A 288,358-nucleotide genomic window follows, 5' to 3' on the forward strand; every position below is an offset into this window, starting at 1 on the left:
TAGTTTAGTCTCAAAGTTTGTAGTAAAACAATCCTAACTGTAATTTTAATTATGCTACCTCATCTGTCAGCATGATGCCGGTGAATCACGTTCAGTCTTTGTACCTTACGTCATTGTTTTGTCCCTATGGAGTGCGTGCACGAGCAGGAGCAACAGGTAGCTGGCTGCAGTTAACTTAATGGCCACAGGTGTCATTAATAACAAGGGTTTCTGAATCTTACATACTGCACCTTTAACATTAACCTCCCACAATATCATAATCTGTGTGAATTGATTGATGTTTACAGTCTTACAGCACCGTTGCTGTCCATGGTGCTGAATTCATCATTAACTCCAGGTTGCTCAGGGGGATTGTCCCTGTTATAAGTGCACTGTAAGTTGCTTTGGATAAAAGCATCTGCCAAATGCATAAATGTAATGTAATTTGATGTGGAAATTTGATGTGGTTTAATTAATGTAGTTTACTAATTTAATTTACTACTTAAGTAAATAATTTAAATGCAATGTACTTTTTAACTTCTCACCCCATAATCAGGCAGCAGAGAGTTACTTCCGGGCCATTCTTAATTCCTGTGATGTGAAATGGAAATATCTACCAACTGAGTCATTTCACTACAGGAGTCATTTTGCATGGGAAAAGAGAACAGATGGCTCAGCAAGGTTTGAGAAAAGTAAGTGAAGTGCTACAGCTGGTTTTTCATTCATCTACACAAAACAAGTTGCTTGCATTTCTGAATGTATGAAATGTAATTGTTTGTTGATTTATTTTCTAAATCTTGTCAAACAGGTGAACTTTCAGGAATACAGTGGTGTAATTACTTATGTAAATAGCAACAATGTGCACTGGAATTTTGTGAAAAGTGAAAATACTGAGACATACGAAAACTGTATCTACAGTAATGTGTAACCAACTCTGCAAAGCACCTTGATAAATCCAAATGTTGTTTACATGTTGTCTATATAGTTTATATGTTTAAGCTGTTTTTCAGGTGCAAGCTATTGTATCATGAGGTATTCCTTTTTTCTAGTATCTACATGCCACTTCCAACACTGTTTTCACGATTGACCATCAATGTGGCACAGACGAAATGGAGGAAGCCAGACAGGTGTGTTATAGACTTTGGTAAATTAGCTTGCTAATTTAATGCCTATTAAATTATTCAGGATTAGCATAACATTCTGACAATGTATTAGTAAAGCTCAAAATAACAAAATCATAAAGCACATGTTCGATGTATTTCTCAAAAACTAGTGAATCCCTCAAAATGCGAAGAAATCCACATGGAAAGGAGGACTGGGTGGACATCAAATGGATACCTGGCACAATAAATCACACCTTTCAGGCAGATGGGGTGAGCTGTGGTGTTTTTGTGATGCAGGTAATGGAAAAGAGGTTTACATTAAAATATTGGACATACGTTTTACCTATAGTAAAGTGTATCTTAACATTTCACTGCTGTCACTTCATGTGGCCAAGCTGGTGGTTAAGGAATTTCCACAAATTCCTCATACTATCAGTATAACTCCTACCAAACAGTGGATGTGGCATTGTGGAAGACAAATGGCTGAAGAAATTCTGCAGGCATCAAGTATTGTAAAAAATCTTTAAATGAGCTAAATGACTATCTTGAAAGTACATTTTCATATACTTGTAATTGAATGCATTAAAAGTACACCCATATTTAAATTATTAAACAATTGCAATGTCAAGGAAGGAGTATTGTTCTTTGTGTGGAAATAAAGACTATTCCCAAATGGAAAAGCACTGTGTTTGGGTAATTAATATGTATTTGACTTTTAATATTGTCTATGTATTGAAAGTTAAAATAATGGAAACAAACATTTTAAAAAACACAATCTGATGGCATGTTTCCTGTTTTTTTAAGTTCAGTGTGAATAGTGCAATAGATGGTATCATGCGAAGTGCCTAAATGCTACAATTCCAAAGGAAGACCAACCATGGTTTTGTGGTTTGTGTGTTTAACTGTTTCTTTAAGTTGTAAGTGCTTCTAATATATTTTTTATGTATTTATGTACAGTATATGTATGTGTTATGTATATATGTAAACCTAATTCAATTTCTTGTTTGTTATTGAGATGTCAAAAGGATGTGGACTTTAATATGTTTTCTTTCTATATTTGAGAAAAATACCAAATGGTTAATGACAAAGAATATTGAACAGAAACGACCATGATATGTCAGGAATAAAGCCTAAAAAAAGCCTTTTTTTATTTTAAACCTATTGAGCATTGCATCATGGCTTATTTAAGAGTTGTAAAAAATTATTGAACTCTTCAACATAACCAGTTTTGAGTTTTTCAGTTTAGGTTAGATTTGGAAACTTTGAGCTGTAGTGTTTGGTAAGGTACAAATAAGGTTTTATTCCACCATTTTCAAGTTCTATTAAACTCTGTATTTTGCCTCATTAAAAAGTCAACAGAAAATAGTAACAAGTTATTGGAGTCTTCATCTAGTTGACCCACTATTTGGTAAAAAACATAGCTTTATTCAAAGCTAACTCCCAACTTCGTTCGTATTGGTCTCTTGTAGCATGTCACTTAGAACATCTCCTATAGGGAGTACATATGGTTTTACATTTAGTTATTATTTTCTATCATTTAATGTACTGAACCATTAACAGAAACTAATCAACAAAACTTAACAGGCATTACTGCTGAGAAACTAAGACTAAAACTAGTTAAAAGTTATTGAAGTGTTTGTCTAAATTAACACTGTATGATATCATGCCCTCTGATTATTTTTCTATAATATAATGAATTCAGCACCATGGACAGCGACGGTGCTGCAAGACTATAAACATCAATCAATTCACACAAATTATGATATTGTGGGAGGTTAATGTTAACTGAACATGGCATGCAACAGGAAAACACAAAGGATAGTATGTCCAATCCCTTCATTCAATTCCTGTAGAACACTGTAGCATGCCTCATTATAATGACCAATCCTTTATCACACTTAAAACAACAAAATTCAACTGAGGTGAAATATTAGGAAAACATGGGCTGTAGTACAGTATGCTCTGTAGGGTACTGAAAAGATTTTCTGACTTGTTTTGGAGCAGTCTGTCCTTCCTTTCAAAATCTATTGAACTTGATCTTGTGTCATTGAAGTCAATACAAGATGATGCTTGTAGAAATTTAAAATCCTACGCAAAAATTGTAAAATGAAGAGATGTAGTATGTTCTGTAGGTTACACAAAATTATTTCCAACTTGTTTTTGAGCTGTCTGTCCTTTGTTTCAAAATCTATTGAACTGGATCTTGTCATTGAGGAAGTCAATACAAGATGATGCTTGTACACATTGAAAAACGGGCAAAATAGTTTACAAAATGTTTTGATGAAATTGTCTCAACTAGTTAAACATTATTGAAGTCAAGGGTGTAGATTCCACGGGGGATGGGGGTGAGGTAATGTATTGAAAATTTAACAAAACAAAACTGTAAGAATCATTTGAGGTGACAGATACTAAATTAATAATTGTAGCATGTTCTGTACAGAATGATTGTTTTCCAAGCTTGGGCTCATCTATAAAAAATCCACAGGCTTTTTCCATATTAATAAAAAAAAAAAAAAATTAATAATCTTTTTCAGTCATTTCTTGTATTGAAAACTTTATCATGCATAATTTATCATTTAAAAATATATATATATATTTTCCAGCAAGTAATTAAAAAAAAAAAAAAGCAAAATTATATTAATGATTCCAATATGTTCCATAAAGGTATAATGTTGCCTTGAGGCATCAAACTATATACGATAATGTTTTCAACTAAAAACGGAAAACTTTTATGCGTTTTGGCTGTTCGTTTACACGACAATGGCATTTTGGGGCCTGAAAACGCAAACTTTTGAAAACGTTTTTCAAAGTGCAAGTTTTTGAAAACGATGCCGTTATCGTCTCCGTGTAAACATACAAAAACGCGAATTTGTGAAAACGATGACTTCATGTGTACGCGTATTACGTGTTATATAAAGAATGATGGATTGATAGGCATCAATTTGAGATGTATAATTATCAATATGAATACTGGTGTCTGTGCAAATAACAATAATCAACAATTTATTCATTTGGAGTGTTTTGTATGGAGTGTGAACATTGTACAGTAGGCAGAACCTGCAATTTGAAAATCTTGAAATTAATGTATGGATTCAGATGGGGAAAATGTATTTGTATTTTAAATGTTATTTATTTATTTACTTAATTTTATTTTATGTACCTTTACCCTGCAATTCATTCACCCACCGCTTATGTATATAGCCTATAGACAGAGATGTGATGCCATGTACAGTATTCAATGATATGCTTAGAATATGAAAACATGAGAGGCAGTGAAAATGCATGTTAGATCCAGTGTACACAAGACCTCTCTCTCCATAAGAAGATATCTATATATCAGAGATCTAATATCCAGAACCAGTCAACATCAACAGCTTGTTATGTTAACTTACTCTCCTACCAGCCCAAGAGTCAGCAGGGTGAATACAGAAGAAGGCAGGAGACAAAGTGATGGTAAAAATGAGCAGAGCTTATTGAATAATCTTGAGAGTTCAGTCTATAGGCATGCACGCGAATACTTTAAAACAACGCATGAGATATTCAAAACTACAATGGCGGACTATAGGACTGTGTTTTTGCTGCTCAAGATTTTGAGTTTATTGACGCTTCTCCAGCAAAGTAATTGTAGTAATAAAGCAATCTCATCGTCCATCCAGACAAAATTGCTCGATACTTTCGCCATTTTCATTGTTTGTATTCACCGCTCTGTGGAAGAATGCTTATGTGCGCAGGCGTGCAGTGTTTCTTTACAAAGTAACATCGCCAACTACTGGCCTGGCATGCACAATACAGCGTTTTTAGTCGTTTTCATGGAACCGTGTGAACGGGGATCGTTTTGACAACGTTGTCGTCTGTACACGAAACTTTTCAAAAACGCAAAGGAAAAACGTTTCCGTTTTTAGTACATCGTTGTCGTGTAAACGAACCATCAGTAACCACCCTATTATTGGACACTTACTCTCATAGATTAAAGTAATCATATCTGACTGTAAATAGCACATTTCTACAAAGGCATTAGTAACCGGAAACTATTCTGTTTGAATAAAACAGCATCCACACCACTAGGAGTCAGTGAAAGTCCATGACGACATGAGCAAAAAAAACTTGCACTGAGTGCAACTTGCACATTGATTGTTTAAATATTCCATTTTAAGTAGAAAAAACAACAACAGTGTCAGTCATTTAGATTCATTGATTGTACATCCAACTTTTGTTTTATTTGTATTGTTTTGATTAATAAGATTATATATATTGATACCCAGATGTTTTACAACTTGTTCTGGAACGAAGACAAGCAGAGAAGTTCAGTTCACAAGCGTCATGAGCAGGTTGTAAAAGTATCATGTAATTTGTAGACGGTCCCTCAGAGATCGTTGACGTCACAGCATTCCATAGTGATCAAAGCTTTTATCCGCTCTTGAAAAACGTCGATTCTGGAGAAAAAGGTGTTGTAGCTGTAGTTGTCATAATGGCCAGTAATTATACTTTACCAAAATTATCAATTTTTTTAATGCATAACTAGAAAGTTATTGAACGAGGTAGTCCGAATGTGCGAATGTGAAACCAACTTTACAGCAATTCAGTTTAAGGCTCTCCCCATTCATTTGTATGGTATCTGCAAACGGTGACTTACATTCGTAACATCTAGTTGACCTTCACATTCTCTCCTATGATAAAAGCTTGATATCTAAGTGTAAAAGAATCAATTCAAAGTTATTTACTGACAGGACGAAAACATTTTGTATTGCCAAAGCAATTACATAGAAAAACAGAACAGGAATTGAACGAGGACTAGAAGAACTAGAAAACAATAATAACTACAAAGAAATAAATACACAATAATAAACAATTCAGCATTAATGCAACATTACAGTATATAGGGTCGTTAACAGATTTTAATATAAGTGCTTCGTCTACAGTGGGCTAGAAAGTATGGTAGCCCAGGAGTGCACAACACAACCAAATTAGCAAAGCAAAAAAGTTGAAAACACAATGGAAATAAGCAACAACACGACGAAATTGAACAACAACAATAAAATTAATAGAAAATAATTATTTATAAAAATGCTGTACTTATTTGGGCCACCATTGAGTATGTCATAGCCAGGGGCATAGATTTCCCCCAACGCCCTTGGTCATAGCCCTCTTTTGGGAATGTGAGGCCTGGAAAACCTCATATTTTTCTGACTTTTATTTCTTCTATGACCGATCTCTGTCCACAAGAGGCCACCAGAAGACTGATTGATCACAGGAACCCTCTTTTCATAGGCAAAAATCTAGCTAAAAGAAGAAAAGTTATAAATCAGTTTCAAAATTTTTATTTTTATTGTGTGTTCTTAACTTTTCGATGTTTATTATAAACTGGCTTTATGATAAAGATGATAATAAATGGAGAGATCTGCTAGAACAAGTGGCCAAAATTGAAAATGTGCAGAAATATATAAGTATAAAATGTATCAAATATAAAATAAGTCAAATGCTCCGTAGCTAAGTTTAGCTTTTCTGCTGGATTGGGAGAGAGAGCTGGCAGCGCATGCTGTGACTGAAAGGAATCTTTGAGCTGTAAACTTTCCCCCACTTATCCAAACAACTCAGCCCAGAAAACCAGTTGAAAAACCCACAGTCTGAGACTGCTACATATGTTAATCTCTATACTGCTGCACGTACACACATGCACACAAACACACACACACAGGCAAGCAAATACAACCCCCCCCCCCCCCCCACCACCACCACACACACACACACACACACACACACACACACACACATGCTCTGTTTCTGTTTACTTCTATATCCTACACCAGCCTACTGACCCCTCTCTCACTCACTCACTCACTCACTCACTCTCTCTCTCTCTCTCTCTCTCTCTCTCTCTTTCTCTTTGCCCTCTACATATATGAGTTGATTGCAGGATAGTTAAAAAAAATACCCTCATAAAATGGGTTTACAGTGGGTTAGCAGAGATTCCTCAGGATTTTTTTTTTCTAATCTAAAATCACATGCAGAGGCTTAAACATTCCTGCCCCATTATTCCTAAGATTTCAGAAATCTCTCTCTCTCTCTCTCTCTCTCTCTCTCTCTCTCTCTATTTTTTTTTCAATTGAAACATACTTTAATAGTACTTTATTAAAAGTACTCTCTCTCTCTGCACTATATTAGGCCTGCATTATAAATGTGTTTATATCAACTACACTGTAAAATAAAAAGCACTTTTGGATTACTTTAAATGTTATTTCCAATGAAGAAAATCAAGAAAATGCACAAGGAAACATGTCAATGACAAATTATGAACAAAGATGTTATAATGAAGTAAAGCATTTTTACAGTGCTATACTAGTGGTTCATGTTGGAGTAATGATCTTCCAATGGTTATATTCAGCAGTCACAAAACTCTCCACTCCATCAGGTGCAATCTCTCTCTCGTCTCTCTCTCTCTCTCTCTCTCTCTCTCTCTCTTTTTCTATGTATTTTTCAAGGAAGCCAGATTTCTATAATTTTTTTCAGTCTGAAATCTGTCTATCCGTGCTTGTTTTGAAAAGCCTTATCTGGTATCAGTCATATTATTCCTAATCCCTGTGACGTTTAATGAATCCAAATGAAAAGTTACGTAAAATATTTATCCGACTAGAATTTGCTGGAAGGCTCCCATCTCTGCAGCCTGAACAGCTGTTATTGAGGACAGACAATGATCAATAGATTTGTAAGTGAGTGTATTGTCTTTGTTATCACAAGAACTGACCTTTCTATGTTAAACTAAGCAGTAAACTTCAATGTGAGCTCAGTGAAGTGAATACACACTTGAAATGTTTTGCAAATGTTGAAACTAACAGGCAAACAGAAATACTAAATATGTTCAGTTATGCATTTTGAGTGATAAAAGTGGTGTTCAAAACATCAAAATGACTTTCTAAGGTACTCTAGCTTACATAAAAACATGAATGAAAATGGATGTTTAATTTGATTTGTGAGTTTGATTTAATTAGTATTTAACTGGATTAAGTTTGATTTAATCAAACTATTTTTTAGGTGGTATGCATGGTCAAATGCATGGTTTGACAGCTGAAATTCTGGTTTGACAGGCTCTCCCATTCTAAAGATGAAATTGAAGATGAAGATGCAAGTCACCTATAGCAGATCTTTCATCTGATAATAAAGACAGAGTCAGTCTGTCTGGGTGAAGACTGGAAATGTTAGTTTATGGCAAATATACAATGGCCCTATAAACTAAGACAATTAAACCATAATGCCATGGCATTAGATAGTAAAAAATAAAACAAAGTGATCTTTATTTTAAAGAAAGTTAGCACAAGCACTATTTTCACAAAAAAAAAAAAAAAAAAAAAAAAGAAAGAAATTGTACAAGAAAATGACAATAAATTTTGATTAAATGCAACAATTGCATCATTTTGTTTGAAGATGCTACTTGGTTGTATATTTATTCTTAATTACAGTTATCTAATATGTAATGCAAAGCAGCTTATACATTTTTAAGTGTGGCATAAGTGGCAACTACAGTATTATATACAGGTTGTGCTCACATGCATATAAAGTTTACATTCATAACTTTGTGGAACAGCACTTTAAGATAATGGGAGGTGAGCTTCGCTGCATGTGTCTTTGGCAGCATAAGAGCCATTGCAAAAATACAGGCATACATGTGCACAAATACAAATGCACAGAGGTGGCTTCCTAAACAGCCTTTCATAGAATAGGAGGAAATGGGTGGCAGTCTCATTCCAGGATTATATCCCGTTTTAAAGCCCCCCACACACATAGGATAAAGTAGACTATTTTACTGCCCTACAGACGCAATGGATTTCTTATACAAGCCTATATTTTTTCAGGTGACATTGACAGCTATCACAACATTTTACTAAAATTTGTCATTACATCATAATAATCATGCTATGATCAAATCTAGTCCATGTGCATTAGTCACCATTGAGCAAACACTCCATGATAATGATGCAGAAGTTACTGTCTTAAGAAAACTAGACAAAAATGGTCTTTTTTTATTTATTACAATTTAAAGGAGTATTCCAGGTTTAATACAAGTTAAGCAAAATCAACAGCATTTGTGGCATAATGTTGATTACCACAAATATAATATATATATATTTTTTATTATAATATATTATAATTTTGACTTGTCCTCGAAGCAAAAATCGAGGTTACACTGAGGCACTTACAATGGAAGGGAATGGAGCCAAATTTTGGAGGGTTTTTTGGAGGGTAGACCAGATTTTAGCTTTTTTTAAAAGAAAAGGAGGGACAAGTCCAAATTGTTTTTTTGTTTTTTTGTGGTAATCAATATTATGCACTATTTAGTCATTGCTAAGATACAGCATTGTGACCTCACTGCTGATCAACCAGCCCTCCGATTGGCTGATTTCTCATTCTGCTTAAGACATCATGTTGTTGCTGAGTGAAACTGAACTCTGGTGGCAGCAGGGAAGAAAAAATAAAACTTGTCAGTATGTGTTTTTTTCTTTTGAACCAAGATCCATGTGGATATTCTCGGCTTAATGGTTTAGGGTGTAAGGATCACCACTGAATTTGCTGACTATGAGAGTAGACTTTGAGGTATAGTATGTTACCCTCTCATACTTCAAAAATGTTTTCCACACAAAGGGAAATTCCCTATCATGAAATGACCTTAAAGGGATAGTTCACCCCAAAAAAAACTAAAAAAATTTATTTGGATGTTTACCCACCTTCATGTAGTTTAAAGGCAGAAATGTGAATCTTATAATTTTATAAAAGCACACAATACATTTTTCTGTTAAAACATATGTATTATCTGAGCTGTAAAGTTGTTTAAATCTTAATTTTTTACAGTCTTTTTAGGATTTGTTTAGATTACATCATCATGGCAACAAAGTTGTAAAAATTTGCTATAACTTTACACAGGAAAGGTAATTTTATCACACTAAAATCATGTTAACATGCATATTGTTAACATCTTGTGGCAATACTTTTGAAACAGTGGCTATTTTAATGTTTATGGACTGGCCCTATTCATTTTCATTGTAAGTGCCTCACTGTAGACCAGATTTTAGATTTTTGTTAAAGAAAAGGAGGGACAAGTCCAAATTGTTTTTTATTTTATTTTATTTTTTTGTGGTAATCAATATTATGCCACAAATGCTGTCGAAAGAGCTTCACTTGTATTGAACCGGGAATATTCCTTTAAGCTAAATCAAAAGCATTTGTTGCATATTGTTGCAACTTGTCCCTCCTTTTCTTATGGTTTCAAAAGTATAGACACAAATGTAAAACAATGTGCATTTTAAAATGATTTTAGTGTGTTAAATCACTTACTAACCTTGTCTGTGTAAAGTTATAACCAATTTTACAACATCGTAATCATGGCTGCATAACGTGTAAACCCTAAATCGACTGTAAAAACAGCGATTTAAACAACTTTACAGCTCAAATAATACACAAGTTTTAACAGAAGAATTAATATAAGTGCTTTTATAAAAGTATAAGCTTCACATTTTTGCCTTTAAATCCTCCAAAATCTGGCCTCATTCACTTCCATTGTAAGTGCCTCACTGTAACCTGCTTTGTTTTTAAAGAAAAAAGTTTAAATTAATTTTTGTGGTAATCCCCATTATTCCACAAATGTCGATTCAGTTTAGCTTGTATTGAACCCGGAATTATTCTTAAAATTGTAATGAATGTCTTGTTTAATGTTTATTTTATCATTTTTATTAGCGTTACTGGAACATTGTTCTATTATTAATATTTTTTGTGTGTCTGTTTTTATTGTGGTAATTTATGCTTTGGCAATATTGTATGTCAAACAACCATACCAATAAAGTACTTTGAAATTGAAAGTTGAATAAATACATCCTATTTCTTGACAAAAAGAGCCTCTTAATTGTCTACTTACAGAGACTAAGAGATCTGTGGATTCAAAATGAGAGATGCATCCTTAGTTCTAGGCAACAGTTCTGGAATCATTACGCAAGTTTGATTTTTATTGGAAATCGAAGCAGAAGGGAGACAGAACACTACTGTGGATTTGTCTGGGAACAGTTCAGACAAGTGAGTGTGTGTTTTGGGGTTGTAAAATGTGTATAAAATCCACTGACATGATTCCTAAGTGTGTTACATAAAACTAAAGATTGTCTCAGGAAGTTCACACCAGCACTATTTAGTCATTGCTAAGATACAGCATTGTGACCTCACTGCTGATCAACCAGCCCTCCGATTGGCTGATTTCTCATTCTGCTTAAGACATCATGTTGTTGCTGAGTGAAACTGAACTCTGGTGGCAGCAGGGAAGAAAAAATAAAACTTGTCAGTATGTGTTTTTTTCTTTTGAACCAAGATCCATGTGGATATTCTCGGCTTAATGGTTTAGGGTGTAAGGATCACCACTGAATTTGCTGACTATGAGAGTAGACTTTGAGGTATAGTATGTTACCCTCTCATACTTCAAAAATGTTTTCCACACAAAGGGAAATTCCCTATCATGAAATGACCTTAAAGGGATAGTTCACCCCCCAAAAAAACTAAAAAAATTTATTTGGATGTTTACCCACTTTCATGTAGTTTCAGACCCATATGACTTACTTTCTTATTAGTGGAACACAAAAAGAGATGTTAGGCAGAATAACAGCCTCAATCACCATTCACTTTTATTGTGCGCTATAAGATGCAATGTAAGTGAATGGTGGGCTAACATTCTGCCCAACATCCCCCTATGTTACTTGTGAGTATAGAAAAGGGTGAGTAAATGAAGACAGAGATTTCATTTTTGAGTGAACTATCCCTTTAAGCAGAAACCTAAAGTGTAAAGGGATTTTGCAATCTATTTCAACAACAGAATGTCACCACGTGAACAAGTTTATGTAAGATGGCATTCATTTAATCTGAGCTCTTGAACATCAGTTTGAGATCAGAGGACTGCTTTTAGTAGCACCCTATGGGCCACCTTCATCAACCCATGGACGAATAACCTGCAGGTTCTGGCTCCTTTCCACACTGTCTGATGGTCATTCCACACTGTCAGCAATTCCAAGCTCTATTCAAAGCTCCAGTTTGCATGCTCTGTAAAAGCCAATTGTTGAGTTCTGTTCTCTCATCTGCTCTCTGGACAATGACTGCCTTGACTTGTCTGAGCGCCCACACAACATGCTTATTTTTCCAAGAAGATTCGTAAATGCATATGGAATGAGAGCAATTGTGTTTCATAAACAATTTGGGAAAAAACACAAACAGTGAAATCTAATCAGATGTCTCAATGCAATATATGTGGTTTTATTAGAGGCTGTGAACTGCATTATGAGAAATTAACCCTAGCAAAGAGATTACTTTGGGAGCTGTTAACTCATAAAAAGTTCACCACCAAGCTGCATGCATGACACTTGAACTGGGTTTAACAAATACGGTTCGATGTATGAAAAAGGATAGCACAAAAAGTATTAAATCTTGATATACATTACTTAAAGGGGAATGAACATGTCTGGACAAGCGAGCAAGAGAGAGATTTGGAGGGGGGGTGTAGCTCTCACTAAAGCAATGGGAACAGCGATTCATTTGAGAGAATCGGTTCATTTGGACAGTTCGATTCAATGAGCAGATTCATTGATTATTTTGAATTACCACTCAAAAGTGTTTCTAGAAGCCACTGCGAAGCATTTTACGCAAACATTTTTTTAGTGTAAATTCACAGTTTATCACTATGTTTATAATTGGATTCCGTCATGTTTCTATTCACTAAAGTCATTGCTTATTTGTTCCAAAGTAATTATAAACAACAATTTTGTACCCAACTTTGGCGTTCATATTAATTAATAAAGTAGCGGTATGTTAATATACTTATTCCTGATATCGCTAGCAAATATTTTTCTCATCAGTTTTACTGTGAAACAAACAGTCGAGTGAATCACAAACACTTCCGAATAGATTCAGTCAAATTGTTCCAACATAGCATTCATATTCATTTATAATGTTAATATTAGGCCACTCATTTCCAATATCGCTAATAATGTTGCTTCAGTCTCAGTTTTACTGCTAAATAAAGTAATCGCACTTTACGAGTGATAGCACTTTACGAATAGAGTTGTTCAGCTTGTAGTCCAAAAACTCGGAAAAGAATTCGCCATGGGTTCCCTCTGGATTTTCCTATGGGTTTTTATAATGGGGTTTTTGAACTAATCAGTAAAATAAGGTCTGTGTTAAACATTATTTGACAATACATAAACATTTTGTTCTACAACACAAATTACACACCTCAAACGTGAATTTTGAAGCTGCCGTGCGTTTTTATTATTTTTTTAAAGTATGTAATTCAATGCTGCTTCAAAATTCACGTTTTGAGGTATGAAAGTGTGTAATTTATGTTGTACAACAAAACATCTAGGTATCATCAAGTAATGTTTAACACAGGCCTTATATTACACATAAATTCAAAAACCCAATTATAAAAACCCATAGGAAAATCCCGATGGAACCCATGGCGAATTAGACTTCCGGGTTCGCCTACAAAATGACGTCACGGCTGAACAGCTGGACTGAATTGTTCCAACATTATTGTTAACAACAGTACTGTCCCAAACATTAGCGTTCATGTTAATAAATAATGATAATATTGGTCAACTTATTCCCGATATCGCATGCTGTTCCCATCTCACGGTTTTACTTCTAAACAATGTCATCCCTCACTGTCGAGTGATTCACAAACGCTTGGCGAGTCGCTTCCACTGAATCGTAAAAATGAAAACGCGAAACGGGCGTCGCTTGGAGAGAAAGAGGCCAGCTAAGGGGGCGTGTAGCGCAAGTTCTTGCTGAAGTTGGGCTGTTGGAGTATGGCAAGCCGAATTGACTTTTATTCATTCGCAAGATATGAATTGCTGATATCAACAATTCAGTTTTCACTAGTTAAAATTCTAGTTCTTGATATCAAGAATGTAATTTTCACTGGTGGAAATGTTAATTGTTGATATCAATAATTACATTTCCACTAGTAAAAATGTGAATACTTGATATAAAAAAATGATGTAATCACTCGTAGAAATCACATTCTTGATATAAAAAAATTTGATTTCAAATAGTAAAAACCATAATTTTTTATATCTATAATTGAATTTTCACTAGTAAAGTTTCATACCGATATGTCATTCACTCCTATTCAAAACGCAATTATTGATATCAAAAATTAGTTTCTTACTAGTTGAAAGTCTAATTTCACATATCAACAATTCTTTTCTTACTAGTAAAAAATATAATTTTTGAAATCAAATATTTAGTTTTCACTAGTGACAATTTTAATTTCTGATATCTGTAATGTAATTGTTACTAGTAAGAAAGTCTTTTTAGCTATCATTACACTCCAAATTATTGATATCTGAAATCCATTTCCAGATATCAGAAATACCAATTGTAACATGTTGAAATACATTTACAGATATCAAGAATGACCATTTTCACTAGTGAAAATTAATTTCTTGATATCAGGAATTGATATTGTTTACTAGTAAGAAGTACATTCTTGATATCAAGAATTATAATTTTAACTAGTGAAAACTGAATTGTTGATATCTGTAATTACCTTTGCATAGGTTTGGTGCCCTTTTAACTTTTAATCACATGTAGAATATGAATGGTTGATATCAACAATTAAATTTTCACTAATTAAAATGCTAATTCTTTATATTAGGAATGTAATTTCTACTAGTGGAAATGCCCATTTTTGATATCAGTAATTACATTTCCACTAGTAAAAACATGAATTATTTTATTTATTATTATTATTATTATTATTATTATTTATCCCATTTTCTCCCAGTTTGGAATGCCCAATTCCCACTACTTAGTAGGTCCTCGTGGTAGCGCGGTTACTCACCTCAATCCGGTTGGCTGAGGACAAGTCTCAGTTTCCTCCGCTTCTGAGACTGTCAATCCATGCATCTTATCACACACCGCAGAAACTCACAGCATGTGGAGGCTCATGCTATTTTCTGTGATCCACACACAACTTACCACACGCCCCATTGAGAGCGAGAACCACTAATCATGACCATGAGGAGGTTACCCCATGTGACTCTACCCTCCCTAACAACCGGGCCAATTTAGTTGCTTAGGAGACCTGGCTGGAGTCACTCAGCACACCCTGGATTCAAACTCGCAACTCCAGGGGTGATAGTCAGCATCAACACTCGCTGAGCTACCCGGCCCCCCAAAAACGTGAATTCTTGATATCAACAATGATGTCATCACTTGCGGAAATACATTCTTGATATAAAAAATGGAATTTCAACTAGTAAAAAACTAGTTCATTCTTGATATCTGTAACTAAAGTAAAAAAGGAATTGTTACATGTTGAAATGTAATTTTTACTAGTTAAATTGGTCATTTCAGATATCATAAATTCCTTTTTGGATATGTGCAAAGTAATGAGGAGTGCTTACGAGTTCCTTACATACCTTATGAATTTTCAAAAAAGAAAGGTATGGAACCTTTCAGGGGATACGCAAGGGGAAAAGAGAACTGCTAATTCATCCCCACGATCCGTTTTCACTGTCTTTTATAAACCACACTTTTATTTTTCATATCAACACCACAAGGTGAATATTATTTTTATATTTAATAACTGTGGCAGCGGGTGCGTGTTCAAGCGTCCGTCCGAAGAGAGAGAAAGCGGTAAGGGCGCTTGCACCTGAGCTAGATTATGTCTAACACCTGTCTCTAATTACAGTGAGCACGGGGAGAGCGGCATAAAAGAGCCACACCGCCAGCAGACAAGAGAGAGAGAGAGCCTGGGTCCCCAGAGTTATGATTGTGAAGCTGAGAGTTTATTATAGTGAAGTTGCAGAGATTATTATTGTGACAAGGAAGAATTTATTATTGTAAAGCTGAGAGCAGTGTGGTCATTAAAAGCCTAACCTGTGAGTAGAGCAACCTGCCTATAATAACATTGTATGATTTTGTAAAATGTATCAAGATATGTCCATCTGCAGAGCCGCAGAGCCACAACAGTTTCAGGACCGCAGCACCAGGCCCACAGTCTCAGGGCCGATGCGGTTTTAGTAGATTAGTGCTATTTTACGTTTGTTTGCTTTTTTAGATTTTAAATTAGCTGTTTTTACATTGATTTTGATTTGATTACTATCTAAAACATTTAATGGTAGCCTTTTCGACACTTCAATAAGGTTCCATGTGTTAACATTAGTTAATGAAGTAGGTTTCATGAATTAACAAAGAACATTTTTAACAGCATTCTTTAATCTCTGTTAATGTTAATGGATAAAACATTGTTCTTTGTTCATTTATATTTTATAAACTAATGTTAACATTACAGCTTCTAAATTAAAAAATATATACTAGTAAATGTTGAAATTAACATTAACCAAGATTAACAAATTCTGTGAAAGTATTGTTCATAGTTTTTCAAGTTAACAAATGTTAACAAATGAAATTTATTATAAGGTGTTACCCATTTGACTAAATTATATGTAATCATTTGATTTCCTTCCTGTTCATAAATTTACTTAAAAAGACACAAATGGGGCATATATTGATAAAAGTTGATTCTGCGTTTTCATGTGTTGTTTGTGTTAATTTTGATTTTGGAATCAATAAAATTGTTAATGAAAAAAAAAGAAAAGACAAAGAATGGGCATTTAATGTCATATGTATTTAATCTTATCAAATTCAGAATAAACATTCAATTACAAAGCCTAACAAAACATGTACATTGCAAAATGTAAAATAAATAAATCAATAATACATAATTTATAAGAAATTTAAATAACAATAAATTAAACTAAAATAATTATTTAAACAACAAAAGCTTGAGTGACTCAAAACAAAAGCATTTTTAAAAACTACAACCTGAACGCTAATCGAACTGTTGCCAGAATAATATTTGTTATGACAACCAATTTACGCTTCTATAAGAATAATGAGAAATACATGTATACAGATCCAGTAGTTAGCAGAAAAACACTTTAATTTTTTTTTTTTTCCCTTTTTCTCCCAATTTGGAATGCCCAATTCCCAATGCGCTCTAAGTCCTCGTGGTGGAGTAGTGATTCGCCTCAGTCTGGGTGGCGGAGGATGAATCCCAGTTGCCTCCATGTCTGAGACAGTCAACCCACGCATCTTATTACGTGGCTTGTTGAGCGCATTGCCACGGAGACATAGTGTGTGTGGAGGCTTCACGCCATCCACCGCGGCAACCACGCTCAATTCACCACACGCCCCACCAAGAACAAACCACATTATAGCGACCACGAGGAGGTTACCCCATGTGACTCTACCCTCCCTAGCAACCGGGCCAATTTGGTTGCTTAGGAGACCTGGCTGGAGTCACTCAGCACGCCTTGGGATTTGAACTAGCGAACTAGCGAACTCCAGGGGTGGTAGCCAGCGTATTTTACCACTGAGCTACCCAGGCCCAAGTAATTGTTTTCCAAAAATGCTAGATTTAATAAAACTTTACAAAGACAACAATTTACTGTGCTCTCTGACATGATTGTTCTGTCATTAGCTCTGCCCGTAACATCAGTCTGGAGACTGTAGGCCTGAAACTGCTTAAGTCCGATTTATACTTCTACTTTAAGCCTATGGCTCTGTGGCTCAGCAGATGGATTGTAATGTTGTGTGTAATGTATCTGTGTGCTGTTGTAAAAATTTATGGAAACGTGTTCCATCACTTTGAATAAAATCGTAGGCTAAATTAATGTTTGGGTATTAGGAACAAGGAGGAGTAGATGTAAAAATCTAACAAACATGTTACTATGGACGTGAACTTGATTGAGCTCACCTGTGTGTGTAAAGAAGTAATGAAAATAATATTTTTCACGTTTTACTTTTTACTTAACATTTGAGAAAATAAATTGACTTAATCTTTAGATTTTTAAAAAAATACATTATTTTATGCACTTGGAATGGAATGCACTAATTTAATAGCCAGGAATGTTCTTTTCAATAATAACACGGTGCTGTCGAGTTTATCTGTCTATTTGCACCATCTTGTGGAATTATGAAACAACGTCAATTTAAATGTCTGGTGACTTGAAAATTCGAATTGACTTCAAATTTTGATCATATTTAAGGTACAAATTAGAATTTAATCTCTTAGCCCTGTTGGCAGCACTAACAATTACCTTGACTATCTAACTAAAAATGATTTTGGTTGAAAGGGTGCGCCCATTATTATAATTTTTTGCACTGTCTCCTTGCACTTTATTACCATACAGTAACACACAGTCGTACAATATTAGCATTCTAGAACATTCATTTATGTTATTATGCGCTATTGTAACACCCATTTCTCCTTGATTTTGGCTTCTAGCAGGTAAGAAGACTTTTTCCTTGGGCAGACAGCAGCAGATGGGAGGCATTTAGCACAGGGAGCAATTCTTTTGTTACTGGTTTCATGTCAGAAAAGACATGAAAGAGCAATGTCAATTTTAAATGCTCATTTAAAACAATCAAACTATAGCTAATACTAATTATTCAGACAAAAGCCATCCCAACTGTAACTCTGTCGGCATGTGGACTGCACAATGACCCTTATTTATGAATAATGAGCAGTATATTGCAGCATAAATGAAGGTTTAGTTTATAAAATGTTAGATAGAATTAATAAAATTTACACCTGCTCCTTCTGTACTCCCTTAATCCCATTCACCATTACACTTATTAATACGTCATAAAAACAAATGTATTACAAAGTTATACAATTTATTCAATATAAAAATTATATATTATACACAATATATGAGATACTCAATTCCCAAAGTGGATTGCGATCTCTTATACATCATCCATTAGAGACAACACCTCGCAACAGCACCAGTTTTGTGCCCAGAAGCAAGATTTTTTTCTGCATATGGCATGTGTAGTTTACAGTGAGTGGTAGTTTGGGACAATATTTAATTAAAATTGAGCCAAATATGCAGAGTGGTACCAACTGTTATTCTGTCTAAAAGGAATAAGGCAGTACAGAAGACAGTGTGGGTTGGCCAATCAGATGAAAGGGGCATTGCAGTACCGCCCAAATATGTGAATCTATTATTGTTTTTATTTTTTTTAATTTTTTTTTTAACAATGAACAAAAAATAAAAATTTTAATGAATTGTCATTTTCCATTTCTTAAACATAAAAAAGAGCTGTTTTTACCCACATGTAATGTCTCCCTGCATTTTTAAACCTGCTACAAAAGTGGATTCATGGGAAAACCAGGTCTCATTAATATTCATAAACTCAAAGGCAATGGCTGTTGGCTAGTAGAGCTCGTTTTCCTGATATCAATAATTACATTGTTACTAGTAAAATGTTCATTCTTGATATCAACAACTGAATTAAAACTAGTGAAAATGGTAATTTGTGATATCAGTAAATGAATTTCAACATGTTACATTTGGTATTTCTGGAAATGGATTTCAGATATCAATAATTTGGAGTGTAATTAATGATATCTAAAAAGACTTTCATGCTAGTAACAATTACATTACAGATATTAGAAATTAAAATAGTCACTAGTGAAAACCGAATTACTGATATCAAAAATGAGCATTGTTATTAGTTGGAATTCAATTGTTGATATCAAAAATGGGCATTTCCACTAGTAGGAATTACATTCTTGATATCATAAATTCTATTTTTACTAGTAAGAAAAGAATTGTTGATATGTGAAATTGGAATTTCAACTAGTAAGAACTAATTTTGTGTGAAACTTTACTATTGAAAATTCAATTATAGATATAAAAAATTATGCTTTTTACTAGTTGACCCTTTTTGATATCAAGTATGTGATTTCTGCTAGTGATGATGTAATTTTTTTTATTATCAAGAATTCATGTTTTTACTAGTGGAAATGTAATTACTGATATCAACAACTGCCATTTCCACTAGTAAAATTTACATTCTTGATATCAAGAATTAGCATTCTAACTAGTGAAAATTGAATTGTTGATATCAACAATTCATATCCTGCGAATGAATAAAAGTCAAATGGGCTTGCAACAGTATCAGAGATCATTGTGAAATTCAACTAGTGAAAATTAAATTACAAATATCAAGAATTATGGTTTTTACTAGTTGAAATTCCATTTTTGATATCAAGAATGTGATTTCTGTGAGTGATGAAGTCATTTTTTTATGTCAAGAATTCAGGTTTTTATGAGTGGAAATGTAATTATTGATATCAACAATTGGCATTGCAACTAGTGAAAATTACATTCTTGATATCAAGAATTAGAATTTTAACAAGTGAAAATGTAATTGTTGATATCAACAATTCATATCCTGTGAATGAATAAAAGCTAAAACGGCTTGCCATAATAGGAGAACCTCACGCACTGCGCAGGGAGAAACGGAGGGACACGGAGGACTTTTCAGCAGTCCTCCTTCAGGTGCTGATCGTCAAGAGAGGAGCTGTGGACATGTCCAGACCAGTTCATCATCACTGACACCGGGATTGAACTCTTCTCCAGGTTTAAGTTTGCAAAAATGAACGGAACCGCAGACAACTGCAACCATTGTCGGAACATCATCAGAGAGAAGGTAGCGTTTTTATATTATTATCTATCTATTTTTGCATTTAATATGCTATACTGCACTAGAAGGAGCTCATTGCATTCACTGTGTTTGTTCCTGAAGCATGCATATACTATACTATTCTATATATAGAAAATGAAACTACATTGTTTTTTTTGCATATGGTGCGCAATACAGGGAGAAAATTAGAAAATTTCTCATAGGATCTCTGATAACACAAAAAAAGCAGTTTTAGTAAAGATATGTCCTGATCAATAGTTGGGTTTCTGTTTAAATGGCGTTATATGCAAATAAATTGTGTTATAATGAGCTTTTAATTTATTATTATTATTATTATTATTATTATTATTATTATTATTGCAAATGCATTGTGAATTAATGAGCTTTTAAAGATTTTTGCAAATGTGATAAGTTATTACAGGGCAGGTTTCAATAGCTTACACAGAAAGCTTTTCATCACTTTTGATTATATCAGTTAAGAGTCAGTATCTAACATTCACACCTACTGATCTCATCTGAAAGGCTGCAAGTCTTTCTCTATATTTTCTTTGGCACCAAGCTGTTATTTTTAGCTATCATTAATCATGTTGAACACATGTGACCTACTTCTGCACTGCACATCTTTTGCTCTGTCTCTCTGCACCCTGCCAAAGGTTCTTGTAAATCAAATTGGACTTTAATACAGAAACATGACCTGCCATTTATCAGACTGAACTATTGGCTGGAGAGCTGTTTGTTTGATCTTCTTGTCTGTAACTGCAGGAGTAAATATTGTGAACTGTACTGTGGCTGTATGCAAACCTATTTTGAGTGCACAATATTGTGTGCACCACTGTTTGGGGTGGACTTTATGGATAAAGCACTTATGGTCTATCAGTCATGTTAACATGGTCCTTCATCACCTGTTGCACTAGTTGTGTTGACCCTCATCAGACATCGGCTAGTCTCCTTCTCACCTATTGGTCACCCTGGCTGGGATAATTTCCTAACCCACCTCTTCATTCTTGCTTTGACCTGCAGGGAGACATAAAATAAAAGTTCTGTACTAGAATTGATTATTAGGACAAATTAGAAAAATGGTTACTCTTAAAAATGTATAAATGTCTTTGCTTTGGATAACAAAACATAAAACCATAGACATGCTAGACCTTTTTTAGGAAGAGAAATGTCTAAGCCATTTTTTTTTATTTAACCTTAAAGGGATTATTCAACCAAAAATGAAAAGTCTCTCATCATTTACTCACCCTCATGCCATCCCAGGTGTGTATGACTTTCTTTATTCTGCTCAACACAAATAAAGATTTTTAGAAGAATATTTCAGCTCTGTAAGACCATATAATGCAAGTGAACGGTGGCCAGAACTTTGAAGGTCCAAAAAGCGAATAAAGGCAGCATAAAAGTAGTCCATATGAATCCAGTGGTTAAATCCAGATCCTCAGAAGTGATATGATATTTATCATTTGAAACTTAACACAATTTTTTTAATAAAAGGTTTGCATGGGGGCCTGGGTAGCTCAGCAAGTAAAGAAGCTGACTACCACACCTGAAGTAGCAAGTTCGAATCCAGGGTGTGCTGAGTGACTCCAGTCAGGTTTCCTAAGCAACCAATTGGCCTGGTTGTAGGGTGGGTAGAGTCATGTTGGGTTAACCTCCTCATGGTCGCTATAATGTGGTTCTCGCTCTCGGTGGGGCGCATGGTGAGTTGTGCGTGGATGCTGCGGAGAATAGCATGAGCCTCCACACGTGTTATGTCTCCACGGTAATGCGCTCAACAAGCCACATGACAAGATGCGCGGATTGATGGTCTCAGGCGCGGAGGCAATTGAGATTCGTCCTCCGTCACCCAGATTGAGGCGAGTCACTACACCACCACAAGGACTTAGAGCGCATTGGGAATCGAACATGCCAAATTGGGGAGAAAAGGGGAGAAAATCCCCCTAAGACTTTCATACAAAGACTTACATTCAAAGACATTTAAGTGTCCAAATACTTATTGGGACCATTGTATTCCAATTGCTAACTCAAGAACCCTATAGAGTGAAAAATGGTTCTTGATAAGAACCTTAGTGGTGCCAAAAATCACTGAATAACTGTTATTTTTAAGACAGTGTGTGCTCACTTGGTGGTAATTTTCTTTCTGTTTCTCACGTGATCCTGTCCCACTTGTGTTGGTTTGTTTTTTTACCTGTCTTTATTTCCTTCTTTTATTCTGTTTACTGTTCACGCTTCAGAGAAAAAGCAACAATGACTCTACTGTGAAATTTGAACAGTAAAAAAAAAATTTTTTGACTTGGCAGCTGGTTTTGTATTTCAATGTTGCTTTTGTTGCACAGAGACACACAAAAAGAAAGACACGCAGAAAGAAAGACACACAAAAGCCCCAAATAAAATGTTGCCTGTAGACTGTTTTGCTGATTCAGCAGCTGACACACTTCCTGTCCCTCAAGCTGCCGTGTGCACTGGCGTGACATAATTGACCAATGAATCGCACTGCCCTATTACCACATACTGACCTGTTGGGAAGATCATCTGTGTACATGTAGACATTTCTGTAGACATGTTTAGGCAGACATTTGTGGTTAGAAGGACAAATTGTAAAACCACTAATTAAGTGAGGGTGCAAGTCCTGGCCAGACACTTTTGTCATGGTGCCACTAGGCATCTGTTCATGCAAAATAAAAACCCATTCATTGTGCCAATATTACATAATCTTCAGTGAGTTTAATGACATAATTTATAGACTTCTGACGCAATCAAACTGATCACCAGGGGAAGGATTATCATTAGAGAAAGAAAGAGAGGTGACATCTAAAAAAATTAGTAATAAATTATAAAAAATGTAGCATGATATGGCCAGTTAGTTTTGAGTTGGTTTTAACGAACATACTGTAGTTTGTACAGAGTAAAGATGCAGTATGTTTGCTTTTAGTTTGTTTCATGCTCTGTCAATTGACGTGCAATAGCAGGCAATCATTTCATAATAATGAAATTAACGAGAAAAGAAGGTTGAACAGACATGCAGACTAGCTTGTTTTAGTGCTTGCTTTGGGAAAATGTCAGAGCTAGAGGAATGTTGGAGTTACAATATATTTTTTAACATATATTCATTTAGCAGACATTTTATCAAACATATTCAAAGTTTTTGTGTCTACACAAAAAGATATGGTAACATATTATGAAAAGGTTGTATTTGTTAACATTCATAAATGCATTAGGTTTCATGAACTAACAGTGAACAATATTATTTTATAGCATTTATGAATCTTGATTGATCTCAATTTATGAAAATGCAGTTTTTCATTGTTAGTTCATGTTAGTTCATATTGCATTAACTAATGTTTACATATACTAGCTATATATATTTTTTAAATGTATATGTTGAAATTAAAATTAACCAAGATTACAAAGTGTTGTAAAAGTATTGTTTATTGTTAGTTCATGTTAACCATTGCGTTAACTAATGTTAAGAAATACAACCTTATTGTACGACGTTAAGTATTTCCCAATATATAGATGGTCTGGCTCCCGGTTTTAATTCTATGAATTTCTTAAACTAAGTAGAGAGTTTTACAGGAAAAAGTTTTTATTTGAGTCAAAGTTAAATTTAACTTTGGAAAAACAGGATTATTTAATTCTTTAATTTGTGGATCAGGCTTACTTTAAAACACAATTTAAAGGGATAGTTCACCCAAAAATGAAAATTCTCTCATCATTTACACACCCTCATGCCATCCCAGATGTGTATGATTTACTTTCTTCTGCCATACAATACAAGTGAATGTTGACCAGACTTTTGAAGCTCCAAAAAACAAAACAAAAAACCAAACAAAAACAAACAAACAAACAAACAAACAAACATAAAAACTGCATAAAATAATCCATGTCTTCTGAAGTGATCTAATCATTTTTGGGTGAAAACAGACCACAATGTAACAAATTTTTCACTGTACATCTTGCCATTGCAGTCTCTAGGAACAATCATCATTTCAAGCTCGATTACACTTCCTAGTGCTTGACGCATGCACATAGCGCTAGATGACGCCAGGAAGTATAATTAAGCTTGAAATCATGATCTCCAAGGTGACTGCTGTACTTTTGAAAATACAGTGAAAATACACTGAAGATGTACAGTGAAAAAGAGTTATATTTTGGTCTGTTCTCACCCAAAATTGATTGGAATGCTTCAGAAGACATGGATTAAACCACTGGAGTCTTATGGATTACATTTGTGCTGCCTTTATGTGCTTTTTGGAGCTTCAAAGTTTTGGTCACCATTCACTTGCATTGTATGGACCTACAGAGCTTAAATATTCTTCTAAAAATCTTTGTTTGTGTTCTGCAGAAGAAAGAAAGTCATACACATCTGAGATGGCATGAGGGTGAGTAATTAATGTGAGAATTTTCATTTGTGAGTGAACTATAACTTTAAGACACACATTATGCACAAGCTCTGCAAATTGGCAATGAAAGCTTGAATGTGAAATTTAGGCAGATCTTTCTCTAGATTTCTCTCCTTCGAGACCATCATTCCGTTATTCTCTTCCATTTCTTTATGTAGTAATTTTACATGTCACTTCTATTCTTCCCATGTTTTAGTCTCTTTCTTTCTCTCTCTCTCTCTCTCTTCAAACTCAGTGGGGGTAGGCAAGAGGAAACAGGCTTGTTTGTTTAAACTGAGCACAGTGAACTTTCTTATGTAAGTACTGTATTAGTGTGTGTGTTCATGTGTATGCATTTGTTCTACATCCACCTCTTCTGTCATGGAGACAGAAAATTCTGCACTTTCACCCAGAACATGTTAAAAACGATCAGCCCCTGTCAAACCCTCTCTTTCTCTCTCTCTTTCTCTTTAGTTAGGAATAGTTAATCGCAAATGAAAATGATGTCATTATTTACTCACCCACGTTGTTTTACATGGAATGAAAGTGAAAAAGGATTGGGTCTGTAAAGCCAGCATGATCACACATGAAATAGAGTAGATATGTTGCTTCCGAATATTCATGTACCCTGAAATATGTTCACCTTTCTCCATGGCGCTACATGGCACACAGGTTCTGGTCCCATGCAAACCAGGAAGTAATCATGTTCACATAATCAATGGTAAGCGTGAATCGGAGGTTGAATTTTCGCTCTAAAATAAAAATTTTACTCTACTGATGGTTAGGTTTAGGGTTGGGATTTGGGTTAGGGAATATGGTTAATAAAATATGTATTCCTGTTCACTTTTACATCATTTACAACTAAAAATGCAACTTGCTTGTGGTGCCACCCTGTGGACATTTTACCTTAACAACACTTCCAGCTTTGGCCACTGGGGGCAGTGGTTTCGAAATTCAAGTAAGCACAGACCAATTTCTGCAGCAGAACTTTCACTTCCTGTCACTGAATTTGCTGTGTGATTAGTCTGGTCAAACTCCAGAATGACAAAAAAAAAAAAAGCACCATAAAAGTAGTCCATATGACTTGTGAACAGAACAGATTTTGAGTAACTCGTGATTTACTGAAAATCTTGACATCAGCTCTAGCATTCATTCATGAGCGAAGAAGCGAATTGAATAGGATCTTTTTCATATGAATCAATTGATCTAGTTCACAAAACCTAAAAGATTCATTCATGAATTGGACTGATCTGATTCTCAATGATCCGGTTGCAGTGGCTAACTTTATAAGATCAGTGAATAACTACTTACATTTCTGTCGTTTGGGTAAAAAAATTCCTTTAAAACATACACATATTTGTAGCTGAAGGCAGTGGGCCAGGTCCTGAAGAAAAAGGAAGCAGATACTGTAGGATCAATGGACAGCTATTTTGGATCAAAAGCATGGCTAAGAAAAAGTGCAGAAACAATGGCATCCTTTTAAACATCAAACCGGACATGTCTAAGGGCAAGTTTGCTGTTCAGACTCCTCCATTCTAATCCAGGCTCCATTTTATATTTTTTTTAAAAGACTACTGTAGATCAAGACGTGACTTTATGAAGCTTAGGGCCTCAACCTAGATACAGATATTTACATTTAGTCATTAAGCAGATGCTTTTATCCAAAGCGACTAACAAAATGAGGAACATAAGCAATTCGTCATTCAAAAGCCAACAATATATGCAGTATCGGACTGCTAAGATCTGGAGTAGATGTTAGAGCAGAAGAAAGACACAGAAGAAAGAAACAGACACAGAATTTTTTTTCATTTTGTTTTGTAAAGAACGCAAATGCCTTATGTTTGTGGACTGATTAAGTGCTCATGGAAGAGATGTGTCTTCAGCTGTTTTTTTGTTTTGTTTTTTTAACATTGAGAAGGTCTCAACAGATCAGTTGGCATAGACCTGGAAGAGTGAGTTGAAGAGGGTGCTGTTCCACTATTATAGTATTGATATGGCTTCTATACTATACTAATATGGATTAACAGTACCCAAAAAAAATAGCTCTTTGGCTGAACTTGAATTGAAGAAAGAAAGTCATACACATCTGGGATGGCATGAGGGTAAATTATGAGAATTTTTATTTTTGGGTGAACTGTCCCTTAAAGTTTATTTTTCTTACCCCTCTGTCAAATTGTTTCTTCTTGTTTTATGCATAAATCTGACAAACTTATCTTAGGTTTATGCTTAAAAAAATAAATTAAAAAAAACATGCTAATGGAGTAAGCCTTGGAGTACATTTTTTTTTTGGTTTTGTTTTTTTTTTGCAGTGAAGAAAGTTATTTGATATGACGTTTTATTAGAGAGAAAAGGTACATGTTGCACTTCTGAAAAAAAAACTTTGTATGAATCGATGGGTACTTTTTTAAAAAAAAAAATCATGTTTTCGGGACTTTTTACATTAGATTCAGTGTTAAAATGTGTGTTTGGGTGCACAAACCCTTATTATTTCTTGGTTAGTGTTTCATAAACACTTTTGAATGCAAATACAACACCATGTGTGTACTTTTGGTGGTGGGGTCTGGGGGGGTGGGGGGATATCCTGAACAAACCGGGACCCTGGAGAGAAGGAAGGAAGAAAAAATGAAGAGAAAGGGAGGGTGAGAATGGCAGGGAGAAAGATTAGGTGGGTCTGGGCTACGGGCCACTGAACTAAAGTGATCCTTACACCCTTGCAAGGCCGTAACCATGTCTTGAACATTGGTGGGGACTAAATCATTTTGGGGGTGGGGGGGGTTGGGGGTCACAGGTGTTGAGGTCACAAATATAATGGTCCTCTTTGGTCATTTAATATAGTAAAGGCGCTGAATGCAATAATTTTCTGAATAAAGGCTTGAAATGCGATAAAGGCCCAAAATTGTATAATTTTTGGTTTTAAAAGATACAGCATTTAGGTTTTGAACAACATAAGGGAGAGTAAATGAGTGAGTAAAAGAAAATGTTCCATTTTTAGGTGAACTACTCTAACTGGTGGCTCATTTTTTGAGCACAAACCTGACACGACATACTCAAAATAAAATGGTCTCTTTTAAAAGCAGACTCTTAGGAGATGCTGTACAGTATTCAGAATGAATTAAAGACAAAGAAAAATAATTATTTTGAAAATTGATTTTAAATTATTACCTAATAATATTTGCATTAAGAATATATGACACTGTCCTTGCCAAAAACCTAAAAGCACAATAGAAGTCACAAGTCAGGTCATACCATGTTCTAGTTCTGATCTGAGGGTGATAACGTTCTACTTTGTGTTTTTTATACATATATATATATATATATATATATATATATATATATATATATATATATATAATTTTCTTAGACAATGTCAAGATAATTTTTTTAAAAGCTACTTCAAAAGCCTGCCAGGTTACCACATTTATGTTATTCCTTTACAATATACACATATTATATGAATGAAATACAAATCGCATACTGTACATGACATTTAAATTCAAAATGGCGAATTTCGCCAAATGGTGAATAGTTGTACACTTGGAAATTACTGTTGGTCTATAGCTACAACATTTCAATCATAACAGTGGTCAAATATTGTATGTTTAGTTAGATACTTACATCTCACATGACACAAACACTCTTAACTTGAACTGTTTGCTGATGCACGGCGCTGATATAATCCACGAGGTTCCTGCTTAGTGTCTTAAACTTGAGACCCGCCTTCATCGATTTGATTGGCTATCTCATATGACATTGACGAGCATTGTTAGACTACTGAGTGTGGTAAAAATTAAACTTTTTTAAACCATTATTTTATTCCTGCGAAAACTTAATGTCAATTAGACAGCGGTGCATAATGGACTGCAGCAGAACAGCAACAAGGATATCAATTATTGGGAGGGACAATCTGGCCATATCTGATTATTGGGGGGACTTGTCCCCCCCCCCAAGTATATTGTGTTTACGGCCCAGCACCCTTGTCATTACAGCCAGTGAAGCAAACACAGACATGCACAGATAAAATTCACACACAGCTTTCGTGGAACTCTCACCATTCACTGTAAAAGGAACAAAAGACTGGGAGAGACTTTTAAAATAAACCCCAGCAGGAAGACACTAAATCAACCCGAAAATCCATTAAAATACATACAGTAAACGCAGTGTATACATTTATTGCAGTATATGTTTATATTATCAGTATATTTTCATCATATTCATTATCAAATATTCTTGTTTTTTCTCTTTCAGGAGAAAGGAATGAAGATGTCAAGACACATATCAACGGGACCAAGCTCATTTTTCCCCGAAAATGAGGTAACACTAACAAATAAATACCATGGGTTTTTAAACGTGGTACAATGATATTGCCATGCTATTAATCAAAGTTTCTTAAAGTACCAGTAACCATTCAATATCATTTTTAAGGAAAAGTTCACCCAAAAAGGAAAATTATGAAATTATTTACTCACCCTCAAATGTTCAAAATGTTGTTTTGAACCTGTATGCTGTTATTTTTTCTGTGGGAAACCAAAACAGAAATTCTTGAAACGTTCTGATGTGTTACGCAGCTCTTCCCATACAAAAACAGAAACCAGGGGCTGTCAGGCTCCAAAAATCACCATAAAAGTAGTCCATATGCTTGTATGCTATATTACGCAATGTACACTATATTCTTTTGAAATATATAGTTGTATGGACACTTTTACTTATGTTTTTTCACTATGAATTGTTGCTGTATGGACAGAGCTGCATGTTCCACAGACAAAATAATAGCATAAAGGTTTGGAACGACATGAGGGTGAGTAAATAATCAGAATTTTAAATTTGGGGTGAACTATCCCTTTAACTTATTTTTTGCACATGGGACAATGTTTTACCATAGTAGACTTTTAAGTATTTAGCAGCTCCATGTAAATACCATGGTATATGAATACTATTATATATATCAGAGTACCATGGTATGGGATCTAATACCATCTCCGTACCATGGTACCACCTCAGTACATTTTTGTAATGGAAATCTCCCATCTTTTCCTTTCTCACACACTCACTCAATTCGAGTTCATCTGACATGAGTTCACAAATACTGTCATAAATGTTTCTTAGTGAGCTGGTGTTCATTTCATTTTGTTTTGAGTTCATTCGGTTCAGGAGATGAATTTCATTGAATCTGAGTGAAGCATGCAGGGCGATCTACGAAAGTGTATTTGGATTGTAAACTGAATTATAGCATCTGTCCTCACTTTGTTGTATAAAGATGAACCTGAAGCAGAGTTTAAATCTTTCTTGGCACTGATGTGTAGAATAACACATACACTCATTCTCATATTCCAAAATGTTTATTCTTTGTATAGACTTTAGTCAAAGTAGATCACGTTTCATGGTTCAAAGTACCTAAAAGTACCATGTTATTATTTTTTTTTTTTCTGGACATGGTACCATGGTAATAACATGGTGTTCTTTAAAGTACCTTGGAGTACCATGTAAATACCATGGTAGATGAAGATGGTAATACCATGGTACTTTGACATATACCCAAGTGCTGAATGATTACTATATTTTAAATACTGTGATATTTACATGGTACTCCAAGGTAATTCAAAGAACACTACAGCATTACCATGGCAAAATACTTTGGAGTACCATGTAAATACCCTGGTTTATGAATATGGTTATTGTTCAGTACCATGATATATATCAAAGTACCATGGTTTATCGTCTGATACAATCACAGTACCATAGTACCACCACAGTACTTTTTTTGTAAGGGAAGTGCAGTTCCTCAAATACTGTTGCGGACCTGGCCATTAATTAATCTTCAGCTGACAAAACGTTGAAAATTAGCTTTCCAACTATTTCCAATTCACTTTTGGAACACAAATATAGCTGCAAGCAACGATGATGGGCCCAAGCACCATGGGTCCATTTCCACCCGGTGGCTTTTGGAAAACAATGCAAGGTGGACACATGCATTTGACATTTGACATTATTCTAAACAATTTTGAAGTAATTTGGGTAAATATAAGAGGACTATTTTAAAGTCTGTTGTAAGAGCCACACTTCCTGCTGCCAGGTGGTAGCACTATGACCATGACCCAAAATACTCACATTCATGTGATTAGCCCCCAAGACTAAACATACCAAAATAAACATATCAAAATTTTGATCTAAATCACACATTGCACACAGAAGATATGACACACTTCTTGTTTCCCATTTTTCGGCATTAATTCAATGCCTTGCCATGGCAACACCATTCGATATATATTAAAAATCTGTTCACAATTTAGCATCTTCAATGTCTTAGCATAATATTGTCTAAATGTGGTGACAGTCCCATGAATCCCCTAGGAGGAGTATTTAAAAGTTCAGAGACTGCATTATTAAAAAAATCCAAAATGTCCGACTTCCTGTTGGGTGGAGCTAATAACCATAATTATGAAAGTTGTCTGGCTTGATGAGAACTATATATGTACAACCTCCCCCCCCACCCCCCACGCAACTTTGCCCAGTCCTAATGGTCAACAACTCTGATGTGTGTACAAAATTTCAAGAGATTTCACGCATGTTATGTACCCCAAAAGTACCAAAAACCTTGAAAGGATATAATAATAATAATCCTTAGAAGAACAATAGGGTCTCCACACTTTCAGTGCTTGGGCCCTAATAATCCTTAGAAAAACAACAGGGTCTCCACACTGTCAGTGCTAGGGCCCTAATAATAATAATCCTTAGAAGAACAACAGGGTCTCCGCACTTTCAGTGCTTGGGCCCTAATAATAATAATAATAATAATAATCCTTAGAAGAACAATAGGGTCTCCACATTTTCAGTGCTTGGGTCCTAATAATAAAAAGAATCCGCAGAAGAACAATAGGGTCTCCGTACTTTCAGTGCTTAGGCCCTAATAATCCTTAGAAGAACAATAGGGTCTCCGCACTTTCAGGGCTTGGGCCCTAATAATAATCCTTAAAAGAAGAATAGGTGCTCCACACTTTCAGTGCTTGGGCCCTAATAATAATCCTTAGAAGAAGAATAGGTGCTGCACACTTTCAGTGCTTGGGCCCTAATAATAATACTTAGAAGAACAATAGGGCCTCTGCACTTTCAGTGCTTGGGCCCTAATAATAATAATAATAATAATAATAATCCTTAGAAGAACAACAGGGTCTCCGCACTTTAAGTGCTTGAGCCCTAATAAGGTTCCATTCTTTAACATTAGTTAATGCATTAGGCATCGTGAACTATCAATGAACAATATATTTTTTACAGAATTTATTCATCTTTGTTAATGTTAATTAATAAAAGCACAATTGTTCATGTTAGTTCATAGTGCATTAGAGGAATATTCCAGGTTCAATACAAGTTAAGCTCAATCGACAGGATTTGTGGCATAATGTTGGTTACCACAAAAATTAATTTAGATTCATCCCTCCTTTTCTTAAAAAAGAGCAAAAATCGAGGTCACAGTGAGGCACTTACAACAGAAGTGAATGGGGCCATTTTTTGGAGGGTTTAAAGACAGAAGTGTGAAACATATAATTTTATAAACGCACTTACATTAATTCTTCTGTTAAAAGTTGTGTATTATTTGAGCTGTAAAGTTGTTTAAATTGACATCTTTACAGTTATTTTAAGGTTTTAGTGTTTGTTGACAACATCGTCTTGGCAACAAAGTTGTAAAATTGGCTATAACTTTACACAGAAAAGGTTAATAAGCGATTTTATCACACTAAAATCATGTTAACATGCATATTTTTTATGTCTTGTGGCTATACTTTTGAAACAGTGAGTATTTTAACATTTACGGATTGGCTCCCATTCACTTCCATTGTAAGTGCCTCAATCGATCCCTGATTGTCACAACCTCATGTTTGTTTGTGTCAAATTAAATAAGTGCAGTGGACCTTTTCTCATTTCCCCCCTCTCTCACCCTCTACCTCAGATCATAGGAGCCATGCCACTTAGTGATTCCACAGTGCTGTTGTTAGATGAAGAGTTCAGTGGGCGTGTGGATAACCTGACAAAGGTGATGGGGCTCCACCCACATTACCTGCAAGCCTTCTTGCGCTGCCACTATTACCTCCTGAGGATGGATGGCCCTCTACCACTCCACTACAGACATTACATCGCTATAATGGTACATACACACAGACAACTTTTAAGGAAGACTTAAGTTCATGTGGAATAATTTTATTAATAGCGAATAGTGATTTGTCTTTTCCAGGCTGCAGGGCGACATCAGTGTTCCACATTGGTGTGTCAACACATACAAGAGTTTGAGCAGATAGGCATGTGTTCTGATTGGCTAAGAGGTTTGGAGTTTTGCCCGCAACGACTTCGCAACCTCAATGAGATCAACAAGATCCTCGCACACAGACCCTGGCTCATCACCAAGCAACACATACAGGTAATGTACATACAGACTATGTTTAGAATAGAATACTCCCTAAAACCTCTTATAGAATGTAATACTAGCATACTGCACAGTATACACTGAATACTGCCTAGTTTTTGGCAAATGTAGTTGGTAATTCTGGGTGTTCATTGCATGCATGCATAATATCAAAGTATAGATACTATATATAGTATTGATATACATGATATACTATCATGATGGCGCCGCAGATGGCTGCCTCGGTGTGGAGCACTCCTATTGTTTTGTTGTTTTTGTTTGTTTGTCCTGTGTTTACTAATTTTTTCCAGTCAGTTTTACTAGAGACAAACTGCTGAACATTCGACAGCATATACCAGACAATCTTTTCCCGGTTTTTGAATATTCAGACGTTTTGCTGGACATTTTAGTTGGAGGCGCAGCTCTGCTGTTCAGGAGACGCAGGCGAGGGAGACGAGCCGGTGCGCTGGTCAAACTCCGTCAGCGCGGATTTCGAACAGCGCTGCCGAGTATTCATCTAGCGAATCTCCACTCTCTTCCTAACAAAACGGACGAACTACATCTCCTCACCCGCACAAACAAGGACTTTTCAACCTCTGCTGCCTTGTGCTTCACAGAAACCTGGCTGAGTGAAGCCATTCCGGACAGCGTGTTACATCTGCCGGGCTTTCAGCTGTTCAGAGTGGATCGTATCGTGGAGTTAACGGGGAAAACGAGAGGCGGTGGAACATGCTTTTACATCAATGAAAGTTGGTGTACAGATGTAACAATGTTAAAGAGGATGTGCTGTCCTAATTTGGAAGTGCTCTTTATTAACTGTAAGCCTTTCTACTCGCCGCGGGAGTTTTCCTAGTTTATTCTGGTGAGTGTGTATATCGCGCCAAACGCGTGTTTGAATGCCGCGCTGCAACAGCTGGCTGATCAAATCACAGACACGGAACAACAATACCCGGACTCAGTTATTATTATTCTTGGGGATTTTAACAAAGCAAATCTCACACGTGAACTGCCCAAATACAAACAGCACATTACATGCCCCACCAGAGACAGGAACATACTGGATCACTGCTACACAACAATAAAGGATGCATATCGCTCTGTCCCTAGAGCAGCTTTGGGACTCTCTGATCACTGTCTGGTTCATCTTCTTCCAAACTACAGGCAGAAATTAAAATCAACCAAGCCAGTAGTAAGTACTGTAAAGAGATGGACCAATGAAGCAGAGCGAGAACTACAAGCCTGCTTCAATTGCACGGATTGGATTGTTTTTGAGGCTGCAGCCACAGACCTGGATGATCTTACAGATACTGTTACATCATATATCAGTTTCTGTGAGGATATGTGCATTCCTACTAAGACTTATTTAAAGTTCAACAACGACAAACCATGGTTTACAGCAGAGCTCAGGCAGCTTCGTCAGGCCAAAGAGGATGCTTACAGGGGTGGGGATAAAGTCTTGTACAATCAGACCAGGAACACACTGAACAAGGAAATCAGAGTGGCTAAAAGAAGATACTCTGAGAAGCTGAAAAACAAATTTTCAGCTAACGACCACTGCATCAGTGTGGAGTGGCATGAAACAACTCACAAATTACAGGACTCCTGGACCCTTTCTAGATCCCCTTCAATTTGCTTATCGAGCAAACAGGTCTGTGGATTATGCAGTCAATATGGGATTGCATCATATCCTGCAACATCTGGACAGACCAGGGACATATGCAAGGATCCTTTTTTTGGACTTCAGTTCGGTTTTCAACACCATCATCCCAGCTATACTCCAGAATAAATTACACCAACTCTCTGTTCCCATGTCTATCTGTCAGTGGATTACCAGCTTTCTGATGGACAGGCAGCAGCTTGTGAGACAGGGGAAACTCACTTCCAGCACCTGTACAATCAGCACTGGTGCCCCCCCAGGGATGTGTGCTCTCCCCACTACTCTTCTCCCTCTACACCAATGACTGCATCGCCAAGGACACCTCTGTCAAGCTCCTGAAGTTTGCAAATGACACCACTGTCATCAGCCTCATCCGAGATGACAATGAGTCTGCATACAGAAGGGAGGTTGAACAGCTGGCTGTCTGGTGCAGTCAAACAACCTTGAGCTGAACACACTCAAAACGGTGGAGATTATTGTGGACTACACTGACCAACACTGACCCCCCTCACCATTCTAAACAGCACTGTGGCAGCAGTGGAGTCATTCAGGTTCCTAGGCACTACCATCTCACAGGACCTGAAGTGGGAGACCCACATTGACTCCACTGTGAAAAAGGCCCAGCAGAGGTTGTACTTCCTTCGCCAGCTGAGGAAGTTCAACCTGCCACAGGAGCTGCTGATACAGTTCTACTCAGCGGTCACTGAGTCTGTCCTCTGCACTTCAATAACTGTCTGGTTTGGTTCAGCTATGAAATCAGACATCAGAAGACTACAAAGGACAGTTCGGACTGCTGAGAGGATTATTGGTTGCCCCCTGCCCCCCCTTCAAGAACTATACACTTCCAGAGTGAGGAAAAAGGCTGGAAAAATCACTCTGGACCCCACTCACCCTGCCCATTACCTTTTTGAACTGTTGACTTCTGGCCGACGCTTCAGAGCTCTGAGCACCAGAACCGTCAGGCACAGGAACAGTTTTTTCCCTCAGGCTATCCATCTCATGAACAGTTAAATTGCCCCATTGAGCAATAACTATTTGCAGTACACAGTTTAGTGTTTTTTATATTTATCCAACACATCCAACCTCTTCTGCCATTTCATTCCTCTGAAAAAAAAACTAAAAAACATTTGCAATGTACATAACAGATTTGTATTTGAACTGTACATAACATATAACAGATTTGTATTAGATTGCACTACGTATGTGTATGTGTGTATGTATGTATGTATGTGTGTGTCTGTACGTATGTGTATAACTATTCTTTATTTTTTATTATTATCTATGTCTTGCTGCTATTTTTGTATTGTTTTTGTATTGTTGTACACTGGAAGCTCCTGTCACCAAGACAAATTCCTTGTATGTGTAAGCATACTTGGCAATAAAGCTGATTCTGATTCTGATTCTAAACAGTATACATGGGTCCTTTTTGACCGGATCTATGAAGTTATTAAAAAATAAATGTAAAATGCAATTCAAACAAAACAATTACTTGAAAACACCTACTATTTGTACTATATTTGAGTACTCTACTATGATGAAAATGTTTTCAGTTTCTGAGTTCAAGTTCATTTAGGGGGGTGGGGGGGATTAAAATAAAAATTGTCAATGAAGTGTAACTGTCTGAAGACAGTAAAAAAAAAAAAAAAAAAGTCACGTTAATAGCCGAAATTCTTGAAAAAGAAATGTTAGCATAAGTAGTTTGCATAAAAATGTCCACCATATCAAAGTCAGGTGGGGTAACCAACTTGCAGGTTGCCATTCTGTTTTTTGTTTTTTTAAATATCAGATATTTTGACATTTTTATGAAAAAGCACATTTTGTTTGGATCAAATGGAGTAACCCTTAAAAAAATCTTGATATTCATGACTAAACAATTCATGATATTTGTAATGCTTAAGTTGTGTATAGGTATTTTAATACCTTTCACTTTATGATTACACCATGAATGTCATGAAATATTTTTTTATAAAATAAATATATGTTTTTTATTTTTATATATGAAGCCATCATGGACACAAGATTCTTCATAAATGTTTCTACGAACTTGACAAAAGTGTTTTCAGCTATATTTGTAAAAGATGTCTTATTTTATCACCTCCTTTTATCACAGGACAACCTTATTTGTCAATGACCCATTTACAATGGGCTGAAAACACATTTGTCAAGTTTGTAGAAACATTTATGAAGAATCTTATGTCCATGTTGGCTTCATATAAACAATAAATAAAAATAAAAAAGTGGTGTAACCATGAAGTAAATGGTATTACACTTTTTTTATTTTTTATTTTTATTTTTTATTTTTATAAAATACAATAAATTAAAATATATGAAGCCAACACAGACATAAGATTCTTAAAAAAAATTCTACGAACATGGCAAATGTGTTTTCAACTAGATTTTTAAAAGATTTCTTATTTTTATCATCTCGGATGGGTTAAATCATATTAACGTCAAAGATTAATGACCTTACATTCTCTCTCTCTCTCTCTCTCTCTCTCTCTCTCTCTCTGTTTCTCAGGCTCTGGTGAAGACAGGAGAACACAGCTGGTCTTTGGCAGAGCTGGTTCATGCTGTTGTCCTGTTGGCTCATTTTCATGCCTTGTCTAGTTTTGTATTTGGTAGCGGTGTCAACCCTGTCCCAGAGGTTACAGAGGTCAACGGGGTTACGGATGACCTTTGCCACCCAGCCATGGCGAGTTTGTGCACCTGTCACCTAACAAACAGCAACCAAGCCAACAGGAACTCTCTGCGTAACCCGAACACAGGGGTAGGACCATATAATAAAGTATCCATGTGTTGTTTTTGTGTTTGTGAGATGCACTAGTATGCATCTGTGCTTGGTCCAAAATGAACACTTGCAAACCATCAAATGCGAGTAAAGTTGTCTTTAGCGAGTAAGTAGAAAGTTGGCCGTTAACTTTGTTAGGAACTTTAACATTGCATGATTTAAGCCAAATTGTAAGAATGATAGTTTGACCCTTACTGATGTCAAGAGATTTTAAAAATCTTCAACTAAATATACATATCTGAGACAGCTAACATTGTTTACTTCAAATATACCATGTTTATCTAGGATGCTTAAAAGTAATTTTTAGGTCTGTATGGCTTCATGTGGTGACGTATATGTGGATTATTTCTTGTATCAAGCCACCAAAACAAAATATGAGGAACAAAATCACAGTGTGTCTTGACATTTTTGTGTCAAGTGCAGTTTCGCATCTTGTTTATGATGCTGTGAGTGACACAATGACCTACATAAGAGGAAAAAACGCTAAATAATTATATAGACAAATAAAATAAAGACAAAAGAATATTTTTGAATGAAAATAATTCATATACAAATAATACAGTTTCATGGCCAGTAAGAAATATTTAATATCTGTCATTTTTCTCCTAGTGTCAAAAAAGTTAATTTTGTGATAAGTTAATTATGTGATCCTACGCTCTCTGAAAAATTAAAATTGCACTGAAAATGTTTTATAAATTTGTACTTTTGTATTTCAGAGTGAACTGGAAGCTTTGATGGAGAGAATGAAGCGATTGCAGGAAGAGAGAGAAGACGACGATGCATCAGAAGAGGAGATGTTCACTCGCTTTGAAAAAGAAAAGAAAGAGAGTCTTTTGGTCGTGTCTGCAGGTACTATAACATTCTCTTCATATGCACTAAATGAAAGCAAATTAATTAATCACATTATTTCAGAATATAGTACTTTTCATATAACATTAAAAGCCATTAAAATGCTGAATAAAATAAAATATGCACAGGAAACATCTTCATACATTAACCAGTGTAGATGAACCGGATATTGATAACAATGTCTGCACAAACAGATCCGATTTCATTACATGCAGAATGACATATTTGAAAAACAAATTGGAATTGGGTGCAGTGTAAACAAAGCCTGAGACATTTCTCTTTAGGTTATGAGCTGTTCTGTTTTCTATTAGTTTTTTACCCTCCAATTTCCCCAATTGTTCTATTTTTTTCCTTTTTAACTTCTCTTTTTGTTTTGTTGAATGTTTATATGGTATAGGAGCAGTAATTCAAACAATGGAAAGGTTACCAAAAGCCTTTTGCTTTGTATCTGTGTATTACAATGTTATGATTTGCGTGTACAGGATTCGATGAGGAAGTAGTCCCTCCCTCTCCCGTGGCTCGGTTTGTAGATGACCCATCGTTTGGATACCAGGACTTTGCACGACATGGAGAAGACAACCCACCCACTTTTAAAGCACAAGTACAATTCACTCGCACTCCCTCAAATATACACACCTAAAGTATTTGGTGTACCTAATACCAATCACCAAACCCTTAATAACTCAAATTGGAAACAAATGATTGATTGACTTCATAGGTCTCCACTCTCTGTCTGATCTTTTTTCTCTCTTGTTCATGGACTTCCTGAAGGACTACTCATGGGAAGATCATGGTTTCTCCCTGGTGAACAGGTTGTACTCTGACATTGGTCACCTATTGGACGATAAGTTCAGAACGGCATGTGATCTGACCTATTACAACATGGCCAGTCATGAGGGGGTGGATACCAGCATGCTGCGCAGGGCACTCTTTAACTACGTCCATTGTATGTATGGTATAAGGTACGTTCATGAGTATGCCATATACATGACACTCACAAAACGTGTTTGTTTTTTTTTATCCTCTTTTCTTCCCAATTTGGAATGCCCAATTCCCACTACTTAGTAGGTCCTCATGGTGGTGCGGTTATTCACCTCATTCCGGGTGGCAGAGGGCAAGTCTCAGTTGCCTCCGCTTCTGAGACAGTCAATCCGCGCATCTTATCACGTGGCTCGTTGTGCATGACACCGCAGAGACTCCCAGCATGTGGAGGCTCATGCTACTCTCCGCGAGCCACTTAAAATTTACCACGCGCCCCATTGAGAGCGAGAACCACTAATCGCGACCACGAGGAGGTTACCCCATGTGACTCTACCCTCCCTAGCAACCGGGCCAATTTGGTTGCTTAGGAAACCTGGCTGGAGTCACTCAGCACACCCTGGATTCGAACTCGTGACTCCAGGGGTGGTAGTCGACACTCACAAAACTTAAACTTTGTCTTTCAAAACAAATAATGAAAAGTTAGTTGGTATATTTGACATCCTTCACATCATGGTTAATGTAAACTGTATATTGAGAGCAAAAGAAGAAGACTTAAGGCATAGGTATACTTTTGGTAGGTATAATTTTGCACACAGTCGAGCTCTCAGCCTTTCAAAGTATACTTTGAAAGGCTGACAGCTGTGTTCGGATGTGTTCGACGCATGCGCATGTACAGACAATGTGCAAAGATGCAGACTGTCTGCATTTCTAGAAAAACTAGGCTGCATGTGGACAAGTCGCGAGTACTGTGGTGAGGATGAAATTTAGCGGAACACAGAAAACCAAAATATACTTCGAATTTTTGGCTGTGTCCAATCACTAGCTTACTGCATACTCTGCAGTATACACTGAAAACAGTCTACTATTTAGTTATTTTTTTGACATCCTTCACATTATGGATCACACCAACAATATTTTATATATGTGAAACAGTATGTATTAAATAAGGGATAATGTACAGTCAGCCAGTTGTTATCGCTTAATAAACCTGACTGGGTGATCAGGACCCCAACGTGAAGCAGAGGGGTCTTTTATCACCCTGAAGGTGTTTATTGTGCAGTAACAACTGGCTGACTATACATTATCCCACTTATTACATGGCTACTAACCAAATTAACAAATTAACAAATTAACATAAAATGTTGATTTGTGTTGAAATTGTGTAATTATGTGAGAAGAAATCGCTTAACAAATTCTACCTACAATTTGCGTCTGTTTGAGTTCTCTTGGTGTTTATTTTAAAAAAGAATTACCGTCTGACTGCTCAATATCCAGCTTATTACAAGACTAGCCAAATAAATAAATAAATGGACATGAATCATTTATCTGAGTTAAATGATCTTATTAGCTTATTTGTAGAGATCACACAATGATCCAAGAAGTAGGAAAGATGACTACCAATACCCGGATGACAGATCTGATGTCTTAATCCCTGGATGTGCAGTTGTTATTCAGAAATATCAGACCGCTAGATGGCGCCATTGACCAATCAGAATCTAGTTCTCCAGAGAACCGTGTTATAAACAGCGATAAATATTTCAAACAGTAGTATGCAACATTGTTGTCATATGACCTTGTTACAGTATGTGCATTCTGAAATTAATTCAACAAGTGGCGTCCAGTTATCATTTCATAGATTATTATTTTATTATTATTACGTTGGCTTGATGAAGCCAACATACTTTTATTCTACAAAGTTTGTTTAGGGTATTTTCAAAATCCCAAAATCCCTAAACCGCGAACAAAATTTCTAACTAACTTCTCCTAGAGCTTTCAAGCTACATCCACTTAACTCTCCACAGACCTTCAGACTGTTCTGGAATAGTGTGCCATGTCTTTTGTAACTGACCGGACTTACGGTTTTTGCAAAATCAATACAAGCAAATCTAAAAAATCCCATAGACTTACATTGACGGAATGTTCAAATTGGCCAATGGAATGCTTGTTAATTCAAATTCGACCTGTCAAAAATACAAATGTAAAAAAAAAAAAAAAAGGCCTTTAATCTGTTCTTTCTAGCAAGTTGCTTGTCTTACTTTAATGTCTGTAAATCCATCAAACTTCAAACTTTTAAAACTAAAGTAAATAGAATAAATTTAGCTTAAAAACATGTTGTATACTTAAACTGTACAGTTGTTTTGATGAAGTTTAGTTGAAAAAGAATACATTGGTTTCATAACTTTTGACCACCAAGTTGTATTGAGCAGTTATGAGTAATAGGAAATTCATTCAAATTACTAGTAATTCTCACATTAGATGTTAATAAAAATGGTATATTATGTTATATTTAGATACAATTTCACAGAAATGTTGATTAAAAAATGTCTTCACATGTATAACACTGGTTTTGCTGTATTGTATGTTCTGAAATGTCAAAACATTTATACATTATTAAAAAAAAATGGCATATTAATTAATAACATTTATATTTGTCAGTTAACATGCCAAAAAATATCAATCTTTATACATGTACAGTATGAAGAGTTAAGAACCTATTATTGACTTACAATATAGTTTTAGATGAAACCCACTGGGTTATGAATGATTTATAAGCTTGAATTCCACCGGGTCAAAATTGACCCACAAATGCAAAATGTGTATGCAGATTCTGAACGCAAAGTTTGTCTTGACAAACTTGACCTGTCTAGTTATTATTATTTTTTATGAAAAATGAATTCAATTTTATGTACAATCGGCTTAACTTTTGCCATTCTGATCAAATAATGTCCAGTCAAGGATTCTGTATCCTAAGATAAAGTATTCCATGAAGTGGGCTTTGGTTTTATACTGCACATTTTGGCAAATATATTAGACCATACAAGTACTGTATTCTGTGCATACAGAACATCACACACTACACATAGTATGTACTGCAGCCCCCCTAGTGTACCAGTACAGGCTTAGCCATCCTGGAGTCATTTTCTCTCGAGTACTTAAATCCAACCCTTTACAATCCAGTAAAAAAGGATGAACACGTGTTTTCATCCTGATCTACAGATACGACGACTACGATTACGGAGAAGTAAATCAGTTGTTGGAGCGTAGTCTGAAGGTTTACATCAAGACAGTGACGTGTTACCCAGAAAGAACCACCCGCCGCATGTACGAGAGCTACTGGCACCAGTTCAGACACTCAGAGAAGGTAAAGTCATGTTATTACATGAAATATATTTTCTTAATTTATTGATTCTAACAGATTCTAATAAAACCTAACTTATTCACAAACTAAAGGGGTCATCAGAACCCCAAACTGCAAATGAGAAAAAGCCAATATCCATTTTGTTCTAAATATGCTGATATTCTGAACTCTTTTTCTTTCATTCAGGTTCATGTGAATTTGCTTCTAATGGAGGCTCGCATGCAGGCGGAATTGCTCTATGCTTTGAGAGCTATCACCCATTATATGACCTGACCAATCAGACTTCATCAACTTTGTTAACCTGACCAATCAGATCTCACCCATTTTATGACTGGACCAGTTGGACTGCTGCCATTGTGATGCCTATATTTAACCAATTCGATTTTTTTCTCTAATCAATCAGCCCATATCTGCCATTTGACGTGACCAATCAGACAATCAGACCTGTCAATATATTATATACAGTAATTATATAATTATATAACAACCAGGTTACGGCAAGTATGAGAACATGTCAACAGCAGTTGGTTTTGTTATATAGTTTCATTCAAGTTGTTGCCTAGCTTTTACACTTTTGTCACTTCAAAGATTATCTGTAGTATTTCTTGGATCTTCTTGAGAAGATCAATTGACAAACCATTCTGGTAAAATCCCAAATGTCAAAGTAAGGATCCAGGGATATATATAAATATTGAATTGGAACACATCTTAAGATATAAGGCAAGGATACATTTAAATAAAAAATTGTGGGTGGGAAGCCAATCCATAATTTATGTTGGATTGAAATATATTGTGGGACGGTCCTTTATGGTCAGACAAATTCTTCCTTGACTGATTAAAACAACCCAAATCCTCTGACTTGACCTATAATCTGACCTGATCAACTGGACGATCATTTATGACATCAGCTCACCATCATACACCATCATGACTGGACAAATTACATTTTAACGTGCAATATTTTCTAATTGAAATCTCACATATATTGTAAGATATAATAATGGAGGACAGAGTACATAACCTTTAACAGAAAGTAGTATTTTTTTCTTTTTTGCACATTTAAGAAGAACTATTTTGGAACACAATACTATTTTCCTTTTGTAAAAGCACTATAAATGACAACAACAGAATGTGAGACTCCTGTACGGAGAGAGTTTTTTTCTTTTGCCTTTTTAAAATCTTTAAAGTACCTTTGTTCGTATTTGAATGTATTATTTAGAGTTCTTATCAATACCATACATTTTTTTGTATTTTTCAGATCAGTTTGTTTTGGTTTAGTTGTTTACCTGAAAACTAACGCTTTTGTAGCATTGATACTGTACTATCAGTCCTTTACTATTATCTTTCATTCTCGGTGTTATAATTTAGATAGCAACATTTGTTTTTAGTTTATATGTTGCTGTCACTAAACCCTGACATTTTCAGTCTCTGAATATATCTATACTAATTACATTTTGTGACTTTATTTCTGTGTGCGAATGTATGTGTGTGAGATTCAACATGTAGCGTGTCTTATCCCGAACGTTTGTATGTGCAGGACAAAGTGTTTGCACATCTGTTGAGCATCTCTTTGAGTTTGACAAAACTGTGCACACTAGCACAAGAGAGATTTTACGTGTGTGTTATATGTCTGACTGTAGGGAGAGTGGGAAAACTAACTTTTTTGATACTATTGATGTAATTAGTACTGTCCATCAAAACATTTATCAAAGATTTATTTATATTGCTTTATGAATCATTATTACATATTTGCACATCTCTACTCAAGGTGCAACATCAGCATCCTTTAAAACAATATATTAAGATTGTGTCTGAAAATACAGTATATAGTGAAAAGATAAGCTTTATAGAAGAAGACAAAGTGTTGCCTGGTCCAATCTTTTGGGCAGTGCCTTATTAAGGTTTAGAAACCCAGATTGGTTATGTGAACCAATCGGAATGCCTGTATCACTGGAGTAGGTAAAATTGTCATTGAAGTGCCTTTCAAATTTAGCTGCAAGCGTTTCAAATTATATGTAGCAAATTGATTATCTCTCCCCATGGAAAAAATTGGTAAATGTTTATATCTGTTGTATTTTCTTCTTGTGATAGTAATTCTGATCACAGTGGTTCTATGAAGCTTTCATATTCTCCACTCATAAATTTTCATATTTTTAATATGTCTACACTAGCACACATTTATTCTGTCAGCACTGGAATCCAGCGGCCCTAAAACAGAACTGTGCGTTTCAATAAAATTTCTAAACATAGATCTCTGATTGTCATTTTTTTTTTTTTTTTTTTAATTGTGAAATTGTCAATTCAACCAGAGGTCCCTATCTCACAATTTCAAGTATAGGTCTCTGCAGAACAATAATGGGCGTTTTCCAATCTGTGGGCGTTTTCAAACCGGGATGGGCGTTTCTAAACTATCCAATGAAAGTAGGGAATGTCAGTGGTTTGAAAACACCCATTGATTGGAAAAAGCCCATTTTTGTTCTGCAGAGACATACAGTAAGTCTCAAAAATGTTGTTGTTGATAATTTTTTGCTGGTGACAGATAAACATAAATGATGATGAAAGGCAAAATATTACAGGGTTCCCAAACGTCCTGGAAAACCTGGAGATTTGCAATGCAGTTTTCCACTCATGGAAAAGTCGTGATGCGATCTTTACACCTTGGGATGTGAATTTATTTAAAATTATTAAACAATCAGAGTCCGCTTATAACACCACATGTAGGGCCCTATGATTTCTGCAATGCGGAAAACACGGATGGAGTTCCTAATCCAGTAATAAAAATAGCATTAGCTATAAAACAAGGAATGTCAAAGAATTTGAGATATTTGGGATGAAAATGAATGTTTGAATGCACAAATAATCAAATTAAAATCACGATACGTCCTAGTGTGATTATTAAACCTCAAAATGCTGTGATTTAATTGAATAAATATATAATCTGCACGCACTGTGCACTTCAAAATGAATGTATGAAATACATCATGACCTCTCTTGTGTTTTTGTGAAAATGTTTTGGAAATGTCCTGGAAAATTGTCCCTTGAAATGAGTGGGAACCCTGTATTAAATGCCATGGATTCATATTTACTGAGTAATCCATTATTTTGTAGAAGGGAGTCAAAATGACAATTTTCACCTATGAGTTTGGAGCAAAACTACATTTATATAAATATATATATATATATATATATATATATATATATATATATATATATATATATAACAATCTTAGAAAGGTGGCAACATCATTAGTTCACAGATAAACATTTAAGAGGTAGGTAAATATATTACTAAAATCAGTTGACTTCAACACCCCTTGTTGTTTTATATGCAAACTGTGTGTCCAAAAATTTTTTTTTTTTCTTTTCTGTGTGTGTTGTTTTTCAATGTTGGAGTGCCTGTAACTCCAGAAAAATGAAAGATATAATTTTCAATTTCTGGTTCAGATCAAACATTCCTTTTTTCCAGTTATTTTTATTTATTCATGGTTATTTTTTAAAGGTAGGCAATAATTTACCCCCTCTACAAAATAATGGATTACTCAGTAAATATTGATCCATGGGTTTTAATAGCTTGCCTTTCATACTTGTGTTTATCCTTCTTTAGAAAAAGTATTTACAACATCAAACATTTCAGCTGGGGAAGTTTTTGGTATGTGGTTGATTTGACTAAATATTGATAATATTGTAAATCAGCCCTACATCAGATTTTCTGTTCAACTTTTACAGTTCCTGTATATAATTTATTTTTGCAGTCTTATTATTAGTGTGCATTGAGCAAATATAATTAAAGCAAAATTACAAACTTAATAATTTCAAAATAAATCTTAAATTAAGAGCCATTCCGAAGCCCCCTTTCCAGTGTTGACACAATCAACACTTAATTTAGTAAAACTTACTGTATATAGGACCTTAAATAGGCCAACCACAGACCCAATGGCATTAATAATACTAAAAAAAAGATAACATTTTATGTAGAGTGCATGCATAGCTCTCTCAGCTTGCTTTTAGACATCTGATAATGTGCATGCATTATGTCTGTCCAGACACAGGGTTTGGCATGGTGATGTCGGGCAATAAATGACAGCTCGTAATGATGTCGATTTTCTCTGACACTGACTTGAGATCGTCCAGTATGAGTCTAATGCTATGGGACGCATTGATGATGCCGGTTTGAGAGTTGTTCAGATGAGTGGTGGCCTGTCTTATATCTCTGGCAGCATTCTGATACACCTGTCTCAGGCTTTGATTGACATCTGCACACAGTCGTGCATTGCTCTCCTGCAGTTTCTGCTGGAGTAATGTGTTAAACCGGCCTGAATCGGGACAGGGTCTGGACAGAGGTGATCGGTCCTCTAGTCCGGATACAGATGCAGGTGTGTTTCTGATCACGATGAGAGGCGGTAAATCTTTACGGAGCATCTGTTGTTGGTTTTCAGAGGCCAGTCTGAGAGCTCTCTGCTCCTCATCCTCACTGTCTGTCTCTGATGCCTCTCCTGCCACCTTCATCCCTGATAATAATGAGGATGACTGCACAGGTGGGACAGAGGTGATGTATACTTCATCATCCGAGTCTGTTTCAGATGCTTCGCCCTGTACTACGGTCGGGAACGTGTTGCTTGCCATGACTGCACACCTGAAAGATCATATTAAATTAGCTTATTTATAAACCATTACAAAAAGTACTCTGGTGGTACCATGGTACAGTGATGATAACACCATGGTACTTTTAATACATATCAAGGTACTGAATGACTACTATGTTCATGTACCATAGTATTTACATGGTACTACCATTGCACGTGTTCAAAAAATATGGTATTACGGTACTGTGGAATGTGTCACGACCTTACCATAGTACTATTTTGTTACTGAAAACAAGAAACAAATACGTTTTGCTGTAAAAACGTGCTACTTTTTGGCCCTTTTTGTAAAATTATGAGGATACCGTTGTGATGAATAAGTTTCAACACTTATTTTCCACCATTTTTATATTAATAGAGAGAAAATGTCTAACCTGCAAGTGTTTGTATCCACAATCCGACTGTCATAGGACTTGTCACGAGAAACCAGTTCGAAACAGGAAGAATGACGAAAAACTGAAGACTTCATAATAAAAGTCCCAAAGAACTACGACAATGCGAGAGTTCAAAATAAAAGTCCGTCTGTGTCCAGATGTGAGTGACGTATCCGGGTGAAAGTTGGTCAAACTCCCCAATGAAAATTGTAAACATACTTATACACAAATTAATTAATGCTGTAATTTATGCAATTAAATTAAATGAATTCTCTTTTGACCTGTTAAAATAGGGAGTGCTTGCCATGTTTCATTATCTGATGAATAACATTAGGGGGTAATCTGAAAGAATTTGCACATTGACAGCATATACAGACTCACAGATAGAAACTCTCACTCTCAGAGTGATTGGTTAACTCAAGGAAATGAACAGTACTTCCATGAAAATAAATCACTTACACATGAACAAAGGAAACAACTGCGCATGCAAAGATAGTGAAAATAACTGTTTTTTGTTTGTTTGTTTTACACTTGTAAGTTCAGACTGAGGAGGGTATTTGGTTAAGTAATTGTTTCATACAATACAAGGATGACAAGGACACACATTTAATCATGGAGACCTTTAAGCACTGGATGAGGGACTGGAAGTACCCCACTTCTTTGTTATGCATCTATGGGTTCTTCAGCACAATAAAGCCTTTAGAATCATTCCTGATCCCATTTCTTACCGGACCAGACAAGAATCTGACCATGGAGCAGGTACAGTGACATTACATACAAAAAATATGACTTTGCTTTATTTAAATTCAAATGCAACCATGATTATCAATAAATAGGTTGGTGTCAAAGTTAGGTTAGGGTGTATTATATATTTTTTCAATAGTTATTAAACTATTTTAAATTAATTATAAGTTAATGCAAAACCATTGTAGATTCAGGTTGTTCGTAGAAAACAAGTGTTTGTTTAGAAATAAAATAAATGTTAGAGTGATCTATTCTGTGCTGATATTACTTCCTAGATTCAAATCCTAGAATAAACTTTTATGGCTGTCATTGAATGAATTCTGATTACTAATTTGAATTTGTGCAAATAAATTGTGTTTATAGGTGTAGATAAGTGATATAAAATGTCCCGTGTATATGCATTATAAAAGGTAAAGGATGGGTTCTGGTCTGAAAATAACCAAATGAACAATTTTACCTGTAATAATCAATAGGGAATATTTCTTTTTATCATTTTGCAAGATTATTGGGCATCCCAGGGCTTGATTTTTATTAAGACTTAGGGAGTCCAGCAGGGGGTGCTCACCCTGCGGTCTGTGTAGGTCCTAATGCCCCAGTATAGTAATGGGAACACTATACTGTAAAAAGGCAACCGAGGTCCTGATTCTCTGTGGTCATTAAAAATCCCAGGACACTTCTCGAAAAGAGTAGGGGTGTAACCCCGGTGCCTTGGCCAAATTCCTCCCATTGGCCCTTATCAATCATGGCCTCCTATTAATTCCCATCCATTAATCGGCTGTATCACTCTACTCTCTACTCTCCACCAATAGCTGGTGTGTGGTGAGCGTACTGGTGCACTATGGCTGCCGTCGCATCATCCAGGTGGATGCTGCACACTGGTGGTGGTTGAGGAGAGTCCCATGTTCACTGTGTAAAGCGCTTTGAGTGTAGTATCAGAAAAGCGCTATATAAATGTAACGTTCATTCATTCATTCATTCATAAAGTGATTTTAATTCTCTCATAATTTACTCACCCTCATGCCATCCCAAATGTGTATGACTTTCTTTCTTCTGAAGAACACAAATGAAGATTTTTAGAAGAAAATCTCAGCTCTGCTGGACCTCACAATGCAAGTGAATAGTGTCCAAAACTTTGAAGCTCTAAAAAGCACATAAAGGCTGTATGAATGTAATTAATTCTTCACATTCTTTGTCCATATTGCCACCTACTGGGCAGGGAGGATAATTTATGGTAAAAAGTCCTTTTTACTATAAATTCTCCTCCCTGCCCAGTAGGTGGCAATATGGACAAAGAATATGAATTGGCAAAAACAAAAGAAGAAGAATGTGGAAGTGAAAGTGGAGATTTAGAGTAAAAAATTACTTAAATGTGGATATGTTTCTCACTCACACTTATCATATCTCTTCAGAAGACTTGGAGTTAAGCGGCAGTTGGCGACTGAGATCGCCGTGGGGAGCGACAAGACAAGTTGAGAAAATGTCAACTTTATGCAAATGACGAGCGACATTTGCCAGCGACTACCAATGAGAGCGAAGACAGTGGAGCTCACGTCACCCGTCTGCTGGGAGTGAAGATACTGGAGACAAATGCAGGCAAGACAGAGAAGTTCAAAGTTTCTGTGAGTGATTTAACTGTTCTATATCATTTGTCTGTAACAACAAACATGAATATGGGCTAATAAAATGATGCGTGGAGAACCGTGTCTGCAATACAAGTTAGTTTGATATATACACTGCCTGGCCAAAAAAAAAGTTGCCGTTTGGATTTAAATAAGCAGATACTTAAGAGCCTTTGATTGAATCATTATTGCAGTGATTAATATTGTTCAGCTGGCAACAATTCTTTTAACCCTAACTGATGCAGTGGGTAGCTTCACATTTCTTAAACAACCATGTCAAAAGACGCATCCTGTGGTCGTGAAAAAGATGTTACTGTGTTTTAGAAGGAGCAAATTATTGGCTTGCATCAAGCAAAGAAAACAACTAAGGAGATTGCTGAAATCACTGGAATTGGGTTAAAAACTGTCCAATGCATTATTAAAACCTGGAAGGATAGTGGTGAACCATCAGCTTCGTGGAACAAATGTGGTCTGAAAATTATTTGAATGATCGTGATTGGAGATCACTAAAACGCTTGGTGAAGTCACATCATAAAAAATCGACAGTAGAACTCATGGCTGTTTAATAGTGAAAGTAAGAGCATTTCAACAAGCACAATATGATAATAACTTACAGGATTGAGACTAAACAGCTGTGTGGCCATAAGAAAGCCACTTGTTAGTGAGGCTAATCAGAAAAAAACGACTTAAATTTGCTAGGGAGCATAAAGATTGGACTGTGGAGCAATGGCAAAAGGTCATGTGGTCTAATGAGCCCAGATTTACCCTATTCCAAAGCGATGGGCGCATCAGGGTAAGAAGGGAAGCGCATGAAGCGATGCACCATCATGCATAGTGCTCACTGTACAAGCCACTGGAGGCAGTGTTATGATCTGGGGTTGATTCAGTTGGTCAGGTCTAGGCTTAGCAACGTTATGTGGCAATAAAATGAAGTCATCTGACTACCTGAATGTACTGAATGACCAGGTTATCCCATCAATAGATTATTTTCTTCCCTGACGGCACAGGAATATTCCAGGACGACAATGCCAAGTACACCAAGGCGCACTACCACAGGCGGGACTGGCCACAGCGGACCGAGTTCTCTGTGGGGAGGAACAATGTCAAGTGGGAGCCACTGGTGGACCCCCGGAAGGTGCTGATGCCACCACTGCACATCAAATTGGGCCTTATGAAACAATTTGTCAGAGCTCTAGATAAGGAGTCGGCAGCCTTCAAGTACCTTCACGACTTCTTCCCTAAGCTGTCTCAGGCAAAGTTCAAAGCCGGTGTCTTTGTCAGACCACAGATAAAGAAGATCCTGGAGTGCAATGAATTCTCCAAGAAGCTCACTAGTAAGGAGAAAGTGGCTTGGAACAGCTTTGTCACAGTGGTTTGGGGCTTCCCGGGCAATCACAAGGCCGAAAACTATGTGGAGCTGGTTGAGATTCTGGTGAAGAACTACGGCACAATGGGCTGTAGGTTGTCCCTCAGAGTCCAAATCCTTGATGCTCATCTTGATAAATTCAAGGAGAACATGAGAGCATACTCGGAGGAGCAAGGCGAGCGCTTCCATCAGGATATACTGGACTTTGAACGCCTCTACCAAGGACAGTATAACGAGAACATGATTGGAGACTACATATGGGGGCTGATTCGTGAAAGTGATTTACAGTATAATCGTAAATCTCGAAAAACTACTCACTTCTAAATCTTTTGTAGTCATTTTTGTATTACTTTAGTATAAATACATGTTAATTTGGATTCATATGTTGTTTTTTTCGGACTTTATGTGAACGAAAAGATATAAATATGCCCGTTTTCTCATTGGAAATAGTAGGTACATTTCAAAATATCACTGTCCTGGTCACAAAAGCAAAGTTTGTGGGGAATAATAGCCATTTACTATACTTTTGAGGCATAAGCAATTAGGAAATAACACTTACTACCTAGGAACAAAAAGTGTTATCCCTTTAAACCTAACATATTCCTTTAAAAATAAATAAATAAATAAATAAATAAATTGGTAAAATTTTTACGATGCCTTTTTCATTTATTTAAAATTCCCTTTATTTATAGGTTTTGTTTTATTGTTTTACCCTTGTCCCAGACCCAGACATTAAATTATAAAAATAATAATTAGCCTATTAAATGTTAAAATCGATGATAATCTAAACAAAAGTAAAAACAAAAACAAACAAAAAAACAAAAAAACTATTTCAATATTTATTGTGTTAAAATGTTTAAAATGTATTTTTCATTGTAATTTCCATCTCAAAATGATTTAAAAATTAAATAAATTGATATGAGTTGGAAATGACATTTTTTGATTCAGAAAAAAATGACAGAATTCTCCTGTGATGCTTGTATATCCTTTATTGGACACTGTTAGTGGATAAATTAATTAAACTAGAGAGAGTGTGAAGTGTATTTTAAGGGAGTTTAATTTCTGATAATCCAAAGGGTCATGAATTGATTTTCTGATTATTTTTATAACACTATAACACAAATTTTTCTGTTCACTATTTTTACTAGAGAGGTTAGTTAATCCATGTTTCTTTTCCAAGGTGACCAATCAGATATTCCTGTGAACGTACTCTTACCTGACTGTGCTGGTTCCTAGTGGCGCTGAAGCACTACCTGAACACCAGGACACTGGGACAGGTCCTGGTGTCTTTTGAAACTGCTGTCCTACTACTACATTCAAGTGTTCACACTGGTTCTCACAGCCATTGCATGGATCACCACAATCCTTCTCCCAATGCCCAAGACAAGTATGTTCTTCCACCAAAGGAAGCAAGCTAGTGGAGAGAATGATGGTGTAGATGAGGAGCATGTTGGGTCAGATAAAACCTCCAGATCCAGAAGCTCCAGATACAGCCAAAGAGAAAGGGACTATAACTAAGGAAGATGTCCAGAGCAGTGACCAATCCAAATTTGAAAAGCATCTAGATGCTGTACAGTTGGATGGATCTGGGAAAAAGCAGAAAGAACTGGAAGGATCTATTACTAGTTCCAGTGGAAAAAGCTCCAAGACAGGTAGGACTGCTGGGTGTAGATGTTCTACAAATGTTAAGGTTGTCGTAAATTTTTCCTAAGCGTTAATACAGCATAAACCAGCATAAACAATGGTTGAAAGTAGGGGTGCACCGATCGATCATCCACCGATCTAAATCGGCCGATCTTCGTCTTAAGTCTGTGATTGGCCAATCGTGCCTAGAATCAGGGCCGATCTTTTTTGCAGCACTGCAGGGAATCACACATACAGTATACTGCTACTCTAATGAATGGGAACTTTCTCAGCCCTTGATGCATGACAGTGTGGCCTCTGTAGGGTGAATTGTTGGCAATTCTAAGTGTTCAAAAATTTTACCTTTAAGACATGCTGTTATTCGAATGAATATGCAGGTTTGTTTTTAAAAATGTGTAAGAATTATGTGTATGAATATTAAGTTGCCCATTTTCTAGATTGTAATTCTGACTCACTGCTCTGTGAGCACGGAGAGGATAAAGAGGCTGCAAACAGGTTTAAAAACGAATTAAACAACAAATAAACTTGCATATACAAATCTGAGTATACGTGATGTAACGTGAGTTGTGACAATCAGACATTGTGTGGAGCTATAGAGACTGTTTGAGCCTTCATGAGCACTTTCAGTTTCACTCCCTTCAATATGTTCACTCCCGGTGTCAATCAAACATGTGGCTCTCCAGGTGCTCTCAATATCTCATCAGTCACTCAGCATTATTCTGTGAGGATCCCAATTTAAATCAGATTAATGTTGGTCACATTACCACTAATCAAAGCAATTACATTTTAACCATAACGGCACCTCGTCTTCACGCATTTGCTTAATAATTCGTGATTTGTCACTACTGCCAAAGACAGTAAACAAATGACTGATATTAATGATTTCTTACTGGAGCAGTTTTAGAGCTTGTAATGGATATATTTTTCTTATTTTTGAACATATCTCTACTGTGTGTGATGCTCTCATGGTTTTTACTGCTTACCAGTATATCACAATGACCTTTTGATATTGACAACAGAACTATTCATAACCGTTTCAAAACAAATAAATGTTAGCAATTCACAATTAATGTAAATTTGGTAACTTTATAAAAAGGTTCCATTTGTTAACATTAGTTAATGCTTTAGGTATCATAAAGAAACAATGAACAATATATTTTTACAGCCTTTATTATAATGTTAGTTAATTGTTAGTTCATGTTAGTTCATAGTGCATTAGCTAATGTTAACTAATACAACTTTTGATTTTAAAAATGTAATAGTATATGTTGTAACTAACATTAAGTTCATTAGATCATGTTAACTACAATAATGTTGTTAAGTAATGTTATCAAATGGAAGCTTTTTGTAAAGTGTTATCGTAATTTTACTGGGTGGGGCATAAACGTATAACTGCACAATATAACTTGCTAAAGTGAAGCAAAGGGCACTTTTTAAAAAATCGGTATCGGCCGATCTTAGTGTTAAAAAAATCGGAGATCGGTATTGGCCTCAAACTTCCTGATCAGTGCACCACTAGTTGGAAGGGCGGAACCTTTGTTTTGTGTCTACTCGGAGTCATTACACTGACACACACACCACAAACACACATAGCAGTGATTCAGTGTCAGTGATAAAGTGATGGGAATGGTGCTCTTAACTTTACTTGTACAAAACAAGCCTAGATGGAACTTATGACAGAAATCAAGTATTTTTCTGCATAAGTAAGGCACTTTTTAATTACCACAGAAGCACATCAAGTCTTTACTATCACTAAAACTAATTTGTAAGTCACTTTGGATAAAAGCATCTGCTAAATGACTAAATGTAAAATGTAAAACACAGAATGAGATGTTTTTGTCTTCAAGTGCTTTTCATTTGGAGTTCAAAGTGGCGCTTGACACCCTGATGTGAAACATTTTGATTGTACAAAGCGGATCACCACAGTCTACCGGCAGATTAATATTGTGGAGGATGAGAGTTTAAGAGATTAAAGGAAAAAATGTAAATGCATTAACTGTGATTAACTACGGAAAATTATGTGATTAATCATGATTTTTAATCGACTGACAGCACTGGCAATTAGGTTTTCACTCGTACAATTTCACAATGATCTGTCATTCACCTTTGTTCAAAATGCAGTTACAGATATTTAGAATTAATTTCTTACTAGTTAAAATTCCAAATACACATACCAGCAATGTACTTCTTATTTATATCAATAAGTACATTGTTACTAGTGCAAAGTTGTATTCCTGGTATCAACAAATCAATTACAACTAGAAAAATGGCTCATTTTTGTAATTTGGTTTTTACTAGTGACAATGTTAATTTCAGATACCAATAATGTTATTGTAACTAGTAAGAAAGCCTTAAATAGATGATAACACAACACGTCGAAACCTTTTGGTGGATGGGCTACCAAGGTACAGCAGAAGACCACGCCGGGCACTTTATTAGGACCATAGTGTATAAACAGCTGAATCTAGAAAATGTAAGTAGAATGCAATTGCTTGTTGTCTTAGGGGGTTGTGGTGAAGTTCTGCTCCGGTTGTGGACGGATTTCCCGCAGTGTTTCTCCTCTCGTACGCTACTCTACTGGTCAGTGTGGTGGGCACTGGCTACCTGTGGGTACAACCAGACGGTGAACTATGTCCAGTCGCTCTGGGAACATGTGGAGCCGTCTAGCAACTTCACAGTTTACAATGGAGGAATGGAGGCCATCTCAAACCTGTTTGGTGAGCTTTTGGTTTGTAGAGTGAAAAGTTCTACAAGATACATTTAAGATTCTGTTTTTAGTTGAGGCTAAATGGGATGTTTATTGAGGTTACAACACAAATTTGCACTTAAATATGCCTACCCCTGTCTGACAAAAATATTTGGTAGATTCAATACTCATAGAGGATGATATTTTATTAGCAATATGAATTTATTTAAAGTTAAAGCACTTAAAAGAAATGACTTTCATTTGAAACTTTTAAGGAAATGTTGATTGGAATTTTTGTTCCAATGTTATGCACACCACAGGGGCTGCTGCGGTGTATGGTATTGGCTTTTCATCAGCAGATTGGTCCTGCTGGGGGGAGATGGCTCTTGGTGCTGTGTCTTCCCTGGAGGGAGGCGTTCTCTTCGCTATGGTCTTCAGTGGCAACATCTGGGTCTGCTACTGCGGTTACGTCATCTTTAAACAGAATTCTGCTTAATATACTATATCCCTGCCCCAAACCGTAATCGCTTAATTGCATAATAAGCTCTCACAAAAGTGTTCATTATCTAACTACTTGCTGTTTCACCCTAATTGGTTGAATGGATAAGATTTTGGTCTTGTCACCTATGTCATGCTGACAGTTCAATTCTAGGTCCATTTAGTTTTAAGATGAAAGCTGACAATGCATGGCCACATTTCATAGAGGCCCCAAAAGTATTTGGCATATCAGGCATTTTTAAGGCACACTTAAAAACGCCTGATTTTATTGCATTATAACAAAATATTAAAACAAGTGAAATCTGCAGTGATTATTCTAGAGCATTTCTCAAAACTATCTTCACTTTTCTTTAGCAGTTTTGTAATTACTTAGAACTTGTCCCAATGCATTTGTTAGTGGATGTATTAACCCTTTAACACATACCTTGGGTCTTTAGTGACCTGGGACCTCATCCATTGTTTCGGAGTTGTGCCCACACCTCTTTAGTATTCCTTAACCTTTCTCATCTGACTAGTGTAACAAAATATTAATGGTGAAATTGCAAAAAATATATATTTTTTTATAACTGCTTAATTACCAAAAGTTTATAGGGTCATTAGAGACCCGAGATATGTAATAGTGTCACTTTCTTAATGACTATTTCATATCTATTTGAGTTTACTATCAAAGGATATATATTTCTTTGTTTATTACAAGACAAATGAGTACTATATTCATACAAATAAATACTATATCACATTGATTTTCTGTGTTTCAATGGTGAATTATCAGTATTCCTTATGTGTGTGCACATACATATTATACATGCTATTTCTTACTCAAGGTGGTGCTGATGTTTCAGTGATTGACTTAGTTTACATTTGACATTGCTATTTGATGAAGAATCAATATGGAAGTAAACTACAGCAAGTACAACAACAGTATGGTATGACTATTGTCATTTGTGTGTCCTACTGAAATAATGTAAGTTGTCCATCTATTTAGACTCAAAAAGTCTCTGAGAAAATACATATGTGTAGATTATGTGTTATGTGTAGCTCAATATGTGTTTGACAGCCAGTTGCTCCTCATGAATTTTCAGTCTGGAAGTAATGAGTCTTGTTCTAGATTTGTTGCATCATCTCTTTGATATATGAAAATAAAACATTAAAAAAATACCATAGGATATTCTCTTCTATTATTTTCTAATTGTCTTGAAAATGTTCTGAAAATGTGACACTTTTGGGGCATTTTGTAAATCCATTTGTGATGGATTTAAGTGCCAGGTCTCTAAAGACCTGAGTATACTGTATAATAAATAATGTTTGGAGAAACCCCCACTCATTTAAGGGTGAAGGAATATTCCAAGTTCAGTACAAGTAAAACTCAATCAGCAGCATTTGTGGCATAATGTTGATTACACAAAAATTATTTTTGACTTGTCACCCCTTTTCTTTAAAAAAAAAAATAAAGAAAAAAAAAATCTGGGTTACTGTGTGGCACTTAGAATGGAAGTGAATGGGGCCAGTCCAAACATAAAATCCTCACAGTTTCAAAAGTATATCCACAAATGGTTAAATATATGTGTGTTAATATGATTTTAGTGTTATAAAATCACTTTCTAAACTTTTCTGTGTAAAGTTATAGCCAATTTTGCAACTTTGTTGCCATGACGATGCCATCCTGGTAAACGGCGATTTAAACAACTTTACAGCTCAAATAATACATGAGTTTTCAAAGAATGAACGTAAGTGCTTTTAGAAAATTATAAGCATCACATTTTTTTGCCTTTAAACCCTCCAAAAATTGGCCCCATTCACTTCCATTGTGCCTCACTGTAACCTGAAAAAGAGGGACAAGTCTAAATTACTTTTAGTAGTAATCCACTTTATCCTACACATAATGCTGTTGATTGTGCTTAACTTGTATTGAACCCGGAATATTCCTTTAGATCAGTTCCCCTCAAGTTCACACATGTAACACTGTTCAACTAACATTTGACAACCAGACAGTTTGCAAATACTTATTTTTGAATTTGTACATACATTTTGTGCCTTTAAAACAAATGTAAATTGGTTTGAAATTTTGTTATCTAATGCAATGACTTTGAACACTGTTTTATAGGTTCCAGATAGCAGCAGGGTTGAACATTGAGTGTTTTTCTTGTGTTTGGAGCAAACACCTTCTGTGCTCTGGTCTTCCAGACAATCATCACCTTAGTGGTGGTGGACAGCAGGGGGCTTAATCTGGACATTGTCACACAGGTGAGGTTACCTGATGCTCACATACAAGCCAGAGGCTTTTCTAAGACCCTTAAAAGGAAAATTCTGTCATTTTCATTTACTCACCCTCATGCCATTCCAGATATGTTTGACTTTCTTTCTTCTGTAGAACACAAAGACTTTTAGAAGAATATTTCAGCTCTGTATGTCTATACAATGCAAGTGAATGGTTATCAGGCCTTTAAAGCTCCAAAATGGAGATAAATTCAGCATAAAAGTAATCCATAAGACTCCCGTGGTTAAATCGATGTCTCCAGTTGGTTTTGGGTGAGAAATACCAAAATATAACTCCCTTTTCACTCTAAATTTTGTCTGCAGTCTCCTTGGGGATCATGATTTCAAGCTTGATTACACATCCTATAGCGCCATCTAGTGCTCTGCACATGCATCAAGCACTAGGAAGTGTAATCGAGCTTAAAATCATGATTGTGCCTAGAGACTGCAATGGCAAGATGTACAGTGAAACAGGAGTTACATTTTGGTCTGTTCTGACACAAAACCAACTGGATTACTTCAGAAGACATCGATTAAACCACAGGAGTCTTATGGATTAGTTTTATGTTGACTTTATCTCCTTTTTGGAGCTTTAAAGGCCTGATCACCATTCACTACAGAGCTGAGATATTCTTCTAAAATCCTTGTTTGTGTTCTGAAGAAGCAAGAAAGTCATACACATCTGGGATGGCATGAGGGTGAGTACATTTCTTCATGATAACACAATAAGAGATGTTAAGTAGTATGTTCAGGCTACTCTGTTTTTTATATATATACATTGAAAGCATACAGTAATTACGGTCTGTCTAACTCAAAGTAATCCATATAGTTCATGAGCTATATTCAAAAATTTCTGAAGCCATATAATAACTTTGTAGTTGTATGGACTACTTTTATGTCCTTTGGAGCTTGGAGTGTGATTTTTATTTGTACAGTGAGGAAAAGAGCTGCTTGTACATTCAAAGAAAGTTATATGGGTTTGGAATTAAATGTGGGTGAGTAAATGACAGAATTTATTTTGAGGTGATCTATTCATTTAAAGTTTGCTAAAATAAATGTGACATCAGAAATAGTGGAACAGCATTTGTAATTAGACAATCCTTGATCTTGTTGTCCTTGTTTTACAGTGTATCGTCTACGGTGCATATGTTTCAGTTATTGTGCTCGTTTTCTTCGTGCGGGTTTTGTATACCACAATATGCCAAAGATGTAAGATGGAAACAAAAAGAGAGGAACTTGAAAGAACTTGTAAGGTAAAAGACGATATTACCGGAACAAAATTCTGAACGCAAGTAAAAGGAAACACACAACTGCTGAATGCTCTGTTTTAAGTCAACGTATAATGAAAATTGACCAATTTTACTTTCTTAATACAGGTTCCTGGTCTATATATATATTTTTGTCTTCAGTCATAATCATAAACAAACCCATATTCAGGTCTGGTATGGAACACCCACTTTTCACAGTCCAAACGATTCCAAAAAGGTTAAAATCAAGCCCCGTCTTATTTTTCTTATTGAATATGTTGTTTCACTCAGAAATATGGGGTTGCGAATGGCGTTTCATGTTTATGACATCACATTTCATTAATGTAAGACCAGAAGGAAATACAAAAACATAACTGTTTTTCTTAGGTAAAATTCATTGTAGTATATATTGCATATATATATAATTTATTTATATATACACACACACATTAACATAAAGTTATGTAACATAAGTGGTTTTGAGTAAGAGTCCCATGTTAACACCTGGCCAGGTGAGAGTTCAGGAGAGGTTTACATCCAAAAGTCTTGTTTTAAACTCATTAAAAAAAAAAAAAAAAAAAAAAAAAAAAAAGGTTTATTCTTTGCCTTGTTCTGAGACTTAAAAGCGTAAAAAGGATTCCACATTGTTGTTTAACGTAAAACGTTATTCACAGCATGACTGACGTCAGCGCCATATACTCTATGCAGCATATGAATGCGTGTGTGTTAAAGATACAAATACTGATATGCACAAAGACCCAAAATTGAATAATATACAAGATTGCAGCATTATTATGAATGAGACGTTTGCAATAACTTAGTTAACTGCCACTTTGGGCAGATGATTTCCACGCCAGGCCAGTCCACAGGAACAACAAAGGAGCACAGAAAAAGGCCCCATCTCTCCGCACACTCCCGCAACGTTTTGTTTTCTGTTTGTATGGACATTGCCATAGACAGGATTTTTATATATATATATTCCTTTGCTGTTTTTTTCAGTCTTTTGTTTTTAAAATCCAATAAAAAACTACTTTAAGAAATTATGTTTTTAAAGCTACTTGGGAAACAAAACAGTGCAAGAGGTGCGAACGAGTCGCATGTTGCCCCCTGGAGGAGCAGAGGAGAATGGCGTGCTATAAGAAAGGGTTTGTAGAGGATCCTCCTGCAGGAAACTGAGCAGAAGGTGCTCCTGCCTAAAAAGAGATAAGAAAGAAAGAAAAAGATAAATGTGAGATTAGGGAGGAACTATTTTATTTTTTATTTTTGTCTCATTAAAACTGAATTGGAAACTTTGTACCAGGCCTTGCTGATATATTTTAGCTACTTTTCAAACGTCTTTTATATACAGATTTGACTGATTTAGCCTTGTACCAGACTTCTAATATTAAACTATGAATTATTTTATAAATATACAAATTACTACATGTTTAAAACTATAATAATCTAAACAGAGTGAAATAAACCATTTCAATATTAATTTTAATACACATTTTCAAAACTATTTCTCTAAATTTTTTAAACATTACAAATGTCCCACAGTACACCTAATAATTTTGCGGCTAATTACTTTTTTCAAAAATTTGTGAACTTGTTTACTAACTCAAAAGTGTCATTGAAGAGCATACTTGAGATGATTTATGAGACAAGTGATGTTTGAAGAAAAAAATGTATCAGTAAAGCTGTAATTTTGACAAATTGCACAAAAAAAGTGTGAAAATATTATTTAATTGTGTGTATTAAGGATACATAAAATGTTAGCTATAAAATTAGCCTTAGCAAGACAAAAGAGGTGGCAATTTTATTTCAAAAACGTTAAATATTTAATTTCCACCTTTTGATTTCTTCAAAAATAATGCCATAAATAGTTTATTTATCAATTAACATCATACAAAGTCCAGTTAACATAAAAAAAAGCAATATTCGGTGTGACCACCTTTGCCTTCAAAATAGCACCAATTCTCCTAGGTACACCTGGACACAGTTTTTCTTGGTTGTTGGCAGATAGGATATTCCAAGCTTCTTGGAGAATTCTCCACAGTTCTTTTATTTATTTAGGCTGTCTCAATTGCTTCTGTCACTTCATGTAATCTCAGACTGACTCGATGTTCAGTTGGGGGCTCTGTGAGGGCCATACCATCTGTTGCAGGGCTCCCTGTTCTTCTATTCTATTCTACTCTATTTGCAAATGGAAAGTTTGGGAGTCCAAAATTTATATTTCCTATTGACACTAAAGCTGAAGATATAAATAACTATCTTATTGCTTGTATGTTTTTGTGAAACATTTTATGTGCCTAAGACTTTTGCACAGTACTGTACTGTAATTAAAGCAAAATATGGATAATCAACACTGGCCACTGTAAACCCATGTCGGTTAACCACCACAGTTTTTACAGTCTATTTACATTTTAGTCCATTATAACCTAAAATTCACATTAATTCATTAACTGGCTGCTATGTCAAAGACAATCCTGAATTTGTTATGCTGACAAAATCTGAACACACCAGGAAGGGATTGTTGGGTACTCCAGGCGCTGCCATGTTCTGGCCGAACTGAGTGACCTTACCCTGACCAAAGGCAGCAAAACCTCCTAGAAAAAGAGAATGTGCTAACGTCAATGTCGAAATATTCTACAAAAGCCGTTTCTGTCAGCACATCAGTGGAATTGCTTGTTAAACAGCAATAAAAAGTTATTACACCAGGGCAACTCTCAACACGCACCGTTGGGTTGTTGTGGATACGTGTGGGGCTGGGTGAAGGGCTGTCCAGGGAACGGCGGCTGGAAGTTTCCACTGAAGCTGGTGGGAAGATTGTAAGCAGCAGTGTTTCCAAATCCTGTCGGCATACTCATGGATGGTGGACCAAAGGAAGCTATGTCACACAGAGAGATGTATGTTACTATCTCCGTGTGATACATACATCGATCAACCACAACATTAAAACCACCTGCCTAATGTTGTGTAGGTCTCCCTCGTGCTGCCAAAACAGTGCCAACCTGCATCTCAGAATAGCATTCTAAGATGCTATTCTTCTCACTACAATTGTACAGAGTGGTTATCTGAGCTACTGTAGACTTTGTCAGTTCGAACCAGTCTGGCCATTCTCTGTTGACCTCTCTCATCAACAAGGCATTTCCATCCACAGAACTGCCATTCACTGGATGTTTTTTGTTTTTGGCACCATTCAGAGTAAATTCTAGAGACTGTTGTGTGTGAAAATCCCAGGAGATCAGCAGTTTCAGAAATACTGGCACCAACAATCATGCCACAATCCAAATCACTGAGATCAAATTTTTCCCCGTTCTGAAGGTTGATGTGAACATTAACTGAAGCTCCTGACCCTATCTGCATGATTTTATGCACTGCACTGCTGCCACACGATTGGCTGATTAGATAATCACAAGGATGATTGTTGGTGCTAGATGGGCTGGTTTGAGTATTTCTGTAACTGCTGATGTCCTGGGATTTTCTCGCACAACAGTCTCTTGAATTTACTAAGAATGGTGCCAAAAACAAAAAACATCCAGTGAGCGGCAGTTCTGCAGATGTAAACGCCTTGTTGATGAGAGAAGTCAACAGTGAATGTCAGTTCGAACCAGTCTGGCCAGAGTCTATGGTAACTCAGATAACCGCTCTGTAAAATTGTGGTGAGAAGAATATAATCTCAGAATGCTATTCTGAGATGCGGGTTAGCGCTGTTTTGGCAGCACGAGGGGGTCCTACACAATGGTGGCAGGTGGTTTTAATGTTGTGGCTGATTGGTGTATTTGCACAAATAAAAAAATGGATGGTCAGTTCAGCTTCATTTCAGCAAGTTTGCAGTTTAAATACTTTTGATCGGCTAAGCTACTGGAATTAGCTTCTATCAGAGGACTTGAAATGGAACTGACAACCTTTTTACAAAGAACAACCATGTGTTCTCTCTCAAAACACATGGAAACAGACAGACTACACAAAGCCTTAAAGGTATAGTTCACCCAAAAATTTAAATTATCATCATTTACTCATCCTCATGTTGTTCCAAACCCATATGATGTGGAACAATTGAGGAAATGTTGGACAGTATGTTAGTCTCAGTCACCATTCACTTTCATTTCAATCAATGAAAGTGAATGGTGACTGAGGCTGTTATTCTGCCTTTTGTGTTCCATGAGAAAGTAAGTCATACCAGTTTGGAACAATAAAGAGAAAATAACAGAATTTTTATTTTTGGGTGAACTTTCCCTTTAAAAGTTTTACTCCAACCAATTCAGGGATTAAAGACTTCAAACACAGACAGGAAGCAAAACTCCACAACATCTTGTGTGTGGATCAGTTTTCTGTACACACATTTTTCAATGGAATAAACCATAATTATCCAGAATATTTAGGGTCTTGTTTTATTCTGGGTACAGAAATCTGTGGCAAAAATGTTGCTGAGCAAACACAAATAAAGCTCTACAGCAGGAAAGAAGAGACAGGAAGCTGACATTTAATCTAGAGGTAATCCACCTCAGATGATAGGGCTCACAAGCACACCTTTCTTTAGTGAGGTCACAGGTTGAAAGGCCAGAAGCACAACTAATGCATTGTGGGAAAATGAGTTTCCAATAGTCTGCTTCCAGGGCACAGCCGCAGAAAAGGGAGAGATGCAAGTTAAAGGGGAGAGGACGAAGGGAAAAGACTAGCGAAAGAGAAAGATGAACGTACCAAAGAGGGCCGCAGGGTAAACCTCACCCTGCAGGGGTCCTAACATGCCTGTGTTGCATGTCAAGAACACAACCAGACAAAAGAATCAGTTGCAGGGTCATGAAACCCCAAAACACATTCTTTGAGATGTTAACAGCTATGTAGGGGCTGCACATAACTGAAAACAATGATAGCACTCATTATGTTTCATTGTGAAGGGTAAAGTGGTTATTTTTTCATTTTATTGAGCCATTTCGTTCTTCCGGTTAAATTCATTGTATGTGTCTTACTGCATGCAATTTTTTTTCTTTAGAAAAAGAGGTACGAGTCAAAAGCATTTTCTGTGGTAATGAACATTATGCCACAAACATTGTCAACAGAGTTTAACTTATATTAAACCTGAAACACTCCTTGTAAGAATTATTATCTATGAATTCATGTGAAGTCTAAATGTTAAGGTAATGTCTGCTCTGAGTGTTGTTCTCACTTCATTCTGAAAAGTTTGAACAAAACATCCAAATCTTTTTGCAGATTTGCAAACTATTCTTTCGTCTACACTTTTTATATGTTTGTCTCATGGTTGATATACAGTAAAGTGCCCCAAAACTTATGTATTTTCATCTCCACTCAATGTGATGTTCAGCCATCTCTGTTGTGAGTGTTTTGGAAGTGAGTTGAAGCTATTGACCCCCTCCTGTCCACCCACATCCAACCCCTTTACCCTCTCGCATTTTTACATTTTGTCACACCCATTTCATGAGCCTTTTTTCAGTCTGAGGTGTGAACAATTGTTGCTGGACTAGGGGGAGTTAATGACAATTTAAAGAGATACTGTAGTTCACCCAAAAATGAAAATTTGGTCATAACTTACTTTATGACTTACTTTCTTATGCGGAACAAAAAATGAAATATTTGGACCCACTTTATATTAGGTAGAATTAACTACTATGTGCTTAACCATTTGATACAGTGTACTTATGTACATACGTGTTATTGCATTTAATTACATTTGTAGTTACACTGTTAACTTTACCCCTAACCCAACCCTTATCCCAAAACCTAACCCTAACCCCTAATCCTAACCCTACCCTAACCTACTTTTTCCACTACAGATTACAGAATACATGCTGCAAAATGTAATTTGTAACGTATCTCGTTAGATTACTCAAGGTCAGTAACATATTCTAAACACTTTGGATTACTTCTTCAGCACTGGTAGATTTTTTCACTTGTTTTGACAATAAAAACTCTGCCAGTACAGTAAGACAAAATACACATGTTAAAAATACATTCTCTGAAAAACCTAAATATCTTATGCAGTGTTGTTTCTAAAACAAGATAAATCAAATTGATCTTGTTTTAAGAATATTTAGATATTTTTACAGGAAAACAATAAAAAAAATTACTATCAAGAATATGATTTTTGCCCTAATATCAAAGGTCTTACTAGAAAAAAAGAAATTATTATCCAACGTGAATTTTCTTGATAAATAAATATGATCATGTCTGGTAACGTGCAGGTACAATGGCTAGAAATAGCATTTTAGCTTTGTGTAAAGCTGACCATTTACACAAGGTTTATTTCTATTTCTTCTGCTCCAAACTTACTTCAAACTTACTCCTCTGTCTGCTCGTATGAATGTAACACATCATAAGAAAGTGTTTCACCGCTGTTCAAATGCACTTTGGATCACATCATTTATATGTATAAATGTTTTCCATCTGAAAGGACTAAATATTAAATGAAACAAATGACAATAAAATGCAAAGTAATCTCTTCAGTAATCAAAATACTTTTTGAATGTAACTGTATTCTAATTACCAATGATTTAAATTGTAACTGTAGTGGAATACAGTTACTTATATTTTGCATTTTAAATACGTAATCCCGTTACATGTATTCTGTTACTCCCCAACACTGCTTACTGCTAAACCTATCCTTAACTCAACCTCAGTAGCAGCAAATGTGGGCACTCTGCAGAACAACAGGTAGTTACACAGTAAATACATAGTCTTGTATGTATGTATGTATGTATGTATGTATTTATTTATTTTTGATTTTCCCCCCTTTTTCTCCCAATTTGGAATGCCCAATTCCCAATGTGCTTTTAAATCCTCGTGGTCGCGTAGTGATTTGCCTCAATCCGGGTGGCGGAGGACGAATCCCAGTTGCCTCCGCATCTGAGACCGTCAACCCGCGCATCTTATCACGTGGCTTGTTGAGCGCGTTGCCACGGAGACATAGCACGTGTGGAGGCTTCGCGCCATCCACTGCGGCATCCACGCTCAACTCACCACGCGCCCAACCAAGAACGAACCACATTATAGCGACCACGAGGAGGTTCCCCCATGTGACTCTACCCTCCCTAGCAACCGGGCCAATTTGGTTGCTTAGGAGACCAGGGTGGAGTCACTCAGCACACCCTGGGATTCGAACTAGCGAACTCCAGGGGCGGTAGACAGCGTCTTTTACCACCGAGCTACCCAGGCCCCCGTCTTGTATGAATTTAATGTTAGTACATAGTAGTTAAGGCCACCTAATATAAAGTGTGACCAAACATTTTAATGAATATTGCTGTCTGTCTTTTCAATACAAATAGCTACTCACACCCTGTCTACACCAGATGCGAGCAGCGTGACGCGACAAAAGCAAAGCACTCCCATTATAATTAATGATTGTGCCGATAACAATTGCCCATTTTGCATTGCACGCGCTGGCAGTACTCTTGCCAACAAGAAAAATTAATGGTTTCGAATGTTTCTTTCGACATGTCCAGTGTACACAGCCTTAATGCGGTGAGACATTGCTAGCATCCGGTATAGACAGGGTGCCATTTTAAACCTTAAAAAGAGACCCAAAAGTATCAGAAAAATAGTCTATGCAATTTAGGAATCATATTCCAAGTCTTCTGACACCATATGATAGGTTTTGGTGAGAAACAACCCGATGATTAAGTAAAAAGTAAAAATCGTGATGTCCATTGCGCGTTCATGAGCACAATGCAAGTGGCACAGTGGCACGTATCTCCAAGCGAGAACTTGCGTTGTTTTTGGTGAGAAACAACACAAGTTTTTAGAATAACAACTAAACAAAATATTCATTAAGCAATTCTCCTTTTGTGTTCTGCATAAGAAAAATGTACGTGTTTGGAACGGCATGAGGGTGAGTAAATTATGACAGAATCTTTGAATGAACTTTCCTTTAACTGTCTCTGTTGATACAATCACTGATAAACAGGGCTTCCATTTCAGATTCTCTCACATTTTTCTCACCTGTGACTGTCCTAAATATTCATTTCATGAGACTAATATTGCTTCTTATTCACATTTAATTGTGAATCTGTCTTGTGTTTGCTCTTCCACATACACACACACACACACACACACGTTTATCCTCTGCAGGAATATAGAGACACACAAATCTCTGCAGGTCTTCTGCACTGACTTTGTATCTCTTGGTAAATGTGTGTGTGTGTGTGTGTGTGTGTGTGTGTGTGTAATCTCAAGCTGTTAGCTCCTAGCATGGATACTGGGGGTATCTGACCCATATAAAACAGTTCACAAAGCCCTCTGGTGTGTTAAATAAATAACGAGACACAAAACCAGAGCTGTTCTACTGTCTTAAATTCTCTCTACGCCCAAAATAAAGCCTGAAATAAATTGTGAGATTTTCTTGTAAACAAATGGTTGTTTTGATTGATTGATTTAGACATAGGAAGCCCTGCCATACCTGCAGCTGCCACACCCATTCCTGCTGCTGCTGCTCTCCCATTGGTCTGGAACGGGTTAGTGGGAGCGGCCTGTGGAGCCACGGGAGCGACGAATGGATTGGTTGACAGGCCTGTTAGGTAAAAAAACACTTAGTAATCATTTATTTTCTTTGATGAAGGATACCAAGAAAGAAAGATATCTAGAATGAAATCTCCTATGCCAGTGTTTCCAAAACATTTTTTTGTCTTATGTTCCACACAGCCCCATCCGTAAGGCCACCAAATCAGAAATGTGACCCTTTTAACTATCTATCCATCTAAACAGTTGTGCTCAAAATTTGCATACCCTTGGAGAATTGGTAATATATGTACCATTTTTAAAGAAAACATGAGTGAGCAGGCAAAACACATTTCTTTTATTTCTTATGGGATTCATATTCAACTGTAGGTTATAACAGAATGGCACAATCATAAAACAAAACATGGCAACAAAGAAAAAAATGAAATGACCCCTGTTCAAAAGTCTTCATACCCTTAGTTTTTAATACTGTGTATTGCCCCCTTTAGCATCAATGACAGCGTCAAGACAGCAGTCTTTTGTAATAGTTGTCAATGAGGCCCCAAATTCTTGGAGGTGGTATAGCTGCCCATTCGTCTTGGCAAAATGCCTCCAGGTCATGCAAAGTCTTTGGTCATCTTGCATGAACTGCACGTTTGAGAGCTCCCCAGAGTGGCTCGATGATATTAAGGTAATTAAGGATATTAAGATATTCTTTCAGGCAACTCAACCATGCAGCTCATTTTTGTTCAAGTATCATTGTATTGTGCTCCCTGAACCAACCACACCGTCTTTTTCCAGAGCACCCTGTATTGCTCCTGAGGTTACCTGTGGGTTTTTCTTTGGATACCGAACAACTCTTCTGGCAGTTGTGGCTGAAATCTTTCTTAGTCTACCTGACCTTGGCTTGGTATCAAGAGATCCCTGAATTTTCCACTTATTAATAAGTGATTGAACAGTACTGACTGGCATTTTCAAGGCTTTGGATATCTTTTTATATCCTTTTCCATCTTTATAAAGTTCAATTACCTTGTTACGCAGGTCTTTTGACAGTTCTTTTCTGTTCCCTATGGCTCAGTATCTAGCCTGCTCAGTGCATCCACATGAGAGCTAACAAACTCATTGACTATTTATACACAGACACTAATTGCAATTTCAAAAGCCACAGGTGTGGGAAATTAACCTTTAATTGCCATTTAAACATGTGTGTGTCACCTTGTGTGTCTGTAACAAAGCCAAACATTCAAGGGTATGTAAACTTTTGATCAGGGCCATTTGGGCGATTTCTGTTATCATTATGATTTAAAAGGAGCCAAACAACTATGTGATGATAAATGGCTTCATATGATCACAATTCTTAAATAAAAGACACAATCAGTCATATTTTCAAAATCAATACCAAAATTTCACAATTTCTGCCAGGGTATGCAAACTTTTGAGCACAACTGTCTGTCTGTCTATCTATCTATCTATGGCTATCATTTAGCATTATCATTAATATTATTACAATGGCCATTACAGCTATTACATTATGAAAACAATCAATACCGTGTTACAGCTTGAAATTTTTTTGAATTTGTTATTATATAACTGCATTTAGTTTGACTGGCTTGATTTGGTCAAATAAAATCTATAAATGCCATACTTATAGTTCACACAGTGCAAATTCAGCTGGGATATGAGAACAAAATTTCACAAAAAAACAAAAAAAAAACAAGCTTTTAATATGCACCCATGTTTGGGAATCAATGGTCTAAACATGTGAAAGATGGTGTTACCTGCAAAACCCTGAGGCATGCTGGGAATACCCTGTTGTGTTTGTGCTGGAGGCACTGTAGAGGATCCAAACATAGACCTGAAAGGAGAAACAAGAAAGAGGGTTTAGCACAGCAGTGACAGAGATACTCGAGAAAGAGGGTGAAAGAGACGTCTTCTCACCCTTGTGCTGTAGTGGCAGTGTTGTAGCCACTGATGTTTGGTGCTGAGGTGTTGAAGATGTTCTCCAGTTGACCTAAAGCAGCGTAACGGTCGGTGCCAAGCACAGTGGCCTGTGGAGGGGGTGGACCCACACCTGCAGATGGAGGGGCAGAATTCGCACCTATATGGATAAAGATGCAATTTTATCTTTAACCATACTTTGTGCTGAATGTCGATACAGTCATAATCACAACACATTGTGAGGAGCTTATCTAAGCTACACAACTATACATTCTCTCCATCCTTTCTCAAACAAAATCCAAATTTAAATCCAAACAGCAACAAACATCATCTACGGTAACACCAGGTCCTCACCAGCCTTTATCTAGCTTCCGTTATCTTGCCATTTTTTCAGCATCTTGCGAAGAGGCCTCACGCTTTTTAGACTCACTGTCACGTAAAAAAAAGTATCTTGAAACACCTGCATCCTGTTCTATTTGTTGTGCTGCATCTAGCTTTTTTCCTGAATGGCTTCTAAGGATGTGCAAAGCTATTTTTTAGGGCTGACAAATTTAACATGTTAATTTCTGTGATTAATAGTTGACTGTTTAACGCATAAAAACTTCACCTGCAAGCGGTGAGCCAGGTGTAGGAGAGATACGGGCAAGCTGCTGTTTTTTTTTTTTTCAGTCATCTGAACCAGTGTCAAAAGCGAAAACGTGCAAAAGAGAGCCCGCGTGTGCTAGAGACAGAACAGCCAGAGAAAATAACAGTTTTGAGATTTTAAACTTTATCAAATTAAACTAAATTAGTTTTATATGTGTATGTATAATGTCTTAAAATACATTCGCAATGTACAATTAAGCTTCTCTTGCCAATAAAGCTTGATATATATTGAATTTGCCCATTTATTCCTATAATTACAAAAGTCCACTGGAAAATGCCACAAGACTTTGCCGCCACTGATTTTATGGCATATACATATACAGTATATGTATCAAAGATTTATACCTGTAAAAATGTGTCTAACTATATTCACACACAAAAATGTATATTTTAACATGTACACATTTAAATAATTAAAATAAATGATAACTAACCAATTTCTTGCAAGTTCTTTGAGAAAAAGTATAAACATACTGAATATTTATGATCATATTTTAATGTACCATGTAGCATGATTAATCAGAAAACTATGATTAATTAGATACCATTTTTTTTAATTGATTTACAGTCCTACTATTCTTCAGAATCAACTAACTGGTGGGTTGTCTGAATAAAATTTGTTTTAAGGTCATGCCCACCAGACATCAATCTCCAATCAATTGTAAACGGCATCATACTGATTTGATGTTCTCTTTATGTCTTGAAATGCTTGATTTCTTTAATGGTCTATATTTTATGCTGTATTTATTGTATGTATTTTTCTGGTGTGAAGTATGTGCAGTTGTTTTATTGTTGAGGCAAGACCACAGACTTATTTTTAGCCATGGCTGGACAATACAACTAAAAAAAGGTAACTGAATGAGATTTGACAAATAAATAGGCTGGACAGCTATGAATTTAGAGATGCAACTTTTCAGAGGCCTTAAGTGTGATGACAGTCTAACAATGACTGCAATGAAGAGTTAAATGACAAGTCACATCTCCTCATTTAAGTCCTCATTAAAATCAATCATATAACCATTCATACATAAATTGTTGCATTCAATTCAAAGCAACAATTTTCTTAACACATTTAGGAACAATTTACTAAACAAAATTGCTCTTGTTTCACGAATGAGGCCCAGTAGTTGAACATGACATATATTCTGCATGTCTGTGATTTTGCTTTTCACGAGGATTAACAAATTAATTGACAATCGAAAATTATCACGTGTAGCTAGGACGAGGTGTAAAAGTGTCAGAAAACATACTCGGCTCAGATTTGGTGGAGCTGAACATGTTGTCAAGGTCTGCAAGGGCTGCGTATCTGTCTGCAGGGACACTGGCTGCTTCCGCTTTATGCCCCTCACCCACTGAGTTACTCTGGTTTGAGCTAAATGAGGCAAAATCTGCACTACACGACTTGGGGAAGTTATCGAAGTTCGCAAAATTGGCGTTAGCTAGTCCTGACGAGCTACCTGTGGAAGAGACAGAAAAAAGATTAGCAGTTAGAGCAAATATGAGAGAGAGAGAGTGAGAGTGAGAGATAGAGAGAGAGAGAGAGAGAGAGAGAGATAGAGATAGAGAGACTAAGAGTGTCCTTCAGATTTGGAAAGACATCCCAGAGGAATGTCTGAAGAGCTATTCAAAGGAAATCGGATTTTACACAAAAAGGTGGCACAAGCAGGCTTTAACCATGGAACAAATCAGGATATTTAGATTGAGTGCTAAAGCTTGAGAAAAAAACATTTCCAACGGTAAATTAACAGGGGGTTAATGTGCACAAACACGCACACACACATATGCTGTGCATGGCCAGTGGAGGCAGCGTCGAGTTAAACTCACCACACTGCGACTACATGGGAGAGCATTGTACACTGATGTACGCACAGGACATGAGCGTATGACAGTGTGGAAATGTCAAGGAAAATGCAGAAATTAAAAAGGTACAGAGGAATAAAGGCAGCACAGATGTACATTAAATATACACTAAAGAAAAAAGTATGAGAGAACAAAAATAAGGCAAGCCAAGCTATGTAGTGAGGATTTGGATGCTTCGTGTCAACATTATCAGGCATCATTGTTGAGAAATCAAACAATTATACCCTTGCATTAAAAATGTAGTTTTTTTTTAACCTTATTTATTTATCTTTTTTTATCAAATGCATCATAATTTGCATAATTTGAACAACCCAATGATAAAATGGAGGAATGTTTAGAAAACAAAAAGGGAAAAAGTAATTGTGCAACAAAACAATGAGATATAGACACACAAACAAATATATAGATCTTGCTGTTACATTTTTAACAACACAGCTTGGATAAGGCACCGTTTCTTGAGAATGGGGTTTTCTCAAGGTTTGAGGTAAATTATGTGTTTGGATGTTCATATGCCTGAGTGTGGATGTTTGTGTGTGTGTGTGGGTGTGTGTGTTATACCTGTTTGTGTGGGCTGAAATGGGGCCTGTGGTGCTGATTGAAATGTCGCTGCAGTCGGAGAAGAAGAACTTTTGAATGCATCGAAATTCGCAAAGTCTGCGTTCGCATTAGCATTCTGTGCTGTTGAGGTCCACCACAAACAAACAAACAAAATAGAAAATGGGATGAGGAATGAAAGTGGAACAGGAATGAAACTATGTGATACAAATGTCCAAGGTTTATGTAAATTCTGCCATGTCAGGACACTAACACAGCAAAATTCACACATTTTAAACTTATAACCCATTTTATTTTTTTAAACGTGGCTGTCCTCCTTACGGCAAAGTATACTTTGGGTGTCTACGTTGCAGATTGCTCCGTACACAGTATGCATGACACAAATTGCTTGACCGTGTGCCACCTAGAGTTTCTTGACCCGCGCACGCGGTCCTCGGCTGTGCACTTCACTGACACATGCCCCTGCTGTTGACTGTACTAAAAGAGTATCACAAAGAAGTAGGGTTGGGATCGATGACTTTATCACACATCGATAATCGGAAGATTTTTCCAATGATTATTGATATTTATCAGGATTTTTTTTCAAATATAAATGTGGCTGCTCGTTGCACAATAGTCTTTGTCTCTTCAGACAAATTTCTCAACACAACTTTAATAAAGTGTGAGTGGAAGGGTAAATTAAAGGGGGTTGCACACCGGACGTGTCTGGCAGAAGACATGGCACGTTCTAAAATTAGAAACAATTATTTATTTTCTACAAAAGGTAAGCACACTCCACCAACGCTCAGCGTCAACATTCTGAAGTGCCACAGAGTGCAAGTCGCATAGTTTTCCATTAAATTCGACCAAAATCATTATCAAAGGACAAAGACTACTTACTTTAGCCATCACTGGATGATCTACTGTGAACAAGTATCTTTCATAGAACCTATTTTCAGTTACAAGTATGTTGTTTTGTGGTTTAACAGCTTGAATGAAAGATCTATTCAAGGCTACATTCAGAGAAATTGCAAATTAAACATTGCCATTTCTAATCGTTCAGTTTACGCAGTTTCACCAGTTTCATAAACTAACCTGCTCATCAACGTCACATTGTTCATTCTTGAAGTACAAAAACCTTTGTTACTTTGGACTGCTATCTCCTGCGCCACATCAGCTCGTCCTGCGTGTGTGTGAGAGAGATGCATATTATATCGCCCTCTTGTGGTCTCCCAATGCTATTACACCAGACTGTTAAACAGAGGCCAACTGAGTGAATTGGAAAGCATGCGAATTGGGCTTCTAATTTAAATGTTGGCTAATTTTAAAATATCGATGCCTCAAACATATATAGATAAAATAATGTGCCGATCAATCATCAATATATTGATATTTTATGACATCCCTACAAAGGATTTGTAGTGGGCATGAGTCAAACATGTTCGCATTCGCTCGCGGTCAAAAGAGTATACTCACAAAGGCAACGTGGTCGACCAGGCGCGAGCCGATCCTGAACGTGCAAGAACGAAGTATACCATTAACTGCCAACATTGAAATGCTTCTGACCGAAACGCTCATGTAGCTCTTCAGGTAGAGCATGGTGCTAGCAATGGCAAGATCATGGGTTCAATTCCCAGGGAACACACAAACTGATAAAATGTATACGTTGAATGCACTGCAAGTCGCTTTGGATAAAAGCGCCTGCCAAATGCATAAATGTAACTGTAAATGTTGGTTCAGTATTAAGACATTTTACACACAATGAAAAAGTAGTTTGATGCAATGCTAAATAACACAAACCTATTAAAACACACTCACTAACACATGACACAAATCAAAACATTAAAAGGCAAACAAGACGGTACAAATGGAAATGTCCACCAAGAATGCAATGGAGCGGGATCCCACTCCAGCCGTACACACTTTCACAAACAAGTTAGGATTGGTCTTAACAGCTGCCAAATTGTGTAAGAGAGTGTGTATAGTATGTTTACCTCTTACAGGCATTAACTGATAAAATACAAGAACATTATCCTCCAGAGACACCAGAAACTATTAGTGATTTTATATTTCATGGTTTTTATGTAACAATTGCAATATTGCTAATAAATCTACTGCAGCATGATGGGAAGAAAGACCACAGCACCAAAAATGTTTGAGTATTTGAGCGCAAAAACGTGCTTTGTATTCAATAACCACCCACAATCTAGTTTAAGCAGGTGCAATCAGAGCTGAAATTGTGCTGCATCTTTATTTAAATTGTCAATGTCATTCCTTTCCACACAAACACACCTCCTTTATATGTAAATTAGGTTTAATATGATCGCTATTACAGCCAGATTATTATTATTTCAGCCCACGAGATCTGTTAGCATGTTTGCACCATTGCCTGATCTGCATAATTTCTTTAGTGAATCGGGCCCTAAAACAGTGCAGACAGCGTGTGCAAATAACCGGCGCTTTTACCGGGAGCGATTCCCACCTACGTGTATATTTTGCTTGTTACAAATCTGGTGAAATGCTGTCACCTCCTTTTCATTTGCTTCGCACACGTACACAGAACAGCTCATCACCTGTTCAACCTAATGCGCACACAGATCATGTATTCATTACATTTATTTGCAGTCTTTTGCAGTTTAATAAACACAAAAGACAAAATGAGATTTTGATGTTATTTTGATGAATTGTGCGGCACTGAAGGATTGTGATCTTAGTCGATGACGCACACTTTAGTAATCGTAGTGGCCAAATAAAAAGCACACTACAGTTATCGCGATATTCATGACACTTCTTAATCTTTTATCGGCAGAAAAATAATTGTGATAATATTGTGAATATTCGATACATCACCCAGTTTGTTAGTGTATGTGTGAGTGTGTCCTCACCCGAATGACTGTTGAAATGTGCAAAGTTAGCAAAGTTTGCGTTGCCTGTGGACTGCGAGTGTGGTGGCGCGAAAATGTCGCCGCCCAGATCGCTGAGCAGATCGAACTTCCTGTCCTGATACTGCTGTTGAGTCAGCTGAGTGCGTGACACAACTGGAGACTGAAACGAAATAGAAAAAAATAAAAACTTTAAAAAAAAAAAAACAGGTGTTGAACTTATGTAAAAGCCAGAAAAAGCCTCAGTCAAGATTAACTTTTTAGAGAACCATCTTTGAGCTCATACAGTTGTGCTCAAAATTTTGCATACCCTAGGAGAACTGGTAATATATGTACCATTTTTAAAGAAAACATGAGTGAGCAGGCCAAACACATTTCTTTTATTTCTTATGGGATTCATATTCAACTGTAGGTTATTACAGAATGGCACAATAATAAAACAAAACATGGTAACAAAGAAAAAAAATGAAATGACCCCTGTTCAAAAGTCTGCATTACCATAGTTCTTAATACTGTGTATTGCCCCCTTTAGCAATGACAGCGTGCAGTGTGCAACCAGGCTTTTTTGTGGCATTGGTGCAGTAAAGGCTTCTTTCTGGCAACTCGACCATGCAGCTAATTTTTGTTCAAGTATCGTGGTATTGTGCTCCTTGAAACAACCACACCGTCTTTTCCCAGAGCAGCCTGTATTTCTCTGACTGGCATTTTCAAGGCTTTGGATATCTTGTTATATCCTTTTCCATCTTTATAAAGTTCAATTACCTTGTTACACAGGTCTTTTGACAGTTCTTTTCTGCTCCCCATGGCTCAGTATCTAGCCTGCTCAGTGCATCCACGTGAGAGCTAACAGACTCATTGACTATTTATACACAAACACTAATTGCAATTTCAAAAGCCACAGGTGTGGGAAATTAACCTTTAATTGCCATTTAAACCTGTGTGTGTCACCTTGTGTGTCTGTAACAAGGCCAAACATTCAAGCGTATGTAAACTTTTGATCAGGGCCATTTGGGTGATTTCTGTTACCATTATGATTTAAAAAGGAGCCAAACAACTATGTGATAATAAATGATATGATCACTATCCTTAAATAAAAGACCGTTTTTTTGTCATATTTTCAAAATCAATGCCAAATTTCACAATTTCTGCCAGGGTATGCAAACTTTTGAGCACAACTGTATGTGTGTCAATTATGAACATTGTTTCAGGACTGATGGTTGCATACAGCTAATCCTTGACACATGATATCATTTAAAGTCACCATGAAATCGGATTCCCAACTTTTTTACTTCCTTAACATATTTCCGAGTGAAACAGGATGTAAATGTAAGGCGGGGCTTCATTTTATACATTGAGAATTGATTGGATCGTGAAAAGTGGGCGTTCCATGCCAGAATGGAGCCTCAAACGTGGCCTTAGGGGAAAAGGAAAGTCTTTCAGAGGCAGAGCAAAGTTATCACATTTAAATGAAAGATTACACAAAGGCAACCATTCTTTTCTTTGGAATAACATGCACTAATGAATCAAGCACAACAAGAAAAGGAACATGTATTAAGAATGTAAATATTCAGACCATTGGGTCCATTTTGATTTCATGTTGACTTTAGAACACTCTTTGATGCTGGACATGTCAGTGGTTTAAGGTGTTACCTGGCTGGGTGTGTTTTTGTTGAGGTGTAAACTGGGCACTGACTCCCCCAGTAAAGTTTTGAGTGGTCGAACCTCTGGTGTGCTACTGGTACTGCTAGCAGACGAACCAGAGATGGACGCGTGAACTGACGCCACTGTTTTAGCCTGTTCTGGAGGAACATACCTGAGAGAAAGAAACAAAGACAGATATTATTTTATTTATTATTGAAGATATAGATTTGATGCATGTTATCTTTCTTTTTCAGTTCCTCTGTAGATTCCTCAAGGTCAGCTGCCTTCTCAAAAAATGCTGCCTTTTTACTTTTAGATAAAGACTGTGAGTTGATGCCAGACTTTATATACAAAGTGAAATATATTTGCATGTATGTCCTCAGTATTTGCAAGGACCCCCTTTGCAACATTTTTCTAAAAAATTTGACCAACTCAATCATTGGTCCTCTCCCCATCCTTTTAAATGTTTGTATCCCCAGGATACAAAAACTTTTTAGGGTTAATGGTCCTGTGGTGTGACAAATTATTTTTTTTTAAAGTACAAATATTCCATGTACTGTTTCAATTAATATGAGGTCATACTACTGTAGCTGAAAGCATAACAATTATAAAAGAATTAGCTAAATGCATTTTTAAATATTTTCAGATAGAGTATACAGCAAGTCACACTTTACAGTATTCCATGCAAATACATGGTGAGGCATTTATTTTATTTTTTGTATGACTCCCAAGAAAAAATTGTTTTTTGCCTATGCAAATCTTACTCTGGAGATGCACAGACAACACTATGAAAGTTTCAGCAAATATCAGGAAATGAATCCCTATGACACACACTACAACATTAAAAACACCTTATATCCCCATTATTGTGTGTTTAATCTATATAAGTGAAGCCTAAACTGTCAAGTAATGTAACAAAACAAACTCAGTCTGTTCCTTCTCACCATCGCTTCTTCTCATATTTGTCCTGAAGAAACTCTTTGACTTTCTGAGGTTCTCTGAAGTCTGGGATGGCCAAGATTCTGTCTTCATAGAGACCGAGCCATATCTGTTTACATACCTGCATATGCATAGAATAAAAACATAGACACAGAGAGAGAGAGAGAGAGAGAGAGAGAGAGAGAGAGAGAGAGAGAGAAATAGACTATTAGACATCTAATTAGACAAAATGTGGATATGAGTGTAACATGAGTCATCAATATTTTTGGTCAATTTTTTTTTTTTTTTTTTGTAAGAGAAAGATTGATGCCTCAAAATGAGTAGAGATGGAATAAAAGTCACAAAACCCCTATTTTTATTTTCTGGGGTCTTTTAGAGCGACTCAATCACTTTAATTCTCCATTTATTAGAGAGAGAAGACAGACAGAAAGACAGGCAAATCTTTCAGACATTGAGTCTCTCTTTCTCGCTGCCACACGTGTGACACACACCCGGAAGCAAAGAAAATAAAAAATAAAAATTGTACTTACAATGCAGGCATTCATACTAAAAGTCTCCCTTTTGAACACACACACACACACTTTACAGGGAAACAGAAGACTATATTTAAACAAATATTCAAATAAATCTTCATTGTGAGCCAAAACACACACACACACACACACACACACACGCACACACTTCACAGCAGCTAAGACAGTGCCCCCATTTAGACACAATCAATACAAACCCACATTTGTGTGCGTAAAAAAAAACACTAACGCTTTCAAAACTGTGGTACCTTATTAATAATGTATAGCACACACATTATCACTTTACTCTCTTCAGATGAGGAGTTGTATAAATCTTAATGCATGAATATTATGTTTGTGTAAATTGGGTGTGCTGGTCCAAAACAGGCCTAATCAGGCTCTTTTATGTGATAAAAGTAAAAAAACTGACCCAGAAGTGCACAGTGCTTTTAAAAACCGCAGGACATATTTAGAACAAAATACAAACATACTGTCTGCAGCACAGTATGTACTGTATACAAGTTTTAAATAGCTCATGCACTATGCCACATGCAACAATAAAGGTTATAAATTATAGTATGCTACATGGTCACAATACCTCACAAAGATGTACGTATAATTATACTACATTTAATAAACACTTTAAACTGAAGCATTCAACATTGTTGTCACATGACCTCAAGATCTTACACTGGTGAGAGACGCCCTGAATGTCATCTCTGATAAAGTTGTTAAAATCTCTTTCCTAACTTTTACAAATCCAATAGAGAACGTGTCACAAAAGAAACGTTAAAAATGCAACTGACTGCAGTTCATTCATTAAACACCATTTTGGTTTTAAAGGGACAGTTCACCCAAACATTCTGTCATCATTTACTCACCTTCAAGTTCAGAACCTTTACGACTTTCTTATGTGGAACACAAAAGAAAATGTTAGGCAGAATGACTGGGGGGAAAAAAAAAAAAAAAAAAAAAAGTCATACGGGTTAGGAACAACAAGAGGGCGAGTAAATGATGACAACATTTTCATTTTTGGGTTAAGTATCCCTTTAGGGTACAACGGGGCTAAAGGCAATTCTTAAGTAAAATGCGCCTTTTTTCTGATCACTATGTGTAAAATAAAATCATGCCTTATTACTGGATATTGATGGAACATTATTTGTGTGAAAAGAAATAATAACGGAAGGTTGTTTTGATTAATATTAATTTTTTGGGGGGTAAAATATTTATTTGGGGTAAAAGCCCCACAGGGGTGTTAAAGAGATAGCATGTAAATATAAGGACAATAGTTACAGGGCAAAATTTGTCAATTTAGGGAAATACTTTTGAGACAGCAAGATGCTTTAAGAAACAAATTAAGAAAATGCTTATTCAAAATAACCACTTCAGAAAAGGGTTAACCATTTTCTGTTAATTTTAAAATCACATTTGGCATTTCATTAAATCTATAAACGAATTATTCTCCATTGTGACTGTATCAGTCAATGTGAGCGCACTTTTAACATTTTTTCGTAATAAATCTATTTGCCCCACTTAAGTAAAACAATGTGTTTTATGGGGGCCTTTAGCCCCTGCAACAGCGGGGCTTTTTACCCCAAATACTATCCTTTTACTTATTGGACAGTTATTAAAAATGTTTATTTACTCACCTTGAATAAAACTGAAAATGTTGATACGTATTGTGTCAAAAAAAAAAATTTGATAATTGCAAGAATTCTCATTAGCTACATGAATTTGCAACATTTAAAAATTATTAAATATTAGATCAAACTACCTCAAAATCAAACTTAAGACAATGCATGCGAGGACCTCATGGATCAGGAACATTTTGCAGTGTATAGTGACAAACAGAGGAAATTACTGTGGTAGTTTTTGTTGCTTTTTAGTGTTTTGGCAGAAAATAAAATCAAAAGTGCCCTTTACCCCGCAGGACCTTTAGCCCCATTGTACCCTATTTTTTTTTTTGCTAAACAGCCATCAGTTCACATTTAGTCTGGATAAATGCTTGTAAATAGTTACACCTCAGCTATGATGAAACTCTTAAAAACATCAGCCAGGGATTGAGAAAAAAGACTGATAAACCAGGATCAGGTCCCTGAATATGAATCTTATTCAACAATGTGAAAGGTAATACCTGATATATTCAAAGTATATAAGTTTAGAAGGAATGCAGTGTGATCAGGCGAGAGAACCTCAGTGGAACCACATAAAACAACTCGATAAAACAAAAACCATGTGTGCACACATGCAAAGAGCTCATTCTGAAATTCATCACGGCTTTTAATGGGGGTTTATAGAGCGCATGTGGAATGAGACAGTGTTTAAATAAGACTCTTCTTGGCACGCACACATTATTTCCAGCTCATCCTCGTAAATCAGACCTCACAAGACCTGGGAAAAATCCCAGGAATGTTAAGTTAGAGAGGGGTTAGAGCGGAGACACAGAGAAGGCAGGGTAAAAAGATAAAAAGTGATCTGATCTTTGTTGGTTAAAAATAATCTCAGAGTAACAGATCTAGACTGTAGGACATTTTACCACACCTGCTAATAAAAAAAAAAAAAATGATTCTCAAGAAACCTGGGGGCTGTTCCAGAAAGCAAGTTTAGCTTACCTGAACTTGATTTACCCAAGCTTTACCCACTCTTATACAGTGTGGTGATGTGGGCGTGGCAGAGCGACATCTGGAGAGTGAGGCCAGGAGAGGACGAATGGTAAGGATTGACACCTGTGGGAAATGATCTGTAATAGCTGTTCTGATTCAGTGAGAGCTGGAGAGGGATAAAAAGGTGTCCAGACTGCCAGAGGGAAGAGAGAGAGAGAGAGAGATAGACGCACTACGCTGACTGTGTATTCATTCATTTTATGTTGTGCTGAAAAGCAGTTTGTTGGTTGATGCGGAAAAGTGTAGAAATAAAACTCACGTTGGATTGTTCACCCGGCCAGCGGCGAGGACTCCATGATGACGTTTCCTTCCTCCAAACAATCCAGGGTTTCGGCACCACTGTGAGAAGGTTTTTCAACTCTCTCTGAAGGAGGAAGTGGGAGCCGGGTGAACAATCCAACGGGAGTTTTATTTCTACACTTTTGAACAGGTTTAGAACAGCTGTTAGAGATTATTTCCCACAGGTGTCAATCCTTACCGTTCTTCCTCTCCCAGCCTAGCTCTCCACAGACGTCGCTCGGCCACACCCACATCACCACATACAGTAAAAAAGATGCTGTTGTATAGGGCTGGGTGATATGACCAAAAATATTATCATAATATTATTTTTCATATCATTTGATATCGATATTTATCATGATATACATTCACATTACACTTTTGTTTTTTGGAATTAACATTTTTTATTTAATCTTATAATAACAAGAAACACACACATACACACACACACACACACACACACACACACACACCATTTTAACCCCACAACCCCCCCTCCCCAAAAAACAATCCTGTGGTCACACGTAAGTAAATATATACACACATACATACATAAACACACACACACACACACACACACATGCATATACACACATAAAATCATACTCACTTAAAAACTATACTACAGTACTCTCTCCACACCCCACCCGAGAGCCCCCAAAAAATTCCAAATACCTGCCTCATTTCCAGACAAACAAATCTAAATCACCCTGTCTTCCCAATGAATCCTCCTCATAAGCCGCTACCCTCCCCATCTCCGTGCACCACTCCGGATATGGGGGTGCACCAGCTGACCTCCAACCCCTCAAAATAACCTGCCTGGCAATCATCACACAGGTCAGAACCCAGTTCTCTACATGGCCATCCCCCACATCGATGCCCTATCGCCCAGAACACAAAGTCTGGGGCAAAACTAAACCAGAGTGCCCACCACATTCAGAGAACTGTTGATCAGAATTTCTGGATCTCGACGCACCACCACAAAACATGGGCCATGTCTCCATCCTCCGATTGGCATCTCCAGCAGGTGGCCGTGTCTTTAAGATCAAGCCTATACAATCTAGAGGGGATCCAATAAAATCTATGCAAAATTTTGAATTCTATAAGACGCACCCTTGCATCTCTAGATGCAGACTTAACGTTTTTAAGAATCTTAGCCCACACTCCTTCCTCCAATGCCAAGTTGAAATCTTTCACACATACTCTCGAAAGAAGTTAAGGCTCCGTCCCCCAGACTCTGAATTAACAGGGAGTAGTACACTGATGCCTCATAACCTTTTCCAAAAGCTGCAATCACCTCTCCCAAAGCATCTGCCTCCTTAGGTGGGTGTGTGCTACTCCCAAAAATAGTACAAAGCAGGTGGCGCAGTTGTAAATACCTATAAAACTGAGGTCTGGGGATCCCAAAATTTTGGACCAAGTTTTCAAACAAACAATCTCAACACTCCACTTTCATATAGTTCACCGAGTGTAGCAACCCCCCTCACAATCCACTCTGGCCAGCAGAAAGGGGACTTGCCAATTCACAATCTTGGATTCTGCCATATGCTCGAGGCAACATTTAAATAAGTGTCCAATTTAAACAATAAATTGTGTATTGCCCCCTTTAGCAATGACAGCATGCAGTCTTTTTTAATAGTTGTCTATGAGGCCCCAAATTCTTGCAGGTGGTATAGCTGCCCATTCGTCTTGGCAAAATGCCTCCAGGTTATGCAAAGTCTTTGGTTGTCTTGCATGAACCGCACGTTTGAGATCTCCCCAGAGTGGCTCGATGATATTAAGGTCAGGAGAGTGATGGCCACTCCAGAACCTTCACTTTTTTCTGCTGTAACCACTGGAGGGTCAACTTGGCCTTGTGCTTAGGGTCATTGTCGTGCTGGAATGTCCAAGAGCGTCCCATGCTCAGCTTTCGTGCAGAAGAATGCAAATTGTCTGCCAGTATTTTCTGATAACATACTGCATTCATCTTGCCATCAATTTTCACAAGATTCCCCGTGCCTTTAGAGCTCACACACCCCCAAAACATCAGTGAGCCACCACCATGCTTCACAGTGGGGATGGTATTCTTTTCACTATAGGCCTTGTTGATGCCTCTCCAAACATAGCGCTTATGGTTGTGACCATAAAGCTCTATTTTGGTCTCGTCACTCCAAATTACAGTGTGCCAGAAGCTGTGAGGCGTGTCAAGGTGTTGTTGGGCATATTGTAACCAGGCTTTTATGTGGCATTGGCACAGTAAAGGCTTCTTGCTGGCAACTCAACCATGCAGCTCATTTTTGTTCAGATATCATCATATCGTGCTCCTTGAAACAACCACACCGTCTTTTTCCAGAGCAGCCTGTATTTCTCCTGATGTTACCTGTGGGTTTTTTACTTTGTATCCCGAACAATTCTTCTGGCAATTGTGGCTGAAATCTTTCTTGGTCTACCTGACCTTGGCTTGGTATCAAGAGATCCCCGAATTTTCCACTTCTTAATAAGTGATTGAACAGTACTGACTGGCATTTTCAAAGCTTTGGATATCTTTTTATATCCTTTTCCATCTTTATAAAGTTCCATTACCTTGTTACGCAGGTCTTTTGACAGTTCTTTTCTGCTCCCCATGGCTCAGTATCTAGCCTGCTCAGTGCATCCACGTGAGAGCTAACAAACTCATTGACTATTTATACACAGATACTAATTGCAATTTCAAAAGCCACTGGTGTGGGAAATTAACCTTTAATTGCCATTTAAACCTGTGTGTGTCACCTTGTGTGTCTGTAACAAGGCCAAACATTCAAGGGTATGTAAACTTTTGATCAGGGCCATTTGGGTGATTTCTGTTATCATTATGATCATTATGAAGGAGCCAAACAACTATGTGATGATAATAAATGGCTTCATATGATCATTATCCTTAAATAAAAGATTTTCTTTGCATGATTAGTCATATTTTCAAAATCAATGCCAAAATTGCACAATTTCCGCCAGGGTATGCAAAATTTTGAGCACAACTGTAGATCTAGTAGGTTCAGAGACAAATAATAAAATATCATCTGCGTAAAGCAGAAGCTTATGTGCCACACCTCCCACAACCACTCCAGGAAAATCATCCTCTTTTCTTATCGCAGCTCCTAATGGTTCCAGGGCAAGGCAACCCTGCCGAGTGCCCCTATCCAGAGTAAAATGATCTGAAATTAATCCATTTGTTTGTACCACTGCTACAGGGTGTCTATAAAAGTAACTTAATCCAACTAATAAATGTACTCCCGAACACATACATTTCCAAATTTTTAAAATATAATCCCATTCTACCATATCAAACGCCTTTTCGGCGTCAAGTGAGATGGCAGCGACCGGAGACTGATCATTCGCTACTGACCACATGATATTGATGAGACGCCTGATGCTATCAGAAGAGCTGCGGCCCCGAATAAACCCTACCTGATCTATATGTATAAGAGATGTCATAACCATCATAACCACCGAATTTTTACATCTAGTTGGGTCAGGGAGATTGGATGGTAACTTTTAAACTCACTTGGATCTTTGTCCTTTTTAAGAATCAGACTGATCCGGGCTTGTGTCATGGTTGGAGGAAGCTTTCCATTCTTTAATGATTCAGTATAAACATCTAACAAAAGTGGAGCCAGTTCTGTAGCATAGGATCTAAAAAATTCTGCATCAAAACCATTTTTAGGAGATTAAGGTTCCACAAAGTTTCTAATATCTTCATCAGTAGACAAAGACGAGGAACTATAAAAGATCAAGATATAACTCTTTAAAAGGCATTATTATCGTCAATGGCTGAGAAAAAAATTTCACCACTAGCAGATTTCACTGAGAGAATGATAAAGACACTCTCTCTGCTTTATATATCTAGCCAAAAGCTTCCCTGCGTTGTCCCCCGACTCAAAGTATGACTGTCTTGCCCTGAATACCAAAATTCAACTTTCTGCGACAAAATAGTATTATATCTATATTTCAATCTGGTCAATTCTATGAGGCCATCAGATTACATGCAGCGCTTCAGCTCTGCCTCTGCACTTTTAATATTTCCTTCCAACTCCACAAGTTCTCGTGCTTTGGATTTTTTGATGAATGAGGCATACTGTATGATCCAACTCCTAAGAAACTCCTTAAGTGCCTCCCAAGCCACGCCCACAGGGATACCGAGGACCAGTTGGTCTCCATATAAACACTGATTTCAGTCTTTAACATTTGTTGGAAATCAGGATTTTACAAAAGGGATACATTAAGGCAACAACTATATGATTTATTTTTCTCTATATGTGGCAACACCTCTAAACTCACCAGGGCATGATCCGAGACTAAAATGTTTCTATTTGAGCAAATCAACAACAGATGAAATGAGGGATTTGGATATAAACAAAATCTATTCTAGAATAAATCTTATGGACTAATGAAAAAAATGTATAGTCTCTACCAGATGGGTTCAAAAGTATGACCAAATATCTGTAAGACCAAGATTTTTACGCATCCTGTGAAGCGTCAATGTTGCTCTAGGGGGCTTACACACTTTTGCTTCACTATGATCAAGGACTGAGTCCATCAAAAGATTAAAGTCTCCTCCCAAAATTATGTCATGAGGGGTGCCAGCGACTTGCAACATCCCTTCAAGATCTATAAAAAAGCCCTGATCATCAGCGTTAGGTGCGTAAACATTATCCAAAGTCAGATTTGCCCCTGAATTTCTAATAATGACTCTTCCTAATTTATCATCAAACTGTTTGAGACATTTGAATTGTAAATGTTTATTTACCAATATAATAACTTGCTTGCTCTTACTTGAGCCAACACTAAAGAAAACATGTCCACCCCATATCTTCCCAAATTTTTCAGCTTCCTGTGGGGAAAGATGCGTTTCTTGAAGAAACACTATATCATATTTCTTATGTTTAAGAAAAGAAATAACTTTCCTTCTTTTTATGCGGTGCCCCAACCCATTCACATTCCATGTCGAGATAGTACACTCATTAACATCTGACATTTTGATATAGTAGAAAAAATACATTGTGTGCCAAAAACAAAATTATGAAGACCACATTTCAACATTAATGCAACAATAAAACCCCGAACTTCCCCCCGAACAAAACGAACAGAAAAGAAAAATGTGCACATTAACCCCGCGCACGAAAGCGGCAACCGGCGTCAATCCCTTTGAACTCAGAGTCCATGTATGCCTACGAGAGCTCCCGTGACAACTTTCCCATTGGATTGCTCAATTTTTGCCTCACAAATTTGTAAGGCAAAATTACATAAAATCAAATATTTTGTAAAACAAACTCCAACCAATAGGCAGAATAAACACAAAGAACGTGTAGACTCATTCACAGAACTGTCTCGAAGGTGTGTTTCTTCACAAAACAAATTCCAGCCGATATAAAGCCGATCATTTTCCTCGGACAGACAAACGAATCTTCAGTGAGCCAGTTGATGAGTGCAGCAGATGACGTATTCATTCCAATGTCCCACAAAAATACTCCACAAATCATACTCCAGCCAACATGAGGCATAAGCACAAGGAACCGACAGATTCATCCATAACTGTCCCGAAGTAGTGTTATTTAACAAAACAAGCTCCAACCGCTAGGCGGAACCAGCACAAAAGGAAACGAAACACGCATCCTGGTTCCTCGGATGGTCAAGAATCAATTCACTCGGAGGCCGCATAAAAATATATCCCGTGATTTACACAGTCCGCCAACTTTATAAAAGACATCCTTTGTGTGGGCATTCATAGTGTCTATTCTCAATCTGCCCAGGAACTTCATTGTAAAAGTGATCCATAAAAGTGAAAGTGTTAATCCACAAAACAAAACAAACACTCCAGCCGCTCGGCGAAGGCAACGCAAAAAGAAACAAAAATGGTGCCCAGCTTCCTCTGAAAGCCAGAGTATGTACAGTGAGTCAAACCACTCACAAGAAAAACACCCAATGGTTACTCACCCATTGTTTCAATAAAAGACATTGCCTGATTGGGACATGTAATTACTTTGCTGCCGTCCTTGGTGTTTATTCTCAGTTTGGCCGGAAACATCAGAGCAAAAGTGATCTTCCGCTGATGTAAGAGTTTCTTGCATTCCTTAAACCGATCGCGTTTCTCTTATCGAGTTCGCAAAGTCCGGGAACAAAAAAATATTGTGATTCTTCCAAGAAAGCTTTCCTTTGCTCCTCGCCTGGCGCAACACAAGATCTTTATCGGATGATCTCAAATTTGGCCAGAATCGATCGGGGCCTGTCTCCCTCAGCAGATCTGTGAGCTGGGACTCTGTGAGCTTGCTCGATTTCCAGCTTGTGGCCTATGTCATGTCGAGCAGACTCGGGAAAAGCTCGTCTAGGAATTTCACCATATCTCTGCCCTCCACATGCTCAGGAATTCCAACAATTTTAATGTTATTCCTGCAGCTTCTATTCTCAAGATCTTCAAGCTTTTCAAGAACACATTCCAAATCAACTTTGGTCGCGGGTGGATTAGCGGCTAATTCCCTCTCTGATGACTCCAAATAATCGATTCGTTTCTCAACATCTGTCACTCTTGTGACTAAATCAGAGAATTTGTTTTCCATCACCGTAATCGATCGACGTATTACAGCGAGATCCTCCAAGTCCGCAAGTACCTTCGTCAACATCACCGACATGTTGGACAGTTGACGCTGGATTCCTTCTCCCGCCGCGCCAACCAAATCGAGTCCCCGGTCCACAGGCCTGTCTGGGCTTTCATCTTGAACCCATAAGTGTCTTTTAATGTCTCTAGAGCCCGAGGATTTTGACTTCTTTGCCATGTTTACCTCAAACAGCAAATGTGTAACTGGGTGTATTGAATTTCACTGGATTATATCATGAAAATAATAAAAAAAATTAGCGAAGTGCGCAGAGCTGTCTCTCACACGTCTGCCCTAAGCATGGCGTCACGTGGCTCCCACATTGCACATTTTTTTGAAAAAAAAAAAAAAAAAATCCTAAACAGTTAAAATGGTCTATACAAATCTGAATTGGGGGCCCAGAGACAGCCAAAGCAGTGGTGACTGAGGGTGACTTCAGGGGTATACCCTGAGATAAAATGTTGAAAATGTAAAAGTCTGAATTGACCATTTTTTTATTTTAATTAAAGTGAGAAAGACTAGGCTACAAATGAGTAATTTTATTGTCTTACCTTGTCATCCATGCCAGAGATGATGACATCTGTTTAATTTCACAAAATTAGAACAGAAATCTATTTGTTTATTATTAAAGGCTTGTAACATGCTTAGAAAGAAAATTTAGAAGGAAAAAAAACGTTATGGTCTAAAGGTGCTCTGGAACCACGTTAACTTATGCGGCGCCTCGTGTCTACTCACATGTAGGGAAAAGAGGCAACGCGTGCAGAGTGGGACAGGGCATAAATGAAGCGTGTTCGGTGCTAAAGAAAAATATTCAAGAATACAGCGCAGAAAGATCAGATCTGGTGTACACAGCACTGTTGTTTTGTCGCACTGCTCACTAGAGACGATAAGAGGGCGCAACCATCGTCATGATGTCTTGGATAGAATCAATCTGTAGTCCGGACCCAGACCGCGGAGATTGGCGTAGCTTAATCATTAGCAAGCCAGCTAACTTTAGCAACTTCAAACAGTCTGAGAAAGCCAAATTGCTTGCGTTTTTAGTGAAACGTACCTGATTGTCTAGATGTAGAACCCAGGCTAAATATAAAAAATTACTCAAAAGCTTATCATCGATATCTTTGATTTTTTTATCACGATAAATATCGAGATTGTTTTATCACCCAGCCCTACTGTTCTACGTTTTAATTAAAATAAACAAAAATGAAAAAGCAGTACCAAGAGAATACTACTATGACAAATATTTTACATATTATCATAGTAAATGTAAAGTATTAATACTTGAAAATGTTAAATTCATTTTCTTGCATTAATGCGCTTGCGGTAATGAGAACTGTCATGAAATAATGTCATAATGTAAAAAAATCGTAATGGTCCTAAATTTAGGCTTCATTTTCACGAGAGCAAAATTAAATGTATTTGTTTCTTTTGATTTTGCTGTAAAATATAAACAGGATATTTTCTTGACATGTTTTGTGAGAATCAAAAAAAAAACAAAAAAAAAAAACACTTTTTTTTGAATGTTTTTCACAGTTTGTAATTAGCATATGTTCAAGGTGAAAAGAAATCCCCAGAAATTCCTGTTATCTTATCATGAACGTTTGACCGTTACCCTGTAAATCATAAACTCATTGCCGTCCAGATATCGGCGCAAACAGTCCACACAGATAATGACACATTCGTGACGTCAATAAAACACCACGCATTCTTTCAACAATGCCGTCATCAATTACCTCATTTCCATGCTTCTGTAGAAATTCTATTTCCTGTTGCGTGAAGGTCGTCATGGAGATGGACTTAACCCTGTGGGGGGGATTGAGGCCTCGTCTGAAGGGGGAGATAGAGAGAGATATTAGACAAAAGGAATTCGGGTTAATTAAATAAAGTGTTATAAATCGCATGTAGTGTTAATGAGATTTTCTGCTCTCTCTCTCCTAACTCTTCATAAAAAAAAAACCTGCTTATTACACACAAATCTAGGACAAGGACAACAAAGTCAGACTGTTTGGCACCTCGCTGAGTGTGTGCGCAGAGAGAATAGAAGTGCACTTGTGTATGGGGTGTGGGAGAGACCGACAGTGTAAAAAGAGAGGTGAGCTCATTCTACCTTTAAGCTATATTAGAATGATCATATTTTTGAGTTAAGCACACAAGAATACCATTATAATAAAGTATTTACCAGTGGGAAACAAACCAACCAACTCTAAGGTGACACACAACATTACACATTTTAATTTGAAGCAAAAAATTTATTTGAAAATCAGACAAAAAGACGGTCATGGTCAAGAGTGTGTACTTAGCATATTTAATAAGGTGAAGAACTACAATCACATAAAGCATTGTGAAATGACATTGTGAATCAAATAAAAAAAAACAAAATGGAAAAACCTAAAACAATTGACAAAGTTGTTGATTTCAAGTACAGAAACTATATATTTTTAGTGTAATCACAAAATATTCAGATCCAAACATACAAGTAGCCTAGTTTGAGAGTATAGGTAGACCGACTCCGTTGCATCATTTGGAGTGTGTCATGCGTATTTGTCCACAGCAATTCTGCTATTAAACATGATTTTAAAAAATTGTATTTGAAATAATGCGGACTGATGGTTTCAATAGAAATGTAAACCAAAGATTAACGTCGATGATATATGTCGATGGTAACCTCGGAACTCACAGTAGGTCTGTCTTTAAAGATTTATAAGTTATCGTTAAAAAAACCATTTGCCGGGGCCTGGGTAGCTCAGTGGTAAAATACGCTGGCTACCACACCTGGAGTTCGCTAGTTCGAATCCCAGGGCGTGCTGAGTGACTCCAGCCAGGTCTCCTAAGCAACCAAATTGGCCTGGTTGCTAGGGAGGGTAGAGTCACATGGGTTAACCTCCTCGTGGTAGCTATAATGTGGTTTGTTCTCGGTGGGGTGTGTGGTGAATTGAGCGTGGTTGCTGCGGTGGATGGCGTGAAGCCTCCACACGCGCTATGTCTCCGTGGCAATGCGCTCAACAAGCCACGTGATAAGATGTGCGGGTTGACTGTCTCAGACACGGACCACGAGGACTTAAAAGCACATTGGGAATTGGGCATTCCAAATTGGGAGAAAAAGGGGAAAAAATCCCCCCCCAAAAAAACCATTTGCCTATGGAGAAAATAAATGGGATTATTAAACACCTAAAGCACATCCTCTGCTCTTAATTTTGTTGTACTAGTGTTAAAAAAAGCTTCCTGTCTTTGTTGGAAAGTGAAAAGGAGCGAAAGAAATATGTAATTGCTCAATGCGTCCATTTTTTCACATTGTAAAAGATTTCCGAACTCTTAAGTAGGAACTTCCCATTAGGACTTGAAGGCAGAATAACTAGATGCAAAAAAAGATCATCTTAGTAGGGGGACCAACCAATAATCCGATGTGCCACTAAACGTGTGTGTGACCTCACATATCTGTGTATGTGTGTTTACTCCACAGACACATGATCTTTGAATGCCCGAGAACCAAGTAATCACGTGTGTGCGAGCTGCCCATTAGAAACCCCGTTTCCTTCCCGTATTTACCCTGTTAACATGCTCAAATTTGCTCTCTAGGGATTTGTGTACATATACTGCAGGACACACTTCCTCTGATTCTCTTATGCGTGTATTTCTTTTTTTCCGTTCCCTTGATCTCATCCTTGGTCTTTTATCTAATGATGTCATATACCCAGATTAGCAACTTATAATTGTTACAAGGAGCAAGTCTATTTGGGTAGTTAAAGAAATAGTTCACTCAAAATGAACATTGTCATCATTTACTCACCCTTATATTGTTCCAGACCCGTTATGACTATCTTTCTTGCATGAACTCAAAGGTGACTGGCTGTATTTTTCCATTTAATGAAAGTAAATTGGGACTGGGTCTGTCAAACTACAAAATATGGCTATATTCCAAGTCTTCTGAAGCCACACAAAAGCTTTTAGTGACTAACAGACAAAAATTTAAGTCATTATTCATTTATAATCTTCTCTTCCACCAAAGCGCTGAAATGTACAAAAACCGCACCTCAATGCATTTGATGCCAAACACCACTGGTTCTCCGTTCTCGGTATTGATGCAGATTTCCCGATTCGATTCCCAAGCTCTCAATTCGATTTAATTTTGATTAGTTTCAATATCGATTCATATGGGTATATTTCAGATATACTGTACCTTTTGCTTACATATGAAAGAAATTATCTACCAGCTAATGCTGTTAATCATACAGGGGACCTTCTAACTAGGTACATTATGAAAATATTAATTTCACTATTTATATTTTATTAGTTTTTCATAATTTGTCAAAATTGTGTATTCAATCAATAAATAAGATATTATATTTCACATATTATTTTGTGTTACATGTTTAATTTGACTATTTACAAGTATTTACATTGATTTGTTGAACGTGCTAAAATCGGTACGGTCTCATTAACAAACCCGGCATTTCTGTAAAGAGTGTCTGTAGATGAGCGCATGTTAACGAGAGAGACTCGAATGGCTTTATCTTATCTGTTCCATGCATTTAGAATTAAATGTTTATTTATTTTAACAACAACTGACTGTAGTGAACAGAAAGGGTATTAAAAGAGACATTATTCAATGACAAATGGGTCATGTGAATCTGATCTTTGGACACACATTACACGGAACAACGTTTACTCTCAACACGCAGTGAAAGGTTCTCGCTGCTTAATACACCACCACTATACTCCACAATTACTGGTGAGTGAAATCTAAACATTTGCCAGCCAGTTGCCAAATATATAAAATTTTATATAAAAAAAATTTGTCGCATAGCATGACATTTGGTTGCTAATGCGAGTAATTTCCTCGCAATGTAGAGTAAAAACAAAATGATCTTGGGATTTAATAATCGATATCAAGATCGCGATGCAATGGAAAAATCTATATTTTTACTCTGCCCTATTTTCCCGTGTCATCAAACGTCAATAACGCCATATTTGATTTGAGACCTACAGCGGAGGGAAAAATCATCAGTAAACAGCTTAAATTTAGGCCGGTTTGTCACACAAAAGGTATCACATGTCTTCAGAAGACTTGGAATATAGCGCTCAAGTCTAAGTGACTACTTTATAATACTTTTATAATGATTTTCTTGTATTTTTAGTGCTTGACAGGCCCAGTCCACTTTAATTAAACGTGTTCTGCTTTGGGGAGATCGAATTTGGTACGAAATGACCATTTTAATTTTTTGGTGAATTATTCCTTTAAGTATTTCACTTACACCGATCAGCCACAACATTAAAACCACCTGCCTAATATCATGTAGGTCCCCCTCGTGCCACCAAAACAGCTCTGACCCATCGAGGCATGGACTCCACAAGACCTCTGAAGGTGCACCAAGACATTAGCAGCAGATCCTTTAAGTCCTGTAAGTTGCGAAGTGGGTCCTCCATGGATCGGACTTGTTGGTCCAGCACATCCCATAGATGCTCAATCGAATTGAGATCTAGGGAATTTGGAGGCCATGTCAACACCTTGAACTCTGTCAGGTTCCCCAAACCATTCCTGAACAATTTTTGCAGTGTGACAGGGTGCATTATCCTGCTGAAAGAGGCCACTGCCATCAGGGAATACCATTGCCATGAAGGGATGTATGTGGTCTGCAACAATCTTTAGGTAGGTGGTAAGTGTCAAAGTAACATCCACATGAATGCCAGGACCCAAGGTTTCCCAGCAGAACATTGTCCAGAGCATCACACTGCCTCCACCGGCCTGCCTTCTTCCTATTCTTCCCATCCTGCTGCCATCTCTTCCGCAGGTAAATGACGCACACACACCCAGCCGTCCACATGATCTAAAAGAAAATATGATTCATCAGACCATGCCACCTTCTTCCATTGCTCCATGGTCCAGTTCTGACGATCATGTGCCCATTGTAGGCACAGGGGTCAGCATGGGCACTCTGACCGGTCTGCGGCTAAACAGCCCCATACGCAGAAAGCTGCGATGCACTGTGTGTTCTGACACCTTTCTATCATGGCCAGCATTAAGTTTTTCAGCAATTTGTGCTACAGTAGCTCTTCTATGGGATCGAACCAGACGGGCTAGCCTTCCTTCTCCATGTGCTTCAATGAACCTTGGGCGCCCATGACCCTGTCGCCAGTTCACCGGTTGTCCTTCCTTGGACCACTTTTGGTAGGTACTAACCACTGCATACCAGGAACACCCCACAAGACCTGCTATTTTGGAGATGCTCTGACCAAATCGTCTAGCCATCACAATTTGGCCCTTGTCAAAATCGCTCAGATCCTTACGCTTGCCCATTTTTCCTGCTTCCAACACATGAAATTCAAGAACTGACTGTCCACTTGCTGCCTAATATATCCCACCCCTTGACAGGTGCCATTATAATGAGATAATAAATGTTGTCCACTTCACCTGTCAGTGGTTTTAATGTTGTGGCTGATCAGTGTATTTCTGCCATATACACACACACACACCTGTTACAATGCCAATGGAATTGGGTGTTTAGTAAGTGTGCAATTTTGGAAAAGAGATTCAACGCTGCATTTAGCTGCTCCGCTGCTGCAGAAATGGGTGACACCTGAGCTGCAACAGATGTTCAAAGCTCCATTCACACAGTTAAATACCCTTGAAACGCCCAAAAGACCCGTACAGACACGCCAACATGCCACTTCTGCACTAATGATTGTGATCTGTTTGCATGTGGGAATGTGTAAGTGTGCTGGTAAATTATTCCAAAACAATTTAGCATCTCTGGGGACGTCACCTGTAACTTCTGCTGCATTATACTGCGAGTGTGCGTGTGTGTATTTATCCCCATGGAGATGTGAACCATTCAGTGTGTAATTCTGAAGGGCATGAACAGAGAGGCCTTGGTAAGATTAGTCCAGGTGCTAAATTATTCACACGGCCTGCTGCGGGCCACTGTCACTGGGTTGGGGGTGTGTAACAGTGGTGCTCAGGAGTCATCAGGCCTCGCCAACCTTTAAACTTCAAGCAGAGCGACTTACCTACTTTATTATAAAATCTGAGAGTCACAGCCTCAGTCACCATTTTCTTTCATGGCATCTTTTTGCAATACATTCTGTCTAACATCTTTTGTGTCCCATGGAAGAAAGTAATATGGGTTTGGACCAACATGAAGGTGAGTTCAATAATGACAGATTTTTCATTTCTTTCCTTTTAAATATATAAACATTTATATTCTACTCAAAAATAAAGTTCTATTCCTACTAGAAATTAAACAGCCACCTTTACACAAAGTGTGACTTTGCCAACTGAATGACCCTGACACTCATCCCCACACAAACACAGAAAAACAGTCCTGTTCCCACATGTACTGGGTTACTTGTATTTGTTCAGAGTATTTTTTATGTACCGGAATAGTTACAACACAGAGCAGCGTTCAAAAAAGAGCTGATGTTTTGTTTAATTGTTTGAGAATGAGAGTTAGTTAACGGAGTCTAAGGTCAGCACTTAACCTTTATGAGTAGCGTGTGAGAAAGACATTTTAGCTTGTGTAGAGAAGCTCTGGCATCAACTTCACAAAAACTTCTCACACTAGGTGAGCTTGCAGATGCTACATCTGTTTTCATTAGTGAGAAACGCTGCAACCAGGCCCGGTTCCAGATCAAAATCATGAGGGTGCTTCTGAAAATAGTGGGGGGTGCTCTGTATAAAGTGGAGATGAATCGTAATTACACATTTTTTAAATATATTAAATCATGCTTAAATACTAAAACAATGCAAATAACAGTTTTTCCATGTACAAAACTATTACTGCTTCATTTTTTTTTTTCACATGATCTGTCACTGAAAATGACAGCAAAATGCTGAGCCTGCAGATTAGGACATACTGATTTGCACAATCATACACGTTTATAAGTTTTGATGCAGCAATTGTGTGTTCACAAACTGCAGGGATTTTTGTGTGTTTGATGGGATTCAAGGAAATCTGCTTGCCAATTTACAGTATTAGTCTTACATGTTCAATTGAGCAGAGGTGTGCAATTATTTTGGTACAGGGGCCACATCAGCCGTTAAGTAGAACATGGAAGAGAGAAGATAAAGTTTTACATAGTTGTATCTTTTAATCCCAGAAGTAGTAGTGCACTCATGCACTCAATGAATGATGCACAATTTTCTGAAGTGTATTCTGATGGGACAATTCTGCGATTGCTTGAAGTTTTGCTGCTAGATTTCTATCATGTGTTAGTAAAACTGAATCAAGACTGAATATAATTATTAATTGTTTATTTCACCATACTTCAATGCAGTGGTCATTTAGTATTCAATTTAACACTACATCAGGAGTCTGGTTTAGTAAATAAAATAAAATATTCTGAAATTATAGATTCTAAAGGCTTATTTTAATGTTGGCCGCAAAGTGGACACATTTGTTTTATTCTCAGAATATTATCAATCTGTTTACACGCTCATGGGTCATGATGCGAGTCTCGTCAATGGTTTATTTGGCATCCCATTCAGCACACAACTGAATAATACAGGCTGCATGACACTGATAAATGATTACTGCCAGAGTAACATTGGCATACAGGTGTGAGGGACTTCAGCATTATACAAATAACACAAAGAATAAATATATTCCTCTTGCTCACATGTCCCCTCTGCGTGCGAATGATGCGAAGATCTATTGGGATTTTACTAAAGTTCATCACTGAAAAGGATTGCTCACAGACTTGGCACTAAACAGCACATGCAGCATCACGAATGGACAAGGAATTGCTGCATCACACTTTTCTTTGAGCAGAATATTGCCCTGTTGAGCACTTTAAGGTTTTTTCGTAGAGGAGAGAAAGCACGCGCACTCGCATGCATGGTTGCCAGATTGCCTAAATCAAGGTATGACATAAGGTGAAATTATTCCTATTTGTGCAAGTATAAATCTCTGATTGGGGTGTTGCATCTATTATCTGGCAACCCTGATCATATTAAAAGCTTATGGATGTGCGATAGGTCCCAAAGCCAGATACATGAAAGATCTAATAAAAAACGTTCATGATAAATCGACCCGCGGGCAGAAGTTTGCCCTGGTCTGCAATTGAGGGTGCTCTAAGGTTCGTTTGAGGGTACTTAGCACCCTCAAGCACCCCCGTAGATCTGGGCCTGTCTGCAACTATGCCAGTGAGCTGTGAGAGTGAGGTGTATTTGTGTGAGTGGTAGTTGCATCAGAATTTGTATTGGGGCTATGTGTGTCAGGTGGATAATGGGCCCCGGGTCTCTAAAGGGGAAAAAGTGGGTCAGAAAATGGGCTAGAATACAGTCTCCCCAAGCTATTCAGTGCAGCAAACAGTGGGAGTATGTACGAGATAGATGTACGCAGAGTCCAAAATGAATACTCAAGCAGCGAATGAGTAAAAATGACTCTCGTTTCACCGAAATGAAAATATGAGTAGCAGAATCATGATGAGACTCATGTCCTTCTGAAAGATGTTTATTAAGAGACTGTCTACAATACAATACTGCAAAAGACACAATGGCCTGCACAGTTTGCTGCACACATATAAGGGAATGACAGGGAAATCATTCCATTGCCATAAAGCAAAAAATATATTTTTAAGGAATTTATCCAAAATAGTCCCATGTGCCATTAAAAATTTATTTTATTTTTATAAAAAGCCAATTTTCACCACCTGTTTTTCTGAATTATAACGTGAAATTATACAAATCAGATGGTGTTTAAGTAGACTCAGAGTTTATATATCTTATAATAAACTTTATTACCCTAATGCCATCACTATCGGCTTCTATGTAAGCTCTGGTTGAGTGCAAATGTTTTTAAATGCTTTTTCTCTCTTTCTATTTATTAGTGCATATTGTTAATTTCATTTTTTTTTTTTTTTTTTCAAAAGAAAAGCAAATTTTGTTGAAGTTACCTTATTTTGAAACCATTCTTGGTAACGTTTGTGAATAAAACAAAATATAATTTTCACATTCATCCTTCTTATTTTGAACTGACATTTTAATTTACGAGTAATCGATTATTCGGTTGTTTTTTGGTGGGTTAGAGTACACTACTACAAATTTACTTGAAAATGCCCATTAATAATTCTCATAATTCTTAATGTTTGCTTGTGCACGTATGTTTACTTACGAGGTACAAAAATGTTCGCATAGAGCCGTGTGTGTGTGTGTGTGTGTGTGTGTGTGTGTGTGTGTCAACAAGTTTACTCAATACTCTGGTTCCTTTTCTTAAGAAATCTCTGCAAGTTAAAACACAGAAACTTCCTCCAAAGTTGATCACACAATCCAGAATGATTCATCAATAAACCCAGTAAACATTTTTAAATGCACACATCAAAAACGGTTTGATGTTACAGGCCTTAAAGAAGGTAAAATATTAAATTTCCAACTCTATGCTTTAACCACCATGCTATATTATGTTTCACAGATCAGTAGTTGTTTAACATTAGTTAACGCTATATTTGCTCATGACTTAAAGGGAGAGTTCACCCAAAAATGAAACTTGTCACCATTTACTTATCCTCACACAAAAGGAGATGTTTAGCAGAAGGTAAGGGACTGAGAGCACCAGCCACCATGCATTTTCCTTGTATGTATATAAAAAATAAAAGAGACAGTGAAAGTGAATGATGACTGAGGCTGTCAGTTCTTAACATTCTGCCTAACATCTCCATTTGTGTTTCACGGAATAAGTCAAATGGGTTTGGAACAACATGAGGGAGAGTAAATGATGACAATGTTCATTCATGGGTGAATTATCCCTTTATGGTAAAGTTTTACCTATATTTTTCCAAGTTTAAACTCTTCACAGCATGAAATGTCATGTGCAACAACAATGTGTGATGTGAAACGATGATCAAAGTCAAGGAAAGACCTGCAGTGGTTGAGCGTGTACTCCGGAAACTGAGGGTAACAGGGTAACAAAAGAATGTGAGAGTTAGAGAGAGACATTGTGAGTAAGAAACTGGGAGACAGAAGGACCCACCCTGTGCTGGAATGCATTTATCCAGTAACTGACCCTGACATAAAACTAACAGGAAGATGGATGACTTTACTTCACACTCAATCCCTCCTCAGGTACACTACAAAATCCAACTGATACAATTTTGGAAGGGCACAAATATCTAAGCTGGACCAGCATTTTTGGGTGGGTGTAGCTAAGAAGACATATTATATTACGTTTGCAGAAATATAATACAATAACACTGAATGAAGTATCATATTCAAATCCAGTCAGTCTGATGTTGACTGGACTAAAACACCCAAATCCAGTCAACAGATCCGACAGGCCTAAGGACAATATCAGTATCACGATACAGATACCACACGTATACATATGATAAAACGTCTTTTGAACAAGTGTAGAATTTATTTTCAGAATGAAATGAATGAAATAAGTCAGTCTGCAATAACTGATTAAATAATATTTTTGGTTTAAATGAGCCATGCCTGCTTGCATATTGGGAGCGGAGGGAGAAATAGTTCCCATACTACACAACTAGGCAGGATAATCTTTATTTTTTTTTTAGAATAATTTTAGTGATGGATACATAATAATTGTTTTTAAATCATGTACTATTATGTGAGGATCCATATGCGGAAGGAAACCTTGGAATCGGCATCAGTAGTCTGTCATTTTTTCAAGATCAATCTGAGTTTGGGGCCTGGGTAGCTCAGTGGTAAAAGACGCTGGCTACCACCCCTGGAGTTCGCTAGTTCGCTAGTTCGCATCCCAGGGTGTGCTGTGTGACTCCAGCCAGGTCTCCTAAGCAACCAAATTGGCCCGGTTGCTAGGGAGGGTAGAGTCACATGGGGTAACCTCCTCGTGGTCGCTATAATGTGGTTTGTTCTCAGTGGGGCGCGTGGTGAGTTGAGCGCGGATGCAGGGGTGGATGGCGTGAATCCTCCACACGTGCTATGTCTCCGTGGCAACGCGCTCAACAAGCCATGCGATAAGATGCACGGGTTGATGGTCTCAGACGTGGAGGCAACTGGGATTCATCCTCTGCCACCCGGATTGAGGCGAATCACTACGCGACCACGAGGACTTAAAAGCACACTGGGAATCGGGCATTCCAAATTGGGTGGGAAAAAAATAATAATTATCAATCTGAGTTGAGAAGGACCTGGCTACATATGGGATGGATCTACACGTGTCACCCCGCCTATAACAGTCTTATTGGCTCGTTCATCTTTCATAGACATACATGATAGGAGATGTGGTCGTCATCGCTGGTGTGTTATTGTTTGAGAAATATTAATTAGTTGAGCCAAACCATTTGATTATAATGCTTACTTGCATGTGACATTCAATCCTAAATTCCATGGATTTTCTCCTACGTTAAAAGTGAGGAACAATTCGGATTTATAAAGGCTGAAACTGACGTGAAAATGTTCTTAAACAAATGCCAACTGAAAAGCATGTATGTGTGTTTTTTGTGTTTGGTGCTCATGCACCGGTACGCCAGTACATATTAACAGTTAAAGCCTGTATGCCTCATGCAATATTCCTTTTTTCCGCTGTAATGGACTATTTGTTGACTGGTGTTGGTTTCTGTGTGCATGTCAATTAGAAAGTAATTTTTTAGAGACAACGGAGCACACATTTTTGGAGCGAGGAGGAGAGATAATAGTTTACAGTCCTTCAAAGAAATTACTATGAATCGATATAGAATACGAGTGAAAGCAACGCAACTAACTCAAGAATGGAATAACAATTTTCATCAGTTCATCAGCCTCTTGTTTGAGCCAATGACAGTAAGTTATGGGCAGCGCGACACATGTAGCCACGCCCCAATGTGTTGCCCCACCCTGTTTTGCAAGCTGCAGCCAGGGATACTTGGAGGAGTTTGACTTTCCCATCTGGGCATGACGGCGTGAAGTTCACACTGTGCACAGGTGAATTAATATTAATTTTCAGACTTTGTGAATACCATGTAAAACATAACAACAACATATTCAAAGTGATTTCTGTCATTTAAATGTGTTTTATAATTTCCACATGAGTGTGGAAACGTTATTTAAGTGAAGCAATGTACTACCTTATTCTGCTGATTAATTTTAAGACTTTTAACACGTTATCGCTTTTAATGCATTAAGGTGATTTGGATGTGTTACAATGTATTGTATGTCTGCGATGGCGAACTTTGGCAGTTTTCCCTTAAAACTGAAGAGTACTCTACGATAAAATGGCACTCGTTTGCCTAATTTAAACCAGCCATGTGCTAATAACCACATAATTAACCTTGTACTGAACACAGAATCGCACTGCTGATGATATGCATGGGCAAGTGAGGTACCATTTTAGGAAACGCATTGACTACGTTGGGTAATCTGAAAATGAAGTTTATTGCCTTTTATAGGAATATTCAAGTAAGAATAACTTGGCAACTTTATTAAACTAAAAATGTACTTTTAATAATGCGAGTTGAGTGTCATTCTTGAAGGTCAGTTATATAAGTAATATTTCTTTCTCTTGAATTATTTTTCAAGCTGAATTGTTTTTGCTTTTTTCCTCTATCAGCATATGAACAGAACGGGAGAAATACATCTTTGCTTTCTCACCACTTAAAGAGTTTTCTTGTCCAAGCCAATCAGTACTTCTGACTCACTACTGACTTGAACAGTGTCACATTGTGACCAGACAGCGTGTGTGTACTTTCAAGACTACAGGTGTGTTTAAGACTCATCTTGCCAGATTTCACTTCAGTCCCAAAGAAACTGAATAAGAGAGTTAACAGGTATTAAGTAAACTTTATGAATGTGTCCACTGTTCAATATCCTTTACTTATAACCTCTTATCTCATCTTGTTTTGAAGGTTTATGTTGAATTTAAAATAATTACTGGAGGTTATCTGCACTCAACTTTTCCAAAAGTCTGATCAGGATGTAACACTCCGAAAGAGGTGATGTTGAAGATGAGTTGAAAGCCCTATCAACACGTGTAGATGAGCAGGTAATTTGGCAGACTATAAGTTGCTAGCATTCTTGCACAATTATTTCTGTTATTAATTTTAATCTATGCTTGTATGCAGACACCAGACATGGCCATGCATCGAAGGTCACTTAATTTAACCAATTGTTAAGAACTTCCAGGTATATCAACTTTGTTAGTGAAACAAAACACTGTGATGCATTGACTTTTTATTATATATATATATATATATATATATATATATATATATATATATATATATATATATATATATATATATATATATATATATATATCTCTTTTATTTTTGATATTTCTGCATTTCAAATCAGACAGGCAGACCAGAAGGACGCATGTTGGTTTCACTGAGACTTCAGGAGATCTGTATGAATTCCTGGGTTCAGTAGAGGATGTGCCTGTAGTGCTGGAGGAAGAAGCTGTCATGAACAGCCAGCCAAACTTTCCATCCGCCTCTGGAATATATTGAGTATCCTAAACAGTGGAAGTAACTTTTTGAGGCTATGCACAAAGTCTTTCTGGGTCTTGACAGTAAAAAATGTTCAGCTTGAACTCAGTCACTGAGAACCAGACTGTTGCTGGCATAGACAGACACAAGAACAAAAATAAGAACAAAATCGCCACTTCCGGATAAATTGTAGCCATTGTGACTCTTTTAGAAATAAAATACTTGTGGTTTAGCACACAGATAAAACACTGTAAAGAAATCTGTTTCATGTCTGGGTGTACTATGTGTGTGCATTCCTCTATCCTTATATTTTTGCGTGCGGATCTATAAGGTATTTTTCTTTGGCACAGTTCAAGTTTGTATTCTGATTTATTTGCTCTTGAAACTCTATGAAGGCTTTGGATTTTAAAGACACCATTATTTCAGGTTGACCAGAGCAACATTTCAGATGCAATGATTAGTCTGCTGGTTTGTCCTGTTATGAACAAATTATTCAGTCACGTGGCTTTTTTAATGCACATCTTGCATTCCTAATACATTTATTAGGAGTTTATTCGGGAAATGTGTTTCTGTCAAAGTTTATGAACATTTCTTCTTATGGAATAATAATAATTTAAAAAAAAAAAACATATCCTCAAGCGAGTGTATAAGTTTGTGCATTTTGGAGGTGTTATTCGCATCTTGATGTTTCCATCCAGCATTTATTATGCAATGTCCCAAAATGCACATAAAAATAAGTGGATGGAAACCCAGCTATAGAGAGTAACTGACACCCACTGTTGTTTGTTGGAAATATTTTTCAACATGTTTGATGTAAATCAACTTAATTAACAAATTATTACCAGTGTTAAAGGCTGGGGGTTCTCTCTTTTCAATTTAGTACAAGTGAAAATTTTGTAAACTTAAATTTGTTGTTTTATTGCAGTTAATGTTGATCAGCTGTAAGGAATTAAATGTGTCATATGTTAATGTGCATATGCTAATGGTATATTGTTCCTAATACAGACTGAGGAAAAACAAAAACCATGGTTTTCATATGTGTGCTTTAAAATTTATTTAATTCTTAGTGGTCTCAATGTAAAATAGTTTAGTAACTAGTTCCACAGCTATTTCTAGTTGAGATTTCCAAATAGGACATTCTAGTTCAATGAATATAAATGACATATGGAGTAAACACACAATTTTTAATTGAAATAATCTTTGTGCTAGTTTTCTAAATATTGCACCAATTAAAACATTTTAGTTGAGTGAATTATGAAACTAGTTGAGCTAACATACTATTTTAATTTGGAGTTCACTTTGAGCCAACTAAACAAGAATAATTCAGTTAATACTTTGAAGAAAGAAATTGAGTGAACTTAAAAATTCTGTGGAACTAGTTACTAAATATTTATTTATTGAGATGGCTTGAATTTTTTAAAGTGCCTCTCTCACTGACCACAGCATCTGTGTTCCTTCTCAGAAATTCAAGGGAATCACAGTTCAGAGTTCAGACTAGTGGTCGACTGATATGGGTTTTCCAGTGGCTGATACTGATATCTCGAGAGAAGGGTATAGCAATATTATGCCGATATATATATAGGGTGAATTGAGGTAAATTGGGCCACCTTTTAAAACTGAGATGACAAACTCTCCCTAAATAAATAAACGTAATGAGCAAATAAGAATATTGAAATTAATCGAACAATTTTACTACACAAAGTTTACTCAAAAGTAACTAACAATACTTGAAAATTAGCTTATGTTATAATTTTGGAACTGACAAAATGGTAATCCACTACTGTTCAGCCAAATGGGCATGGTTTTTGGCTGATTAAATTGCTAATTAATCTACCTGGCCGATATATCTCTAACTTACTGATTCAAGTGAATTTACCAATAAAGCAAAGAATGTAACTATAATCATTGCATCAAATCTTAAACACAGATTTCTGTCCTATACTGAGATTTTAAACTCTAAATTGTGCAAATATTTGAAAAGTGCAAGTGGACTGATGTGCAAGTGGCTTTTCACACATATACTGACAAGTTCTTCTGTGAGAGGACTGTGTGTACTTCCTGTCCTACTGTTTCTACTGCAGACCACATGCTGCTGATGTAGCAAATACTTTACATACGCTTCCTGTTTAAAGACATATTCACTCTCCTCTCAATCACACACATACTGTACCGAGAGAGGCAAGATATTAAGACTTTAGAACAGACCTGGGCAAACTATGGCCCGTGGGCCGGATCCGGATAGTCGTTTGATCTCAATTAACGTAACATGAGATCACATTAAACTCTAATGATGATGCGCGAGAGCAGCACTGCAGTTCGCGCCTGACTGAGGAGAGGAAGAAAACGCAGCTCACAGTCCAGATGCACTCTATACATTCCAAACAGCTTCAGATGATGCAGATCGCAAAGTATGAGGGAATAATACAAAAATACCAAAAAAGTAAATACAGAAGCACTCTCATAGTGGAATAAGTGGAGCCGGAGCACTTTAAAAGGAAACACCCCTGTGTAACATCTTAAATGCAGTTATATTTAATGCGTTATAGCTTTATTGAATTTCAAATAATAATATAGGCAGATCATGTAAATAACTACAAACTCTGAAACTGCATTTCTCTGTGCGGTCAGCGCCTCTTCTATGAGTTGCACGAAGTGTCTCAATCTAAGGGGGAGAGATTGAAACTGCATCCGGCTGATACACACTCTGTCGCAGGGAAGCTTATCCCGAGCGTGCGCTTAATGCAGCTAGATTATAACGTGATGGCTCACGATTTATTGACTCATAATGTGTGTCACCGTGTGTTTCTTATCGTGAAGAAAATTGGCAATATGCAGCTTTATTAATAAGAGAGAGTTTTTTTTTTTTTTTTTTTTTGTGAGTTAAAGATGGATTGAAGTGAACAGAAAGGTGAGAGAGGTAGTCTTCGCCCCATTACACACTGAAACAATATGTTTTTGATTTGTTTTTATTTTGGCTTGTTTTCCAATATAAATATCTAAAACTCCTTTATAACAACAAATTTTTTTTAGCAGCTACACTGCATTCTTATTATCAGAGAATGTTGATTTTAATATTAAAAATACAAACATTTTAAAATATCTAAAAATCCTTAAAAAAAAAAAAAAAAAAAGATGCATTCATCTGAGAAGCAGCATATAAGATATTTAGACTTGCTTTTAGAGAATAGATCTTGAATATAAGTATATTTTGTCTTTACTGCACTCGCAGAAGTATAACTAAGTGAAAAAATATACTTATATACAAAATACACTTATATTTAAGACACATTCTCTTAAAACAAGTCTACATTTCTTATATGTTGCTTCTAAAGAAACTGTTTCTTGTTTTAAGGATTTAGACTATTTTAAATGGAAAAAGAGACAAAAACACTTGATAACAGGATATTTTGCAGTGAATTTCTTTACTGAATTAAACTTAAAAGTATTTTGTTCCTTTAATTCAGTGAATGTCATTTAGAGGTACTTTTAAAGGATGATTTTGTCCTCTTTATTGTTAGTAAGCACGTTTAATACAACCTTTTAAGTCGGGGCACAAGCTGAATAGTCGGTTTAGAGCTAATGATTAATCATTGCAATAATCGCGAATAGTCAAATAATTGTTCTATTAATCATTAGATTAATCGATTATCAAGTTGGTTAACGTTAGTTGCAGCACTACCTGTATGTTAATCTAACTCTAGCAGTAATCATTCATCATTGTCATGCAGCCTGTTTTATTCAGTTGTCTGCTGATTGGGAAGTCAAACCATTTACGAGACCTGCATTATGACACTTTTAGCCTGTAAACGAGTAATGTTTTGAGAACAAAATAAGTAATCTCACCCGCTTTGCGACAAACATTAAAAGATCGAAAAATAATTTGAGTTTTTTTTTTATCAAAACAGAACCTTGACGTAGTATCATTTATAAGAAATAATTTATAAGCTCAGCCTTTATTCCATTTTTTAATGCCTGATAGAAAAGTTGAAGAACATTGTTTCTCAAAAGGAATACAATGTGGCCCCCTATGCACTACTTAAAGCCTGATGTGGCCTCTTTACCAAAATAGTTGCCCACCCCTGCTTTAGAATGACCATCATGATTTATCCAAATGCAAAGTGTGTGATAAGATTGTGATAAAAGTTTCAACGAGGTGAGGAAATACAGCAAAAACAGTATACAGTAAATAAACCACAAACAAACCTGAAATAAATCAAAGCTATTTGATAAAGTGCTTAAGCAGAGCAGATCAACATCACACTAGGGAAATTACCTGTTATAATTATGTCTTTGAGCGCTGTGCAGCGGCTTGCTATTTTTTGCTCAGTGTCTTGCGCAGAAGCGCTGTGTTTTTAAGACACCGTGTCAAGGGCCGTTCAGACTGAACGCATTCTTGTGCTGAGAAAATCTCAATCTAGTGCAACAAATGGAACAGACAGAGAGTGTTGGGTGTAATCCAATTACTTTTTAGTAAAAAAAAAAAGTAGTGTAATACATTACATTTTATATTCTTGTAATCAGATTACAGGTACTCACTTTCAATTAATGTATTACTTTTAAGTACATTATAGGGTTATGCTTTTTTCTAATATATTTTTTATGTAGAATACATGAATTATGGCCCCATAATGAATCATTGTGAAGGAGAAATGTGAGGTGCTGAGTGTATAACTTGGGTGTAACAATGAACAAGCAACAAATAGAGACATTATTTTGAAAGTAACTTAAATGTAAAGTAATTAGTAATGTGATTACTTTTCAACGAAGTAATAAGTAATCTGATTAAAATTTTTAGATAAATTAGTAATTTGTAGTGGATTACTATTTTAAAGTAACGTACCTAATACCTGGAATAGAACACAGGTGTCTTGAAATGTGTTTTGGGAAGCTGAAGTTCTTTTTAATTTGACAGAGTCTAAAAAACACAGTGCTCCAGCTCGAGATACTGAAAAAACAGTGGTGCAGTGGTCAATAAAACCGTCTAGTTCATGTTTACATAGAAAAAAAAAAGTGTGAACACCCCTTAATTGTGAAACTGCCACTCAATTGTGTAATTACAAATGAAATGTATATATCTGAGCCAATACATTTGCTTCCATGTGCAAAGTGTACAACAGTGTTCACCAATGAACTAGGCAAATATTTCTGAGAAAAATAATATCTGCTCAATAGATAATACTCTGGTTGAAATAGCTTAAAAAAAAAAAAAAATCAAAACACACACCACTGACCTCAAAATAGGACTGACAGCTAATATAAAGATCACAAGCATCCCTCACAAAAATTTTACATGGTAACCATGGTTTCCACCAAAACAAAATAGCTTAATTATTACAACTGCGGTAAAACTATAATAAATTAATATTGGATTCCATCAATGACAGGGGTGGCTAATAAGTTACCAATTTTAACAACAATAACTGTAGTAACATTAATATTTTAGCAGAAACTATTGTTACCCTGGTAAATTTCAGTAAGTGATTTAAACTCAAATATAACAATTCAATTTGTATTTCAAAATGAATTTGAGAAAATTCAGAGACTATATCTTGAATCTGCTAAATTGAAACAGAATTCAGCCCATCATCTGTGTAGCTAAGTAGAACAGCAGAATCTGTTAGTTCAGTAAATTGTTCATTAAAGGATTAAAATAGGGAATAACTGACACACTTCTGAATTCAGGCAAGGCCAGAGGATCGTCTCCCCATGCAAATGACCTAATTAGAAAAAAAAATAAATCTGCTTGGCACCTAATAGTACAAACTTTCATGGCTTAGCACACATGAACCGAAAACCACTGATCCATTCACTTTTCCATTTTTGATAATGACAATGGGTAGCCAAGGATAAAAAGTGCATGAATGAAACTGCAAAAAACAGGAGCACATTATCAATACTTTTAAAGTGCTTACAAATAGGATAACATTTGCTACTGAATTTGTCAGATTCTTGGTGTGAATTTGTAGGCATGAAATGATGATAGCCAAGGCTCCTTTCTTGAATTCATTCTGTTAAAATTATAAGAATAGTCCCTTTTCACATCGTTACACCACTTTTATGATTAGCTCAAAAGTTGTCAGAAAATATCCACGAATAACAAAACTGTTTAAGACTGAAGTACTGTTGCAGCAGTGTCTAAAGATTGTAGAGAGTTTGTGGATTGGTTGCCAGGAGACTCTCCTGCTTTAGCTGTCTGACATCTGGTGCGATGGGAGCAGGGAGCATACGTCTCTAATGTTGAGGTCATATCATGGGCTCAGGCTCGTTCAAATACACCTGCTACTAGGGATGTGCAAGAGCAATCATTCTGCACCAGCTAGTCGACTATTAGGGTGCTTTCACACTAGCACATTTGGCGCACACCCGGGGTCGAATGATGTCAAAGTTTGGTTCATTTGGATAATGTTAACGCTGCTTTCCGAACTCAGGTGCGCACCCGTGAACCGCTTGAAAAGGTGGTCTGCGATACAGTTTGTGTGAACTCTGGTACAGTTCACTGCTGATACGAACGCAATCGTACCAAATCACGTAAGTGAACCGCTTGTGATGACGTATTTGCCTCTTTGCAGACTCGCGATCGCAATTATTATGGTATAATGCATTTCTTCTACCTGCTTGAGTGCAAAAACACTGCCTTAAGAGAGCAGCTTTCAGAGAACATTCTTCACATCTCTTGCAACGCATCTGCGGGCTTGTGGCAGACAAACGCTAATATTCATCACATCATTGCACATTCAATGCATCTACAGGAGAAAAACACAAGTGTTGTTTTGTACATGGCAAGTTTTCTTGGTAAATCCAAAAAGAAAAACTAATACTTCACTTAACACAGTGACGTGTTCTCAAGTTGTTACCTAGTTACGGTGGTAAACAGCTGCCGCCTGTACTCATGTTGATGTAATTGGACCGCGGTTCAGACCCAAAAACTATGATGTGAACAGAGACCAGTGCGGACAGCAGGAGGAAGCAAACTCTGGTCCGGTCCAATCGAACTAAGTGTAAAAGCACCCTTAAAAACACCACTCAAATTTCACAAATTTATTTTCCTTTGCACATTTGTCTGCCGTTGGCAATGCTGAATTATCCTGTACTTTCCCACTAGATCTCTCACCAACTCTTGCAGTTACAATTTAGTCCACTGGGGGTGCTGTGGTCGTGTGTCGCTGAGGTGTTGGATGAGAGAATATGACATGTGCGCTTTCAAACAAAGCCAACTGTGCCAACACTTGTGATATTTTGATTCTTGTTGAATACTACTCCCATGATATTCGGTTCTTGTTGGAGTCATGCAAACCAACGGACGAGGATCTGTTTTTATGGTGGATAGGAAAGGCGAAACGGTACGAGAAACTCAGAAGCTTATCAGCCCAGTATGTGTGTATGTGCATTAAAGGAATATTCCAGGTTCAATACAAGTTAAGCTCAATCAACAGCATTTGTGGCATAATATTGATTACCACCTAAATTAATTATGACTGAAAAATCTGGGTTCCAGTGAGGCACTTACAATGGAAGTGAATGGGGCCAATCCACAAATGTTAAAATACTCACTGTTTCAAAAGTATAGCCACAAGAGGTAAAGAATATGGGTGCTTAAAAAAAGCTTTTGTACCTCTTTATACATTTTGTATGCGTTCCTAAGTAAAATAGAGTTCAGTATCAAAATATCAGTATCGTTAACAGCCTATAGTTTCAAATTGGTATCAGACAAAAATGTTCTTATCGGTGTATCCCTACTCAATTTCTAAATTCAATATCAAAGTGATTAAGCAAAAAAAAAAAAAAAAGGTTTTCCTCCTATTTAGATGCTTTAGCCGGAATACAATTCAGTCAAACATGACACTGAGTCAACATTACAATACATCTTTATCACAAGCATCTGAATAGAAAGCAAGTTAATCATATTAAAATCCTTTTACCAACAATTAACTATAACTCTTCCATAGGATTTTCCTAATTCATGCTGAAATCCAAGATTAAGTGCCATCTTCTATTGTTCAAAAACTTGGATGGCTTCATAAAGAGAAACATTACGCTAATTTTAGGAAATATGGCAGTCAGCCTTTTACATGGGGAAAAACCTTCAGAACACAGCCATGAAATAATGCAAATGAGGTAAAACATGTCCTTGATCTGACAGTTTCTATGTATTTCTAATGATTTTTTTTTTCTCAATTCAAGCAGATCTTCAAAAGAGGCTACAATGTCACTCAAAGTGACTAGTGCGATGAATTAAAATGGAATTATTTTAGGAAGCATTTCCAACTCTTATCCAAAATCCCCTGCAGTAGATGACGGTTACACAACAGGACTGAAACGCTGATCCAGGTCCATATTAAGAGTTAAATCTATATGGACATACTGAAAAACACAAATAAATTCATATTCAAATGCAAAGCCTGCCAATATCATGGTTAAGCATTCTTTCTTATATGCCTATCAACTAACATTGAAGGATAATTACACAGAAAACACCTTCCAAGTTTACGCATGAACTTAACTTCAGTTGTAGTGATCCAAAAGCATTCACATGTTGCTTCACATACCCAAACCTGAACAATACAGTCAAGAATAATATAGATCAGGGGCTTTGACATGGCCATGTGCTAGCTAGTTCCATCAACACCATACACTGTAACTTAAAGGGTAAATTGAGCTTTTACACTAGTTCCTTTACAGATTGTCAAACTCTCTGCTTTCAGGACAATACTGCAGGGGTGCACACACCCATATCAGCATGCTCTAGTCTAACTATGTGTCTCTATGACTATCCAGCTCTTCCACATGCTCTATCGGGCTTTATCTGATCTGAAAGGGCCTCTCCTTTTAGCTAGAGAAGACTCAAGTTTGGCAGACTACAACTGTCACCACATGTGCTGTTTTTGGTGCACACAACCCAACTACCCAACCTAAATACCATGTATCCTCATCTAGACAGTAAACAACCATCAAGCCTGTTTAACTGGCAGTCAACTGCCCCCAACCCCCAAGAGGAGCCCAGATCCATTCACCCACCCCTATACATACATTAAACCCCCTAAACACACACTACACCCTTGATCTGCCATAGGGTGTTCTAACAGGTGGGCTAAGTAATCGGCCACTGTCTTAGTTTAATGAGCTGTGTTTTAAATTCAACTTGGCATTTTGGGGCATCACTGGCGCATTCGATAGTTAAAAAAGCCGTCTAGTTAGGCAACACAATAGATTTTGAGACACAGCCAAACAGCGTGTGAAATAATGAGACAGGAGGGTGGCTTACAGGATGCCTGAGCAGGACGTGCACACGAACGAGCCCACGGTCATGTTGGCGTAGGTCGGGCCGCGCTGGTCGCAATCGAAACACTGTCGGTTGGGCGCCAAACTCGTCATTTCCCGCAGTATCTTCAGGTGCTTTTCCTCCTGTTTCCGCTTTGAGCTCGCTGCCATGGCCGGAGCCGTTGATATAACGTTAAACTATATATATATTTAAAAAAAAAGAATACAAATAAAATCCAATAAACGTACGAGCCCCAGTAGAATGGAAACGATAGAGGGCCGGGCTCCCTTTAAAACTGGTCTTGGAGCATCGAAAGACCATGAAGAGGAAGACAAGACGTACCGGAGTTCTTCAGAAGGGCCTCGCGTGAACAACAGGCGAAAAGCGCCGTAGTGAAGAGGAGGGTTCTGAAGTGAAACGCTTTAACGACTAGCCTACCCACTCTGCTTTCACTACTAGCGAAGATCTCAAACCTGCCCACTCTGTACCGACTTCTGAACGACTCAATGCACTCAGTTCAACGCAGAGACGGATTCTCTAATGAATTGGAGAAATAGGAACGCCCAACTGTCAACGGATGTAGAAAGAAAGTCCCGCCTTACAGGTAAAAGAGCCTATCACATTTTAGATACTAACATCGCCTGTCAAGCAACTCGAGAACGCGCATGCGCATTAGCTATTCAAGCCGTTGAAATCGCGTTTTTGTTAGCGTAATCTGAGGTAAAGAACCACAATTATGATACCAGTGTTGTCGGATTTTACTGCTGATTTAAAATATGTTCTTTGAGCATATTATTGACCAACCATTGTGGAGATTTCGGTCTTTCCGTATTCAAGTAGGTAGGAGCTGCACTTGTACGCCGCTTGTTTACATATAAAATAGCTGCCTAGCCTGCCCGAGAGCGTTCCAATGATTGCCGCCAAGTGGAAGGACTTGCTAAATGACTTTGGTTCAACACGACGGCCAGCAGGAGGCAAATTGAAAATAGTAAGGGCTCACAGGATGTGATAGCCTATGGGCTCGGTGCTAAAACTGTTCATAAATGTGTCATGATTTAGAAAACAATTTAAAGATACAACAGATATTTATATGAAGGTATTTTTGCTCAATATTGGCGCTTATATTTGAGAAAAAATCGACAACCTTAATTGTCTAGCACTGTCGACAATTTGACAAACCTACTAGCAGACGAGCGAAAACTCTGGAAAGGGAAAGCGGGTAACCAATCCGAGTTTGCACCGACGATCACGTGATCACATACAAGCTCAAACAAAAAGACTTCCTCGAGTGCATGTCCTTGATCTGCTGCGCCCTCTAGAGGAACACATGAGCGCAACCCATTAAACCAAAATTCACGATTAATCTCAGAAACGGGACCAATTCTCTGCATGAATGGCCTAATTCGGTAGATTTCGTTTGCTGTGAATAGGAATCTACTTCACTACTTTTAAACACCTTTATTTTTTTTTAAGATGGCTATGTATGTGCATAATAAGAAGTAATAAATGACAATGTGAAAATAAACACACTGAAAAAAAAAAAACAACAAAAAAAAACCTCTCATCACCATCAATGGAGCACTGGTGGAGAGAGTCAGCAGCTTCAAGTTCCTGGGTGTCCACATCACTGAGGAACTCACATTGTCCGTCCACACTGAGGCCATTGTGAAGAAGGCTCATCAGCGCCTCTTCTTCCTGAGACGGCTGAGGAAGTTTGGAATGAACCTCCACATCCTCACACGGTTCTACACCAGCACTGTAGAGAGCATCCTGACTGGCTGCATCACCACCTGGTACAGCAACAGCACCACCTTCAACCGCAAAGCCCTGCAAAAGGTGGTGCGAACTACCAGACAGATCATCGGAGGTGAGCATCCCTCCCTCCAGGACATATATACCAGGCGGTGTGTGAAAAAAGCTCGGAGGACCATCAGAGACTCCAGCCACCCGAGTCATGGGCTGTTCTCACTGCTACCATCAGGCAGGCGATATCGCAGCATCAGGACCCGCACCAGCTGACTACATGATAGCTTCTTCCCCCAAGCAATCAGACTTCTGAACTCTTGATCTCTCACGATCAATATATATCAGCACTGCACTTTATTCATCTTATTATCTCACACTGGACTGTCTTAAATTATATTCTCTCTTAACAACACACTGGCAACTGACTATCAACCGACAGCCTGAATGTCAATACAGCACAATACAACCTACTGTACATTTTATATATACTATATATAATATTTTATTGTATAATGTGTATTCTGTATTCTATATAGATTTGATTTGATTTTGATTTTATTTAATAAGAAGTAATAAATGACAATGTGAAAATAAAAGGAATATTCCGGTTTCAATACAAGCTCAATCGATAGCATTTTTGGCATACTGTTGATTACAACAAAAATTAATTTAAACTCGTCCTTCCTTTTGTTTCAAAAAAGCACAAATCGAAGCTACAGTGAGGCATTTAAAATGGAAGTGAATGGGGTGCATTTTTGGAGGGTTTAAAGGCAGAAATGTGAAGCTTATAATTTTATAAACCCACTTACATTAATAATAATAATTCTGTTAAAACTGTTACGTATTATTTGAGCTGTAAAGTTGTTTAAATAGTCATTTTACAGTCATTTTAGGGTTTGTTGACATTACATCGTCTTGGCAATGAAGTTGTGAAATTGGCTGTAACTTTACACAGAAAAGGTGATTTTATAACACTAAAATCATGTTAACATGCATATTGTTTGTCTTGTGGCTATACTTAGAAACAGTGAGTATTTTAATGTTTACGAATTGGCCCCCATTCACTTCCATTGTAAGTAACACTGGAACCAGATTTTTGCCTTATTTTAAAGAAAAGGAGGGGCAAGTTAAAATAAAATATTGTGGTAATCAACAGTATGCCACAAATGCGGTCAACTGAGCTTAACTTGTATTGAACCTGGAATATTCCTTTAAAGCAGTTTAGTATTTTGCATAGGCCTAATTCCATCAGTGTTTTGAAATGGTTTATAAGAATAAATCTACCTCTATTTTGAGGACAGTCATTGTAATGTATTAAAGAAACCAATGGAAGAAAGACAGATTGAGTGATAAAAAACTTAAAATGTTGACTGTTTTAGTTTCCATTTAACCATATAATTCTTTCTCATGGGTGAAAATAGAAACCATCTGCTTTTTGTTTTTTGTTGTACAGGGCCTTGCATTCTAAGCCAAATGTAAAGGTTCAAGTGTGCTTTCCATAAGTCAAAGAATATATATATATATATATATATATATATATATATATATATATATATACACACACACACACACACACACACACACACACACATACTGTGTAAATATATATATATATACACACACACACACACATACTGTGTAAATATATATATATATATATATATATATATATATATATATATTATGTGCTTGCTTAAGGATGGCTGACATTAAGAACATATTTGCATGGAGAGGATTACACACAGGAGGTGTTTGCTTATTAGGGTTAGAGATGTGGTAAGATGGTAAAAAACTGTATATGTATTATAAATGGAGGCATTGTTCTGACTATATCACATATGTAACTTTCAAGTGTAATTTTTTAAGAAATCAAATCTCTCAGAAAAGTGACTATACACAGATCTGCCTTTCTTTCTCTGCGCTTACAGTTTGAATGGGGCCAATCCGTAAACGTTAAAAATACTCACTATTTCAAAAGTATAGCCACAAGATGTAAACAATATGCTTGTTAACATGATTTTAGTGTGATACAATTACTTACTAAGCTTTTCTGTGTAAAGTTAGTCAATTTAACAACTTCATTGCAATGATGAATTCATGACAACAAACCCTAAAATGACGGTAAAAATGATGATTTATGCAACTGTACAGGTCAAATAATACATGAGTTTTAACAGAAGAATTAATGTAAGTGCTTTTATAAAATTATAAGCTTTACATTTCTGTCTTTAAACCTTCTGAAAATTGTCCCCATTCACTTCCATTGTATGAGCCTCATTGTATCTTCTATTTTTGCTTTATTTAAAGAAAAGGACAGACAAGATCAAAAAAAATATTTTTTTGTGGTAATCAACATTATGCCACAAATGCTATTGATTAAGCTTAACTTGTATTGAACCCGGAATATTATTTTAAAGGAATAGTTCACCCCAGAATGTTTTACTATAAATTCTCCTCCCTGCCCAGTAGGTGGCGATATGCACAAAGAATGCGAATCGCCAAAAACAAAAAATGTGAAAGTGGAGACTGATAGTAAAAACTGACTTAAATATTGATCTGTTTTTCACTTCTGAAGACAGATTTAACCACTGGAGACTTATGGACTACTTTTATGCTGCCTTTATTTACTTTTTGGACCTTCAAAGTTCTGGCCACCATTCACTTGGATTATAAGAGCCTACAGAGCTGAGATATTCCTCTAAAAATCTTCGTTTGTGTTCTGCAGAGGAAAGAAAGTCATACACATCTGGGATGAGGCTGAGTAAATGATGAGATAATTTTCATTTTTGGGTGAACTATCCCTTTAAAATTTGTATGTGTGAAGGAGCAGACCACAGGTATCCATGGGGACTGAGTAATGGCAGTGGAAAAAAAACCTTTAGTAGACAACTTTTGTTCAGAAACTTTTTTTCATTACCAACCAAGGTTTAACATTTACATAAACAATTTACAACAACAGAAAAAAAAAACATTTCATTGATTAACTTGCACCTGCAGAACAGACAGATTGCTCTTAATTTAGATGTATAGGATTTTGAATTGTTTAGTACTAAGAGTCGACAGTCTGTGAACCCTCCAGTGCATCCACGGCCACATTCAGGCAAATTGCATTTGTTATCAGGTCGACACTGCCAAATATATACGTTTTGGTCTAGGTCCTTCAGAAGTGTCCTTCTGCAATTTGCTCTTGAAGCAGTTGCCTTTCTCTCTCAATAATATGGTACAACATTGACCCCTGGATTTGTCAGTGTGGTTTAAACATGAGGGAAACACCTTTGAGGGAGGAGAGGACATAATATCATTTATCCGCTGGTGAGAACCTGTGTGCTGGGGTTCTGAAGTTGCTCACTGGGGGTGGTGAAGTCCCACGGTCTGTGGTTCTCTGTGTAGCCGTAGAGGTTCCTCAGAGCAACACGCGCTGCTTCTTCTTCGGCTGCCAAGACTGTTTCACCGGGACCCTGAGCCAGCAGCTTATGGTCACTGATGCAAAATAAAAGAGAGACAAAAAGAATGGGCATTTTAAAAATCAATCCAAGACCTAAACTTAGAAGACTATATTGACTATTTGCGACAGCAGTGGGTCTAAAATTGTGTTCTGGAGGAGACTTGCCAGAATAATTCTGATGCGACCCTGAAACGACATATGAGATTGTCTGCCTATATTAATAAACTAGAACTTTACTAGGGCAGGATAAAAATATTCCGTCAGAGAACTAACAATCTAAAAAAACTTAAAAGGATAGTTCACCCAAAAATGAAAATTCTCTCATCATTTACTCATCCTCATGCCATCCCAGATGTGTATGACTTTCTTCTGCAGAACACAAACAAATATTTTTAGAAGAATATCTCAGCTCTGTAGGTCCATACAATGGAAGTGAATGGGGTCTTGAAGCTCCAAAAAGCACAAAGTGGTTTAATCAATGTCTTCTGAAGTGATATAATCAGTTTTAGGTGAGAACAGACCAAAATGGAACACAATTTTCACTATAAATCTTGCATCTGCATTTGAACGCCCCCTTGGCGATCATGATTTCAAGCTTGATTACACTTCCTAGAGCTATTTAGCACTCTGCACATGCGTCAAGCTCTTGGAAGTGTAATCGAGCTTGAAATCATGATCGTCCCTAAAGACTGCAATGGCAAGATGTACAGTAATTTTTTTTTTTTTACATTCTGGTCTGTTCTCACCTAAAAACGATTAGATCACTTCTGAAGACATGGATTAAACCACAGGAGTCGTATGGAATAATTTTATGCTGCATTGATATGCTTTTTGGAGCTTGAATGTTTTGGATCCTATTCACTTGCACTGTATGGACCTACAGAGCTGAGATATTCTTCTAAAAATCTTTGTTGAGTTCAGCAGAAGAAAGAAAGTCATACTCATCTGGGATGGCATGAAGGTGAGTAAATGATGAGAATTTTCATTTTTGGGTGAACTATGCCTTTAAGTAGCATGTAGTAACTCAACAGTTCATAAATATTAATTCTGTAACCACATTTGTAAAATAGGCAACATACAGTGAAATGTGTCAATTATGGGCCTAATATAATATTCCAACACTTGCGTCGTACCTGTAAAGCCCCACGAAATACAGTGGTAGGACGGTACTGGCACCAGCAGACCGGATAAGGCGAGGCTCAGGTAGAGCCATACCTTTACGGGTCAACTCTTGCACCAGCAGTCCCATGGGATCAACCACTTGCCACATGTCAAACAAATCTTTCCCTATCAAGTGAGTCACCAGGAAATCCTGCAAAAACATAACCCACAAAAAAGGAAATCAAGGATTAAGGGACATAGTGCAATAGATATTTACATGATATAAGACTGTCATCAGTCTTATATCAACTATTACCATTAATGGTTAACTTTACTGGGACACCCATCATACCCTGATGAAAAGCCCTGCTCTGACAGGGCCACTGCTCTGTTCCAAAGCACCAATCACAGCAAAGAACGTTCCCTGCAGGATGACACCTGGAACAGGAAACTCTGCACTCATCGTCAATTCCTCCACTGCAAGGTTCTGCGCAACGTGACACATAACCTCTGACCCTGTCAGATGACCTACAATAGCTGCTACGCCCGCCTCAGGTAAACTGGGATAGTTAGCCCTGCACCAGTTACCAAGGAAACCCTGTGCACAGTAAAATAATATTTAATTTTTGCACATCAAGAAGTAATTCAATCTGTTTAATGAAAATAATAGCACGTTAACTCTTTGATGTATCATGCAAATGCACATTATTTAATTAAAATAGCTGTGAAAAACATGAAACCTGTATGTGTTTTACAAGCACATCAACCCACTATTGACCAGCAGTATGCACCTGAGTAAACTGTTGACCGTGTGCCCGCAGCTCGCCGTTGTCTTTCAGGTTGAGTGCGGTCGTCTCTGCGTCGACCCCCAACACCCGTCTCCTCTCGTCCTCCGAGCGCAGATAACATGGGTTCACAAACGCTGTCTTCAGAAGCTCCACAGAAAAACTCTCCTGCAGTCTGGCACCAAATGCCTCCACCTCAGCATGGTAGTCAAAATTTGGCTGCTGAGAGCTGATGCGAAGAGAAAGACAAGAGGGTTATTGGTTAAAAACAAAAAACATAATAAAAATGTAGCTTTACATGCTATACCGTATAGAGATATGTTTCTCGGATACAGATTTAGGATTTATTGGTAATTGTTGCTAATGTATTTACTTAGGTTTGCATCATTTTGAGAAAATTACTCTTTAACGAGTACATAAGACCTATTAGTCGTCAACTGATACAATGAGGAAAAAGAAAAAGAAGAAAAAAAGATTTTGTGGTTAAGTAAATAGTAGAAAATATTAGATACTTTATACATTGAATAAGTTTTTAAAGTATGAACGTGGAAAATTCTACATTTGTACTCAATTCAAATATGTACAAAATAATGCTCTAGCTTATAAGTAAATATTATTTATGACTGTTTGTTATCTTTACAACATGTAAAGATAATTATTTGCTCATTTGAGTAAATTTCACAGGTAAATAAAATAAGTAATTAATAAGAAAGAAAGAAGAGGAAAAAGAAAGAAAATGAGATAATAATAGATAAGAGGAAAGAAAATAATATACTGTATATACAGTATAAAATATAGATACATAAACAGATAGAGAAAGAAAAAGAATAAGAGAGAATAATAGATAGATACAGAATAAGAAAATAATAAATAGATAAAATATAGACAGACAGACAAATAGATAGATAGACAGACAGATAGATGTGAGAGAGAGAGAGCAACAGAATAAGAAAGAAAATAATAAATAAAATAGACAGACAGACAGATAGATAGATAGATAGATAGATGTGAGACAGAGCAACAGAATAAGAAAATAATAAATAGACAAAATATAGACAGACAGACAGATGTGAGACAGAGAGAAACAGAATAAGAAAATAATAAATAGATAAAATATAGGCAGACAGACAGACAGACAGACAGATGTGAGACAGAGAAACAGAATAAGAAAGAAAATAATAAATAGCTAAAATATAGACAGTCAGACAGACAGATAGATGTGAGACAGAGAAACAGAATAAGAAAGAAAATAATAAATAGATAAAATATAGACAGTCAGATAGACAGATAGATGTGAGACAGAGAGAGAGAAACAGAATAAGAAAATAAATAAAATATAGACAGTCAGACAGACAGATAGATGTGAGACAGAGAAACAGAATAAGAAAGAAAATAAATAGATAAAATAGACAGTCAGATAGACAGATAGATGTGAGACAGAGAGAGAGAAACAGAATAAGAAAATAAATAAAATATAGACAGTCAGACAGACAGATAGATGTGAGACAGAGAAACAGAATAAGAAAATAAATAGATAAAATAGACAGTCAGATAGACAGATAGATGTGAGACAGAGAAACAGAATAAGAAAGAAAATAAATAGATAAAATAGACAGTCAGATAGACAGATAGATGTGAGACAGAGAGAGAGAAACAGAATAAGAAAATAAATAAAATATAGACAGTCAGACAGACAGATAGATGTGAGACAGAGAAACAGAATAAGAAAGAAAATAAATAGATAATATAGACAGTCAGACAGACAGATAGATGTGAGACAGAGAGAGAAACAGAATAAGAAAATAAATAAAATATAGACAGTCAGACAGACAGATAGATGTGAGACAGAGAAACAGAATAAGAAAGAAAATAAATAGTTAAAATAGACAGACAGAGAGAGAGAGAGAGAGAGAGAGAGAGAGAGAGAGAGAGAGAGAGAGAGAGAGATGGATTGGAGAAGACAGATTTGGTACAGCAGCTTAAAGCATATTAAAGGGGTTGCAAGTTATTTTTTTACGGGATAGTATGCACAAAATGCAATTGAGCTGTCTAACTAGGCAACATTATTGGCCATCATAACAAATTATGATCATGTTTATTGTGTTTATATACAGGTGGCCCCTAGGCTATTATCATATGATGCCTAAAAATGCAGTCTAGGTATGCAACTCACTAAGTCCTGAGACAGCCACTGAATATCATGAGTGGCCTTGAGCTGTTTGACTGACCGTGGCGTTGGAGGTGGAGTTCCCTCCATCTTTCTCTTCCTCTCCATAATGAGTGTGTATGCTTTCATCCATCTTTTCTTCTCTCTGATTTGTGTAAGCAGCACTCCTCTGCACACATGATGATAATGCAGAGTTAACACACTGCGACTCACAAGCGCCCAGCACGCCGCCATGACAGCTCTCATATGCCCGTATTGACAGACAACTAGAGGAGCAAAACACACATCGCCACCAAGTGTACGGATGAATAAATTGCGTCTATGTTTGACCGGGTAAGAAGTCTCTCTTAAAGGGATAGTTCACCCTAAAATGAAAAATTATCTCATCATTTACTCAGTCATGCCATCCCTGATGTGTATGACTTTCTTTCTTCTGCTGAACACAAAGAATATCTCAGCTCTGTTGGTCCTTACAATGCAAGTGAATGGTGACCAGACCTTTGAAGCTCCAAAAATCACATAAAGGTAACATAAAAGTAATCCATAAGACTCCAGTGGATAAATCCATGTCTTCTGAAGCAATATAATAAGTGTGGGTGAGAAACAGATCAAAATGTAAGTCCTTTTTTACTATCAATCTCCACTTTCACATTTTGAAAGTGAAAGTAAAAGTGGAGATTTATGGTAAAAAAAAAAAAAAGAGAAAAAAAAAGGACTTAAATGTTGAGCACAATCACACAGAAGACATTATTTATTGGACAATATAACCTTACAAAAAATACTGTGGCTTTAAAGCCCAAAAGTATATAGAATACATGGGATAGTGATGGTATCAGATGGTAATACCATCTTACTTATACAGCATGGTACTGATTCTTATTCCATGGAATTCAAATGGTACTTATCGAATACCCTGGTATTACCATGGCCTTTAGCTTTAAATCTCTCATTCTTGAGGTCAAACTGTGCTTATACCTCAGTCTTTGGAAATCAAGTCAAACTTAGTGATATCAAGAAAAGTAAGGTAAAGGCAGGCTGGACAGTATGCAGTTCACTTTTGTTTTCATTTATTCAAATAAAAGCCTTTGCAATAGAATATTTAGGACTTTGTGAGAGGAATACTGTACGGTCTGAAGCTGTATAATTTCCATAATATCCTAAACAAACATAGGAAAGGTTGCAGCAGAAATATCATAGCTAACAGTTAACATATTAAATTGTTGAAATATTTTCCATAGATGATGAACATACTTAAATTACACACAGGCAAGTATGGTTTGAATGTCAATGAAAAGTAACACTGTTACTAAAATACATGAACACCAATGGATCTCTTCAGGCTATACATAATGTTCCCATATGTCACAGCAGTCTGTGAATATTATAATTTAATCTTATATGCATTTCCTTTGTCTAGGATATTTTAGTGCATCCCGCTTCATTGGTCTTTGTAAAAGATGACAAATTATTATACTAATTTGTAAGGTTATAACCTATGGAAAAATCGGTGATCACAGCCAAAGCTGAAAGACAAGCGAGGAAAAATATATACATCTGGGTCATGCTTGGCTTTACGCAAACAGAAAGTCCTTAAAAACATTTGAAAACCAGAAAAAAGCAATTGTACTAATAAAAAATAAATTTACATACATTACATTGAAATAAAAACAGACAGACTAACCCAAAAGGAACAGCTATCCCTGACTTTACCACTCTTGCTGTGAAGAAAAAATCTGTTCGCCATGAGAATATATGGCTAAAAGTTTGACACGTAGAATAGAGGGGGCGGGGTCCTTCCCACATTGCGGAGTCTCTGGTGTTTTAGCGACGGAACCAGACCCAGCTGTTAATAAGCCAGAAAGCTACAGTGACGGAATACATGATCATTTCTCGTTTGGCTCTCTCTTTGTTTTCCTCTTCCAAGAGCTGTAAACGGCGGTTCAGCTTGACAATCTGTAAAGACAGAAAACTGATTAAATAAATGAAATCCTCCATCAAACCCAGATCTACACAGCTTAACTTAAAAATAAATTATAATAATAATAATAATAATATATATATATATATATATATATATATATATATATATATATATATATATATATATTATAAATTCTTCATTTGCATTCATATTCTTGCAGGATGCTTTTTTTTAACAAAATACTGCACATAATTTGTAAACAATATACATTTACTACAGTAAGAAGCTAAGGAAACCTTAATCAGAAGAGTATGGGTCAGTTTCATTCATTCTTACAACAAATATTCATTTACTTTTACATTCATGCAACTCATATTCATTCATTCATTCATTCATTCATTCATCTCATATACATTAACTCTTACATTCATGTAACTCATATTCATTCATTCATACAACTCATCTATTCATGCAAATCATATTCATTCCTTCATTCATGCAACTCATATTCATTCATGCAATTTATTCTTTCATTCAACTCATACATTTATTCATTCATGCAACTCATATTCATTCATTCATTAATTCCAACTCACATTCATTCATTAATTCAACTACTATTCATTCATGCATGCATGCAACTCAAATTCATTTATTCATTCATTCAACTCCTATTCATTCACTCTTCATGTAATTTATATTTATTCATTCATACAACTCACCCATTCATTCTTCATTCAACTCATATTCATTCATTCATGCATGCAACTCATATTCATTCCTTCATTCAATTCATCCTTTCATTCAACTCATACTCATTCATTTATTCCTTCATGCAACTCATAATCATTCATTTATTAAACTCACATTCACTCATTCATGCAACTCATATTCATTCATTCATGCAACTCATATTCATTCATTCATACTAATCCACTCATTCGTGCAACTCATATTCATTCATGCAACTCATCCTCATCCATTCATTCATTAATGCAACTCATATTTATTCCTTCTTTCATGCAACTCATATTCATTCATGCAACTCATATTTATGCAATTTATCCTTTCATTCAACTCGTACTCATTCATTTATTCATTCATGCAACTCATATTCATCCATTCATTCAACTCACATTCAGTCATTCTACTCATATTCACGCATTCATACAACTCATTAATTCATTCATTCAACTCATATTCATTAACTCTTACATTCATGCTACTCATATTCATTAATTCATACAACTCATCCATTCACTCATTAATGCAACTCATATTCATTCCTTCATTCAACTCATATTCATTCATTCATGCAATTCATCATTTCATTCAACTCATACTCATTTATTCAACCAACTCACATTCATTCATTCAACCAACTCACAATCATTCATTTATGCATGCAACTCATATTCATTCAATAATGCAACTCATATTCATTTATTTATTCACGCAACTCATCTTCCTTTCTTCCTTCGGTTATTCACTTATTCGTTTGATTGGCCATTCATTCATTCCCTTGCAGATTATTCAATATTAACATCACAACAGCAGAATTAGGGCTGGGTATAGCTACAGATTTCCTGAGATTAAGAACAAGAACAAAAGAAACAAATTACAAGCAATAGATCAAATAAAAACAATAGAACAAAGATAAAAATTAAGTTTTTAACAGGAATATAAATTTGAATAAGCATTTAGAAATTGAAAACAAGTAGTGCAATGTAACATAAAACTACTTCTGTTACTGGTATTCACTGTATGATTATAATGCATAAATACTTTTTAAAGCTACTGAAGTTTTCCAGCCAAGAACAGCAAGCGTTTTGTTTTTCTTCTTGTTATTGTTGTTTGATTAATATTTACGACATACTAGACAGCAGCAGGTCTATTAGGCTGCATTTACATGTCTGATATTTTATTACAAATCCACTTTATCTCCCACTGTTTATGTTCACTTTAGACATAAATGACTGTGTTTACATTAATACCACACCAAGACGGGCATTTTCACAGAATTTTGAAGTGTACCTTACCGTTTTGGCGCATATATGCTTTATTGCTAATATAGCACACACACAAAAGCTGCCTTTAAGTCAGTCACATAGCGTACCATAAACCTAACCCCAACCCCAACCCTAAATATACTGAAATGAGGAAAAAAAAAGTGATCTTTACAATTCTCGTTATTTGGGTAGTTTCTCTCAACACTCTTTTCCTTTTGGCCTACTGATGAGATCAGCCAGTTGTTGTCATGTGATCGGCTTTTCAATCTTGATCGACGTAATGAGCACCTCTGGCACGGAGTAAAAGATCGATCTTATTTTGAATCAATCAGGATTGTTCAAATGAAGATCAATATTAATAGGAAAATCCTTTTTTTGCCCCACCCTGAGCAGAATCATACCTGTCTGCGTAAAGAAGTGGCATCCACTACAGCCATGTCATCTACCCCTCCCTCTAGAGTAGAGTCCAGTGTGGCCAGCGCATACCTGTCAGAAACATCACAGCATTTCATATAGTAAAACACTGAGAGTTTAATGAGAGGAAAGAGAGAAAAACAAAGCAAGAGGAAAAACAGATGATGGGGGAAGAGAGAGAAGTTACCTGTTGTCATGCTGGGGGTTAGAGAGAGTTGAACCCCCTCTTAGAGATGGCTTGCTGAGAAGAGGATATGGAGGAAGTGAGAGAGGGAAAGGAGAAAACACATAGACAGACAGACAACTTTAATAATACATGATGTGCTTTTAAAATGTACACACAGCAGATACTTTTGTCTGGACCCTGTCAATGTTTTTACCTACAGTAAATAAACCTTCCAAAAGAAATTCTGATTTCATGGCAAACCGACAAACTGTATAAATGGTCACAAACACCTGAAAATCAATTTCCTAATTTTCCAAAAGAAAATAGAGCAGAGACTATCTTTAGGATGGTTCTAGATTAACCTACAGTTGAGTTTAGTGTTTGTAAGTGGAGCTAAAGTTAATGCCACTCTGAAAAAGCAACTAATGAGAAGCCAAGCGGGTCGGGGGCACAGGATATGAGCTTATGAATACCATCTGCGCAGATATGCATGGAAGCCGCAATTAAAAATAATATAGTAATGCCACAAACATGTGAAATGAAACTGAAATGAAAACAAGATTCAAATATGAAACCAAATCTTGTGCGTGCAACCCATACAAAACATAAAATTTAAAACAAGTTGACAAAGAAATGGAGCTTATAGAAGTCCACACTCAACGGCAAACAATACAGAAATAGTCATCTAACAAACTACATCTTAAAACAAAGTATGTCGTTTTTTGTTTTTGTGGTTAAATCCTTCAATTAACTGATTTAGACTAATTACAAACTGGATCTTACTGAGGTTTTAAGAGAATATTATATATAAACCCACGTTACAAGTGTTTGTCTATCATTGCAAATATGCTTAGTGTATTTTCTCAATCAATCAGTTATCAAAATGACACATGAAGCAAGGCGAGGACTTTGTTCTTTGCCTAATCTAACTCATTTATTTGTCGATTAGTTACTCGTTGAAGCCACAACTAATTGAGAAGTCTGATGTCAAGGGTCACCTGCACTGGTTCTCATCCAGGACCTCCAAGACCTGCTGGTAGGCCCGGCGTGTGGTTGACTGGATGAAAGAAAGGACACCGAGGGCGCTGAAGAGGTTAAACCCATCCTCGGCGCCACCGAGAGGAGCCATAGTGCGCAATGTAGCAGGGGGGGAGGGAGTCATACTGAACGTACCACAGAGAGAACAAGACGAAAGGGGAAAGAACCAGAGAGATAGCAGTAGCATAAGGGGCCGTTCAGCCTGAACGCGCTATTGCACTAAAAACAAACTAGATGCAGCGGAACAAATGGAACAGAATACAGGTGTCTTGGGACCCGTTTTAAAAGTTGAAGTCCTTTTAAGTTAACAAGGTGTCTTAAAAATGTGGCACTCCTATGCGATATGTTAAATAAAACTGCAAAATGCAGCAAAATGTTCAAAGACCAAAGTGAAGCTAATATTTAAATAGACAAACAATTAAAAAGCAGCACAGACGGACACAAAAATGCATCCTCCTTAGGGCTGACGCTGTTTCAAGTTACAAGAACTTCTAGACACCTGCCTTCCGTCCTATTTGTTACGCGGCATCTAGCTTGTTTTTAACACAAGAACGTGTTTGATTTGAACAGCTAAGACAGCAAGAATAATGCTGCATTCACATCATGTCATAATTACTGTAATTACGAGACAACAAATCGAAGAGATTTTCACATCCTTGGACTCAGAAATAAATTGTTTTTATTGTCAACGTGTATAACGGCAAAAATCTATCCATCCTTTGTTGTTGAAAGGGATGCACCGACACCAGTATCGGCCGATAACGATCCCTATCCGATGACAAGATTGTCTTTTCTTTATCAGTTTAGAAATCTATACCTCACTGTGTGGAACTGATTGGGGATACTCATATGTAAAGAAACAAAAACTAACATTATTTCCAAATACTAGAGCTGTCAAAGTTAACGCATGCTATTAATTTAAATTTAAAGCAAAAGATTTAATGTTACTTGAAATGGTGATATTTTAGTGCATTTCTATCTTTATACTGTGAAAGGCTTTTTTTTAGAAAATGTTAATAAAACATTATGGTTACATATTATTTTCTTTTCTTTTCTAAGAATATATAGAGTAAAATGTCAGCATTTTCAAAATTGAATGCAATTAATCTTGATTAACTACGAAAAATTGTGCGATTAATCGCGATTAAAAATGTCATCAATTGACAGCACTACTAACTACACATTATTTCACTATAAAATAGAGTTAATGACAATAAAATTGTATAGCCTATGAAGAAAAACTTTATTTTTAAATAGTCTACTGGACAATCCAGCAGAAAAATTATCAGTAATTCCAGTGAAAGTCTTTAGGAGAAAAGAAGCCAGTTTTCTTTACACATTTTTTCAACTTGAATCTGGACTGTAAATGGAATCAAACCTCTTTTTTCACCTTAGTTGAAATATGATATCAGTCCACTTTTCAATCACACAGTTATGTTTTTGGAACCCAGTCAACTTAAATATTATTGTAATTTAATAATAATAATAAAAATAATAATAATACTAGTTATAATTTTTGTTATTATTATTAATAACAATAATTGTTATTGTTATTACTACTAATAATAAAAACAATATTATTAATAATAAATATTATACTTTTATTATACAAAAGTAATGCATTTCAGTTGTAATTTCCTAACTTTAAAACCCGGGGGCTTTTATTTTTATGGAACACTCCAGGAAGATGGTGACCTTAGACTTTCTGTGTGTGGGCTAGTTCACAGTAGTTTAATATCCTTTTCATTCAAAATCTGGTGAATTGCTCCTCCGGAGCCAATCTCAATGCATGTTATAAGTGAACCAAACTATCAAGCATCTACATCTGAGATGTGCCATTCTGAGAGCTAAAAACAGCAGCGCACCATCAGCCCCGTGCGTGCTATATGTGTGCATGACACAAAAGAGCAGCGCTCATTTACTGAAGTGAACGGTGCATGCAAACTATGTATTTATTTATTAAACACAGCCTTTTGAGATTCACAAAGCTATTGTATGTCTTTGCAGAGACTTGTAAAAAATGCACAAGTCATATGGACTAATTTAATGGTGTATTTATGGTTCTTTTATGCCATTTTTGAAGCTTAACGGCGGTAACGACCATGACTAACACACAGTATCAGATTTGGACTGGGCTCATCGGACCAATATCCAGGTTTCAGATCAGTGCATCCCAAGCTGATGACAGCAAAAATGTTTAAGAACACAGAATGTGCAGCAGGTAACAATGGCTTTAATAAAATGGCATATTAAACAGAAATGTGTAAACTACCTTTAAATATTGAGACCGCTGGTATTTTGGTTAATTTTACATGGCAGTCAAGTCGGAGCTTTCGTAAAATTCTGAATTTCCAACATGTAATTTCAAATTCAACACAGACGTGAGCTGTTTTAACAAGTTGGAAACTCGTAATTATGGTAATTTTAGCATGATGTGTACACACCATCAAACAGAAAGTCAAATTAATGTTTGAGGGAGAGGGGAAAGATCAAAATTCAAGAGAAAGTAATAAATGGCAGAAAAAAGAAAGAGAAAGCAAGTCAGAAAAATAGACAAGACTGCATTTCAATGGCCTGAATAAAATATCATAGATCAGATAAGATGACCACAAAACCTCACCACAAAGCTATATCACAACCCCATACAAACCTGCAACAGGCCGAAACAAGCACTAAACATGCAAACTCTACATTTACAGGTACATCCTTTATACAACACAAACAAACACATCAGTCTTGGAGTCCAACATCAAAAATTACCACAAGCCTCAGAAGCACTGAACAGCACCATTAGCACTGAGTTCCCGTTTAAGAGAAACGGACGAAATGGCTGAGCTTGCATCAAACTAACGATGAGGCTGTTCCATTAGCACTAATCCAACCAGACACAACTTCACCTTTGTGATCCCAGAAGCAGTTTGCCTTAAACATACTGCACATCCAAAATATACAGTGGAACTAAAAAATACTTGGACTCTTAGTCTACTCTTAAAAATGTATAAATGCCACTGCATCAAATAACAAAATATCAAAGCAAGTGATCTGCAAATAAATTATGCTTGACTTTTTCTCAGTAGACCTTATTTCCTTTTAATAAAGGAATTTATTTTTAGCCATTTGCAATGTTTTGTGTGAAAAGTGTCTTTGTGATTTCTTCAAAATAAATGCCACTTGCTTTGTCTCTTCAACTCTGGTGCATTTTTCGGCTGCCGCCTGCAATTTTTCACATATTTAAAAGCTCATCATTTACACATACTGTGGACTAATTGCCAAAAATTGGTCTAATTTTTTCAGAAGGCCCCCCAAATAAAAAAAGACTCCAATTATTCATAAATAATATTGTATATGGTACAATCTTATGATTCTATAAAAAATATATATATTTTGTTGTTGTTGTTGTCGTACCAACTTTGTAAGAATGTAATTCTGGTTCTGTGTACTCCATCTCCCTCCAAAAAGTCGTATTTTATTTCACTAGATGGCAGCAAGTACTAGAAAATGAATTTTTCCTCTATCACCTTCCGTCACAAAATGCCGATCTGAAATGTAGGTTGCACTCTAACGCATTTTAGCCCTCACAGATGTGTTCGTCCATAGACATTCAGTCTAATTTTCAGTTCACGCACCACCCCATCGTTTTATTGAAGATGTCAGCCTCTTCTAGTGGACTAGAAGCTCAATCTAGATGTCATTAGAAAGCTTAGATCCTCCCCTTTGTGATGATGTATAACATTTTATCATAGCATGCTTTTCCTGATGGACCGCATATTTTGTTCTGGACATCTAAGATATTTTGATTATACACAAAAGTAAGCTCAAATACAAGAAAAAAATTGCTCATTTTTTAGAAAACTGCCTAAGCTAAAAATGGATATAAAGTTTTTAACTATTTGGGGCTTACACAGCAGTGATTGGCGCATAAAAGAGACGTTTGTATTTGATGTCTTACATAAATCATATTTCACTTTGTGATTCTTTTGAAAATCTTTCAAACTGTGGTATTAGGGCAACAAAATACTGTACAGTCGCATTACTGAGAATGAGAGCTTTCATTTGATATATGATTGTCTATTTATTGCTATATGAAAGACTTTTATATTCATATTCATATTTCTACCACATGACCTCTAGGTGGCGCTGATTTGTGACGAGAATATTTTCAGACCTTATTTTGTTATTTTATGTAGCATAAATGCAGAATTGATTGGTTATCTATGGAAAGTTCAGATTCTAAGCTTTCAAATGATATCACATATGCCTGACATTTTAAGCGTAAACTTTTTCCGTGACATAGCGCCCCCTTTTGGACCTGCCGACGGGTTCGCAGAGTTGAAGAGGTTAATTAATATTGTTCATTAAATATTTAAGGCTACGTCCACATTAATCTGCCTACATTTGAAAACATTTCAAATGTCATTTACGAACCTTCTCCGCCCACACTGCCGTTTTCAAGCATTTTCCAAAAGTTGCTTGTCCACACTAAAACATATGAAACTCTTAAATACCCTTACTGCGCATGCAAAAAAAAAAAAAAAAAAAAAAAAAAAAAAAAAAAAAAAATCACCATTTCATGTACGGTCTGAAACGCAATTGTCCTCGTGTTCTGTTGCCAGGAGAGTGTTTTCGAAAAGCTCAGTTTTCACTGTCTCAGTGTGAACGGAAGGCCAAAACATGGAGAACAAGATGCATTTTCAAACGAAAATGTATTAGTGTGGACGTGGTGTAAAAAACTCAAATATGATTAGTATATTATAATTGCTGTTCACATTTTCTATGTTTAGCCTAAATTTAAAAGGCTGATGGACATGATGGTAGTCAAATTAAAAGCAGAGGCCTTACTAGTCTAAATCCATTGGTTCTACAGAAGGAAAAAGTGATGCTGGTCATTGGTAGTCTTTAGCCTACATGCTATTACTAAGAAACAGCCAATAGGAATCCAATATGTCAAAAGTCAACAGTTGGTTGAAGGAGAATGACTGATCTATGTTCAAGCACAAACACGCCATGTGAATAGCTCCTCAGTGCCAGGAGTGGCCATTCGTTATGGCTTTCAATAGCGTAAAACAGAGAATAACAGAATAAATGGAATAGAGCTGCTGCGAAGTCACTGAATGAAGGAAACTGTTTGACAGAGCAACTGTTGAATTGAACAGCACCCTAAAGACTAGTTCTGCTTTATATTGTAATCAAATCAGTTTTCCTAATAAATGACAGATACGATTGTGCCACTCCTGTATCTGCAGTAACATGCACTGACATGCAGAGACTAAAAAAAGCACAAAAGCCAAGCAGGAAGGGCTTGGAACTAAAACATGAGAGAGTGAAAGAGAGGGCAATTATGAAAGGGCAAAGGGGGAAACTTAAAGGTACGCTCAGTAATTTTTTGTTCATGTTGCACTTGCCGATATGGCGATCGTCTTGACACCTAGTGCAGCACTTTATCATAGTTTCCAGTAACTGATGCCATTGTAGAAATGTGTTATTCGCAGTCAGCTATGGCCCAGGATTCATTAACTCGTAAGCACAAATGTCCAATAACAGAGGAGTTACCTTCTCAACATGTCGGCTGCCATGAGGTGACTCGCTCCATGTAAAATATATCATTTTTTTTTTATAAGGCCACTAATATGACTCATGAGTGTACATCATTTTAAGCATATTTTTTTATTTTATGTTTACATATTTCATAATTTTTTTGTGTTTTAATGAGGAACAACTACTGAGTGCTCCTTTAAAAAGTGAAAGGAAAGCACGTATGTCTATGTATTTATGTTTTTACACTCACATGGAGTCGTTTCTGGCCAGCTGCGCATTGTGATGCACACCTTTGTTCTCGCTGACTGAGCGTTCTCTACGTGTCTTGCTTTGTGTGCGCACCTATGTGACAGAAAGAAAGGGAAAGCAAAAGCTTTGTGTTTATTTTACAAAATGCAAGTTGAGAGTCCAACATAGAAGATCAAGTTAAAAAAAACAGAAAAAGTCACATTTGAAAATGCAAAATGGTGCAGTTTATTTTTTTAAAGAACAAAACGCAACAGTAAATAAACGTATTCAAAATTTAAGACAAGGACAGTTGAGCTGTACTAATTTACACCCCCTTCTTGCTAAATTTTGTCTGCCCCACTTACTTCTTCACTAGGCTGGCTAGCGGAGCTTGACTGTTCCATTTCTAGGAAATCGAGGGGGCGTTCGTTAAGAGTAAGGACCCGAGGTGGTGTCTTGAGGGACAGCGTTGCCTCTAGTGGGGTGGATTGGATGAGGTCAAGATCTCTGGATCGGGAGAACTGGGAATCATCACTGTCCCCTATAAAAAGAGATGAGTGACTGATCAGATATTCATCCCCTCTCACAGTTTGTTTGTTCATCAGGGAATCTGTGTGGCTAATTCATGTGAAATGGATGACTTTAAAGTAGAGCTGTCAAAGTTAACGTGTTAATGCATACCATTAATTAAAGTTTAACAAGTTAATTTTTCTTAATTGCGATTAATGCATTCACGGTTATAAAGGCATAAACCAGCATATACACTGGTCGTTGTAGGGTGGAAAACTTTGCGATGTGTCCGCCCGGAGTTATTACACTGACGCACAAACCACAAGCACACCATGGAAGTGTTCAACTGATAGAGAAAGAACATCTTAATCCTATTTTTTGTACAAAACATGCACAGATGGGACTTTGCAGCCTCTGTAAGGTGCACTTTAATTACCACAGAAGCACGTTAAGTCTTAACTATCATGAAAATGCAGAACGAGACATTGTTTGCAAGTGCTTTTCATGTGGAGTTCAGCACTTGACACTAGTGTTGACGCCCTGATGCGAATCGTGAACGCGGCTTCACAACTGCTGTAGCAAAGTGGATAGCCACAGTCTGCCAGCTGATTAATATTGTGGGGGATGAGAGTTTTAATGAGCATTGCAATGAATATGCAACCAACAGGGAGACTACTTCTTTCAATTTGTCAAACTCCCAGTTAGACTTTGGGAAACGTTTAATGATACTTGAATTGCTGATATTTTTATACTGTGGAAGGCTTTGATTGGAAAATATTAATAAAGCATTATTGTTGCACATTGTTTTCTTTCCCAAGAAGGAAATAAGTGCATTCTGACAGGAAAGGAAGTATATATAGAGTAAAATTTCAACAATTATTTGCAATTAACTATGAAAAAATCTGATTAATCGCGATTAAAAAATTTAATCAGCTTTTTTTGACAGCACTTCTTTAAAGGTGAAGATAGTGATCTTTGATTGGTTAAAATATTTTGTTCAATCCAACTTTGTGAACAGACATCATAAGTAAGCCGTTTGTGGCCAACTTTGTCTCATTTGAGGGGTTTGATACTTTCAGATTAAAGGAATATTCTGGGTTCAATACAAGTTAAGCTCAACAGCATTTGTGGCATAATATTGATTACCACAAAATTTTATTTTGACTTGCCCCTATTTTCTATAATAAAAGAAAAAATCTGGGTTCCAGTGAGGGACTTACAATGGAAGTGAATGGGGGCCAATCCTTAAACATTAAAATACACACTGTTTTAAAATTATAGCCACAAGACGTAAACAATATGCATGTTAACATGATTTTAGTGTGATAAAATTACTTACTAAACTTTTCTGTGTAAAGTTATATCCAATTTTACAACTTCGTTGCCATGGCAATGTAATGTCAACAAACCCTAAAACGACTGTACAAATTAGGGGTGTAATGGTTCAAATTTCTCACAGTTCGGTTTGTATCACGGTTTTAGGGTAACCATTTCGGTACAGTTTGGTATTTTCCATGTTCAGAAAAAAAATATTACTGCCAAATCCAAAGTAAGAATACTCTATTTGGTAACAAACACTTCAACAGGTTTGCCCTTAATAAAAATCATTGTTTTACAGTAAAAATAGTTTAACTATGGTATTTGTAGTAAAAACATAGTAACCACAGAATCAACATGGTTACTGTCATGTTTACAATATATAGTATAATCATGGTTTCTATGTGGAAACTACATGGTTGTAAAACCATGGTTAATTGTATCAAAACCATGATTTCTGCAAAGAAAACCATGTTGACAGCAGTCATGGTTACTACAATATTACTATAGTAAAACCATGGTTAATTTTCTTTAGGGTCTAATTAATCAACATTTTAACATAATATCTGCACTATTACGCTACATGCACCGACATAAAATGCATTTCAAACTCTGCACATATATTCAACATTCTGAATTTGTCACGGTACCAAAATTTCAGTAGTCGATCCCAATACCAGTGAAATTTCACAGTTCTCGATACCAATTTCGATACCACAGTAAAAATATGCTAATATGATAATGTGCTACTGAACACAAAAGTTATTTTATTTAGCTATTTTTAATAATTATTTTAATAATCATAGTTTAATCATTATTATTATTTTTCAGAACATGTTTAAAGTTTAATTTAAATTTAATCATCAAAATGGTGTCAAATCAATTCATTCCAAGTGAAAATATTAAAAATAGAAAATGACTTTAACATGTCATTACATTTTTTCCCCCCAAAAAACTTTTATTCAACAGCTGTCTTGCTTGTGACATATTGATTAATTATTGTTATTTTTATTATTACAGTGAATATTACATTTGACTATACAGTTAATATATTTGTATTCAATTCTTTATTTAATTTCTTTAATTTCAAGCATTTAGCTTTTATTTTGAATCGTGCTTTTATTATGACGTTTTTTTTTTTTTTTGCCGGAAGCTTCACTTTTCCAGATAAACAGTTCACATCATGGCCCAGTGTGATAATTGAAGACTTTCTAAAATCTTCACATCTAAAATCTCATCTGTTTAAACTGTCCTTTGAGTCTGACAAATGAAATGTAGGACACAGTTTTGGAGTGTTTGTATTTTAGATTACTGGTGTTTGTGTATATGGTCATTTTGAAATGTTACGTTTTAAATTGTATTACTGTGAAGCACTTTGGTCAACTCTGTTGTTTTAAACACTATATAAATAAAGTCTGAGTTGAGATTAAAGCGCAAATGCTGTGATTTAATTATATAAATATATAGTGTACATGTGCTGCGTAGTTCACAGTGGATTAGTGCTCTGCTCTGTCATCTCATACAACATGAATGATTCTCAATGTCTGTGGAGTTTCCAGAGTTTGAGCGGTTGGATTTATAAATTCATTTAAAGTATGCAGATCATCCATGATAAGATTACAGCCTTTAACGGTTTAATAAAACACACTAGGACATGTCACTTGGATTAATTGTTAATTTCAGTGTAAAAGGAGTAACAGAGCACACATTCAAAATAAGTCTGTGAGCATTTTAAAGCAGTCGTGTATCGGTCATATTGCACGCTGGTAGGTACACACAGAGTTGGTGCTCGGTACTACCGGTACTGCAGAAACACTGGTATCGTTACATCTTTTTTATTTTAGTACCGACTTGGTACTTTTGACAACACTATTTGGAAGTTGTACATCACTATAGAAGGAACTTTGCTATTAAAATGGATACGAGGGATGTTGTGACGCAGCTCGAGTGTTTTAATCATATGCGGAAATCACACATCTTCGTCAGCGGAGTAGGGAAACATATCGTTGGCAATGAACACCCCAATCACTTTAGTAATTTTTTTATGCCTGTCCGAATTACAGAAGGGAGTTTGTGCAGTTTCGGCTCATCTGCAGCTCTGTGCGCGCCACACGGCATCTTTCCCTGGTGATTTCGGCGTAAATGATCATACGTTGATGTATTACCAGTATACGGCACTTGTGTCGAGCGATGTCTGCAAATAGTGCCTGTTTTGTAAATGTTTTTTGACCATCACTGTTGTAATTGACTGCAAAAAGAAAATGTTTCCAGACAGGAGACCTGAAAAACACAGGGGGCTTCTCTATCAGCGGCTCGTTTTCTCCACTTGCCATTTTCAACTACGCACAACGCTTGCAGAATAGTGATGTTATCAAGTTGACCCATGTTAAATACAGGCAGAGCGTATCCATCTACAGATCCATTCAGGTGCATTAGCGGAGGTTGTAACTGTGCGTGTCTGTTTGACACTTTATTTTCTTCACAAAACCTTGTGCTCCAGATGAGTCAATAAACTTGAGGTGAACCGCAGTGCCAATGCTTCCCAAACCGTAGGTGGAGAACTGTACAGTTAGTTTTTTTACCGAGAACCGTTACACCCCTAGTTTACAGCTCAAATAATAATAAAAATGATTGCAATGCTTTTATAAAAGTATAAACTTCTCATTTCAAAAAAAATATTTTTTTTTTATTTTTTTTAAAGAAAAGCATGGATGAGTCGAATTACATTTTTGCTGTAATCAACATTATGCCACAAATGACTGTCGACTGAGTTCAACTTGTATTGAACCCTGAATATTCCTTAACCAATGGCATGAGTTTTGGTTAGGACTACTGGTAATTAGCTATTTGGGAGGTAACTGATGTTTGTCCAAACATGGCAGACGATGCAGGCAGAAGAAGAGGTGGGAATCAACCCTCACCTTTAAACAGGGTTTTATGGTTCTTTAATTAGAGCTTCTTATATGATTAATCTAACATGATTACTTTTAACATCCTTCAATTTTCTTGATTCCTACCTGCCACTATGATTCTGTCAGGGACCTGCATCAGTGCCGTGTGGAGGGCCTCCAGCTCGGGTTCCTGCTCCTCTGAGCCGTACGGAGCCACTTTGAGCTGTTCGGGAATACGCATTCTCTGACTGATGCCCTCTGTGTACTCCAGCTCATAGTGGATGCGGTTCATCTCCGCCATCTCGGCTGTGGGAGAGGGGAATGCCGCTCCATTCATCTACAGGAAAAGAGGAGGGGACAGAGTGTGTATGAGAGATAAAGTGAAGAAAGACCAAAGCTTGGCTAGTCTAAAAAAATCCCAAAGAAATCTGAACAGGATTCCTATTGAAATGTTATCATTATAATTTGGAACCAATCTGAACGGATCCTAATGAGATCGAATAAGAATCCTCTCTAGGAATTTTATTTGACTCTTAAAAATGTTTGTATATTGTGTACTCTTTATCAGGACTCTAACCTGAAAGATTTCCTTTAAATTTCTATTGATGTCCTACAGAAGCATTTTATCCTGTTTTTAATCATAATGGTGCAATAGGTTACTGTGTGTTCTAAAAGATTTCGTTTGTGTTTTGTATCCAAAAATAGGCTTATAAGATTGTGTTCTTGGACTTTGGCTAAGTAAGAACTTAAGTAGATAGTTAAATAATAAAAGACACAATGGATCTCACTAAATAACTAAAATGCAGTTCCGTAAACCTTGTATCAGAAATCTTTAGTAAAGCAAAACTGGAATTACAGGTTGTCAAAGCCCATGACATTTCCCCCCAATACCAACAGCTCATAAGACTGAAAGTTTGCTTGTCATGCACTTAAATATTATTACACCTATGTTATCTAAATAAATACCCACCAGATCATTCCTAAAGACTGTTAACAGAAGCATTCAAAAACAGCTGTCATCAGTTTCTTGTTGGTTGATCATGAGATCAACCATTTCAGGAAACAAAAACGCCATTGAATAGATGGGTATCCCCAAAGTTTAGTGCATTAGTAGCCATGAAGGCTTTTGTCGATTGTGTTTAAGGAGATATCTGAAACAAAAACAGCTTTGGTTTGAATAATATTGCTGTTTTTTTGTGCTGGATGCATTGTAAGCTTATATATTGTGTACAAATGTATGAATGTAAGAGTATTTTCTAAATGTTGAAAATTAACAGTTAGAGAATAAATATCTAGTTTAGGCACTATAATGGCTCACGTTTGGGCTCCTAACATTGTTGTGCTGTAGCAAATTTGACAGTAAAATCAATGATGAGAACATTAGGGGCCCAAAGTGCATCAATGACAGCTGATAATGGGGCACTCCACGATCAAAAATCACATTTCGAAACTCATTTAGACTCATACCTTAACCGAGATCAGATCCCCCGACCGACTGCACACGTGTAAATGGGCTGATGGAGTAAAATCCGATTATTTCGTGATTAATCAAAGGCAGAGAATCATCCTGCAACACAGCACCGCTCAGCTCAACACAGAACGTAGTGAGACGCGTGAAGCTAGAAACGTTTTTCAAACTCAAAGTCCCACAGGACTTTTTTGTAAAACATTTTTTTATTTTTTATTTAAATTTTAATTAAACCAGCTGAATGAATTAATCACAATTTCAATTGATTTTATAAATAAATAATAATAATAATAATAATAATAATAATAATAATAATAATAATAGTAGTAGTAGTAGTAGTAGTAGTAGTAGTAATAATAATAATAATAATAATAATAATACAAACTAAAATCATGATTGCTAATATCCTGCTACATAACGTTCATTAATGACAGTAAACTGGACTGAGTTGAACAGTTTAATTTCTGCGCCACCAAATGAAATGGCAAAAATGAACACTGCTTTCGGCATGCGGTACCAACCTCAGCCACCAGGTGTCAATATCAGTAAGCCTGAAATCTTACAAGGTGACATGCGCTAGATAGATGTCTTTGCCCGTTTAGACAGTTTTAAATACTGGGTTTAGAGGCATGACTCGTGTTAGCCTTGCTCAAATCAATGAACTCATAGCGCTTTGGCGCTGTGTTGAGTTAAAGGAAGATGCAGAGCTGCTTGAGGAAACATCGTCCAGCTGTCTGGTGGTTGTCTCTCTGTGAAATACCTTTGAAAGACCTTTTTCACCCTCGGGGTTTTTGAACGCGGAAGTAAACGTTTGCAGGGTAAACTTCGACAGCGGTGAATGGTAGTGAATGGGAGATCACAGCAAATATTATTTTCACTTACCCATTTTCTCCAAGAGCAAAAAAAATAAAAAAAATAAAAAAAACTATTACGTTTGAATGACTTTCCAGAAGAAGAAGAAATAAAGAACGGTGGATTAAGATTGTAAAATGGGAGAGGATGCCAAATTTACTGTCACTCTCTCGGCAGCTGTAGTAATTCGTTTTAAAAACTATTTCCAGGGTAATATAACAATAAGCATAATGTTATAAATTTACACTCAATATTTAAAAAATGTATAATATGACAAAGTTTGCGAGATTTATGCTGCTGAATAAGGCGGAAACGCGTCATCACAGTCTGAAAAAGGTTTATTCTCAAGGAAATGCATTGGTTACTGACTACAGCAAGAGGCCTCGAAACGAATCCTCTAGAAAAAATAAACTTTTGAGGAAAAAAAAAACTTTTCTTACATTTAAATTTTAAACAAACTGAATGAATTAATCACTATATATATATATATATATATATATATATATATATATATATATATATATATATATATATATATATATTATTTTAGAAAAGTTTATTTTTTTTAGAGAAAATTTTTATTTTTATTTTTTGAGAGAGAGAGAGAGAGAACGTAGGCTCAGGTAGGCACTAAGACACCTAAAAGTTTTTTTTTTTTTGTTTTTTCTTCTTCTTCTTTTTTCTTCTTCTTCTTCTTCTTCTTCCTCCTTCTTCCACAGTGTGGTTCAAGGCTTCCGTGGCTTGGCGGTTCAAGGCTCTGGGCTACTGAGTAGATGGTCAGGGGTTCAAGCCCCAACACTGCCACGATGCCACCGTTGGGCCCTTGAGCAAGGCCCTTGACCCCATCTGCTCCAGGGGTGCTGTATCATGGCTGACCCTGTGCTCTGACCCCAGCTTGGCTGGGATATGCAAAACTTGGGCAGCACTGGCTCAGCGGTTAAGGCTCTGGGTTACTGATCAGAAGGTCGGGGGTTCAAGATGCCCCGATTGGCAATCACTGCCAAGATGCCACTGTTGGGCCCTTGAGCAAGGCCCTTGACCCTATCTGCTCCAGGGGTGTTGTATCATGGCTGACCCTGCACTCTGACCCCAGCTTAGCTGGGATATGTGAAAAAAAAGAATTTCACTTTATATGTGCAAAATGTATAATGCGTGATAAATAAAATTATAAAATTAATTATAGTTGAACTATGGTATCAGAGTCCTGCACGGTCCTGTTTTGTAAAGCTGCATCCTCCTCGCACCCGCAGTAGCCTACTTAACAGAACACCCAACCCCTTATCTGACAGCAGCACTAATTTAATTCCGTACCTGACCCGTTTAAAGACATAGTTCACCCAAAAATGAAAGTTCTCTCATCATTTACTCACTCTCATGCCATCCCAGATGTGTATGATATTCATTCATGCGCTGAACACAAACAAATATTTTTTAGAAGAATATCTCAGCTCTGTAGGTCCATACAATACAAGTGAATGTTAACCAGACCTTTCAAGCTCCAAAAATAAAACATAATGGCTGCATAAAAGTAATCCATATGACTCCAGTTGTTAAATCTGTGTCTTCTCAAGCAATATGATAGGTGTAGGTGAGAAACAGATTAATATTTAAGTCCTTTTTTACTATCAATCTCCACTTTCACTTTCACATTCTGAAAGTGAAAGTGGAGATTTATAGTAAAAAAGGATTTAAATATTTATCTGTTTCTCACCCGAAGTGATTACATAATTTCAAAAGACATTGATTTAACCACTGGAGTTGTATGGATTACTTTTATTCTCCCTTTATTTAATTTTTGGAGCTTGAAGGGTCTGGTCACTATTCACTTGCATTGTATAAACCTACAGAGCTGAGATATTCTTCTAAACAATTTTTTTATTTGCTCATGTCACACAAGCAATCAAACTAACATTAGGCACTCTGAGTTGGAGCATTTAAGAAAAATAGACACATAACCTAATGTTGTGGTGACAATTAACAGAAAAAAGATGAGAAAGATGAACATTATTTGACATTTAAAAAAATAGCCTTGGCTATTTGACCCACATTCTGCCCATGCCTATTGATTCCCGACCTGTACCGCAAATGACAATGTAAATATTTTTCAACATGTTACATCAAATATTAACGGTTCACACGTCGGGTGCCCGCAGGTAAGTGCAGGACTCTGTATGGTATTGTAAAACCATAATAACCAAAAATTTTTTTTATTACCATAGTTTTTGTTTTCCTGTATTATCACTATGGTTTCATGGTTAAAATATGGTCACTGTAGTAAACCATGGTAAATTTATTGCGAGAGACCCCAAAACTATTGCGAAGGCATGCAGAAGTTATTGTGAGAGAACGCAAAACTTATTGCATAGAGGTACGCAAACTATTGTGAGGTCATGCAAAACTTATTGTAAGGGAACGCAAACTATTACGAGGGTACACAAAACTATTTCAGAAAAAAAAAATCCCACCCTGTCTTGAGTCTAAGGGGCTATGCCCTTCAGCTTTTAAGATGAACTATGTAATTTCTGCGACACTAGCGCCACCAAATGGAATTGCAAATATAAACAATGTTTTCAAAACAGCTTTCTGAATATGCCTCTCATCTGCAGTTGATAAAACAAAGAGATATTCCCGCCCCCAAGTCATGGCATTGGTTGAGTAACGTTGTTGGGGCGGGTCTAAACAGGTTGCTCAAAACAAACACAGTTTTTATAGCGCCACAGAGACACAGTGTTTACAGTTTTCGAGAAAATTAACCTATGAATGGCTTACACTGCATATTAAGCAGGGATAGAAGAAAGTATTTTAAAGCTGAAAAAGTTACATACTTAAGCTTTAACTAAACTAGGCTAAAATGTTGACAACTCCTGCTGAAAATGAGGTACAATTACTACTACAAACAAATAAATCATTTACATTTAATTGTCCGCATCTAATGGGTTCATGTATTACAAAAGCAAACAAAACTTGGAAAGCGTTGTTGCAGAAGCACGTTGTGGTGTGTGGCCTGGTGTTTCCATCGTGGCTTCTAGCGTGCGTGCGTGCGTGTGCGCGTGTGTGTGGGGGGGGGGTCCAAGTGGGAAAAGCGCTGAGCTATTATCCAGTCTGTCTCTGTGTGCTCCAAGTTGAGGATACTAGGATGCTCGACTCTTTCAGCTGCGAAATTTGTGTGAACATTTAGAGCTTTTACTCAAAGAATTAAATAGCCTACAATTGAATGATGAAGTGACCCTTTAAGTATATGTTTGGCCCATCTCCCGGCGTCAGTTCACCACCAGCCCCGAGGAGTGTTGTTTTAAACGATGTGCTGCTCCGTGGCACTTTTGCTCTGCTGTGTGATCGTCTATCTGCACGGCGCATCATCATCAGTAGACCTGCAGCCGGACATGTGAGTGAATTGTATTCTCATATTGGCTTGAAAGTTTTATGCTCACAGAAGCTGTAAGTCTCTTTTCACCTGAACTTAATTATTAATAATAAAAAATGAAAAATGGGTAACACTTTCTAATAGCATTAACATTATTATTAATAATAATAATAATAATAATAATAATAATAAAATACACTGCAACCTTTAATAATGAACGGATTGTTAATGTAGGCTAATATATTCAAATTTCAGTGTACATGATCTTTTCATTATTAATAATTTATTATTAAAGTTATTATAATACTGCTAATGTGCTTAACATCTGTAACTTTTTTTTATTTTTTAAATTGCGCATAAGCAAAGCAACAATACAATAACAGGCAACAATAATAAGCATATCAAAATATACAGTAATAAAATAATGTGAATCTAATAAAATAAAAAACAAACAAACATATCTGTTGGACATGCAAGTAACTCAACAAACAATATTTGGTTCCCAGAACGTTCTGAAGACGTTAATTTATGGTTGTAAAAAAATTAAAACCTAAATAGAACGTTCCTAGATGTTAGAAACTGGTTTAATAAAACGTTAAGGAAACGTTCTGTGTTTGCTGGGAAACTGGTTTTTGCGTCACATGCTTGTTTGTGAAAATGTAAATTTTTTTTTTAATGCAAATTGACCTATGTCTTGGGTTTGACACTTTTTGTACCTTGAGTTTATTTTAAATGAGTTAATTCCTTAATTTAAATCGTTTTTTGTTTTAAATAAATTGCCTAAATTTTAAAACAGTGATTTAGTTGCCCGCTGGGAGTCGCCAAACCCAGCTTTCATATACGAAGTCGAATATAATGATGTACAAATATGACGCATTCAAAAAACAAAAAAATAGTAAAAAAATATGTATGTATATATATATATATATATATATATATATATATATATATATATATATATATATATATTGTAATATTTACACGTTTCAATTTTGTAGCAAAATCATATCAAATTGAAATTAGTAATATTTAATAAAATAAGAAAAAAAATTGAAAAAACCTAAATATTGTAAGTTTGATTAATTTAATTTAAATTACACAAAGTAATTTGATGGAATTTTGTTATGAAATTGAAATGGGTGAAACTTCTTTTTTTAGTTTAAGCGGGTCTAAGAGCGTGACTCTGGCCCGTGAGTCAACCCCTCGCTGAGTCTTTGACACACTGACTCCAGGGCTAATCCGGTGTGGGACTATGCAGTTTATTGAGAGCCCCTAATTCACTCAGGATGTGCTGTATTAAGCCCAGATGGTCAGAGGAAACGACCTGAAAGAACATGACCTAGACTCACCACACTAGGGGTCTAAAAATAAAGAATTTAAACCACAGTGTCATTGACGATAGATTTGCATATAACATACTTTTACAGTAGTCTTAATGCATTTATGAAGGTTTAGTGCATGCTCAGCGAAATTTCGTACTCTGAGCTGTTCATCATGTAAAATAACCTTTGGAATCAACAAGAAATACTTCAGTCCAGTTCCAGCTCAGTGAAAAATGGATGTTAGGAAAAGTGTGTTGAACTAATCTTGAACATGTGGTTCACCATGTTCTTGGATCATCAAACATCCTTGATTGTGCGGTTTCCACAGCACCGTAAACTACTCGCAAAATGTTTTGAATTATTTATTTAATGCCTTGTAGTGTCAAAGCATCATTAGAGTGTGTACAACCACCAACTTATTAACATTTTTAGGACATGATGATTAAATGTAAGAAGTCCACAATCTTTTCCCTTTGTTTAAAGGGATATTCCGGGTTCAAATACAAGTTAAGCTCAATCAACAGCATTTGTGTCATAATGCTGATTACCACAAAAATAAATTTAAAATAAAGTTGTTTAAGTCATTGTTTTAGGGTTTAAGGGTTTACGGCAATAGGTCGTCATGGCATCAAAGTTGTAAAATTGGCTGTAACTTTACTAAGAAAAGGTTAGTTAGCGATTTTATCACACAAAAATCATGTTAACGTACATTATTTACATCTTGTGGCTATACTTTTGAAACAGTGAGTATTTTAATATTTACGGATTGTCCATTCAGTTCCAATTGTAAGTGCCTCACTGTAGACCAGATTTTTGCTTTTTTTAAAGGAAAGGAGGAATGAGTTTTTGATTGAGCTTAACTTGCATTGAACCTGGAATATTCCTTTAAGACTATTGTAACTTATTTCAGTTTTTAGCTAAGGAATGCATTAATGTTAGTGTCCTATGTCTGCTTAATGTCAGTTGACAGCCAGGCTACATGAAGTTTGACCCACATACATGTTCTTCTGTGAACATTTATGTTGGAATGAACAGTGTTGTTTTGACATGTGTGTCTTGAGTTCTTCAAAAGACATTTGACAAAAAATGTCTATGGTCATATGCACATCACATGCGTGCTGGACACCTGTCAGTCATTAGTGAAGATGAGTAAGAGAACTTTGTGGTCTCAAGAGTTCTTATATACACGGTGATATCCTTTATCACTCCTATTCATCTCAATCATGACAGATGCTCAGCTGGTGTATACAGCCCTAGAAGTAAACAACCTTCATACTGGCATATGTGTAGTTATTAATCTCTTTCTCTTTCACTCTATCTCAGGCTGAATGTGTGTGAAGAGCAGGAGATGTCTATGCTGGGTGTGAAGCAGCCGTGCGTTCAGGCGTTCACTCGAATGGTGAAGGTGTGGCGGCAGGGCTGTTCCCCTCAGCGCTGGTGTATGGGGTACGAGAGGAGGTGAGACACTCACTTCAGGAACTATAACGTTATTACCCATAAAACATCTCACAGACATCATTGCTTAAACCATTCCCTCATAGCTTATATGCTCCAGACTATTTCCCCTCAAAGCAATTATCTCACAACCATTAATTTCAGAGCAATAGATTCAATGGTTGTTTGAAAGATCCACCCACTACCATTTTATTGAGCCAGTTTCACCTTTGTTTTTAAAGGGATTGCTTACCCAACAATGAAAATTCTGTCATCATTTACTTATTTACTCATCATTTTGGGCATATCCTGCACTTAAAAACTGTTGGACCACAATATCTACCACACTGTCTAAAAAATTTGTAAATTTGTTGAGCAATGTTATGTGAATTTCATTTGACATCTTTAAATTAATTTATACAAGGGATATCAATTGATTACACTTTTGAATCCAATTAGTTACACAACATGCCATCAGACGGATGCTTTTGGAGTGTCTCACTGGTTTTCACTGCAATAAACGCCATGTTTCTAGGATGCTGTTTCAAGTGAAATGCAGTTTGAAACTTGTTTTGAAAATTGCGTCTTGGGAACCCTGCATTCTGTTGTGATCTGTCCAGTTGTCATGAACGTGTCCTGTGTGACAGGCTCTTATTTTGAGCTACCTGTGAGGTTTGTTTAGGCGTGCTGACTGCCCCCTGCTGACGCGGCTCATAAAAACTCAAAGTTTCATGTACTTCAAGCTTGAATTGCTCCCATGGTAAGACAATACTTTCATTGCGGCAGTTACGTATGGAGGCATGATTGTGTTAATTTTTAACGCATAATTTTTTTGAAAAATGAATCACACTTAAAGGAATATTCTGGGTTCAATACAAGTTCAGCTCAATCGACAGCATTTGTGGCATAATGTTGATTACCACATAAATTAATTTAGACATGCCCCTCCATTTTTTTAAAGAGCAAAAATGTGGGTTCCATTGAGGCACTTACAATAGAAGTGAATGGGGCCAATCTGGTAACGTTAAAATACTCACTGTTTCAAGAGTATAGCCACAAACAATATGCACGTTAACATGATTTTAGTGTGATAAAATCACTTACTAACCTTTTCTGTGTAAAGCTATATCCAATTTTGTAACTTTCTTGCTATGACAAGGTAACACTGTAAACCTTAAAACCCTAAAACAACCGTAAAAACAACTACGTAAACAACTTTATAGCTCAAATAATACACAAGATTTAACAGAACATTTAATGTAATTGCTCTTATAAAAGTATAAGCTTCACATTTCAGCCTTTAAACCCTCCAAAAATGTACCAATTCACTTCCGTTGTAAGTGCCTCACTGCAACTTTGATTTTTGCTTTTTTTTTTTTTTAAAGAAAAGGAGGGGCTGATAGAAATTATTTATTGTGGTAATCAACATTATGCCACAAATGCTGTCTATTGAGCTTAACTTGTATTGAACCCGGAATATTCCTTTAATTAACACATTAAAAGACAGCCCTAATTTACAGTATTCATAATATATCTGCCTTATATCGTCCATCGCTACCTTGCACTGTAGATATCCGCATTTGCCATTTAAAAAAAAAAGCTGTATCGGTCAACCACTACATATAATGGTAAAATACCTGTTAATTATATTGCTGCCCCTCTCTCTGTTTCAGGACAGGGTATTATACTGTATATAGGCAGGTCTATAATATGGAGATGCAGACTGTCTACAGATGCTGCCCAGGATGGATGCAGAGAGGAGAAGAGAGAGGCTGTTTGCATAGTGAGTGTCATAACACTGTATGTGTGTGTGTTGTGGCTCGGGAGTAGAAAGCACACCTTTGATTAAGTGTGGCATTGATTTACACAATTTCATTGCATTTATAACGGTTTCTTTGTGTGTATGTGCGTGTGTGTGTCATCTACAGGAGTGTGTTCTTCTGGTACCTGTTTTAATGGAGGCAAGTGTTCAGACACTGGTGACCAGGTATGCCAGTGTCCAGATGGGTTTGAGGGAACACGCTGCCAATACGGTGAGGCATGAAATTAGCCTGTATCTGTGTTTGAAGGGGATTTACTGTAAATGTTAGCTCATGAATATGCAGCCCAAGTGGCTTTTGTATTTCTTGAATTGACTTTTGAGGTAAAATAATTTTTGAGGTCAGCTGTGATTGGCTGTTTCACTGGTATATTTCAGGTTAGGTGCTTGGGACAAACCATGTGTGTGTTTATGCATGTGTGTTTATGTATTTGTATATTAGAGCATTGTATAAATCGTTGTGTGGACCAGTCAACAGTAATAATCTGTAAATAATGTCTTAATGACAATGTAAAAATGCAACAAGATTTCTGGTTTAGGTTGCGTTAGGGCATAGAAAATACCATTAGCTCAGTATAAAACAATCGATAACAATGGAAGTCCCCACTATGTGTGTGTATAGGGGTCTGATTTTACTAAAGAGGTTAATTGGTGTCTTCGCAGCTTGTTGCCCTTGAATTTGTTTCCTCCCACACCCTTTACCCTCTGTCTGCCAGATGGTGTGTGTGTGTGTGTGTGAGACAGAGTGAGTGTGTCCTGTTTGTAGGGTGAGATTTCCCAGGCAAATGTCACTTTGGTTTTTTAGACTTTCGCTTGTATCTCTACTGCCAGTTTGTTTTGACAGTAGACGTGAAGTTTTCACACTCTGAGGTGTCAAAAGAGCCTGAATGAGTGTGTATGTAGTCTGTGGGTAGTTTGAACAACTAAAAGTAACCTATTAGTTGTTCAAACTAATAGGTTAAGCACTATTTATGCTTGAAAAGTTCCTTCATGTTTTCTTTGGCAGTTGTTATAGGAAGTTGCTTTTATAACAACAAAGATCTCAAGGAAAAAATATTGTTCTGAAGTTGATTCATCATAGCTCAGGAGACTTATTTAAAATCTTATGTTTCATTTAAATAAAAACTTTGTATTAGATATTTTTTCTTTAGGACATCTATAAATTGACACATACTTCAACAATATAGAGCTATAAAATTAATGTGGATAGTATAGCTCAGATAATTTGAGATTGAAATAATTTGATGAGAAATGTTCATATTTAATGGGATAGTTCACCCAAAAATGAAAATTCTCTCATCATTTACTCACCCTCATGCCATCCCAGATGTGTATGACTTTCTTTCTTCTGCTCAAACAATATTTAATCAATCAATACAGATCAATATTTAAGTCATTTTTTACTTTTAATTCTCCTCCCTGGCCAGTAGCTGGCAAAATGCAAACGAATGCGAATCGGCAAAAATATAAGCAGAAGAATGTGAATAAAGGACTTAAATACTGATCTGTTTCTCACCCACACTTATCATATTGCTTCTGAAGATATAGATTTAACCACTGGAGTCATATGGATTATTTTTATGCTACCTCTATATGCTTTTTGGACCTTCAAAGTTCTGGACACCATTCACTTGCATTGTATGGACCTAAAGAACTGAGATATTTTTCTAAAAATCTTTGTGTTCAGTAGAAGAAAGAAAGTCATATACCGGATGGCATGACTGAGTAAACGATGAGAGAATTTTCATTTTTGGGTGAACTATCCCTTTAAATCTCTGACTTTTGATCATCTTGACCATCTTGGCCAATCTAAGCTCATGATTGTTGCTTTGTTGAGATGACTTCTGAAACTCTTGAGGAGACAGAAGTGAGATAACTGGGGTCTTTTTCTCAGGAGAAACATCAGTAATATTTTTTAAGAGATGTCGCTTGTGATTTTTCATCCCTATGGCATTTCATCCTAAACTGAAATTAGGAGTATATGTTACTAAGTATTAGAGCAGTCTCACACACACAAATGTATGTAAATGAGATTTTGTTTTCTTTTCTTACCCGTTACAGTAAAACTAAACCTCTATGTTTAGGCAGAGATTTTTTTGTGTGATCCAGCCATAAAGCAGTCTAAAGCAGTTTTCCTTCTGGGATCCAATGTGGTTTTGTACTGAGCAAAAAATGCTTTCTCAGAGTTTCTAAAATTAAAATTTCTAAAGCATGTTGGAAATGCAGAGAGCTGATTGTAAAACAGAATGTGAAAAATTACCATGTTGAAAAATGTATTTTCCATGTTGGACTGGTAGACTCATCAACTTAACAGAGAACTGTATGTGTGTGTGTGTGTGTATATTTGTGATAAAATATTTTTGCAGTGTTTTCTTTCAATAGAAATCTCTCTGCCACTGAAGTCCAACTCAGCTTTAACTTTCAAATGGCCTTTTCTGTTGAATTGATTTGCTGTGTTTAATGGCCACTGCTCACCTCTCAGTGCTTAGAGAGAGAGTGAATACTGTTTACTGAATAATAGTTTTTCACCATTTGCTCATCATCATATCATTTCAAACCTGTATGACTTTTTAAAAATTCTTCTGCAGAATAAAAGTCAAGGCTTCTAATTTTCCTTACAATAAATTGGATGGCGACCATAGTGTCAAGCACCACAAAGCACCATAAAATTAGCCATATGATCTGCATTATATTCTAAGTCTTCTGAAGCCATAGGATATAGGGATGCATTGATATCGGTATCGGCCCAGATATTGCATAACCAATAATTCACAGCTCAAAAGACAGAAAAATGTTTCATGCACACAGGACCTCAATGCTTTTTGAGTGGAACACTCAAATGAACTATGATACTACTAACATACTTAGATTCATGTTTATTTTTGAGCTCATTTCTCTGTCTGTTGTGTGTTAAAATCACTGTTTTGGCCCCAAAGTCTTGCCGTAGCTCATACACTACATGATTCAAGCTTGTCTCTTTTGATGTTTTGAGTAGGTGACTAGTCTGCGACAAGAAGTCTCGGATCTCACAATGAAACAGTCTTGTTGTCTGTGCACTCCTGCTACAGGACTAAATGAGTCACAGACACTGCGGCAGTTTTCAAAACTGCTTGATATCTAGACATCTTGTTGTCAGGTGTGCGCACTGTCCTTACAAGTGAAAGATGAACAATGAGCCACAGCCAATGAAATACAGAGAGAGCGCAAGAGGAGGGCAAGGTATTAGGATTAAGGTATTAAACAGATCATAGCTTTGAGATACTGTTGATAACTGTCACAGCGTCACTCACACTGAAATTATTTGACTTTTGAGTGGACTACTAAATCAGTGTTAAAAGAATAATTCACTCACAAAATTATATTCTACTAACCCTCATGTCATTCCAAACCTGTACAACTTTTTCCGTGGAACACTAAAGGTTAATTATTTTAATGTCGAAGAAAATGGCCTCTTTTTTTTTCTTATAAAGCTAAAAAAGATACCATAAAGGTGTCATAAAAAGTGGTTGATACGACTTGTGCACTATATTCCAAATTATACAGCAACAATCACAATTTAAGTTGTTATTCACTGAAAATCCTGCACTAACTCTATAGAATATAGCAGAAGTATGACGGTGTGTAATGACAGAATTTTCATTTCAGAATTTTTATATGAACTATTCCTTCAAAACACATACATACAGGCTTATGCACACATTTACTGTACATTATTGGCCGTGCAACAGAAAGCCCTTGTTCTTTTTGACTCTGATTTCTGGTCCTGAAACTTTTTGAGAAGACATCAAAGTCATGCTATATTTGCATATATGTGCATCTTGAATATATGAAATGCATGTAAATGTCAGATCTGATGATGGATCATTGGCATGTTTGCAGCAGAAGTTTTGATCTTGCTGTTTAAACTCTGTCAGTGTAAGGTCGACAGCACCGCCGTGATCAGTGTGGATTAGACAGATGTGCCAGAAAATCATACTGGAATACTTTAGCTGCTGCTAGATGTGGAGAACTTAGAGGTGACACAGAAGTTTCTTCTAAAATTCCTTTGGAGAAATAAAAATAGACACAAATAAGAGAGTTGTTGACATACTGTAAGAGTATAGAGCAAAAAAAAATGAATGTTAACACTATGGCTCAGATCATTTGATCTTGGAAGAATTTGATGAGAAGTCTTATTCATGCTGAAATTTATGACTTCTGATTGCAGACTTTGCATATATTTTTATATCAGCTCAGTAGGTCCCTTCAGTGCAAGTGAATGGTAGGCAGACCTTTGAAGCTCCAAAAATCACATAAATGGAGTTTCATTTAACAAGGTTCAGGAGGAGCAAATTCATTTAATCCAACCAATCACACTGCCAGAGTAAGCGTATATAAACTGCTGCTTACCTCTATGTGGCATCGAGACTTCAAGAATGATCCATACGTCCTCGTCAAAGAGAGATGAGTCACCCCGTGCCAATAATACAGAGTTAATGGAATTACTTGCATTACATTGAAAAAAAATCTACAAAGCTCCAAACCATATGCTTAAGTTAAATAAACATCAGACCATGGTATTTATCTTGGTACTTAGTTTCAGGTGCCTTCTAATTTCATGACAAACCACATCTTTAAATGACATTGTATATATACACATGCGAGCACATACTGTATCCTGACATTGCTTCACGCATGTTCCCGATATTTAATCTAACAAACAACTAGTTTAAGGCGTCCGCTACGTTTACCATGTTACCATGTTTACTATTAGCTCAATACATCCCTAAGCAGTACAAATATGCTGTCCAGGTGCCGCAACTGCGGTGTCTTTTGGGCTGTGTGACTAAACCTCACACTACACTGCAAACAGCGCAAATGCGCTGTCCAAGCGCCGCAACTGTGGCGTCTTTCGGGCCATGCGACAAACTCCCACTAAACTGCAAAACAGCGCTATGCGTCGTTCACGTGCCACAACCATGGCACGTCTTTCAGGCAATGCATCTAAGCTTCCATGGCTCCGTAACCCATAATATGCCACTCATACCAAATGAACCATTACCCACCTAGTGATTGACAAAATCGGGCCGTTTTAGGTCTTCCCTAAACAGTTCACCACAAGCATCATCTCATCAATCAATTTAATTCGAATATAGCCTACTATACGCCCTCACGTCGAATGCCGTGCTTGATGACTGAACCCATTCGTATCGTATCGTATCGCAGAGTGAGTTTTTGTTTTTATGCAGCGCAAACTTTTCACACGAAACATGGGCTCCTCCTATTAAACGCTGTGTGGTCCTGTGCTCGAGGATTCAGCCCGTTCGTTTCGCATAAGGATTTCTTTTAAAATGCAGCACGACTCTTCCGTTCAAACACAGCACGGCTCTCCCATTCAAACACAGCATGGGCTCTCCTGTTTTGAATAGCAGTAAGAGCCCTCCAGTTTGAATGCAGCGAGAGTCACCACGTGCAGGCCTCGGGCTCTCCTTTTCGAATTGCAGTACAGCTCTCCTGTTCTAATCACAGTACGGCTCTCCCATCCAAATACAGTACAGCTCTCCCATTCAAACGCAGTATGGCTCTCCCGTCCAAACGCAGTACGGCTCTCCTGTTCAAACACAGCACGGGCTCTCCCGTTCTAATCGCAGTAAGGGCTCTCACATTTGAATGCAGCGAGAGTCACCAGGTCCAGGCCGTGGGTCTCCCGTTCGAATTGCAGTGAAGGCTCTCCCGTTCAAACGCAGCACGGGCTCTCCCATTCTAATTGCAGTAAGTGCTCTCCTGTTCAAATGCAGCAAGAGTCACCACATCCACGCTATTGGCTATTGTTCGAATCACAGCAAGGTCTCTTCCGTTCGAACGCAGGAGGACCCCAATTTGAATGCAGGCTGGGCTTACCTGTTCGAACCACCATGCGAACCTTACGTCAGTAGGATGCAGGACACGCAGCAGAGTAAATCATTTAGGAGAATAAAATTAACATACAAGGATATTCAATTTATATTTTCAACCTGCCGAATTTCGTCTAGCTCCCAAGTTAATTCCCTCTCGATCTGCTCTTGGTCGACAAACAAGGTTTTGGAGGAGCAAGTTCATTTAATCCAACCAATCACACTGCCAGAGTAAACGTATATAAACAGCTGCTTACCTTTACGTGGCATCGAGTCTTCTGGCATCCCTCCTCCTCCCCTTCTCCTCCTTTCTATTGATCAATAACTAATATAAGTCCAGGGGGGTATTCGAGCTCGGGTCGAGTCTCAAGCCTCGAGCCCCACTCGCCCAGGACTGCGAGCCACACATGTTTACACTATCCTCAGCACAGGATTACATTAACTTGCAAACTACTGAAAGGCAGTATAAATGTAATCCATATGACTCCAGTGGTATGTATGTCTTCTGAAGTGATGCAGTCGCTTTGGATGAGAAACAGATCGATATCTAAATCCTTTTTTCCTTTTTTCTGGGCAATGTTCTGCTGGGAAAACCTGGGCCCAGCCATTCATGTGGACATCAATTTGAAACGTGCCACCTATCTAAATATCGTTGCAGACCAGTTACACACCTTCATGGCAATGGTATTCCCTGATGGCAGTGGCCTCTTTCAGCAGGATAATGTGCCCTGCCACACTGCACACATTGTTCGGGAATGCTTTGAGGAACATGATGAAGAGTTGGGCTCCAGATTCCCTAGATCTCAATCCAGTTGAGCATCTTTAGGATGTGCTGGACCAACAAGTCCAGTCCACGGTGGCTCCACCTCACATCTTACAGGACTTGAAGGATCTGCTACTAATGTCTTGGTGCCAGATACCACAGGACACCTTCAGGGGTCTTGTAGAGTTCATGCCTCGGCAGGTCGGTGCTCTTTTGGCGGTACGCGGATGACCAACAGCATATTTGGCAGGTAGTCATAATGTTTTGGCTCATCAGTGTATGCTTCAGTATAGTAGAATATTAAGTCAACATGGTAGAGTTGTCTAGAACCATTTTAGGAAGAACTAGAGAACTACAATTCAAATTGTATATTCAAAGTTGCCTATGCCCAAAAATGCTGTCTAGGTAGGCAGCACATTAAGTCTTGAAACAAAACTCATTGTTTTCTTTCTTACACGAGGCTATATAGTTTGTGAATCTTCATATTTTATTGGGCTACCTAAATAGTGGTAATTTGTGGCTAATTGATCCTCCTAATTAGTTCCTTTCATAATTTCTGTAAACTAGGAGACATCTGTTACTAAATATTTGATCATTTATTGAAACAACCTGTTGGTTGCAGTGTACAAATCATCTGTTTATTGCAGAAATGGTTAATTAATGCACGAATGGCTTCCAGATGTTTTATAGTTTCTCTCTGGTTGACAAAAAGCGATGTCTGAATGTGTGGCCTGGATTAGATATGTGTTTATGCTGGATAATAGACAGGATCAAATGCAGTGATCTGTGGGATTACTGGAGTCAGAAGACATGTGCCTATACATGCTGAGAGATGGGCAGTCATAGCGTCTGTATACACAAATGGACATGAGCAAAAATATGTACAAACAAACGATCATTGTTCAGTTTTCTCTTATGCCGGAGGGTCAGAAACAAGCACATCTGCCAGCTTAAATTGTTCACCACACGTGTGCATTGTCAGGTGTGAAATCCACCACAAACTGCTCATACCTGGTACACCTGATGATATTGTAGCCTTCAGGTAAAACAGAGGCAGAATCTAAATTTGCATACATTCTGTATACAAATGGTTGCATCTAGCTAAACCAGTTACCATAAAATGTGTTATTACTTAATAATTTTTTAGGTTAATTAAGTCTGAGGCAGCTTTGGCCACTCATTTGTTGTCATATTTCTTCATTTTTCAAAAGTCAAAAGAGAACTATCACAAACTTCTCTTTCTCTCAGATATTAGGCACACAGTTAGCTTAAAGTTTTTAAAGTTTTGTTACCACTCTGTCTAAGTCATTAAGGAGGCTCTCCCAGTGATAGGACAGGGGATATTCCTGAGACATGGCTGCTTTTCCTCTAAACATTCATAACCCTGAGAGATAACCAATGACTTTACCATGTGTTTAGAAATAAGGCATGAGAAAGAGAGTCTATAATGGGTTGTTTTCTTTGAGACTTATTTGCATATTTAAAATCCAGGATTTACAGTAAGTGGTGACAATAATCCAAAAAGGACTAACTGTGACAATAATCCTTCTATCCACTTCTAAATGGAAAAAAGACACAATGTTGTGACCTTGTAAGGGGTCATGTCCATCACTGTCTGTAGAACACATCAGTCAAGCTTTACTGTTTTCCTCTGATCTCTCTGGCCAGAAATCCATACAATTATGTCCATCAGTTCATATGTATCACTTCTCTCTATATAATTTGAATATTTTCAAATAGTCTTGCTTTTTCTTGCATTGCCCTGATTTTCTTTTCTCGTTGTTTGTTCTCTTATGTCTGGGAGTTTTTCATCTTTAATCTCTCTCACTGTCAAAAGTGAGAGAGCCAGAGAAAGACTGATGACAGAGGGCAGGATATAAAACAGATCTAGATCTAGAAAGACAAAGAGAATGATCACCAGGTGTGAGAATGTACAGCAGTGACCTGTACAATCTATACAGATGGTGGAGTGGATGTTTGTTCTCACATGCATGTGGTTTTGTGTGAGTGTGTGTGTAGTTTAACCGTTATCAAGACCTCGTTCTCTGTGTGGGCAGATTTATCACACATACTTAGCCACTGTGGACACAGACAAGTCTTGCAAAATCACTTCTTTTCTTGAGCAATTCCCTGTTATAATCTAATTATAGCATGTTTTAATAATAATAAATTATTGTCTTTTCTTCTTGTTTGGAATGGAGGAAAAAAGCCTGTATAATCTTGCCAAAATCTAATTAATGTGACCTGTAAATCTGTAAGTCTTTTCATATAAACAATGCTGTCAGCACTTATTCTGTATTATTATGGGATGGTTGCTCAAGGTCATTATCATGAAGTCAGTGGTTGCTTGACTGAGAGTCAGATCACAAATCTGATGCTGTGTTGCCTTAGAAACCAAGTGTGGGTGTGGCCTGGATTTTTGCTATGGCGACCCATCCTTGATTTCCGAGGCTTCACAGTAAAGCACACTTTTCAATGCCTGCAGTCCACACAATTTAGGCAAAACCTGACCTCTGAGCGACACACACTTCAGGGTCAGGGTCAGCTGACTCACCTGAATTCATTCCGCACAAACAATTACTCATCACACTTGAGACATTTTTTTTTTTAACCTGTTTAAAACATCTTGTATGTTAACATGTGTTGTACTTGAAGAGGTACTTTGAGCTGAGTGCTGACAGCTGTTTTGAGCAGCTTGAATTTATAATCTGAGTCTGATTGTTGCTGGCGTTTGTTGTATGGTTTGTATAGTTTGCATTAGTATGTTTGTTTGTGCGGTTTGTGTGTGTCTGTGTAATTTTTTGCAGTGTTGTTAAAGTGGCCACAAAATGTCCTATTTAAAGAGATCAGACTGGAAATATTATTATAGTGTGTCTTTAACAGGTAGGGAAAAGCTAAACAGCATTCTGCATAAAGAAAATTGTTCATTCAGATGTGTAAATAATAAACAATATTATATTGTTGCTTTAATAGCATTATTAAAGAGGTAATAATAAAAAAGAGGAAATATATTGAGAGATAAAATAAATAGCTAAAGCTATGCCCCAGATAGATGGTAAAGATATCAGAAGCCAATCGGCATAATTTGTATTATTATTATTATTTTTTTTAAGTACATTATACAGCAAAGTGGAAATGAAAGGAAATGAAAGACTAAAGTATATCGACTAAAGGAAATGCAAAAATAATGACTGTTTACAAACATGTTTTCTGTGGCTGGATTCCCAAAAATGTTCTTAATAAAAAAAATAGAAAGTTCTTATGATAAATTATAAGTTCGTAAGTGTAATACTTGAAAAATTCTTAAAAAGAATTCTTAAGAATAAAATGACAGGCTTTGACATTGTCTGTTTATACTAGCCTGCTCATGAGGTTGCCTTGTCCAATACAGCAAATTCAATACTTCAACACTGGCAAATGGTAATGATACATTTATCTATCAAATTTTTTTAAGTAGCAAACACCTCACAATCATTTTTTTAAAATGTAAAGTGCATGAAATGTGTAAGTTTAACGACACTACCTGTAGGAGAATTTCACACTTTTAGACAAGACTTCAGTAGACAAGAGATGGAGGTTCTCACTAAGGAAATTACTTCAAGGAATATACTTGATAATTATATCAGGTCAAAAGTAAGCGCATGGGAAAGGGTGGTGGTGGACAGTCTCAGCTTTCTAATTATATAATTATTATGTTACTATGGACTCAAAGGATAATGGAGAGAGAGCGCTATCAAAGTTTCTAGCAAGTCAGTTCACTGGCGGCCATCTTTGGAACGCTCTTGGGCAGCTATTTTTCTATGTAAACAAGCGGCATGCAAAAGCAGCTCCTTTATATTTGAATGGGGAAAGACCAAAACCTCCAAAATGGTTAGTCAAGATTGTGATCAAAGAATATATTTCAAATCAGCAGTAAAATCTGACAACCCTGGAATCATACATTTTGTATTTTATTTATTTTTTTTTACCTCAGATTACGCTAAACATCTTCATGTGTGTTCTAGTGTTGATTGACAGGTGATGTCTGCATCTAAAATGTGACTGGCTCTTTTACCTGTAAGGTGGTGAGACTTCTTTCTGCATCCGTTGACTGTTGGACGTTCCAATTTCTCCCATTCATTTTAATAGAAGTGGCCCATCTCTGCTAAATAGTCTGTGGCGCTATGCAGCGTATCCGTTTGAATTGACTAGCATGTTTGGTCACCACATTAAGAAGCTTCAAAACAACATTTATTGTTTTAATTTCATGATAACATTTACATGGTTTGAAAACATTTACATGTTTTGAAACCAGACTTAACATGATAGAACTTGTCGCACTTAAAAACAACGCAGTAAATTCATTAAACATTTTCACTTTTGGGATTTAAGAGAACTGTGAAGTTATCTTAACTTTCAAATGTTATTTACAAAGCTTTTTAAGAAAAAAGAGAATTTGAATTCCTCTTAAGTTTTTTCTTAAGAACAATCTTAAGAAAAATGTAAGAACTTCTTGGATGCAAAATATTCTTAACTTTTTTTCTTAAGTTAAAAATTAAGAAGAAAATGGTAGTTAAGAAGAATTTTCTTAAGAACATTCTGTGAATCTGGCCCCTGAACACTCCGCCCCCATATGCCACTGGTGGAAAAACAGAGAGTCCCACTCCAAACTCATGCCATCGATTGAGCCAATGTTGCTGTTTTGGGCTAATTGGGATTCTCAAACAAACAGAGTAATACACTGCCTGGCCAAAAAAAAAAAGTTGCACATTCTAAAAGTTTGTTGGACCGCCTTTAGTTTTGATTGCAGCACACATTCGTCTTGGCATTGTTTCGACAACCTTATGCAACGTTACAATATCTGTTTCCATCCAGAGTTGCATTAATTTTTGGCCGAGATCTTGTATTGATGACGGGAGAGTCAAACCACTCCATAAAGTCTTCTCCAGCACATCCCAAAGTCTTTCAATGGGGTTAAGGTCAGGACTCTGTGGTGGCCAATTCATGTGTGAAAATATATTCATCATTCTCCCTGAACCACTCTTTCACAATTTGAGCCAGATGAATCTTTGCATTGTCGTCCTGGAATATGCCTGTGCCATCAGGGAAGAAAAAATCCATTGATGGGATAACCTGGTCATTCAGTACATTCAGGTAGTCAGCTGACTGTTTTGTTTGCCGCATAACGTTGCTGAGACTAGACCTGACCAATTGAAGCAACTCCAGATCATAACATTGCCTCCAGAGGCTTGTACAGTGAGCACTATGCATGACGGGTGCATCACTTCATGCGCTTCCCTTCTTACACTGACGTGCCCATCGCTTTGGGATAAGGTAAATCTGGACTCAATAGACCACATGACCTTTTTCCATTGCTCCACAGTCCAACATTTATGCTCCCTAGAAAATGTAAGTTGTTTTTTTCCAATTAGCCTCACAAACAAGTGGCTTTCATGTGGCCACACAACTGTTTAGTCCCAGTCCTGTATGTTCTTGTTGCATTATGCTTGTGGAAATGCTCTTACTTTCACTATTAAACATAGCCGTGAGTTCTACTATAGTTTTAGTGATCTCCGATCACGATCAATCGAGATTTTTTTCAGACCACATTTGTTCCACGAAGCTGACGGTTCACCACTATCCTTCCAGGTTTTAATAATGCATTGGACAGTTCTTAACCCAATTCCAGTGATTTCAGCAATCTCCTTAGTTGTTTTCTTTGCTTGATGCAGGCCAATAATTTGCCCCTTCTAAAACACAGTAACATCTTTTTCATGAACACAGGATGCATCTTTTGACATGGTTGTTTAAGAAATGAGAAGCTTCACACTGCATCAGTTAGGGTTCAAAGAATTGTTGCCAGCTGAAACATATTAATCACTGTAATAATAATTCAGTCATAGGCTCTTAAGTATTTGCTTATTTAAATACAAACTGCGTTTTTTTTTTTTTTTTGGCCAGGCAGTGTATATTGTAAGTGCCACAATAATGAAAGAAAATAACACACTTCAGCTTTTAGAAATTTCATACAAGAATAAGTCTGAACTCTGCTTCCTTTAAGACTAAACTCTCATTAACTCATTAACTTACATATGAGCAGGTCAAAGATTGTTACACCCTGAATGGATTCTCAGTGCTCTTTCATATTTGTCTTTCTCTGTCTCTTTCTCTACAGATATAAATGAGTGTGCACACAGTAATGGAGGGTGTGAAGGTACATGCTGTAACACCATTGGCAGTTATTACTGCAAGTGTCCTGATGGCAATAAACTAGGAGCTGATGGGAAATCTTGCCAAGGTGAGGGCACACTGAAATTTTTTTATTTCGCAAGTTTTTGCACAAAATCTTTCTAAGTAAATCTTAATGGTATAAAACTAAGTAAAGTCTACTTAACTTTATAACATAATATTGATGAAAGTGGGTGAGTAAATTTAACTTAAAATTTTTTGTAAATGTAATAACATATGACATGCATGGTGTTTGAATTAACTTATTTAAAATTAAATAAATGTCATATTAGAACATGTCACGTTTTGCATTTTCCTTACAAACATATTTAATCATGTACCAAATGACATATGGAAGCCTCCCACAGGGAAACTTAATGCATACTATGTAGTCTATGACAGTGGTTTCCCCATTGTGGGAGAAAATATTCGAAGGCCCCCCGTGTAGGCTATTCGATATTTATATTATGAGATATATCTATTATGATGTCTTTCCTCTAATACTTCTACTGTAATGATGGCAAAGCTTGTTTTTCAAAGTTTTTAAATAAAAAATACTACTAGCCTCATGAGATTAAAACAATTAATCATACATTTTGTGATTCCAGAAATATCTAGAATTGTATATTCTTCATAAAAAGCAAACTGTTGAAGGCAGTTGTTACATTTTTAGCATTTTAATTAAATTGAATTATAATAATTATATACAAATTATAATAATCTACCTTAATTTAAAAAAATTAAAGAGATCTTGAAGCCCCCCTGGACGTGTGCTGAGGCATCCTAGTTGGTCCCAATTCCCTGGTTGAGAACCAATGGTCTATGAGACAACATCACTCTCCATTACTGGTGTTAGAAACAAGAATCAGAGCACCTCAACACTTGGAACACAAAACACCATGACAGTGACAATCAACAGATTATTTTTTTGATCATGAACAGCTAATTTTGAGTAGAAAATGAACTTAAGTCTGCACAAAACAATAAGTTACCAAATGTAACAACAAAATTAACAATAAAACGATGTTAATAAACTTGCAAACAGTGAAACAATGCAAGCTCATTAATTATTCAAGCCAAGTGCATGCTGGGAACCCCAGCCTCGAAAAGTTAAGTAAGATTTACTTATTTAATTTTTCCAGTGAAATATACTAAAATGAGCAAATAAATATGAAAAGGTTTTCTACTTTAGGATTAATACATGATGACACATTGTAAAAATGACAAACAATCATAAATAATATTTACTTATAAGCTACAGTATTCATTTTTACATGTTTGGATGTAGAATTGACTTCATATTTTCAAGTTCATGCTTAAACTAACTCATTCAATGTAGAAAGTACTTGATCTTTTCTGCTATATTTACTACACTACAACATCTGTTTATTTTTTATTTTTTATTGCATACTCACATTCATTTAGGTTTATCACATTTCTAAAATCATTTAACTTTATAATCAGAATGATTATAAACCCACTTAACCAAAATCCAATAAAACAGCTCAAAGAACTCATATCTAAAAACAAGTAGCAGTAAACTGTAAACTTAGAAGTGGAATATATTGTATCCCATCCATAAAAATAACCAGATCTTCCACTACTAGTAGTATGTAAAGCTCTTGTGAATGATATCCCCCTCCAGGTCTTGTCTTGTGCTGTGAATGTGATTGCAACATAGGCTTGTTTATGGCATTAGCTGGGCTAGTTTTCATGAAGAGATGAAAGTAGGATGGATTGGATGGGAAGCTGAAAGGCAGAAGGGCTTTTTGAATGTGCTGATTGAGACAGTTCTACATATGTCTCCAGCTCAGCTGTTAGTATGTAAATGTGAGAAAGATGATCTGCCCTGCTGTCTCAGGTCCATCTTGACTGAATGGATGCAGGTGAGAGAAACAGGTGTGGGCAGCGTAATGAGAGAGAGAGAGAGAGAGAGAGCGAGAGGAGAAGACAGAACATAGAGTTGCAGAAGTCTGTTTATTGTTACAGATGTGTCAAAATGGTTTGGAATTAGCATACAAAGTTTTTTGCACAAAACAAAACAAAGCAATAAGATTAACTTGGTGTTGTCAGTAAAGAATGATGGGCTCTAACGAGAGGGAAAGAGAGACATAGAGAAAGGGAGATGAGAGGGACTATACTGCTGTATAAAATGTTGCCATAATTTCACAAGAATCAATGGTAATTTTTACAATAAAATTCTGTGCTCAGAATACTTGGAAATCAATGCAAACTAGGCCATTTTCTCTCATAACACCACACATTTCTGTAAAAGATAATCTGATTTGACTGCATTGTGAGTTTCCCACTCTAAAAGGAATACCTATAAGCTCTTGCATTTAAATAATTGGATTATTTAGAAATAATAGAGGTATTAGTTCTCTTTTGTTTTTGATATTGTTTTATTGTCTGAATGAATGCTAATGGGTTTCTATTGGAACTTCCAGTATAATAATTTGGGTAACACTTTACAATAAGGTTCCATTTGTTAACATTAGTAAACAACATTAGTTAACATGAACTAACAATGAACACTTTTACAGCATTTATTGATCTTAGTTCATTTTAATTTAAAAATATACTAATACATTTTTTAAATCAAAAGTTGTGTTTGTTAACATTAGTTAATGCACTATGAACTAACATGAACTAACAATGAACAATGGCATTTTTATTAACTAACATTAACAAAAATGTATAAATGCTGTAAACAATATATTGTTAATTGTTTGTTCATGATACCCAAAGCATTAACTAATGCTAACGAATGGAGCCTTACTGTAAAGTGTTACCATAACGTGTAACCAGTTTGTAAGGAATCAAATAAGATCCAACTGGATAAACAGAAAATCTGCCAAAATAACTGAAAACGGGAATTTCATTTATCCAGTTTCATCAAATCTTATTTGATTATTATTGGTTTTTATTTGATCCCTTGATTGCTTCCAATTGATTATGAATTCTATTAGCATTCCTTTAGGATTTTTTTTTTTTCATTGTTTCATGGTGATTTGTCCCAGTGTTCCCAATATAGTTCTCATTTCATTAGAATTATGTGTAGAATTATTATGGTAAATTACTGTAAAAATATGGCATTTAGAAGCAAGTAATTTACAGTGACTTTTTTTCTGTCTTTCTTTTTTTCTTTTTTTTCTATTTTTTTTTTTTTACCATTTAAAGACTGTTTTTATATTCAGTTGAGGAGTCTCTTGTGATGTGAAATATAAATATCTTTTATTCATACTCTCTACTGTGGCTGCTCAAGGTTTAATTCATTGGGGTCAAATGGGTTAATTATTACTATTGAACCACATTCAGTAATGCTGTCATGGGACAGGCTGTATGTTAAAACACTTGACCTAGATAGTTTACTCTGCATACATGTTCTGTTGGTGTACATACATAAGAGTATGATAACACTCATGTATTATTGAGGAAATTGTAAATGATGTCTTATATAACTTTAATATTGTGTAATAGATGTATAATTGAACATCTCAGATCGTTCACGTCTGTATATCAAAGTTGTGTTGATTTTGGACACAAGCTGCATGTGCATGGACATTATATGCATACACACACATATACATTCAGGAAGCAGACCATGTGTAAATGTATTTTGCAGATTTTAAAGCCAAATTGTCCATGAATAAATGGTCATCTTACACCAGCTCTCTGAGCTATGTCTGTGTTCTAAAGATTCTAGAACATTCAGTTTCATTCAGAGCATTCTGGAATTTTGGCATTCTGTAATGGCCATTGTCACTAGAATGTTTAACCATTTGATATGTAGGTCACAAAGGTTCTGTTTTCCTCACAGAATCTTTAACAATCCAAAATCTTTGCTCAGAGTGAGTTCTGATTGCATTTACCTTGACAGCTCAGTTCTGTTCTAGACAGATTACATAGACAGAAATCACAATGAAACAGGGAAATGACTATGACGTCATGTTGTGTTTTAACAGATAAAGAATCTTACAGTATGATGTCATAAGCACATGCACAGGGCAAATATAACAGTGAATATTGATGAAGTGCTAAATGGGAATTATGTCACCAAAAAGGGATTTAACTGTATTCCATCAAAGTTTAATGAGAGAGATTGTTAACAACATACTCTCTTAGAATGTCTTTTTTTCTTTAGTCCCCCCCCTAAATCAAATGTCCACATACCACACTGTTTTTCCCCCTTCTAAAACATTAACTGAGGCCTCTTTTACATACATAATAAATAAATGAATAAAGAAGCTACTTAAAGCACAACATCTGTTAAAAAATTCAAAAAATGGATGGAGTAAAATATGGCTGGTCAACATTAATCTCCAGTATAAGCACATTCCTCACAGTGACAGCTTAACATTTACTATTTACGACAAGTCTAGTGCACTGAACACGATAAGCCTGATATACTGAAACATTCTTGCTGAACTTTATGCCTGCACTAACAAAAAAGTATCAAAACATATCTTGGCACTGCCATGTGTTTTTGAATATGTATAGTATTTGGATAAATACTATGGTATATGAATATGGTAAACATTCATTTCCATGGCATACATCAAAGTAACCCGATTGTACCATCTTTACCACTGCTCTGTGTGATCTAGGTCAAATCAAATTTAACAGCCATAAGTGAAGAACCTTGACTCATTTGCTGCTTGTGTGTATGTGTTCTCTGTACAGATATAGATGAGTGTAAGGAGCGGAATGGTGGTTGTCAGCAGACATGCGTTAACAAAATTGGTTCGTACCACTGTGAGTGTAGCGAGGGATTCCGAATACATGCTGATGCTCGCACATGCATAGGTAAGATCATTATTACACATACAGGTATGCATACAAACCACACATACAGTACTGTGCCAAAGCTTTAGGCTGTAGTACTGTAAACATAAAAAAAGCTTAATCAATATTTGCTGTGACCACCTTTGCCTTCAAAACAGCACCAATTCTACTAGGTAAACCTGGACACAGTTTTTCTTGGTTGTTGGCAGATAGGATGTTCCAAGCTTATTGGAGAATTTGCCACAGTTGTTCTATGTATTTAGGCTGTCTCTTCATGTAATCCCAGACTGAATCGATGTTCAGTGGGGGGCTCTGTGGGGGTCAAACCATCTGTTGCAGGGTTCCCTGTTCTTCTATTCTATTCTATATGCAAAAGGAATGTTTGGGAGTCTAAAATGTTTATTTCCTATTGACACTAAAGCTGAAGATATTAACAACCATCTTAAGAAAAAAATTTTTTTTTTAATTTTATTTATTTTATTTTTTTTTATGTCTTATGTACCAAGGATTTTGCACAGTACTGTATGTGTATCATGCAGAGGTTTTTCCAAGTGAGGTCTTGTTCTGGTCTGGACTGGTGTGAGCTACCACGCTGCAGGGGGCATCTGTGTATCTCCTCAAGTGTTGTATTTTGGGAACGAGAGCAACAGCAGGCTGCCTAACTATGTTGATTCTGCTGGTTCAGCTCTGGCTCTGCAGATCTCATCACCCTTAAACAGCCTTTATCCTGTTTACTGGAGTCTGGATGTGTCAACACTCTGTGACAGGCCTGGTGGTGTCATCACAGTGAGACCACAGCTCTGACCTGTCCCCAAAGACTGCTGTAAATCTCCCAACACAGACATGACATGGAAACATCATCAGCCAGAGAGAAACTTTCAAAATGTATCAATATTTCCAAAATACAAATTGGATTTGATTCAGAGATGTTTTCCCTTTACAACAAAACTTAGACTTCCTGTCCAAAAGGAAAATCTGAGTCTGTCATTACAAAGTTGTGTCCTCCAGCAACTACTTTCTGAAGTGGTGAGTCTTAGTGGTCAAAAATTAGGGTTGGTAATTCAATAGTTGCCAGTTTGAATCCCTCAAAGGTCAATAATTGAGCAACTACAATTTTGCCCTTTAATAAAGCACTTAATCCCAAATTAATCCAAGGCAATTGTCCCTGTAATTAGTTTATAGGGGAGATTGGGGGAAATTGTAACAAGGGGCATTTGTAACACAAAATTTCTTCAATAACAAATAACCCAGTGTGACAGCAGTTATCTCTAGTCTTTCTCACTATAAGCAGAGATTATTTAGCAGAGATGGGCCACTTCTATAAAAAGGAATGGGGGAAATTAGAACGCTCAACCAAGGAGCTTTGAGCGCTCAGCGGTCAACGGACGTAGAAAGGAAGTCCTGCCTTAAAAAAAGAACCAATCACCTTTTAGATACAGTCTTAACTTGTCAATCATCTTTAGAATGTGCATGCGTATTAGCTATACAAGCCCGGAAAATTGAGTTTTTTAGCATGATATGAGGTAAAATAATCACAATTTATGATTTCAGTATTGTCAGATTTTATTGTTGATTTGAAATATGTTCTTTGATCGTAATCTTGACTAACCGTTTTTGAGATTTTGGTCTTACTCCATTCAAGTTGATAGGAGCTGCACTGGCATGACTGGAAATAGCCTCTCAAGAGCGTTCCAAAGATGGCTGACAGTGGACTGACTTGCTAGAAAAACTTTGCAATAAGTCCATTAATGGTACAGTTACATTTAGCACATATAAACGTTTCTTATCCTCTTGAGACCCCACGTCCACATGCGTGGACATCACGTTTTGGCTTTGCTATATGCAATGCATATTTTCATTTAAACCAAATGAGTTCAGTAGAATCTAGGCTGTTATTAAAGTGTTAAACTTTTGATGCACTGAGCCATGTGACAAAACAACATGGCATTGATCTCAGCTGAGTTTGTCTTTGGGAGAAACTGCAACAAAACTACATCTGGTAAGAAACCTCATTAAGTTTTTATATTAAAACCTGTTTGATTCAAAAGACTCTCTAGATTCATCCGATATGACATTTTAAAAATTGCATCAGTTTATCGTGAAACGGCACGCTGTTAAACATAATGACCACATACATGGAATATAGGCTCATTTTGAGAAATTGAGACTCAGTGGAGAATCAATGGATGGATCTAAAAGCTGGGAAATGTTGCTTTCAGAGGGTGTATATGGAGTTCAGATGATAATAAGGTACATTTCAAACTGATGAGAACAGTGCAGACAGACAGCACACTGGAGGTTAAGTAATTCCCTAATTAGGAAGCAAGGAAGCAAGTAAGCAAGCATCCTATAACTTTCCTATGCAGCCAAGGGCATTCACCCCTAACATCCAGTCAAAAGCTCAGTTTCAGGCTGCAGATGATGTTTGGACCACTCAACATGTTTAGCAGTCATGGAACAATAGTAATCAGTACATAGATTCTGAATTTTTCATGCAAAATGTTATTTTACCATGGTTGGCAGTGACTGGATGATGCTGGCTATTACTTTGTATCAGAATTATTTATGCTAATTTCTGATGTAATGTCTGTAATAAAAAAATAAAAAAACATAAATAATTAACACTCCTGGAAACATAATAAACAATTTAATAAAAAAATAAAAATAAACAAAATCTGACTTTCTATAGCTTGGTATTATTCAAAATTTCACAACTTAGTCCCACTGTCCACATATGTTGACATACATTTTTAGGAAAACTATTTGGTCTAAAAAATTTTTTATTATTATTATTTATTATTATTATATATTTTTTTTTTTTTTTGCATGTTTCTTAGAGTCAGCTAGTCACAAATCGGAAAGGGGAATGGAAAATGCACACAGCAGTCATGCTCGTGTCTCAGGAGGTTAAACTAAAATGCTTTTTTACAACTGATTCTTTCCTAAACCCCACCTTATAAGTGTTACTGACCAATCCTACTTTAGCAACTGCTGTCATCCGCTATATTCATCTGATAAGCATTTTCTGTTTTCTAATGCGAGTCTATGGGAGTCATGTGTGTTTGAGTAGTTTTAAGTGGTATTTTGTAGAAATGATCCAAAAATATGAAAAAAAAACAAAAACAAACAAAAAAAAACATTGTTGCCAGCTCACTTATAATAGTTATTTGAGGTACCTTAAAGGGATACACACAGTGTTTTGTTTTTTTTCCCCCACTTTTTTAATCTTGAGAAAAGCATGCTATGGATTAAAATATGTTTCAGCCCTCATTCTAAAATGAACATGTAAAACATTAGTAAGAACACCTACATTTGCACCAAGGTAAATAAAAATTTAGAACTTAACGTTAACCCATTTATGTATTGATTCAGGTCATAATAGAGGCAGTATAAAAAGTTCAGTGTTTTAGAGACATTAAGACCAGTTTGTTCACTTATACTTACATTATCAGGCATGTTATCACTGTGAAATGTGGCTTTTCCCTTTTCAGGTGACTGTGATAATCATTTTCCCCCACTCTGATTCACAATCTCCACAGTTTTTAATCACATTACTGTGTATTTTAACAATTTCTTAACAAAAAACATGACATAAAAATGCTTTGCAATGTCACTCTTCATTCCAGCCCACATGAGAACAAAATCTATTCAGTTAATTTGCATTTATTGCCAAAAATCACACTGATCATGGCAATCATTCTTTCCTGTGAATAGTTCTGCAAAGCTTGTCAGAGTGAGCAATGGTTACCAAGGGGGCGGAGCTTAGCGAAGGGTCAATTGCCTCCAGTCTCTCCTACTATAAGTTGCTGTAGAGTAAGTTTACTAAAAAATGTCTGTTTAAATGTCTACTTTCTTTTGATAATCATTACTGTGTGTGTGTGTAAAACCCTCTCTAGCTGTGAACTCCTGCGCTGTAAAGAACGGAGGTTGTGAGCACAGGTGTGTTGACTTGGGGAACGAACAGTACAAGTGTGAATGTCGCCGTGAATACCAGCTCAAGAGAGATGGCAAACACTGCGAATGTGAGCTTACATACAAGCAAACAATCTCTTTGGCTTAGTTTTCTGTAGAAATGTTTTGATGGTTATCTGAACACTTCTCTCTTTGTTTGTATCTGTGTTATTCTCTCAGTAAAAGACCCCTGTAAAGAGCATAATGGAGGATGTTCTCATATCTGTAGCAGTGTGAATGGACTGGCTCAATGCAGCTGTAGATCAGGATACAGACTGGCTACTGACCGCAAGAGATGTGAAGGTTAGTACACACATATTTCATATGTGTTATTTCAATCATACTAAAGGAGTAGCTCACCCAAATATGTAAATTCTTTCATCATTTATTCACCCTCATGCCATCCCAGATGCGTATGACTTTCTTTCTTCTGCTGAACAAAAAGAAAGTTTTTTAATAGAGTATCTCACCTCTGCACTTCCATACAATGCAGGTCAACAGGGTCCAAAAATGTGAAGCTCCAAAAAGCACATAAAGGCAGCATAAAAGCAATCTATAACTAACTCCAGTGTTAAATCCATATATTCGGAAGCGATATGATAGGTGTGGTTGGGAAACAGATCAATATTTAATTCCTTTTTTTCTAAAAATCTACTTTCAAACAGCCCTCCTATGCACACACAAGAGTTCTTCTGTTTTTTGGCGATTCGCATTCTTTGTGCATATCACCACCTACTGGACTGTTGCGCAAAAATGATTTATTTATCCTTTATCCCTCCCTTTTTTTCTTTCTCCTCCCTGCCCAGAAGGTGGCGATATGCACGAAGAATGCAAATTGCTGAAAAACAGAAAAAGAACTCTCGTGAGTGTGCATAGGATGGCTGTTTGAAAGTGCATTTATAATAAAAAGGACTTAAATATTGATCTGATTCTCATCCACACCTATCATTTCAGTTCTGAAGATTGGAGTCGAATGGATTACTTATATGCTGCCTTTATGTGCTTTTTAGAGCTTCAGTGTTTTGGACCCTGTAGACCTGCATTGTATAGACATATTCTAAAAATCTTTGTGTTGAGTAGAAGAACACATCTGGGCTGGCATGAGGGTGAATATACGATGAGAGAATTTTCATTTACGGGTGAACTATTCCTTTAAATATCTTTCATGTTACATTTCACACACTACACTACACATCTAGACATTCTGGCAAAATATTACAGTTTGTGTAAACCCTCATTAAGAGATGAAATTGACTTTACTTTCATAATGTTTGGGCTCACAGAGACCCCAGTAAAGTAACATTTCATAATAATTATTAATATATTAAAGGATTAGCTCACCAAAAAAATGAAAATTCTGTCATCATTTACTCAACCTCATGTTGTTCCAACCCGGTATGACTTTCTTTCTTCCATAGAACACAATAGGAGATGTTAAGCAGTATTTAAGTCTATGTCGCCATTGGCTTTTATTGCATCGTTTTTCCATACAATGAAAGTGAATAGTGACTGAGGCTGTCATTCTGCCTCTTATCTCCCTTTGGTGTTTCACAAAAGAAAGAAAGAAATATGTGTTTGGAAAAAAAATGAGAGTAAATGATGACTGAATTTTTTTTTAGTGTGAACTATCTCTTTAAATATGTTTTTATTTTTTATCCATTAAAAGGACTTCAGGCTCCAATCAAAGCATAAGGGTTAACAAATATTCACATAAGCATTTAATGAAACATATAACAGTATAACAACACAAAATGTTTTTATTGTAAAGATATTTCCAATCTGCTTTGTGAAACTCCATGGGTCACAGTAGATCTCTCTTCAAATGTGCAGTAAAACCAAACCCTGCTCCCCCTTTGTCCACACACACACACACACACGCTCACAGTGAAACAAGCTCACTGTTAGTTACTATGTGTGCAGGAGAGTAAAAAGCCTCGAGTCATGGGGACACGTGTTTATCTGGACCTCATTTATGTCCAGACTTTATGAGGCAACCCCGGCTGACCCTTGAAGAGACTTTTCCTGCCGTGTACACACTCAAACACCCACACACACCCACACATAATCCTGGTATTCTAACTCCATACAATCTGTTTGTATATTGCATATTTTTGTATATTGATTATTTAAGTTTGACAATTAACTACTATAATCTTCTAATTCCTTGATTTTTTTCTCTCTCAGACATTGATGAGTGTGTGTCCGGTCAGGCTAAATGTGCTCACGGCTGTGTTAACATGCCGGGATTGTTTAGATGTGTGTGTAATCCCGGATTTGAGCTCGGTGCAGATGGGAAACAGTGCTACCGTGAGTACAAACACACAAACACTCCATCACACACTCTTTGTTAGTTGTATTTTGAAAAAAATTAAGTTACTATCAGAGGTTTAGAGTAATGTGAACTTTGTTTGAATTAAGGAGCATTCCGTTGGCCCGTTTGAACATTCTCTCAATATAAATCAGTGGGATAGTCTGTTGTACAAAAAACGGTTGCTTCAAACAGTTAGAAAAGATATAGCAATGCGAGTCAGAACAGTCTGAAGGTCTGTGCCAAGTTCGGTGGATGTAGCTTGAAAGGTCTAGTGGCTGTGGTTACAATTGATAATTTTGGTCTTGGTGAAGGGATTTTGGAAAAACCCTAAACACGGTCTTCAACAGCTTGTTGGCTTTAAGTGGAATTCTAAATAACTAATAATTATTAAGTTACCTTGGAAGTGGGGGCCTGGGTAGCTCAGTGGTAAAGACGCTGGCTACCAACCCTGGAGTTCGCTAGTTCGAATCGCTAGTACTGAGTGACTCCAGCCAGGTCTCTTAAGCAACCAAATTGGCCCGGTTGCTAGGGATGGTAGAGTCACATGGGGTAACCTCCTCGTGATCACTATAATGTGGTTCGTTCTCGGTGGGGCGCGTGGTGAGTTCAGCGTGGTTGCCGCGGTGGGTGGCGTGAAGCCTCCACACACGCTATGTCTCCGTGGCAATGCGCTCAACAAGCCACGTGATAAGATGCGCGGGTTGACGGTCTCAGGACCGGAGGCAACTGGGATTCATCCTCCACCACCCGGACTGAGGCGAATCACTACGCAACCACGAGGACTTAAAAGCACATTGGGAATTTGGCGTTCCAAATTGGGAGAGAAAAACAAAAAAAAAGTTACCTTGGAAGTTCCCTCAGCAAAAAACCCCAAATCTAACCAAAAAAACAAAATGTTTTATTAAAGTATTTGACATGCACCCAACAGTGATGTCTAACACTTTAGTGTGAATAAAAGAATGGTTTTGGTAAATATGGCCTTAAATATGGAGTCTTGTATCTTGCAGGTATAGAGATGGAGATTGTGAATGGCTGTGAGAAAAACAATGGCGGCTGCTCTCATCACTGTGAACACACCACCAGCAGCACCTTGTGCTCCTGTAACCAAGGTTACCAGCTCGCTGAGGACCTCAAGACGTGCATTGGTATGGGTTCCCGCTTGATGGTTGGCAGTCAGAACTCTCTCATAATCAAGATTATAATACAGAATGTAATAATCATTATTACTTTGATATATCTTTGTGTGTATTTATTGATAAAGTTGCATAGTGTATTGTGTGTTTTTACTCATGACTATGTTTTGTGTCCTCTACAGACACTGATGAGTGTGGCAGTGGGGAAGCATGCTGTAGTCACTACTGTGAGAATTATCCAGGTGGTTACGAGTGCAGCTGTAGACCCGGATACACACTCAGTCCTAGCGGCTGCACATGTGATGGTGTGTGTGTTTTAGCATTATGTCTTCATGTCTTCTGCAGACACACTTTCAACCTTCTATTAGCCAGATGTTGAGACCCAAGTGAATGCTTAACTAGATCTTAAACTTTATAGACTTTAACAGTATAGTCTTTTCATCAGTATCCTCCATGTTCTCCAAGTTTTTGGGGATAGTTCATTCAAAACAGGAAATTCTGTCATCATTCACTCACACTCATGTTGTGTTCAAACCTTGATGACTTTCTTTCTTCCGTGGAACAAATAAGCAGAAGGTTAGGGATTGACAGTCTCTATTCACTTTCATTGCATCTTTTTTCCCATACAATGGAACTGAATGGCGACTAAAACTGAGCATTCTACTTAACATCACAATCTGTGTTCCATGGAAGAAAGAAATTTATATGAGTTTGGAATAACATGATGGAATGTAAATGATGACAGAATTTTCTATCCCTTTAAGGTGACAATTATATTCTAATTCAGTATATGAGGTTTAATATATTATTTGTTTTTGCTGTAATCTCTCTCCTCAGACATTGATGAGTGTGTATCAGAGACATCAGGCTGTGCCCAGTACTGTGTGAACACTCTGGGCTCTTTTGAATGTTTTTGTCAGGTGGGCTTCAGACTGGACTATGACCAAAGATCATGCTTACGTGAGTATGAGAACCTGCCCATGACCCTAAATTAACATATTTAATTAACATCCTGTAACCACATTGTTGGACCTTTGCTTTATTTTAGTTGTCAAATTTAATTGGCTGTGTTTAGTGCTTACCTCATAGACAGGAAATAATGCAAGGACTTGTAACATCAAAATAAAGTTAAGATCAATATTAAACCATGTATATTAGGCATGTCATAAAATATAGATATATCAGTTATTGATCTGCACATTATTTTATCAATATATTTTTGTGGCATTGATGTTTTAACATTAGTCGACATTTAAATTAGAAGTCGAATTTGCACACTTTCCTATTCACTCAGTTGGGCTTGTTTAAAGTCTGACGTATTAGCATTGGGAGACCACAAGGGAGTGATATAACATTTAATGAAGCAAGTCGCAAGGCTCAGGTATCACAACACAGGACTGGTATTTTAGAGCTCCTTGCACAGGATGCATACACAGAGAAGTTACGAAGGTTTTTCTATTTCAAGAATAAACAAAGTGACGTTTATAAGTGTTCAGGTTAGTGTATGAAACTGGTTTAACTGTGCAAACTGAACGATTATTTTTTTTTTTAATGCAATTTCCCTGTATGTAGCTTTGAAGAGGTTTCATTCAAGCTGTCAAACCACAAAAGTCATTCTTGGAACTGAAAATACATTGTGTAGGCTCTATGAAAGATGCATATACACAATATATCATTCAGTGATGGCTAGAGTAAATAATAAATATATCGATAATCATCGGGAAAATCTGATGATGATCCGAAGCCTAGTGTACATAGTGTTTTTTAGTGAAAACATACATTGTTATTACATTGTTATTAAATTGTTTGTACACTGTAAGTACAATGTAACTACATATTTTGCTGTTCATTAACTTTTTTTGATTCCCAGAGGCCATGTTTCTGTAAAGGTGAAATGGTATATCTCTCTATTTCTCTCTGTGCCTCTAACCTTCTCTCTCTGACTTTCTGTTCTTTTCTTAATGTGTGTACAGCTCTGTATGAGAGGGATTTGGAGGAGGAGGGAGAAGAAGTTGTGAGGGGTGGTGACGATGAGCCAGAGGTGCTGCATTTGCCAGACTTATTGTTCCGTCGCCCCCCTCAGTTGCTACATTACACCGCCACTTTAAGCAGACCGTACGACGACGACTCACACACTTACTACTCAGGACACACACACACCCAAGAGCAGAGAGAGGAGCTGACCGTCATCAGCAAGATTAGTGAGAGAAACACACACATAAATATTCAGAGAAGAGGATACATTTCCTATATGCTGAATATGTCGATCTCTCTGTTTCAGTGTGTGCAGAGGGTTCGTTCGGTGATGACTGCAGTCTGAGCTGTGAGGACTGTGTTAATGGAGGGGTGTGTGCGATAGAGAAAGATCATTGTGAGTGTACACCTGGTTGGACTGGGGTCATCTGCAATGAGAGTGAGTGTTTTTATGCTGCTCTATCACCTCCGACCTGTGCTTATCTATTTTAACATTAGAAATGCTGCAGATTCTTCGTTTAAGCCTTTTCACACAAAGTCAGAATTTGTGGCGCAAACAAATAGCATGACAAGGTTTTAAAACAAAGTGTTGAAGAAATATATATATATATATATATATATATATATATATATATATATATATATATATATATATATTTACATTTTGTACTTTCAATAAAAAATTTTTTTTATCAACTTTAGGGTCACTAAACTCTATATTCTTTTTGCTCATACAAAGTAGCTAAAGGCTTCCAAGAGCTAATTCAGTACTTAATGGGATACAGGTGCTAAATATCCCAGTTCTTCCTGTTCTTCTAGCTGCTGTACAGCCCTCTGATGGTCCCAGCTCTACTTATAGAAAAATCCTATTATGCCCTTGAGCCCAGCAGCTCTATCCACTCTAAACAAAGTACTTCCTGTAAAAGCACCAACTCAACTAATTTATGACATAAATCGACAGCAGATTGGAAAGCTGCAGCCCAACACCTTAACACCATCATTGTGAATACACATGAGCGTGATTTGAATTTTCCAGCCCGTCTCTTTCGGCATCATTTAATCCACCCCAAAGTCAACAGAAACTTCAGTGGCCACCACATATATCTCGCTCCCTGGTTCCTCTGAGAACCCTAAAAAGAATATTTATGGTATGGTTGTGCATTCTCTCTCTCTCTCTCTCTCTCTCTCTCTCTCTCTCTCTTTCTCTTTCTCTTTAGCATGTGCTGAGGGGACATATGGCATACAGTGTAATAGTCTGTGTGTATGTCAAAATGGGGGCCGCTGTGACTCAGTGACCGGGAAGTGTGTGTGTCCTCCAGGGGTCCACGGTCTGCACTGTGAAAACGGTATGGCACAAATGTTTTTTTTCCCCCCCTCATTGACTCTTTAAAATACGGTGATAACTTCCTCTTTCCATTTTCATGCCCCTTGATATCTCAACTTTTCTTTCTACTTATGAAATCCATCTAGATGGATGAATAAGTGGAAGGGTGGATGGATGGATGGATGGATGGATAGATAGTTGTTTAGGTAGTGCTTGAAAAAGAACTTGTGCAATAATACTACAAGTGCCTCTTTGAAATTCCCCTCAGATTTAACCTGGTTAGGTAAGTCTTCCCGAGAACATGGGATGTAATATCACATGTGGAATTCGATAGGAACTCTCTAGAACTCTTTTGATGTGTTGTGTGATGTTACCAGGTTGTCCTCAGGGTTTCTATGGAAGGTTCTGTCGGAGGAGGTGTAACTGCCCCAATAACGGACACTGTCACCGTCTGTATGGGGGGTGTCTGTGTGCCCCTGGCCTCTATGGCAGATTCTGTCATCTACGTAAGTGTTTTTTGCACACTTCAAAGGAATATTCCGGGTTCAATACAAGTTAAGCTCAATCGACAGCATTTGTGGCATAATGATGATTATCACCAAAAATAATTTTCTTTTAAAAAAGCAAAAATCGAAGTTACAGTGAGGCACTTACAATGGAAGTGAATGGAGCCAATTTTATGCCAAGTTTAAAATGTAATAAAAGCACTTACCTGTACATCTTCTGTTATAACTCATGTATTATTTGAGCTGTAAAGTTGTTTAAATCATCATTTGTACAGTCAGTTTAGGGTATTAGGGTTTGTTGACATTACATTATCATGGCAACGAAGTTATAAAATGGACTGTAACTTTACACAAAAAAGGTTAAATAGTGATTTTATTACAGCAAAATCATGTTTTGTGGCTATACTTTTGAAACAGTTAATTTTTTAATGCTTACGGATTGGCCTTATTGAAGTACCTCACTGGAACCCATTAAAAGATTCAGAAGAATTTTTTTTTTTTTTAAAGAAAAGAAGGGGCAAGTCAAAATAAATGTTTGTGGTAATCAACATTATGTCACAAATTCTGTCAGTTGAGCTTAACTTGTATTGAACCCGGAATATTCCTTTAACGTTAAGCAAAAACCTGTCTGTGTCACAAAACCTAGTGAGCTGCATACTTATTTCAGATTATTTTGGGCACCATAGACATGTTTGAACAAACTTATAATGCCCTAAAATCGTTCCTATGATGCCAAAAAAATGCTTAATTCAAACGCACTTTTGAGGCCGAAAATTGCTGTCTAGGTAGGCAGCTCACTAGGGTTTTGAGACATTGTCTTTATAGTTTACACATTCTGTACTGAATAATTGTGTATTTCAGATTATTCAGATAATTTAGTATGTTTGTATAGTACATTAGTGTCAGAATGTGTTAGATGCTTTCTTTAACTCCTTTCAAAGATTCTGATGTGTACTAAGATGGTGTTTCTCTTCATTAGCATGTCCGAAGTGGACTCACGGAGTGGGTTGCTCGGAGGAATGCGAATGCTTGCAGGAAAACTCTCTCTCTTGCAATCCCCAAAAAGGCACCTGCAATTGTAAACTTGGTTACCATGGTGACCGCTGTCAGACAGGTAGGTTATACAGTAGCTAGATATACAGAGGTCGGTTTGAAACAGTGCTGTCAGACATGTGTGCTCATAAATCTCATGTCTGCACCTGTATAGAATGTGAGCGTGGTTTGTATGGTGATGGCTGCCATAAACGATGTAACTGCTCTGATGATGAGCCATGTGACCCTAAAACTGGAGAGTGCCAGAAGAGATGCCCAGCCGGATACCATGGAGAAAAATGCCAACTGGGTAAGACACACAATCTCATACATAGTCTATGTTTAGAAACCTAGCATACTGATTACTGCATACTACACTTTCAATACTGTATATATGTTCCTTTAGTATGTGAAACAAAATACAAGATAAACATTTCAAGCCATAGTATGCAATGTTGCTGTCACTTTGTTGCTGTTTAATTAATTGAGCTGCATTATCACCTTGTTAAAAATATATATATATATTTTGCATTTTTAATAAAAATTTGTAAAAAAAAAATGTATTAACTTCATAACTGAGTTAAGAAGGAGATCGTGGTTGATATTGCTTCATGTTCATCACTCGAAAGGAAATGTCAAGTCAAGCACATTGCATTATGGAATCAGTATTCTTTGCAAATTCACATACTATGTACAGTATACATACTGCATACCACATTCTTTCAAGAATAGTATGTAGTATGCCATGCCAAACATTGCTATGCATGCACACAGAAAAACGTGGTTTTGGACTGCTAGCTTTAAAAACCTGACACACAATAATAATGCTTTGCACCGCCCTCTAGTGACTGTAAGATGTCAGTACATTGTCAGTACACAGAACCAGTTTGATGGCTCAATAATGCCTACATTAGAAATCAACTGTGACCAGTCAATCATCAGACAAGATGTCCTTTTAAAATTCCAAGAAGCAGATGCAGTTAAATACTCACATGACTGAAGACTGACAGCTGTGAGTGGCAGTAATTTTATTGCACAGAGTGCCGTGTGTCAGTCAGTTTAGTTCAGTAGCTGTCTATTAAAGAGACAGAGTCAAAGCATAAATGTTAGAATTAAATCCGCCACTGCATACTCTCTCTCTCTCTCTCTCTCTCTCTCTCTCTCTCTCTCTCTCTCTCTCTCTCTCAGAGTGTGGAGCTGGCCATTATGGTGTGAACTGTGAGAGGACATGTGACTGTGGGGGAGAGTCATGTGACCCACAGACTGGAGCATGCAGGTGTCCTGCAGGAAGAACAGGCCCAGCATGTGAGAGAGGTATGATTTAGGATTTAGGAAAGTTATTGTGAGAGATATTTCCTTTCCTTTCCTTTCCTTTCCTTTCCTGTACTTTACTGTCCTATAATTTCCCCCCCTCTCCTCTCCTCTACTTTAATTTAATTTAATTTCACTTCATTTCATTCTATTCCATTTCCTTTCCTTTCCTTTCCTTTCCATTCCATTAATTTCATTTCCTCTCTTTATTTTTTCTTTCCTTTTCCTCTTCAATTTTCATTTCCTTTTTCCTCTCTTATTTTTCCTTTTCATCTTTCTTCCTTTCCTTTTCTTTTCCCTCTCTTTTCTTTTTCCTTTCCTTTCATTTTCTTCTTTTCTTTTCTCTTTCCTTTTTTCTCTTTTATTTTACCTTTCTTTTTCCTCTTTCTTCCTTTCCTTTTCTTTTCCCTCTATATTTTTCCTTTCCTTTCCTTTTCCTCTTTTATTTTTCCTTCCCTCTCTTTTATTTCCAATGAATTTTCTTCTCTTTATTTTTTCTTTCCTTTTCCTCTTTCAATTGTCATTTTACTTTCTTTTCCTCTTCATTTTCATTTTCCTCTTTTATTTTCCCTTTCTTTTTCATCTTTCTTCCTTTTCTTTTCCATCTCTTTTCTTTTTCTTTTCCTTATTCTTTTCTTTTCTTTTCCTTTTCCTCTTTTATTTTTCTTTACCTCACTTTTATTTCCATTTATTTTTCCTCTCTTTATTTTTCCTTTCCTTTCCCTTTCCTCTTTTATTTTCCCTTTATTTTCCTTTTGATTTTCCTTTTGATTTTTCCTTTTCTTTTCTCTTTGATTTTTCCTTTTCTTTTCCTTTCCATTTTCTTTCCTTTTTTATACTTACATCCCAGTTTAATGTAAATAGTGTCTCAGGTTTCAATTACTGCCTCTTTTCCATTGTTATCATGGTTTACCAGCTCACATTTAGAGCCGGTAAGCGCTTCATGTGTTTATGCAGTGTTCTGGAAATCAGTGAGCCCTTACTGTATGTGGAATAATCTCTTTGGAACACTTTATGTTATTCCTCACAGAACATGGCTTATTTAAAACATACAGTAAATGCCTCTCACTCAATAAATGGTAGTCACCTGGAGCCCAGGGAGCTCTGCTCTGTGGTCTTTTAGATGTGGACTGTTAGCATTTCAGTAGGATTTGAGGGTGATGTCATGAAGACAATTTCCCTGGTGATTAAATAAAAATCTGATGTACAATTGTATACATAACTATAAGTACTTATAATAAATATTCATATATATATATTCTTTCTATATGTGATTTATAGATTCTTCACTATGTCTTATTTACATTTAAGATAGTAAAACATGGTTTGCTTCCTCTAATTTATTTGTTGGTGACTTCACCTGATATGTTTTTGCCAAATTAAATGTATCATTTTAAATAAAGGCAAAAGAAACTCTTTAAACTATTGTTGCACTAAAATGTGTCTTGTTATCTCAGTATGCCCTGTAGGGTTCTATGGGTCAGGCTGTATGTTTCGCTGTTCATGTCACTCTGGATCTACCTGTGATCCTGTAACTGGTCATTGTGAATGTCCCCTTGGACACACTGGACATGACTGCTCTACAGGCGTGTTTGCAATCTCAGATGCAAAGATTTTTTTCCGTCTCATCATGTGTGTATAATTTGGATATGTTATTGCAATTAATTCACTTTAATAATAAACATTATATGTAGTTTGTGAGGCAGGTTTTTGGGGTGCAGGCTGTGCCAATGTGTGCCAGTGTTCAAGTGATGCAGTAACCTGTGAGGCCAGCAGTGGGCGCTGTGTGTGTGAGCCTGGTTTCACTGGAAAACAATGTGAACAGAGTAAGACCATGTTCTCCTATGTTTCTCATCCCCTTGTTTTTGTCTCTCTTTCTTTTTTTACAGATGAGCCATTTAAATTTAAACATACAAGTTCAGTTTTCCAAAAGTTGAATCTGATGCTGATCGAAATGTTAATGCTGCCACCTTGTGGAAAAATACTACTAATGTCTAGTTCAGTTAAATATTCCATTATTGTCCCCAAAAAATAAATTTCCCATGGTGCTTTGTTTCAGAGTGTCCTGAGGCCCGGTACGGGGCAGAATGTAAGCAAGTGTGCCAGTGTGAAAATGGAGCTGAATGTGACCACGTCAGTGGAGCCTGTACCTGTACCCCCAGCTGGGTGGGAACACACTGTGAAAAGAGTGAGTTACAACAGTAACACACAGACACACACAAAACAGACCAATACAAATGGCCACAGACAGACATGAGAGACTCTAATATACATACATAAACACACATAGACATTCATACACTAGCAAATGCCCCCATTCATAGTGAGAGGTTTACAAAAACAGAAAAAAAAAATATATATATATATTTCAAAAAGAGATTCATTGGCAATCTCTGAGATAAATAACAATGTTTATTTAGATGCCTATTATTTTATTATCTTCTGTTAAACCATTTCTGCTTCCTTTGAAATTAGTGTTTTCTTACACTTAATGCACTGGGGCCTCTTCTTCATCACAGAAACAGGAAGTCTCAGTCATTCTAAAAGGGCAACCCACCCATCACGCAATCTCATGTGTGTCTGTGTGCAAAATGGAATGTTTTTATAGTTTAGTCAGTGAAACAATCACTCATCACACAGAGTCAAGCAACAAAGTATTGTTTGTTTTGTGTGTCATACTGACATAAATGCAGGTATACAGGAAACTAAAGTCATGTGTTTATGTAATAATCTAGTTAATGTAAAGATCCTGAGGAGGTCTTGTCCTCCGTGATGGTACATAATCATATCTGCCTTCTAGTGGATAATCTAAAAAATGCAGCCACTGATTAAACACCTCTACATACTCACACATACACAGACACACCCTGCTGGATCCATGACAGCATCCTCTGCTTAATGAGACGGCCACATCCAGCTGGAGCTCTTTATGAGTAAACCACAATGCACAGACATGCACACAGAGTGCCAAACATAGACACTGGGTCCTATCTAAGCTAAAACAAATCTCCACATGTGAAACACACACACACACACACACACACACACACACATACATATTGAACCATAACGTAACACATTCCATGCAAGTGTTCAGTAAAATTTGTGAATTTGACATAAAGAAAGTATATGCTACATTTTACTAACAAGCCAAATTCAGAGAGAGGCAAACATAAAGGACTGCCAAAGCAAGTTGCTGAGGCAAGCATCATTATTACTATTGAAAATACTTAGGGATAGGGATTTGAACAAACTCCTAAACTCAAGTATTAAACTTTGGTGCATAACCTGTCCCACACTGTTTATACTACAGACATGATCCATCTAATCATGCATCTTGAGTACAGGTCTTCCATTACTTTTCTAATCAACCTGATGTGCGATTTTCTCCTGACTGGAAATAAAATGGGCAAACCTTGAGCAAACACGTAACTACATAACTTCCTTAGCATTGTGCACATATACATTTCTGATGTGAACATACTGTATATACAAGATTTTAATTTATATTGTATATTTGAGAATTTATGTTAATATTCAAATTCCAGTATTTTTTTTTCTCAAGCTTTATTTGAATTCACATTGTGAAGTATTTTAAAACAAGAAAGCAAGTTCACAATATAGTTTAGAGAATATGAAAATAAATGTAAAAATAAATATGTTAACAATAAAACAAATTATAAGAAAATAATCATTGGAATAAATGAAGTAAAATAAAGAGAAATAAAATTAATTCATTCATTAAAGGGCAATTACATGAATTTGAAAAGCTTCAAAAGTTTCACAGTTTTCACAAGTCTAGGGTTCCATGTTTTCATATTTAACCCTCCTATTACGTTCAGAATCTGCATACACCTTTTGCATTTGCGGGTCAATTTTGAACTGGTGGAATTCAAGCTTATAAATCATAACCAGAAGGTTTTCAGAAAAACTATGTTGTAAGTCATTAATAACTTCTTAAATGTTCATGCGATATTTTTGGCATGTTAACTGGCAAATATATTAGCTATTAATTAATATGCCTTTTTTTTTTTTTTTTTTAAATAATAATATAAAAAAATTATTTGACATTTCAAAATATACATTAACTACATCAAAACCAGTGTGATACATGTGAAGACATATTCTTTATCAACATTTCTATGAAATGTATTTAAAATAACATAATATAAAATGTATATTAACATCTAATATGATAATTATTAGTAATTTGAATGAATTTCCTAATACTCATAACTGCTCAGTACGACTTGGTGTTTAAAATCTATGAAATCAATATATTCTTTTTCAACTAAACATCATAAAAACAACTGTACAACTCAAGTCTACAACGTTAATACATTTTAACTATGTTTTTAAGCAAAATCTGATTTATTTACTCTCATGAACTGTCGAATGTTGATGCATGAGTATGCTGCAGGCTGGTACCGCACCAGATGGCTGCTGAGTAAAATGTGGACAATTTCCTCACAAGTCCTATTTAGACTAATGTGTGCATGGACTTTTGCTCTTGCCACACTCCCTTTAGACAGTAGTACATTTGATTTAGTTTTGTACTGTCTGTGTGTGACTGTATGTGTGTGTGCATGTTTGTAAAAATTATATATGGGAAAGACGCTAAATGTAAGCAAAGTGTCTATAAGAAAAAATCTAATTCATAGATGTACAAAAAAATCTACATAATATCATGTGTAAAGTCACAGTTGATGCCCAGGTCAAAATTGACCTGCAAACGCAAAAGAATAGCTACATCTTTTAAACAATTTTATTTAAAATTCGGAGAAATAAATAAAAAGGTTATTATGTGTGTTTTGATAATCTTGACAAAGTCAGAAAGTTCCTGCACTAAAAACTAAGTGGTATTTAATAATTATTATCTACCTCTCCCGGGTCAAAAATGACCCAAACGCAATCAGAGGATTAAAAGGGTTTTAATATCAATCTTAGAATCGGTGTTATAAAATGTAGTATACAAAGGCTTTTTCTGAGTGAGTTGCTTTGTGAATATAAAAGTTTGCTCAAATTAATTGGAGATTAAGGACATATTTCTAGTTTCTAAACAAAGTAATATAACACATGGTTCCAAATATATGGTTTGTTGTGAATAAGGGCAATGAAAAAATATTTCACTACTATTTGGGAAAATATGTTACATTACAGTAAAACTGCCATTTTTTTTTCTTTTTTTTTTTTTGTATTTTGAAATATGGGTTTCATATATATTTACAAGTATGTGACTTTTTTTATATTAGTGAAACCATAAATTAACATATATTTAATATGTGTTTTAAATATATATATATATATATGGTGGCGAATTGTTCATAGAGAAGCACTAATATAGTTGGAATTGGTTTTTCTTAGCTTCCAGGTTTGATGGGATTGAAAGTATCTTTCTCCAGAGAAAGGAGGCATGTCAAAGTCACTTCCTGTACCCACCTTTCATCGAAACTCATCTGATATGGTTGAAAGAGCTGACAGAGGGGCTCTGAATTCCGCACGGCAGGGGGAAAAGAGTAGTAGAACTGTCCAAAATCAACAGAAAAATCAACAAAGGGGGTTTGGATGGGGCAAAACCAGGTCTGAAGGGAGTAGAGGCACAGATTTAGAAGCAAAAAGGCAGATTGTTTTAGTTTATAGTGGACTTTTACATTCATAGATTTCATCTTTAATAAATCAGGCCCTGACTCCAGAGATCAGGTCTCCATTGGTCTGCGATTCCATCCGTGCATGTAGGGACATTTTCAACTCGGTAGCTCATCTGGATGTAGCCAACAGTTGCACTCATGTTCCATAGCTCAGATGTCTTTCATGCTTCTTATTCATATAAACCAACTGTATAACGGCCGCACACACACACACACACACACACACACACACACACACACACACACACACACACACACACACACACGTGGCTCTGTGGGACCTTAGTGAGCACTTGAGTGCTATCATCGGTCTCTATCTCTGAGGGTCTCAACCGTGAAACACATTTTACTGGCTGCACACGGATCACAACCATCCGCTGCCGATACACACAGGCACACACACGTTTTACAAGATCTTATCAGGCTGATGGAATATAACACAGATCTACTGTGATTGTGCACGTCTGTGTGCCATATGCGCCGTGATTGTATGCATGTCTGTGTATGGTTCTGTTCATACAGAGAGACTCTGATTTCATTTGTTCATTTTCTACTGTATATGTGTGTCAATAAAATATTGTAGCTGTGAACAGTGTGCTTGGTAGGTTCATACCTTATACGGTACACTTACAAAAGCAAAATCTGTAAATGAAAGCAAACAAAAGCAGATCCTTCCAAACATGAAGGATGAAATTATATAATGCATTACATTTGGTTTATCTATTATCGTATAGCTGTCATACATATATTTAGTACTTGAACAACATAAACAGAAAAACGTTTAAGAGCTTTAAGTCTCTGTAAAAATAATACTAGGGACGCAATAACCATTATACGGTGAAACGTGAGAGGGCTTTTAGAAATGTCTCAAGTTTGTAACATTTTAAATTCACTTTTTAAAGATAATCATTAGATTAGAAGAGTTTGCTTTTGCTTGGGCATAGTGACAAGAAAAAAAATTGCAACCCACTGTGTTAACCCTTGGCGTAAAATCAGTGTATTAAATACCAAGTGGAAGCCTCTGTCAACCAGTTGAATTGGCAGTGGACTGAACGAAAGCCTAAGTGGTAAGTGGGAATCCTACTATGCCTGCCTTTCAGCTAATCAGGTTAGACTACTGGGCGAACCTCACATCACGTAATTAATATTCATGAGCCAAACTTAAAACTTACATTTTAAAGCTTAAAAAACCCCACTTTTCCAAGGCCCTAAATATTACTGTTCGTAAACTTCTTAAAAATAGTTTGGAACCATTGCTCAAATAAGTGACCGAGACCAACTTTTTCCTTAAAAAATGTAATACCATTTAACCCAGCTGCACTAGATTTTTTTTCTACACATGTTGTTTATATGCAGGGGCGGGTTAACGATTTCTGAGACCTCAAGCAACCGACCAACCTGGGGCCCATTTTGAAAACTTTTGCATAAAAAATTATATAAAACTGATTTCAAATCTTAATTTTAAATTCTTCCTATCAGCCATTGTAGCCAAGTACATTCAAAATGTTTGATGAAATAAAAATCTAGTTAAAGATAATTAATGCAGGTTTTCCAGTTTTTCCACAATACAGTGATAAAATAAGCAATATTTACCTATATTTTTACAAAACATACAAAAAAAATTCTTCTTTTTTAATGAACAGGGTGTGCAAAACCTACTACTTCACTCACTAACATTTTGGAATTCAGTTGTTATTTATTATTATAACCCAACAATGATTTATTGTCATTTATTGTGTAGAAGTAATCATTATCAAGCTAATAGTAGGCTATATTATTTTTATGTAACTAATTGAAAAGGCATTCAAATATAAGCTGTAAAAGGGAAATATTGGTTTGGGGTACGCTGCGTTTGGAGAACTTTCCCGTGTCATCATAGAGAAGGAACATACAGTAACTAAAAACGACAGCGAAGATTTCTTAGTTTGAGATATTTTCTGTTCTATTACAATCATGTACTGAGATAAGTACAGCATTTGAATAAAGATTATCTGTAATGCGATGCACACTTGACTCTGACTGATGTGAAATGGCTCAGTAAAACGGACAGTAGCTATAAGACAAGCACTACTGGCCACATTCAGTAGTCGAACGGACCATTGGATTAGACATGTCTCATCAGAAACAGTATTGTACAGCTGCAAACAGGTACAGCAATGCACATAAAATGCTCATCAAATGTGCTGCCTGCTCCACTTCATCCCGACCCCCATCGCAATGAAACCCCCATTCTAGTCTAATAAAAACATTATGAAAAATACATTTGCCGTTCAGCTGTTTTTTGAACATAAAATACCAGTTAAATATAAAATCTTAGTAATCCGATGATATCAGACAATGCTGCACAAAGAATTTAAATAATTTTCGTTTTGTTTCCAGTACTAAATATTTATCTTCTCAATAAAAACACCCTTAAAACTATTTAAAAGGTTTTCTGAGAAGCAAATTTGCTTAGGTTAGATTTATGTCTGCAAAGATAAAAACATTTTGCCAAGGGATATTCAAGATACATTCTTTGAAAACATGTGACATTTATCTCTTATAATACAATTTCTCGTACCGTTAAACGCAGTAATCACGTGTCTGGATGGGGAAATGCATATGGCAATTGTATGCAGATGAGGATATGCATAGTAAAAACAGGCGTTGTACTCTCCATATATGGCTATTTTGGGGAGGAGACGGGGTGGGGAATGAATCACATGCATGTACGCACAATCTTCCTAGCTGGGATTTAGTAAGGGAACTATGCGTAAGTTCTAGCATATGCAGGGGCGTAGTTTCCGGGGGGGATGGGGAGGAGGTAACCTCCCCAATAATCAAAACAAGTAAGTACAACCCTCAATATTTATACCATGATCAATGGAAACATGTAAATGCTTCACGTTGCAACCCCCCCAAACAAAGATTTTTAGAAGAATATTTCAGCTCTGTAGGTCCAAAATATTTCAGGTCTGTAGCAATTGAATGGTGACCAGAACTTTGAAGCTCAAAAAATCACATAAAATAGGCATACAAGTAATCCGTTCGACTCCAGTGGTTTAATCTGTCTTCTGAAGCAATGCAATTGCTTAGGGTTGGAAACAGTTCAATATTTAAATCGTTTTTTACTATAAATCTCCACTTTCACTTTCTGAAATTGAAAGTGGAGATTTATAGTAAAAAAGGATGTAAAAATTGATCTGTTTCTCACCCACACCTATCATATCAATTCTAAAGACAGATTAAACCACTGGAGTCATATGGACAGTGCTGTGTAGTAACTGATTACATGTAATCAGATTACAAAAATCAAGTACTTGCAATTGGATTACATTACATATTGAAATACCCATAATCAGACTACAGTTACTTTTTATAGATAACATGATTACATATTAACAAGACAATGCAGTAAATTGTTAATTTATTGATAATTTTCATATCAATACACATTACACATTGAACTTTATTGCTTCAATGAATCTAGTGGATGCCATCTCTCTAAGGCCTTTTCACACCAAACACGACGCGATTATGAGAGGCGAATCACAGACGAATGGCCCTTTCCTATAAAAAGCTAAATGAATGTTCGCCGATCTTCATTTGTGTTCAGCAGAAGAAAGAAAGTCATTCACATCTGGGATGACACTTTTGGTGCATCTCACTGTGGTTGTGTTGCGTTTCACTGGTTTTCAGTGTCTCTAGCTATAAATGGCACATTTTTAGGATGCTGAGACAAGTTAAATGTAGTTTGAAACGTACAAAAAAAAAGTTTAGATACCCCTGCATTCTGTTGAGCTCCGTCTAACTGTCTGTGAACAGTTAGTCTGTTCAGCCGTGCATTGCATGTACAGTTTGAGCTGCGCCCTCTGCTGACTGAGACTCGTAAAAAACATGGAAGTGGCAATTTAAACTTGAACTGCTCGGTAGGAAAATTCCTTATTACGACTGTGTGATTAATTGCATGTATTTTTTAAATGCATTACTTTATGTATAATTAATCACACTGAATTAACGTGTAAAATGGACAGCTTTAGTTATGTATGAAGTATGAGCTAAAAAACTTGAAATGGCTAAAAAAATGGCAGTGCAAAGGAATATTTGCACAGCACCAGTGGGGGTATATTTCTGTACCTAGACAGTGAATCTGTGTGCTCAGCGAGCGATCTAGTTTCGTAGAAGTCTCTGTCTGTCTGTCTTCCTTGCACACACACGTTGACTTTGTTGTGGTGAGGATGTGCTGCACATGTGTTGAATGAGATCACACAATTAATGCTGATGAGAGCAATTTAGATGCTGAGCATCCAGTAGGTAATGAGTCATGAAAAAGAGATCTATACTGTATATATAGACAGAGAGATCAATGTGAGCAGAAGACTGAAAAAGAGGAAATGAAAGATGGATATGTCCACACAGATTCTAATAAAACAGTAACCTAATTATATTCTAATCAGATTACTGATGTTCCGTTGGCTATTTGATGCCTCAAGGGGTATCTATGAGCATGACTTTCCAATGATGTACCACTCATTAAAACACACACACACACACACACACACACACACACACACACACACACACACACACACACACACACACACACACACACACACACATACATACACTGCTTAGTCAAATCTCTTCTCCTCTGTAGGATGTCCTGTTGGGTTTTACGGGCAGGACTGTGCGCAGATGTGCCAGTGCGGGAACGGAGCCCAGTGCCACCACATCACAGGCGCCTGCCGCTGCACCCCCGGCTGGGCACCGCCGCAATGCATCCTGGGTAAGCCGCCCACATCATTAAAACAGGGTGTGATGGAGGCTCATCTCCGGCTAAACGCAGCATCATTGCCCCAAAATAAACCAACAGTCTCTCAAATGAGCTCATCCAAACACAGGCCTCTCGCAAGACAATTTATCAGCTTACAGACACACCCGCTACAGTTTATAGAGGGCAGTTTGTGTGTGCGGACTAACTAAAAGTAGCGATGCTGCTAACTTAAAGGGGTAGTTCACCCAAAAATGAAAATTCTGTTATCATTTACTCACCCCCACGTTGTTCCAAACCCGTGGGACTTTCTTCTGTGGAACACAAAAGGAGATGTTAGGCAGAATGACAGTCTCAGTTACTATTCACTTCCATTGTTTGGAAAAAAGACAAAAAATTTGCTTAACATCTCCTTTTGTGTTTTGTTGTTATAGGGAAATATAATGTAACTGTAAATGCTGCTATTCCTTAAATTTTCGAAATTAGTGTATATTCTACTATAGTTATTCTAGTAGTTTGTGGTGGAACCTTAATTATATGTACATTTAACCAAAATGTCTTGTGCCAGAAAAATATTATACTTATAAATAATATCATTGGATAGTAATATATATATAAAAAAATACTTCCCCTTAAGTAGCTTAAATGTAGTTAGCTACTTTTTGTTAGTAGTTTGTAGTGTAGTCTAATTTTTTAAAAGAGTAGCCTTACTGTAGTTTTAATACATTAAATTATTATACATTTTAGCGTGACAAATGTGACAGAAGTTTCAAAGTAGCTTCTCCAACCCTAAGAGAGACTGAGAGAGACAAAGGGGAAAAGCCCCCTGGCAGTCTGTGTCTAGTTAAGATGGGGCACAGAAAGGATAAATGCATCCATGTTTTTAATTGGCATAGGATGCTTTTAAAAAAAGTGTAATCTGTGTGTATTCGTGTTTACTGTGGATGGATGTTTTTTTACAGAGCATTCTCTCTGTGTGTGAGTATTTTATTGGGGTAAGATGCTTTTTAAAGGGAGTTCTGTGGCACATTGGTTTAGTACCATCTGTCTTCTCATGCAATCTCTCGTCAGTAGTTTAATGGATCAGGGGCCCAGTAAAGATTTATCTCTCCGTTTCTGTTTCACTCTCCCTCTCTTTTTAATGGCGTGAGGTTTGTGTTAAAGATCACTCTCTCAGAAGTCTTATTTTTAAGTACGGCTTTCCCATGACATGTTCATCGTAATCTTGAATGTGAAGAAACCTCATTCTGGAGTGATGTTACTAGTTAGTTTTGTGGCCCCTGTTAAAACAGAACAATGTTTCAAAGAGTGCAAATTGTAAATCTTGTATTTTTTTTATTAATGTGCATCTTTTTTCACTTATTTAGTCTCACAGTAACGTAATACTTTACCCTGGGTTACTAATTCACACTGTATACCTTTTGCACCACACTTAGTGTTCATTACCCAGGGTTTATGGTGGCCTTAAAGGGATAGTTCACCCAAAAATTAAAATTCTCTTATCTTTTAAACACCCAAATGCCATCCCAGATTTCTTTCTTCTGCTGATCACAAGATTTTTAGAATATCTCAGCTCTGTAGGTCCATACAATGCAAGTGAATGGTGGCCAGAAATCTGAAGGTCCAAAAAGCAAATAAAAGCAGCAAAAAAGTAATCCATACGACTCCAGTGGTAAAATCCATGTCTTCAGAAGCGATATGATAGGTGTGGGTGAGAAACAGATCAATATTTAAGTCTTATTTTTTACTGTAAATCTCCACTTTCACTTTCACATCTGAAACAACCGTGCACAATGTATTATCTAATTTTCGTGAGAGAGCTAATTCGCGGACAGTTATCTCATCAACGTGCGCTACCCGGACGGCTTTCACAGTTGCACGCTGTCTCTGTGTTTATATCTGCGTCTCCCGCTGAACACGTATATATGGGCTCTAACCCATATAAACCTGTTTTGTTTGACCACAGCTTAGCTGCAACACCATTTGTCATTAGAGACTTTAAAAATCAAAATCTGTCTCTTTTTTCTCTCTTTATTTCTCATACACACACACACAAGTAATACTCTCTCTCTGTCTCAATACAAACTGCAATATTCTAGGTACCTTTGCTGTTGATGCATCTCACATGGGAAATAAATTGCTAGCCTCTGTGGCTGTGAAGTAAAAAAATGAATAATCAAACAATCAGCTTTTATTTTTATTTAGCTGTTAATAAAACTAGCTTCGGCTAGGTAATAACAAAAATGTATTTTTATCAGACTTTGTGTTTAGGTTTTTAGAAGTTTTATTTTGTTGCTTGTTCAGATATTTTTTATTATTGTTTTGTAGCCTGTCCAGTGGGTACATTCGGTCAGAACTGCAGTCAGTCATGTGACTGCCACAACAGAGGGTCATGTGACCCAGTCAGCGGCCAGTGCAGATGTTCACCTGGGTGGACTGGAACCAACTGCCAACAGAGTGAGTTAATAATACAAAAGATTTAACTGAATGTTAATAAAATGTATTAGTATCAGCATTTTCTGCATTTCTCACGAAAAGAATTCAAATTTCAGCCTCAAATTAAAAGAAAAATTAATAAAAAGTAAAATAATAAAAGTAAGACTCATTACTGTAATGCAAAAAAAAAAAAAAAAAAAAGGAAAATGTGACCTAAACATTTCTTCACAGTTTTTGTAAGATTCACCCATAAATGAATACATTATAAACTCAAAACACATACTGTCTGTCTCACACACACACACACACACACACACACACACACTCACTCACTGTACAGGGTGCTTTCGTTGGCTGCAGTTAGTAATATGTAAGTGATTATGGTGATTTATATTGAGGAGTTTGTAAGCACTGATAGCCGCGATTCACATGTCATCACACAAATTACTGTATTCTATCTCCATTACACACTGGAATGTTCACATGGCTTAATGCTGTGTGTGTGTGTGTGTGTGTGTGTGTGTGTGTGTTTGCCATCCCTTTTCTCTCTCCCCCCATCTTGTCCGTGTGTGCATCTCTGCATAGCTTGCACACCTGGCTGGTACGGTACGAACTGTGAGCAGAGGTGCATCTGTCCAGTGAGCGTGGCCTGTGATCATGTGACTGGCAGATGTGGATGCCCTGCGGGGTACACTGGGAACAGCTGTGAGACGAGTAAGAACTCTTTCATCCATCTGTCCATTTATACATCCATTTATCTCCAGCTTAATCAAAATGAAGGGAGAAATGATTAGCATCCGTTTTTAATTTACAATCAACATTTCATGCCATTCATCATGCTAGAATACGCTGAAAAGACACACATAGACACACATGTTTGATTTCCAGCCTGGTCTCATAGAATCACATTACTACTATACCTACGTTTTTGCCAAATTATTTTTACATGGCTCGTTTTACATATCGCAAATGTTTCCTGGTGTAATAAACACTAGAGGCACTACAACAACAACTTTTATTCCCTTTCACACAAATCATGAGGAAAACGGCAGACTATAAACACTTACTTTTCCCTCTGTTCATTACACAATGCTACCTTATGACATCAAAACACTTTTACTATAGTGCATGACTTGTAAGGTGATACATTGTAACATTTGTATTACATAACCAACAACGATTACAACCTTGTTCAGGCACAATTAAATTGCACAGTAGCTCAACTAATAGAGCGCACTTTTGATGTAAAAGACGAGTCCTGAAGAGCACAGGAGTCGTTGTTTGAGCTGAAAGTGTCATAGAAGCACCACAAAATGATGTGGTTTCTTCAGCAATTGCGTTTTTTTGTTTGCTTTTGTTTGTAATGGCACTATTGGTTAGGTTTAGGTTTAACGGTAGGGATGTAGGTTTTGTTGATTTTAAAACTCGATAGAGCATTATTCGTAAAAACCTCATCTGTTTGGGGGAATATTCAACTCAATTTCAGCAGCGCTCAGTGGACATTTCACCTCATAAGTGCCGCGATACATGTAAGGAACCACATAATATTATTTCGCAAAAATGTCGCCATAGTTATGTAATTTTCACAAAATAATTCTGTTGATGTCCTACCATGGTAGGACTTTCTTTTAACTTCTATTGTTTTTATACTGAGCAAATCATATTTTCTATCCCATAACACTACCCCAAAACTAACCCTCACAGAAACAGTTTTGCATTTTTAGATTTAGTATTCTTATTAAGCCGTTTTCCTCATGGGGACTGTAGGCTGGTCCCCACAGTTTGAGTAATTTCAGGTTTTAATATTCGTGTCTCCACAAAACCTGGCCCCCAACACACACACACACACACACACACACACACACACACACACACACACATGTTGGTGCGGCTATCCTTATGAGGACTCTCCATAGACATAATGATTTTTATACTGTACGAACTATAGATTCTATCCCCTAACCCTAACCCTTCCCCTAAACCTAACCCTCACAAAAAAACTTTCTGCATTTTTACATTTTCAAAAAAATATTGATTAGTATGTTTTTAAGTGATTTGAATTATGGGGACACTAGAAATGCCTTCATAAACCACATTTATAGCATAATACCATTGTAATTACCAGTTTGTAACCTAAAAAAACTTCCTCGTAAACACACACACACACACACACACACACACACACTTCTACTTTTCCTTGTACTTCTCTGTCATTTTCAAATAACACACTCTAGGGTTTTGCCCCCCACCCCTCTTTCTGTCTCTGTGTGTGGATGTGAGACATCTGATAAAGGTTACTGCCGAGCTGCCAACTCAAACAGCAGGCTTTGCTTTTGTCTGTGTTAGGATAAGAACATTGAAGCAGAGCAGACATACAATCACACACACACACGCACACACACACACACACACACACACACACACACACACACACACACACACACACACACACTGCAGTAGACATGGCTAACGACAACAGTCTAATTACTCTCTTTAGTCTGGAGTCTGAGCTTATCTCAGATGCTGGTGGGGTGAACGGACGGACTTACGCACACATTTATAGATGAACTTGTACATACGTACACAAACTTGTTCTGCACACATGACAGGGCAATAAGGATAGGCTGATGGCCCGGGCCAGTTGATGGAACTGTCACTTGATCTATCTGGCCAGTGCTGCATTGTCACTACATCTTATATTAAATCATGTTCATGTATTTTTATGCCTTGCAATTTTAAACATTTGGTTAATTGTTGCAAATTGTGCTGATTTAAAGGTAATGTTGTCTTGCTGGCTTATAAAAATATACAAATATTATATATTTATTTATTTATTTATTTATTTTAGTTTTTATTTGAATATATATATATATATATATATATATATATATATATATATATATATATATATATATATATATATATATAAAATTATGTTGCTAAAAATCACTATTTATCACATTTGTGGCCATGCCAGTGAAAATGCAAATCTACAAAATCTGTATGGTTAAGCCCTGCATACATTTATATCTTAGGTAATTCCACATTATCATGTTTCAGTGTGTGTTTAAGATGCATTGAACTAGGCAAACTGAAGAAATACATATACTGTATAATGGACTCATACACTTACACTCACCCCGAAGGCCTGCCTTCCGTCAGTTAGTCTAGACATGTGAAATTTTATGAGCACGAGCTTGTTTGAATGACGATAAATAAAATGTATAGCCTCCCATTCATATCGTATCTACTTCCTGTCTGAGGCCTGATGCCTTCTCAGTAGTGAGTCTGGACATTTGGACTTTTGAAAACACACATGCACACACACACACACACACACACACACGAAAACATTTCTACATGTATTGCATCATTTTCTCATGTTCTGTTTCAGTGTGTCTTCAGGGCAGATTTGGTGTGAACTGTTCTCAAGTGTGCAAATGTTCTGGAGATCAACAGAGCTGTCATCACGTCACTGGGAGATGCACCTGTCTACCTGGTTACTATGGCAACCACTGTCACCTTAGTAAGGCAAATTCAGCAAAATCTCAACAGGTTGATTTGAAACAGTAATTTTGTAGTGCATTTAAATCTAATTGATAATCCTGTAGTACAAATCGAGCTAACAGACAACTTCTGAAACTAGACTTAACTTCTACATTACTCTTCTGAGCAGTAACTTAAACCCTTTAAACTATCCTACACTTGTTGTAGACCTGTACTCTGTATATCTGAGAGCTGTTTCTGCTCCTTATAGGATGCCAAGAGGGCACCTATGGGCCCTACTGTAAAAAGCAGTGCAGATGTGCCAATGGAGGGCGATGCAACTTCAGGACTGGCTCTTGCCTCTGTCAGCCTGGATACTTGGGACCCAACTGCAGCACCAGTAAGTGCTTGAGACTAAATCAGTTGACCAGTCAGGGTCTTTTGAGTCCTTAGGGGAACACACCATACCTATATGTGCTGGTTGGATGTTCCCAAGCTGAAAAATCCTCCCATTGTCATATTCACATGTTTGATTGGTGAATGAGCCCAATGTGAAGTTAATGGGTCAGTAAAAATTGTAGTCTTCATTTACCAATGATGGCTTGCCGTGTCAGGAACTCATAGTGCAAAATAAATCTCAACCTGCTGACTTTATTGTCTGACTTTAATTACATTCACCTTCAATTTCTAAGTGGGAAACTCATATTTCCTAATTTATCTGATACCATGTGAAGACAGAGTGAGAACTGTTGGTTGCAAATGAAAGGTCTGAAAGTATGTAAATGAATTTGCAGACATTCATAATGTGAATTACTATATGAATCTCATAAGACTTTTCGCTGTCTCAGGTTGTCCCGTTGGGAGGTATGGAAAAGACTGTTCTCAGGTGTGTTCATGTGGGGAAGGAGGACAGTGCCAACCAGCGACTGGGAGGTGTAACTGCGCTGCTGGTAGAACGGGACAGTCCTGCGAACAAGGTACAGTTGTGCTCAAATATTTGCTTAACTTGGAGAATTGGTAATATATGTACCATTTTTAAAGAAAACATGAGTGAGCAGGCAAAACACATTTCTTTTATTTCTTATGGGATTCATATTCAACTGTAGGTTATAACAGAATGGCACAATCATAAAACAAAACATGGCAACAAAGAAAAAAATGAAATGACCCCTGTTCAAAAGTCTGCATACCCTTAGTTCTTAATACTGTGTATCAATGACAGCATGCAGTCTTTTGTAATAGTTGTCTATGAGGCAGATGGTATAGCTGCCCATTCGTCTTGGCAAAATGTCTACAGGTCATGCAAAGTCTTTGGTCGTCTTGCATGAACCGCACGTTTGAGATCTCCCCAGAGTGGCTCGATGATATTAATGTCAGGAGACTGTGATGGCCACTCCAGAACCTTTACCTTTTTCTGCTGTAACCACTGGAGGGTCAACTTGGCCTTGTGCTTAGGGTCATTGTCATGCTGGGAAGTCCAAGAGCGTCCCAAGCGCAGCTTTTGTGCAGAAGAATGCAAATTGTGTGCCAGTAATTTCTGATAGCATGCTGCATTCATCTTGCCATCAATTTTCACAAGATTCCCCATGCCTTTAGAGCTCACACACCCCCAAAACATCAGTGAGCCACCACCATGCTTCACAGTGGGGATGGTATTCTTTTCACTATAGGCCTTGTTGACCCCTCTCCAAACATAGCGCTTATGGTTGTAACCATAAAGCTCTATTTTGGTCTCGTCACTCCAAATTACAGTGTGCCAGAAGCTGTGAGGCCTGTCAAGGTGTTGTCGGGCATATTGTAACCAGGCTTTTTTGTGGCATTGGCGCAGTAAATGCTTCTTTCTGGCAACTCGACCATGCAGCTCATTTTTGTTCAAGTATCGTCGTATTGTGGTCCTTGAAACAACCACACCGTCTTTTTCCAGAGCAGCCTGTATTTCTCCTGAGGTTACCTGTGGGTTTTTCTTTGTATCCCGAACAATTCTTCTGGCAGTTGTGGCTGAAATCTTTCTTGGTCTACCTGACCTTGGCTTGGTATCAAGAGATCCCCGAATTTTCCACTTCTTAATAAGTGATTGAACAGTACTGACTGGCATTTTCAAGGCTTTGGATATCTTTTCATATCCTTTTCCATCTTTATAAAGTTCCATTACCTTGTTACGCAGGTCTTTTGACAGTTCTTTTCTGCTCCCCATGGCTCAGTATCTAGCCTGCTCAGTGCATCCACGTGAGAGCTTACAAACTCATTGACTATTTATACACAGACACTAATTGCAATTTAAAAAGCCACAGGTGTGGGAAATTAACCTATAATTTCCATTTAAACCTGTGTGTGTCACCTTGTGTGTCTGTAACAAGGACAAACATTCAAGGGTATGCAAACTTTTGATCAGGGCCATTTGGGTGATTTCTGTTATCATTATGATTTAAAAAGGAGCCAAACAACTATGTGATAATAAATGGCTTCATATGATCACTATCCTTAAATAAAAGGATGATGCATGATCAGTCATATTTTCAAAATCAATGCCAAAATTTCACAATTTCTGCCAGGGTATGCAAACTTTTGAGCACAACTGTAGATAACCAGCAATTTACGCTTTGGATAGTCGTGCTCTCTCTTGCTCTTCCTCGTTTTCCACCTCTTATGCTTTGCTCTTCACTTAACTTTCATATTTTCCCAATCTTTCAGCCTTTCATCTCTATTTATCTTACAATCTTCTCTAATTCATTGTCCCTCCCTCACTGTGTCTGACCTGTGCCAATCAAACAAACATTCACATCTAAATTTTGTTAGAATGTGGATACTATGAGATGTGATGACTTTATAAACAAAACAACACCCAGAATATCCCCATGTTCCTGGTTCTCTTCCAGGGCTTATTTACAATATTTAGTCAACAAATTTCCCCAGTTTCCTGCATGAGGGAATTTGATCGGAGCACCCATTTTCCTGAAGAACAGAAGCGAAAGATCAGATTCCTAATCTCTGCGTTAATTATCGTTCGTCAGCAGAAACAAACGGGACTTTCCAGGAGGGGTTTTTTTTTTGGCCTATTCGGCAGTGCTGGCTCTCATTCGTCTACGGACGTGCCACTGCTTACGTTCCCCGTGTTTAATGTTTACAGATCACTATAAGTAGCTGGTTCTCTGTGTTCCGTGTCGGCGAAGCTGGCGAGGCAACACATCAACAAATAAGCAAGCAAATCAAAGCGATTTGGTTTACTGTTTTTCCAATCTAAATTACCCAGAGATACATGATTGCTGTTTTACTGCACTGCCAAATCAGAGCCACTTTGCCATCACATAATGATTTGGAGCTTAAGTAAACTTGTGTGTGGATTGTGTGTGTTTGTGCATGTGTGTGTGTGGGAGTGTTTGAGAGCGAGTGAACGCATGTGTGCATATCACTTTTAAATGCATTTTGAGGGATGAGAGAGTAAGCGCTAATTGTAGTAATTGAGAAATTCAGGGTTTGTTTAAAAATAATGCCGTCTGAGTGGTTGTTGATACTGGAAGTTTCAGTTTGGAGCAGGACTTTGTTGGTAGATATAATGATGAGTTTTTTTCTTAAGGGATGTTTGCTAAATGTTTCTCTTGTTATAATCTGTAATAGTGGGGACACACCCTAAAATGACAAAAAACAATGCGGGCTTAGTTTACTTGAATCATCAATTGCTATCATTTGTACATTTTAGGGATGTAAACATGATTTCATTTTTATATGAATTTTCTTCCCAGGTCAAACACTGTGGCTCAGGATAAAATTAAGTAAATTAATAGATCAAATAGTGAGGTTTTTTTTTCAGGCTAAAATACTAACTGAAAATTAAGTGTTGACAGTATAATTTTGTTATAGACCAAGATTAATCAGTGTTTGGTAAACCAGCCTCATGTGGTTACCCTCCAACTCAAATTAAAGACAGATTTATGCAGCTTGCTAAAATACAGAGCATATAGGTACAGCCAAAATATTCAGTACAATTAGTTGCAACATACTGAAACTAAGTAAGATTTAAGTCATATCTACCTACGGTATGCATTGATTAATATATGTTTTGATTGTATTTTAGTGTATTTTTTTTGTCTGGATGAATGCAGGCTTAAATTGACATTAAAGGATTAGTTCCCCCCTCCCCCTAAACATGATAATTCTCTCACTATTCTCACCCTTATGACCTCTCAAACTCTAATGACTTTTCTTTCTTCTGTGGTACATACACCAAGATATTTTCATAGATGCATGATAGGGCTGGGTATTAATGCAGATTTCATGATTTGATTCGATTCCAAATTCACAAGCCCTCGAATCGATTCGATTTTGATTCAATATCGATTCATATGGGTATATTTAAGTTATAATGTCACTTTTGCCCAGCTAATGCTGTTAATTATACAGGGGACCTTCTAACTTAGTACATTAAGAAAATATTCATTTTACTAATTGTATTTAGTTTGTTTTTCATCATTTTGGTCACATTTTAAAAATAAACAAATCCATGTATTCAATCAATAAACATGGTAATATATTGCATATATTATTTTTTGTTACATGTTTATTGTTTAATAACATAATTTGCACTGTTCAAATGTATTTACATTAATTTGTTGAACATGTTACAAAACGGTACTGTCTCTTTAAGAAAGACAGCATTTCTGTAAACAGTGTCTGAGCGCATGTTAAACATAGATACTCAATCTGTCCTATGCATGATTAGAATTAAATGTTTCTTTTTTTTTTTTTTTTTTTTTTTTAACAACTACTGACAGCAGAGAACAGAAAGGGTATTAAAAGAGACATTATTCAATGACAAATGGGTAGCGTGGATCTCATCTTTGCACACACATTACACAGAACAAATTTTACTCTAAACACGCAGTGAAAGGATCTCGCTGCAGACCACTTCAGCACTATACTACTTTTAATTACTGGTGAGTGAAATTAAACATTTACCAGCCAGTTGCCAATATGCATATCCATACAATGCAAGTCAATGGGGTCCAAAACTTTTAAACTCCAAAAACATACTAAAGACATAAAGGCAGCATAAAGGTAATACAAAGAACTTCTGAACAGACCAAAATGTAATTCCAATCTTGACATCTGCAGTTTCCTAGGCATGATCATGATTTGAAGTGTAATCAAGCTTGAAATCATGGTTGTGCCTAGGAGACTAAAGATGTCAAGATTTATATTAAAAGAGTTATAATTTGGTCTGTTCTCACTCCAAAGCTTAAGAAGACATGGATTAAAGTACTTGAGTTGTATGGATTACCTTAATGCTGCTTTACATCCTTTTTGCAGCTTGAAAGTGTTGGATCCCATTGATTTGAATATACTGTATGAATATATATTCACATCATATCTCCATTAAAATATCTTCGTCTGTGTTCCACAGAAGAAAGAAAGTCATATGAGTTTGAAGCATAAGGGTGGGTAAATGATAAGAGTTATTTTTGATTAAACTATTCTTTTAAATTGTCATTACATGCAAAATTGTCCTCCATGCAGTGTGCCCAAGGGGGCACTATGGAGTGCAGTGTCGAAGTTCGTGTACATGTGTGAACAGAGGTGTGTGCAACCCTTCAGATGGGACATGTAGATGTGGTTTGGGCTGGACTGGGCAACACTGTGAAAAAGGTAAATAAGTCTGCAAATACAAAATAAACTCATTATGCTATGCTTTCAAAGTTTAGTGTGATTGGATTGTCTAAACGGTATTAGGGGCCGTTCAGACTGAACACGCTGTTGCGTTAAAAAAGCTATATGCATCGAAATGATTTTAAATGTTAAAAGTTATTTTAATTCAACAGGGTGTCTTTTGCGCAAGATGCTGAAAAACAGCTAGTCGTAACGCACCGATCAAAGACATCTATCTAGCACAAGTTGAAAACCCATTCAAAAAGAATGCAGGCAGATGCCAAAAAATTTGTTCGGTGTGAACGGCCCCATAGAACATCAAACTGAAGTAAACCCACAGTGATTGGCATCCTAAAATATCCAGAAATAAAATTATTGCTTAGTGTAACTGTACATTTAATTGGTATGTGTGTGTATCATAGCGTGTATCACAGGTCACTATGGAGTGAACTGCGAGCAGAAGTGTGTGTGTCAGAATAGCGGAACATGTAATCGCTTTACGGGATACTGCTCTTGCCCGAGTGGGTACTACGGCCCCACCTGCCAACACCGTAAGTAACAGACTGTCACTGCACTGCAACAACACTAACAATAAAAGTGTAGTAATAATATACAGTGAAAGAGAAATCTGATATTATAAATAACACTTCCATATCTCAGAATGTCCTGCTGGCTTTTTCGGTGAACTCTGCAAACAATCATGTGACTGCGGTCACAGGCACCTGTGTAATCACGTGACGGGACAGTGCGTGTGTCCCCCAGGTTACTACGGTGACCAGTGTGAAAAAAGTGAGTCATTGCAGCTGTAAAACAATATCTAAAACAAAACATATAGAGCTTAAATTGAAAGTCTTGTGTCTGTGAAGGAGAAAAGGGTGAAGAGAGTATGAGAGTATGAGTATGCCAGTTTGATGGTGTCTCTATCTGTATGTGTGTGTGTAACAGGTTGTGATGCTGGGCATTATGGGCAGGGTTGTGCTGAACTCTGTGAGTGTGATGGGGCTCCCTGTGATTCAACCACTGGACAGTGTCTCTGCCCACCCGGAAAGTCTGGGGAACACTGCGAAAAAGGTACTCACACACACACACACACACACACACACACACACACACACACACACACACACACACAGAAACCTACTTTACTCCTAAATTGAACCTTTCTCCCTCTCGCTCAGTGTGTGACAGTGGGTCGTATGGTCCAGGTTGTTCTTTCTCATGTCAGTGTGCACATGGAGGCCAGTGTGACCAGCGCACAGGACACTGTTCCTGTCCTCTCACCTGGCTGGGACCCACTTGTGAAGAAGGTAAATGTTTGTGAATATCCAAACTGTAAGCGATGGTTTACTTAGCTATATTTTGGAGACAAAATTGTCCCTTGAAATTCCCTAAATGTGATTAAACCTCTAGGGAAGTCCTCAAAAGTAAAATTATTAATTATTTATAGGAAAATTATTTTTTCCCACTAAAAATGCACAATGTTTTCTTTTAGGTGTTGGGTTAAAGGGATAGTTAACCCAAAAATGAAAATTCTCTCATCATTGGCTTTCTTTCTTCTGCAGAACACAAATAATAAGTCCTTTTATCTCCATTTTCACTTCAGTATTCTTCTTCTTTTGTTTTCACAGTCTTCACAGTCCCCCTACTGGCAGGGAGGTGAATTTATAGTAAAAAAACAACAACTTTTTTTGTTACACTTATCATATCGCTTTTGAAGATATGGATTCGATAAAGAGAATCAATTAAAGATATAACAGGCACTTAAATTATAAACATGAAACCATTCAAGTACCATACCTGCTTTTAAGTAATGAGCACAAAAGAAAGAACACCAGAAATACTGGTGTGGTTTTTCTGCAGTGAGTGTCATCTGTTTTATTTTTTCTTGCCATAAATTCTTCTTCTTTCTTTATTCCTGTCAGTCACATGACACAGAACTGACTGTTTCAGTCTAAACGCTTATGAAAGCTTGGGTAACAGTTTGCGAGTCATCCTCCGTCTGTGTGTGTGTGTGTGTGTGTGTGTGTGCGTGTGTGTGATGGACCTCTGAGCTGTTAAAGGTCTCCTGTCTGTCTGTGTAATGGCACCCTTGTCTGACAGTTATTTAAAGTGAACCACAGCAGGACATTTCACAAAGTGTGTGTGTGTGTGTGTGTGTGTGTGTGTGTCTGTGTTTCTGAATGAGTATATGTGAGTTTATGAATGAATGACTGAATGTAAGCACACACTCCCACAGACACACTAGTCCATCCATACTGTACAATCTCTAAATCTGTACACCCCTAAAAATATGAATAATTCTTACACAGAGTGCCAGGATATATTACTGTCCTCACTTCCCTTAATCATTGTCCCTTTCTCAGTTTCTTTATTGCATTTAATTTATATTAGCTTTGATCCTGGATGCTGATTGGTCAAAACAGCATTCCAGCTGTGCTAAAATACATGGTATACTAACAGCGATGACACAAAACACCAGCTACTGTGTACTGCACAGCACTCATAGACGCCAACTATTAAGTTTAGTTTACTTATCAGGGACTGTATCTTCTAGCGGAAGAATGGCACTTAATAAATTTGCTTAATAAAATAACATTTAAATGAAAATGCATGTCCTTAAAATATTTAAAAGTAACTGAATTCAATAAATAATTGAAACAAATAAATAGAGCCTGTAAACACATTCTTTCTTTTTAGAATATTTATGTAATGTGCTGATACATGCAGTCATGTTTTAAGGTAGTTTGAGTGAAGCCAAACAATTTGCCGAACCCTTACTGCCATTTTTAATGCCAGGATGTTGCTGTAACAGTGCTCTTTTTCTCGTCACGCACAAGAAACCCTGAACTCAATACAAATATGCAATTATTAATAAAAGAAAAGACTGTCAACCCGTGTTTTCTTTTCTTTTTTTTATAATGTTCTGTTGCATCATATCTTATACTATACCTGTTTTTACTTAATGTACATTATTCTACATGTATTTATATCACTGTACCTTGTGTTATATAATCCAGGCATTAAAAAAAGAGAAGTTGGGATGAATGCAACAGCACTATTTACTCATCTCACCTGCACAAAAAACACAGATTCTATACTCTTCAAAATGCATCGAAAACATGGAAAGAACACAATGAAACAGTTATGCCAAATTAAGTAAATAAACACCTTTAAATATATTAATTTCATGCATTGACAGCTGAATGCTGAAAAGGTCCATGCAGTAAACAAGAATAAATATGTTCGTAGAACAGCGACGCCTACTGTACAGGGTTAAAATAGTTTTTCATTTTCTTCATTTCATTCTGGATGTGAATACCCCTTTTGTTGGCGGTTTGTCTCGCAATTTCGTCTCGGATTTGGTCTTAATCAGCCTTAATTTCCCAATATCTCGAGAGCCATAGTGCTTAAAGGGGAAGTGTGTAATTTCTGCGCCACTAGTGGCACCAAATGGAATTGCAGAAAGTATCACTGTTTTCAAACAGTTTCCTAAACACTCCCCTCATCAGCTATTGGTCATTCAAACTGATAGTCCCTCCCAAAACACATGCCATTGGTTGAGTCAATGTTGCTGTGTCTGAAAAGAAGGCATTTTGACAAAAAATTTAATAAATAAATCATACAATTAACCTTTAAATAACAAACTGACAATGATACAAATGAAAACAAAACTAGTCAATAGCAATGAGACAATAATTACATTTTGCCTTTCTGTCTTTCTCTCAGGTGCTTTGGTAGACCATGTGATCTCTCGCGCGCAGAAGAGGCGACGACGTGTTTCACACTCCTAGTCCTGCTACAAGCACACACACACACACTGCACTAACATCCCACTAGAAGGCGAGTGGCATGGGTGAACGAGGATGTGAGTGTGTATATGGCTTGTTATTATGGGTTTTCCCCCCTGACGAGCAAGCCACAGAATAATTAGTATGAGGAGGCAGTGCTACACAACACAGACACACAAGCGTCTCTTCAAGAAATACACAAGACCACTGACAGTCTGTCATTGAAAATGTGTATGTTTTTGTCTTTCTGGGCAGTCATTCAGTCTGTGCGTGTATTCGTTTGTAGCATGTCTGCGGGTATGAACGTGTGTCTTTAATACGGTCATCAAACACACATTATGGAAGACAAGTTCGACATGATATTAGTGTCATGAGCTCTGTGTGTGTGTGTGTATGGTTGTGAGTACACTCTCAATTCCTTACAAAGCTAACATCCCACATCAGTCAAACCAAACCATGCGATCGGCCGAATGCCCACTGAGCCACAAAGCCTGACCAAACTTCTCTATTATAGGATCAGAGTGAAGTCTCAACCACTCATTTCTATAGTACATACCACAAATACGCCACTAAAGTGCCACTCAAGTGGCCTCCCATCTGAATACTGCAACTCTTATTCAGCTTTCTGCCTTCCATACATATCATACATAGTCTAAAACTGACCTTGTAAACATACACCAACACTAAATTTAAATCTTTTTTTACATCATTTTCTATAAAGTTTTCTTTAATGGTACTTGACTCTTTTTAGGTCATAATTAGCAGCATATGTGCTATAGGTATTTTATTTAAATGTGTCTGGTTGACTCCTGTCATCTGGGTGTGATGTACTTTCTGTGATGCGATTCCTGTGACAGCATATCCAAAGGACTGTAGTAACATGTAAATATTCAGTATTGTCACCCATCATCATGCCATCTGAGGTAAATTGTTAAAACCGAGCTTTCATACTGGATTTAGACAGAATCAGATGCTTGTAAATGGAATGAACAAGTCCTACCAAAGACAGACTTGCCACGTCTTACATGCCAAACAATCCTAATCCATACAAATGACAGTGCTTAGCATTCAATCAACAGTCCTTTACTGTAAAAAGTGCTGTTAAAAGGTGTTTTTATTCCTTTGTCTTAAGTTTATTTCTCTCAGGATGTTATCAAACTGATGTACTATCTGGCTGTACAGTGAAAATACCTATTGGTACTAAAAAATGTGATTAAACATGTTTATACAGAAAACATCTTGAATAAAAACTACACATAACAGTAGCTGAACTGTATCACAACAGTAGTTTTGGTGGTAAAAATTAGCTATAGTCACACACATTTTCCCATTGACTGTCATTGTTTTCTGGAGTCAAACAAAATTCACCACAAAACAAAATATGCTTAAAAACAAGATTTTTATAACCAGTGGGTTTCTAAAAATGTGTTCAAGTAGGAAGAAATAATTTATCAATACATTAATTCAGTTCTGTAATATAGTAAAAAAATTACAGTTTTACAGTAATGAGAATCACCATTGAGAATAATAGGAATTACAAAAAACTCAAAGGTAAAACATTTAGATGCATTACGGTAATGAGACTTTTCCTGGTGAAATGTGCTTAGTTGTCATTCAAAATAATGCTACAATATATATATAAAAAAAAAATCTAGTAACATTCAGCATAAACTAATTGCGTCAACATTAGTTAATGAATTATGAACTAACATGAACTAACAATAAATAATTGTATTTTTCTTTTATAAATTACATTAATCAAGATGAATAAATGCTGTAAAAAATTGATTATGCATTGTTAGTTCATGATGCCTAAAGCACTTACTTAATGTTAACAAATACAACCGTATTGTAAAGTGTAACCAAAAATCTTAACCTCTTACACTCAGCGGGCTCGCCGGTGGGTCCAAAGAGGGGCGCTATATCACGAAAAATGTTTACGTTTAAAATTTTAAAGGAAAGCTTAGAATCTGAAATTTTCAGAAATAACCATCACTTCTGCATTTATGTTACTTAAAATAACAAAATAAGGCCTCAAAACATTCATGTTGAAAATGAGCCCCCCCCACCCCCCCACCCCCCTCCAGAGGTATTGGGGTAGAAATATTTATATAAAAATAAAAGTCCTTCACATAGCACATAAATGGACAAGTCATATATCAAATGAAAGATCTCACTCTCAGGAATGTGACTTTACAGTAAATCATGTTGCCCTAATACCACAGTTCAAAAGATTTTCAAAAGAATCACAAAGTGAAATATGATTTCTGTAAGTCATCAGACACAAACATCTCTTTTAGGCTCTGATAACTGCTGCTGTAAGCCCCAAATACCTAAAAATTTTAAATCTGCTTTTACCTTAGGAAGTTAGCCATTGTTTACATGTCTGTGAGCTTGCTTGGCTGAATAATCGAATGTTATATCTTAGTTGTCCAGAACAAAATATGCCATCCAGAAGGAAAAGCATGCTAAACAAATCATCAGAAAATATGTTTTCGACTACTAATGATCAAATGTTATATATCATCGCAAAGGGGAGGATCTCAGCTTTCAAATGATTTCTAGAATAACAGGGACAGGGAACCAATTATCTCATCATTTACTCACCCTCATGCCATCCCATATGTGTCGTTTATGCTGCCTTTATAAGCATTTTGGAGCTTACAAATTTTGGTACCCATTCACTTGCATTGTATGGACTTACAGAGCTGAAATATTTGTTTGTGTTCAGAAGAAGAAAGAAAGCCATACACAACTGGGATGGCATGAGGGTGAGTAAATGATGAGAGAATTTTTATTTTTGGGTGAGCTATCCCTTTAAAAGTCCGAAAATAGCATACATTTTCTTAATGCATGATACAAAAAATTCTTTTTCGTGTGTGTGCGTGTGAAAACCTGGACATGTTGTCGTGAGATACACCCTTTTATGTTCTACCTATGCTGTAAACCTTTTAGTGTAATAGTATAGTTTAAGTGGAGTATTTTCTTTCGTTTAAAGTTCTAAACATAAATTTAACGTAAAGTACACACATGCTATTATTTTTGATCACCCAAGTGAAACATTTCTGTGTGTCTTGGACACAGACATGTAGGTAGACAGTAATGGGACATTGTGTGTGATATCTATCTAGGGAGATAGCACGTTCCTCTCCACCTCTCAGAAAGAAGGGTCAAACGTATTAGAGGTCACCTGCCCACACCTATCACCTACCCGACAGCCCACCTGAGTGGAACGGCCCCTCTTACAGCCTGCATGTGTTTGACCCTTTGTGTGTGTATGTGTTAGTCTCTGTCGCTGCTGCTATCATGGTTTGTCCCTACAGCAATACTCAAGTGCAGTGGACTGTCACTGCAGGTAGGAGAGCCAGGCTGAGACCCCTGCACCCTGACACACGCTGCCCAGCATGAGTGATGCAAGCTGGGGGGCTGTCGGTGGACAGAACCCCTGAGTCTGATGGATGGGAGGGGCTTCGCTAGCCGCACCATGTTGTGACAGCCTACAGATGTTCTCCAACAGTGTTTATCAGTCAGAGCCTCCAGCAATGGATAACACACACCTGTTTCTAGTCAAACAGGGCTCCACAGACCATCCATCCACACACACGCTCACACACACACACACACACACACACACACACACACACACCTGAGTCCAGTCAAACAGACCTCCATAGCCCATTCATTCAGTAGAGTCTGGGTGGCCATGATACTGTTCACCTGCTTTGATCAGCAGATGGGAGGCACATACAGACTGGACAAAGGTCCATCTTGTCTTTTTGGGTTGCGTGAGCAATCTGGCACAAATGGGTCAAGCTAACAGACTGCTTATTTAGCTGCTTCTTCATGAAATGTCAAGGAGTCGAATGCAATTTCATTGAAACGCGTTAAGATGGATTTAGTTTTACTACTCTGCAGTCTCAGTGCCTGCAGCCACATATCTGTGCATTCAATTAAAAGTATAATTAAACTGAGGCCAGGCATAAAACATGCCCTGGAAATGCTTTAGAGTGTAAATTTATCTCTGTTTATTTTGATGGACATTTAAAACATGTTTTGCACATGGATGTAATAAAATTACAACACAAACCAGACTTATGATGTATTACCCGTACGATACAGATATAGTTTAATAAGTGAAGACAGGCCTCTTATTTTTGAAAGACAGCCAGATAAGAGCCTGCTGTGATGAAAGAACCCATTGTAGAGGTCAGATACGATCTGGCGGGAACTTTAGCGCGGAAATTACGCGTACAGTTTCAGCGAAGCAACGCTATCACCATGCTGTCTTTTTGCGCCAAAGAGATTACGCTCTTCTGCTGCGCTCGCCCGTTCCCGGAGGACTGTGCCTTTTTGAACCGGCGATAAATCTGAAGAGAGACCGAGGGAAATCAACTCAATGGAGTCTCGCACCATTTGGGCCACTTGTTGGACAGAAACAACAAATTCTTAAATGCCAAGGAACTGTTCTGGAGATGAGTATCAGCGAACTCTCCCACACTGCCCATCTGTGAACACATCATGGAGGGTGTAAAAACCTCATCTGTTTGTGTTTGTTGCACTTTGGTGTAATCAGAATCAGAATGAGCTTTATTGCCAAATATGCTTACACACACAAGGAATTTGTCATGGTGACAGAAGCTTCCAGTGCAAAGGGAATGCAACCATATATACAGTTGAAGTCAGAAGTTTACATACACTTAGGTTGAAATCATTAAAACTCATTTTTTAACCACTCCACAGATTTAATATTAGCAAACTATAGTTTTGGCAAGTCTTTTAGGACATCTACTTTGTGCATGACATGAGTCATTTTCCCAAAAATTGTTTACAGACAGATTGTTTCACTTTTAATTGACTATATCACCATTACAGTGGATCTGAAGTTTACACTTACTAAGTTAACTGTGCCTTTAAGCAGCTTGGAAAATTCCAGAAAATGATGGCAAGCCTTTAGACAATTAGACAATTAGCTTTTGATAGGAGGTGTACTGAATTGGAGGTGTACCTGTGGATGTATTTTAAGGGCTACCTTCAAACTCAGTGCCTTTTTGCTTGACATCATGGGAAAATCAAAAGAAATCAGCCAATACATCAGAAAAAAAATTGTGGACCTCCACAAGTCTGGTTCATCCTTGGGAGAAATTTCCAAATGCCTGAAGGTACCACTTTCATCTGTACCAACAATAGTACGCAAGTATAGACACTAATGGACCACGCAGCCATCATACCGCTCCGGAAGGAGATGCATTCTGTCTCTTAGAGATTAACGTAATTTTGTGCTGCGAAAAGTGCAAATCAATCCCAGAACAACAACAAAGGACCTTGTGAAGATGCTGGAGGAAACAGGTAGACAAGTACCTATAGCCACAGTAAAACGAGTCCTGTATCGACATAACCTGTTTCACATCCTCTTCACAGATCCTAAGTGCAGGTTGAATAGCAGGAGAGGGGAGGAGGGGGGCTGCAGGAGGTGTAAATGTTTGTGTGTTGTGAAGGTCGGAGCATGTGTGGGGTATGAGACTTTTCAAATCTATAGTAAAACACATTAAGATCGTTTATGTAAACAAACATTTATGATAATTTTTGAGACACAATTGAGAAGGGTGCCGTTCACACCGCATGCATTTTTGTGTGCGTCTGACCACTGTGCCGCGTCTCGAGACACTTGCATACTTTTTTAGCGCAAGAACGTGTTCAGTCTGAACTACCTTAGGGGGTCATCCATGCAGGACAAGTTCTTCCAACTAGAGACGAGTTTTGAAATTCAATGGACTACTTGCACAACTGCTTCCGCGTTCTACGTAGTGCTGCTCAGGCGTTTCCGGTTACAGCGTTCAGTGCGCCTAATTGCAGAGATTTAGTCATGAAAAGGCAGATTATTTATTTTTTTAGGGCTGTCAGTTGATTAAATCAATAAATCATATTTTTGGCACTAACGTGACATCTCAGTTTTATAATTTGCTGATGTGTTTCATTCATTGATGATATTTAATATGAGCAGAGGTGGAAAGTAACGAATTACAACTTCTCTTGTTACAGTACTTGAGTAAATGTTTCACATTTTTCTACTTTTTTAAAGTATAAATAAATAATAGTACTTTTACTTTTACTTGAGATGATTATAAATGAAGTATTCAACTTCGCTACAATTATTTTTTACCACAATTACAAAGTACACAAAATGCATAATATTTCTGAATTTTTGAAAGAAGAAAGTTATACACGCTAAATCTGTTTATAAACTAAAACGTGCTGTGCTTGGCACGACGGAAGCCCAGGGGCACAGCATCATGAGCACAGCAGCTTGCATAAACTGCCGCCGGTGTCCTCTCTTTCCACCACTGAATACCAGTTGAGATTCAATAAATTCCTCCATACAAATGACATTTCATTGGATAAATGTCCCAGATGTATTTATTTATAAGTACATTAGCTATTATTATCTTACTCTGACCATACTTTAAAAATCACTCAGAACAAAATGAAGCAGTTGTATTATCAAATTAAATAAATAAATAACTGCGCTACAATATGTTTAACCACACTACATATATTTAATCTATTTCAAATGTTATAACTCATTATCTTTATCAGCTCTTATGCATTTGAATTTCAACATTTATCGATATACAGTACTTATCAGTGAAACAGTGACACAAAATAAAGATTAAAACATACATTTAATAAAAACAGTGTGATGCTTGCATTCATTGCGTCTTTCTCCTCCCTCACACATGGAACATACACTATATTGCCAAAAGTATTCGCTCATCTGCCTTTAGACGCATATGAACTTAAGTGACATCCCATTCTTAATCCATAGGGTTTAATATGACGTCGGCCCACCCTTTGCAGCTATAACAGCTTCAACTCTTCTGGGAAGGCTTTCCACAAGGTTTAGGAGTGTGTTTATGGGAATTTTTGACCATTCTTCCAGAAGCGCATTTGTGAGGTCAGACACTGATGTTGGACGAGAAGGCCTGGCTCGCAGTCTTCGCTCTAATTCATCCCAAAGGTGCTCTATCGGGTTGAGGTCAGGACTCTGTGCAGGCCAGTCAAGTTCTTCCACACCAAACTCGCTCATCCATGTCTTTATGGACCTTGCTTTGTGCACTGGTGCGCAGTCATGTTGGAACAGGAAGGGGCCATCCCCAAACTGTTCCCACAATGTTGGGAGCATGGAATTGTCCAAAATCTCTTGGTATGCTGAAGCATTCAGAGTTCCTTTCACTGGAACTAAGGGGCCAAGCCCAGCTCCTGAAAAACAACCCCACACCATAATCCCCCTCCACCAAACTTCACAGTTGGCACAATGCAGTCAGACAAGTACCGTTCTCCTGGCAACCGCCAAACCCAGACTCGTCCATCAGATTGCCAGATGGAGAAGCGTGATTCGTCACTCCACAGAACGTGTCTCCACTGCTCTAGAGTCCAGTGGCGGCGTGCTTTACACCACTGCATCCGACGCTTTGCATTGCACTTGGTGATGTATGGCTTGGATGCAGCTGCTCGGCCATGGAAACCCATTCCATGAAGCTCTCTACGCACTGTTCTTGAGCTAATCTGAAGGCCACATGAACTTTGGAGGTCTGTAGCGATTGACTCTGCAGAAAGTTGGCGACCTCTGCGCACTATGCGCCTCAGCATCCGCTGACCCTGCTCTGTCATTTTACGTGGCCTACCACTTCGTGGCAGAGTTGCTGTCATTCCCAATCGCTTCCACTTTGTTATAATACCACTGACAGTTGACTGTGGAATATTTAGTAGCGAGGAAATTTAACAACTGGACTTGTTGCACAGGTGGCATCCTATCACAGTACCACGCTGGAATTCACTGAGCTCCTGAGAGCGGCCCATTCTTTCACAAATGTTTGTAGAAGCAGTCTGCATGCCTAGGTGCTTCATTTTATACACCTGTGGCCATGGAAGTGATTGGAACACCTGAATTCAATTATTTGGATGGGTGAGCGAATACTTTTGGCAATATAGTGTAGCAGTGACTGAAGCATGTAGTTGTTTAATTCAAAGAGCGCCGCTGGTGCTAACACCCTTTGTCTCCTTCCACTTTTTGTAATTTATGTTTTGAGCTGATCTGTAGTTAAATGTCTGCTACAGACCTCAGTGTGAGGAGAAACGGTTAAATGCACTTGGACTGGAGTGGAGTATATGCCAGCCGTCTCTGATTGGCCCCACCCCCACCAAGCACCGGTAGTCTGTTCTCTCACATCTTGATTTACAAGTGCACAAGTGAGTTTTGCTTCAGGTTTTTCACAGAAGTTGTTGCAAAAGTCAAGGCGGGAAGATTTGAAGTTGCAGCAGCAGATTTGAGAGGTTGTAACTGCCGATTTGTTGTTGTACTGCGAAAGTGAATTAATGTACAAAATTAAATATGTAATACAAGTTTGTGTCTGTCGTTGCATTTATGCAAATGTCATTTTACACATTTGTGACTATTTGTCTGCAACTTTGAATTAAAAACACGGGTTTTGGATTATTGTCTGTGAGTACAGATTGCAGCATTCAACTTAAGAGTTTTATTTTACAAGTTTTGACATCAGGGCTGTGAGTGTAAATTTCATCTCATCAAATTTCAAGTTCTCAAATTCAAATCTACAAGCTCTCAGGTTTTGCAACAGATTTACCTTAATTAAAACGCAGCATAAAAGTAATTCATACTAGTCTGTTTTTACTATAAATTCTCCTCCATGCCCAGTAGGTGGCAATATGTATGAAGAATGTAAATCAGCAAAAACAAAAGAAGAAGTGAAAGTGATTTTTAGTATAAAATGACTTAAATATTGATCTGTTTCTCACCCACACCTATTATATCACTTCTGAAGACATAGATTTAACCACTGGAGTCATATGAATAACTTTTATGCTGCCTTTATATTCTTTTTTGAGCTTCAAAGTTCTGGCCACCATTCACTTGCATTGTATGGACTTACAAAGCTGAGATATTCTTCTAAAAATCTTCATCTGTGTTCAGCAGAAGAAAGAAAGTCATACACATCTAGCATGGCATGAGGGTGAGTACATGAGAGAATTTAAATTTTTGGGTGAACTAGCAATTTAAGTACAAAACTAACAACATATTTCATAAGTAAAGAATGAGCAACTACTACTACTAAGTTAGACGAGACTGTGATTGTGTGTTTGTTGTGGCACTAAGTGGTGGGTGTAGGCTATAACAGTGCATTACAAAAAGAAAATGTGGCACTATTTACACAAACAAGTGAAAATATCTTGAGGGTCCAAATTATCGTAATAAACCCCTAACTAGAATCAAGAAGCAACCTTTAATTTCGGTGCATCATGCACATAATATCTAAAGTATGTTAGTTTCCGAGTTCACATTTACTTTTTCATCCAGTTCCAGCTTAAATGGCTCTTTACGTCAGGTTCACAGACCTCTGAGGCATTTAAAACAGTAAGCCATTCCCTTTAACATGTCTTGTCATATTAAAACCATATGCATGGCGGCATCCGCCGCTTGCACTGAGTGCCCATCAATAACGCTAATGACCTGTTTCCCGGGGGATCACAACAAATACCCAAATGAAACCACCAGTCTTTAACCAGGCCGCCGCTCCTTCTGTGGCTTTTGAGCTGTCACATATCCAGCCACCGCTGCCACCAGCCTAACTTTGTCAAAAACAGCAAAGAATAAAAAGAGAGTGCTCGTTTTGCAAGTTAGATATTAAAAGAAGAAACGTCGTTGGAGGTCATGAAAACCTCCTCATCTGGCTCTTCGATTTGTGCCAACTGCAAGACAATCTGGGCTATTACAACATAACAATAATTCACTAAATTAAAACCATCTTTTGTGCCTGATAGTGATGTTGGATCTACATTATTTGTGCAGTGTATGAGAACGGTAAACCTCATTCAATCAATAAAGTTAATCATACATTCAATAATTTAAACTCTAAATTCTGATTGAATGAGTCACGTTAATACGGAGCCCATTAGGGGGCAGGATGAAAAGTTATTTCCTGAAGAAGCTTTGTGTTCCCTTGCAATACCTTAAGCCACACCTTACAAAAATGTACAATGGTTTTACTATAGTAAATATAGTTGAACTATTGTATGTGTAGTAAAACAATAGTACCACAGAATTTGCCATGGGTGTACTTTCATGGTTACATTACATGGTTGTAATTATAGTTCAACTATGGTTGCTGTAATTAAAAACATGATCACAAAATTGTACTACATATTTAGGGCACAAGCACTGAAAGTGCAAAGGCCCTATTGTTCTTCTAAGGATTACTATTAGGGCACAAGCACTGAAAGTGTGGAGGCCCTATTGTTCTTCTAAGGATTATTATTTGTATTACTATTATTAGGGCCCAAGCACTGAAAGTGCGGAGGCTGTATTGTTCTTCTAAGGATTATTATTATTATTAGGGCCCAAGCACCGAAAGTGCAGAGGTGATCGTGGGCTGATCACATTGATGTGGCTATTGTAGGTCACGGTCGTAACATCACCAACTGGTGGAAGGAAGTGTGGAACTTTTAACAGACTTTGAAATGTCCCTCTTGTGCTTTCCTGAATAACTTCAACATTTTTTAGAATAATGTCAAGACACCGCTGATGTAAATTGTAAAGGAATATTTGATATCTTAAATACTGTTGCCATGGCAATGCATTAATTGTTATTATTCCTTTCTTCCTATATTTGGGTGTTTTTCAGACACTTGGCATACTTAAAATTGTATAAAATTTTGCACACACGTCAGATTCGTTGGCCATTAGAACTAGGCAAAAGTTCACACATGGGCATGTAATGAGGTCTCTGTAGTACCCCCATGTTCACCTAGAGTCACCAAACTTGGTACATATATCGTTCTCATCAAGCTGGACAACTTTCATAATTGTAGTCATTAGGTCCACCCAACAGGAAGTTGGCCAATTTGGAATTTCTGAATATTGCAGTCTCTGAACTTTTAAATACTCCTCCTAGATGATTCATGAGACTGTCACCACATTTAGACAACATTGCGTCAAGACATTGAAGATGCTTAATTGCGAACAGATTTTGATATATTGAATGGTGTTGCCATGGTGAGGCATTAAATTAATGGTGAAAAATGGGAAAAAGGAAGTGTCTCATATCTTCTGTGTGCAATGTGTGATTTAGATCAAAATTGAGATGTATGTTAAGTCTTGGGGGCTAATCATGACTATTTTGGGTCACGGTAATAACGTTACCTGGCAGCAGGAAGTGTGTCTCTTACAACAGACTTTAAAATAGTCCTCTTATATTTACCTAAAATGCTTCAGAATTGTTTCGAATAATGTCAAATGCCAAATGCATGTGTCCACCTTGCATTGTTTTCCAAAAGCCACCGGGTGGAAATGGACCCATGGTGCTTGGGCCCGTCATCGCTGCTTGCAGCTATATTTTAACCATGATATTCTTAGTAAAACCATAGTAATAGTATTGGAAAATTAAAACTATGGGAATAAAAATTACTATCATTCAAAAATATACTACAGTTTTATTAAAGTAACACCATAGCTAGTTTGTGATTTGGTAAGGACCATGGAATTAAAAACCATAATTAACCATGGCGTTACTAATAAAATTACCATCCTTTTTATTTTTTTGTAGAATGTTTATGGTTTTTATTACTATAGTTTTTGTTTTCCTATATTATTATTATGGGTTTACCATGAATATCATGATTAAAATATGGTTCATGTCATAAACCATGGTAAATTTTGTGGTTATGGTTTTACTACAAATATCATAGTTCAGCTATGTAGTACTGTAGTAAAACCATGGTTAATTTTCGTAAGGGATGGATAAAGGTATTGCGAGGGAACCCAAAATAATCACGAAGGAACGCAAAACTTAATGTCAGGGAACAAACATTTTTGTGAGGCAACACAAAAGTTTTTGTGATGTTAGAAGATAGAAGAAGATATTAGATATAGATTAATCTAACCCATTAATAATTGGGGATTTCTCCGCTTGAGCTGCATGAGTTAAACACAGGCAAAATGAACTGCTTCAAAACGGGGTAACTACCTTATTCAAACGCATCATATTTATACATGATTTTAATCACTAAAGTAGCCACAACATATATGTAATATAACAATTTACATATGCACAGTGAATTGAATGAACAGGTGAACTTGAACTAAATGACACGTTAGTCAGAATATGCATAATATGCTTTGTGAATACACTGTTTCCATAAGAAACACACTTTACGCAATATAATATCCTTTCGCGGAAAATTAATGTCTCTAAAGCATGAAGAATTCAGAGTACAGTAGGCAAACTTCTAAAAAGTAGCTAATACTTTAGTCTATTCATTATTATTTTAGTGTTTTTCACAACAAGGACAGTAGGCTATGTATAGTTATATGTTTGATACATTTTTAAATTAAAAAATGTTTATACATTTTTACCCTAAATATTTGATTAAAGTTTGGTCTGTTACAGTTTGACACACTTTTTTGTCCATTTTACACATCGTTGTCAACTAAAAGATGTTATTTTCGTTGACTAAATTTATGTCATATTTGTCAGACTAAAACTGACTAAAACTAATGAATATGAGATGACAAAATGTTGACTAATTTTAAAGGACATTTTTGTCAAAAGACTAAAACTATAACTAAAACAAAAAATTTAAACTATTGCGAGGGAACAAAACTTTTTGTGATGGAACACAAACTATTGCGAGAGAACAAAACTTTTTGTGAGGGAATACAAACTATTGCGAGGGAACAAAACTTTTTGTGATGGAACACAAACTATTGCGAGAGAACAAAACTTTTTGTGAGGGAATACAAACTATTGCGAGGGAACAAAACTTTTTGTGAGGGAATGCAAACTATTGTGAGAGAACAAAATGTTTTGTGAGGGAATACAAACTATTGCGAGTGAACAAAATTTTTTGTGAGGGTAATGCAAACTACCCTCACAATTTTTTGTGAGAGAACACAAAACAATTGTGAGGAAATGCAAAACTATTTCAAAAATTCAATTCCCTCCCTGTCCTCTAAAGAGCTCTGTATTTTTATTTTAAAATAGCATGTTATTTTTCCCCCAAACCATCGTCATTACATATAAGTTTTCGATATTAATACGTTTCTACAAACCATTAAAACAGCTTACAGTTACGCTTTGGAACTATATTACCTGCCAAAACGCTTACCAGAATTTTTTTTTTATGTTAGAAGAAAGAGACCGTGGAGTGATACGAGAGACAGAAAATGATAGCACTGACATGCAGAAAATTGATTTGCAGTTGAGTTGCACCTTCGATATTTTTGGTTCTGTAATGACTGCTAAACTATATGATTTGCTATTTTGGTAAATCATAGCTACAGTTTAGCCTTCATTATGCACAAATATTTTGACCACAGAATGCTGCAGTTGACCAACGAGAATCAAGTTTTTCAAAGAGCCATTTAGCAATGAACTGTATTACTTGGTAGAATAATTTACCTACGATAAAATCACTGTAATGTATTTAGTAGAGATCACTTTAAAGGCTCTGCTATGCCCATCTTGCAGTTCTAGCTGTGCAATATGAAAGGCTGGCAGTGCCACCTGTGCCAGCCCAGCACTAAGCAGTGGTTGCTGTTTCTTCTGGCAAGGGAAGAAGTGATGGTGCCAAGTTAATCAGGGAGAGAGTGCCAGCAGTGTCACACCCTGCACTCAGGGGCCATGATAGATGTCCCGACCAGGGCTGTGGTGCCACTTTGGGGTGGTGGCAGGATTATGGGCATGTTTTAGTCTACATTAAAGAGAGGGGCCTGTGTTTGAACATATGAGATGGGATGTTGTGTGTGTATGTGTTCTGTACCTATGCCAAAAGCCTCATTAGTTCATTAGATGAGGAGGAATGGACGTATACTCTGATGAGAGCAATGGGAAATTCCACCATTAAATGCAACCGCTCTCTTGAGAAAGACAAATGTGTCTGGGAGGGGCATGTCAGCAATCACATTCTCATATACACACATACAGGCATGCAAAAACACACACTCATATGGGAGGTGTGAATAATTTAGGTGTTGATACCAGAAACATCATGCCCATTCAGCTATTATCTTAATTATTTTTGATGATTAAGTTGCATGATTATGGTAGGTAAAGAATTGTTAATCTAAAACACTGTGGCAGAAGTCACCCATTCACATGTATAAATTTGATCAGTGCAATTGAGTTGCACCTTTCGCAGATAATTTGCTTTGAAAATTCTGTCATCATCTACCAAACTCATTTAGCTCGGAACTCTGAAAAAAGAAGAAAGAAATCAAAAAGTTAAAGCTTCTCCGTTCCGTACAATGAAGGTCAATTACAATGGTTCTTGATTTAAAAAATAAATAAAAATGATATTATATAATTTTATTTAATATTAATAATGTATAAATAAATATATAATTAATAACAACATAATAGCAGCAATAATATACATATATAATTATACAATAAAATATACGTGTGAAATTGTATATACTTTTATTATATATACGTATATATGTATAAATTAATATATAACATAATTAAAATAAATAACAACAATAATATACAGTACATATATAATTAAATATATTAATGTACACACATTAATGGATACCACACACACACGCACACATATAAATTAATATATGCAATTTTTTTTTACATAATTAATAAACATACACCGATGAGCCAAAACATTATGACCACTCACAGGTGAAGTGAATAATGTTGATCATCTCCTAACAAGGCCACATGTCAAGGTCTTGGTATATTAGATAGTAAGGGAACAATCAGTTCTTGTAGTCAACATGTTGAATGCAGGAGAAATGGGCAGGAGTAATCACCTCAGCGACTTTGACAAGGGCCAAATTGTTATGGCCAGACGACTGGATCAGAGCATCTCTGAAACGGCAAGGCTTGTGGGGTGCTCCCGGTCAGCAGTGGTGAGAAGGTACAAACCACAAACCGGTGACAGAGTGTTGGGCGAGCATCTTAACTGGACCTTGCAGCAGTGGAAGAAGGTTGCTTTGTCCAATGAGTCCCGTTTTCTTTTACATCACATGTACATGTGCACCGTTTACCTGGGGAAGTGATGGCACCAGGTTGCACTGTGGGAAGACGACAAGCTGGTGGAGGGAGTGTGATGCTTGGGCAATGTTCTGCTGGGCAACCCTGGGTCCGGCCATTCATGTGGACGTTAATTTGACACGTGCCACCTACCTAAACATCGTTGCAGACCAGGTACACCCCTTCATGGCAACGGTATTATAGTATAGTATAGTATTAAGTTTATATAATTTAATTAAAATATAGAATATTAATATATAATTATAAATATCCATATACTTATGTATATATAATAAAAATTCACATATATAACAATAGTAATATTTACTGTATATTGTAGTAATAATTATTATCATTATTATTATTTATATGCCTTTAGACTAATGTTTTACAGTTAAATGTAAAATTTCTGAATTGTTAAAAGACCTCTGCATCTTGCACAGGGCACCAAGTGACCAGGAACGGCACTGGTGCCCCCTCAAAAATAAAAATGGGTGCATGATACCCTGGGTTGATTTAGCTGTTGACCTGTAGAGGGAAATGTACAAGCCACAGCCTATGATATTTCACAGCATCACACACATGCACATGACAGACACGCCAAACAGCTGGTCAGCAATAGTCCACATTGGCCTCTTCTCCTCTGTAGAGCCATTTTTTCACCTTACTACAGCACCCACAAACCCTTCTCCAGCCGACCTCATCAAAGTGGGACGACCTGCTGTGACCTCATCAGAGCTGGCTGACCCATGATGACCTCATCAATGTAGGACACCCCACTGAGCTCGGAGACTGATGGGTTGCACTGACCATTGGAGGAAAAAAGCTGGCCATCAATTATCAGAGTTTGACACAGATTTTCTGTTGAAAAATTACCTTACGTTTCGGTTTACACTTAAATCAGGAAAGAAAACCCACTTGGATCCAGTTTGATTTTTAGAGTGCATAGAGTGCAGAGGCAACAAAAACGGGTTCACAAATACAAAAGGGGTCTTAACTAATTTTCCCAAGCAAAATCCCACCCCGCCTCTCATGACACACACGCGCGCACACACACACACACACACACACACACACACACAAAGCCCCGGTCCAAGACAACCAGTCATCACCCCTCTCTCTAGAATGGCATCCACCCACTACAGACAGAAAAAAAGAATAAACAGGGTGAGAAAGGGAGATATTGGAAGAGAGAAAGAGAGAGAGATAGATAGAGAGAGAGAGAGAGTGATAACAATGGTTGTATGACATGAAGCCCCACTGAAAATGAGATAAGAAAGACAATAAGTGGTATGATTATGAAAGATAGTTGGAGAAAGTTGTTGGCTGTAAAATGTTGGATCCCATTTAAACTATGAGAGAGACAGACAGACAGAAAGAGAGACGTCAGTCGAATGTTGTTTCTCATTGAGAGTTTGAGCGATGAGCCAGGTCATCACATCTCTCCACCTCATCCATCATTTCCCTCGAACAAACGAATGCAGCAAGCATTCTTCCCTCCCTCTTCTCCCTTTCAGCTGCTTTTTTTTTTCAGTCTCAGACTCTTTCTGGCTGTGGGACAGTAGGGCTGTGTGAGAGCGATGACCAAGGATCAGACTCGCGCTGTGTTCGTCTGACAGTGTGTGAACGAGATTTTATGTGTCTCGTTTGAAATAATATGTGGTCATGTGTGATGGTTAGAAACAGTGCGTCTACAGCATGAGTCTACAACATCATCACAATTACAGGTGCCACCATCTGCTTGTCAAAACATTTGTGTCTTCAATTTAGAAACACTAGATGCAGTCATAAAGAATGGGAACGATGTAGGATGCTGTACAAAAAGAAAGAGAGATTAAAAAGTGATTCTTGCAAAACATATCAAGAAATGTCAGGGTCATATTTTAAAGCAAGGAGAAGGTAAAAAAAATAAAAAAAATTGCATAAAAAAGAAGCCTGATTTTAGGATAATTTAGTGCATTGTGACATTATTTTGTGACAATGAAGCACATCAAACACAACATTTTCAGGAGCATACTGTAATGTGAAAAAGTCTCATTATTACTCTGTGACATTTTTTTTTTTTTTTTAATTGTGTAATTATTTAGAAAGTATAATTATAAGAATACATCTAAACTGAATTTAATTGGCTGATTTAAATTTAAAAATCATGTCCAGACAGGATGCTTGTCTTTATTACATCTGTATTACAGTAATGAGAATGAGATATTTTTACATTGCAGTAATGTAATTTTGATGGGGGAAATGTGCTTATAATTGTCATGAAAATGTCATAATGCAAAAAAAAAAAAAAAAAAAAAAAAAAAAACTTAATGGTCATAAAAACAGATTATTTTCCTTATGAAAAATACCATTATTTAAATAAATAAATAATAATAAAAAAAATAGTAATCTTTTAATTTTGGGAAATATGACCCATACATTTCTTTGTCATACTCACCCTAAAACAAAAACGAATACATACAAAAAAACTAAAGACAAAAAAAAAAAAAAAAAATACAAACAGAGACAGTAGGTGAGTGCACAGTCCGCCCACACAGGAGTTCTTTATTTGTCAGTAACTCCTCCAACAGTATTGAATTATAATGCAATACAGTTACATTGTAAAAAGCATTAAAACAGAAGTACCTCAACTCACTGATTACTTTAAAAAATGGGATTATAAACATCAACAAAATAAAAAACCAAAAAAGTGAAATAGGAAAGATCTGGTCCTTCACCTCGTGAGGGTAAACAAAATCTGGCAATTGTCATAGGTTTGGCACAAGAAATCAAAATGGACCGAAACATCACACAAGCTTGCAGACAACCATAGAAAATGTAATTTACAGTTTGGACCAATCATGTGTTTTTATGAAGAAATAATATCAACTGTTTTTATTCTTTCCTTTTTTTCTGTATTTTCTCATTTTTATATATATATTTTACAGTTGATCAATAAATGGTAATACAAAAAAAAATAAAAATAAAAAAAAACCTTAAGTAATATCTATATCACTTACAAATTTTATTAGAAGTATAAGCTGTGATGGTTTGTTTAATACTATCTGGCATTCAGACATTTTCTACAAACCCCAGTAGAGCGTGGAGTCTCTTCCCCCGAATTTTCTGTGAGAAATTCTTCATTTCACCACAAGAGGATGCTTGAGAGCAGTGCTATTCAGTAAACAAACTACAGTTTGCAGAGAAATAAATACAACTTTCATGATACACAGCAATAACATTGACAACATCAACCAAAAAAAATAAAGACAGAAAACAAATGACAAGGGAGAGAAAAAAACACAAGGAACCCATGATTGTCTATATATGAAAGACACACAACGGTGGGATGGTGCAGCTAAAGACTAGCATTCAGGCTATTTAGTGGTATCGTTCGCCAACTAATGGAAAGGGTTGCAGTGGAAACGATAAAATGCCCTTCTCACAAATTGTACAGTTCTTCTACTTGTTTATTTTCTCAGTCTAGAAAAGAAAACATAAAAGAGATTTTCCTAGCCTTGGTTTTTATTTATTTCTTTATTTCTTTATTTTTTACAACCGCGGCGCTCATCCTCCTTAAAAAATAAAAAGTTTGTTTTCGCATAAACTGGCGGGAAAGTGGGTTGAAGGAAATGCAGTGCTTCAATTGGAAAGAACTTGATGTCTCGCTCCTTACACCTTTTTAAAAGCAGTGTCAGTTAGGTCTAAAGGTCACACCTTTTTTTGTGTTTAAGTTTTAAATTCACAAACTCCTTGATAATATCTTAAAAGAAAACCGCTAACCCCTCTGCCAACCCCCCCCCCCCAATAAATTTGTAAACGTGCACGTTTTTTTTTACAAGACCTAAAAGTAAGTGTTAAAATGCTTGAAAAACACATTTTTGTATTTGTCTGTATTTGCGTTTTGTGTGTCTGTTTATGTGTGTGACATTGTTAATTCTAATATATTTACAGGCCGATAGGCTTTTGTGCCTAAATAGTCTGGAATCACATTTGTCTGGTGGAAGACTATCAGCTGTTACTCTTAGTAACCATCTGTTTTAGCGGACAAAACTCACAAATATGACACCAACGTTTCAATAGCAATCTTAAAAACTGTTCAACAGCTGCAACTGCTGTGCAAACATTGAAACTTGACAGAATAAATACAATTATTATTATTATTATGTATTACTAATATTGTCATCATCATCATCACCATCAAAATGACCAAAACTATTGTCATTGCTACTGACTGTACTCCATCAATCAATCAATCAATCAAAATGTCAATCAAACAGTTGTTCAACAATTTGTTTGTGTATATGGGATAGTGTACAGGTATGCACAGGGTGCATATGGGTGTATATGAGGATATGGGCACTTGTGCAAGTGAGTGTTCTGTATGTGTGAGAACCAGAGACTCTGGCTGTAGTGTAACAACACACTGTTGTTAAGTTAGGTCACATGGTACACTGGGGTGTCATACGTGACTGAGAGACTGAATGGCGCTGGGTTCCGCAGTGTGGGCCAAACTGTGCCACATCGAGGAATTATGGGTAGACGAGTGGAGTGGATCCTTATCAGCTAGAGACAACATCATTGCATATGCCTATAAACAGAGAATTATAGAGTTACAAATAAACAAACACACACACACACACACACACACACAGTTTATTACCATATAATGCAGCTCAATTCTTAGAATTCAATTTCAAAAGAACATGCTGCTAAATGGCAATATTATTTTTTTTTATTAGAAATATTACATTTTTTTTACATATTTATTTTCTATGTAATACTTGTGTTTGAATTTTTATAATATTTCTAGTGCTGTCAGTCGATTAATTTTTTTAATCGCAATCAATCACATAATTTTTAGTAGTTAAACGCGATTAATCTCAGATTTTGAAAGTGCTGAAATTTGGCACTATATATAATTATTTTCTTGTCAAAATGCAAAACAATATATAACAATATAATGCTTTATTAACATTTTACAAACAAAGCCTTCCACAGGAAATGCACTAAAATAGCACCAATTCGAGTAACATTAAACGCTTTCCAAAGTCTAAGTGAGAGGTTGACTAATTGAAAAAACTAGCTTCCCCATAGGTTGCATATTCATTTCAATATGCATTAAATCTCTTAAACTCTCATCCTCCACAATATTAATCTTCTGGTTGACTGTGGCTATCCGCTTTGTTACTCGTTAATCGCGATTAAGAAAAATTAAAGCGTTAAACTTTTAATTAATCGTATGCGTTAATGCGTTAATTTTGACAGCTCTAAATATTTCTATTATTACTTAATAAATTATATTATTTAATATATATATAAATTACAATAAAAATGTTTTACATTTTAAATGTTTAAATTTTTTATATTTATTTTAAATAATACATTTTAAATGTAATACTTATGTTTGAATTTTTTTCATGTAAAAAATTATGAATAATGTTTATTATACATTTATAATATTTCTATTATTTTTGTATAAATTATATTATTTATAATATATACAAATGACAATATTCATTTTATTAATTGCTTAATGACAACATGCATTTTTAAATGTTTTTTATTTAAATCATTTTAATATTTATTTGAAATATTAATTTTAAAACTTGTGTAAAATGTATTTTAACACAAGTAAAATTAAATGATTAATTGTACTTGTTTTCTACAGGGTTAGTAGTTTGACTAGCTGTCATGGTGCTACCTGTGACTTAGACTTCCTGTACAGCGGCTGCTTAATTCCTTCTTGAAGGTGGGTGGGGCCAAAACTGCTGACATCACCATCGCTGAGGTCCCCATCCTCCATACTAAAGTGGCGGATGTGATCCAACGTGGAGAAACTACTTTGATCTTCATCATCCTCATCTTCATTAAACCTACAAACGATGCCGAGAGACCATTTTCAGAACTTTAGCTTACAAACATAAAACAACAATATAAAACAAATTGTGCAAGGTTTGTTTCAGGCGTACCTTTGCGGTGAAGATTTGCTATTCATCTCCAGATCATCTGGTTCCTCAAAATCGATGTCATCGTTTATGATGTCATGGTCTAGACTGCTAGACACACCCTCATCGCTGGGTTTTCTGACACTGTCGCTTTGCTCCGCCTCTTCTTCCTCTCCTCCAAGCTCCTCCCCTTCCTCCTCATCCAGGTCTTGTGACCCCTGGCCAGGCAGGGCCTTGTCGCCATCAAAATGACTGCCATTCAACCTGTGGAAAGAATAATTTGTAATGATGTTAAATAGGCATGAATTCATGATCTGTTTTGTCCCTGTTGAAAGACAACAGCTTAAGCTGGTTTAAGCTGGTCTCCCAGTTAAAAAATGCCCCAAACCCCTCTAAAACTTTCCAACAGACCAGCCTGACCAGGCTGGGAGACCACCTAAGACTAGGCTGGGTGACTGATATGTCAGTCTCTGATTAGAGATAGAAAATCATTTAATGCTAAAACAAGGTTCTGTGTGTTTTGTAAAAATAAACCACCTTAAAAAGTAGAAACACATTCCTACACAGAACAAATGCTTAAAGAAAGACGGCGAGTGTGTGTGAGAAAGAGAAGTGAAACCCTATTTGTCATTAGTTATGAGGGCCCCTGGTTGGCAGAAAGGAGCCGTCCATCGACAGGGCACTTAGACAGCAGGCTTCCTTTCCCTTCTGCTCTCTCTCTCATGCAGCTCAACTCTCTCCTCTTTCCCTAGTTTATTTTTTTCTTTATCTCCAATTCATCTAATAGGCCAAATATTTAGCTGACAGCCCAATTGGTGAGTGGAGAGAGGGAGCTGCCAAAGCAGCCATTTCCCTGCAGAGACAGAGCCCAGCTATCCAAACTCACTCACACATGTATAAACCAGCCAAAGGAGCCACATTAAGGCTGATTCACTCGTTTGGTCCTGATTCTACTCTTTCCTCAGCTTAAAAATAGCACCTTCCCATTCGAACCTTAAAGACAGAGAGGATAAATTACAAAGAGAGAGAGAGAGAAAGAAAGAAAATATAAGTCTGTGTGTACAGATGTGCAAGGACAGCAATGAAAATATCCCAGAGAAATATCCCATCTCCAATCGGACATCTTAATTAGAGAATATGTATTAGAGAACTTCAACAGGAAATGTTTTTTAGTCATAAATAATGGGGAGATAGAAAAATAGTGAGTGAAAGTTAAAAGAACCTTGGTGCTCAAATGGGAGACACAGGTTCGAATCCAGCTTCGAATCCGGATTAATCCCTAACCCTAATTATTAATCTCTGTTGTGTCACTTTCTGAAGACACGAACGATACCTTACTTTGTGCTGCTAATTTGAGGTGCTATTATTTTTCTAAGCAATTAAACTTTTGCGTGTTTCTCTTAAAGGAATATTCTTGGTTTGATACAAGTTAAGCTCAATCCACAGCATTTGTGACGTAATGTTGATTACCACAAAAATTAATTTAGACTCGTCCCTCCCAAAAATTTGGATTACAGTGAGGCACTTATCATGGAAGTGAATGGGGCCAATTAGAAAATGTTAAAATATACACTGTTTCAAAAGAATAGCCACAAAACATAAACAATATGCATGTTAACATGATTTTAGTGTTATAAAATCTCTTACTAACCTTTTCTGTGTAAAGTTTTAGCTAATTTTACAACTTCATTACCATGACGGCGTAATGCCATAAACCCTCAAATCCTGGTAAACAATGATTTAAACATCTTTACAGCTCAAATAATACACAGGTTTTAAAAGAAGAATTAATGTAAGTGCTTTTATACAATTAAACCTTCAAAACTGCCCAATCACTTCCATTGTAAGTGCCTCAATGTAGCCTCGATTTTTGTAGAATTTTTTTATCCCCTTTTCTCCCCAATTTGGAATGCCCAATTCCCACTACTTACTAGGTCCTCATGGTGGCACGGTTACTCACCTCAATCCGGGTTGTGGAGGACAAGTCTCAGTTGCCTCCGCTTCTGAGACAGTCAATCCGCGCATTTTATCACGTGGCTCATTGTGCATGACACCGCGGAGACTCACAGCACGTGGAGGCTCATGCTACTCTTCACGATCCACGCACAACTTACCACATGCACAATTGAAAGCGAGAACCACTAATCGCGACCACGAGGAGGTTACCTCATGTGACTCTACCCTCACTAGCAACCAGGCCAATTTGGTTGCTAAGGAGACCTGGTTGGAGTCACTCAGCATGCCCTGGATTCAAACTCGCGACTCCAGGGGTGGTAGTCAGCGTCAGTACTCGCTGAGCTACCCAGGCCCCTGCCTTTTTTTTTTTTTTTTTTTTTTTTTAAGAAAAGGAGGAATGAGTTTAAATAATTTTTTGTGGTAATCAACATGGCACAAATGCAGTCGATTGAGCTTAACTTGTATTGAACCTGGAATTTTCCTTTAAACACTTACATTTCTTCTTTTTTGTTCCTCTCCTCTTTTCAGTGGCTTTAAAATCTAAAGTTTGATTCTTTCCTCAGATTAGCATAGCATGGCTTGGGTTAACCATATAATGTCGTTTTCACATGCCGATTAATTCCCAAAATCTCCTCCTCTCATCTCTCAGCACCCCACTAATACTGTAAGAGGGAACGACAGAACAAGGAGCGAGGAATGGCGTGATGATGAAAACATATTGGCTAATTAGAGAGAGCTGGGGTAATTTGTGGAGGATAAAGTATCTATCAGGAGTAGTCACTCTGACAGGAAACATTCAGCGACCTCTGACCTCCTCTTCCACACCTACTTCCTGTTCACAAACACATGTTGGGACCAGATGTGGGACGCACACAAACACACGTATTTACACACACACACACATAGACACACACACGTATTTACACACACACACACACACACACACACACACACACACACACACACACACACACGCACGTATGTTGGTGCAGCTATCCTTCAGTGTCAATGCTGAAACTAGTCTAGGATCCTTTTAATGAAACAATGAAGAATTAATACAAAATACAAAAGTCTGTTAGATTTCTATTGCACTCACACACACACACACACACACACACACACACACACATGGATGACAGCGTCCAATGTTTACACCATCAGAGATCCATCCAACCTGATGACCATTTCAGGGAAATGATCAGCATAAATGCTCAGTGATAATTATCATATGCAGATGGCAAAATTCATGCATGTGCACACAGCCAAAAGTCAACAGCGTTCTGCATGTGCTCTGAATCGTCCAATCAGTAATCACATACTGCCGGAGACCTGCCCCAATCTTTGCTCTTAAAAACCGCAGGCGACAGGGTAATGATTAACAACCGTACAGAATATATGTACACACAGATACGTTCACATGTGCTGTGAACACACACTTCGATACACAAGACATTTCCTTTCATGTGTTCATACAAAGGTATTCACATACGCACACACAGAGGTGAGGGTTAATGAATAAGGCATGAGAAGTGTTGTGTTCAGTAATGTTTGTGTATAATAACCTCTATTCTGCCTTGGGCAACTAGCGCCAACTGATGACTGACAGCCTAATGGACAATCTGTTTGCATGTGTGTCTTGTGTGTGTAATTGAGTGTGTGTGTACCCAGTTTTGGGTTGATAAAAAAGCATGAATGTTTAGTAAGTGTGTATATGTTTGAATCTATGCTTAATGGGGCCTCATACATGAAATACGAACAAAATTAATTTGTGTAAATTAGGGATGCACTGAAACAAAATGTATATGCCAAAAACAATATCTGATTATTTAGATACCGATAGTTTGGTGGTTCTGCTTTTTTCCCCCGCTCCCTTGTTTCAAATCACTGATAATTAATTACACAGCTTCAGAACAAATTGAATCACTTTAATCTCTCTGTCTCTACATGTCTTCTAAAGTAACTGGTGTCAGTTATAAACAAAACACTAAAAGAAAAAGCACATTATTAACTCACTTCAACATTGTTCACTCACATTAACTGAATAGACTCGTTAGATTCTAGCATTATATTGGTAAGATTTCAATTTGTTTTTAATGTTCTTAACTCACATTAACTGCATTCTGAGTGATGAAGATTGTCCCGTTTAGCTTTACCATAGCAAATATTCCTTGCTATGTCAGCTTTTCCTAGCAAATTGCAAATCTTCTGTCATTGTCTCTCAATTCAAAATGATTCCACACAAGAGACATTTTCTTTTACACACAGCACAAGTTGAATTGTCCAACACATATTTCTGCCCACTTTGACAGGAAATAAACATCCTTGATAATCACCTGTTTTAAAACAATCAGCTGTACCCCACGAGTGTTCAAAAAGATACTGTGAATTTGAATTAAAATGGAAGAACAATAAATTTGACTAGTTTAGCTAAATTTACGGACCAGTTATAGTGAAAGTTTACATACTTTTTACATTTTATTTTTAAGTGCTGGGCATATTGTAGTCATTAGGGTTAGAAAGAAAGAAAATGTTATTTACCCTTCCTCCGAATGCGACGGAGACGTGGTGTTCCGTGCTGTGTTGCTGATGAAATTTCGTATTTCGTTAAAATACGAATCCTCCTTGTCCTCTAGAATGGCAATGCCACTGTCCAGCTCTGATCGAGGTGATGACATTGCTGTTCCTACAAACAAAAAAACACACATTAATGTCATTAACCTTGTGCGACCCTGCGTCCACATGCGTGGACGTTGCATTTTGGCTTCACTATACGCAACGCATAATTTAATTTCATTTAAACCGACTGATCTCAGTTCAGGAGAATCTGTGCTGTCAGTAAAGGGTTAAACTTTCGATGCATGTGACCAAACAACATGGCGCCGATCACAGCAGAGTTTGTGTTTGGTTAAAACGCCAACAAAACTACATCTGGTAAGAAACCTCATTAAGTTTTTATATTGAAACCTGTTTGAGTCAAAAGATTAGGGTCTCTATTTTCATCCGATATGCCATTTTAAAAATTTGTGCAATTTATCGCGAAATGGCACCGTGTTAAACACAATGACCACGTACATGGACTGTATGCTCAGCTTCATTTAAAATATCCTGTATTCACTCTGGATTAACACATTGAGAATCAATGGATGCATCCAAAAGCTGGAAAATGTTGCTTTCAGAGGCTGTATACAGAGTTAGAATGAAAATGAGGTGCATTTTAAACAGATCTGAGAACAGTGCTGACTGACAGCACACTGGAGGTTAAAGCTGGAGTATGTAATTTCTGCGACACTAGAGCCACCGAACGGAATTGCAAAAACAAACGTTGTTTTTAAAACAGCTTTCTGAATACGCCCCTTGCCTGCAATTGTTCAAACAGTCAGATAGTTCTGCCCCTAACTCACGCCATTGAGTGCACAGGCAGAGAGCACAGAGGTAGACAGGTACGCAGTTAGACAGGCAGGTAGGCCATCCAATCATTGCATTTGGGCCGACTGAAATGATTGGAAGGGATTTTTACAGGCCTGTGATTGCCACAGATAATGTTTTTTTTTTTTTTTTTTTTTTTTTTTTTTATCAGAGCACTTGATTGCTGTCAGGATGCAAAGAGACTTTCAACCAGTATAACATAAAATGCTTATGCAAATTGCATACTCTAGCTTTAAGCCATTTACTAAATAGGGAGCAAGGGAGCATCCTACAGCCCTCTATGCAGCTAAGTGCATGGTGTTAACATGGTTGGCAGTGATTGGATGATGCTGGCCAATACTTTGAATCAGAATTATTTATGCTAATTTCTAATGTAATGTCTGTAACATCTCAAAAACATGAATAACCAGCACTCCTGGAAACATAAACAATTTGATTTTAAAAATCTGACTTTCTATAGCTTGGTATTATTTAACTTAGTCTCACTGTCCACATATGTGGAAATCAATTTTAAGGAAAATTATTTGCTCTAGAATTTTTTTTTTTGCTTATTTATTAGATGCTACTAGTTACAAATCAAAAAGGGAAATGAAAAATACACACAGTAGTTATGCTCGGGTCTCAGGAGGTTAATTTGTATAAGTGTAATAACATGCAAAAATTTCTAGGTCACAATAAAATAAAATAAAAATAAATAATTAACGGAAATCTCAATAAAAAAAAGGTTTCATGAGATTCACCCGTGTATCTATCTAATAAGTAAAGAATAGTTGTAATTACTCTAATCAAACAGTTTGAAACTGATTTGTGCCATGTCTGCACTAATACTATTTCGATTTCATTTCCTAACGTCATCATTTTCCAGAGTAAGCAGTAATAGAGAGTGTTTTCTAAGGTTTTCGGCAGAGGAAAACGGCGTTCAAGAGTGTTTTCAACTGAAAACATATTAGTGTGGACGTGATCTTAATTACAAATGCTAAACATTTGCTCAGGGAACCTTTAAACACACATTTTATTTTTTATTTTTTCTGTGTATATACCTGATAAATTACCGTTCTCGTGTTTTTTGAGGTGCCGGTCCAGGTTGGTTTGTTGGCCAAAGCAGCGATCACAGAGGTGGCATTTGAAAGGTTTCTCTTTGTTATGGATGTTACGGATGTGACGCTGAAGATTTGATGAAATACTGAATGAACGATCGCAGTACTTACATCTGCGAACAGACAAACACATATGAACATAATCAGACAATGCCGTTTTTACAGTGTACACTCATGAGGAATCAAACTCTCTTTTTATTTGTTCATCTTGCTCTCGTGCACACGTCCAATCCTACACACATGATTGAGTGGTCATGAACTCTTTGTCTCTAATCTTTGGCCAACTCAGTAACACTCAAACTCTACAGTCCATGTCCTCCCTCTCTACTTCTCTCCCTCTATCTTGAAAATGACTGTATGCGCCAAGTCTCTTCATGCAGAATTATCCCTCATGATTACGTGATCATATCTTTCCCTTAGTCCGGAGTTGCGCGCTAAACTGCCTCTCCAAGAAACCTGTTATCACTCTCTCTCTCTCTCTCTCTCTCGCCCTCATCCAAAAGCAACAGAAAAAATAGAAATTAAATTGCAGTTAAGGGCTGATCACCGGCTTGTTTAAAGCCCTGCCAGTGCGTGGAGATTGAGGCTATCTGGAAAGTAACAGAGCCCTGCACAAACCTCCCCTGTGGTCAAACGGACCACAAATGCAGTGTGTGTGCATGCCTGTTTCTGTGTAGTATTTTAAAACTCCCTAAAAGAGTCTGAGCCCCAAACACAGGCCTAATTACCCAGCTGCCTTTGCTGGCCCACAGCTGTACGCCACTCATCACCTCCATTATTCATTCAAACTACCTTCAGTCTTCCTGTCTGTCTCTCTCTCTCTCTCTCTCTCTCTGTCTGTCTGTTTGTCTCTCTGTCTGAACTTCATCTCACTCTTTTCAGATGATGATAACAGCTTATATCACAGTTACATTCTATGAAATATTACATGAAACAATTTATATATACTAATTCATGGTAACATTACACTGTCATAATTAAAATAAAATAATAACCCATGAAAGGCAGTGTGTTGAAGTGATTTTAGTGTTGTTAAGAGATGTAAAAACACTGTAACACAAGGCCTTGCATCCCATATTGCTTTTAAAAAAAATGATGGCAACAGCAATATGATAAAAGATATCAGTGTTTAATAAATAAATGTACAAGTACTGATAATCACAATAAAAAAATATTTTGTCAAGTAATATAGTTCAATATACAGCTTAATGGTTTGTAAAATTTTGCCATATTAATATAGAATTAAATTGATGTGAGGTCACATGGATGCGGTAACAAAACATCATCAAATGCGGCTCATCCAATCTGATTTTCAAATCATAAATAAATCCGTTTTATAGCATGCCATTTGCTGCATATGTGAATAATTGATTACATAATAAGTGTGTGTTACCTGTAAGGCTGCTCTCCTGTGTGTGTCCGTAGATGTCTTGTAAGGTTGGCTGAGCGTGGGAATATCTTGCCACAGTATCTATATGGGAAGGAAACAGAATTCCAGGAACAATACTCAGCATTACACACACACATACACACATTTCCCAAAACAGCCTGCATTCCACGGTCAATGCTGTCATCATTACTTAACATCAAACAAATGTTTATTTAACATCTTGTCATTAATGAAAACAAACAAAAATATAAACAAAAAAAATTTTGTTTAATTTTTTTATTTTAGTACATTTATGTTATTTACGTACGGAATACATTTATAGTTTGCAAACAACTACGTTTTTAGATTGTAGAACATGCTTGCATTGTTTAAATGTATGGAAATGTTTACTATGTCATTTACAAACAAAACGTTTTTATATTGAAGTACATGCTTATGTTGTTTAAACATAAAGAAAATGTTTACTATATAGATCACAAACAAAATGTTTTTAGATGTTTCAACATGCTTCCATTATTTAAATGTATGAAAAAAATATTATATAGTTTACATAAAACATTTTTTTAATATATGCTTATGTTATTTAAATGTAAAGAAAACATTTATTATATTGTTTACGAACAAACAGTTTTTATATTGTAGTAAATGCTTATGTTTTTTAAATGTACAGAAAATGTTTACTATATAGTTACAAATAAAAGTTTTTAGATTGTAGTACATGCTAACATTGTTTAAATGTATGGAAAATGTTGTTTAAATGTATGGAATTGTTTACTATGTGATTTACAAACAAAAGGTTTTTATATTTAAGAACATGCTTATGTTATTTAAACGTACAGAAAACATTTACTATATAGTTTACAAACAAAACATTTTTAGATGCTCTAACATGCATACATTATTTAAATGAATGGAAAACATTTATTATATTGTTTATGAAACAAAAATATTTTATATTGCAGTAAATGCTTATGTTACTTAAACGTACAGAAAACGATAACAATTTAGTTTACAAAGTAAACTTTTATTATATTTATTATATAGTTTACAAATTTTTTTTAAACATATGTAAATTTGTACTATTTAGTTTACAAACAATTGTATTTTTTTAGACTGTAGAACATGCTTATTTAAATGTACGGAAAACAAAGAAAAAATATTTTGTAGTACATGCTTATGTTATTTAAACATATGGAAAACATTGACTATATTGTTAACAAACAAAACTTTTTACATTTTAGTACATGCTTATGTTAATCGTACAGAAAACCTTTATTATATAGTTTAAAAGCAAAAACGTTTTATATTGTAGTACATACTTTTATTACTTAAGACAATAAACTCAGTTTACTAATTAGTTTGTTTAGTTTAGTGCATTTCACCCATATCATTCAAGATGTGGTCATTATGGTGACTTCCAGGTGGAAGTGAGCGTTCATCGTCATGGTTACCTGCAGGTGTAGCGCTCTTTGCCCTTGCGTAACAGTGTCTCAGGAAGGGTGGCAGGCGGAGCACGGAAGTCGAACATGGAGGGAACGGAACGCATGATGTCACCGCTGTCTGGCTTCAAAGACCCAAAAGATTCTAGCTTCTCGGCCATGTTCTCAATCGCTGACATCTGTGAGAGAAAGAAGAGGTTATGACCTCTTCGGGATGTCGTTGAGGACACTCATCCTTACATTTGTTGTACGTGGCAATGTATTCTACAAACTACACACATACAGTTCACCTGTGTAAAGCAAAAATGAAGACCGTGAACTTTAACTTAAGGATAGAGCGTCAAATACTTTCGCTGATCTGTAATGTCCAATTTTGGCTAGACATACACACGCACAACCACTAATAACAATACACAGTAAAGATGGACCACACACACACATGCACAAACAGATCCATGCGGATAAGAATTGCTGCCAATTTACTAATGAAGTCTAACAGTTGCTTTCATCAGAAATGGACACACTCTCAAAGGAGAAAGAGTTACATGTGTGTGTCAGCCAGAAATGAGAACAACATAAGGCCTGAGTGTATGTGTGTGTGTGTGTGTGTGTGTGTGTGTGTGTGTGTGTGTGTGAGTATGGTGCGCTGAGGAGCAGGAGTGATTCATGTCCTATGTTGGCCATAAAGCATTCAGTGCACAATATGAGCAGACAGCACATTCGTCAATATGAAAGATGTTGACATTACTGATCAAGGCTGAGACAGCAGTAATAATGATATCATAGGGAGGAGAGGGAAGGGGCGGAGCGGGACAGGAGGGAGGAGGAGAGGGTCCCAGTAGATGAGCTGGCCAATGAACCGCACCGTAACACTGAGGGCTTGCAGAGAGCAAACGTGGATTTACATTATTTTGCGTGTATTGAATTTTCCCCTTTTCTTATTTCAGTTTTGGTGACAAATCACACCTGATACGTAGTGAAGGACATACAGTAAAATTACACACACACGCTTGCATACATAAACGCACAAAAAGAAACATGTTTCTTTCTGCAGAAATTATTAAAAATATTCTAAGAAAGTATGAAAGAAAGAAAGAAACATGAGAAAAACATTTATATCTCAGTTGTTTCTCATGGCAAGCAATGAGATTAATTGGAGAGCAAATGGAAGTCAACTGCTTCTCAGATGTTTCTCCTGATAAAAAGTCCCCAGTAATCTCACGTCTTCTTTAGAAAAGATCTTAACAATGTCTTAAACTAAGCTCCGATTTGCCAAAATACCAAAGTTTGCAATCAAATGTCCATGCTTTTAACATGAACTCAAACATTTCTTATCAAAAGATCAAATTATCTGATCTTTCAGAAAGAAAGAAAGAAAGAAAGAAAGAAAGAAAGAATTGTGTGAGGAGAGAGGCATTCAGAGAGAGCAGTTGAGATCATAATTTGGGCATGTGATGAGGAATGACAGCTGGGAGTTAAAGTTCTCAATCGGCATGTCAGGCTCATATTCTCTGGGAGGATGTGAAGTGTCAGATCTGTTTGATTAGGGATATAACAACTCTCTCTCTCTCTTCATGAATCATGATCGAAGGGAATGAGGGAGAAACAGACAGAGAGAGAGATATGGGGGGGGGGGGGGGCTTATAGGCAGAAATGTGAAGCTTATAATTGTTTAAAATCACTTACATTAATTCCTGTTAAAACTTGTGTATTATTTAAGCTGTAAAGTTAGGTTTTAGGGTTTACAGCGTTACGTCGTCATGGCAACGAAGTAAAAAAATTTATATGACTACACAGAAAAGGTTGGTTAGTGATTTTATCACACCAGAATCATGTTAACATGTGTATTGTTTGTCTTGTGGCTATAATTTTGAAACTGAGTATTTTATTGTTTATAGATTGACCCCATTCACTTTCATTGTAAGTGCCTTACTGTTACCCAGATTTTTGCTTTTATTTTTTTTTTTTTTTAAAGAAAAGGAGGAACGAGTCAAAATTTATTTTTGTGGTAATCAACATTATGACACAAATGCTGTCAATTGAGCTTGACTTGTCTTGAACCTAGAATATTCCTTTAAATAAAATTAATTATAGTAATTAGTACAGACTAACCCTAATCCTACCGCTGTTTTGCATTTTTGGGAAATGTAGATTTAGCAAACTGTTGTCAGATTTAGCCAACTTCTGTGGACATTTAGCGAACTGGAAACATATCTCAAATGTTTCTCAAGAGAAAAAGACTCTCACATGTCTCTTCTAGAAGAGATCAAAACAATTGCCAATATACAAGTCCGCAATCAAAAGTCAGAGATCTCCATATAAACATTTCTCTTTAAATTCATCCAAGACCAAATTAACATTCATTTTATAACTATATACTCTTACTGTGTCACCACTTGTCTCATTTGTGCTCAATTGGAATTCTCCAAAAGAAGAAAGTAGAAACATCTGAGACCATGTTTGATCCTTAAAAGAAACATAACTGACATCAAGTTTCTCGAGCTATGAAATAACCTTTGACTTTTGGTCACTAGCATAAACATGCATATTTTATAGTCAATTTGATTGGTTCTTGAAATCTAAACATATTATCACAGATTGGTATCTCTATGATTGCTGTAACAACTAAGTCCAAAGAAGTCCGTGATCGTCAATGAATGGACTTCCTGGATAGTTAAATAGCCTTCACCCTCTCCATCTCACTCTGTGGTAGGGCAGCTGTTGAGTTGCCAATTCTCAGTAGTGTGCGTCTGAGAGGCCCTTCATTAGCAAGAGCTTTTTCAATTGTTGATCTTATCAGGGTACCAGATGTCTTGGGTTTGAAAACCCCCCTTTCCACTATCACACACACACAGAGTGGTCCCAGAGAGACTGTTACCCCTCCAGTGATGCGGTGCCGTATGGGGGTGTTGCCCCCCAAATCAGTGCTGTGGTCTGTTCCTCTCTCTGTGTAAATAATCATGCACTTACACTCACTGCATTATCAGGGGGAGCCATCAGAAATAACAACTGCTCTGTCTGCTTAACACACACACTGGCACACAAACGCACAAAAGTGGAGACAAGCATGCAAATACACCAAATGACACATGTACACAGCAGAATCATTCACGTAGGCGCAGCCAAAAGACTCTTCATTCACCCAATGTTTCACAGAGTCCATTTCATTGGAACAGTAGTTGTGTGTTTTGTATTTTTACTTCTCAGGAACTGGTAACAAGATCATTAGCATTGTTAGTTACCAGTATACACTCACTGAGCACTTTATTACACCTGTACACCTACTTATTCATGCAATTATCTAATCAGCCAATTGTGTGGCAGCAGTGCAATGCATAAAACTATGCAGATATGGGTCAGAAACTTCAGTTAATGTTCACATCAACCATTAGAATGGGGAAAAAATGTGATCCCAGTGATTTTGACCGTGGCATGATTGTTGGTGCAAAAAACATCCAGTGAGTGGCAGTTCTGTGGATGGAAATGCCTTGTTGAGAGGCCTACAGAGAATGGCCAGACTGGTTCAAGGCTATGGTAACTCAGATAACCACTCTGCACAATTGTAGTGAGCAGAATAGCATCTCAGAATGCACATTATGTTGAACCTCGAGACGGATGGGCTACAACAGCAGAAGACCATGTCGGGAACTTTACTAGGATCATAATGTTCTTAATAAAGTACTCAGTGAGTGTATGTTGTGTTTTGGATGCTGATGTCCCTACCAGACTTCCTAACCAGCAAGACTTCTTTGGTCAACCAGTTTCAACAAAAAGACAATGTTGGTTGACTAGCATTTTTGTGCTGGTGAACAGCATGGCACTGCTGGTCCAGCATCTAGACCAGCACCAAACCTATTGAAATTCTTGCACATTTAAAAACGAATCAGTCTTTTGTCATGCATTGAAAATATTATGTTTACAAAACATTTATGCCATGTACAGTTTCTGACGGGTGGTTTATTGACTGAACATTAATCGCCTCTGCATGGAAATGACCATTTTTCATGTTTAATTTTTATTTTTTATGATTTGGCCCATGCATTTGTTTATATAATCCATGCATTACATTAAGTGTATCATGCTTAGAGTGAGGAGCAGTGTGGGTACAAGTGCAAAGTTAGGTGTTTGTGTTTTAAAAGCATGGAATTATTAAGCATTTCTGCATGTACATGAATGAATTGGCTTCGAGTAACTTACCCATGTTCTCTGATCAGGCATGCGAAACTGGGGGTGGGACAAAATGAAAACAGCTTATCAAAATCAAGAATCAAATAGATCAATCATCTCTGAATATGTAATGGTATGTTGAGTGAAGATTAGCATGCCAAAGAAGCTGACTGACTGAAACTTAGGGCAGATTTACAAAAGCAGCAGAGTAATTCAAATCTTTTTAAATAAATACATAAATTATGCAAGAACCCTAATTTCTATTTTATTATATTTTACATTACATTCTCCCCTGGCTGTAAGATCAGCACCAATGGAGGAAAATAAATGCTTTAAATTGTTCAGAAGACTAAAGGTCATTTAAAAAATATATTACAAAATGCAACTGCCGTCCTTTTGACATTAAAACCATCTAAACTAAAGAAAAATTAATGTATATTGTTCTGTTTCTTAACTTTTCCCAACAATTCTGCCTGTAACTTCCATTGTTCATATTGTATTCTGTTATGTGTAGTATCAAGCTAATACATTTACAGTAAAACTGCATTTCCCATAATTCATCTGTGCAGTCAATTGTGTTCCTAGTGCTGATAAGAGTGTCTAGTGAAGATATTTCAGTAAAGTGGATGCTGATAGGTCACCTCGTTAGGCAGTGTGTCAGGGACATGTGGAAATTATCTTGCATAGACACAAAGCATACACAGGGAATAAATCAGCCCAGTGAAACAGCCCATAAAAGACTGTCCTGAAACAGCCAATAAAACACTACACCAGTCAGTGTCTGTGTGTGTTTCAGGGCCTATATGTGTGTGTGGGTTATCATGAGAACTTCTGAGTAAAATTGATCACACATACACACACACAAACCACTGACATAGAGCAAACAGGTTACCGAATACACACACACTAATGAGGTGCTTGTACACTCTAGCAAGAAACCACACACTTGCAGTTCTGTGCTCTGAAAAATTCACTCAATCCAGATGCACAAATCATATAAATCTCAGAGATTTACAATGAACGTACACACACTCTCTCTCACACACACTCTCCAAAAATGGGGGTCAGTGCCTGGCAGTTTAACAGGGTATCATATTGTGACATCATAATCAAAGACACCCACACAGAGAGATGTGTCACAAAGCTCCCACCCAGTCTAAATCTCACATCTGGAACTGATCATTCGCAACAGAACTGCAAAGAGGAACAGGGAGTCACTATGCTAATGCTAAAACACTGGGGCCTGATAAGTCTACAACCAACATACTGCGGCAATTACGTAAATCATGGTGTTATTTTGTCAGTACTGGAAATTCCATTCAATTGGAAAAGTAACGTTAAATCAGCATTTAAAACGTTTAGTATCTGCTGTAAGCGATATCTGCAGCACTAGTGGTAGAAAACAGAACTGAAAAAATAACTACTGTTTCCCAATCATGCCTCTCATATTCTATTGTTTGAGAAAAAAATCAGGTCACTCAGCGCCCATATTCGGCAGCTATTTTCTGGCTATTTATTGGATACAAGCGGAATACAAGTTCAGCTCCATATACTTGAATGGGTCTGAACTGTCAACTTTATTTTAAACATTGTTCCATCTTGTCATTGTTGTCAGCTGCACCAATTCAACAAAGGCCTCTCAATCTTTGTGTAGATGTTCGCAAATGTAAACATTTAGGCTTGGGATTGTAGGATTTGAGGTATTGGTAATACTAAAATATGATGCCTGATGTTGTCATTCTGGAATGACCTTGCACATCACCTTTTCTGTGGAAACTGGTGGAAACTGAAGAATTGTGTTACACTATAATAATAATTATTTATTTTTTTCAAACTGGTCACTGTGCACATCCTTTTTTATTAGCATTTGTGTCTGGAATGGCTTGCATTGACAGAAACCACAGCAGCACACAAGGCAACTGAAAATAAAGTAATGATTTGTGCAGGACTGTGGGGATGAGGTGTTTAAAAATAAAAGTTAGGAGTGGGAAAATGTTCTGGCAAACCTCACCTGTGGGTGGAACAAAAATCCGGGAGCTGGTCGCATGTACTTTTCCTTAAGGACTTCGAAGGGATCATTCATCTTTCGCTTCTCAACCCTGCTGATGTTAAACTTATATCAGTTCTCAGGACAAGTTTAAAAACACTGGAATCTATAGCCAAGAGTAACTGGACACCTAAACCCCAAACCCATATGTGCTAGATAATTTAATTTCAAAATCTTTGGCATTAGCTAGGAGTTGTTCCTTCCTAACGATTCCCACTCTTCTGGGAAGGCTTTCCACTAGATGTTGGAACATAGCTGTGGGGATTTGCTTCCATTCAGACACAAGAGCATCAGTAAGATCAGACACTGATGTTGGGCAGTGGGGCCTGGCTTGCAGTTGGTGTTCCAATACATCCTAAAGGATTTCAGCGGGGTTCAGGTCTGGGATTTATGCAGGTCAGGCACGTTCTTCTACACCAGACTCAGTCAATAATTTCTTTATGGACTTCAATTATTTCTATAATGTCATTGTATGGTGTAGTATTAAGATTTGTCTTCACTGGAATCAAGAGGCCTAGCCAAATTAAACAGAAGAGGATGTCCACATACTTTTGGCCATATGTTTTTCTACAATTATGCTACAATTTCATTTCTTCAGTATAATAATACTGTTATAGTAGTATGGACTTGTGATTGACAGTACCTGTAAATGGGATCCATGAAGAAAGGGGTGGGTCTTGCATGCTGGAGGGAGGGGTCGGCCTTGGGTGGCTCCGGTTCCATCCTCTCCTCGCCAAAGACGGGGTTCTTTTTTAACTCCTCCCCTCTCGCACACTTGCCTCTATTTCGTCCGCCAAGACTCAGGTCTAATGGCTGATCCTGATTGGCTGATTTTACATGTGAAGCTTCCGGTTTCAGTGGGGTACAAGTAGCAGCAAGACGCTCTTCCTTTCGCATGGTGGTGAGGTCAAAAGGTGATTCAGCGTTTCTGCCTTGAAGTTTTTTAGCCTCAACTGGAGGGCTTTCTGGCTCCCCCTTGTGGTCTGGAGGTCTAAGTTGCTCTCTTTCAGGAAAGGGATAGACGGATGGAGAGAAGGCAGGAAAGAAAGATAGAGGGAACATTGAAGGATATGGAAGTGCCCCAACTTTTTTGTCTTGCAGGCCTGCAAGTCCAGTAGAACCAAAGTATTTCTCTGCAATGGAAGCAATGGCCTTGATTGAGTCATTAACTGCACCAGAAACAGCAGTGTGCTCGTCCAAAGATGGTTGGATGAGCCCCAGTGTAGGGAAGTCTTTTCCATTAACAGTGTTACTATTACTACTGGAACTGATAAGAGTTGGGCTCTGGGCATCATTAAACCCACTAGACTTCCTTTTCGGCCCTTTGCCATTTTCCCGCACTCGCACCCGTTCCCGATCACTCTCAGCTTCGCTGTCCAACTCTGATCCGGAAGTGCTTTCCAGTTCACTCCCGCTTGGAGTGCTGACATCGTCCAGATCGCTACTCTCCGACTGGTCACTCATCTTCCCGCTGTGCCTCGGCTTGGGGATGGATCCTTCTCTCTGACGCTCTACTCCCTCTCCCTCTCCGTTGAACGAGTCTTTATGGAAAACCTTCAAGATGTCATGTGACCCAGGAATGGGTGAGGACAGCAGTGGACTCTTCCGAAGTTCTCCGCTTTGAGGGCCGTTAATTGGCGATGTGGATGGGATTAAAGGAGGGCGGTGGTAAAGTCCTGATGGGAAAAGTCCTGAAAAACTGAATGGGAATGCCGGAGGGGCTGCTGGGAATGTCAACCTACCATGGTGCCGGTTTGTCCCAAAATAGTCTGCCAAACCGGGACTCCCATGGCTCATTCCAGCTAGTGTTGACTTGTCCAGCCCAGGGGTACCAGGGAGGGCCATGCCCTGGGCAAATAATCCTCCTGCGGCGGCTGTGAAATGGTTTTTACCCTCACAGAAGCGCCGATGTTTGTTTAGAGAGGACGTAGTGCTGAACATCTGGCCGCAGTCTTTACATTTGATCTGTGTGCGACAGTCCGCGTGCATACGCTTGTGGCGGCATAGATTTGAGAATTGCGTGTATGATTTGTGGCAGACCTCGCCTAAAGACAGTGAGACATGAATGTACAGCATAAAAAGGCTTGTAGATTTTAGCATGTCATGCACATTTCTACACACATCCATTCAAGAAACAAACAAAAATGCAGGATACGCAAAGGATGGCAGATTCAAGAATGCAATGTCAGACACAGGTGCACACAAACACACACATGTACACACAAAGACAGACAGGGACAGCACAATGGCTCTATTTTAAGCGTGAGAAGGAAACAGATTTGAATGAATCCTCTCCTGTAGGCCCGTTCCCATGGACCAAGCGACGTCTTTGTCTATCACACACTCATACACTCACACATTACATACGCATCTTGATATGCCTTACTAACATATTGAAAAACTGCATCATTTAATCTATTCAATGAACAAATGACTTGTATTGCACAATATTGTCATATGTTAATTTATCGTAAAGCCACAAGAGGATGGGCTCCCTCAGTGGAGTCAAGTTCCTCTAAAGGCCTTTTCTCTCCGCTAAACATCTTCTGGATATTATTTGGATTACTAACTGGGGGCTTAAAGACATAAAGGTAAGATTTTCAATAAAGTTGATTTGAAACTATGTGTATTGTGAAAATGCTATAGAAAATAAAAATGACTTGACATGTCACATCCTTACAAAGCAAAAACTATCCTATCTACTAACACACCATCCAATCGTCAAACAATCTTGGTAGAACTCATGATTGATCCCAAACTACTGTTGGCAATGTCACTGCACACACACTCTGTCCTTATAGCAGTTTATACAGTGAAATCCCTAACACACACTGTGAATGTGAAAACATCTCTCTATACATTACAAACCTAACACCTCTAGTGTGAAATGAAGCCTTTGAACTACCAGCATTTCTCATCATAATCACATAATTTATTACAAATGTGATGTTTTCCATATTTATGGAAGTTGAAGGGATTGTTAGGGAGTGTAGTGGGTAGCTTGCTAATCCCTGTCGGATTGCATGAGGTGTGAGTTACATTATGAGAGGATGTTCAACCTCAGGCTTTGTTTATGGAGTCGGTCACTCACAGAGGCTCAGATCAAGAGATAAGGTGTAAATATTAGTGCAAGGAGAGAGGATGACTTAAGTGTTATCAAAGTCAGTTTTCTGTTCGGAACTTAAATATGCAGACACCATATGACCATGTAGAGTGTGGTCCAAAAGTCCTAAACAACATTGAAATTACAGTTTGCAGTTTTTTAATTTAAACCTGGAAATAAACAAGGTTTTATAATTTGTGCAAAAATTTTAACAGTTATGATGTAAAATAAATAAGAAATATTTAAGATTCTGCACTATTATCTTCTTCTTTCGGCTGTTGCCATTAGGGGTCGCAACAGCAGACCATCCGTGATCTGCATATTTCACTTGGCACAGGTTTTACGCCGGATACCCTTCCTGACGCGACCCCCAGTGGCTGGGAGACTCTCACTCACACCTATGGGGCAATTTTAGAGTCTCCAATTCACTTAACCTGCATGTTTTTGGACTTGTGGGGGAAACTAGAGCACCCGGAGGAAACCAACGTGAACACGGGGAGAACATGCAAACTCCACACAGAAAGGCCCAATTCCGCACTATCATCAAATAAGCAAATTTGTGACATTGATGTTTAAACTCCTTGCTCCTAAACTCCATTTTTAATAGTGGTCTAATTATTTTGGACCCCACTTTATACCCAGTACAGAAACTTACTGTTTGGGTATTGTACATTCAGGGAGCACAGCAGACATTTACACACATACACACACTCGGATGAACAGGTGTGAAATCTGGGGCATGTGTGATGGAAGATCTATTAGCACTTGTGTTGTCAGGTCTTAATAAACTGTAACTAAATATTATAAACACATTCTGCAGTGGTACAATGAATTACCACTACAGTGTGTGTGTATAAGAGTGATCTCTTTTAGATTAATTAGTAATATTTAGCAAATGTTGATTTCAGTTAAAGGTGTGTAATTTTTTCAATGTGGAAATACTTTCTCTTATCCTTGTTCAACATGCAGAGACAACTACTGTAAAAGTAAGCCATCTGTAGAGCTATGAAAATTGTTCTGCTTGTTTGAGCATCCCAACCAGACAGACATAGCAACATTGGCTCAATCAATGGCGTAAGTTTAGGGTGGGGCCATCTGTTTGGGAGAATATTCGGGAAACCTGTTTGAAAACAGGGATCATTTTTTAAATTTGGTTTGGTGATGCTAGTGGCAAAGAAATTACACACTTTATCATTAAGAGCTGCAAAAAACAAAAATGTACACAAACAATATATTTGTAAGTGTATGTGTGTATATGTTTATGCCATGTGCAACAATGTGTCTATGTGCAGTGTCAAGATGTGTGTTTTTGCAAGGTCATTAAGTGTTGTTAGCAGTGCGTGTTCAAATGCTGATTGCTGTTAATGGTGCTGTGTTAGTCTCTGTTCAGGCAGGGCTGCATGTGGTAGTGATTTGCTTGGAATGGCCCAAGTTAGCAAGCTAGTTACTGTCTGATTCAGGGTGGGGGGTCAGTGTCTACATAAACTGTGTGGGATCAGCACTACAAGGGTCAGTGCATAAAGTTCAATCGGGCAAAGTTCAGAGGTCATAGTACGGTTTAAGACATGTAAATCGTTATGGTGCAAGTGAGGTCTTTATGCAGGATGAGATTAAGAGGTCATTCGCGTATGAGGTCAAAAGTCATGCATTGAAATCAAGAGTGCAGAGCTGGTGTGCTCCAAGGTAAGTCTGTGATTCAGAGGTCAGAAGGGGAGCATAAGACAAATGGTGACCACCGCAGTTGATATGATCATGAGAGAGTGATGCGATGTGTATATGAATATACAAATACATTACATTTTCAATATGTATATGAAGAGATAGTGACGTTTACACTAGAATTGACCAATTATGTGGAGAGTTCAAAGGTCTTAATAAAAGAGTTAGGTGTTGGTTCCAGGGTCAAGTTTAGGGTTAGGGTTAGGGTTAGGGTTAACAAAAGGCTTAGACTAAGACAAAGTCTAATGAATTTATACACACATGACAAACTTAAGCATACACATTCTCACAAAATGACGTACACATATACACACAGCCAATACATAGAGTATCAAACATCACAGCCTGTAGAAAAAAGCAAGTTATAGCTCATAAATATTTGCTGCAAATGAATACAATATAACTGATTTATAAACTTTTGTTAATCATTCCTACATGTCAGAAATAATCAATACATCCAAAAACAAGCATATGACTACAGTTACTACTAGGCAAAAAAGTATATTGTGAATGAAGATGTGTAAAAACAATGATATTATCCTGACTTGTTATACAATTCATGCTACGTTTAAACAGAAGTTATGGATAACATCTGACATCAACAAGCGGGAGAGCTCCACCAGTTTTTCAGAAACAACAAGCTTGAGGATGTGTTCCCCCGAGTTTAAAAATGTAACCCCATGTTTTAGAAATGAGCATCAAAGCTAATGCCTACATTTGAAGTTTTGGCGGGAATTTTAAAATAGTATAGAAAGTCGACCTTTCTAGAATCTAGAATGTTTAATATCGATTCTAGGTTCTAGAGAGCTCTCTTCCCTTTTGAGACAGACTTTTGGCGGGAAACAAGGAGCTCTCTAGAATCAATATTACACATTAACATTTCATGATTCTGAATTCAATTAATTGAATTATGATTCTAGAGTTCTCATTTTCTCCTTCCTGAACTCTCCCTCTCTCAAAGAGTGAAGTTTTGGTGGGTATTTATAAAATAGTATAGTGGAGTGGGCCTTTTTTTAGAATCTAGTATGTAGAATCTTGATTCTAGAGAGCAGCGAGTGACATTTTGGCCAGAATTTCAAAAGTGCAGTGGAGCTCTCCAGCTCTGCGGTGTGGTGTTCAGAATAGAAAGCATGCAGACTTACATATGAAGGGTCTGAGTGACTTACATATGAAGGGCTTGACGGAGGAGTGGATGTGTTTGTGTTGTTTAAGGCCCGAGGAGGTGGCAAAGGTCTTGCCACAATCGGGACAGGCGTGAGCTCGAGCCCCCACGTGCTGAGAGCGAATGTGCCTCTGTAAGTTACTGGGGTCTGTGAACACCTGCTGGGTAAAGAGACAAAAATATGGAGACAGAGTTTACATACACAGCCTACAAATATACACTTGTGTGAGATATATTGTGTTAGTTTACATACAGTAGATTAAAATACACTGTTCTGGAAAGAAAATAACACACAGCCAAAAAATTTTGGGATTAAAGATTTGGGAAAGGTGAGCTAAGAGACACAAACAGAGATAATTTTTGTCTTGACTCTACCTTTGAGCAGTTTTCACATTCATAGTGCTTGCCACTGTCATGTGACATCTGGTGGCGGATCAGGTTTGATTTCCAGTTGAAGGCTTTTGGGCACTGATCGCACTTATACTCCCTCTCATCAGAGTGAGACAGAGAGTGAGTGTCCAGACTAAGAGAGAGAGATGGAAATCCTTATTATTTAATACAATCTGATCGAAATGTCATTAAAGGGACAGTTCGCCTAAAAAATGACAACACAAAAGCAGATGTTAGGCAGAACGTTAGGGATGAAGTCAGTCACCATCCACTTTCATTGTATGGAGAAAAAAAAACAGCTTCAAAATTCTTCAAAATTTCTCATTACATCTTCGTTTATTAAAGGAAGAGTTCACCCAAACATAAATATTATCTTATTATTTACTCACCCTCATGCCATATCAGATGTGTATGACTTTCTTTCTTCTGCAGAACACAAACTAAGATTTTTAGAGGAATATCTCAGCGAATGGTGTCCAGAACTTTGAAGGTTCAAAAAGCATATAAAGGCAGCATAAATTAATCCATATGACTCCAGTGGTTTAATCCATGTCCTCTGAAGCTATATGATAAGTGTGGGAGAGAAAAAGTTCAATATTTAAGTCCTTTTTTTACTATAAATGTCCACTTTAACTTTCAAATTCTTCTTTTTTTTTGGTAATTTGCATTCTTCCTGCATATCACCACCTGCTGGGCAGGGAGGAGAATTTATGGTTAAAAAGGACTTAAATATTGATTTGTTTCTCAACCACACCTATCGTATCGCTTCAGAAGTCGTGGATTTAACCACTGGAGTCATATGGATTAATTTTATGCTGCCTTAATGTCCTTTTTGGAGCTTCAAAGTTCTGTCCACCACTCACTTGCAACGAATAGACCAACAGAGCTGAGATATTCTTCTAAAAATCTTTGTTTGTGTTCAGCAGAAGAAAGTCATACACATCTAGAATGGTATGAGGGTGAGTTAATGATGAGAGAATTTTCATTTTTGGGTGAACTATTCCTTTAAATGTGAATATTTTTCAAGCTACAAATTAACAAATACTTTCTACGACAAGGGACAAATAAAATGTGTGGTTTTTTTTTTTGTATGTTAGCCAGAATTGCCAAAATTGGGTGTTACAGGGAATCAGAAAGAAATATCACAGGCAATTCTTTCAGAAAAAAAACAGCTGGTAAGTGTGACACCCCCAACCATGATTGAGATGTTATGCGTCGGCTAGTGGGACGATGCCTTATGTGTGCTTCCATGAGTGTATTCTCACCTCTGAGCATCAGGAAAGACCTGCTCACACTCCTTACACTCCTGTGGAGAGTGAGGTAAGTTCAGAGGGAGAGCGTGTAGATGCAGGGGGTCGTCAGGGGCATCCCCAATGTTGGGCAGACCCTGTTTGGGCAACTTGAAGCCGGAGGAAGGCGGTGTACCGCATGCGTGCTTCTGATGGTCCAACAGCTCCGAACCGGACTCAAAGTTCAGATCACAATCCTCACAACGATACTGACGCTCCTCTGCAGCAAATAAAAGGGTGAGTTAAAAGTGAGCATATTAATGCACGTGTGTGTATGAGTGTGTGTGGGAACTGACCGTGTATGTCTGGAGCCATGGTCTCGCATGAAAACTCCTCAGCCTTCATGAACAGTAAGAGTTCTTCACCCGGCTGAACCTCTCGAACCACTCGGTAAAAGATCTACAGAAAGACAACAAAATACAGTAACAAAATACTGCATAAACACAACCACACATAGGCACAGGATATTTAAATTAGCTATAACAAGAAGAAAGAGACTACAAAATGTTTAGTTAAACCACATAGTGTGTGTATTTGTGTGTCCAGTAGAGAAATACTAGGTACCCAAGTATTTGTGTGCTCAGAAATGACTAATCATGAAAACACAATAATTGTGTGACTTTTCAACAACTTTTTCAATTTCATTTGTTTTAAATTTGTGGTTAGTTACAATGGCTCATTGGATGGTACTTTGCCATCCAATTGGTTAGAGTTGGGGCAGAAACAATAAACAGTCTGGGGCAGTAACAGTGCTCAAAAATATTTGGGCAGAATTTGGGGGTGTTCACACAGGACATGTCCTAATGTTCAAAAACAGCTAGGTGGAGCACAACTAATGGAAAGGAATGGAACAGAACGCAAAAAAATAAAATAAAAAAATAAAAGTAATTTTTTTAAATGAACTCTTTTTAACTGGACACAGTGAGGACATATTCATATGTGGTTTAAAACAACAATCAAACTCAAACTTTAAACCTCTACCTTATGATAATACCAAATAGATCTTATTTTAGTGTCATATTTATTTGTATTTACACAGAGGCTTTTCCAAATGGCATAAATGTCTGTATTTTTACGAGGATGTGGATTCAGAAATAAATAAATAAATGACAATTTTAAAGGACAACACATTTTGATGGACAAACAATGATGGGAACCTGAGCTCGGGTGAATGTGTGTGTGTTTGAGAGACGATGTTAAAGAATCCAAAAGGAGACCAATCTGTTTGACACACACACACACACACACACACACTTCCTGTGTGAACACAATAGGTAGTAGGAGAAACAGTCATGGATGGTGTTATTTTTGGCAAGCCTTGAAGGCATTAGATGGCTTGCTTCCTGTTCAGACTGGTGGTGACATTTGAACATTCTTATTAGAGATGTCACACAATCAGACAGACACATACATACACACACAATCCAGATAAAATGATACAGGCATATTAAGGTGGAGGAGACCTCTGGGAAACACCGTGGTCAAGTGTGTGTGTGTGTGTGTGTGTGTGTGTGTGTGTGTATGTATGTTTAAAAAAACCCAGCAGGCCATGGGGGACACAGAGGGACAAAGTCCCGCTCTATTGTTTAAAAGCAGAATACAGGGAACTAAGAGAACCCTGAAGACATGAGAACAGAGTCTCAAACACACAAACACTCTAACGGCTGGTTTTGGTGCCTTCCTGCAGATCTCTGATATCTTTTACTTGAAATGTCACAACTGGCCGTCTCTCTCTCATACAAACACAACGACAGAGAGCCAAGGGTCACAATAATATTGTGAGTATGAGACAAAGGCAGAGCTGTTCAAACGTGGTGTGAGGGGCCATGGGGTGAATGATACGGGAACACACACTCATACAACTTGTTGGCCAGGGATGCAGCGAGCCAGCCAAGCCCAGAGATCAGCGGAGTTTAATGGGCATCACTCCTGGCAACATATCCTAGGCCGTGGCCTGGTTCTTCAGTGCCAAAGTTGAGTGCCAACCTGCAAGTCTTTTCAGACACTAAAGAAGCGTGTGTTTGGTTGCACACATACATAAACGTGTATACAAAGAGATGGAAAATCCTCCACATTGGTTGAGAGAATGAATGCTTATTTACAAGAAGGATTTTTGAGTGGTAACCACAACAGAAAGTTATCAAAAAGAGTATTACAATGGGTCTGTTACAAAACTTTGGGAGCTGCCTCGCGGTTTCCTGCCTACATAGGCAGCTGTCTTCTATGGCAGGATCCTTATTGCTAGCAACGGATCTCAATACAGGTGATGTGAGAGGAATGACACGATGAGCCTAAATACACATAGCACACTCACATTTTGGGTATAATAGTCTTCTATCATAGTAAACAATTTTTTATAGATCTTTTCAATATTAAATGGATTATTAGTATATTTATAATCAAAATTTATCTTTATATTAACTAAAATCATGATTTCACGCATATTGTTTATGCCTATACTTTTGAAACAGTGAGTATTTTAACACCCCATTCACTTCCATTGTGTGCCTCATTGGAAGCCAGATTTGTGCTTTTTTTTAAAGAAAAGGAGGGGCAAGTCAAAATACATTTTTGTGGTAATTAATATTATTTCACAAATGCTGTCGAATGAGCTTAACTTGTATTGAACCCAGAATATTCCTTTTAAGTGTTGCTCACTAGGTTTTGGAAAAGACCTGTTCTGTGTAAGTTTACTAAGTGATACTTTGACCCCAGAAGTTCAAGTTTGGCACAGACCTTCAGACTGTTCTGACTTATTGTTTATTTTTCTAACTGATCTGACTTCACACAGCAGGTGATCAAAACTCAGAAAAATCCCACAGACATACATTAGCCCCGTTCACACATGCAACCAGGTAAATTACAGGAAAATCGTTGGGTTGCCTTTACTGGTAAATGTGCTGTTCACACATAAAATCAGTATGGAAATTTATGATACAACTTCTCATTAAGGGAAATTGCCAGAGTAAAATTTACCAGTATTTTTAAAAGGGTTGTGCTCACACATGACCTCTAAATTGGAAATTGTATGTAATTTTCTGGAAAAGTGTGTATGTGTGAATGCGACTATTGACAGAATGTTTAAACGAGCCACGATTATTTAAACGAATTGTTAAAAAATTCAAATGTAAACAAACACAATCAAGGCCTTTGATCTGCTTTAAGTTGCTCTCTCTCTCTCTCTCTCTCTCCATTTTTTCTTTATTTTTCTATCTATCTATCTATCTATCTATCTATCTATCTATCTATCAGTTTGTCTGACTATAGCTAGCTAACTAAAGTAGCTGTTTGTCTTACTATAATGTGTGGATAACTATCAAACTTTTGAAACTAGTTTAAACCTTTAGACAAGGCTTTGTCAAGCCGACTACAAAGTGTTTTCTTGGTAAACTTTCCATATCTAGTTATAATTAACTTCATATAAAAAACAATAGATGTCTATGGTCCTAATTTAGATAGCTACTGTAGGTAAACATTTGTGTGTGTGTGGGTTGGGGTGTCTGGCTATATAGGTCAACTAATAAGCGAAGGTTGCAAACTTGTAAATTGCGGTGGCTTTTAATAACAGAAAATAAAGTCAATTGAGTCTTACACAAACACACACACACACACACAGAGAGAGAGAGAGAGAGAGAGTGTGCCAATAAACTACGCCTTCCCTGTACCTAAACTTCAACACAAATAAAGAATAAATATGATTCATACTAAGTCATAGAGGACAAATCCTTAAATGTTTATTATCAGGGCTTATCGCTCTAAGACTTTTATGTGAGTCAAACACTAAAACACACACAAGCATGCCCATGAGCATTTGCACTTGACTTTGAGGGCACTGAGAAGAGCATAAGAAGACTGTTACCTTGAGTTCAACGGCTACTGAAGCAAACCGCGTAAGATTTTCCTCTCTCTTGTGTTCCAAGAAGAGAGGTCACTTCATACAAGCACCAAACACACACATACTTACAGAGCTCGGCTCTATTGTGTAAGTGTCTATGAGAAACGGATGTTAGTCAACTGATGTTCTGATAAACAGGTCCATTAGATCCTTCGTTCAGCACTATAAAAATAAAAAACACTCTCACATCGACCAACGCCTTACACTAAAATCCCCCTTTCCCTTCCTCACACACACAGAAACACACACAGGATAAGGTCCTACACAATTTATGAAGTTACACTGAAAAAGTGACGAGCGACAAGAAGTGATAATCGAATGATGAATCTACGCATTCTAAGTGCCACAGTCAGTCCGACTCTGTCTGCCATTTTTTCTTTCAGTGTTCTAGGTAACACCTGAACTAAGAATATTTAAATGTTAAATAGCAACATCGACTCCGAGCTGTGTGCACAACCAGTCTTAACGTTCTGAGCAAAACATCCACCATTTTTTTTTGGCGTAATATTTCTAGGTCAGTGGTTCTCGACCAGGAGGGTAATTTCCTGGGGTTCCTCAAGATGACTTCAAATGATTTAAAATACATTTTATTAAAATAATATAACTATAGGTAACACCTTAAAGAAGAATATGTAAGTGTTTAATAGCAACATTGATTTTGACTTGTGTGTATGGTGAATCTAAATGTTCTTTGTCAAGGTTTATCAAAATCCATCCAGCAATTTTTTATTTTTTTTTTCGCTTCAAGGTAAGACCTTAACTTAGACAATTTAAGCGTTAAATAGCAAGATACACTTTGAGCTTTGTGCATGACAAATCCAACAGTTCTCTGTAGTGGTCAATCAAAAAGTGTTCTCCAAATTGTTTTTTTTGTTGTTGTTTTTTTTGGCTAATTGTTTTAGGTAAGACCTTGACTAAGAAAACGTAAGCGTTAAAAAAGCAACCTCGAATTATGTCCATGAACAATATTAATGTTCTGTGTTGCCTTTGATCGTAACCATCTGCCATTTTCTCTGTTAATTCTTAAGTGCTAGAAATGGGAAAAGAGGGGGATTAAAAAAGAGCAGCACATTCCTTTACCTCCACGCAACCAAAATTCTCAATTCTTTCTAAAAACTGATAATGGTCAATCTTTTGTAACTATCGCTCTCTGTTTTACCACTATAAGGAGGTGCAACGTGATTATAAAAACATGTGGGTTGCCGGAAGCCATAAACTCTATGCCTAACTCTTTGTTATGACAAGGTGTCATAGTTTAACAATTATGGCCCATATCATAACGCTGTGTCTGGACTGGTCCTCTTCCTCTCTCTCTTCTTGTTTGTCTTTATGTAAACCTCTAGAAAAGTAAAATATTTAGAAAACCTAGACCCCCCAGCATCACACTGTCCTGCTCTATCAGCATTCTTGAATTGTGAACTAAAATGAGAAGAGTTTTAATTCCTCTATTGGATTCATATCATGTTTCAATGTTGAATATACATACAATTGGCCTGTTTAACATTTGAATGCATTCTCAGCATACGTCATTACATTTGAAAAGCCTGACTGGTGCTTCAAGAAGTCTTTGTTATCTGCAGATATGCAAATGCTAAGTTGATTTTATAATGACTGAGTTCACTGAAGAATATATTGTGCAATTTGAATGTCCAGAAAAATGCAATATCTTCAACATATTTGAATGTAAGAAAGTTAAAACCTAGCCCAACTATACTTAACTCCACTTATCTAAATTTAATCCAGACGCACTCAGAACAACTGAACTCACTTCAAACCAGCAACTGAATTTAAAGTAATTTAAGAAAAGGAGGGACAAGTCAAAATGATTTTTTGTAGTAATCAATATTATGACACAAATGCTGTCGATTGAGCTTACCTTGTATTGAACCCGGAATATTCCTTGAACTCTTTTTTCTCCATCTTCTTTTATTCCAGTTCAACTCAATTTGATCCAACTGAATTTAATCTGGCCAAACTCAACACACCCCCATGAAATTTAATTCAATCCAGTTTATCTCAATCCAACTCGACTACACTCAGTACTCATTCACTACAGTGCCGCACTGTTCCTCTCTTCTTCCTCCTCAAATTTGAACATAAAGCTTTTAAGCCAGTATTAAAATGAATTAGTTTCTAATGTTTACATTATTAAAAAGTCATTTTAAAGAAGAAGATAAAAAGTAGCCAATAAAAAAACGCTAAACATAAAAGTTTGTGTCGTGAATAAAAATTGTGAAATTATGGATGTGACTCATTCTCTCTATCTCTTAGTCTTTCTCTCTGCTGGAGAGGCTCCTTTTCACTGTCTTTCACACCATAAGGATTCAGGAATTTGTTGTTCCTCATATCCGAGTGCACAGATACAAAATGAATGATTATCATCATGCTTGACCGAAAGCGTGCATGTGGGTGTGTGTGTGTGATCCTGGCCTGTGGTCCTTCACGCTGCAGCCAAGATACAAAAGACCACAACACAAAAACACAGTGACACTCAAACACACACATAGAATGAGAATGTAGAAGGAATCTGCTATTAAAGATAGCAGAAATACTTCATTATATTGGCCATGCAGGTGCTCTGTGTGTGTGTGTGTGTGTGTGTGTTGTGTGGGCAGGTTTAAGTGGTTTATGAGGACTTTTTTTAGGTTACAAACTGGTAATTACAAGTGTATTATGCTATAAATGTGGTTTATGAGGACATTTCTAGTGTCCCCATAATTCAAATCGCTTAAAAAACGTACTAAACTATGTTTTATTGAAAATGTAAAAATGCTGAAAGTGTTTTGTGAAGGTTAGGTTTAGGGGTAGGGTTAGGTTTAGGGGACAGAATCTATAGTTCATACAGTATAAGAATAATTATGTCTATGGAGAGTCCTCATAATGATAGCTGCACCAACATGTGTATGTGTGTGTGTGTGTATGTGTGTGTGTGTGTGTTCTCCACATACCTGCTCATGTATCTGGCAGGCTGTGAGGTTGTGTTTGTGGGTGAATGGAGAGATCTGGACGTGCCTTAGCCAGCTTCTGCTATCAAACACACGCCCATCCAAACCTGTCTGCTCCTCCTGAGAGAGAGAGAGAGAGAGAGAGAGAGAGAGAGAGAGAGAGAGAGAGAGAGAGAGAGAGAGAGAGAGAGAGAGAGAGAGAGAGAGAGATCAGTCTTTGATCTTAAACTTTTACAGATTATTGTGCAATGACTAAAATCTCATGCCACCCACTGAGACCTAGAAAAAGGTTATACAGACAAGTTTCTCTCTCTCTCTCTCTCTCTCTCTCTCTCTCTCTCTCTCACACACACACACTTTCTCTATCCCAGACACTTACACACGCTTTGACAACATCTTCCTTGCACAATTCACTTCTCTCCCTCTTTCACAGACTCTTCACCTTTACTTTGTGCTCTTCAAGTGAAAGTCACAAGTGAAACAAACATAACATCTAAAACATCATCTAGGGGCTCAGCTCACTGAATTCTGTTCATGCTGTAAGTATCACACATCATTATAGTGATTAAAAATATCTGTATATTTAAGGAATTTGAGGGAGTACTCTTTTGTGGAGTAACCAAAATAATGTCTAGATAATATTACACCAATATTTTGTATATATTAGTATTTTCAAACCCTGTGGTAAATTAATTGCTGAGCAAAAATTCAAGTCATAATATTTAAAGATTTTTCATTTTATTTATATGCAAATAAATAAAATTCATAAAAATGATCTAAATTATAGTTGCATGCCAAAAATTTTTTTTTTAATAAAATCATTTTATGTCTACTTACTAGTAAAGCAGAATTGCTTAAATACAAAAAAAAAATAAAATAAAAATAAAAATAAAAAAAAATAATATATATATATATATATATATATCTAATTCAACCCAGTATAACATTCTGCACTTTTCTACATTTTTTTTTTTTTTTTGCCAAAAATCACGAAACAAAGAAGATTTATCCTTCAAAACTATCACAATGACCGCAAACTTTCTCTCTTTTGCTTTTTCCGCGATGCGGAAACGGACAAATTGTTAATCAAGAGAAAGAAAAAATAACGGGATAAGTTAACATTTGCATCATAATTGAAATCTAAACCTTTATCCAATATTCAGTGCGTGGGTTTATGTAGTCAAAGGTGAAGTAAATCAAGCGAACACATACTCATCCCCCACCCCTTCCCAAACACTCCGACAACACTGATCCTTTCACATGTTTTACTGCACTTCAGACACTTAAAAAATCGGAGTAAATATTAAGAAGACCTCTAAAAAAATAAAATAAAATAATAAATAAATAAAAATAAATAAATAATAATAAAAAATAAAATAAAAACCCGAGAACAAAGAATTAATGTACAATTAATTAAAAACTAAAAATCACAAAATACACAGGCTATGTAGTAAAAGTGTATTTTAATTGTCTGGAAATGTACAGTAGCTATTGTTACCAATGTTGTTTTGTCACAGAAAATAAAAAATAAAAATATTGGTTTTATTACCAATTAAACTCTTAAAAATAAAAAAATTGTCAACTGTAATTCTTTTAGGTTTTATTGTGTATATTGTGTAATTAAGAACCAAAATATGTTTCACTCGCAAAACAATGGAAATATTTAGTAGCTATTAAACAATTATAATAAAACGTATCAGAAAATAAATTTACGCAAACGCTCCAACTAAAAGTAAATAAAAAGAAAAGTTGATAAAACATGACTTAAGCATAAAACTGCAAGTACAAAATTTAAAGACGAACATAACTCGAGATATTAGCGACATGAACCGCAATTACGGGTTAGGCGTCAGAGCAAAGATCCGAAGCCCTTCATTTCAAAACAATTAAACAAGTTCAAAGGTGAAGGATGAATGGTCTTTTATTTCACCATTAATTCGCAGCGTGTCAGAGAGAAAGGTTGATATAAGGACATAAACCGCCTACCTTAAGAAGTCCACGGAGATCTCGCTGGGAAGAGTGAATCAATGAAACGGCACCAAAACGCGCAAAAATTCACAAGAGCCGCGAATGACGCTCATACGCGACCGCTCTGTTTGTTGTGTTTTGCCAATGTATCCCGTATCTCTTGCTGAAAAAAAAAAAAAAAAAAAAACATTTGACAAATGCTTTGGGATTTCGCCGCCTCTCTCTTCTCGCTTTGCTCTTATCAAGTGGACGACACGCTAAATTTCCCCGCGAAAAAAAAAAAAAAAAACAAAACCAAAAAAAAAAAAAAAAAAACTTCGTCCAACTTCAGCCTCTTCTTCCACGAATCATGCGGTTAAAAAGTCCCCAGGTATCGGTCTGTTCACTACGCAACGATTACAATCTTTTCGTTTTATTCACTGTCGCTCTTCGGATTGTGAAAGAAAGTGTATGAATAAAGTAAAGAGGGATGGCAAAGATCGTCCACCTATTTACATGTGATCTGAGCGTGTAGGAGTGTCTCTGTCTGTGTGAGAGCCGCTGTCTGTCCCGTTAAAGTGGATCCTCTCTTGTCCCGTGCTGTCCCATGCGAGGGAGATGAGCTGAGGAGGAGGGGGGACCTGTCTCTCTTGTCCACAGTTCGGAAGTTGCGCGAGGCTCCCCCATGGTCAATTTTAAAGTGACAGAAGCGCTCGGTGGGAGAGGCGAGGTCAGCGCGAGGTCGGGACGGGGCTTCTAGTGGATGCACTACAGCCAAGCACGCTGCCCGAATTCCCCCGCTTTGATGAAGCCATCCAGCAATCACGAAATCAGTGGCGGTTTTTCCCTCCTCCCCGCTTTCTATGAAGAACGCGAGAGAAACGAGTGAGACTCGTGCAAGTCAAGAGCAAGTGAAAGTGCAACTCTTTGAGATTACTACCTTTGAAAGTCAATTAGGCTACGCGTTATTGTTCGAATAATTATTTTTTTTAGCTTTATTAAACACAATAGGGATACTTAAAATTAGAGTCTTTTAAATAAGATAATTGTTTTTTTTTTATTTTATTTTTATTTTTATTTTTTTCAACGCACAATACACCTGCTCCAAGCCACAATTCACGAACCCATGACTCCAGGGCACATCTTCAGTCTATCAGCTCTCCACAAAAACATACACAAACATACTTTATTTCAAATAAAACTGTGCACTTCAGTACTCTAACTAAGTGTTATTTTTGGATAGGGAAATATATAATAATTGTACAATTTCTGTGCTGACCAACATCTCCAAAACAGCCTAGTTTTTAAACGAATCACACATTTTAAGTGTTTAAGACACTAGCTACATTCTTTCATTGACGTGAAATTCAAAGATTGTTTTAGTATTCATTTTGTGTTTGCTTTACATTTGAAAATCAAGTTAACTACTTTATAATAGCGTCCAGTGCATGTTAGAAGCGCAGTCCAGTGACGGGACTCTAATATGTCTCATGAAGACGAATATGCCTCCCTGGCCTATCTTTGACATTGAACTCAAGGTCTAGATAATGTCCATTGTTTAATGAAATCGCAGGGCAAAAGCGGAGGAAGGACAGGAAAAATCATGTGCATTAAATACGGCGGCCCTCGCCAGAGATTCCCACACACCCGCGCTCCTTGAGAACCGCAAAGAGATCCCGGTCTGCCGCGCATCGATTTCCTGCCATTCCTCGACTTGTCCATTGTTGAAAATCTTTTTAATTTAGCCATAAATTGGGAAAGCTCAAGCTATGAGCTGTTCTATTTTCTCCCTGTCAGGATGAGGGATTTGGTTTATGATGCATTGTGTATTAAATACAAGTAATCTGGGAAAGTGATTGCCTGGCCTCGCCGGGGTCTGATGGAGGCTGGTGATAGAGGCTCCTCGGCTGAATTTTTCTCAAAAGGTGGAAGCGATAGCCGGTGGTATCTGTACCGAGTCAGGGGTAACACAGGGTAAGACAGAGAGAGCCACAGGACAGGGGCAACTCGTGAAGTGTCAGTTCACGCCTCTCTCAATAGATGGCGTACTGAGCCGAGTTTATAAAAAGGAAGGAAAACGTGCAACTTTCTTCAAGAATGAAGTTGCAGTTTTGAATTACTGACACGTTATTTAATGCCGTATGCATAAAAAAAACCTGCAGGCGGAATTTGAACGGGCACATATGCTTAATTCGATATATTCGTGGATATTTACTTCGAGTCGAGAGACTGTATTATTTTGAGAGAAATACCCGCCTCTTACTGCCTCTCTGGAGGGAAGCGCATCAGTCAAGCGCGCAGCTGTGGAGCTACCGAGACGGAGAGTCATTTCTTTTCACGGCAGCGAAATTGCAGCACACAACATCATACACATTAGGAGTCAAATTGCTAGATGGAACATGAAAGATTCAGTTGTATTGCCTTCAAATAGAAAATCGCCCGAACGACCTATAATGCAACGCTCAACGCTTAACCAGGACTGAATCTAATAAAACTGAATTTGATTCGACCCTATAATGAATTTATTACATAAAAGCTTTATAATTTACATCACTTTTTTGTTTATTTAAACGACATGTTACAGCTGATTGCTTTAAAGATTTGAATAAAATACAACATTAAAAAAGCATGTTTTGACTGTTCAAAGCAGGGCTTTACTGTTTGTCGTTTTATTTTCGTTTATGGACGCTTTGAAAAGCAAATAATAAAAAGAAATTCATTAATAAATAAACAAAACAAGCTTTCTGTTTTGACGAAAAAAAAAACAAACAAAAAAAAACAATGCTCTGTTTTTATTTGTATTTTTTAAAGGCGCTTTAAAGTTCTGTCAGGCTTGTATTTTATTTATTTGTTTGTTTGGGAACACTTAAAAGAAATATTCCTGGTTCAGTACAAGTTAAGATCAATCGAGATTAATGGTGATTACCACAAAAATTCATTTGACTCCTCCCTCCTTTTCTTTAAAAAAAAAAAAGCACAAATCTGAGTTCCAGTGAGGCACTAACAATGGAAGTGAAAGGAGGGTTTAAAGGCAAAAACGTGAAGCTTGCAAGTTTTATACGAGGGGCAGTGGCTCAGCAGTTAAGGCTCTGAGTGACTGCTTAGAAGGTTGGGGGTTCAAGCACCAGCACAACCAAGATGCCACTGTTGGGCCCCTAAGCAAAGCACTTGACCCTCTCTGCTCCAGAGGCACCATATCATGACTGACCCTGAGCTCTGACTGTGAGAAAAAAAGCATTTCACTGTATATGTGTGATAATTAAAAAAAATGAATTAATTATAAAAGCACTTACATTCATTCTTATGTTAAAACATATGTATTATTTGAGCTACACATTTGTTTAAATCATCCTTTTTACAGTCATTTTAGGGTTTGCTGACATTAAATCGTCATGGCAACGAAGTTGTAAAATTGGCTATAACTTTACACAGAGAAGGTTAGTAAGCGATTTTATCACAATAAAATCATGTTAACATGCATTTTTGTTTACGTCTTGTGACTATACGTTTGAAACAGTAAGTAGTTTAACATTTACGGATTGTCCTCCATTCACTTCCATTGTAAGTGGCTCACTGGAACCCAGATTTTGGCTTAACTTGTATTGAACCCGGAATATTTCTTTAAATCTGTATCTAGTATCGCTAAATTGAAGTAGAAACAACATTTCTGTGAATTTGCATTCTAGCACAAGATGCAGCCAATGCATTTGCCCTTTTTTTCCCCTTCAAGTCTTAATACATTGGCAGGCAGAAAGTGCTGCAGCTCGCTGTTGTCTGAGCGCTGCGAGGCTGGATTTGTTTATTTGCAGTGGACTTGCTCTAGACTGCACGCATTAAGCTGTTAAGTTAAAAGTTCTACGGAGGGGAATCCCAGATGGGCGAGAAACTGACGCCGGGAAGGAGCTGCTCCCCGCAGTCTCCTCTCGGTGCTGGTGCCGCGCTCTAATGGAAACACGGTGTACGAGATGCATTCCAGCACATCCTAACGGGAAAGAGGGGGGTGGGGGGTGGAGAAAAAGGAAAATATCGCAGCCAAAGCCACATGAAATAGTTCAACCATTCATCGAGATAGACCTCCCATTGACAGGAGCGAAAAGCTGCATTAAGCTTGCACCGCGCCTCCCTGCAGACGCTGGACTTCTCCACAAACCAGCTATTAATTTAAAGTGCAGGGCCACTCAATCAATGGGCTCAACCAAAACTCATTTAAAACTGCTCCAACCAACCAATTTAGAGCCCGGGGCTGAGACTCCTTAAAATTTAGTCATCTTTTGTTTGACTCTAATATCTTGAAAATCTAATAATAAAAGCTATATAGCTTTTGTAGCTTATATATTGTGTTTAAACATGGCTAGATCTAGCTTTACAAATGTTCATACACTAATATTTAATATAACAAGAAAAACATCACAATCAACAGCATTTTGCAAAATGGGTGCACTGATACTTTTTTTTAAATTTTTTTTTATTTCTCCTTTGCAACAAAATTCAAATAATGCATACAAACAACAATAAATAAACAAACAAATAATATCAAGATTACAATTTCTGAGTGTACAACCTGTTGCAAGTGCATCTTTGTCAATAAAATTCAGTATGCTTTCACATTAAACATATTTTGTGTGCGTGCTTGTGTCCATTTTTATATGTATGGTACACAAAACGTCCACTCTTCTCCATCTGTAACCCCAAATAAAAACTTTTGAGGGTTTTTGAGAGCTCTCTTTTCCTAACACTACCAATTACCATTAAAAGGGATGAGAGGAAATGAAAGTGGAAAAATGTAAATAAAAATATCCTCAGATCTGGAAGCAGGCCCGTAGTGCGCGTGTTAATCTCCACCTCAGTAATTTGGTTCTCCTAGAGAGGTACTGCATCCCCGCTGCTGGGCCCTGAGTGCAATAAATCACAGCTTTATGTGGACAGGGTCAGTGCGCCCCCAGCCCCCTTCTCCGAGGTGCCCTGGCTTAGTATGCCGCGCCTACGCTGTGTTTACCCCCTCACCCGAGGACCAGACAGGCTCATTTCTAATTATTTAAGATTATTTTCATTTGCCAGGGTCACAGAGAGAAAGAGAGAGTGAGACTGAGAAAAAGTTTTTGCCATCTGTTTCAGGACTGAGTCCTCTGTGTTTTGGTGAATTAGTACCCCATCATCTTGGCTCCCCGTATGTGCAGTCTCAACCGTCGTGTCCCCTGTGGGCCCCGGGGCCTGCCTGCGCGACGAGGGGCCTATGTTTCATCCACACACACACACACACACACACTCACACGCACAGTCTGGAAACAGCCAAGTGAAAACAAAACTGGCCAAGTTCCCAAAACTTCCATCTACAAGCTGAATAATTTAGACTACTTTTTAAATTTGAAGAACAACTGTTTGAAACAAAAAAACAAACATCACAGATGACATAAAATTAGTTATTTAGATATGATATGCGCCATAGGCATAGCTAGACCCTGTTTATTTAATATATTTCATTTATATCCCTATTTATTAATTTCATCCAACCCAATCTAATGAAAAGTCCTAAAATAGCGCAATCGTAAGAAATCTTACAAGTTGGGTCATACGGAAACGTAAGACTTTTATATCAACCAATCAAATACGCTTCCCTTGTCTCATTGTAAATCCCCATATTTTCTTTCTTCTGTGGTACACAAAACAGATTTTGATGCAAACCTGAAATTAACAATAAAGTCCAACTCCTTACCGCTAAACATATCCATAATAATACGACGGAAGAAAGAGAAGCATCAGGGTTTTAAACGCGCTTTCGCACGTTTTTTCCTCATTTTAACCCCTAACCCAAAATCCATTCCTAAACCTAACCATAAAGTTGAACCCCTTACCATGATTTTAATTGGAAAATACCACAGAAGAAAGGTAATATCGGGGTTTAGAAGCAAGGGAAGCATATGTGATTGGTTGGTCTCAAAATCGTACGTTTTCATACGGTTTCGCCATCTCGTAAGAATAAGTTCCAATTTTACAAGTCTGTGTTATACTTAATCTCAGCCACCCCCACCCCATCACCCTTTTGAAATCTAATAAAGAACAAATAAATGAAAACAAAAAAGGAATGATTACATTGATGACAACTCCCAAATGTTTTGTCTATATTCTTCAAATGGTTTCGGATATTTTTTTATAACTTTATAGAGCTTATTAGAGAAAAAGACAATATTCTGAATGAATATTAGCTGGGTAGCTGGCTAGAAGTTTTAAAAACAAAACACTATCTATGCAATGATGTGAAGTACAAGAAATGTGCCCATCTCATAATCTCATTGGGGGCTGAGCTTAAAACTTAAAGGAACTTAAAATCCTAGAACTGCCCCTGATATGCACCACTTATGCATCAGATTGTTTAATCTTTAATTCATGACTATCACTAGATGAATACAGTTTGAAACATCAAACAATTCATCTGAGTAATCATTAACAACCCAAAAAGTAATTGTGGGCTTCTCAGTAGGATCATACAAGCATGGTTTATGTTTTGGATGTGCAATGCATTAGTGTAAGTGTAAGTACCCGTTGTGCCAGACCGTCGGGTGTGAAACAGATAGATTGTGTTTCCTGGCTAACATGAAGTTAATTGCTTTGACAGCGGGAATGACAAGACGTGACTCGGGCGCAATAACACAGCCCCGGCTAAAACAGAACCAGTAGTCTGCAGTACAATGCGCTATTCAAACTGTGAGACTTAGGGGCCACAGGGGGATGCGTTTTTTTAAAAACATAGGTGGGAAGTGCTGGACTTGTATTCACACTGCTGATTTCGGGGTTGAGAAGTCTCTCTCCTGAAGTGTGCACTCAGGCACCGCACGGCACACAGCTGGCCGTTGGAATGTGCCACCTTTGGAGCAGGAAAGAGGGGGGTTTATGATGGCCAGGAGGACGATACAGGGCTGTGGTAATCACAGATACTTCCACATACACACAGCCCGCACTGTATGCCGGCCACAGGGTGCGATAAAGTCCACAGCGGTGTCAGAGGTAATGTTTTTAAAACATAAATTAGCTGAGGCGGGAGATGCGGAGCGCACCTAAAACGCAACGGGACACGCTGGAAACTTAAACAGTCTGTCGCAGACTTTCTTTTACCACAGTAACACACACGTCTCCTCTGTTTAGGGCTTGTGGGGGTAATTAGAGCATGTTGTTAAGACTCTGTCGGGAGAGCAAATTGCTTATTAAAAGCTCGCTGATATCATCTTTAAACGACCATTTTAATGTTGGTTGAATGCAATAGAACATACCACCTAAGATCTGAGGTGGGGGTGTTGAACATTCATTACATTTATTGAGCTGTCTGAGGGCTTTTAATGTGTGATGGACTTGAGAGGTAACAGCAAGCTTTCCCACACGCCATGTCCAATTTAAAGGCTAATATTTAATATTTGAGAGATATCACCTATCTGGTGTGCTTGCCGGAAGAGGGAAGAAATACACACACACTTAGACACACACACCTTTATCGTAATGGGAAATTAGATACCACAAAGAAGGCTCATTACATCCACAGGCCAAGCCCTGTTGCTTGGTGTCTTAAACCGGGCGGGAAATGAAATGTCTGTGGAGAAATGCTGCCCATTAAAACAGTCGGGTCTATGTTTTAATAATCACGCATGTAAGAGGCACTTAGTGCATTCTTTTCAATGCCACCCTTTAAACTGATGTCATTAGAGGAGAAAAAAAAAGCGTTTAAAAGGCTGATCCCCCCGCTCTCCAAACACCAGTCCATTTGGAAACTCGATGCAGATGCAGGTGTTTCGGAGGCACACACGTGTTACTTATGTGTGAAACGCGCAAGGCTTGATGGCTAGCAGGCGCACAGGCTGTACACGCCAGCTCGTGCATAGACCCATTTTGGACTGCCACCATAATGTGTTCACACCTTTTTAATTGCAAGACAAGTCAAACAAAGCAACAAATCATGAGTGTGAAAAGATTTTCAAATACAACAGAATCTGTTTAAATTATGTTGTCGTTCATCAATCTTGAAATGGAATTTCAATATTTCAAAAAGCCAAACAGGATTAAAGATAATGTACAGATCATGTAAATCATAGCCTATTATTGTAATGTTATGTTCTTTGATTTCCCTTCACTTGGCAGTGATGCTTATTGTAGGCCATAGAAAAAAGACGTCCACCAATTTCCTCTCCAAGCCTGTGATCTTTTTTTGATTGGAATCCTATAGGCTTTTTCGCATGGGCAACTTTTATTGAGGACTTTTCCGAAGGCTATGTTTGAGAGTTTATCTAAGGAACATTTAAAGGAAATGGACACCCATAGTTTAATTGCAAGCAGAACTAACTGAATGCAACATTTCAAAGGGGATAAAAAAGACAACTTGGCCTAATTAACTTGTAGCAGTAAGATTTGGTTACTCCTATTTAGAGCTTCACTGGTTTTCAGTAGTTTCAAAGTGGACTTAGTTAGAGATGGTTTATATTTAACCCAGCTTGAAGTGCTTGGAGGAAGATACCAAAGTGCTGCAACTTTGTGCACTGCAGCCAAACAAATCATAATGTTGATTACCAAAAAAAAAAAAATTGAATTTGAATTGTCCTTCCTTTTCTTAAAAAAAAAAAGCAAAAATCGAGGTTACAGTGAAGCACTTACAATGGAACTGAACGGGGCCAATTTTTGGAGGGTTTAAAAGCCAGAAATGTGAAGCTTATAATTTTATAAAAGCACTTATATTAATTTTTCTGTTAAAAGTTGTGTATTCATTGAGCTTTAAAGTTGTTTAAATCATCGTTTTTGTAACGTTTTGTATTTTAACGTTTACAGACAGAAATCAATTTTATCTCACTAAAATCTTGTTAATACGCATTTTGTTAACATCTTATGGCTACAGTTTTGAAACAGCGAGTATTTTAACAATTACTGTATACACCGATCATCCGCAAAATTAAAACCACCTACCTAATATCGTGTAGGTCCTCCTCTTGCCACCAAAACAGCTCTGACCCGTCAAGGCATGGACTCCACAAGACCTCTGAAGGTGTCCTGTGGTATCTGGCACCAAGACGTTAGCAGCAGATCCTTAAAGTCCTGTAAGTTGCGAGGTGGGGCCTCCATGGATCGAACTTGTTGGTCCAGCACATCCCATAGATGCTCAATTGGATTGAGATCTTTGGAATTTGGAGGCCAAATCAACACCTTGAACTCTTTGTCATGTTCCTCAAATCATTCCTGAAAATTTGTTGCAGTTTGGCAGGGCGCATTATCCTGCTGAAAGAGGCCACTGCCATCAGGGAATACCAATGCCATGAAGGGGTGTATATGGTCTGCAACAATCTTTAGGTAGGTGGTATATGTCAAAGTAACATCCAAATGAATGCCAGGACCCAAGGTTTCCCAGCAGAACATTGTCCAGAGCATCACACTGCCTCTACCGACCTGCCTTCTTCCAGTAGTGCATCCTGCTGCCATCTCTTCCACAGAGATGGCGCACACGCACCCAGCCGTCCACTTGATCTAAAAGAAAACATGATTCATCAGACCAGGCCACCTTCTTCCATTGCTCCTTGGACCAGTTCTGATGCTCACGTGCCCATCATAGGTGCTTTCGGTGGTGGACAGGGGTCATCATGGACACTCTGACTGGTCTGCGGCTAAACAGCCCCATACGCAGCAAGCTGCGATGCACTGTGTGTTCTGACACCTTTCTATCATAGCCAGCATTAAGTTTTTTCAGCAATTTGTGCTACAGTAGCTCTTCTGTGGGATTGGACCAGACAGGCTAACCTTCGCTCCCCACATGCATCAATGAGCCTTGGGTGCCCATGTCGCCGGTTCACCGTTTGTCCTTCCTTAGACCACCTTTGGTAGGTACTAACCACTGCATACCGGGAACACCCCACAAGACCTGCCGTTTTGGAGATGGTCTGACCCAGTCTGACCCAGTCCCCACACGCATCAATGAGCCTTGGGTGCCCCTGTCGCCGGTTCACCGTTTGTCCTTCCTTAGACCACCTTTGGTAGGTACTAACCACTGCATACCGGGAACACCCCACAAGACCTGCCGTTTTGGAGATGGTCTGACCCAGTCGTCCAGCCATCACAATTTGGCTCTTGTCAAAGTCGCTTAGATCCATACACTTGCCCATTTTTCATTCTTCCAACACATGAGATTCAAGAACTTACTTTTCAAATGCTGCCAAATATATCCCACCCCTTGACAAGTGCCATTGCAACAAAATAATCAATGTTATCCACTTCACCTGTCCACTTCACCTGGTTTTAGTGTTGTGGCAGTGTATATTAGCTCCACTCTCTTCCATTGTAAGTGCTTCACGGTAACCCAGATTTTTGCATTATTTAGAAAAATGTTTTGTGGTAATTAACGTTATGCCAAAAATGCTGTTGATTATGTTTAACTGTATTGAACCAAGAATATTCTTTTAAATTTGAAGGATCAAACCCTGTTCTCGTGACTTAGAGCTTTTGTGTGTGTGTTTGTGTACTAGGAGTTGATTAACTTGTCAGACATGGGCGTCAATAGTGCAGGTTTATTCAATTCCAGCCCAATCATAGAGGTGTCACACACTTTTGGGTGGCGTGTGGAACCGTGCAGGCCTGGCCTGATAAATCTGCTTTTATGAGGGCCAGTTATAGCTTTTATGGCTGAATGTTGGAGAGACTGATTCAGTGATCAATCATTTGTGTGTATGTGTGTGTGTGTGTGTGAGGAAGAAAGACAATGGTGAGAGGCAAGAACACACACACACACACACACAGGTACAGGTGGATTGATGCTTATTGTGAGTTTGGGCTGATAGAACACTCCTGGAATATGACTAGATCATCTCTCTATCCCTCTCTCCCTCTTTTTATCATCTCTCTATCCCTCTCTCCCTCTTTTTATTTCGCTCTGCATCTCTCTATCGCCCCAATATTTCACTCTTCCATCTGCCCACCATCTTTTCTCTTGGCATAACTCTTCATCCATCTTTCATATCATTCTCTGCATTACTCAGAATGCCTTTCCTCTTCTCTTTCTCTCCATCCCTCTCTCTTAGTGGATGAATGAAATGGATAAAGCCTTCCAGCGCTTTGAGTCATCTAGTCCTCACCAAGATGATATCCTTATGCAAGAAGCTGTTCTGATTCATCTGTGCTTCAACGAGCATCTCAGAACTCTATATAAACACACTCTCCTTACATAAACTAACATTGATACATTTCTCTCTCTCTTTCTCACTACATTGCTCTCTCACTCTCCTTCACTCATGCACAAGATCTCTTTGGATGAAGAACATCTGTATGCCCATGAAATATCAATCAGTTTATCAATGCAGACACTGGCACACACAAACACACATACAAACACACTGACCCCACCAAAAACGGTAGTTTCCCAAAAGTTGTCAGTAAACGGAGTTTGAAACAAAAGCTGAAGAGAGAGGGGGGCCCAGCAGACGGAGAGACAGGAAACAGCTACTGATTACACGCACATTCTCTTCTCATTAACACACACTTACACACTCAGCCATCCTTAAAGATTCCACTTCTAAAATGGTGTATTTGTATACATTTAAGGAAGTGCCCTGCTGGCCATGTTTTTGAGCTTATACAACCAATCACGGTTACTTTATTCTCAACACTAGGGATGGGAATTATAAGGAATTTAACAATTCTGGTTCCAATTCCAACTTCACAGTATCATGATTGTTGGTGCCAGATGGGTGGTTTGAGTAATACTGTAACTGCTGATCTCCTGGGATTTTCACTAACAACAGTCTCTAGAGTTTACTCAGAATGGTACCAAAAACAAAAACATCCAGTAAATGACAGTTCTGCGGATGGAAGCGCCTTGTTGATGAGAGAGGTCAATGGAGAATGGCCAGACTGCTTCTAGCTGATGGAAAACTACGTTAACTCAGATAACCGCTCTGTACAAGTGTATTGAGCAGAACAGCATCTCAGAATGCACAACACATCGAACCTTGTTCTTAAAATAAAGTTTTGGTTAGGTGGCAAGCTAAACTTTGATGCCAGTTTTATATTGATTTGAAATTCTGTTTGTTGATTTGTTGGTCTCTATAAGAATAAAAGTTGAACCTTTTCATACGAGCCAAGCAGTACGATATCTTACAATTTCGACGTCTCGTACGAATTATTACGAGTTTTCATGAGTTTATGTTAAATAGGTTTTATATACTTAACTAAATTAAAAAAATGAAGATTAAAATTATAAACAGAACCAAATGCCATGAAAAACATTCAGTTACATTACTTTTAAAAAAAATTTAACAATAATTTTTCTCTCTCCCCAGTTTGGAATGTCCAATTTCCAATTCACTCTAAGTCCTCATGGTGGCATAGTGACTTGCCTCAATCTGGGTGGCAGAGGACAAATCTCAGTTGCCTCTGCATCTGAGACCGTCAATTTGCACATCTTATCACATGGCTTGTTGAGCAAGTTACTGCAGATGTAGGCTGTACACTATTCTCCACGGCATCCACGCACAACTCACCACACACCCCACCGAGAGCGAGAACCACTCATTATAGTGACCACGAGGAGGTTACCCCATATGACTCTACCCTCCCTAGCAACCGGCCAATTTGGTTGCTTAGGAGACCTGGCTGGAGTCACTCAGCATGCCCTGGATTTGAACTTGCAACTCCAAGGGTGGTAGTCAGCGTCTTTACTCGCTGAGCTACCCAGGCCCTATGGAACAATTTTTTAAATCACAAGGCTACTCATTACCACCCAAATGTCAACATTTCGATTCTATAGTCTTCAGATGTTTATTAGAACAAAATCAACTTCCAATTTCCAAGGAAATGCCAAAACTACAGCACCTACCACCAGCCAAAATGTACATGCCTCTAAAAATATCTCAGAAATATCCATAAATTTCCTGGTGTTAAGCTTCCCTTCACCCCAAAAGCCTGAATCTGTCAAAACGTAAATCAGATAGTCATATACCAAGACTGCTGAACTCCCCTCTCCCTATTTCCATCTCTCTATTCACTCCTCTATCTCTGAGTAATTCTTTCCCTCCGACTATTTATGAAAGACTAAAAGTTATTCATAATAAAGATGCAGAGAGTGTGTACACAGAGCGTCGGCTCAATAGATGAGCTTGCACTAAATATCTGTTAGTTTGACAGGAGCACTATCATCTCACTTTCAACAGTCCCACTCTTTCCTTCTCTCCATCTTCCTCATCTTTTCACTTTCTCAAGTCCCCCTTTTTCCTTGGTTCTCCCTCAAGTATTCTGACTCTTAATCTGTCTCATTTGCTATTTTTCTTTCTCTTGGTCTTCTACTCTATGCCTTTTTATTTGTTTCTGTTTATTTGTCTTATTTTTAAAGTAGGTGTTGTGTTGCTGCTTTCTGAACTCAAAGTTTTGTTAAAAAACTAGTTTAAACTTTTCTTTCTTTCTTTCTTTCTTGTCCATGGAAAAAATAAGGGAAACAGATTTTGATCTAGGGTTCATCTTTATGATGTCATAATAAAGATGAACCAGAGGTTTATAACGCAGTATGTGTTTGGCTGAGCCATACTGCACTGGCAGTTGTGTGAGGACTGACTCATGTTTATGATGTACTTATGGTCGCAGGTTTATGATGTATGCCGCAGCTGTACAGAGCTTTAAAGTTCATCGCAGGCTTTAAGACCAGGTGTTGTTTGTTCAAAGGGATAAATTAAGAAAAATATTGTATATAAGTATCTCTATCTTGTATTTGTAGGATACGTGTGTGTGTGTGAGTGCAGATTTGATAGCTAGTGTGTTTGTATTTATAGGTTTCTATTAGAAGAAGGCTAGAGAAGTAGCAACTCAACAGAGGGACTGAGAGTTCACTGCACAATAAAGTTCAGTAAGTCAATGCGTAAACAGTAAACACTTAAAAGACATCATGAAGCAGCATCCGCAGCACTTTTAAATTCTGTAATATGATATACTTCAGAGTGAAATTGAATATACAGTGGAAAATATTATAGGGCAGGACTTGATTTTATCCATAAGGATTTGATTGGCTATCAACATGCTAGGTTATGATATTATTGGGAATATTATAATTTATTATTAATAATAATGATTACTAAAACTATAACATTAATTACTATTGATAACATTACTAATAATAATTGTTGACTATAATGAATAATTATTTATATTTATATATATATATTTATTTTACTGAAATATTTGTTTATATTTATTTGTTAATAGTTAATATGAACGTGAATAATACTAATTATTTTCAATAATTAATTAATAATTATTTATGTTTAAATTTATATATTTATTTATGTGTTTATAATTGATATGAATAATATCACAAATAATTATTAACACTAATGAATTTATCATAGTTAACAAATATTATGCATTTTTTTCCCAGCCCACACAGGCTTGATTACTCAGCAGAAAATAAAAATCTGTATTGCATTTTTTTTCTTCAGAATAGCCTGCACTGAGGAATCATGCACAATAAGACATTCATTTATTAATCAAGAAATTAAGAGTCAATTTTGATTTCATGTTGTCTTTAAGATGTCAAGTCACATTTTAGCAAACAGGAAACTTTATAATTACTCTTATAACACTTATATTCCCTCTCTCGCTCCTTCTCTCTTTCTCTGAAGCCCTGCTTTGGTCAGGGTCAGCATAAATGAATATCCTGCGCACCTGAACAAACACTCTCACATATAAATACATGCTTACATGCATGAGGAAAACTCCAGTGGAATATTGTATGTCATTCCATGTGCATATGAACCCTGAGGCTGCAGCCTGCGACACAGTGTGATGTGTGTGTCTAGTGCTTTCAGAGTGTAATCTAAGCGCTGATCAAATGCATGAGTGTGTGTGTGTGTGTGTAAGAGCTCTTAATAGAACCCTGTCGCAGGGCTGCCAGAGTGAGAAACAAGCGGGGTAATGGATGACTGGAACCTCAGCTCCCAGAATTCCCTCTGGTGACCCACAGCGGCCAGCCATGACGCCTACGGCAACTCCACATAAAAGAGAAATAAAAGCGGAGAGGAAAGGGAGAGAAAATGAGAAAGAAGGAGTAGAATTGATAGGAAGGAAAGAAAGAAAAAGAAAGATAGAACAAGAGATATGATGTCAGTAAAATGGCCAAAAGGGCAATGAAGGATGAAAAGGGATGATCTACGGTAATGAAATGTATGCTGAAAAGAGAATGAGAGATGAAAGAAAAAACAGAAAAATAGCGAGGAAAAGACAGATGGTACAGTAGTCTAATTGTTTGGGCTAGAAGTGTATGCAAGTATGTGGGCCTGAGCCTATATGTTTATATGTGTGTGTGTGTCTCTGTGATTGATGACAGTATGTGTTACTAAGAGGGGACCCATCACATGTGATCACATAAACACTTATTCAGTATTTGTGGAGCTTGACGAAGCTGAGGCTGCACACAACTCTGAGTGTGTGTGTGATTGATGAGGGAGTGTGTCGGTAAGTGATCGTTGAGCCTACATGGCTGAACGCTGCTTTGTGTTGTCGTAGATATCACAAGAGTGAAAACACACACCATTAATCAAGCTTAATTAACTCACACACACACACACACACACACACACACACACACACACACACACACACACACACACACACACACACACACTATACTTTAGGGACAAAATGAAGTGAGCCTAATCTGATAAAACCTACATTTGTGGATGTCTTCCAATGAAAAATGATTTATAAATAAAGTATTTTGTGATCCTAAAAATACAAAAAGTTTTCATTAAGGGCTAAGGATAAGGTTGTGTGGTTAAGACACAGATCGTGAATACAGTGGAACTGATCTAAAGAATAAATACCTAATGTGACCCCGTCTGCCTCTTTCTCAATCTCTTTATATCTCCTCGGATGAGTTGATATCAAAATAATGATGAGCCTCAGAGAAATATGGCACATACATCTGGGGAGAATGATCAGTAAATGATGCATGTAAAATCTTCATAATGAAGTCAGATCCCCTTAAACAGACCTCTTAATAACATTACCATCACCAACAAACATACACACACACACACACACACACACACACACACACACACACACACACACACACACACACACACACACACATCTATCACTGCTCACTCCTAAGGTTGTCAGGCACTCGTTACAGTAGATCTGAGAGTTCAGTAATTGTTGCTTTGAAAGGAGAGCAGCTGTTTTACAGATAATAGTGTGTGTGGACAAAGCACATCGGTGCATATTAAAGAAACCACATTCTAAACTTCCACTTATAATGTTAGTCAAGGTATCTTTTACTATAAACCGTCAGAATTTAGTTTAACATGACCACTTTCCATCCACTCTTCACCATTGTGGAATCAAACTGCGAATTTGCAAACATAATGACTGTTCCCAAACAGGATTCCCAAACACCCTACATCTGCAAGTGTATGGAGTTTTTGTGAAATCTGTTTGGATCCTATCTTGCTTACTTAAAGTTTTCTTTTCATATTAAGCACACCTTTAAAAAGGCTGTTTTTTGCTATTGAACTTTCAAATTAATATTACAGGGTCAATGCAAGTTAATCTCAATCGGCAGCATTTGTGGCATGATGTCGATTATCGCAAAAATAATTCTGACTAGTCCTTCTTTATAAAAAAAAAAAGCAAAAAATAAAAAAAAGCAATAATTGCACTTACAATGAAAGTGAATGGCACTTAAAGCAAGTAAATTAAAGGCACTTACAATAGAAGTGCATGGGGCCAGTCCAAAAACAATAAAATACAGACTCTACCTTAACATAATAAAATCGCTGACTAACCTTAACTGTGTAAAGTTTTATCCAAGATTACAACCTCGTTTTCATGATGATGTAATGCAGCTTATCCCTATAATATGGTAAATGCTGTAAATTTAACACACTAAAATCATGTACATGTACAATGTTTACGCCTTGTGGCTACACTTTTGAAACAGTGAGTTTTTTTTTTTACGGATTGGCCCTATTCACTTTCATTGTAAGTGCCTCATTTAAACTGCAGTTTTTACTTTTTTGTAAATAAACGAGTGACAAATCAAAATTATAATTTGTGGTAATAAACATTAGGGTCCGTTCACATCGATCACATGTTTTTGCACACGTCAGTTCTGTTTCCCCATTTTTTTCCAATGTAAACACATTCTGGATGAATGTCTTTGACTTTTGCACACGTCTTGCTGTTTCTTCAGTGTCTCGCGCAGGACCGGCACATTTTAAACACCGTGCCAAGTTAAAAAGAACTTTCAACAAATTTTCAAAAATGCATGTCAAGACACCTGTCAAGGCACGTTCCATTCTTTGCACTGCATCAGGATTGTTTTTAGCGCAGGTGTCACAAAGATTCAACATTCTAAACAAGTTCAGGCTGCATAGAGGGGACTGTTGCATTGTTTCATTTTATTCCAGAATGTTCGGCACCAAGCAAATGTTCAGCACATAAATGGTAAGACATTTTTTTTCCCTTTGTGCTCTAGTGTACTGAGCGACTGCCGTGTCTTGTTAAAATTGTATATGTTTACTGCTTCAATACTATACTAATGTTGCCTATATGCTTACATAAAAGACAGCCTATTGACAGTGAGTGATTTCGGAATCGGGTTGGGTTTGGGCTTAAAATCTGACGGTATCGTTCGAGCCGGGTAGGGTCTGGCCACGAGGTATCGAGTATGGGTCAGGTTCGGGTTTCATTTTAAGGCCCGTGCAGACCTCTACTCTGTTATGATAGGCTAACCTCCACACACTAGCATAGTTCACACAGTCGGTCATCAGAGCGTTGATGTATAAATGTGGGCAGTTATTGGTTCACTTGCTCATAAGTGAGGAACCTCGTGGATTATTCCAGCGCTGCGCATCAGCAAACAGTTCAGGTTAAGAGTGTTTGTGTCATGTGAGATGTAAGTATCTAACTAAACATACAATATTTGACCACTGTTTTATGATTGAAATGTTGTAGCTATAGACCAACAGTAATTTCCAAGTGTACAACTATTCACCATTTGGCGAAATTCACCATTTTGAATTGAAAATATGTCATGTACAGTATGCGATTTGTATTTCATTCATAACCGTGAATGTGAAAACATTAACGGAGAAGGATTTAAGCATGTCAGGCTTAGGACAAAGAGCGAATATGTATATATTGTAAAGGAATTACATGAATGTGGTTATCTGGCAGGCTTTTGAAGTAGCTTTTTAGAAAATTCTCTTGACATTTGTCTAAGAAAATGATCTATAATTTTTTTTTTTTTTTAAAAACACAAAGTAGAATGTTATCACCCTCAGATCAGAACTAGAACATGGTAAGACCTGACTTGTGACTTCTATTGTGCTTTTAGGTTTTTGGCAAGGACATTGTCATATATTCTTAATGCAAATATTATTAAGTAATAATTTAAAATACATTTTAATTTTCTAAATAATTTATTTGTCTTTAATTAATTCTGAATTTTGTACAGCATCTCCTAAGAGTCTACTTTTAAAAGAGACCATTTTTATTTTGAATATGTCTTGTCAAGTTTGTGCTCAAAAAATGAGCCACCAGTTAGAGTAGTTCACCTAAAAACTGAAAATGTACTTTTACTCACTCATTTACTCTCCCTTATGTTGTTCAAAACCCATATGCTGGGTTTTTTCTTGGAACATAAAAATAGATATTTTAAGCAGCTCTATTCCATAGAATAACAGTTTATAGGGAGCAGGAGCTGTCAAGCTTCATAAAGGACAAATATTTCAAAGCACTATTAAAGGTTCAGTATAAAGACATCATAACATTAGTCCATATGACAAGTGCACTATATTCCAAGCATTCTGGGGCCACACAACAGCTATGTGTTGTATGGACTACTTTTATGGTATTTTTATAATTATTTTTTCTCTTTGGACCTTGACAGCAGTGGTCAATATGAACTGTTTTTGTATGGAAAAGAGCAGCGTTAGGATTCTTGAAGAAAATATTGTGTTAAGATTCTACTGGGAGGAAAAAACTATGAGGGACAACTTGAGGGCAGTAAATAATTTAATGTATTTCTTTTTGAAAATAGCCAGCTGACACAGTCATGTCATTTTACAGATACACCAATGATGAAAAGAAATTCAAATTATATTAATCTTTTCTTTGAGACAGCACAAAAAAGAAAGAAAAGATGACTGAAACAGGCAGATTGCTAGCAATGCAGACGCAATGTTTGTCTTGTACTGTGTGAACTTTAAAAATACATGTATCTTTTAAAACCAAAAATTATAAAAATATTGGGTCTTTATCGCATTTCAAGCCTTTATTCAGAAAATGATTGCATTCAGCGCCTTTACTATATTAAAGGACCAAAGAGGACCATTATATTTGTGACATCAACACCTGTGACCCCCCCACCCCCAAAATGTTCAAGACATGGTTACGGCGTTGCTATAGTGTACTGGGTTTAGACTGTAGTCCAACATACAGCCACTGGCAGAAGAATAGTTTGTTTTACAATGATCCACAGAGCAATTTACCCCCAAACAAATAAAGCTGCTCTATCTAAATAGAGACAGATTGGAGGTGCTAAAAGTCCTTCTCTCTGTCTCTTCTTATAACTTGTTCTCTCTCTCTCTCTCACTCTAACTCTTATGCTCTTTTTCTGTGCTACCTCTTTATCTCTCCCTCTCTGGTCTTCACACTTCAGAGTTGTACAGTGTATCCCAACACATCTGTTAGCAGCAGAACAGAGAGCTAATTGTATCAGTTTCGGGCTGTATAATCCCTCTTGATGGTCATGAAAATGAACTCAGGGCATCTGGACCGAGTTGATCTCTGTAGCTGGAAGGAAACAAAACCAACAACCATCCGGAGTGGGAACATGCTGGGCCCAAAGCTAAGACACAGAAATAACTGGAAAACAGTAAGAGACAGACAGGTAAAAGCAGAAATAACTAGTACAGCAAAAGCGAGAGAAAGACAGAGGCAGACTACTCAGCATGCTGTTAAAGATTAAAGTGGCGACAGGTGAACAAGCAAAAAAATTCACAGAATAACAACAAAATAAACAAGAAAAAAAGACCAATATTTTGGCAACATCACCGCCTACTTCACAGTCGGAAGTGATGGCAAAAAGACCGATATTGCACTGGTGCCTGTAGTTAGTTGAGCAACAGTCCTCATAAGTTAGCTGTTACCTTTAAATTGTCTAATTAAGCTAAATGAAATATCGTGCTGTTGGGCTGTAAAAAAACATAAAAAAATAAAAAGAAAAAAAATGCAATGACAAAAACCAAGGGCTTCACTTTTATCGGATTCCGTCAACAGAACTGACTGGACTGAGATCATTTCCAACTCAACATTTGGGGGGGTTACAGTGTGAAGAATTTACATGTTTCCATTGATCATGGTATTGGGGGGGTTGTACTTGCTTATTTTTATTATTGGGGGGTTACCTCCCCCCCATCCCCCTGGAATCTATGCCCCTGTATTAACTCGTATCATTATAATAATAGTATAGCTAGGAATATTTCTGTATTTATGAAGACTTTGTGTCGTACATTCGTTTTAACTGATGATAACTGATAAATTATTATAAATCACATTTTTACTAGCAATAGTGTACCTAAACCTAGCTAGCTTTGAACCAGAAGGCTAATGTTCTTCTATATTACCTTTTAGCTATATTTAGAGGATCAAGCTGGTGCTAGCTGTCTAATCTGTCAATCCTAACACAACAGTTTGCCGGCTTTCTGCCACCACTAACTGTGCATGCACTGCAATGTTTGTAAACAATGGGATTGGTCTATAGCACATAAGACAGTCTTGCTCTGTTTCTAGTTGCAAGAAAAGTGGGAAGTGTCCCAAGAGTTTAATATAACCCTCGCTTTGTGACTGACAGGATTAGATGAATATGCTGCACCCAAACTTTCGTTTAGAACTCCATTTAGCTAAATACTGCTTTTTACAAAATTGCTTTTTTATCACATTCATTTCAGTTAGATTATTTAGATTGTGTGGTAACATATTACAATAAGGTTCCATTTGTTAACATTAGTTAATGCATTAGGCATCATGAACTAACTCTAATCTTTGTTAATGTTATTTAATAAAAATACAATTGTTCATGTTAACATATACAACTTTTGATTAAAAATGTATTAGTATATGTTAAAATATAGCATTAACTAAGATTAACCTTTTAAGTAGGGGTGCACCGATTGATCGACCACCGATCGAAATCGGCCAATATTAGTCATAAATCCGTGATCGGCTATTGGCTGATCGTGCCTAGAATCTGGGTCGATCTTTTCTGTAGCACGCAGCGAATCACACATGCTGCGTCTGAATATCCATACTTCCCTACTATATAGTATGCCAAAAACAGTATGCCAATGGAGTAGTATGTCCGAATCCACAGTATTCATGAAGCAGTAAGTGAGAAGTACCCGGATGACCTACTATTTCCAGTGAGATTCTGAAGTGTGGATTGACTGGACACTTTACGATCTCATAATCCATCAGGAGCTGATGCGACGTCACATTCAAAACTCTGGATTTAAATGAACGGTGGTGAATCGCAAGTCAGACAGCTCTTCTCAACTGTAAGTGCTATATATACCATGATAATTTTTCCTTGTACTTAAATGGTGCTTGTTTAACAAAACATGAGTGGATAGTTTTTGTGGTTGTTGTTCTTATGTCATATATTCGGGCCACGAGACAATGCCCATGTACCCAGATGAAGTATGTCCTAAATCTATTCATACTACTAGCATGCATACCTAAAAGAATGTACTGTTTTGCTGGCAGATAAGTGCATCCTTCATCAAATACAGTACATACTGTGACAGTACGCGGTTTCGGACGCAGGAACCTACACTGCTACTCTAATAAATGAGCGCTTGCTCATCCCTTGAAACATGACAAAGTGGCCTTTGGAGGGTGAGTTGTTGGCAGTTCTAAGCACTCATTTTCAGACATGATGTAATTCACATGAATATGCAATTTTTTTTTAAATGTGTAAGAATTACACATGTATGAATATTAAGTTGCCCATTTTCTAGAGTCATTACGGTAGTTATTCTGACTCATTGCACAGTGAGCAGTAAGAGGATAAAGAGACTGCAAACGGGTATAAAAACGAAATAAACAACAAATAAACACGTGAATACAAATCTGAGTACACGTGATGTAATGTGAGTTGTGACAATAAGACATTGTGTGGAGATATAGAGACTGTTTGAGCCTTCATGAGCACTTTTAGCTTCATTCCCTTCAAACGTGACTCTCCAGGTGCTCTCAATATCTCATCAGTCACTCATCTCAGCGTTATTCTGTGAGGATCCCAATTTAAATCAGATTAATGTTGGTCACAATACCACTAATAACATATGTAACTGTTTAACCTTCAATAATGGCACCGCGTCTTCATGCATTTGGTTAATAATTAGTGATTTGTGTTATAACAAGATGCCAAAGACAGTAAACAAATCATAGATATTAATGATTTCTCACTGGAGCAGTTTTAGAGCTTGTATTTCTTTCTTATTTTTGAACGTATCTCTGCTGTGTGATGCTCTCATGGTTTTTGGTTGGCAGTATGTCACAATGACCTTTTGTTTTCAATACAAATAAATGTTAGCAATTCACAATTAATGTAATTTTAATGTAATTTTGGTAACACTTAATAAAAAGGTTTAATTTCTTTAACATTAGTTAATGCATTAGGTATCATGAACAAACAATGGCCAATATATTTTTACAGCCTTTATTAATTGTAATGTTAGTTAATAAAATTACAATTGTTCATTGTTAGCTCATGTTAGTTCATAGTGCATTAATGTGCATTAACTAATACAACTTTTGATTTAAAAAATGTATGTTGTAACTAACATTAAGTTAATTAGTTCATGTTAACTACAGTAATGTTGTTAAATAATGTTAACAAATGGAACCTTTTTGTAAAGTGTTACCGTAATTTTACACTTTAAGAAAAATCGGTATTGGTATTCGCTGATCTTAGTGTTAAAAATCGGAGATCGTATCGGTCTCAAATTTTCTGATCGGTGCACAACTACTTTTAAGCTCTAAAGGTGTTTTTAAAGATTTCCTGTTTCAGTGGCATGCCGAAAACAAAATTGCTGAAAAATCACACAAAAACTTATATATAATATGTTTCTGATTTTACATTATATATCTCAGGGTGTTAATAAGGTAGCTCCAAAAAACTTTTGTTTTGTTCCCGATCGTGTCACCTGTAACTGAGTAAAATGTTATGTTGATACGACAAAGCAATCAAAAGTTATAGCATTACAAAAATAATTTATCCTGGTGTCCAAAAATGTCTCCAAGTGTCCAAAAGCCTCTCCAGACAATACATAATACTAATGTTCATAATAACTAAACATAAAAACGAATTACACATGCAAATACAACAATGACTAAAGGTATGCTCTCTCTCCAAAGCATGCAGGCATGAATAATGAGATCTCATTTAGTTCCATTTTGTGTCATTATTGAGTCTATGTCATGTACTTGGCACCATCTCCTGGTGTCCATATGTAATTAGAGTGAATGTTCCTCCCTGCCCATATTTGGATGACTTCCATATCTGATTGCAGCATTCTGAATCCTAATGCCATTGGTTAATTGTTCCATGACAACACACTACGCATCCGATTATGTTGTGTGTGGGCTCGTTTTAATGGGAATCCTCTCCTCTAAGTAATGGTATGCCTACACGCATTGTAAAGTACAGCTTCTAAGCTTTGTAACAATATCTATTTTGTGTCAAGACTGTAGTTATTAATATTCTGATAATTACTTTTTCTCGGCGGGCCAATCAGACCTGAAAGGGTTAATCAATGCAGTAAAAATATTGTTCTTTGTTAGTTCATGTTAACTAATGTTGCTTACTAATGTTAACAAATGGAACCTTATTGTAAAGTGTTGCTGATTGTGTTTTATTTTGTGTTGTTCATGGTTCCCACATTTCATCTACCTCACAGTTTTACTCAGTTTTTTTCTTATAGTCAAATGATTTACAAACGCTTTATGATTCAGATCGATTAAATGTAAACCAAGTTCCGGCTGTAACTGTGAACCAGTATACGTATGTGTATGTGTGTGAACTGAATAAACTGAATGTGTAAACTGCATTGAGTGAGAATCGTTTCACTAGATTGGCATAGAAACCCAAAAGCTCCTGTTACTACAGTGACAGTTTTCTTTTCTTGGATAACTATAAAGATTCAGTGACAGACAGGAGTTAGAGAGAGGAAATGGGGGAGAAGAGAGAAAAAACAGACAGAAGAATAGATAAAGTGAATAGAAGGAGTGTGAAGGAGAGACATGCATTCCTGTGGTCTCGACTGCAGCGTTAAAATCACTTAAATATAACGTTGCTTCAACGCTGGCCGAGCTGGATGCTTTACAAAAGAAATAAGGCAAGTCTGCTATACCAATCACACACACACACACACACACACACACACACACACACACACACACACACACACTTGTTTTTATATCATTGTGGGGACTCTCCATAGACTTCCATTCATTTTATGGATTTTATACAGATCTAACGATAATTTCTATCCCCTAACCCTACCCCTAAACCTAACCCTCACAGAAACCTTTTTGCATTTTTACATTTTCAAAAAAACCTCGTTTAGTATGTTTAATAAGCCATTTCCCTCATAGGGACCGCTGGCTGGGCCCCACAAGGTAGGTGATCTCAGGTTTTACTATCCTTGTGGGGAAATTTGGTCCCAACAATGTAGTATAAACATGTACACACACACACACACACACACACACACACACACACACACACACACACACACACTAACACAAACACATTGCTGACCAATTCATTCCTCAGAAGTAAACTCGTCCTCTCCCTCTCACTTTCTTTTAATCCTTCTATCCTATAATTCCCTCCATATTTCTCAAATTTCACTTCTCATCTTTCCACCATTCAGTTTGTACCTATCAATTTCCTGATTGCTTTTCTTTTTCAGGGAACTTTCCTCTTTCGCTCTGTCTATTGAAGAGTGATAAGCCACACTGGTCTATACTGAGCCGTGTGTGTTTGTGTGTCTATCTACTTTTAGAGTATTTCTAAAGCCGAGTCCATCCATCACAAGGATGACAGCGGGGGCAGAGTTTGGGTCAGAACATTCACTTCTCATCCTCTCATGAACTCTGTCACTCTTTCTCTCTCTCTAGCTATGTTCAGAATAGCATACTACTATAATACTCTTACTACTGCTGTAGTACATAATATGTGGGGGGAGACTGGGGCAAGTTGTCACACTGGGAAATTTTCACAATGACTATATCACAACTCATAACCACTGCTGGGTAAATTACTTAAAAATAGTAATCCACTACAAATGACTAATCATTTCTCTAAAAATTGTAATCAGATTACTTTAATAATTACTTCATTGAAACTATACTTTTAAGTTACTTTTTAAAACACTTTTCCGCTCAACAAATTCAAAATAATGTCTATATTTCTTTCTTGTTCATTGTTACACACAAGTCATACACACATCACCTCACATTTCTCCTTCACAGTGACTCATTACGGGGCCATAATTAATGTATTCTACATAAATAATATATTAGAAATAAGCATAACCCTATAATGTACTTAAAATATTAAATTTAAAAGTCAGTAACTGTAATCTGATTACAAGAATTTAAAATGCAATGCATTACACTACCTTTTTTTTACTACAATTAAATAGATTACAGTAAATAATTACTTTGTAATTGAACTACACCCAACACTGCTCATAACTATCGAGTCATAAGTCCAATAACACAAATATGTTTTTTTCTCAAGCAGTGATTTCATATGTTTTGTACCTAGTTAACAACCCTCTTAATTATTATTATTATTTTTAATAGTAGGCAATGTACAGTGTATAGTGTGTAATATTCAGTAAGTAGTAGGCTAGTATTCCATTCTGAATACAGCTTCTGTCTCATGTCATCTCTCTTTCTTCAAGCGGGCCTCGTTCTACAAAAGACCATGCATTCAGGCAAACCTCATGTTTGGAACTTAAGCTTGTCATCAAGTTTGAATCTAAGTAATTGTTTCCTTTGCAGTCTAAAGTTGGCTTTGGACAGTTCTGCGGGCTTAATTTGACTTCGTCTCAGAAATAGCATAGCAGAATTGCAGCTCGTTAGTTAACAGATATTGCAGATGTTCATTTTGGATGCAAAGAGAATAGTTTTGTTGATTACTGTTATCTGTCACTACAGCAGTCAGACATAAAAACACTGACAACAGCTATTAATCACTGTCAGAAGTTTCTAGATTGTGTCATCTGTGCGGCGTTCAGCAATCTGGATTACTGGGGCCGATGTAATAACGAATAACGTCTTGACGAATGTGTATATAATTAATTTTATTTCAAGTTACACTAGTTTTGAAGAGCAACTTTTCTGTAGCGATGGCAAGAATGAAACAAAGATGATAGTACAAACATTAGAACATACAATAACCAGACCGATAGATAGAAAGAACGCATGATAGACAGAATGAATGGATGAACGATAGATAGAAAACAGACAGATAGACAGAACGAATGACAGAACGAACAAACGAACAAACTAATAAACAACCAAACCAATGATAGAATAAACGTTTAATAGATAGACAGACAGAGTGATAGAACAAATGTTAGACAGAACAATAGAATGATAGACTGATATACTATATAGAACAATAGATCGAACAAACAAACGAATGAGAAAAAAAGCCAACAGGGATGATACAAGTAACTGAAGCATATCACAAACAAACACATACACACACCAGCAGCAGTTATTTTTCTCACTGGCTTCCAGCTGTAATTGAGAACAGAAGGATTTACACTGAGACGCGCTGCGACACGACTATCTGTCCCCTCTCATAATCACACACGCTTACGCACACACACAAACACAGAGTGGCATAGCGGAACATGGTTATCAGTCCATTCTCACATTCTCAGGGCTGATGCCACTCATCTGCATATCAGAAACACACACACACATGCACACACAGACGAATCACAAAAGACAACAATGATACAAAGACAATAATGGCACATCATACAGCAAACAATGACATTTCATCACACAATGAGACAATCACAATCACACAGGAGATTCTTTACAACTCGACAGCAGACAGACAGACTCAACGCCAGACAACACTGTATTAGATCAGACACCGATGTACAAATCAGTACTGGTCAGGCTTTACTGTCGGATGCTGTACATTCACTATTTGAAGAACAAAATGAAATAAAAATTGACCCTATTAACTTTGTTAATATGTCTCTTGTTTTACTGTGAAAGATTAATCAGTACATATTATTCTAAAGAAAACAAATCAAAATGAAATCAAAATTAGTTTTTCATCAAAATTCAACATCTTGATGAAAAATAATGTTAACAGAAATATGTTACATTACTAAAATGAAATGTGTTTCAAATGCCCTTTCATGTTGACTTAAAAAAGTTTAGCTGAGCAACACGTGTAACATGTTAGACTCTCAGCATCTACATTGGAAGAGAGACTTAAGCGAACTTTTCTTTTCGCATTCTATTTGAAATTCGAATTATTTTAGTGCTGCTGAAAACAGCTCTATGGATAATTCTTTTCAAGTTATCCTGAAAACATTCTTGAGTTCGAAAAATGTTACATTTTCACACCAAATTTGAATTGTAGCAGTTCTTCTTTTATTCCTAAAGAGAAACAAACTTCACTATGCACTATGCTCTGTCATCAGAGGTTCTTTTGTGAATTAAACAGTCCAAGAGGTCAATAAAATGGTTTGACATGAAGCTTTAGTTTGAAAATGATCAGTTCATGCCAAGAGGAGAATGTTCACCACCATTAACCTTCTCTGGTTCAGTTGAACGCATCACCAGCATCACTGGAGAAACTTCAAGAGTAAATCAAGACAGTGATATACTTTGCAACTGGAAAAATCTCCAAAGAAATTGACAGAATGCCTGAAGAAGGTCTTTGACCAAAACACTATAAGCTATTTCTATTTTTTTCTGTTGTATTTTGTATGCAGCTGCCCGCGACATGTGTTTATTTATAGCAGTTTATTTAACAGAATTAACATTGACCACACGTTATCAACTGAACGTGGTTTGCCTATGCTTGGGATGCACAATATTTCTGCCGATATATTATTGGCAGATAACCGGGAAGATAAAAAATTATTATTGCACCGAAAATGGAATTACCGCCAATATTTTTGCAGATAATTTGTTACGATTTAATTGCTTGCAGCTGAGAATCTCTGACTGCCTTCGCCTTCTTTCTGTCAGGCAGGGTCTCGGACAGCCCCAAGCGACAGCCTGCGTGCGCAAACACAACGTGTCTGTGTAAAAGAGAGCTAGGCTCATGTCGCTCTGTGAGGATTATTTCAACATCTCTGCACCTTGTTATGTTGTTTTGGGGCTGGTTTTAGTCATTTGCTTTAAGTAACGACATGCCATTTCTCATATTCTGTTTGTTTCGTGAGGCAATAAACGAAAATGCAACAAAAACATGTGTGTATGCAACATGATCACACATGAAGTCGTGCATGATGTTTCCAATAGTTTCAGTACCCTAGGATCGGCTACTGTATGCCAACGCGCTGACATGCAGCATACTTATCAGACATGTTTGCAGTGGTTTCAATGTATTTACCTTTCCACCTAGCGTGATTGGTAGCGTGTTGCATCAACTGCATGGGAGACTAGGGTTCAAAGCCAAACAATAACCATCTTTGAGGTTTCACTTTTCCCTCTAACATTACTTTTTTACTCCACTAATGGTTAAGGTAAGGTATGGGTTTGGGTTGGGGGATAGAATCTATAAATATATTCTTTTCTCTTCATTGTATAATGTCCTGTAAAGCTGAAAACAACTTGCTTCACTACTAGCTTTTGGCAACCTCTCCTGGACATAAATGGAGCTCACACGTGCCCATATGCCCTACAACACTTACCACTTTGGCCACTGGGGGCAGTGTTTCGAAATTTCAGTCAACGTGTACCGATTTTGACGAAAGAAAAGTCGGTCTACTCTTTCCGATTTCACTGTGAGATCAGGCTGGTGTATGTTGCTTGGGGGCAATCATTTTCACTATTACTTCATGAAACATTAACAGAATGTGGGAATTAGCACATCGCTACTTACAGAACAGTATTTTGATTAAAATAAGTCCAAACACAACCTAAACCAATACGTTTATCTTAAAATAATTCTCACAGAGTGACCTGAGATGGATAAAAACACTAGTTTGTGAGTGAAACTAATGTGCTTGTTGTATTTTACGAGTTGAGATTTTTCTATTGTGGCTCATGACTATTTGATATGTATGATGTTTTACCTATTCCCATTATGATTGTTGTGTTCACATTTAATAAGTTATACAGTGGAACTGTCACAGATGAGCGCTGTAACAAGCATCTGTAAATGAGACGTGAATAAGCACAAACACACACAAACCACCGCTGCACTCACAGTCTGACTGCTAGAATAAATACTGTACCATTTATACCGAGTTTAGGGTTAGTATTGTGTGTTTAATGTTTGTCACATGCAGTTTATCACCTCATTTTGGTTTAATGCATTATTACAGCGGATTAAAGTTCATTATTCTCTCTCTGTGAATCATCAGGATTACCGTAAACACTCATATAAATGGGCACCATACAATTCATGCAAGTGTATTGTCATTAATTTGTCAATCAAATCAGCATACATCTGTAATGTAGGCACATTTCTGGTTCACGTTACATCGCCGAACCTTAAACAGCAGCAAGTCCAAATTCCAAGCTTTTAAATTACACATTTTTTAAATGAGAACCTTTTGCAAGCAGTTCCAGGTTAAAGGATTACAAATTATTATTATTATTATTATGTTTAAATATCGGTTATTGGTATCGGCCACAATGACCTATAAATTACTGGTTATCGTATCAGCCCAGACATTCCATATCGGTGCATCCCTAACCGATGCCTATTCAAAATTAGTGTAACCTGTCATTTAAGAAGGCATTATTTTTTTTACTTTTATAAATAAGTGTCTTTCCATGAACTTTTCACCCCATGCCAAGCAATTCTGCAGGAAAAACTATATATAATTTATAAAGCAGAGTTGGGTTAAAACTATACTTTGAAGAAATAACTTGCACATAACTGTATATTAATAATTTTTCTTTATTTATCACACATTATACATTTGCACATATACAGTGAAATTCTTCTTTTTCACATATCCCAGCTAGGCTGGGGTCAGAGTGCAGGGTCAGCCATGATATGGTACCCCTGGAACAGATAGGGTCAAGGGCCTTGATCAAGGGCCCAACAGTGGCATTGTGGCGGTGCTGGGGCTTGAACCCCCCAACCTTCTGAGCAGTAACCCAAAGCCTTAACTGCTGAGCTACCACTGCCCCTAGTTTCTGCATATCCCAGCCAAGCTGGGGTCAGAGCGCAGGGTCAGCCATGATACGGCACCCCTGGAGCAGATGGGG

General features: G+C 37.0%; 8 protein-coding genes across 14 annotated transcripts in view; 3 read left to right on the plus strand and 5 right to left on the minus strand.

Moving 5' to 3' along the window:
• The first annotated feature begins 20,416 nt into the window (after positions 1-20,416).
• Positions 20,417-45,040, plus strand: sesn3 (sestrin 3). Its single transcript, XM_051665440.1, has 10 exons — positions 20,417-20,612; positions 29,231-29,296; positions 32,928-33,122; positions 33,210-33,392; positions 37,553-37,801; positions 38,539-38,671; positions 39,154-39,272; positions 39,443-39,633; positions 42,650-42,794; positions 42,978-45,040. Exons 1-10 carry the CDS (start codon positions 20,559-20,561, stop codon positions 43,062-43,064), a joined length of 1,422 nt encoding a protein of 473 aa, XP_051521400.1. The 5' UTR covers positions 20,417-20,558; the 3' UTR covers positions 43,065-45,040.
• On the minus strand, positions 42,819-47,867 carry bloc1s3 (biogenesis of lysosomal organelles complex-1, subunit 3). Its single transcript, XM_051665442.1, has 3 exons — positions 47,806-47,867; positions 43,093-47,424; positions 42,819-43,060 (listed from the first exon to the last, which is right to left on the minus strand). Exon 2 carries the CDS (start codon positions 47,412-47,414, stop codon positions 46,821-46,823), a length of 594 nt encoding a protein of 197 aa, XP_051521402.1. The 5' UTR covers positions 47,415-47,424; positions 47,806-47,867; the 3' UTR covers positions 42,819-43,060; positions 43,093-46,820.
• A 550-nt stretch (positions 47,868-48,417) lies between these two features.
• Positions 48,418-60,457, plus strand: slc19a3a (solute carrier family 19 member 3a). Its single transcript, XM_051665508.1, is given in 12 exon segments — positions 48,418-48,564; positions 52,683-52,686; positions 52,771-52,823; positions 52,825-52,974; positions 52,976-53,066; positions 53,100-53,201; positions 55,683-55,895; positions 56,185-56,349; positions 58,240-58,267; positions 58,467-58,502; positions 58,504-58,606; positions 59,746-60,457. Coding segments are annotated over 12 exon segments (1,251 nt in total). The 3' UTR covers positions 59,905-60,457.
• agfg1a (ArfGAP with FG repeats 1a) lies at positions 60,430-115,593 on the minus strand. 4 transcript variants are annotated; one of them, XM_051665253.1, is made up of 14 exons: positions 112,435-115,593; positions 90,527-90,620; positions 78,743-78,858; positions 77,808-77,970; positions 76,161-76,320; positions 73,300-73,419; positions 72,132-72,338; positions 70,237-70,396; positions 70,077-70,153; positions 68,261-68,371; positions 64,552-64,599; positions 62,585-62,734; positions 62,368-62,453; positions 60,430-61,058 (listed from the first exon to the last, which is right to left on the minus strand). In XM_051665253.1, the coding sequence occupies exons 1-14, from the start codon at positions 112,599-112,601 to the stop codon at positions 60,999-61,001; spliced, it is 1,719 nt and encodes a 572-aa protein (XP_051521213.1). In that variant the 5' UTR covers positions 112,602-115,593; the 3' UTR covers positions 60,430-60,998. The 4 variants fall into 4 exon arrangements, with proteins under 4 accessions (XP_051521213.1, XP_051521214.1, XP_051521215.1 ...); XM_051665254.1 differs by lacking the exon at positions 64,552-64,599 and having other exon boundaries at positions 112,435-115,591; XM_051665255.1 differs by lacking the exon at positions 72,132-72,338 and having other exon boundaries at positions 112,435-115,584.
• Positions 115,594-115,851: 258 nt separating this feature from the next.
• Positions 115,852-121,922, minus strand: mrpl44 (mitochondrial ribosomal protein L44). The gene is made up of 5 exons (XM_051665347.1): positions 121,737-121,922; positions 119,515-119,737; positions 119,076-119,321; positions 118,756-118,934; positions 115,852-117,657 (listed from the first exon to the last, which is right to left on the minus strand). The coding sequence occupies exons 1-5, from the start codon at positions 121,919-121,921 to the stop codon at positions 117,480-117,482; spliced, it is 1,011 nt and encodes a 336-aa protein (XP_051521307.1). The 5' UTR covers position 121,922; the 3' UTR covers positions 115,852-117,479.
• Positions 121,923-122,725: 803 nt separating this feature from the next.
• On the minus strand, positions 122,726-139,312 carry mffa (mitochondrial fission factor a). Of its 4 annotated transcripts, XR_007894152.1 has the most exons (9): positions 139,172-139,312; positions 137,831-138,041; positions 133,352-133,527; positions 133,009-133,100; positions 127,184-127,348; positions 126,207-126,260; positions 126,007-126,091; positions 125,057-125,182; positions 123,482-123,628 (listed from the first exon to the last, which is right to left on the minus strand). XR_007894152.1 is itself a non-coding variant. In XM_051665746.1 (8 exons), the coding sequence occupies exons 2-8, from the start codon at positions 138,039-138,041 to the stop codon at positions 123,497-123,499; spliced, it is 915 nt and encodes a 304-aa protein (XP_051521706.1). In that variant the 5' UTR covers positions 139,172-139,312; the 3' UTR covers positions 122,726-123,496. The 4 variants fall into 4 exon arrangements, 3 of the variants coding, with proteins under 3 accessions (XP_051521706.1, XP_051521707.1, XP_051521708.1); XM_051665746.1 differs by lacking the exon at positions 125,057-125,182 and having other exon boundaries at positions 122,726-123,628; XM_051665747.1 differs by lacking the exons at positions 125,057-125,182; positions 127,184-127,348 and having other exon boundaries at positions 122,726-123,628.
• A 3,911-nt stretch (positions 139,313-143,223) lies between these two features.
• Positions 143,224-206,127, plus strand: LOC127422049 (multiple epidermal growth factor-like domains protein 6). The gene is made up of 33 exons (XM_051665388.1): positions 143,224-143,409; positions 146,034-146,168; positions 147,818-147,927; positions 148,073-148,177; positions 160,754-160,876; positions 165,490-165,612; positions 169,488-169,613; positions 169,723-169,845; positions 171,727-171,849; positions 172,861-172,998; positions 173,169-173,291; positions 173,824-173,946; positions 174,960-175,187; positions 175,268-175,399; positions 176,178-176,306; positions 176,662-176,790; positions 177,770-177,904; positions 177,998-178,132; positions 179,011-179,136; positions 180,828-180,959; positions 181,193-181,321; positions 189,418-189,546; positions 191,860-191,988; positions 192,553-192,681; positions 195,362-195,493; positions 195,725-195,853; positions 196,302-196,430; positions 200,965-201,093; positions 201,516-201,644; positions 201,754-201,882; positions 202,039-202,164; positions 202,272-202,400; positions 204,820-206,127. The coding sequence occupies exons 1-33, from the start codon at positions 143,324-143,326 to the stop codon at positions 204,882-204,884; spliced, it is 4,197 nt and encodes a 1,398-aa protein (XP_051521348.1). The 5' UTR covers positions 143,224-143,323; the 3' UTR covers positions 204,885-206,127.
• Positions 206,128-222,467: 16,340 nt separating this feature from the next.
• The window catches only part of LOC127422432 (MDS1 and EVI1 complex locus protein EVI1-A-like), a 218,961-nt gene continuing 153,070 nt past the window's right edge, over positions 222,468-288,358 (minus strand). Inside the window, exons 3-17 of the mRNA XM_051665947.1 lie at positions 255,902-256,018; positions 249,355-249,457; positions 249,035-249,278; positions 247,755-247,902; positions 247,384-247,540; positions 242,039-243,440; positions 241,360-241,447; positions 239,379-239,405; positions 235,194-235,360; positions 233,746-233,823; positions 232,296-232,465; positions 230,368-230,512; positions 225,898-226,137; positions 225,630-225,801; positions 222,468-224,516 (exon numbers count right to left, since the gene is read on the minus strand). Of these exons, the coding sequence (XP_051521907.1) occupies positions 224,388-224,516; positions 225,630-225,801; positions 225,898-226,137; positions 230,368-230,512; positions 232,296-232,465; positions 233,746-233,823; positions 235,194-235,360; positions 239,379-239,405; positions 241,360-241,447; positions 242,039-243,440; positions 247,384-247,540; positions 247,755-247,902; positions 249,035-249,278; positions 249,355-249,457; positions 255,902-256,018 (3,387 nt within the window). The 3' untranslated portion in view covers positions 222,468-224,387. The remainder of the gene's footprint in view (positions 224,517-225,629; positions 225,802-225,897; positions 226,138-230,367; positions 230,513-232,295; positions 232,466-233,745; positions 233,824-235,193; positions 235,361-239,378; positions 239,406-241,359; positions 241,448-242,038; positions 243,441-247,383; positions 247,541-247,754; positions 247,903-249,034; positions 249,279-249,354; positions 249,458-255,901; positions 256,019-288,358) is intronic.

Source organism: Myxocyprinus asiaticus, chromosome 31 (assembly GCF_019703515.2).
Source record: "Myxocyprinus asiaticus isolate MX2 ecotype Aquarium Trade chromosome 31, UBuf_Myxa_2, whole genome shotgun sequence".
Lineage (NCBI taxonomy): Eukaryota > Metazoa > Chordata > Actinopteri > Cypriniformes > Catostomidae > Myxocyprinus > Myxocyprinus asiaticus.

Excerpts from the sequence above, each read along its gene's own strand:
- sesn3 (XM_051665440.1), top strand. The coding sequence starts at position 20,559 with ATGAACGGAACCGCAGACAACTGCAACCATTGTCGGAACATCATCAGA. Across the intron at positions 29,297-32,927 it reads CATTTTTCCCCGAAAATGAG|ATCATAGGAGCCATGCCACT; the intron begins GTAACACTAACA and ends CCTCTACCTCAG. Across the intron at positions 33,123-33,209 it reads GACATTACATCGCTATAATG|GCTGCAGGGCGACATCAGTG; the intron begins GTACATACACAC and ends TGTCTTTTCCAG.
- bloc1s3 (XM_051665442.1), bottom strand. The coding sequence starts at position 47,414 with ATGGCAAGCAACACGTTCCCGACCGTAGTACAGGGCGAAGCATCTGAA.
- agfg1a (XM_051665253.1), bottom strand. The coding sequence starts at position 112,601 with ATGGCAGCGAGCTCAAAGCGGAAACAGGAGGAAAAGCACCTGAAGATA. Across the intron at positions 77,971-78,742 it reads AAATATGAGAAGAAGCGATG|GTATGTTCCTCCAGAACAGG; the intron begins GTGAGAAGGAAC and ends TCTTTCTCTCAG. Across the intron at positions 62,735-64,551 it reads TTACCCTGCGGCCCTCTTTG|CTTCCTTTGGTCCACCATCC; the intron begins GTACGTTCATCT and ends TGTGTGACATAG.
- mrpl44 (XM_051665347.1), bottom strand. The coding sequence starts at position 121,921 with ATGAGAGCTGTCATGGCGGCGTGCTGGGCGCTTGTGAGTCGCAGTGTG. Across the intron at positions 119,738-121,736 it reads ACTCCACCTCCAACGCCACG|CTCTCAGCAGCCAAATTTTG; the intron begins GTCAGTCAAACA and ends TCTTCGCATCAG. Across the intron at positions 117,658-118,755 it reads TATTTCGTGGGGCTTTACAG|TGACCATAAGCTGCTGGCTC; the intron begins GTACGACGCAAG and ends ATTTTGCATCAG.
- mffa (XM_051665746.1), bottom strand. The coding sequence starts at position 138,041 with ATGAATGGAGCGGCATTCCCCTCTCCCACAGCCGAGATGGCGGAGATG. Across the intron at positions 126,261-127,183 it reads CTGGATGAGAACCAGTGCAG|CAAGCCATCTCTAAGAGGGG; the intron begins GTGACCCTTGAC and ends TCCTCTTCTCAG. Across the intron at positions 126,092-126,206 it reads AACCCCCAGCATGACAACAG|GTATGCGCTGGCCACACTGG; the intron begins GTAACTTCTCTC and ends TGTTTCTGACAG.
- LOC127422049 (XM_051665388.1), top strand. The coding sequence starts at position 143,324 with ATGTGCTGCTCCGTGGCACTTTTGCTCTGCTGTGTGATCGTCTATCTG. Across the intron at positions 175,400-176,177 it reads TGGGGTCATCTGCAATGAGA|CATGTGCTGAGGGGACATAT; the intron begins GTGAGTGTTTTT and ends CTTTCTCTTTAG. Across the intron at positions 196,431-200,964 it reads GGGACAGTCCTGCGAACAAG|TGTGCCCAAGGGGGCACTAT; the intron begins GTACAGTTGTGC and ends TCCTCCATGCAG.